The sequence below is a fragment of the Ctenopharyngodon idella genome, chromosome 8 (genome assembly GCF_019924925.1).
Source record: "Ctenopharyngodon idella isolate HZGC_01 chromosome 8, HZGC01, whole genome shotgun sequence".
NCBI classification, from domain to species: domain Eukaryota; kingdom Metazoa; phylum Chordata; class Actinopteri; order Cypriniformes; family Xenocyprididae; genus Ctenopharyngodon; species Ctenopharyngodon idella.
Genome location: NC_067227.1, coordinates 27,561,350 through 27,849,707, shown reverse-complemented (window position 1 = coordinate 27,849,707; position 288,358 = coordinate 27,561,350). Strand labels below are relative to the sequence as shown.

At 36.5% G+C, this 288,358-nt stretch overlaps 5 protein-coding genes across 22 annotated transcripts in view; 1 reads left to right on the top strand and 4 right to left on the bottom strand.

The window, feature by feature from the left end:
* The window catches only part of dab2ipa (DAB2 interacting protein a), a 113,399-nt gene extending 17,949 nt beyond the window's left edge, over positions 1–95,450 (bottom strand). The window contains exons 1-6 of one of the 9 annotated variants that reach the window (XM_051902980.1): positions 95,199–95,450; positions 61,395–61,501; positions 41,269–41,387; positions 13,566–13,722; positions 10,565–10,663; positions 9,777–10,331 (exon numbers count right to left, since the gene is read on the bottom strand). In XM_051902980.1, coding sequence (XP_051758940.1) covers positions 9,777–10,331; positions 10,565–10,663; positions 13,566–13,722; positions 41,269–41,387; positions 61,395–61,501; positions 95,199–95,238 — 1,077 coding nt within the window. In that variant the 5' untranslated portion in view covers positions 95,239–95,450. Of the gene's footprint in view, positions 1–9,776; positions 10,332–10,564; positions 10,664–13,565; positions 13,723–17,883; positions 18,062–22,122; positions 22,477–41,268; positions 41,584–61,394; positions 61,502–72,674; positions 72,817–95,198 lie in introns of those variants that run through there. The other 8 variants (XM_051902978.1, XM_051902977.1, XM_051902979.1 and 5 more) reach the window with 8 other exon arrangements.
* LOC127517426 (antimicrobial peptide NK-lysin) lies at positions 53,883–57,330 on the top strand. Its single transcript, XM_051903018.1, has 4 exons — positions 53,883–54,083; positions 54,808–54,872; positions 56,667–56,765; positions 56,893–57,330. The coding sequence occupies exons 1-4, from the start codon at positions 54,041–54,043 to the stop codon at positions 57,049–57,051; spliced, it is 366 nt and encodes a 121-aa protein (XP_051758978.1). The 5' UTR covers positions 53,883–54,040; the 3' UTR covers positions 57,052–57,330.
* An 8,413-nt stretch (positions 95,451–103,863) lies between the features above and the next one.
* phf19 (PHD finger protein 19) lies at positions 103,864–132,867 on the bottom strand. 4 transcript variants are annotated; one of them, XM_051902996.1, is made up of 15 exons: positions 132,623–132,867; positions 130,092–130,297; positions 128,915–128,996; positions 128,618–128,713; positions 125,970–126,064; positions 125,708–125,856; positions 123,094–123,189; positions 122,311–122,379; positions 121,627–121,747; positions 119,334–119,401; positions 119,087–119,236; positions 118,561–118,630; positions 115,693–115,778; positions 112,861–112,956; positions 103,864–105,743 (listed from the first exon to the last, which is right to left on the bottom strand). In XM_051902996.1, the coding sequence occupies exons 2-15, from the start codon at positions 130,269–130,271 to the stop codon at positions 105,410–105,412; spliced, it is 1,692 nt and encodes a 563-aa protein (XP_051758956.1). In that variant the 5' UTR covers positions 130,272–130,297; positions 132,623–132,867; the 3' UTR covers positions 103,864–105,409. The 4 variants fall into 4 exon arrangements, with proteins under 4 accessions (XP_051758956.1, XP_051758955.1, XP_051758957.1 ...); XM_051902995.1 differs by having other exon boundaries at positions 132,565–132,855; XM_051902997.1 differs by lacking the exon at positions 132,623–132,867 and adding an exon at positions 132,083–132,541.
* Positions 132,868–137,969: 5,102 nt separating this feature from the next.
* traf1 (TNF receptor-associated factor 1) lies at positions 137,970–154,168 on the bottom strand. Its single transcript, XM_051902999.1, has 10 exons — positions 153,061–154,168; positions 152,306–152,390; positions 151,955–152,053; positions 150,184–150,345; positions 147,835–147,894; positions 147,683–147,751; positions 146,570–146,992; positions 143,030–143,207; positions 140,819–140,967; positions 137,970–138,488 (listed from the first exon to the last, which is right to left on the bottom strand). Exons 1-10 carry the CDS (start codon positions 153,273–153,275, stop codon positions 138,270–138,272), a joined length of 1,659 nt encoding a protein of 552 aa, XP_051758959.1. The 5' UTR covers positions 153,276–154,168; the 3' UTR covers positions 137,970–138,269.
* Positions 154,169–159,837: 5,669 nt separating this feature from the next.
* On the bottom strand, positions 159,838–287,269 carry fibcd1a (fibrinogen C domain containing 1a). 7 transcript variants are annotated; one of them, XM_051903006.1, is made up of 8 exons: positions 287,222–287,269; positions 283,837–284,303; positions 250,676–251,155; positions 234,818–234,983; positions 234,397–234,533; positions 199,716–199,812; positions 171,999–172,178; positions 159,838–163,809 (listed from the first exon to the last, which is right to left on the bottom strand). In XM_051903006.1, the coding sequence occupies exons 2-8, from the start codon at positions 283,906–283,908 to the stop codon at positions 163,547–163,549; spliced, it is 1,395 nt and encodes a 464-aa protein (XP_051758966.1). In that variant the 5' UTR covers positions 283,909–284,303; positions 287,222–287,269; the 3' UTR covers positions 159,838–163,546. The 7 variants fall into 7 exon arrangements, with proteins under 7 accessions (XP_051758966.1, XP_051758967.1, XP_051758970.1 ...); XM_051903007.1 differs by lacking the exon at positions 287,222–287,269 and having other exon boundaries at positions 283,837–283,919; positions 284,136–284,482; XM_051903010.1 differs by lacking the exon at positions 283,837–284,303 and having other exon boundaries at positions 287,222–287,260.
* Positions 287,270–288,358: the final 1,089 nt, after the last annotated feature.

Below are 288,358 nucleotides of genomic sequence, written 5' to 3'. Positions count from 1 at the left end.
CCCTGACTGAAACCTTAGGTTTAAGCTGCAAATGAGTTTCCTGGACATTGGTCAGACAACTAGATAGTCCTGCTCATTTTTCGCTGTATCGGGCTGGTCAGGATGCTTTATCAACCTTATTTATAGTTGTCTTTGTATATAAAACTGATAAAAAAAAGACTCAAATCACGCAGGCTTTTTATACACACAATGAAAGAAAAAGTTTGTTTTTGTGTCTGCTGTGCTGCTACTGGTCTGCTACTTGCTTTTCTCCTTTATTTCCCCATCTTTGATCACTCCCACGTTTGATTTTGATGCATCCAGAACCGGTGTCTGACTAGATGACCTGGAAAACAGCAAAAGCATCTGATAGGCCAGACGAAGTGGCTTTTTATTTGGAGTCTAGGAGCATCACTATTGACTGAAGACACACAGTAGCTCCAGTCAGAACGTGTAACAGATTGAGACGGTTATGGATATCCAGCTGGGGAGATGACTCATACTCGGTGATAGTGTATTGATTTTGGGATAATGGACGTTGTATAGTTCAATGAAATTTACCCTGGGTCTCGTTGCAATATTCTTTCCCTAACTTCCTGTTTTTCCTCTCTAATGATGCGTATCCCATGTCTCAGCTCCGCCTTCACTGCCTCTGTAATCAGTTTCAGCTGAGCTCATCCAGCACCTCAGAAGCTTAGAGTAAACATGCTAATGATTTGCCCTCATGTGGCCCCTGTGTGAGAGGTCCTTTATACTCTATAGGCTTTATTTAGAGTATACTTGGAGCTCCAAAAGTTACAAAAAAGCACCATAAAAGCAGTTAAGAAGACTCTTGAATGACACTTCAAGTCTCATAAAGCCATACAGTATTTTGGAATAATTTTAATTAGTTGAAAATTTCCTCTGATGTAGCTGTTAATATCAATGATTTCAAACATGTCAAGTGTTTTGTGCTTGCCCAGTTTAAATAAGATTTCAGAGCTATGCCAGAAGGGAAGATCTTAAGTGAATAACAACGGCATCGATGCATTTTTTCTTTTACACACACACACACACACACACACACACACACACACACACACACACACACACACACACACACACACACACACATTGGGTTTCCATGTTTTATGGGGACATTTCATAGTCATAATGGTTTTTATACTGTGCAAACTGTATATTCTATCCCCCTACACTAACCCTACTTCTAAACCTACCCATCACAGAAAATTTTCTGCTATTTTAGATTTTCAAAAAATATCATTCTGTATAATTTATACGCTTGTTTCCTCATGCGGACTAAAAAAAAAAAAAAAAAAGTCCCTACAAGGTCAAAAATTACTGGTATTGCCATCTTTGTAGGGACATTTAAATTTCCAGGACCACACACACACACACACACACACACACACACACACATACAAACAAACAAAAACCATTTGGAAAGTAATGACAGGAAGTGTAATTTACTGAATTGCAATTCTAAGAAATCATTATGTAATGGCACTGTGGGAATTTCAGTTCTTTCACCATTATCCATAAAGCTGGCTGTCTATAAAAACTATCTTTCAATCAGATTTTTTTTTTTTTTCAAATTCTTGACAAATTTTCCCTTTCTTGTTAAAATTGGTTATTGGGGTTATGAGTTTCTTTGAGTTTAAATTCATTTGAATTCCAATTCCTTTGAATTTCAGTTCTAGTTCATGTTCAAATTCAAAATTCAGCCGCAATTCAAATTCAACTAAAATGTACCAATTTAAAAAGCTTTTGATTAATTTCAGAATGATCATGAAAATAAAATAAAAAAACATGCTAAAATTAAATTTTTTAAAAGCATTCAGCCAGTTATAATATCATTATATATTCATAATGTTTATTAATGGATTTTTTTTTTCACTTTTTTGTCTCCAATGAATGATTATAAAATACGATAAGGTAGTATTAAACTGATGCAATCAGATATTAGTTAAACTTTGTTATTAAACAAGCATCAAGTTGCTTCTGAACTGTATAAGCTCCAGAAGAGCATGTGCTTAGCATGGTTTAAAGGCACAACATGTAAGATTTCTTGATTAAAATATCCAAAAACCACTAGAACAATGTTATATATTTTGTTGACTTGTGTACTTACATTATCCCAAATGTTTCCAAGAATGTTTAAATCCAGAGAAATAAGCAATTTTAACCAGGACACGGACCGTGTCTGTGTGTCGCCTATCGCGTTACCCTCGAAATCTTGTTTTCTTGATTTACAGCGAGTACCATGTTTTACCATGCCTAATATCAATCTAGCTTACTGCAGTGTGCAACAAGTGTCTCATAGTAGCCGCCGAGCGAACTCAGAGTAGCATTATAACAACTTTCAACACACAAATGTATCTGATACGATAAAACAGCGGTTTCCACTGCTCTCGAGAGGTGTCGTGCTCGTCTCTCATTAGCAACTGCTCCAGCGGCCTTGTTTCTGCTCGCACAGCACTCGGCCTTGCTCTGCTTCATACTAACGTTAATAATCTTATTAATGAACATGATTTCTGCCCGAGTCCCATCCATTCGATTTTTTTCCACCAGCTGTAGACGTGAAATCAAAGCATCATCAAGCTACACCTTTGTTTTGAATAAGCAACCTCTGGCGGCGAAAATGTACATATTGTGCCCACCAGTATGAGTTCCCATGCTACTCCACGCTGGTTAGTGCTGGTTTAGGACATGTGGACCAGCATAACCATGATATTTACCAGCAGAACATACGATCCACCAACATCAAAAACACAATCTGGTGACATCCTACAGTATGTCATGCAAGAGAGACGAAGGATCAACGTGGGTGGTGCTGTGCTACTGCTGTCAACAAAATCTCCATAAAGGACATGGGCGTGTGTGTTTACAGCTGGCCGTGATTTCTGCTGATGCTCTGGCATGTGATCAATGATCTGCAGCAGATGCATGTGTGTGTTTTGAGAGATAGTGTCTGAGTCATTACTGCACGTCTCCACAAGCACCCTTCTGAGGATTTAGTCTCCTAAGCAGGTGTCCATAACAATCTAAACAGTTGCTGACACATTACTCCTTATATAAAACAAGAACAAGACAATTTTCTGTACCGCACAAAGCTCTCTAAACCATCCCCGGTGGGATCAGGTGATAAGGGCATATCTGAGCTGTTCTCTTCCCAGTCAGGCAGAGGTACATTGTGGTTATGACACTGAGAGGATCAAATGAGACCCAGTTTCTCGAAAAGCTCTGTGTCTTTGGCAGCAGTCACAGCACTCGGTATTCAATTAGGACACAAGAGCTTAACGCAGTGAACAGCACTCAGCGCCCGCTCACTGATGAGACTTATCCATAGTCTCACCACTAATCAGACGCCATCGAGTGCAGTGCATCTTCCCCGGCTCGCCTGTCACACCCCATCATGCCATGCCTGCACCACGATCAGCACAGATCTGCAAAAAAACTATAGGGTTCTATGGAATATGGAGTACTAGTGCAGGTTTTACTGCATACTAAGCAGAATATACTGTGTAATGCGTATTATTTTTAAGCAAATAATGCATGTGAAACAGTATGCAGCTATAAATGCTCAAGGTAGTATTGTTTTCACATGTCCTGAACAATGCATTTTTCAATGCAAGGTTGCATGAGTGGTGCCCAGTTAAAATGTCAGAAATATGGGAGCCCAATTTTGTTTAAAAATGTTTTTGGCAGTATGATCAGATAATGAGACGAGAGAGAGATTTAAAAATTGTGGTTGATATTACTTCCAGTTCATACTTCACACTGCATTGCGTGTGAAGTATGTACATACATAGTATGTACGTACGTAGTGTGATTCGCTATCTTTGTATTGAATGTTTAGGAAAATATTAAGTCATGCAGTTTTTCTATGTACATTTGCATACTGTGCAAAGTATAAACTACCATTCAAAAGTCTGGTGTTAATAAGATTTTTAAATGTTTTTGAAAGAAGTCTCTTATGTTCACCAAGGCTGCATTTATTTGATAATAAATACAGTAAAAATAGCAATATTGTGAAATATTATTATAATTATTTTTTAGTTTAATATATTTTAAAATGTAATTTATTCCTGTGATGACAAAGCTGAATTTCTTTCTTTTAATCCTTCAGAAATCATTCTAATATGCTAATTTGGTGCTCAAGACACATTTCTTATTATTATCAATATTGAAAACAGTTGTGCTGCTTAATATTTTTGTGGAAACTGCAATTTTTTCAGGATTCTTTGAAAATAAAGTTCAAAAGAACAGCATTTATTTGAAATATAAATTTTTGTAACATTATTAATGTCTTTACTGTCACTTTTGATCAATTTAATGTGCCCTTGATGAATAAAAGTATTGATTTCTTTCTTTCCAAAAACAACAGCACACACACAAAAAAAAAACTTACGTTTTAAACTGTAGTGTAAATACATAAATGCAAGAGAACTGTACATCACTCTTGAATTTAATGTGCAAACATCAGTATTAAATATTGCTCATATTAAAGGCCAAGGATTCGGTCATGTATTAATCTGTCACATAACCCATTGTGCTTTCACTCTTCTAAGTAAACATGCAATTATCGCCTGGTGGAAAAAAAAAAAAAAAATCATTGAAAGGTGCAGTATGTAAGAATGACAGCTAGAAATGGGTACTGCAGTCAAAATTCAAAATATTGTTTGCCCCGCCCCCACCCCCTCCTCCTCAGACTTGACGCTCATACGGGTTGCCAGTTTGAGGACACGCAACAGGAGCGAACTCAATTGACATTTGAAGGCGAGGAGACTTAAAAACTCTAAGTTGATTAGTTGATTTATTGATTTATTGATATCGTGTTTTAATATGCTCCCGTTCATAGAGATGTTTAGATGGATGCTGAGGCTTTTTAGGACGGATAGAATCTGCGATCTCTGACCCAGTTTGTTCGCTGGCTTCCATGGCTGCAATTCGCTGCATGTGTTTTCTGGCAACCCGGGGTGGCGAAATACTATTGGGTAAATTGGCAACATGCGGTCTTGCACAGACCAAAACAAAAACAGACATTCCGACACGGAACGCACATTTCAAAGTAAAATAACTTGCTGTAGCATTGGTTTTCAAAGAAACGAGTATGTGAACTCAGTATGTTTCCTAAATATCTGCAAATATATTAGGGTATTTTATGCTTTAGTACAGTCAAATACTTACATACAGCACCTTTAAGGGATATCACAGAGACTTGTTAAACTCTTGTGTTGGCGCAAAACAATAAACAAATATCGGCTTGGATTGGAAATTATGTAAACCCCAGTTAGTTGTAAAATCTGTCACAACCTATTCATTTTTGTTGCATGTTTATTTTTTTCATCATACACAACCAATAAAAATGTAATCTGTGGCCATCTTAAAATGCTGTGTATTCAAAATGCTTTCATAGGCCATACAGTCATTATAATACTTATCCATGTTTCACACATTTTCTGCTGTCCAATAGCCTGCGGAAGGGTTGTTAATGTTCTGTTTAAGCTTCATGCTTACAGCGGTTTGAGGCAGGCATGAATAAGTAAGCAGTGGCTTGTTAAAATGCCAATGTGTGCTCTTGAGAGTCCGTTCATCCTCGGGGCGATCCACTAATGACCCCTGTCCCACAGGCCCTGCCTCCCCAGTGCACAGCCCTGCTGATAAATAATCTTTCAGACTTGCACATTACAGCTCAATTCTTCACTGTGTGTGATCACATGAACCTGTTTGGCCCTTAAACCAATGGCTGAATTAATAAAAGCTGATTAGCATGAGGCCTGACAGTTGGAATTTCCCTCGGGACAAATCCTGAGCAGACACTTTGGCTCTTTATGTGGGGTTTGAATCGTGAATCTCCCCACTCTGGCTAACAACCTCACACAGTATGATCAATACTTCCTGCACCAATACGCTGGATCTGTAGGCAAAAGTTGTTTTGGAGTATATACATATCCATTTTTTAAATCAATCAATCAATCAATCAATCTATCTATCTATCTATCTATCTAAAATGTAAATAACACCTATTTAGAAGCTTTATCTAGAATTGATAAAAAATATATAAAAACGCAAAATTATATAACTACAAATATATATATAAAAACATTGATTATTTTGTTATTTATTTAATGCCCTTGTTTAATTTTTGATAAAGCTCCTGAATAGGCGTTATGTAAACACATATGGAATTAATATCAGTAATGATTTAAATGTCTATATAAAGTATGTATTCAGTATACTGTATAACACAGACACACTATATTGTGTACATTATATACTGAATACATACTGTATATGGACATTTAAATATTAGCCATTTACAGTTAAGAGCATCAAAAGACATTTGATACATTAACAAAAACTCAAATGCACAGCTTTTCAAAACTATTTTACAAATTTGATGGCTGCTTATTAGATCAATAAAGGTAAATGTCATATTGTGAGACTACACATTATGGCTTATCATTCTAGAATTCAATTTGAAGACAATTTTAAAATGAGATGCCCCATACAGGCAGATATTATTTCAATCATCTGCTATCAGTACATAATCAAGCTAATTAGTTTTCATTATTGAATTCATGCAGACCTGCAGACAAAGACAGGAAGCTGTGGAATGCAGGGAGCAAGTCAATGCGCTTTTATTTACAGTAACCAGGCTTCAGCTAATGAAAGACAATGCACTGGCTGACCAGCTCTGGCCTTGTATAATGAGAGACAATGCAGTCCCTGACCAATTAGCTGCTTCGTAAATGAAAGACTGTGGCCTTATTGACTTACAGTTCTGCTGTAATGACAGACCAGCCACTTCGTTGATTGTCTGAAAAATTACATAATACGTGTTCGACAAAAACTGGGACTAAAGAGCTCAAATTGTACGCTTTGATGACAATATGTTGAAAAAGTAACAGCTGAGGGCTGCTGAAAAGGACAGAATCAATTTTTCATTCAACACAAGCTGGAACATAAACACCAAAAAGCAGAGCACCTCGTTCAAGCATGTCTAAACATAAGACACATTGTGCTTCGGGGTTGTGTAATTGCATTGCACAGACTCAAATCCTACATAAGCCCAGAGTGGCACTCAACAATAATGCGATTGCATATTCTAGAGAAATGGGCGGCACATTGTTGTGCGGGTCCATTATGATGCAACAATGCCTCGGAATGGCGTCAGAGTGCTGCAGCTAAAAAGCAATCACAAAACAACACTTCTCTCACAGCATTTGATCAATAATGACAGATGAGTGACAAAGCGTCAGACGGCGGGCTTTTGTGTGCGATGTCATCTGATTCTGAGCTGATTTATGGTGAGTATCAGAGCTGTTCGTGCTCAAGTTAATGAGGGCAATCATAGCACTCAGCACTCCCGTGATTAAATGAGGGAAAGCAGGCCACGTCTCTATTATTCTTCTCTATCAATGATGTTTTTCGCAGTTGGACATTTGGTGGCGTTTAGAGTAAACCATAGAACATCCTGTGCTGTTTTTTTTTTAGTAACACTCACAGCTGTTCAAATGCTTCAGTTTAGAAAAAAAAACTCTTCTGTCACTGTTAGTCAGCTCTTTTATACTAAGACAACATCCAAAATAACATACAACTATTGAACTCAAAGTAGCATGATGAGTCTTTTATCTCGACGATGTACAATTACGTCATGTCACCCTGTCATTCGCTTGCCAGCAAACAGCATCCCTGAGAGTCTATAATTAAATAATCTCCATAGAATAGAGCCAGGCAACACATTTACTTTTGAAGTCAACATGAAAATGCCTTTGCACCCCATTGTAATTCTGGTATGTGACGCATTTACGAGTGGCGACTTGATTTAAAGGGTCCTATTATGCAAAATTAATTTTTATAAGGTGTTTGAACACAGATGTGTGTCCGCAGTGTGCGAGAACAACCAGCCTATAATTCACTCACTGATTTGTTTTATAATTCCCATAAATCAAAAGCAGTCTCTTCAATCGCTCTGATTCAGATTCCCCCCACGATGACATCATCGTAGGGAGAAGCCCCGCCCATAGCTGGTGACGATCTGCCACAGAGACACAGCCCTGAGTGAGAAGCACGGAGTCCGCCATTTCTGTATCCTCGCTGTAGCAGCTGGAGTTGTACAATGTCTGTGCCAAAAAGGCATTACAAGTGTGTTTTGGGATGTACCCAGGGGCGCAGTTTGTTGGGGGGATGGGGGGAGGTAACCACCCCAATATTCAAATCCATCAGTTACAATCCCCCCAATATTTCAACATGAAAATCACAGTATATCAAATGAAAAATATGTAGAATTAATTTATTTTGTAACAATAATTTTGTTCCTAATCAAATATGAGTTTGTCATATTAAATCAGACAAAAAATACTCCCCCTCCATTGAACCGATTGGTAATGCCCAACCAATGCGTCGCACTTTCACCAACACAACATGAGTGGTGCTTTGCAACTGCTGTTTGAATGGGAAAGCACGGGTAGCAGCAAAAATGAAGAGAACCGCTGCTCAGCAGACTATATTAAACTGCTGGTCAAAGAGGGAAGTTAAAAAGAATAAAACATGTACTGAGAAGGAGGTATGAGAATATTGTGTAATAGCTAAGTACACTCCACATATGTTTTAGCTAGCTAATCCATTGCAATTAAGCCATAACTATCAGTATAACAAGTTACCAAAACAGCCGTCTGTTATGTTAATTCATTTTTCAATAGTGTCTGTAATTATCAATCACAAAATTATTCACATCGGTGTTTTTCTTCCTAAATTAATCTGACTTTTGAACAAATTGGCTGAACGAACGATTTAAGTGGCTCACTCGTTAAATCAGCGAATCGCTGCCACCTACTGCCGGTTTCAATATTTAACATAATTTCTTTCTTTTTAGAATCTCTCAGTTATGTTAGAATTTGATGAATGATTATACATAAATTTCATAAAGTTATGAGATCATAAATGCTTATAGATAGATAGATAGATTATTATATATATTTTTTAATTGTTCAAATCAAATCTAATCAATTCATTGTTCAAATCAAATCTAATCTACACCCTTGGATGTACCAATGCACATAAGAGTCACTGAAGACATTGTGGTTAAATTTCATTTTCAAAGGAAATGTCCCGAAGAAAATTGGGGAAAAAGTCTTATACGTTTGCGCCAATCATTTTGCATCAGACTGCTTCACAAACAAGGGTCTTTTCTATGATGGATTTTCACAAAGGTTGATTTCGAAACATACAAGGCAGAACACCGCTACCGACAGTTTCTGACATTTTCAGTGCGTGAGATTGTCCTGTTTTGTTGTTGCCGGTATGCTGGACCATGAGCTCTTGAAGCTTCGCCCTCTTCTTGAAAGGGGGCAAGCAGCACCAGCTCATTTGCATTTAGAGGGACACACAAAAAATGGCACATTTTTGCACACCCACCCCCAAAAAGTGGCAATTTTAACAAGCTATAAAAATGATCTAAAATAGGTCCCCTTTAAGCCATCTGGAAATGATCTTGGGTTTAGCAAAAACTGGATGCGAGTGTATAGGTGGTTAATGAAAGGATGATAGTACATATAAAATACACACACACACACACACACACACACACACACACACACACACACACTTAACTAGTAACTTGCTCAGTTAAAAAAAAGTTGTCAGAGGCGGATCAAGGTTTTCTTTAAAATAATCTGTACTGATGAATCACAATTAAAGTGGGAATGTGCATTCATAAAGTAAATGGGGGTCAATTTTCATTTCAAGTTGACTTTAAAGAGGCATAAGGGCATACAACGCAATTATCTTACCTTGGCCTTGCCTGTGCTTTGTAAGATATGGACAAGTGCACAAGCCATCTCTTCCTTGTTCTTTACACTTAGAGCTGGCTCCAGCACTGAGCACATTAACATATAATTGTTGGTAATATACTCTGCAAACTCCTTGTACAGCTCCATGGGAAGGATGCTCATGCTCTGATATCGGGATTTCATTCGGACCATGGGTCCCGGAGTCTTTCCCTTGTTGGGATTTGGCGTGCTCACGGAATACCATTTTTCCACCAACTGCCGCCCGGTGACCGCCGCTATGGGGATATTGACCAGGCCCACATAATTATTTTTGTCCTTCTTTTTCTTTTTGTCCGTTTCCTTGTAAAGATGCACGGTGATACTCTTGACCGAGGGCAGGTTGTTGAACTCAAAGTGTTCGCCCCAGAAAACATTGTCCGTTTTGAGTTTGCAGGTAGTCCGTGCATATAATGTGTCATCCAGACAAAGTTCACAGAAGTATTTTTTCTTTGCTGGCAAGTCCTTGGCTTCGATAATCCAACATTTCAGCATGTTCTCCACCCGACGGGTGTTATCCTGTGGAATATAAAAACAGAAAGCACTGCATGTTACAGTGACCTCTGCAAGCTGCGGAAAGGAATTAGATAACCCCCATGGGTACTTTAAAAAGTTAAGCCAGGTTAATGCAGAGAAGTCGATCAGAAACGGTCAATATGTGAGACAGGATATATGAAAAAGTAACATGCTGACTGGCTTAAATCTCATCTCGTCTAGAATTACACAAGATTCAGATGAATCATCCAGTTTACCTTGTTGGGATGCACAGCACGTCTCAAATTCTCCATCCATTTGTCTCTCTCGGCCGCCGACCGACATGAGAAGCATTTGCTTCCTGTTGAAGTAGTTACCTGCAATTACAGATTACAGTTATCAAATCTGCAGATAAGTGCACGAAGGGAGCTAGAAAGGAATGTAATGCAGATCAGGGAGATGGTGGACATGAGCAGAGATCTACAGCACTCAATCAATGAAGCGTTTCCCAAAAGTGGAGAAGAATTACATTTGAAGAAAGAATAAAACTCTCAAATAGCCTAATCAGACAGAATGCACTTAAATCAAATGTATTAGCAGGATCACATGCGATATCAGAGAAAAGAGATACAAGCAGAGGCCTTTTACAAATATTCTTTTCATATCCAAAATTCATCCTGAAAAGACCATCTGTTCACAGTCGCACAATCCAGGTGACAACAAAAGTACTGGTGCACGTTTGAGTGCAGAGGGGTGAATTCACCAAATAGTTGCTATACTTTTGCATGCTGTATTTCAGTACAAAAATGGCTCTAATTTGAAAACCAATCATTTTGTATTTATATATGCATTTAAATTATATTTTAAATAAATATTTAAAATATGTAATTACAAAAATTAAGTAATAAATATGAAATAAAATAATTCAATAATTTAGTAATAGTTAAATTAGTAATATTTAAATAATATGTTAATTTAAATTATACTAGAAATAAAAAAGTAATTATAGAATATAATAATAAAAACATACAAATTAAGTAATTATGAAATTAAGTAACATTTAAATTTGAATTTAAATTATATTTGAAATAAGTAATTGCAAAATGTAATACAATTAAATAAAAATAAAATTAAGTATTTGCAAAATTAAGTAATATCTATTATATTTTTATAGTAGGCTTATTTTATAAAGTCACCTCATTCTTAGTGAATTCCACCCTGGAAATTCATAATAAAAGTATACCGTTTTGAATGTAATCCAATTCAATACATAATTTTGACTGTTATAATTCTAGTTTATATGAAAAATTAAGGAATAAATAGAGCAAACAGAGCATAGTCCATAATGGACCTCTGGCTGACCCCTGCAGAACTCCTACTAACTCATTCTTTCCAGCTGCCGTCTGGTGCAGTGTAACAGTCACCGACTCCATGTGAACTGGCCTCTCGAAACTCACCTCTAGTGAGCAGAGAGAGAATGAGAGGAGATGTTCAAAACACTGCTTCATGAAGCTTCGAAGCTTTACGAATCATTTGTTTCGAATCAGTGGTTCGGAGTGCGTATCAAACTGCCAGAGTCACATGAACTATTAAAGTTTAAAAACACTTATGACGTAATGAAGCCTCGTTTACTGAAATCATGGGATTTTGGCGCTCTGAACCATTGATTCGAAACAAAAAGCTTCATGAAGTAGTGTTTTGAAATCGCCCATCACTAGATATTGTTGAATAAAGTCGCTATTTTGTTATTTTTTGCGCACAAAAAGTGTTCTCGTCACTTTATAATATTAATCTTGAACCACTGTAGTCACATGAACGGTTTTAAATATTTTTTTAGTAGCTTTCTGGGCATTGAAAAAGGGAGTGTTATTGCTGGTGATGCAGGCCTCACTGAGCCATCGGATTTTATCAAAAATATCTTAATTTGTGTTCTGAAGATGAACGAAGGTCTTATGGGTGTGGAACGGCATGAGGGTGAGTAATTAATGACATAATTTTCATTTTTGGGTGAACTAACCCTTTAATACAAAACACACACATAAACCATATATTGTCGCAATCGTATGTCGTTTTCAGGTTTCATCAGTCAAAATTTTTCTGCTTTTTATTCAGCTACAGCAATAGCTGGATGCCTTGTCCATATAAGGAGTTTCCTGGAATGTCATAAGTTACTTCTATGAGTCTGTTTTGGACTTTCTGTGAGAGAGAGCCCTCCGGCTTCCAGTATGAATAAAACATACATTGCATGAGAGTGTTTAGCGCTCCATAATATTTACATCGCCTAATTTTGGATAAGAACACAACGTCAAGTCATGCATAGACAATCTTGTCTCTTTGAATATAAATCTAGATTTATTCACATAAATTATAATAACATTTTTAAAAATAATAAAATTTACATTTTATTAAAAGTAGGGGGAGGGGGCGTCTCCTGCATATTATACGACATGACATCGTAATTGAGATTCGTTCAAAAACCCTAAACCCTAAAAAATAATTGTTTTTGTGCCAGCAAAAATACAGCTTTAAATAAATGATAGTTACATTATTTTTATTCAAAACACTATTTTTAATCTACAGTAGCATGACTGTGGTTTAACTACTTCAAATTATGATTAGCTTGTAGTTTCTAAGTAGCTGTTTCAAAATAGCTTCCCAATACTGCTTTTGATGGTGTTTTTTTGTGCTTTTTGGAGCTTGAAAGCCCATGGAGAAGCAGGAACATCCTTTAAAATCTCTCCTTTTGTGTTCCACAGAAGAAACTACGCAGGTTTGGAAGTGCGTGAGGATGAGTAACTATTCCTAATATAAAAAATATATAAATTATAAAATTAAAAAATATACAAGTATAAATATTATTTTATTTTAAATATTTGCAATATTATATAAAAAAAATAAACATTACAATTTATTTATTTATTTTGAAGTGCGTTACTATTCCTTTAAGGAAACCTGCATGCAGGCGCCCGATCATAGTTTTCTTTGTCTGGACCCTTTGACCTTGTAATTATGTAACCATCTGGTTTAAGTGAGCCTTCCCTGTAGCACACGCGAAAATCATCCAGTAACATGACCCGTGGCCCCTCAATGATTTAACTGCGGAACGGCTAGATAGCACTGCTATTTTCAGCTAACTATTTGATCTTAGCTAATGGCCTTGATGAAGTTTTAATGGGCCTTTGCCGTGTGCTATTTTGAGACTTGTCGGACATTAAAAGTCCTTTTTGCAATTAATACAGAGCTGTGGCTTCAACAGGGCAGTGAGTTCAGCCGACTCACCTCAAAGCAGAAATCCTGTCCCAGGATGCTGCTGTGCACAGGTTTGATGAGTACTTCCTCCTCCATACTAAGATCTAGAGCTTCTACTGCACTGCTGGGGCTGAGCAACGACTCGTGAGACCGCGATTCCTTCAGCCTCGGCATCAGATGGGATCTACTGGAGCGAAACACATGCATCAGGGTTAGGTTTCTTACAAGCATCCAATAGAGTCAAACAGGCATTTGTAGTTTATGCGATGTGAACTGAATCTAGTGAGCACAGCACGAGCTGCTGACTTCTCACTGCTCAGCGGATCTGCTGCACTGCACACAAAAGACAAAGCTTCTAGGCCTCATCATGACATACAGTATCTGACGAAGATCAGAGGGGCCGCAGCCTGGGAAATTATGAGGCCATAAGGCATTTTCAACAAGTTGTATTTAGCCATCAAAAAGCAGAGTTGCTTAATTGGAAGTGAGGTGTCTGTCACATAGGAAGTGGAAAACAAAGTTTGCCCTCCAGGTGGCTGACCTTTACTCAGATGGGACTGTTTGAACGATACCACCGAGGGGATGTTGAGTTGACTAGTACTGTCACAAAAATGAAAAAGGAACTAACACACATACACAACTCAAAAGGTGAAAAGGAAGTGTTTACTAGAAGTGTGACTCCATGTTTCCTTAGGAAAGAAAATGTTGTTCATTTCTTACTTGTTTCTCCTAGACAATAATGAGATTAGGAGAGAGAGAGAGAGAGAGAGAGAGCAAATGGAGCAAATGAAGTCCTGAGAAAAAGACCCAAGAAATCTCAAATATGTCTATATGTCTTTACTTCAACGCTCTGATTTGTGTCAGTGTCTTTTTTTATTTATTTGAAATGAAACATAAATGAGGTATGAAAGAATAAACTGAGCATATATACACTAAAAATTATTTTAAATGCCAAGTTAACTTAGACATCACAACTTTTTAAATGTACAGTATGAAAAATTGATATTTAGAAAAATGGAGATTTGTTAAGATTACATTTAAGGGTGTTATTAAATTATTAGCTTTTTTTTTTCTTCTAAAGATTAAGCTTTAGATGATAGCAAAGATAATACAAATGTAAAATAAATGAGCATGAACAATTAAATATGAATATTAATTGATATGATACAGAGAAAAAAAAGTCCAATACTGGCTTATAACTGACATAGTATATAGTACCAATAGTATTAAATAAACCAGGACTGCTCTTTCCTGCAGGCCTGAAAGGTAGAAGACTTTATCTATTATAGAGACATGTTTGTGCTGTACATCACAAAGTCATAACAACCACAAATCTCATCCTGCCAGTCCTGCCAATTATGGTACAGTACAGTCCAGAAAGGAGGAAAATGTGCAACCGAATAGATTTTTTTTTTTTTTTTCCATATTTGTTCTTAGAAGCAGATGATGGAATTACACAGCCTCAGAGACACTGCTGCTAACAGAAAACAAAGATGGCAGATCAAATTATGAGTCATGAAAATGTGCAACAACTCCCTCGGAAAAATCTCCAAAAAGGCCCATTTAGATATCCTGCTCCATTACAGTTAGCATGGGGTGTAAAATAATAAGAAATACAGCTATTTCTTTCTGAAGAATGGACTATATATAAAAAAAAAAAAAAACTCATCTGAGTCAAATCTCACAGGAAGATGACCAGATTACCTTCTTGTTCATCTGTTCATTTTTCCTGACATGTAATAGATAAGTCAAGCAAGTGCTTCTCTGGTCCAGTGTGTGTTTAAAAGTTTGACGAATGACACACTGCGGACTGTAGGCTGATATTAAAACTCATGTAACGTCCCTCCAGCGACTCTGCCAGTGGTGTCAGCAAATCCACAAATGACCCGAGGCGAACATATGTTTGCTCCAAATATTGACTAAAATGACAAGGAAACTTATTTTATGCATTGACAGAATGACCGATTAGTGAAACAAGGCTGGAAAAAGATGTGTTTCATGATGAGAGAAATTTCTATTTTAAGTGACTATAGCACAGGAAATAATTGAACAAGTAAAAATATGCAACATTTAGCAATCCGTCTCTCCATTTTTTCCTGTGCTATAGTCACTTACACATATGTGTGTGTGTGTGTGTGTGTGTGTATATATATATAAAACGGTTAGTTCCTGTCCTTGATTCTGATTGGTCAATAGCTGTGTTTTATTCATGATAAAACACGGCTATGACCGCTTCACCCAACGGTTCTGTGTATCACCCTTAGCAACCACTCTTAGCAACATAAACTGTATGTTCTCAATTGATATTGTTCATTGAAGCTTACTGTATTATGTAGAAGAGTATTGTGAGAAAGAGATCGAGTGAGCAAGTTTATTACCTGCATTCAGATTTAGCATTTTCCTTCAGGTCAGTCCTATGTTCATAATAAAAAATCTGTTTAAATGTCCGATGTATTATCTTGTCCTTTTAACATTTAAGGGGTTTTCCCGTGACAGTTGCGTCTTGTTCCGTGTTCACAACAATTCAGTCTTTTCAATGTAAAAGTCTTCGCTACTGACTGACACACTCATAAAGACAGTCTTTGCCGCCATCTAATGGTGTAATAATGTAACTTCTGTTGCTGTTCATGGTCAGGGACTATTTTTTTCCGGCAGAAGGAAGGCTGTTAGTGAAAGTTTACTTCATGAAAGTTGCAATGATACATATTTTTGGCTTTAATATTTGTATTGTGTGGTAATCATTTTATAAAAGCAATAAGGTCCTCAAGACTAGTGCTGTATCGTGAATAAGTCACAGCTGAAGGGGTTGCAGGAACTCCCGTCATGCCTAACAATGCCCTTCAGCCGTGACTTATTCATGATGCAGCACAGCCTCAAGTACCTTATTGCTTACATATATGTAAACCCTCTATCCAGGTTCTACTCGCCCCGTAGAATTGTTATCCAAACATTCTTTCTGAAACAATAATCGCTGAAAATCTCCTATTAGTAGGCATTCACACATTAAATAATGCAAAGGTCAAGTAGACATCTGCATGGGCACAAACTTGTTCTATTTGTGCATGCATGAGATCAAAGAAGGCTGGTGATGACTCATGGGAAGTGGCCTGTGTAGCTGTGATTTACACAGGTCGAGTTTGAAAAAGAAATGGTTTCATTATACTAAAAATCTTTGTTTTCTTATCTTTTCATCTTGGGTTGTTTGCACTTAATCAAAAAAAACAAAAGGACGTTTGTATTTGCACAATTAAAATCTGGGATTCAAAAACTAATTTAAACTAGGAAATAACTAAACCTAACCCTACCCCTAAACACAACCTTCACAGAAAACATTCTGCATTTTTATAGATTTCTTGTATTGCCATCCTTGTGGGGATATTTTGCCCTCACAATGTAGGGAATACCTGAACCACACACACACACACACACACACACACACACACACACACACACACACACACACACAGGTTTGTTTTGCTATCAAAGTGAGGACATTCCATAGGTGTAATGGTTTTTATACTGTACAAACTGTACATTCTATCCCCCTACACTACCCCTACCCCTAAACCTACCTATCACAGAAAACATTCTGCATTTTTACATTTTTAATAAAACATTGTTTAGTATGTTTTTAAAGCTATTTTAAATATGAGGACTGTGTTTACGTCGTAATATCAGTGTAATACCCATGTCATTATATAAATTTGTGTCCTCATAAATCACACAAATGCACACACACACACACACACACACGTATATTTGGTTTACGGGGACTCTCCATGGGCATAATGGTTTTATACTGTACAAACTGTATATTCTATCCCCTTACACAAACCCTACCCTTAAACTTACCCTTTACCGAAAACTTTTGGCATTTTTTGAATTTAAAAAAAAAACACAGTTTACTATGTTTTTAAGCCATTTGGTTTACTTTGTAATACCCATGTCATTATGCACATGTGTCCTCATAAACCATATATACAAGAACACAAACACATATATACAGAACCTCAGTTTTGAACTGCACTAAATGTGGAACTGTTTTTGGAACTAATATTGCATTGCTTTTTCATCTTTCCATCTACATCATGATCAAAAACCAAAATAGCCGCTAAGGTATTCATACAAATAAAGCTCCGTTCCGGGTACCCATTACAAAATAAAGAAAACATTTTGGCACCGCATGAAACAGAAACAACAAACTCTGTTGCCAGTTACCGAAAAACAGTCAAACGTTCCAGTTAATCTATTAATCCCAGTAAACCCAGTGTCAGTAACAAGACTTTTCACTAGAACCGCAGCCATCAAGATTAGAAAAACAGGAAGAAGCAACATTTCTCAAACTTACTTTTTACTATTCTGGTTCAGCATGGTCTCAGAGCAAAACAAAACAAGTCCAGAGGCTGCAAGAGAAGTGAGCCAGTGCAGTGATTATCCTTGATTTTTCTTCAAGATATCAGACGCCAGGGCTTGGAAACCGTGTTCACTGTACAGCGCTCTGCTTAAAGCATTTAGAGAGAGGGAGTGCCTTGGTCTCCAAGCACCCTAGGGAACAATCTGTTGCATCTTGAACACACCCAAATCCATTTTCAAGGATTTCTATTTAAAAAAATGCTGCTCTTGCTTTCAGAGCAAGGATTTATGGATCGTTGCTGCAGTTCTTGTTGGGTTTACATGAAATGTTATGCTTTAAAAAGACAAAAAGGATCATAATTATCATATGAATTACATAATTAAAGGATATAAAACCATAAGCAATCAGCAATTGAAAGTCTCCACTGTATCACTGCACTACAAAGCCTTATAAAATGATGACACTAAACAGCCAATTATTAAAAAAAGCACTTCCAAATAGGTTTCTTTTTAAGTACGTCTTCATGAGATAATAATAAGGAGGGAAGGATAGACAGCAGCAGATTGTGGACTCCGCAGACCTCGCATGCTGTAATTAAATTCATGTTGTGGAGTGCAGCCTGCCGTCTGGTCTTAGATTGTGTCCTATATCTGTGGCTGACTGCGTACTGTGTACTCCGCCTCTGATGGTTCCCACACTCCCCGACAGGAAGCAGTCCTCCCTCGAGATCTCTGCTCCAAATAGGAAATGACTGCCAAGGAAACCAGCAATACAAGCAAGATTTTTAGGAGAATGACAATGGCTCAGTGAACCTGGCATTCAGTGCTGTTTAATGGAAATTCAAAGTTGGCCTGTAGTGCAACGGGGAAATACATACAACTACAGTGATGTTTTACAAAGGTGTAAAGTATTTGAGAAACTGTACTGCATTAGTTCTTAAGAATTATTTTGAAGAAGTTGTGCTTAACTAGAGTACTTTTTAAACTGAATACAATTTCATTGTCACACACATAAAATGCACTACTTTTAAAAAAATTGGGGTCAGTAAGGTTTTTTCTTTGAAAAAATTAATACTTTTATTCAGCAAGGATGCATTAAATTTATCAAAAGTGACAGTAAAGACATTTATAATGTTATAATGTTTCAAATAAGTGCTGTTCTTTGAACTTTCTATTCATCAAAGAATTCTGATAAAAATCCTGTATCACGGTTTCCACAAAAATATTAAGCAGCACAACTGTTTTCAACATTAATAATAAGAAATGTTTCTTGAGCAGCAAATCAGCATATTAAAATGATTTCTGAAGAATGATGTGACACTGAAGACTGCAGTAATGATGCTGAAAATTCAGTTGTTTATCACAGGAATATATTACATTTTAAAATATATTAAAATAGAAAACATTTAATTTAAATTATTTCATAATACTGTTTTTACTGTATTTTCAATCAAATAAATCCAGCCATGGTGAGCATAAGAGACTTCTTTCAAAAACATTAAAAAATCTTACTTGTCCCAAACTTTTGAAACTTTTTGTATGTGTGTGTGTATATAATTTGCTGTGTCTAATAGCCCTATTTTTGAGGCTTAAATTATGAATGTTACATTAATGAGAATTTTTTTTACCAACCAAGATTTCAAAAGCTAAAATGCATTTGATTTATTTATTTGTTTTACATACTGAAGCCCAATTAAATGTGGAAACTTTTACTTACACTCAAATAAGTTTTTGGCTACATAATTGGAAAACAAAATGACAAAATATTCATACTATCCATATCCCATTAGGGCAATATAAGTACACAAGCTACACATTAAAACAAAGTAATAAAATAGCCTTAGCATGAACTAGATCAGCCAGCTCATGTAAAAAAAAATCCCACTAAACCTTTCATTTTATAATCAGAATAACATTTGGGAGCTCAATGAACAATGTAATTATTCAGCATCCCATAATACCCTGGTACACAGCTTATAACTGCATTTCAACAGCTGTGTTTTGTGTTCACAGATGAATAGTTACGTAATCTCAGCACTATTGATGGGGTCACTCCTAAAACCCACAAGCCTCTTTTCAAAGAATCTTATTCGGGTGATTCTTGGGGCATGGAAAACAAATTAGTTGTTTTTTTGTTTTTTTGGAGAAAGTTGGGGATAAACAAAGCAAATGTCCTGGACGTTTATTTTAAACCATATAGTCTCTCTATGTCATTATTGTTAGTTGTGGAGTGGACTCCAGATTTCCCGATAATTTACTCACCCCCATGTCATCCAAGATATTTATGTCTTTTTTTCTTCAGTCGAAAAGAAATTAAGGTTTTTGAGGAAAACATTCCAGGATTTTTCTCCATATGGTATACCGCGGTATTTCCGCCTATGTCATGCATGACCTTTCCAACGTGATTACGTTATGCGTGGCGCATCGCAGAGCAGTGCAAGAGCATTTGTGGTTAAAAAGTATATACATTTTAATTTTTCTTTAGAATCGTGTAGGGATCATGTAGAGCCCTTTGAAGCTGCAATTTGGACCTTCAACCTGTTGGTAATTGTTGAAGTCCACTATATGGAGAAAAATCCTGGAATGTTTTTAAAAACCATCATTTCTTTTCGACTGAAGAAAGACATAAACATCTTGGATGACATGGGGGTGAGTAAATTAACAGGAAATTTGAATTCTGAAGCGAACTAATCCTTTAACTTGACCAAATAACATAAGTCAACACCAGGAATTTAGCCCATAAAAATGCATGTATACAAATATAAAATAATTACACTAGTTTTAATTGGATGAGCGATTATAAAATGCAGACAAACCTATGAGCTCACATTCTATATTAATGCGCAAAATCTACATTTATAGTGCCTCTTTTTGGTTTAGAGCAGCAAATGTGGCAGTAAAAGGGCGATTCTGAGTGGATAACATCTATACCAAGTTAAATTATTTGCAACTGTTTATCTGATACTAATAAATTAATAAATACTTTATATCAATTATCATTCTTTTACTAAAAAAGAAAGACTGCGGAGTGATACGAGACACATGGCGCTAGTATCATAGCTATAAAGCAAATTTTGGCTGGAATAACAGTCAGTTATACAGTTTAGTGGTCATTATACAAAATCATTTGACTTCTGAATGCAGTCAAATGCTGCAATTGACCAATCCGAATCAAGTATTCCAGGGTGTGATACACATACTATGCATATACCATAAATACTGTTGCAATGCTTTTTAACTTTTCAAGCATCTTTAAATTAGTTAATTTGTGATCACAAACACATCTAATACAGTTTCATGAAATAAACAAGACAGAATGTTTTATGCCAAATTCCTCTATGTAAATATATACTTACAGTACATACTGTATCACATGAGAAAAAGACTTATATGTTATGATTTGTCCAGCAGCATATGGAATGACAACATGTTTATAGAGTGAATTAATTCATTTTGTTTCCCAGTAAAATGTTTAGATTAATCACTGCAATAACATAAAGCAATACTCTCATTATATATAATAAATACTACACAGATTCATAACATATTCTCACCAAGTCTTCACCAAGAAGTTTCACAATAACACACTCTCGTAAATACACACCGATGCACTAAATCAAATATACAGACTAAAGCATAAACTGCAAATATCTTAGCATCTCTACAAACATACATCATGATATCTGCCCGTCCAACACAGAGAATGTTGGGATGTCAAACAGCACGTGTCGCCGCCACCCAGTAACAGGGTGGAATAATGGATCTCATTATATCAATACCCAACCTGACAATGCCATTAAATGAAGAAACATTACTAAAAGCACCTCTACAGTCCACCTGACCGCAGGGCACGGTGTGTATTCCTCACCCAGCATGTGTTTTTGTACATCTGCTCCCACACAAAGGACAGAACGGGGAAGCTGCGCGGAGTTAAAAGCCCATGATCCGTTCATAGGGACTGAACACCTCAGTTACTGGCCACAATCCCCGCTGACCGCAGCAGTGTGCTGTTTACCATCGATTACTGCCCTGATAATGCCGACAAAAGCTGAGGGAGCGCTGTGACTCGTCCCTCGTCTCTCTCTCGCCCTCTTTCATTCTTTCAGCATGGAAGCTCTGTAATGAGATGCCATTCAAGCACAATGCAGCGCTCCTGTAACACACTCCATCCGCCAAGATCTGGATCTACAGCGTGCCTGTCAGAACCACAGGGATTCTAGTATGGAATACTCACCGGGCATGCCGTCAAGATCCCCGGTCCCCTGGCGATGAAGACGAGGATGAGGAAGGCTGCTCACAGCTCCATTTTGCTACCTCTGCTGCGGCTCGGAGCCACTGGGAACAGCGGACACACGCAGCCGGCTCACACACAATCTCACGGCCCCACCTCTCTCTCTCCTCTCTCTCTGGCCTCCTTGTTTTAACTGTCACACTCTCATAGAGGAGCTGCTGTAAACCCCCCACTCATATTTAAAGTGGGCCACAGATCTTTTGACAGACTGTGGGCTGCGCCGATCCCTCTCTCTCGTTGTGTCGGCTGGACTGCTGCTGTGTGCAACGGAAGCAGGCTGAACAGTGTGAGCTGGCCCTGCCCCCTTCCCTCTGTGAGTGTGTGTGTGTTTGTGTGTGTGTGTGTGTGTGTGTGCGGCCTTTGTCCTGTGGCTTTTTGTGATATACTGGCCTCTTCCTTGAACTGGGAAAATCCACATCCAAAAGGAAAGACAATATCTCCATGCAGAATGCATGCTTGCTGGGTGGGTGGGTGTATGTATGCTCAGTAAACCTTGACCTGAGGAGCGTATGCCTAAAAACAATTACAGCCTTCTATCAGGCAGGCAGTACTATTGCTCATTCTTAGGGTTAGGGCAGGGGTTTTCAAGTTTTTTTTTTTTTTTTTGGTCCACAAGCTATTTTTAAGGTTTCAAAATTGTGGTGACCCCACACCCACATAACAGAACTAAGCTACACACTAAGCTACACTTTTGGATTTTATAGGCAAATTATGCACGTACGAATAACAATATATTTCACTATTCAGTCAGTTTCATTATTTCTTACTCTGTCTTGTTTATGCACCATGATCCCTCTATTTTAAGATGTTGTGCCAAGTTAAAGGCACAATATGTATGATTTTTGGATGAAAATATCAAAAAACCACTAGATTAGAACAATGTTATATATTTTGTTGACTTGTGTACTTACATTATTCCAAATGTTTCCAATAATGTTTAAATCCAGAGAAATAAGCAATTTTAACAAGGACAAGGACCTATCAGTGACATCATACCCGCGTTATAGTCGATTTATCCTTGTTTTATTTTGTAGAAATCATGGAAACACCAAAGACGCTTTAATATATTATGTGTTTTATTAGACAGGTGAGCAACTGTTTGGATACATTCATCGACAGAAAACTAATCATGTTATAGAGCTCAACACAGTAAGTCTTCATGTTTAAATCTTGTTTTCTTGATTTACAGCGAGTACCATGTTTTACCATGCCTAATATTGATCTAGCTTACTGCCGTGTCATAGCAGCCGCCGAGCAAACACAGAGTAGCACTATAACAATTTTTCAACACATAAATGTATCTAATATGATAAAACAGCGTTGCTTTACCCCACATACGCATGACTGGAAGAAGCGGAAGCAGTCGTCTGCGGCATAATAAAAGCTCCACTGCTCTCGAGTCGTGTGTAGCGCTCATCTCTCATTAGCAATCGCGCCAGCAGCCTCATTCCACTCCAACGGCTTTCAGCCACACCCTGCTTCATATTACAGTAATGTTAATAAATCTTTAATACATCAGCTCATCCATGAATATTATTGCCCGAGTCCCGTCGGATTCTTTTCCACCGGCTGTAGACGTGAAGACAACAAAACCCTTCTTATGATTCCACGAAATCAAGGCGTCATCAAGTGGCGAAAATTACATATTGTGCCTTTAAAAATGCATTTTGCGGCAAGACACCCCAAGTCAACAGCAATAAATTTAAGTAATAGATATCATCATACTTCTACAGCTGATTGATTACATTAAGAATAGCAAACATTTTAGTAAACAGTGGATAAAGCCAGGTTCAAAATTCTTGTTTCATTTTGTTGAATTATTTAAAGCCAAAGGTTTTCACAGAGGGGGTTTTGGATATCTCTTTGTATCACTCAAATACTGTCAACAGGAAGAATATAGATAGGAGTAAAACTGTAAAGTTTGGTGTATGTACAGTAAGTGCGACTGAAGTGGAGATTTCTTGCTCTGTGCATGAGAAAAATCTCACAGAATTAAAAAAAACACAATGAAATAAACACATAAAAGTGTATTTTGCCGTTTTCTTTCCACTTGTCTGAAACAACATACATGCAAAGCCAAATAGCCCAAAATCTCAACACTGACCAGTGAATGAAAAAACAATGTTTTTGCCTGTAATATCTTGCATTAATTTTAAAATGTTTTGGTTAAAAAATGCTACAATTTGAAATTAATCTGTGAATCAGTTGTGAATATGCTGTGGTTTTAATTAATTATGAGATAATTTCATCAGGCTCAGTGCTCAACCCACACAAATTTCGTGATTAATACTCTCTATTAAGAAAATGTAGTTTAAGCCATAATTTGATGAACAACAAGAAGAGGAAGAGGGCTGACACGCCACAGCCTACAGCACGTCACTTAAAACTATTAGTGTTATGAGCTTACAACACTAATTGAATTTAGGCATTGCTGATCCAAACAAAAAAAAAAAAAAAAAAAAGAAGGAAAAAGAAGATTAATTAGCAATATACAGTGCAAAGTATGAGACCACATTGAAAATGTGCAATTCAAATCTGTCTTAAACCTGGCAATAAACAAAAGATGTTTAAGGATTTTGAAAAAATTAAAGCCAACCAACATGTAAAACTGAAAAAGAAGAATATAAGGAAATATTTCTGATTCTACACTATTCACTAATCAAATAAATTTAATTAATATACACACAATAATATAAATATATTTAATTACATTATTACTAATAATGTAATAATAAAATTATAAAATGTAGTTTAATTACATTAAATTAGAAAAATGCAAAAAAATATTTTGAATAGTGGTATCACTATATACTTACATACAGTATATGCACAACTTGCATAAAACACAAAGCAAAACAAGCATTTTGCTTTTATAAGTAAAAATTTAACTGTTTACAATATCACATCTTACTCTTTGTGCCTCATATGTGTGCTTTGCATAACACAGCATCTGGCTTTTAACATATTTCCCATGGAATAATGAAAAAAGGCTTTTTTTCATCATCTATTGACTCCAGTGTAGAATAGACTATCATCTGAACATCCATTCAGATGTAAAGGTTTGCATCCATTAAACATGTTAATGAATGCAAGTCAATCAATGCATTGTATTATTGCGACTTCAAGGTCTGCTCTTTAGCTGAACATCTTGAGTTTAAGCAATCCTTTGAGCGGTTCTTCTATGTTCTCACTAAGGCATTTAAAAAGCTTTTCTGGGTGGAGAAACCAAAGTGGATTCCATGTCCTTCAGGCCTGAAACAATGAGGTCATGTCTTTGTTACACACTGGAGACAGAAGTGTGATGTGACAGTATCCGTGCCGAGTGGGCGTAGGTTACTGGCTATAGACACATTCAGGAATACAATTTATCAGGCGACACAATATTCATGCACTACAACAGAGGACCTGCAGCACGGGAGAGAGGAATTTCCTATCCTCCAAACTCAACCTTTAACATAACGTATCGAGTCACTCGGCAGACAAATTAATGACATATGCTCTCGCCATTCTCCACCACGCACAGCTTTCCCCTACAGCATGCCTGTGATTCATTTTCCAGTGTCATTCTCTCCACTTCATGTGTGTGTAGGTGTGTGTGAGCAAGCTAAGAGCAATTACTTGTCATCTTGCAGCCTCACCTAATGGTCCCGCACCTGTCTTATGGAGTTGTGGAAGTCTTTTAATATTAATTCGTATTCCTCAGTAAGGGTTCCTCAAATATAATCTCCCAGGAGCATTTAAGCAGAATGAAGATTGCAATAACAGGGCCTGACTTCCCCACTGGCCTCTTGGATTGTCAACAGACTGAAAATAATCATGAATGCAATGATGCAGATGTGGCTAGCTGCCTCTCATTTCTGTCATGTAGATGCTCTGTTAGCTATCATTATAAAGGGTGAAGGAGATCTGGTGAATGTCTGAATGCATGTTATGTGAATAGAAATGGGTGATGACGGTTAAAAACTCACACAATTTAAAGGAAAAGTTACAATTCTATTACACAGTGACGTCAATTCACCAAAAGCCAAGGTATGGCAGCCAAGGTATTGAAGCCATTTGACAAATTGAAATGCATGAACCTGAAATTCATGACCAAAATGCTGTTGATAACAGCACTAACCTTAAAATATGACAAATGTGAATGTGTGGTCTGTCCAAAGATGAATCACATATAGTTTTGATCATAACCCAGCAAATTAGACAGTTATAGACCACTGTTATAAGAATGAAGGACTTTTCAAGTACTTTTTCCATCACTTCAAAACTCAAAATTCTGAATATTATCCAATTTAAATGTTATTTTTAATGTGATGACCAAAAACATTTTTTGTTCATCCTCCAAAGATTGTCCTCATTTGTAAAACTAAAAGTTTCACGATGTAGAAAAACTAACACTTTGTGAAAAACAAACACTTTTATTTAAAAAAAAAAAAAAAAAAAACATTAAATTACCATTATAACAAGTAGATGGCAGCAGAGGAGCACTTATTGGCTCATTAGCTATTTCTATTATTATTATTCTATTATTATTCCACTCTAATATAGCCTAGTTTCTTTCACACTTTTGGCTTTTGAATTTATTTTTAGACATTATCAAATCACTATTATAATATTTCAAATATATTTCGTCACTTTTTGTACTGAAGTATGTAGGAAAAGTCACAGTCTCATGAAAAACAAAAACTTTTCTTCAAATTGCGAATGAAATTACACAGAAAGCGGGTAAAGAGCACTGTCAGTTTAGCACAAACTCATTGAGTGCCAAAACTCATACTGTTACTTTATTAATCAATAAATCTGACTAAACTGCACAATGATTCTTTTATTTACATCGTGTCTCTGCTTTGTTTGTTACAATGAGAGGATTTGTGCATGTGTTGAATGTAGTAAACTTGAGTTAAACTCATTCAGCGTTTTGAGAGATACTGAGTGGATTCTCACTACCGGTAACTTAAACGCCTCTGATTGGTTTTCAACAGAAATTCCTGTGATTGGATACAATACAAAAAGGCTGCAAAACCACGTTGTAAAAAGACACATTTGCAGCATTGTTGAACTCACATGACACAAATTTAACAACCAGATCGCTTTAATTTACTTGCTTTTCTCTTTTATTAAACAATTACACATTATATGTTACACATAGTAATATAACTCTATAAATCCTGCAATAAAAATATATCACGTTGCATTGACCTGACCAGGAAGCCAAGGTATGCCATACCCTGCCATAATGACGCCCCTGCTATCACATGCTCATTTCATTCCAAACCCATGATTTTCTTTCTTCCATGGAGCACAAATGGAGAAATGTTCTCCAAAAGAGCTCCAACATGACAAAAAACACTCTAAAAGTAGATCATACAAGACATGTGCTCTATTTCAAACCTGATGCGTTACGTCTAAAGGCAACATATTTGAAAGTTTTTAGTGAATAGCGACTTGATAGTGACAAAAATTGGATCTATTTGTCAAAAAAAATAAATAAATAAATAAATAAAAAAGCTAATGAATTGTCTTCAGAAGACTTGGATAACAGCGAAAGAGTACGGACCACTTTTATGTATTGTTATTTTGGAGTCCATTCATTTTCAATAGGACTGCACTATTTGGGGAAAAATGTAATTCTGATTTTTCTGATTGTGATTTATTTATTTATTTCCAAGTTTGCTGTTCTTGTTTTGTAAGGCTGTACAATTATGCCAAAAAATTCCTGATTATAAATAAATATGGCTATAAAATAGTAACATTTCTTATTTTGTTCATTATTTTGATTTCGTAATAATGATAATAATAATAAAACGGTTTATAAGTTTGGGAAGATGGTTGACGCATGTTGTCTTCTCAAATGCAAGCTATACATGACCCAAACTCAGAGCAAACGCAGAGATGGAGCAGATCACCGGATCCTGAGCTGCTTTTGTGTCAAAAAAACAAAACAACAACAACAACAAAAAACAGTGCCAAGCCTCACTATAAAACATGTGGCGCATATATTTATGCAATTAAACTGCAGAATTTGCGGTTTGATAATCTTTCTAAGCCATAACACAATTTATTTATTTTTTTTCATTAATCATGCAGCCCTATTTTAATATACATAAAAGTAGTCAATACTTTACATCAAACAAATTTCTAACAACATGAATTTTCTATTTTTCTAAACTATTCCTCTAACAAACCTCGGACTGTAGCAGAACGCAGGAAGTCCTTTTTCTCTGTTAGCTCAGTCTGCGACCTCTAACATTCCCCTCAGCGCTGTTAACATTCTCCTCCTGTCTCTTCCGGCTCCATTAGCTACAACTACAGACCACTGAACACATGCAGAACCATAAAACCGCCCCCCTATTTCCCTTTTCACAATTTGTTGCCTTACAGGCTGGAATTATGACGCATCATATTGACCTAGTTTTCCAGTAACTATGCTAACATCCCGCTAGGACAACATCACTGCAAAACGTGTTAATTACGGAGGTGCAGGTTGACATTGTTAAGGGTGTAATTCAGTTGCAACAAAGCCTGCTCTCGCAAAAGGGTCATACAGTATCCATCAATTCGAAACGCTGCACTTGTGGTAACCGCCCACAAAAGGTACACACACTCGAAGTTAGTGATGATGTGCATTCATTAATGTGCATGTAAAGCGGAATGGCTTATTGAATTGTACTTAATATTTATCTTTGTTACTATGGCAACTCTAGAGGGTAAGATTAGCTTTTATACCCAGCGACTGACTGCTTTCATAACTGGAGCAATTTCGCCTGCAATTTCCCTCTATAGCAAGTTGTTGACACAAATTACCTTGTCATTAAATGATGATTATTGCTAAGATGTTTTGAGGGACAACAACATAAAATCGAGTATACAGTCTACACCATGGTGCACATCACAATAGGACCGTATAATAACAAAGTGTCACAAATAAAAGCCTAACTCGCAAGGGTATAAGATACTGCTTCAAATTCAAAAGAAGGCTGTGACAAAGGAGACCTGTCTGAGAGTCTCAACAAGAGTGAACCGCACTGAACCCTGTGAAGAAATGGCAATTTTGTGTGTCTCTGTGTGTGTGTGGTCATTAAAAAAAAGTGCAGTGGCGTAGGTAGAACATAAAAACGGCTGCAATGGCCAAGCAGAACCGCTGGTTGAAAGATTACTGCGTATTATAGCAAAGGCTTATCTGATAATTTGATTTGTCATTGATCCCTGAACTCGAGTGAATCTGCCAGACACAGTTACACACTTAGGCCTGTTTCACACAGCTCTAGTAAGCAGCACAACTGCAACTGCAGGTTTGCGTCGTGCTTTGTGCTTACGTTAAAGGGTTAGTTCACCCAAAAATTTAATTTGTCACTAATTACTCACCCTCATGTTGTTCTTTGGAACACAAATGAAGATATTTTTGATGAAATTCGAGAGGATTTTTATCTCCCATAGAAAGCAACGAAATTACCACATTCAAGGTCTGGAGAAGTAGTAAAGACGTCATTAAAATAGTCAACGTGACTACAGTGGTTCAACCTTAATGTTATGAAGCGGCGAGAATACTTTTTGTGCGCAAAAACAAAACAAAAATAACGACTTTATTCAACAATTTTTCCTCTTCCCTGTCAGTCTTGATTGCAGTAGAAAACCTACCAACTTGACAGGCAATTTCTGCCTCACAATTGTTTGTTTTTTATATCTGACATACCTCATGTAAAATATTCTGGGCAATTATGAAGCAAGAGTGATCTGCATGGTACAGGCGGTTGGAAAATTCCAGAAGATGACGGGCTGTCGGGGCGGGATCTGTGAGATGCTGACAGGCCGTGAGTGACGGCGGAGTAATGACTGACGTTCGTGCTGTGTCTGAAGCCTCAACTCAACCACTGTACAATGCACAGAAAGAATCAGGTGACAGAAATGACAGCAGCGTTCAAGCCGTTCCTCTCTCTGCTATCCTCCTGGATTTGAGTGTGAATTAAAAAAAGACATTTCTTCTTAGAGTAAATCAATTTTCTCAGGTCATGGTCATTGCAAAAAGACCCATTGCTAGAGCTAAACAGCATTCTCTGCTGTCAAAATGATAGGGCAAAGTTAAGCCATCTTTTAAGATGTAAATTGCAATCTGTCTATTCAGTTTTATCCTCAATTGCACTTATGCAAACTGTTTTGTATGAATTAGTACAAGAAATAACAAAAAAATCTGAAGGTTATCACATTATACTGCAATTCCTAATTTAATTTACTTTGTTGGCACAAACCAAAAATTTGCGACAGCTGTAGGCATTGCTTATAAGACTCATTGCTTTAGTTTGATGATGTAATGTCTTTACAATAATTAAAAGAACGTTCCAGGCTCAAACTATAAGCTTTATTGAAAGCATTTGCTGTCAGTTACCACTTTACCACAATTACCAAATTATTTTGATCTCCCTCAGCTTGTAAAAATGACAGGTCTATGCTGACAATGAAAGTCTAGGAAGCAAGACGGAGTTTAAAAGCAGAAATATGAAGCTCATATTTTCTTAAAGAACCCCTATTAAATCTTCCGTATAAAACTGTGTGTTATTTGAGTTTCTAAATTATCTTCTGGGTATGTGCTACCAAAAAAGGAACTCAATATTGCATTTAATAGGGGTGTAACGATACCCTCATGTCACGATTCGATACATATCACGATACTGAACTCACGATATGATATAATTGCGATACTCTAAGACATAAGGTAAACGGTTAACAAAAATATATACTTTTGAAACTATATATTTTAATGTTTATCATTCTGCAATACCAGTGATGTGTCAAAATTATTTCCTGAGATAACCACCAGCATGTCACAGATGGCTGTAAATACAGCTTAACTTGTATTGACCCCAGAAAATTCCTTTAACAATACCCGAGTACTTCCTGCTATACTGTGTTGAATTTAAATTCAGTAGTCATTCAGCTGGAAGTTGTTTTATCAAGAAGGTTATTCTGTCCTTTGGCTCAAGCATTACTTCACATCATAACAATGAGATTCAGTGATTCCTCAGAATAAAGATTTGTGGGATAGAGAGGTCACCGTCCTTGTCCGTGAAGATGTCAAACACAGCCCTGCTTACAAGAATTGCATTACTATACATCATCCACAGGCCCGATCTATATAATATACCATGTCAAGCATTCAAAATGAGAGGGAAATGAAGACAAGGTGGGAAATGTTGCCAATAAAGAGTGTCATTGAACTGCTGGATCAAAGAGAAAGCTTTACGTAACACTGAATTGATGGTCATGTCTTGTATTAAGGCCTTTCCTGTCAAAATCAGGCTGATACAAATAAATAGACAATATTTAAATTATATACTATTTTAAATACATTTTTTTATAAAAAACTAAAATCTAATGTACTCTAAATGTACTGTATTTGGAAAAAGGACATTCATTTTGAGATTTGCGAGAGATTACATTTAACAGTGTTATTAAAGCTGCAGTCCGTAAGTTTTACCTCTTTGTCGCCATCTCTGTTTAAAACCTGCAATTGCAGTAATTCGCGGAATTATCATCTTTATGTAGGTTGTGCCTCGGCACGACTGCTCAGCACGGATGAATCTAATGTTTGCTGTCAGTCACCGCATCGGTGGATACCGTACTTCACAATCACAGATTGTAGTGTTGAAGTATGACCGAAGTAAGAATTTTCACCGGAAAATGTCATGTGAACAAGTAAGTAACATGTCTGCTAATTTTGTTCTGACCAACTGAGGATCGCTTAGCTCGGATCACATCAAACCGTGCAAACCGTTATACTTTTTTCTCAAATTGTTAATGTTAACAACATCAGCATTGCGTGACTATGAGTATTTAGTGTGTATTAGCGTTACCTGTAGATTTCAATTTCTGTACAGTTAATTTGTCATACCATACAATCCGCCATCAAAATGATAAGTTTAATTATTGCAGCTGCTGTGAGAAAAGGCAATAAATGATCCGCCTCACATGGGATATAGCTTAGTTAGCTGGGACTCGTTCTATATGTAAACAGACGTGACGTAATGGCGCAAAGACAAATGGTGACATGCTCGAATTTCCCACGAAAACCCACCAGAACCACCCAAATTATAAAACATTATTACAAGCTTACCGTTATGAATCGAGCTAAGGTAAGGAGGTAGTTTTGACACTGGCTGGTTATGTACTTGCTCAAAAATCGATTGTGGATAATTTTTAACAAAAAAAAGTTACGGACAGCAGATTTAAATTATTAGGATTTTTAAATATTAACTTCAAGTTAGTGAAACATAAAGGCAAAGGTGATCTAAATGTAAAAATAGATCACCAATATTGACAAATACAATAAATTTGAAAAAAAAAAAGTACTTTACAATAAGGTCCCATTAGTTAATGTTGGTTAATGCATTAACTAACAATGAGGAAACATCTGTTACAGTATTTATTAGTCTTTGTTAATACACTGGGTTAAATGCTGGGTTAAAAACAACCCAAGTTGAGTTGAAAATGGACAAACACAGTGATTAGGTTGTCTTAACTCAGCGGTTGGGTTAAATGTTTGCACAACCTGCTGGGCAGTTTTATTTTATTCAACTATCATTTAACAATTACTGTATTGCTTGCTTAAAATGAACCCAAAATATGTTGGAAATTAACATTTATGAATATGTTCAATAAATGAACATTTATTAATAAGTTTAATGAACAATAATTAAACAGTAAACATTTATTAAATTGCTTATTAATACATGTTCACCTTTTGATTATTATTGTTGCCTCTAGTAATCATGTGTCTGATTTTTTATTTCCAACCTATTTTGGTTCATTTTAAGCCAGCCATATAGTAATTTTTAAACAATAGTTGGGTTGAATAAAACTGCCCAGCACGTTGGGCAAACATTTAACCCAACTGCTGGGTTTGTCCATTTTCAACCCAACGTGGGTTGTTTTTAACCCAGCAATTTTTAGAGTGTATTATTTAATAAAAATACAACTGTCCTTTGTTAGTTCATCTTAGCTCAGGTCCATTAAATAGTATTAACAGATACAACTTTTGATTTTAATAATGTATAAGTAAATTATGAAATTAACATGAACTAAGATTAATACATGCGTTAGAAGTATTTTTCACTGTTAGTTCATGTAAACTAAAGTAGTTAACTAATGTCAATTGTAAACAAATGAAAAGAAAACAGGTTTGGATTGTCATGAGGGTGATGGAATTTCTGATCTCTTATTAAACATTGCAATATATATATATATATATACATACATACATATGAGAGATTTCAAAGAGTTCAGAGAGAGAAAATGGAAGCTCAATTGTGGAGCTCAGCATAAAAAATCTTGAGAAAGCGATGCGACTGGTAAGATTACCATTAACAAACATGCACAGTCCTTAGAGCCGCAGAATATGTGAAAGGTTTTATGACCACACTAAAGCTAAATGAAGTGCTAAGCATCAGTTTTATATAGGACTACCATGGTAAATAAGCCGCAAAGCTTGCTCAGTTTGCTATAAAATGCAGACCTTGAGAGATAAAACCTCCGTCTCACATGAAAAAAAACATAACAATCAATTCAATAACCAGTGAAAGTCCTTGGCCAATCATAGAAATGCTCTGAATGAGCACGACAGTCATATTCATAGCTGATATCTGAGGTTGTTGGAGGGTCACAAGCAGAAATGTAGTGCAGATTTTAGTGGGGTAGAGACAGCAGAAACCAATAAAAACAGAGGTGGGGGGATAGAAAGACTGTCAGATAGATGGAGTACTGTGGGGGAAGACAGGGTGAGACAGAGACAAAACGAGAGGGATAGACGGACCGAAGGAAGCGAGGATGTACAGCTCTGCCGTGGGTGTTTCTCTGTGTGGAATGCAGGTTTGAATTTAATGAGGCTAATCCATTATGGGCAGACTGCCACAGCCCTCACATCACACATGTCTTCAAACCAAACCCAATCACCATCCTGCACCCGCTTGCTGCACCCTTCCCCCATCTCCTGGGACGCCACATACTGAGGGACAGTGGTTTCCAGTGTGCCTTTAATCAATATGAGTCAATAGTGACGACTTGCGCATGTATTATTGAAGAGGTTGGCTTTTCATAAAGAGGTCCACACATTTCGTTAGAATGAACTAAAATTTTCACATCATTATATTTTCGCAATAGCTGTTGGTCAAGGCTGTTTTTTTAATAAACATTCAGGCAGAGGCAAAGCTGTCAGATAATATGTAATAAATGTTGTAATTTTATACAATTATGAATTCATTAGCTGTAGTGCAATACAATAGTTTAAAATTTTACATTACATTTTACAGTTTTGCAGTTCCACAAAGTGCAGTTCTTTCATAATAGTTTTTCTATAAATTCAGCTGAAAAACTAATAATAGGTTATTTAATGGGAGGTTTCAACCCATATAATATGATAATGTGGCCCTCTATCTACCTTATTTTTCAATGCAGAAGTAAGGTGTTTTCTGTGAACGTGTGAGGGTATAGGGAAATGACGAGAAGAATATCCATGTACAGTAAACTGTAAAACTGTTTGCGCTACAAACTAATGTGTTTACAATTAAGACAATACATTAAAATAATATGGTAAAAAATACCAATTTTGCAATATTAAGCCACATAACAGGCTGTTTTGTACAGCTAAAAATAACTGGAAGCGAATGACACCGGAAGCAAAACACATTAAAATTACAAATGGCCGCGCCCGCTCTTAACTGAAAAATAAGGTGGATTGGGCCAACATGTCTTAAAGGAACAGTATGTTTCTCCTGGTCAACAATGGTAGAAATATTAGACTTTAGGTTTCTACTAGACTATTAGATGGTAAAAGACTTTAGGTTTGTGACTATTGTATGCAGAAACTGACTTTCAAATAAATAATTTCTCAGAAATATTCACTGGAGTGAAAAGTGTGACAACTATCCCAATATCTCCAATATTGAAATACATGACTGCTAGTTTAGTTTTCTGCGGATCCAACAAATACACTGATAGCACACATACATCTATTCCAAGTCTTCAAGTTTTCATCTGAAATGTGCAATTTTTAGAGAGTTTGCATCTTCAGTCTATTGCTAAAATGTTTCCTGACGGATGTCAGAATGGCTTTACAGATGTTTTTGTGACACTTCTGATCTCAAATCCTTTTAAAGGTGTTTATCAAAAGTTTGTACACAAATATGGTGCTTAAAATACAACACAATGCTTTCCAAATGATGCTCTTTCACAGACATCTTGGGGAAGTATGCATGCTTACTGGGGTATGTACATTTCACACATCGATTTGTGACCATGAGACGATCTGCGGTGGAATTCGCAGGTCACTAAGTAAACAAAATAACATAACAGCTTCTGATTACTCCATTCATCTACAGAAGAAAGACAAAGACACCCCCCCACACACACACAAACCCAGAGAGAAATGAAGACAGGTAATCTGTGGAGTAGGGTGCACACTAAAACACTGGCACGCCCTGGGCGAGCATGTCTCTTGGTATTAGTGGAGTGCAGTAAGGCCATGCATTCTCTCTATTACAAGACTCCTAGGCCTGTAATTAAGTGGGACATGGCAAAACAGCCGTCAGCGAGAAGGGAGGCTGACCTGGAAACCACACTCTGTCCAAAAGGATGATGCAAGAGACCCTTAAAAAAACAACAACATGACGCTTCAGTAATTGGTTTCAAGCAGCATGTCTTTAAAAATAAAGCAATTTGCAGCTATAACTCTTAATAAATTTACAGAAGTGCAAGCCAGAGGTGAAGAAGAAGGCCTTTGCCGAATGAAAACATGCTTTGAATAGCGCTATCCATCACGCTGCTGAGACGACACCACCTCCTTTATTTCTCGTTCAATTACATGAGGATGAAGATATCTCACTGCCGTTATTGTTCAGATAATGGTTGTTGGGGAAACAAAAAAAGAGTTCAAATCAATAGGTAAAGCCCAATGTCCTTTTCAAAGGCTGTAATGTAAAGAGATCTCCTAAGGCTGAATGTCATGTGTTTTGTCTTTAGGTGTCAGTTTGATCTCTCCACTTGGACATGTGACAATTCATGACATCTAAATTCATGACAATTTAGAATATTTTTTATATAATATTTTAAAATAAATATATTTTTTTTCCAAATAATATTACAATATATATCATTACATAATGCACTGAAATGTCAAACTATATTTTCATAATTTAATATATAACAAGTACTGCTTTCTTGTACACACTACTGTTCAAAAGTTTGGGGTCAGAAAGATTTGTTTTTTGTTTTTGTTTTTTTTTTTTTAAGGCTCACCAAGGCTGCATTTATTTGATCAACAATACAGTAAAAAAATAATTAAGTGAAATATTATTCTATTCGAATACATTTTAAAATGTCATTTATTCCTATGATGGCAAAGCTGAATTTTCAGCATCATTACTCCAGTCTTCAGTGTCACGTGATCCTTCAGAAATCATTCTAATATGCTGATTTGATGCTCAAGAAACTATTATCGATGTTTAAAACGATTTATTCAGGATTCTTTGGTTAAAAGAAAGTTCAAAAGAACATATATTTGGAATTGAGTTTTTGTAACATTTAATGTATCCTTTGTTAAATAAAAGTATTAAGTTATTTAAAAAAACATACTGACCCCAAAACTTTAAATGGTAGTCTAAGTATGTTATTTTTCCATGTCAACTTCTTTCCGAGCTTAATAAGCACAGACACCTATAAGTCATACATAATGTGACACTACTGACGCATAATTTACAAAATTCACCTTATAGTAGCATTAAATAATGTTGTTTAATAACTTAAATTAATGGAAATTATTATTGCTTCCCAAAATATTTAACTACACAAAATTAGCATTTTCTGCCTTCCACTATAAAGCAAATCAACTTCCCTTTCATGCTATTTCTGCATTTTGTCAAAAAATCTTTTGGAGTGGCCAGTTAAGAGCTTAAAAGCTTATTCTTCACCTAAAAGGACATCAGATATCTAAATGGAAGCTTTTATAGAGTTAAAAGGTAAAAAGGTAAAATATGCACTATAATAGAGTCCATAAAGGATAAAACCGCAGATTCCACATACTGATGCTGGCCATCAGTGCGAAACAGAACAACACTGTTCAAGATAATGTCCTCTACAAGCAGAATGATGCTAAAAATAAAATGCAATAATTCAATCCAATGTCATGCATTTTTAACAACCTAAATTTATGACTGTAAAAGGCTAAATCTGTGAAAATAGATTAAGCAGATCAAGTCGGTAATTTCTGCACCACTCTTAGCTCCAAAAATTGCAAAAATAACATCTATTTTCCAAACTCTAAGAAACCCTTCAGCTCCGCCCCTTCTCTCATTGGCCAGACCAAAAGATTGTTCCGCTCCCAACTCACACCATTGGTTAACATGTTAAATAAAGAGAGTAATGATGGCTTTGATGTTTATAATCAACCTATAGGTGTATTTACAGCACATTAAACGGGAAAAAAGTGTTATATCAAAGAAAAATACAGACTTAATGAGGGGGGAAAAAAACTAAAAATGTGGCAAAAAAAATAAATAAATTAGAGTAAAAAACACAAACCAAAAATCTAAGTCATATATAAGAAAGAAAATAGAGAGACCATCGGGAACTGACTGGGTCTTGAAGAGTAGGGGAGGGATTTAAAAAACATCATTAAATTTTGATTAAAAACTATTAAGACAAAAAAAAATTTCTTTGGAATAACGTGGATGATTTGTACACAAAAAGACCAGGAAAGCAAACTAAACTTGAAAGCAAAGAAAAACAAATAGATCCAATTTCACTAAATATTAGACTGGAAAATACTACGGAGGTGATAGACCCTGAACTACACAACATCGACTCGAGCTTTGCAACCATCAGGTCCAGGCAGGCTGAACAGATACGTCTGTGTGAAATGACCCTTAACTTACTGTGACTGGCAGAACCCAGTCAGGTATGAAGTCTTCCACAGCATCTGAAAAGCAGTATGTGCATGTCATATCCAGCTCACACACCTTGGTGCCATGAAGCTGATGGTCTCCCTCCCAGGATAATATGCTGCTCTAATGAGGCATAAAATCTCTGGACAAGCAAGGCCATTTTTTCCTGCTACCACCACAGCAACACAGAAGCACAAGGTTGACGGTGAGCTGTGGAGAAATCTTTGGCGCGGTTGCTATGATATCCACAGGACTGTAGAGTGACTCAACAAATTCCCATGTAAGAGATTGTGCTCTTGAGATTCTCTTCTGGGTAAATGAAAATACTTTCCCACACAACACACATATAATACGAAGAATAAAGGAAGTCAAGGCACATTTTTGTAGTAAACAGACGAATATCAGACTCAAAACTGAGCATTCATTCAGTCATCATTTATCACTCTCATATCGTTTCAAACCTGCATGAGATTTTTTTCTTTTTTAAAAGTCTAACATTTGCAGAATATTCCACTCTTTTCATTATAACGAAAGTTAATGGAACCATAAAACGCACCATAAAAGTACCACAAAAGTGTCTAATAACTAATGGCACCAGATTTTATTTGAGATAAACAACTGAGTGGAAAATTATCAGGCAATAGTGGCTTAAATTTCACAGAGCTATTGTATGGCTTCAGAAGACTTGGAATATAGCCGTGTGAGTCATATGGACTTTCTAATGACACTTTTATGGTGCTTTTTTGTCACTTTGGAGCTTGACATGCCCATTACTTTTTATTACAAGGAAAAGAATAGCCAGTATATTCACCATAGGGTTTGGAATGAGATGAGGATGAGAAAATAATAAAATAAATTTTCGACACATTTGTTGAAAGGTACAACAGGGTGATGACAGGAAATAATGGGTCAACAAGCAGAAGCCAGATTCAAACTCATATTGCTAACTGCTAACCGGTCATATGAAATTTTTATATCTCAGAGGATCTCTGATATGCTTCATTTGAGTATCAACGTTCTCTACAGTTTCCTATAGGAGGAATAAAAATAGAATGACAATGAGACAAATGATGACATACAATAAAAGCATAGAGCAATAAACGTGGATGTGTAACAGAGGCTAGCTAGTAAGAGCCATGCAGGTAAACCTCACTCCCCTGATTTAGCGTCCTTGTTAGTGTGCCCGCCTCTCGTGCTGGAGAGGCCGGTTCAAGTCCCGCTCGGAGCGGGGCAAGAAAGACTGGAGGGGTTACATTGATGCCGTGACGCGAATGGAAGTGAGGTTTAGGGGGGTGAGTGTAACGGAGGCCAGTTAGTGAGCGCTGTGGAGGTAAACCTCACTCCCCTGATCTAGCGTCCTTGTTAGTGTGCCTGCCTCTCGTGCTGGAGAGGCTGTTTCAAGTCCCGCTTGGAGCAGGGCAAGTAAGACCGGAGGGGTTACATTGGTGCCGTGACGAGAATGGGAGTGAGGTTTAGGGGGGTGAGTATAACGGAGGCCAGCTAGCAAGAGCTGTGCAGGTAAACCTCACTCCCCTGGTCTCAAGAGGCGCACTAGCGACTGATGCTAGAGGCTGTGGTCTTTAGTGTCCTTGCTAGTGTGCCCACCTTTCGTGCTGGAGACGGTGATTCAAGTCCCGCTTGGAGCAGGGCGAGCAGGACCAGAGGGGTTACATTGGTGCCGTGACGTGAACGGGAGTGAGGTTTAGGGGGGTGAGTGTAACGGAGGCCAGATAGTGAGAGCTGTGCAGGTAAACCTCACTCCCCTGCTAGCGACGGATGCTAGAGGCTGGAGTCTTTAACGTCCTTGTTAGTGTGCCCACATCCCATGCCAGAGACACTGGTTGGAGTCCCACTCGGAGCAGGGCAAGTAGGTCCGGAGGGGTTACACTGGTGCCATGACCCGAATGGGAGTGAGGTTTAGAGGGCTGAGTGTAACAGAGGCCAGATAGTGAGAGCTGTGCAGGTAAACTTCACTCCCCTGATCTCAAAAGGCACACTAGCAACTGATGCTAGAGGCTGTGATCTTTAGCGTCCTGGTTAGTGTGCCCGCAACCCATGCCAGAGACACCGGTTCGAGTCCCGCTCGGAGTCGAACTGGAGGGGTTCCAATGGAAAAGTTTGAATAATTTGGTCTTGAAAGAATTTGTGAAATATTTAAGTTTGCAAAAAGATCTCAGACTTTTGATTGTAGATTTTGGTATCTTTGTAAATATGAACAGAATTTTAAATGATATCTCAAACTAAGGGAAACATGCAAGAAAAATCAGGAAAATAATCTGAGAAGCACTGAGATCTCAGCAAGCCTCCATTTGTGGCTCATTTAATTTTACTGCACAAGGAAAAAATGTTTTCGTAAAGAAGTAAAGTTAAGAGATATCATTTTCCACAGTGGTAAAGTTAGTAGCCAGTCCTCCTTCTGAATAACATATAGACTCAAACGCAACTGCAATATCATCTGAACTCTTTGACTTTACCATCCACCATGAACTCTGTTCACTTCTATGCACATTGCTACAAGCAATGCACACTGACCTGAGGCTAGAAAACAAACTGCTGCGCATAGGTCACTGTATTGAAGTCACATCAAAACAACATATGGACCCAGCATCCCGGAGCCTGATATTTCTTCTCTTGACAACCTGCACAACACGCAAGGAGCCGAATATTTCACAAGCATCTCTCGCAAATTAGACTGTGGCCAGACCATTTATCCTGCGAGTAATCCAATTCATTTCTCACTCTGTGATCCCTATTCATGGGGGAGAAAGATGACTCAGACATTTTAGCACTGCAATAAGTGACTCTAAACAATCCTAATAGAGATGAATAGAGAGGCTAAACATTCAGAGAATAACGTGATGAATGTTGTAGGAGATATGGCAAGCTGCAAATAGAGATGTTGCACTTAGACCATACAAGAGGAGATCTGTTCATCAACTTGTTGGCACAAAATCAAAATATTAACGTTAATTAGAAACACAGAGTGATTAAAAACAACATGAATTGTATAGGGCACATCAGAAAGGATGTACTGACAGCTGCCAATGTGATGGTGGATTCATGGTGTTGGATGAATAAAAAATAATAAAGCAACAACAGGAAGGCGTAAAAGATTCTAAACTGCAACGCAAAGCTACAAGCAACAAAATCGACGGTTCCACCTTACCTGTCATTCTCCGCGCTCTTGAAGCCCGGTAAGATGTTCCTGAAGCTGCTGTGGCGGTCGAGCTTTGGTTGGCTTTTGGTGCGTTTAATGGAACCCTTCAGTCTGCGGCTCAGAAAGCCCTGTACAGGAAGTCAGAGGAAAGGACTGTATTACACTCACAGATTCATTAACCACTGGAGCAGCTGCATGTGAAAACTGACGCTCGGCTTTTCCCGTTCTGTTTGTTCTTTCCTCCCTCTCGCTCTCCTCTCATCCGTAGCGTTTGGTTGAGCTGTGCATAGCTGCGCGATTGGTGCGGCACACACATCTGCTCGCAGCGCTGGGCTGAAGGAGCTTCACTGATGTGATACTCCCCTCAAAGCCGCTGTTACCATGGAAACTGTTGGCTGGCATGGAAAGGGGGAAAAAATACTGGTGCACTGCAAGTTCATAGGGGGAGAGCTGAGCTGGTGCTTTTCAGAGGCTGTACAGATTAGAACAAGATTAAAAGGACTTGAGTTATTCTTGAAAGACCAAAGTCTGTCTGAGTGAGGTGCTTGAAACATTGAGAAGGGGAAAAACCGTGCATTTCTCAGGCATGTTGATGCAATTAATGGGTAGGAAATCTGAATCAAGGCCTCATGCATGAAATGAATGAATGGCTGATTGATCTTAATAAACCACTTAGTGCCTGTTGTTGCTCAACAACCGATTAAGGGGCTAACAGGAACAAACAAAGTCAAATTTTTGAATGCAATTTCTGGAATGGATGGATGGATGGATGGATCTATCTATCTATCTATCTATCTATCTATATGACACATAGTTGGTTAAAGTGCTCATCTGAAATGCAGAAATCAGATTATTTGCTTGAAACTAAAAAAATTCTGTAATCATTCTACCTATATGACCCTTTACCATTTCTTTATCACATTTGCTAATAAATATTGCAGTCCTCATCATATTCCTATTGAGTTACAACTAGGCAACAAAATGGATCTGGGGCAAAGGTTAGTCCCATGTGGCTTCTTATACTCAAATGAAACTATCCCAAATGGCATTGTGTTAGGCTACCATTCAACTTGGTGTCTATGTGTACAACCAATTTATTCAATGGACAATGTTGATGCTGAAATCTATAGATCCTATATAATGCCACATTTATAATACATCTTATAAAAATTAACTATAACTTATAATTATGAAATGTAAATGTAAACATGTCCATCCAGTGAGAAGGCTGTCTGTAGATCTTTGAAAAATTACACAAATCTCTAAACTCACTTATTGACCGAAGCTGACAATTTTATAATGGCCAAGTATCAGCAGATATAGACATATGGTAAGTGAAGATTTTTGTTTTTTATGAGATGTCCTGACTTAACTGTTCTCAATAGGTTAGCTTTAAGACATCTTATCAAAACATCTACAAAGAATATTTTCACCCTCAGGTGTAATTTAAATTTTTCAGTTTTTTCGGGGCATTTTTCACAAACTTCCAGATGGAATTATTCATTGAGCCTGTCAGGGAGAAGGAAGAGCTCTGTTTGATGATGCTGTTGTTTGGAGGAGACGTGTAACTGGAGGCTGCAGCCGCAGTCTGGATCAATGACAACGCAGTCTGCAGAGCTCCACTCCTGAAACAAACTCAAGCCGTGTAGTGATTCTGCATCTTTCAATTAAACAATACGCCGAGAAGCATCTACAGCCAATTATATCTTAATCACGTGCATTTCCTTATGTTTTTCACTGAATAATGAATTCTTTACTACAAAACTTGTTTTATGTGTGAAACTCGACATTGTCACAAATATCTAATAAGCCAGATATTAACTGCTCTATATATAATCTGTCAGAAACTGGTTGGATTCACTTCTTACTATTAACTAGTTGCTTATTAGCATGCATATTACTAAGATATTGGCTGTTTATTAGTACTTATAAAGCACATATTAATGCATTATTCTGCATGAACATATTCTACATCCCTTAATCCTACTCAATAACTAAACTTTAAGAACTACCTTACCAACTATTAATAAGCAGTAATTCGGAGTTTATTGAGGCAAACGTCATAGTTAATAGTGAGAATTGGACCCTAATCTAAAGTGTGACCAGAAGTTTGGTTAAAGATCATGAAAATAAACTTTTTTGTGCAAAACATGCATTTGGAAAGTAGTCAATTTTAACTTTTAAACGCAATTTTTTGGCATTCAGGATCACACACTATTCTAGGCCTAACATATGCGGTTATGTTGGCATCATGTCTCAGTAATAAGCTCTGTCAGCTGTCAAAAGGCTGAAGGTCTGCAGATTCCTTTACGTCTATTGTGTGCATGTACTGAATTCCTGTAATGCTTAGCTGCTGAGCCTGCATTCCCAACCTCCTCTCATCTCCCCCACTTCTCCCCCTACTCCTGTAATCTTTTATGCTTGGCCTCTCTCTGCCCTCTTGTGTCCATGCTTGTGAGTTTGTGTCTGACAGCTTTAATTGTGTGGCTGTCTGTTTGCATCTGTATGCATCCCAGACATGGCATGAAACATTTTGAGGCTGATAAACATTGATTTGAAGGCCCTGCTTACATTTGTATAACCTGGTTCTTACTTTGTAAGACTGCAGAAGGCTAAGCTCTGTCCTGACCCCCACATGGCACTGTTAGGCCGTTAGTCACACCAGTGCTAGTGAAGAAAAGATCCAGGGCTCTTTTCCAAAACCTTGTGAGACGTCTACATAGACAGCATTTATTTAGTCAATATGAAGACTGTTCCAAAAGGTAAGCTGCAAAGTCTTTTGAGTCTTCACTTTTGAGGTATTGTTTCATCTGAAGTCAAATTGCAATGTTAGTGAAGGTTTTGTGTACTAGAAATTGTCATAGTATTTGTTTAATTTTCCAGGAAAATATCTAAAGATTCTTGAAATATAAATGTACAAAAGTCAATTAAAATCTAAATTAAAATTAAATATAATTTTATATGTTTTACAGGGAAAAAAGGAAAACTATTTCAGAGTTCTGTTATGATAAAGCTCTTTAATGGGTTAAATCCCTATTCCTAGTCTGAAATTGTGTCTTGACAAGTAATAAGCCAGTCCTGTTATAACCAGTAGAACTGAGATCTTATTGTGCCAATGCACCAAGGTTACAAGATAAACATTCTTGGAAGACATCTAATTTAAGATGAAATATTTTAAGAGGCCTCTTATGCCAGGTCTTTCACATGTCTCCTTATGCCAAGCACACACTACAAGACTGTAGCTTGCAATTAAATTAAAAACTCACAGTTTGGCAAATGGTTTTCCTGTTTTAAGAATAAATCTAACAAAGTGAGGTTTATATTCAAAACAAACATTTTGCCAATGGGTTAAAAAAAAAACAAAAAAAAACTTATACTTATAGATACACTCTGAAAACAAGTCTTAATATCTTATTTATTTTATCTTGTTTCATGGACGTTTAAATATTTTTTACTGGAAAATGAGATAAAAATACTGAACACTGAGCAGAAAATGTATCCCTTCAATGCAAAAAAAAAAAAAAAAAAAAAAAACCTTTTTGAATGGATTTCCAGTTGAAACATCTACAAACCTTTGAAACAGGATAAAATTAAATATAAAAGCAAAATATATTAAGACTTCTTCTCATATTTAAAAAAAAATTGCTGTTTAAGTGTATTTTTAGTGCTGTCAAATCGATTAATTGCGATTAATCACAAACAAAAGTTTGTTTACATAATATATGTGTGTATAAATATTATACAGAGACATATTTATAAATAATAATATATAAATGTAATTATATATACACACACACATTATGTAAACAAACTTTTATGTTAGATGCGATTAATCACGATTAATCGATTTGACAGCACTAATTTTTTTTTATTATTATTGCACTGGCAAATTTTTCACTTGTTTTACACTTGAAACAACATTCTCATGAAACATTCTCAACAAGAAAGCCAAAATACCACAAAACCAGTCATAAGTAGCATGGGTATATTTGTAGCAATAGACAACAATTCATTGTACGGGTCAAAATGATCGATTTTTCTTTTATGCCAAAAATCATTAGGATATTAAGTAAAGATCATGTTCCATAAAGATATTTTGTTCCTACAGTAAATATATCAAAAATGTATTTTTGTGAGTGGATATGCATTGCTAACGACTTCATTTGGACAACTTTAAAGGTGATTTTCTCAGTATTTTGATTTTTTTTTTTTTTGCACCCTCAGATTCCAGATTTTCATAGTTGTATCTCAGCCAAATAGTGTCCTATCCTACCAAACATACATCAATAAAAAGCTTATTTATGCAGCATTCAGGTGATGTATAAATCTCAACATCAAAAAATTGACCCGTATGACTGGTTTTGTGGTCCAGGGTCAAAAGTATGATGTTCTTTATTAAAGTTTTTTTTTATTTTTTTTTTACTGGAAAAAACAACAAAAACTACTCATCAACAATACTTTTTGGAGTGTTCACCCCTTGTGCAGCTCAGAAAAGCCATGTCTTCTATGACAACACTAGTTTGTGATATAATGAGCAAAATCACAATTTCTTTTACAGTGTGAAAACAAGTTCTTTGGGTTCAGTCTACCATGAAGGCACTTAGCATAACAGCCGTTATCGAACATGAGAAACACGCTCTCAGATAACAACTAAACAAGACTCCCAACTGCAGCGAGCCTCTGCTAAGAGCCTGAATGTGTCTGAGCATCTGCTGAAACAATACATCTAATGTCATTATCTGTTGTTCGCAGCCAGACAGTCTAGCCTGAGCCTTAATGCAGAGGAGCCCACAGCCTGAAGCTGCCTGCTCTGCATGAGAACCAGGGCCTGTGGGGAAATCCTTAACCCTGGGTTCCTAACGATCATGTCTGCATATATCACCAGAGCAAGGTATTGGATTTCTCCCAGGGTTCTCAAAGTGGTCCACACAGCATGGGGGCGCACTTTTGCCCTTCCTCCTCCTGTTCCGACAAGCCTGGGATCCTGATCAATTAGCGTGGATCCGGTTCGGCGTACTTGCACGAAAGGCTCTGTATCGCCTGAGACAGCGGGACTCTCTTGTGGCCCCGCAGGAGCCAAATACACAACTCATCGGCATGCACGAGGGGCGTTCACGTTCAAGCATGCTTACAAACACAGTGCTCATTCTGTCTTGCATCAGTTAATAGATCCTGTCATTAGTTTAGCTCTGTAATTAAGCAAAATGGGTGAGCTGAAAGCAGTGGAATAACTGTTTATCTTAGGTTTCTGGTAGGGGGTAAACTGTAGAGGCAGACTGATGCCAATATTTGAATGCAACAAGTACCACTGGAAAATAAATATACAGGCCTTAAAGAGAATTAATGAAGTGCATATACATGAGTGTTTCTTCAACTTTAGGCACAATTATGTCCAATGACTTGATTTTTTATTCAAACTAACAGATTTCTCAATAAATGATCACAATCTATCATGGACTATAGCGGAAACTTTTTGTCATACAGTCTTCAATTAGTTTTGCTGCTTTTCAACAGTCTTTTTTTAATATACACTACCATTTAAAAGTTTGGGGGCAATAAGATTTTTATATATTTTTTAAAACATTGTTATTTTGTGGAAACCACAATATTTTTTTCCCAAGATTTTTTGATAAATAGAAAGTTCAAAAGAACAGCATTTGTTTGAAATGGAAATATTTCACAACAATTTAAAAGTCTTTTAATGCATCCTTGCTGAAAAATAATTAACTTCTAAAAAAAAATATTATTAATCATTATATTTTTATTAGTGCGGCAAATGATTAATCGTCATTAATCGCATCCAAAATAAAAGTTATTTTTTTCATAATATATGTGTGTGTACTGTGCATAATTATTTTGTATATTTGAATACACATACATATATATTTAAGAAATATTTGCATGTATATACTGTATATATATTTATATAATTTATATTATATATAAAAATAAATATTTTATATATAAATATAACGTAAATATAACACATGTATATATTTTTTTCTTAAATATATACATGCATGTGTGCATAATTACATAATTATTACATACATATTATACACAGTACACACATACATTATGTAAAAACAAACTTTTATTTTGGATGCGATTAATCGCAATTAATCGTTTGACAGTATTAATTTGTATATATTAAAAATAAATGTGATTCAATATTTAAAAAATAAAAATTACAGCTTTTCCCAGCGTCATTTCCACCACATCAAAAAATGTTTAAAGTTAATATTGCTTCATTTTTTTATTTTTTATTGTGAGACACAGAATGCTAATTGTAAAAACAAAATAATTTACCATTTTATTTAAAAATAAAAAAAATGGAATGGAAATTACATTGTGGTAAAAAAAATTATTACTTTTATTACAATTATATGCTGTTGGACGTTGTTAATGGACAAAAACAAACAAACAAACAAACAAACAAACAAACAAAAAAAACTAGTGAGAGTGTAAAGAGTGTGTCTTAAGACTGGGCCAAAAGTGGCCATTGTTAAAGAAATTCATTTGCTTAATCAACTTGTAAATTACTATATTGCTATTGCTAAAATTGACTAAATTACGACATAGACTGCAAGTTATACTGAAGCGAAAGTTCGGCCTCCCAAATCTAAACTAGCTGGCTCAATCAAATCATGATTAAACCTGTGATCTATATTGGCATCATGGTAACCTGTCCCAATTGAGTTGTACACTAGCAGTACAGTAGATCGGTAAGGATGTGTTCTTACACAACAGCTCATCAACTCTGCAACCTACTTCACTGTGAAGGACACGAGGGGGAAATATTGCCCTTCTCAAGAGGGTGTGCAACAAGCACAGGAAAGCGTGGGCACTGGTGCTGCTGAGCAGTAGTTCCACATTGCAGCTAAATGCAGCAAGATTCGCTTCCCATCTGTCTCATTTAAAGCATGAATCAACCAGGACTGATTGCATCTCCTCCAAGGACTGTTCCCCATTAGACGCCCATTGAGGTCTATAAACCGATGGCTTAACTCTATCAGTGTGCCTAATCCTTCTCTCCTCTCGGGCTGACCCGAGGATTCAGAGCCAGCTGTGGCCGCGTCGCTCACTTATCTGCGAAGAGAGTCATTAGGACCGGTGCTTCTCGCCCTAGGCAAGAAGAGCACAACGCAGCAGCAAAAACATGCTGTCTCTCCTCAGGGTGCGTGATGACACCTGCTTTATCCGACTAGCAACAACTGCTGGGATTAACCTTGTAACTGAGTTCAATAAACTGCAGTCAGGAGTTAGTCGACAAGTGCAGTCCAGTGCCCTTTGCTCCACTAATCTCGACAAACAGAAAGTCAGAAAAGCTGTGTGTGTCACGCTATGACTGTAATCCACAGTAAACACTTTCTATGCTGTAAAGTGTGGCCTAGTGGCTAATGATGTGAGAGATAATCTATGAAGTGTCACCTTTAGTAAGGCCCTTAATCATAGGTTACTCTGAACGGGTAATGGTGTTTTCACACTTGGCATGTTTGGTTCGATTAAAACGAACCCTGGTGCGATTGCTCTGTTAGTGCGGTAGTTTAAAACAGAATGCAAGCCTTGGAGAAAATGCATAGATTAACGTTGTGTGAAAATGTGGAGAGTGTGAAAACAAAGGTGCCTCTTAAATATAATCTACAGGTATCGATTTTTTACGCGGTGCATCGATACATCATATCGTTAGACATATAATCAATGTATCGTTCTATATCAGCGTATTGTAACACCCCTAAATGTAACTATTTCAATTACTTTCAATTAAAGTAATGTAAATGATTACATTTGGTTACTTTTCTAAATTTCTAATAAATGTTTTCAACTGTTAAACATTTAAACCAGGCAAGGTTAACCTTACAGTACTCAATACTGATTACTGTCAGACTTTAAAAATCCTTCATCACGTGAATTAAGATTATAATAATTTAGTTTGAAAGCATAGCCATCACAAAATCAGACTTTAGCACCTCTTTTTACTTTGAAATCATTCTGAGGTTAAATGCAGATTTAAAATATAGTAAGATATAGTTTAATAGCTATGATATTTTTGAATTCAAATCTTTGCATGGCTATGACAGGAAACACTGGCATCTAACAATGCCTTGAAAAAAACAGTTAATCTTAAATAATAAAGCATAAGGCATTGACATAAACCCAAATAGGAAATAAAACAGTTATTGAATAAGCATGTGTCCTATTCTGTGTCCTAAACTCCTGAAACATTGGAGTCTCATATTTTAGAGCAGTCAATGCAATTTGGGAAAGAAATCAATTAAACAAATTAATATTATTCAACATATCCTAGCTTTTTACAGAAAATATTCAGATGTAATCGTTAACATTTTCATAAGTAACTGTAATTTGATTACACATTTTTTCTTAGTAACTGTAATGGATTACAGTTACATTTATTTTGTAATTAAATTACGTAACTCCGTTACATGTAACTAGTTACTCCCCAACACTACCCGCAGGTTACTAGTGTGTAACATGCCCGCTGCATGCAATGCTAGTATTGTTTATGTTACAATTACAAACATACAATGGGTAAACGTTTGAACACATTTGACTGTAAATACAGTCTAATTGACTAAATGTCTGCAGTTATAGTGGGTACGGAAAGTATTCAGACCCCCTTAAATTTTTCACTCTTTGTTATATTGCAGCCATTTGCTAAAATCATTTAAGTTCATTTCTTTTCCTCATTAATGTACACACAGCACCCCATATTGACAGAAAAACACAGAATTGTTGACATTTTTGCAGATTTATTAAAAAAGAAAAACTGAAATAAGTATTCAGACCCTTTGCTGTGACACTCATATATTTAACTCAGGTGCTGTCCATTTCTTCTGATCATCCTTGAGATGGTTCTACACCTTCATTTGAGTCCAGCTGTGTTTGATTATACTGATTGGACTTGATTAGGAAAGCCACACACCTGTCTATATAAGACCTTACAGCTCACAGTGCATGTCAGAGCAAATGAGAATCATGAGGTCAAAGGAACTGCCTGAAGAGCTCAGAGACAGAATTGTGGCAAGGCACAGATCTGGCCAAGGTTACAAAAAAATTTCTGCTGCACTTAAGGTTCCTAAGAGCACAGTGGCCTCCATAATCCTTAAATGGAAGACGTTTGGGACGACCAGAACCCTTCCTAGAGCTGGCCGTCCGGCCAAACTGAGCTATCGGGGGAGAAGAGCCTTGGTGAGAGAGGTAAAGAAGAACCCAAAGATCACTATGGCTGAGCTCCAGAGATGCAGTCGGGAGATGGGAGAAAGTTGTAGAAAGTCAACCATCACTGCAGCCCTCCACCAGTCGGGGCTTTATGGCAGAGTGGCCGACGGAAGCCTCTCCTCAGTGCAAGACACATGAAAAAACACCTGAAGGACTCCAAGATGGTGAGAAATAAGATTCTCTGGTCTGATGAGACCAAGATAGAACTTTTTGGCCTTAATTCTAAGCGGTATGTGTGGAGAAAACCAGGCACTGCTCATCACCTGTCCAATACAGTCCCAACAGTGAAGCATGGTGGTGGCAGCATCATGCTGTGGGGGTGTTTTTCAGCTGCAGGGACAGGACGACTGGTTGCAGTCGAGGGAAAGATGAATGCGGCCAAGTACAGGGATATCCTGGACGAAAACCTTCTCCAGAGTGCTCAGGACCTCAGACTGGGCCGAAGGTTTACCTTCCAACAAGACAATGACCCTAAGCACACAGCTAAAATAACGAAGGAGTGGCTTCACAACAACTCCGTGACTGTTCTTGAATGGCCCAGCCAGAGCCCTGACTTAAAACCACTTAGGACCATGTGATATTTCAGTTTTTCTTTTTTAATAAATCTGCAAAAATGTCAACAATTCTGTGTTTTTCTGTCAATATGGGGTGCTGTGTGTACATTAATGAGGAAAAAAAATGAACTTAAATGATTTTAGCAAATGGCTGCAATATAACAAAGAGTGAAAAATTTAAGGGGGTCTGAATACTTTCCGTACCTACTGTATTATGCATTTTTTTCACATATGCTTGATCATACTCATATCATTCAAGCCCATTTTATTGTATAATTCGTTCTGCAAATGGTCTTCTTTGCTGAGTAATTAACAAAATTCAAGTCTGAAATGGGCATGAGATAGACCAAGAAACGGACCAATAAAATACTATGATTGATAAGTATCTCCAAAAATCAGAAAAGAGGAGTTTAGCATCATGCCACACAAAACATGCAAGTTTGTTCACACATTTATTTAGCAGTTTATTGCAGAAAGAAAAAAAAACCAATGGTGTAATGCTGAGTGTATGTGATAAATATGAAAAAACTTAATATGCAGTGACAGTGTGATATACAAAACCACAATAATCACACCATCAGCTCTAGTGCAGAAGTTGATGTGATGGGTATATTACGGTGGCCCAGTAGTGCACAACACAACGAAATTAAAAAAGCAAACATAAGTTCACAACACAACGAAATAAAGCCACAACACAATTAAATCAAGCCAAAACACAACGAAAACAAGCCACAACACAACGAAATCGAGCCACAACACATGCTCCCGACCAATAGGGGGCTCTCAGAGCTCTGTAAAGTTAGTTTTCCTTGGCACTGTTCTATAAAGTCGACAGTCTTACAAAGATATCAATACAATGATTAGTTTTAAGTATGTAAACATTGTATATCGACATGAAATATTAATTCAAAACCAACTATGTGCTCAATAGCTTCATATTTATACCTGTGAATGATTTGACGTGCTACCACGGCGCATGATGACGGGAACGTCTGCCAATTCCACCAAGTGGTTAAAACGTATAATTTGATTTTGAATTAATATTTCATGTCGATATACAGTGGTTACATACTGTTAAAGCTAATCATGGTATTGATATCACTGCCGACTCTATAGAACATTAGCAAGGAAAACTAACTTTACTGAGCTCTGAGAGCCCCCTAGTGGTCGGGAGCATTTCCGTTGTGTTGTGGCTCAATTTCGTTGTGCTGTGGCTTTATTTCATTGTGTTGTGGCTTTATTTCATTGTGTTGTGGCTCGATTTCGTTGTGCTGTGGCTTGTTTCCGTTGTGTTGTGGCTTTATTTCGATCCTGAATTGAGATCTCATTCGTGGCTTATTGCGCTTGAACAGTCAAATACACACACTTATGTGTCAAAATGCCCATCTTGGCGAGTAAACACAGTGGGTTATATCTTAAGTGAACATAAACAGCTGGGAAAGAAATCTGATGTGTATCGATATATTGGATTTGTGGATTAGGTCTTAAAGTGACAGCAGCCTAATATAAGCCTGCTGCTGCCTGTGTCATTAATGTTAATCAAACAACAAAAGAAAAAGAGAAAATCTTACTGCTCTTACCTGAATAACTTTTATATTTCATATATTTTTTCATATTTTTTCATACTTCTCATATTTAATTCATACAGTGAATACTATGTAGTTTTACTTACAGTATATTAGGCTAGGTTTCCTGTGGTATGGATGGGGTCATTGTGTACATTGTGTCAGAAGGGTAGCCCACTGTCTTTGACTTTTAAAACCCCTGCTCTACTGAGTCAGATCTTTTTGCTTTTTGCAGTCAGTCAAAAACATCTGCAGCAGTGTAGTGTGATAACAGAATGAATGAATCTCATGAGTCGGTTCTTTTTAATGAGTCAGAAACATACAGCAAGCCAGTGCAGTGCAAATCCCAAATAAATGACTGTAATAAGTGGGTACTTTTAAGTGAATCAAAGACACACAACTAACTAACCAGTTACTGATAGTTCATGTGACAGCGTGTAGTTTAATATACACATTTTGTCAGTAGTATTTTATAAATATTAATCAAATTATTATTTTTTTTTGTATTGTTGTTCAGTATATATAGTTAAGGCCAATTTTTGGATTGCATTAGTATAGTGGTTTGGTTCAGAGAGTTTCACACAGCTTTAGGCATGGGTGCAAACTGACACTGTGTTTTGAGAGATGAGGAAATGCTGTATGTGGTGTAGAAGCTTGCTGTGCACATGGTTTGTTCTTTATTAGTTGCAAGCATCAACCCTGTTTGAAATTGATTCAAAAGGATAATTTCTGAATTCACACTGCACATTGTCATATCTATCAATTTATAAAGGCCTTTTAAAGAAGGGTGCATTAGAACTAACTGATGGTTTGCTCAAGGCTGTTGATCTGCTGAATTTCAAACAAACAGTGCTATAACTTCTTGCTTTCCTGTATTCTGCTTCCGCTGTCTTTCCATTGCTAAACTGTATGCCTATGTGTGTGTATGTTAGATTAGTCTAGTTAATAAACTATGTTCGTGTCACACATAAAGCTAATCATGCAGATTTTGGCTACATGCTCTGAGTAGTACTTTACAGTAAGAAAGTTAGCTAACACTTTATTTTACAGTGTCTTTATTACACGTTACATGTAGTTACTATAGTATTTACTATAAATTGTGCTTAATTACTTCCAATTAACCTAAAGCACACCCTAATACTAACCCTAACCCTATAGTAAGTATACAGTACTTAATTATTATTACTCAGTGCTACACTATAACACAGACACCTTAAAATAAAGTGTAACTGAAAGTTATTTCTCATACCCCAGAAATGACATGCTGGGGGTGTTAATGGTCTTCACACTTCTACCATCTGTGGTTTCTGGTTGAAGACAGATGTGTATTTAACAGAGTGGATCAAAAATATCTGCAGCAAACCAAAAAAAAAAATCAACAAAGAGTTTTCAGTCTTGTTGTGTTCAGACTTTTCAAATAAGATGCTCCGGTGTATTCTTCTGGCCACCCTGCTGATATCCTCAGGTAAAATTAGTACTGGTTAACTGGTAATTATTTTTAGCATTATTTACCTTTTCTATGCGAGTTCAGTTGGAAGAAAGAAAAAGCAGAAAAAATAGACCAGTTTGGACCATTCCAATGCTGTAAAAAAGAATTGTTGGTTTAACCTAAAGCAAGTTACCTGGTTGCCTTAAAATTTTGAGTTAATTGAAATTAAACATTTGATTTAACACAATGAAGGCGATTGGTTTAATCAACAGAAACTCAAAATATTATGTTATCTGAACCACATTAATAATTTAAGTCGATTTGATAAAAAAAAATCTTGTCATAACAAATCATGAAAATAATTTTTTACAGTGAAGATGGTCCTATTTGGATAAAGATGGACAATGCTGGTCATGCAAAAACAGCAGACAGTTTTATCTAGTCATTTAAGAAGCCACCAGGTGAACCAGCTAAAATAGTTTAAGTTGTTTTTATTGTTTAAACCAGGTTACATTTATGTACACTAGTCAACATTTGAAGTGGATCAAAATCTTTCAACAAAGTTGTCCTAAAACCAAAATGCAATACCCATCTTGTCTTAGGACAACTTTGATGAACTATATTTAGCTTTTACTGTTTCGATCTCATTTTCTCATGGTTTAAATGAACTCATTTGTTAAATGTTTATAGCAGGGGAGTTTTCTTTTGTCAACTGGGATTAATGTGTGCTACATTTATGGTGCATTTTTCCCCCTCACAGTTTGTGCTTTTGACATGGAAATGCACAGAGGAAACTTTACTGAAGATGAACTTGAACAAATCTCGGTGAGTTGTCTTCAACATGGTTTTTCATGGACAACTGCATCACACTAAGACCAGGGTGTAATGATTCTCTGTAAAAAATTGAACCGTACCATTCTCCACACACGTTTCGGCATGCACTTCATTTCATATCCGACAACGCATATGCATCTATAATATGGTTTGTTAAAAATAAATAAAACAGACAGAAACTGTTAGGCTCATGTATGTTTCTGACGATGAATACGCATTCTGGCTTCCCCTAAACTTTGTTCAATGCGAGTGCCATATGCTCTATATGACCAGTCATTTATAACCTCATCACCCGGGTGTTGATAGTGCGCGAGCACAAGTGAGACCTGAACAGCACGTTTCTATCTGTGTTTAAGCTAAACTCATTTAAGCCTTGCGAATTTAGACATTCGAGCACAAGACGCGAAAGAGAACTCAATATTTGCGCACTGTACGCACGCTTCCGCATGCGCGCTTCGGATGAGTGCACAAATCTTCTCACACTGTAAAAAAGAATTGCTGGTTTAACTTAAAAAAGTAAGTTACCTGGTTGCCTGAAAATTATGAGTTCATTGAAATTGAAAATTTTGAGTTACTAAAATGAAGGAAATTGGTTTAATCAACTGAAACTCAAAATATTATGTTATCTGAACCACATGAATTATTTAAGTTGATTTGACAAAAGAAAAAAATGTTGTGATAAATCACGAAAATAAGCACGCACACGGAAGCACGTGTACAGCGCGCAAATATTGAGTTCTCTTTCAAGTCTTGCACTTAAACAGAGAAATTCACACAAAAATATGTCAACATTCCCGTCTTAGCGTGTATCCTAGCAAACATAGTAGGTTATGTCTTAAGTGAACTTAAACACTCAAGAAGGAACGCATGTGTTCAGTATCAGTGTACTGGATTCACAGTGACAGCAGCCTAATATTCACTGCTGTCTGTATGTGTTTTTAATGTTAAACAACAAAAGACAAGGAAATCACTCATTGATCTTGACTGAATAGCTTTTGTAACTTAAATAATTATTAATAATGATTAATCTTTATTTAATTTATACAGTGGAGATTATATGCAATGTTTTTTTATATTTGATTAGCTACTTTATTCCATTTTTGTACCTGAAAAGCACTGTTTATTTTTGGTCCCACTTTATATTAAGTGGCCTTAACTACTATGTACTTACATTTAAATTAATCATTTGATACAATGCACTTATTGTGTACATACATGTTTTTACATTGTATTTATATTTTAAAAACACCTGCATGTAATTACATCTGTAATTAATTTCTGTAATTACATTTGTAATTACACTGTTGACCCATCCCTTACACCTTACCCCTACCCTTAAACCTACCCACACCACCAAAGCTTTCCCTAACCTTACCTGTATCCCACCTAAATAGCAGCAAAAGTGTTTTGCAATTCAATATGAACCCAATAAGTACATTGTACTTATTTTTTGATGTAAGTACATAGTAGTAAAGGCCACTTAATATAAAGTGGGACCTATTTTTTTTTGTATCTTTGCTCTGCTGTATTTATTTGTGCTGTTGCTTGTAGTTTGATTATTTGTTCTTATTTTCTTTATTTTATTTGATAGTAGTCCTTTTTTTCCCTGGACACAGTGCATACCAAACCGTACCGAAACCATGACCAGATGCAGAGAAGTTTGACAATGCTTTTCAAACACCTAGTTATTTTCTGTTTGAACTACTCTAACTACTCGTTAGGTTCTAACTGTCATATCTAAACTATTTATTCTAATGCTGTATGTTGTGTCTGTTGTCTTGTAAGGGTGAGATGGCACCAGCCCAACAACTCCCTGGATTGTGCTGGGCTTGCAAGTGGGCCATGGGGAAGGTGAAAGGCCTAATCTCCAGAACAGCAACTCCGGTGTGCTATAGGCTACTCTTTTTTGTGACTTTAAAAAAAAAAAAAAGTTATTTAAATAACAAAAAAAGAACAGAATACATAGAGACTAGTGGAGTAATGTTGATTCTGCTTGTTTCTTTTCCTACAGAGTGACATTAAACGGGCGCTGTCACATGTCTGTGATGAGATTGGATTCCTAAAATTCATGTGTAGGATATTTGTGAATAAGTATCTCGGTGTTCTGATTGAAGAACTTTCAACTACTGATGACGCAAGAACCATCTGTGTTCATGTTGGTGTTTGCTAATAAAGAGCATAGAGTAAATGGCCTTTCTCCTATGTATCGAAGAAATGCAAAATGTCTTTTTTTTCTTTGTTTTTTGAGTGCTATCTTTAGCTGGAAACGTTGCTGAAATTCTTCACTATAGAGCTAATGGTGTGATTATTGTGGTTTTGTATATCACACTGTCTGTTGCTACAAATGAAAGCGGAAATGACATGAAGTTTTTTGCATATTTGTCACATACACTCAGCTTTCACTGTATTTTTTCCTGCAATAAACTGCTAAATAAATGTGTGAACAAACTTTCATGTTTTGTGTGGCATGATGCTAAACTCCTCTTCTCTGATTTTTGGAGATACTTTTACAATCATATTATTTTATTGGTCCGTTTCTTGGTCTATCTCATGCCCATTTCAAACTCATAATTTCTTGAATTTTGCTAATTACTCAGCAAAGAAGACCATCTGCAGAAAGAATTATACAATAAAATGGGCTTGAGTGACAAGTATGAACAAACATATGTGACCATATAAATAATTATCATAAAATACATAATAACTGCACACATTTAGACAATATTTACAAACAAATGTGTTCAAAAATTTGCCCATTATATAACTTTGTAATCATAACATAAACAATACTAGCACTGCATGCAGCGGGCATAAAAACACGCTGGTAACCTGCAGGTTATATTCAGAAAAATGCTACTGCGACTGCGAGGCTGTGGTGACTATATACGGAAGTGAATTATTGACAGTGACGTGTTGCTGTTGTCTATCCCACCACAGGCAGAAATATATTATATGATTAAAATTATTTTTGAAGGCTGAAAAGTGATTTCCTTTGGAAGTCAGTTCACCAGCATCTTTTGTTAACCTGCTTTATCAAACCCTAACTATCATTCACATGGGCCATTTAAGCTTGGACCCCAACGATTGCCACTTACGGCTATATATATATATATATATATATATATATAACACCTAGTTATTTCCTGTTTGAACTACTCGTTAGGTTCTAACTGTCATATCTAAACTATTTATTCTAATATGCTGTATGTTGTGTTTGTTGTCTTGTAAGGGTGAGATGGCACCAGCCCAACAACTCCCTGGATTGTGCTGGGCTTGCAAGTGGGCCATGGGGAAGGTGAAAGGCCTAATTCTCCAGAACAGCAACTCAGGTGTGCTATAGGCTACTCTTTTTTGTGACTTTAAAAAAAAAAAAAAAATTGTTATTTAAATAACAAAAAAAGAACAGAATACATAGAGACTAGTGGAGTAATGTTAGAATAACGATGAGTATAATTAGAATATCATCAAAAAGTTGATTTATTTCACTAATTCCATTCAAATAGTGAAACTTGTATATTATATTCATTCATTACACACAGACTGATATATTTCAAATGTTTATTTCTTTTAATTTTGATGATTATAACTGACAACTAAGGAAAATCCCAAATTCAGTATCTCAGAAAATTAGAATATTGTGAAAAGGTTCAATATTGAAGACACCTGGTGCCACACTCTAATCAGCTAATTAACTTAAAACACCTGCAAAGGCCTTTAAATGGTCTCTCAGTCTAGTTCTGTAGGCTACACAATCATGGGGAAGACTGCTGACTTGACAGTTGTCCAAAAGACGACCATTGACACCTTGCACAAGGAGGGCAAGACACAAAAGGTCATTGCGAAAGAGGCTGGCTGTTCACAGAGCTCTGTGTCCAAGTACATTAATAGAGAGGCGAAGGGAAGGAAAAGATGTGGTAGAAAAAAGTGTACAAGCAATAGGGATAACCGCACCCTGGAGAGGATTGTGAAACAAAACCCAATGTGGGGAGATTCACAAAGAGTGGACTGCAGCTGGAGTCAGTGCTTCAAGAACCACTATGCACAGACATATGCAAGACATGGGTTTCAGCTGTCGCATTCCTTGTGTCAAGCCACTCTTGAACAACAGACAGCGTCAGAAGCGCCTGGGCTAAAGACAAAAAGGACTGGACTACTGCTGAGTGGTCCAAAGTTATGTTCTCTGATGAAAGTAAATTTTGCATTTCCTTTGGAAATCAGGGTCCCAGAGTCTGGAGGAAGAGAGGAGAGGCACACAATCCACGTTGCTTGAGGTCCAGTGTAAAGTTTCCACAGTCAGTGATGGTTTGGGGTGCCATGTCATCTGCTGGTGTTGGTCCACTGTGTTTTCTGAGGTCCAAGGTCAACGCAGCCGTATACCAGGAAGTTTTAGAGCACTTCATGCTTCCTGCTGCTGACCAACTTTATGGAGATGCAGATTTCATTTTCCAACAGGACTTGGCACCTGCACACAGTGTCAAAGCTACCAGTACCTGGTTTAAGGACCATGGTATCCCTGTCCTTAATTGGCCAGCAAACTCGCCTGACCTTAACCCCATAGAAAATCTATGAGGTATTGTGAAGAGGAAGATGCGATATGCCAGACCCAACAATGCAGAAGAGCTGATGGCCACTATCAGAGCAACCTGGGCTCTTATAACTCCTGAGCAGTGCCACAGACTGATCGACTCCATGTCACGCCGCATTGCTGCAGTAATTCAGGCAAAAGGAGCCCCGACTAAGTATTGAGTGCTGTACATGCTCATACTTTTCATGTTCATACTTTTCAGTTGGCCAAGATTTCTAAAAATCCTTTCTTTGTATTGGTCTTAAGTAATATTCTAATTTTCTGAGATAATGAATTTGGGATTTTCCTTAGTTGTCAGTTATAATCATCAAAATTAAAAGAAATAAACATTTGAAATATATCAGTCTGTGTGTAATGAATGAATATAATATACAAGTTTCACTTTTTGAATGGAATTAGTGAAATAAATCAACTTTTTGATGATATTCCAATTATATGACCAGCACCTGTATGTATATATATATATATATATATATATATAGGTGCTGAGCGACATACCGGTTCATATGGTACACCGGTTTCAATTTCGAGACGATATGTATTTTTCAAAAACCGCCAAAACGGTGCGTAGCTGGAACAGCTGCTGTATCTATTCAAGGGCCGTGAAGAGCGCAGTGTAGACTAGAGTGTATAAAGAGCGGACTTCTATTAACTGCATACCCTTCTTACACTAATGGAAACAACTTTATAACACAACAATAAATAACTCACAAAACGATCTCTCTTTAATACTGCAAATAGCATGTAGAGCCATATGATTTCCGTGATGCAGAAATCATGAATGAAATCACAGAATCCAGTCACAAATAGAACTTCCTGTATAAAGTGGAACGGCACAGAATTTGGCAATTTTTGGATGAATAAATCAAAAGTCGGGCTGTACAATGAATCAGATATCGATACGGACTAGTGTCTGTGAATATTAAAGCTAAAAAAGACTGCTATTGAAATTTGAAGTCTGTTTGAATGAGCGCCACATTTTCATCTACTACTACACATACTGAAGCACGCGTGACGCTCGTGATGATTTCAGTGTCTGCTGTCTCACTCACTATACATGAACTTCATCTGCAGAGCTGCTCTTAGGGTCACTTTGTGAACATTTCACCATTTAATTTGAACTATTGACATTTGTCATATCATATACACAGGAAGTCAATGGTCTTCACGACCCTGTCAAAATAAAAGGTATAACTTGAAATAACAGAAATATACTATTGTACAATCAAGTATACTTTAATTAATAGAGATAATACTAGTAATAATAATAATAACCACCATTTATTAAAACACAAACTCAAAGGTCTTCATTGAAATGACAGAAACTGAACAGTAAAAATGTAGCCTACTTATTAATATTATTAATTTAATTAAATAATTAAATTATTTGATTACATTTTAAACTAAATTGTTAGCTTTATGAACTGATTTGATTACAATTCATTTTTAATTGTCCTTACAATGTTTTTATAATATATTCCCTGTACTCCTGACAGTAAAATATGCCAAAATAAAGGTCCAGTGCAAAAAAATGTGACATACCGTGAAACCGCCAGAATCTTAAAAAAAACCGTGATAGAGATTTTTGGTCAAACCGCCCAGCACTAATATATATATATATATACATATATATTTTTTTTTAATAAATTGCCACTTATTCATTGTAGAAATTGTCAAATCTGGTCAAATCAAAGTAGTGAAATGATTTAAAATTCAATTTAATACGATTTACTTTTTTTAAACTTATTTAAAAATATTTTGTGTAATACATTAAGATATTTATGAAGTGTACCACATAGTAGGGATGACCCATCTATTGTCAAACTGAAACACATTTTGAGATACAACACCAAGCTCAGAGAGATGTTATGGTTGTAAATGTACAACTTTTTTTTTTTTTTATTTGTGCTGCTGTCATAAATGCGTACCGTGACTTTAAAAGGTGTTGACGTGTCTGCATCCATAGCGACCACCGTTTTGTCCACCGTACCGCCAGGCATGCTGCGCCGCCGGCCCACCCTGTCAGTGAGTGACTCTGAGAAGAGACAGAGAGAAAGGAATAAGAGAGTGTTGACTGCATTCGTGTGCATTTCAAGGGCTGTTCTAGGATCAGATTTCCCCAGAATAAGCAAACCCACCAAAAGAACACAGCTTTGAAACGATCAAAAATCAGTAACAGTACTAGGAAACTGAAAAGGTGTTCATCATCCGCTCTTCTTCTTGATCTAAAGAGATGAAAATGACAGGGAAGAGAAGATATTGTTGAATAAAGTCATTATTTTTGTCTTGTTTTTGCATTCAAAAAGTATTCTCGTCACTTTATAAAATTAATGTTGAACCACAGTCATGTGGACTATTTTAATGATGTCTTTAGTACATTTCTGGATCTTGAAAGTGTTGATTATATTGCTGTTTATGGATGAGTCAAAAATATCTTAATTTGTGTTCTGAAGATGAACAAAGGTCCTACGGATGTGGAACGACATGAGGGTGAGTAATTAATGACAGATTTTCATTTTTGGGGTGGACTAACCCTTTAATGGGCACAGCAGGAAAGAAAATTGCTTAAGGCTTTCTATCTATCAAAAAAAAAAAAAAAAAGAAATTCTCGGTGGTTGCTAAGGCATTGCTAAGTGGTATTTATGTTGTAAAACTTCTGAGTGGTATTATTGCAATGCGACCTCTATAGCAGGTTGCTTAATGGCTCAAGTCAAAAGTCCCACCCAGTCTCTATGATATGCTGCTTCTGTAGTAGCGTCACTATGTCAGTCACATGTTTCTGTCATGCACGGCCAGATGGCTGAATCTCAGCTTGTCAGACGCTTGGCATTCATCACACGCCTGCATCTCTGTCTGCACAATTGATGGAGGGAAGGAGGGAACAAGTGTTTGTGTGGAAAACAAATGAGAGAGCGAACGCAGCCAACCTGAAAGACAAGATCTATGAAATTCATCCTACTGTCTTCCTTTTTGCACAGTCTGAATCATGTCAAACTCAAAACAAAGTGAAGGAAAGGATTCTTTGCCTCGCTGGTTTTGTACTTGAAAAGATGCGTCACTAACAAGATCTGGAACCCTTTTTTTCTATTTCTGACAGCACTTTTCCTGTGCCTGAATTGGTTATTAGAATAAGAAAGCCTTGTATACTGTATACTTCTATACTGCTGAGGTTTTCTGAAATTCATGGAAAAAAAATACTGACAATGTTTCTGCCAGTATTAAAGGATGCCAGTATATTTTACAACTTCTAACTATATATTTTATCAAGTGATACATTGTTAATGTACCTATCTACTTGAACTGCCATAAAATGTACCGATAACCACCATAATACTACAATAGAAAGCCACACAATTATTTTATTTCCATTTGACATTTTCATAATGCAATAAACATGAACTAAATAACATAAACTGTAACAGAAAACACCCTAATGATAACAAAAATGACAAGAAACAAAATTATTTATATAAAATACAATCATGTGATGTGTTATGCAGAGACTTGAATGGCCTTTTACTGTTTTTCACCATAGTGTAATAGTTTTTACCAAATATGGTAAGCTAACAGTTAATTAATTAACAAATTATTAAAACAATTTTTTTTTTCTGTAAAAATTACGAACATTTTAATGGTGTACAAAGAGTATAAAATTCACTGACTGGGTGTTACACCTGGAAAGTGGAAACAATCCAATGATATAAATTACTAAAGATAAACAATTATGGGCTAGCAAATTTTGCCACAATGTAAAATCTGTATCTGGATCTGTATTGCCACCTCAGTCATCATTTAGTGTTGGCTGAGCAAAACTAGACATGATCTGACAACACGGAGGAAGAATGATTAACAGCCCTGCGTAGGTATCGACATATGAAGATTCCGTCTGTGTGTGTGTGTGTTAGCAATTTCACTGTTTTCTCATTGGAGAGATGAACAGATTGGAATGCATGGGAGAGAAATCTCAACACCGCCTCTTGCTTATGTTGATATCACAACATCCTGATCCATATGTTAAGCATGGAAGCAAGACCATATGATCTTTGACTTAAATGTTTGAAAACATTTATGTTATGTATTTTTGGCTGAACTAATCCTTTAAGCTGTAATATTATTGGTTAATATGATTTTCAACAGTTCATGCAGCATAAAAGTTCCTCAATGGCAATGTTACACCTCTTTGTCGAAAAATTATGAAAACATTTTCTTTTCTTAAAATTCACAGATGAATTGCTCACCATAAGACCAGGAATATTTATTAAGAAAATAAACAAGGTCAATGTGGACTTTATGTTGCCAAGTCAAAGGCATTACAACAAAAAACATTCAGCAGCCCTCCATTAGCTGTGGTGAAAAACTCTGAAAGCACTCTTTGCCCTGAATGATAAATACAATGCCATTACCAACCTGCAAACTGGTAATTGGTTCAGCTATTCTTTCATCATTAAGCTGCTTGATCACTATGGATAAAATGCAGCGCAAATGGAAAAACATTAAACAGCAATTAAGAGACGGCTCTGACATTCCTCCACTCAGAGCCAAGTGTTTATTAAGAGTGGAGACAGTAAAATGCTTTCATATTGAGAGGACAACACAAGGGGCTCAGAGAAAAGCCTCCTCTGGCACGGACCTGCAAGCAGGGGGTCTGAACTCTTGACCGTTCTGCGCATATTTGCCCAAAGCAAGCAAACATGCTGACAAAACCACAGAAGTTGTCTGTATGAGTTGCTGTGGAAATACTTTCCATTTCAGGGTGGACAAAAAGTAATAAGAGTAAACTAGAAAGTAAAGTTTGCTTGGACAATCTTTATGTTGGATTGATAAAGACTTGTCTGAAAATTGTATACGCTTCCCAGCATGTTTTATCATGTTGTTAGCATGTCTTAGCATTGTTTAGCATTATTTTACATTTTTCTAGATTATTAGTAGCAGGTTTTAATACATTGCTAGCATGTTATAACACATTGCTAACATGAATTAACATGTTTAAGCATGTTGTTAATATGAATTAGCATGTTGCTAGCATGAATTATCACGTTGATAACATGTTTTACCATGTTGTTAACGTGTTTTAACCAGTGGCGGCTGGTGCTAAATTTTTAGAAAGAAAAAAGAAAAAAAAGAAAAAAAAAGAATTAGAGATGCAGAATGGGCTAATTGTTAAATAATGTGATGTAATGTATCACTACTGCTTATCTAAAACATGGAAAATTCAGTATTTAAAGCATGCCATAGGGCTGGGCGATATAAAATCTGTATTTAATTACATTTTTTTTAATTAATTTTTTTTTTATTTCATATCTTGCCCAATATTTTCCTACAAACAATGTTCATATTGAAGGCTATGAAAACAAACATGAATGTAACCATGTAGTCTATGTTATATTATGCGCAAAAAAAGGGGTCAAATTACATGAGGCCTACATTCTAACATTGTGACACTACAATCTAAAAACAAAATAATGCTTTTTAAAGCAGAAGTTACATTCACTAAACTAAAACTGAAAATAAAAAAAGCACAGACTAATTTTTAGTCTGTGATTACCCTACAATAATCACTTTACAGTTACTGCTATCATAAAAATACACTTAGGTGTAGATTCGAAATTCTACATATGGCACATTTATGTTCGCAAACAAAAACAAATAATCAACAACAAATATTTTAGCTAAATGTATATTTTAGTCAGAATTATTGTGCTCCGTCTGTTTGGCGTGCATGCGCACGGCGGCGCTCGTTCACGGAAGTTTGTGCTTTCACTCCTGTCTCCTGGACAGCAAAATCGAAATATTTTCTCGACTTTCTAACATTTACAGATGGAGAAAATGTCTGTGAAATGTAAGTTATGCACTGAGGAAATTATTGGATGTCACTTTAGCTTAAAGATTATAAAAAGAGACCTTTCCACCAATCGCTGCACAAGTTAAGGTTACGTATGATGACGAAAGCACGTTAGGGCTAGCCCTCCCGGAACCCATAGAGAATGCATTGCAGTGCCTGCAGTTCGAAAAAAAAGTTTTTTTAATGGAAGTCTATGGGAGCACTCGGGGCAAATCTCAGCCAGAGTGAAATCGGCCAAAAGAGGCAGGTACTCCACAGAACGTGATTGACGCTGATTGGACTATAGCCTATATCCAGATGCAGAACAAAACAGCCTAGCAGTGACAGCTAGCATAACACTGTGGTTGAAAAAAATCCGTCCCTTTCTTACTTTGGTGGTGTGTCGCCCTATTGCCCTAATGAAGAAACCGCCCCTGGTTTTAACACATTGATAACATGTTTTAACGCATTGCTAGCATGTTTTAGCACATTGTTAACATGAATTAACATGTTACTAGCATCTTAGCATGTTTCTAACATGATTTAGCATGTTGTTAGCACTGTTTTAACATGTTGCTAACACGATTTAGCATATTGCTAGCATGTTTTAGCATGTTAGCATTATTGACATGTTGCTACCATTATTTAGCATGTTGTTAGTATGTTTTAACATGTAGCTAGCATGAATTAACACATTGCTAGCATGTTTCTAACATGATTAGCACATTGCTAACATGATTTAGCATGTTGTTAGAATGAATTAACACATTGCTAGCATGTTTCTAGCATGATTAACACATTGCTAGCATGAATTGCTAGTATGTTTTAACAAATTGTCCTAGGATAGTCATTACGCTTTGCTAGTGATAGACAGCTTAAATACTCTATAAATCTTATTGTACAAAAGTCTTGACCCCCTCAATGAAAGTCCATGGAACTTTTTGTGGTTTTGATCGTCTGTTTAATGAAAATCGAGGCCCCTGTAACTTTCTTGATATAATAAATAAATAAATCAACAAATAAATCTCTACTGAAATTAACCAACAAATAATGTTCCATATAAGTTAATCAGTTCAGCCCCAGATGTTGGGCCATTTGCCAGAGAATTACAGCAAAAATGCTTGGTGCTAGCGGCCCTATTAATCTGCGCTGAACAAGATGCATGGCCCACCTGTGTAAGAGACGTCTTCACCGGGGTGCCACCGTCCTCCATCTGATTTCACAGAGGACTTTGTCATTCCAGGAAATTACATAGAAGTGCTACGGTCTCATTTAGCATTCAAGCAAGGCTATAACTCACAGACTTGTCTCATTTGCTCTTAATCTAAATGCACGTTCCTTTCTTCAGGTCTGGCTCGGCTTGTCGCAGCAAGAGATGATGAGTCTTTGCAGGTCCTTCAGTTTGGCAAGATGAAGGCCAGGGACACAATATTTTTTGACTTCTTTGGCAGCGATGCTCTTGTAAGGTTTAAAAGCAAAGACGATAACATAAAAAGCAAAATAACAGTATCTGGTTAAAGTAGGGTGACTTGCAGGTATAGTTATTGCTCGCTGATTATGAAAGACAATGATTAAAATAATCTAAGGATACCCAAGTCTATTTAGCACTGCAGAATGTACAGTAACTGCATTGAAATTATAGCCTACTTAGCAAATTAAAGCTTTTACAAGCAATGTTCCTTCAAATGCACTTAATGCATACAAGAGTTCTTTCAAAAACATGAAAAAAAACTTTTGAAAAGTAGTGTGTAATAGCTGTATAAAATCGTTTTTGAAAGCAAACCAGTACCTGCCCATTCATTAGGATTTTAATACTCATGCTCCTTGGCACTTGAATCTCAGCCTATCAATCTAACAGCTAAAACGCTGTGCAGGTCTTTCACATAGCATCACTTAAATCACGACCACCGCAGTGGAAAAAGAACATGGAAAATAGGCAGAGACTAACAGAACAGAAATACAATGATAACTAAGCATTGTTTCGTGAAAAGTAATTGTTTTTGAACAAAAGCTACTTATAGGTAAACTCTACCTTGAAGAACAAATGTAATCTGTAAAACACAGACACATACTACCATCCAGTAGAGTAGATAACTATAAAAATGGCAGGGACGTTTCAAGCCCAAAGTATACTTCGGCCATCCGTGTTCCGCGGCGGCCTGCGCAATGTCTACGTGATGTAATTTTCATCATCAGGAGGGTCCGCGGACATTCGCACACACCGTCCGCATGCAGCCCAATTTTGTGTCCGCGAGGACGTTACGCATACAGTCCCAGCTATACTTAATTTTTCGACACAAATATTACAAAATGTGCCATTAAAAAGTGTAGAAGTCACTTGTTTTTATAAAGTAACACTGTCCAACAGCGACACCTGCAGGTGAAGTCCCCACTGAGTTAAAACAGACCCCCTAATGTATGCGGTGGGTTTAGTGGGGGGTAATTAAGAATGAATGGCAGAAAGTCACGTGAGAGGAGGCAATGCCTCCATCGCATTTTGGTTCATGCGATAAATCCCGCCTCTTGTTTTCGTGCGCATTCTCATCGGCCTGAGTGAAGACAATGATGGCTTTAATAGGAAGACTAATTAAAAAGTAAACAACTCCGCCATTTCACCGCTTTATGTCATGTCAAAATCAAACTTAAAATGGCCTGAAAACATGATGACTGTGGGTGGGTTTAGTGAGAATTCAGCTTGGGGTACATCTTCTTGTCTGTGAACAGTGTCTACAAGCTTGAACATTTTGTTTTTTATTGAAAATAAATGCCTTTCTGATGTGATATGTGATGGGAAAATAGAGAAGAACCAGCTCGGCAAAAGGCGGATTCGAAACCGCGGCGATCGCAGTAAAAGCTGGGACTGAAGATGTTGAATTGCGCGTCTTCTATTAAACTTGATATACAATAACGAGTTATGTCGAAATAATGACTTAATATCTCGAAATAATGAGGTATGTCGAAATAATGAGTTATTATGTCAAAACAAAGAGATATGTCGAAATAATGACATATTACGTCGAAATAACAACTTAATATCTTGAAATAACGAGATATGTCGTAATAACGACTTATGTCGAAATAACGACTTAATATCTTGAAATAAGACATGTCGAAATAACGACTTATGTCGTAATAACGACTTGTGTCGAAATAATGACTTAATATCTCAACATAACGACTTATGTCGAAATAACAAGATATTATGTTGAAATAATGAGCTATTATGTCAAAATAATGATATTATGTCGAAATAACGACTTATTACGTCGAAATAATGACTTAATATCTCGAAATAACGACTTATGTCAAAATAATGAGTTATGTCAAAATAACGATATTATGTTGAAATAACGACTTATTACGTCAAAATAATGACTAATATCTCGAAATAACAAGATATTATGTCGTAATAATGACTTAATATCTTGAAATAAGACTTACGTCGTAATAACGACTTGTGTCAAAATAATGACTTAATATCTCAAAATAAGGACTTATGTCGTAATAAGGACTTATGTTGAAATAACGACTTATGTCGAAATAACGAGATAAGTTTTCTTTTTTTTCTCCCCACTATAAGTGTTCTTTTTTTTTTCACCATGTGGTTCAGGGCTTCCGTAATTTTTCTTCGGGTTTTTTTTCTAAACTTTGGATGCAATGGCGGATCCACTACTTTTCTTCTTCTGTCTTTCCAAATTAATGTCCTGTAAATGACATGACTCATTGCTGCCCTCTGATATCTTGTAGAGTATAGAAAAGAAATTGTACTGTGCATGTGTTGAACTTGTCCATCCAAGATCATCCACGGTTGAATATACTTTGAAAGCTATGTTGACACGACTGTGTGCAAAATGGAACAGAATGTAGAAAATTAAGTATACCCAGGCCTCGAATGCCTTGACACATACAGTAGCAGAGAATGGATGGTAAATGCTGCTTTGGCGTCTGTGTTGAAGTGTCAATCACTGAGCAGTCTGCTCTCTTTGTTCTATGAAACCGACACAGCCAAACTCTCGCCTACACCTGTCTCTCGAGCCTCTCGATATGTCAAGTCAAACAATTTCTTTTATTTTAAATAGAGAACTGCAGCTAAAAGCCTGACAAGTCAGCAGACTGTTCACATCAGCCATCAGCTCACATTCGCCAACTCCACAAAACCTTTCATCTCAGTGGGCCTTTATCAATCTCACCAACTGTCCGAACTTACACTGCCACCACAAAAGTTTGAGCAAAGTTTGAACAGTGCAATGTTTCTAAGTAAAAGATGTGCCATGACTTTGTGAAACAAGATCTTGAAAAAGAATTTCTACAGAGAAATTAAATGATAGGGTACTCTTTAAAACAAAGGTTGCAAGTGTATGTTGTAGGTGGTTGCCAGGGTTGTGATCAATTCAGAATAGTGATGGGTCGATCACGAACGATTAGTTCATTTTAAATGAATCTTTAATATGACTCTGGAACAACGTGTGATCTCAGAGTGATTCGTTCATTTTCTGTTGACCACGCATACGCAACATCCCATAGGTTCTCTATCCGAAACAGAAATTTTAGTTCACCTCTCGAGTTGTTTGTTCCGTATTGGACACAGAAATTAGATAATTCCCAACCTTCCTTAAAAACAAGCACGTTTCATGCCTACCTTCAAGTCTCTATGTACTACTTGAATGGGTACTTCTTTAGTATGAGTCAATGGGATTAGTTAGAAATATAATATCACACTTTTTCTCAACAAGCTGCATGTTCTACGATATCGCATTTGGGACAAGTTAAGCACCAAATTTTAATACTTAGCAAACACTAAGGAATGGATCGTCCTGGAGAGAGAAACTGAGAATAAAAATCTTTTATGGAAATAGTGTTATGTTTAAGCCTCCAGTGAAAACTGGAGGTGGCAGTTTCCTCAGTATTGTGTGAACTGCGAACCTCTTGAGGTATTCTTCCACACACAAACACACACACACACGCAAGTTTCTCTGTGCTCTAATCAGTGCAGGAAGAAGAAAAGGCCCCTGGAGGCGGTATATTTGGGAAGTTTCAATTCACCATTAGAAAAGAAAAGGAAAAACACTTGTTTATGAACTCAGTCGAAGCAGTGAAATACTGCAGAAGGGTTACAGCAAAATGGATAAATATTCTTTACAGGCTGACAAAAAACATTATTCCTGCTTCAGGCTAACTCATAGTGAAGGTGAAGTGATTTAAACTCAGAATCTAAATTTACAACTTCTCTTTTGAAAAGTAAAAGTAATACTTCTGCCTTTAATTATAAGCATTTTTTTAAAAAACATGGATGTGGAAGGCCACAAGGAAGACCACAAAAGTCAGTGTTGCTAATTTGGGGATTTTGTCACCAAATGTATCTACTTTCTCATTGTTGCTGTGACTTTTATTAAGGTCTTGTGACAAGGAGCTATTTTGGCTATATTTAAAGGGGTGGTTGATTATGATTTAACTTTTTTTAACTTTAGTTAGTGTGTAATGTTGCTGTTAGAGCAAAAACAACATATGCAAAGTTAGGATGCTCAAAGTTAAATGAAAAGGGAGATATTTTCTTTTAAAGAAATTGCTTTTTAAGGACTACAACAAATGGCTGATAAGGACTACAACGAGCTTCTTCCCCGGTTAGTGACATCATAACCCTAAAATGTACATAAACCCTGCCACCGAGAACACACAACAAAGGGGTGAGGCCATGTTATTGCAATACAGTACATAACACAAATGCAATAGCATGTCATAAAGGCAAGATGACAACATAAGTTATAACCGTAATTAAACTAAACTACTGTTCTATCTTCATGCAGCATATATTCTCTGGCTCTGTTACAACAGCTCCCACACGAGCGATTTATAGATTATCATGACAGAATATGCTAATCAATGACTTTAAGATAGTTAACTCCACATCAGCTACATAAATTCATCAACTAACCATTCAGAAACATCCTGTTGCATTCTACATGTTGTCACCTCTTCTTGAGTCTCTCCATCATTATCTGACTCCGGTGTAAACATAAAAGGCTGAAAAGTTTCTGACATTTTCAGTGAGCTGCTAGCACGAGCTCTTCGCCCTCTTCTTGGGAGCAGCAGCTCATTTGCATTTAAAGTGACACAAAAACGGAGCGTGACAAATTTAACATGCTATAAAAAATTATCGGTGGGGTATTCTGAGCTAAAACGTTACATACACACTCTGGGGACATCAGATACTTATTTTACATCTTGTAAAAGTGGCATTATATGACCTCTTTAAATAAAATTAGCAATTTTTTGGAGATTTTTTGTTTGGAGCAATTTGTCCCGTATTTTACATATGACTATAAACACAGTTGAATAAATACATAAGGATGTTGCAGTGTGGAAAATACTAATAGCAAACACAAAGAAATCAATTTCACAAGAAGTAGTAGAGAAGCTCATTTGTGTGTGACTGCATTAACAGAATCTGAGATCATGCGCGCTATAAACTTGTGCATTTTTTTTAAAAACATGTCGAGCTTAAAGGGATAGTTCACCCTAAAATGAAAACGAAGACATCGTTTACTCACCCTGCTGTGGTTCTAACGAGAATTTAAAAAAAAAGAAAAAAGTCCCACTCGCACTCGACAATCCAACAATCACACAATGTCACATAAAGTGGAGCAGAAATTTCCAATCCTTTCTGTTGTTTCTGGAGACCAATTCTTGTAGTCTTATCTATAATCTCTTACTTTCAATAAGACAATATTCCCGCTTAGCCTCAAAGCATAAGGCCAGGACTGGTTTGTACTGGTCAGACCAATATATCAACTGATTAATCAGCCATTATATGGCAATTAAACTACAAAATAATTCTCTTAATAATTCTCAGCATATATATATATTGATATTTTTTGCAGTTCAGTCTTGTCAATTGCATAACTTCCTGTTTAATAAAACATTTGAGCATCATTTGATTAGTGTATGGCTCATTAGCTATCATTAAAGTGTATTAGTGATATTATCAAACAGTTTGTATGACAATTGAGGACCGAATGAAGAGGACATTTTTAGGGAACATCAAAAAAGTCCAGTCCCCTCAAAAGTCGCCTGCATCTTCACTTGATTTAAAAACAAAGAGCATCACGACATGCTCCAAAACTTTAAGCACAGAGCAAAGAGAATAGGAATATCTGAAACCTGGGCACAATTTTACTGAAAACCATAATCAGTCAAACATTCCTGTCAGTTCCTCAGCGCACTTAGATTTCCATCGCTCTTGAGGGCAAATTCTATTATGCGATGGATATTAAGTCAATATGATCAGACAATGAAAAATGTCACAAATACATAAGAGTGCTGTGGCACCCTCTGTAACCCCAGCAAAGTACTGTTTTTATCCAAGAAAGACAGAGAAATATGAAATCACCCTTGATAGCAGTGCGGCAGCGGCTTCGTGACAGAACATGCTGTCTGTGCCTGGACCGGCCCAGAAGTCTGTAGTAGTACCACTTCCTCCCCAGAACTCTCCTCACTGCCCCTGACATGCTCTCTGTGTCTCACGGCCTTCAGAATGATTGACTTCAGAAACTGCTGGAAGTCTTCACTTCAAAAGCTCCTGTTGAACTGAATCACTGCCTGTAGAGATTGCATGTTCTACAGATTGCTGCAACTGATTCTGCAAGTCAGGACTGCTCTTGAAATGACATGGTGGAGAGTTTCGGGAGAAAGGGGGAAAAAAGAAGGGGGGTAGGTAGAGAGCCAACTCCTCCCCACAAATAACCTCTGTGATATAGGAATGAAAACTACAGAGAGGTGTAAATTACAGTGCAAACATGTCTTAAGCTGCTCAGAAAAACTATATCAAATACATATACTAAATTACAGGGATAGTTGACACAAAAGTGAAAATTCTGTGTCTCCTCACCCTCACACTCTTCCAAACCTGTATGTTGTAGTTTTCTGTGAAACTTCAATAGAGAAATTTTAGATTTTAATCTTGGAGTTCTTTCCAACAATAGTGCATATGTTGACACATCTGTCAAGATCCATAAAATAACATAAAACACCTTACAATAAGGTTTCATTTGTTTATATTAGTTAACATGAACTAACAATGAAAAATGTTTCTGTTAATATTATTTAATGGACTTGAGCTAACAACATAAACTGATAATGAATAGTTTTTATTAATTAACCTTAACAAAAATTAATAAATACTAATAGTTAATGCTGGCTAATGCATTAACTAACATTAACTTATGAGATCTTATTGTAAAGTGTTGCTAATAACACTTTAAAATTAGATGATACAAGCTTTTTTCTTACCTTGGACTTGTGCATGCTTTAAAACTACGCATTAAAGTTATCTGTGTATTAAAGAAACTTATATAACTTACATTTTGGTTTTTCTCACACAAAACTATTATATGGCACTTTTATGGTAAATTTATGGTGGTTTTATGTCATTTTTAGAGCTTGACAGATATGCACACTAAGTGGTCCACATTTTTTCCCATTATTGTTGTAAATAAATTCAAAAGAAACTGGTATTCATTACAGCTTTTACTTTGCTACAAGGAATTCTGCATACAGGCTGACACCACTGAAGACCAAACAGGAAGTTTGTCCCTTCACACCCTCAGTTAAAAATCCAATACATTAATACTGTATGTTTGCAGTGCTCTGACAAGGCATTTGACCCCATGACCTCTACGACAACACCAGCCGGTGATATAATAAGATTTACGAGCCTCACAAGAACATCTCACCTTCCTGATGAAATCCTAGATTTTGAGAACCAAATGTCAACAACCTCTTAAATAGACATGGAAACTATTTTTAAAAGTGATATACGTATATATATATATTTATAAAACGGTTAGTTTGTGTCCTTGATTCTGATTGGTCAATAGCTGTGTTTTATTCACAATAAAACACGGCTATGACCACTTCACCCAACGGTTCTGTGTATCACCCTTAGCAACCACTCTTAGCAACTGTTTGTTCTCAATTGATATTGTTCATTGAAGCTTACTGTATTATGTAGAAGAGTATTGTGAGAAAGAGATCGAGTGAGTGAGTTTATTATATTATACATTCAGATTTAGCGTTTTTCTTCAGGTCAGTCCTATGTTCATAATAAAAAATCTGTTTAAATGTCCAATGTATTATCTTGTCCTTTTAACAGTTAAGGGGTTTTCCCGTGACTGACAGTCGCTCAAAGCATTTGTCAGTTGCGTCTTGTTCCGTGTTCACCACAATTCAGTCTTTTCAATGTAAAAGTCTTTGCTACTGACTGACACACTCATAAAGACAGTCTTTGCCGACATCTAATGGCATAATAATGTAACTTCTGTTGCTGTTCACGGTCAGGGACTATTTTTTTTGGCGGAAGGAAGGCTTTTAGAAAGAGTTTACCTCATGAAAGTTACATTGTTATATATTTTTGGCTTTAATATTTGCATTGTGTGGTAACCGTTTTATAAAAGCAATAAGGTACTCGAGTGAAATGTTGTGAAATATTATTACGGTTTCAAATAACCGATTTCTATTTGAATATATTCTAAAATGTAATTTATTCCTATGATGCTGAATTTTCAGCATCATTACTCCAGTCTTCAGTCTCCCATGATCCTTCAGAAATCATTCTAATATGATGATTTGGTGCTCAATAAACTTTTCTTATTATTATCAATGTTGCAAATGTTGTTTTGCTGCTTAATGTTTTTGCGGAAACAGCATTTTTTCAGGATTCTTTGATGAATAGAAAGTAATGTCATTATTTACTCACTTATGTTGTTCTAAACCTGTATGACTTTCTTTAATACAAAAAATGTCACACTGCTTTCTTCTATAAAACAAAAGCATATACAGTAGTGATCATGAGCTGTCAAGCTCTACAAAAGAAACTACAAACGACTCACTCACTATGTTCTAAGTCGTTTGGTAGCTTTGTGTAAGGAAAGACAGAAATTTCAGTCCTTATGCAATAACAATTGCATAATGTACCTCTCAAATTTCACAGAGGCAGAGAGATTGATATCAATGGCATCAACCAGCATTATGGCCAAATATGTGGAGAGCGAATGGGTGCAAAGCTATCATATGGCCTCACAAGAATCATGGACCACATTTATTATAGTTTTACAATGTTTTTTTGTCCTTTCTGACAGCCTAGAAAAAGAGTATTTTGAACACAGTCCAAACATCATACAGGTTTGAAACAACATGAGGGTGAGTAAATAATGACAGAATTTTCATTTTTGGGTGAACTAACCCTTTAAAACTTTACTCAACTTTTCCTTACTCTAACAACAAAATAACAAGCCAAAAAGTTGCAGATCAGCAATACCATCGTCGGTGCTTCTCCAAACTTTAAACATCAAGAGGAGACATACTTAGAACTAAAAAGTTAAAAGATTAGAGGGAATAATTGAATAGCAGAAGTGCTAAAGACAGTAAAAGTCTTGATACGAAGCGTCTCTCGGCGAGTGGGAGCTAATTGATGGGGGGTTGATATGCTGGCAGCTCGGTGACAGAATATTTCTCCAGTGAGGGGGAAGAGAGCAGGTCTGTTGCATGCTGGGTCTTTGTAGGACGGTGAGTGAGTAATGGAAGGAGCCGGGGGAGGCGGCAGGAGCCACTTTCATTCTCTCCTGACGCTCAGACACTCGACCTCGGTGTGAACTTTCTCATCGAGAGAGGACGAGAGGATGAGATGGAGAGGCTGGCGTAAATCTGTCTGCTCGGCTTCTGAGAAGAGCTCTGCGCTACAATAAATGTGGGTAATAAGAGGTTGGATATTATTACCCATAGTGCAGTTGCTACATGCCACCTGAGCCTCGGAGTCAAGCTAAAGGAGAGTATAGAGGAGGGCCATTAAGTTGAGCTGTCTCTGAGTGATGGACGCCTCTGTGTACTGATGCTGCCTGCTTTGCATGAAGACATCAAATGAAACGTTCATCTCTCCAGAGAATCCGTCAAAAACAAACCGTCACAAAGTCTTCAACTACTTATGACATTCATTAGCCAAGCCACTGTCAATATAAAGTCATTATAAAATTGTCTTATGGTTCCAATTTGTCACTTTTAGATTAATAGAGGAATGAGATACAGGACTCAATGTTCCCCCATAAATAACCAGTCCTCTTACAGCATGAGACAATTAAGAGATCTCACACGTAATGACGTAATCCAGCCAAGATTCATTATGAGGAATTAATGTTGGACAGGGTGTGATTTTAACCATTAGCATTGGAGTGGATTGTGAATGTTAGCTATTATATTTTGATTAATAGTTTGCCCTGCTCACACAACCTTGTACTGGAAAACAATTATTTCTTGAGTTTTTAATTAGTCTTTTTTAATTGTTTTTCAGGAAAAAAAAAAAAACAATTAAAATCCTTAAAAAAAATTTACTTGTGAAGCAACACTGCACAAGATAATATTTAATAATAACAATATTTTAAGTATATTTTGTTTTAGTGCACTGGCAGATTTTTTCCACTTGTTTTAACTTGTTTATACACAGAACAAGTAAAAATCTGTCAGTGCATAAGACAAAATAGAAGAGAAAATTAATTCTCTGAAAACAAGTTTTAATATATTGTGTTCATTGTGAAATAGATCTTGTTTTAAAGAGATAGTTCACTCTAAAATGAAAATGAAGTCATTATTTACTCACCCTGGTGTTGATCTAATGCAGTACGCCGTTCTTTCTTTTTTGGACCACAAAAGGAGAATTTTTTAAAAATGTCCCGGTCACACTTATCCATATAATGCCAGTGAATAGTGACCAGCATCAAGCTTTTTAAAAAAAGATGCAAAAGTATACTATATTTTTTGAGTGACCTAATCATTTAAAGGGATGGTTCACACAAAAATTAAAATTCTGTCATCATTTAGTCACCCTCAACTTGTTCCAAACCTGTATGAGTTTCTTTCTTTTGTTGAACACAAAAGAGGACATTTTGAAGAATGTTGGTAACCAGACAGTTGATGGTAGCCATTGACTTCCATAGTATTTTTTTCCTACTACGGAAGTCAATGGCCTGGTTCTTGCTGACTGACATGATGACTGAATTTTCATTTTTGGGTAAAATATCCTTTTTAAGTATTTTTAGGTATTTTAACTGGAAAATTAGACCAAAAAAACATGCTAAAAATGTGATTTTTGGCAGTGTGGTTATGTCAACATGAAGAAGTCAAGAAAGCTATTACAGTCAGGGTTCCCACACCTTTTCATCAAGGAATTTCCATGTCTTTTCCAGTTATTTGTGATTTGTGAAATTGTTTTGAACTGAGCATAACTAAAACCTCATACTGCATGACTCTTAAAATATTTTTTCTTTAGAATAGCATGCTCTGATGAATTATGCACAGTGTCATGAAACATTACTTAAGAAAGCAAACAGAGTACATTTGGATTTCAAGATGGCTTAAAGCAGAAGGAAGTGTGAGTAAAGTGTCCAGTTTTATGTAAATTACCTTGACCAAATTAATCATACAATTAATCAGTTACTTCTTTCCATGTTTCCTGCTTTCACCACACTCTGAAATCTTTACCTCTTCTCTGCTAGCCCTTTAATAGTGCTAACCTCAGGAGGTCTACACATCAGCCCTGCATGCCAAACAGCCTTTTAGCCTCAGAGCGCAGGAAGTACACTGCTGTAAATATCAGACTGACTTCAGGGAGCCGACTGACCAGTGTGCAGCAGGTAAATGCAATCAAGACATGACTTCAGCTCTCTGCCCTCGGGCCTTCTTCATAGATTGCACATTTGAATGGGAAAATGTTTACATGCAGTGCCCCCCTCTGGAACAAAGTGGTAAAAAAAAAAAAAGCTGGATGCAGTACTATTAGATAACTTCCACAGTCATCAATAACAGACAGTAAAAATAATACAGATAGATGGATATTAAACTTGACAGAGAGACAGAACAATAGACAGGCAGACAGACAGAATGAACAAACAAACAAATGACAGACTGACAGACAAATAGACCAAAAACTGATAGACAGAAAAAAGTAACACAGATAGATGGATATTAAACTTTAAGGTAATTGACAGACAGACATAACAATAGACAGACAGACAGACATAACGAAACAGACAGACATAACGATAGACAGACAGACAGAGACAGACATAACGATAGACAGACATAACGATAGACAGACAGACAGACATAACAAGACAGACAGACAGACATAATGACAGACAGACAGACAAACATAACGTTAGACAGACATAACAATAGACAGACAGACATAACGATAGACACAGACAGACAGACAGACAAATAGACAGACAGACATACATAACGATAGACAGACAGACAGACAGACATAACGACAGACGAATAGACAGACAGATAGACAGACAGACAGACAGATAGATAGACATAACGACAGACAGACAGACAGAGATAGAATCCGACAGCAGAAAGCATTAGTATGAATCAATATGTGTGTGATCTGCAAGTGCAAACAGAAAAGTACAAGTGGAAAAATAAAATGTCCAAACAAACATTGTCTGCTGGAGTGATGGAACAAACTGAGATGAACCACAGCTCCCACACTGAGACCACAAAATAAGGACAATCGGAAGGACCTCAAGCTGTGGACAGGAACTCATGACAGCCACAGCTCAACACCAAAAAATGCCTACATCTGAGACAAAACATGTAATGACTTGCTTTTCCTCTAAAAACACTTTTCTTTTCAGATGGTATGTAATAGACACACAATGCTCTTGGACACTTTAGATGTAATATCAGAGCTAGAGTTAAGCCTTTGTGAGTGTACAGAGTTCACTGAATGGCACATTAGATGCTTGGGTAGTAGTACAGAAAGATCCTAGATTTTTGCTGCTGTCTGGAGTTTTGTATTCCAAGTTTTTGCTAGAATGGACTCCAAGAGGCAACTGCCAAAATCATCAACCAATGAACACCCATAATGACATTCTTTCTGTGATGATGTGACAATGTGAATTAATGAAGCAATGAAAACTAGGAAAACAAACACATTAAGCGAGATAAACTCTGCCAAAGAAACAGTGTTCTGGACACACCGGCCTAGACTGTTTATTGCCTTGAATGAGACTTAGAATGAGTCTAAATTATTGTGCAATTATTGCAATAATGCCAAGTTTGGTAAGAAACATTTTCAGTTACATCTAGTTATTTCCACTTGAGAGTCTGAAAATACTCCATTAGTATTGTTGTTTGGCTGTGTGAGAACTATTTATGTTATTTTTTGCAATAATTAAAAAACTCTCACACGAGCTGTACATGTTATTATGTAGCTCTGGAGAAAAGCTAGACTACACCACAGCCTGAGAAACATAAGAAAAATAGAAAAGCAAGGGGCCAATGGAAAAGCAGGCAACATGCAAACAGATTTTGGAACACCACATGAAAACGACTTTTTCTCAACTACAGTGCAGTAAAACGCATATTTAACATTTAATACAGAGGCTTTTTCTGGATGGATGGATAGATGGATGGAAAAATACAGAAACTTGACTTAAATGGTTTCTCACGACCATACAAACTTTTAAGCTATTGATATTAGTTTATATGACAGGAGAAATTGCAGAATAGAGATGAAAAGTCAGAGGCAATGCTTTCAGTCATGCTGTGATTGGTTCATTACGCTGTCAATGCACTATCATGATCAGTCTTCTAATTGGCCTGAATGGGTGAAACTGGTGGAAACAGACTGACTAATTATAGAGTAAACAAATCACCCACTCAAATGGGTGTTCATATGGAACTGGAATGCAAATTTACATTGGACAAAAAACCCAACAGCAGAGAGTAAACTTTGCCTCCTAATTCGAGAAGTCTGTTACACACCACTAATTTTGTACTTTACAACAAAAAATACTGAACAAAACCAAACACTGAAGTACATTACCAGCAAATGGCAAAGCATCCCACATTAGGAGCTTATTAATATAACACTCCAACTTACAAGAAAGTGTTGACAGAGCATCAGATACTGTGCATCCAACTTGCATCGTAATCTCTGAGACAGGACTTCAATCACTGCGTTACATGGGGCCTAGTAGTTTACTGATGCTCTTGGGTATTTGCCACTTGTAAGCTCTCTACCGCTCTTACAACATCTGGCCATCCCCTGGAAAGCAAGAGGCCCTCGGCCACAAGACACCATTAACATCAAGCTCCTTGAATCCCAGGCAGTCACGCGGCATTTCCTGCAGCAACAGTCAACAAGCTCATGAATCTCTTCCCAGACTAAAAACCAGCAGTTTGAATCATCACCAGCACCAGAAGAAAGAGCCTCAGGGATTCAACACGTTCCATCTCTGTTTATATGGACCAGAGTCACATATCTGTTGTTCATTTATCTCTAGGAACTACACAATCCTGGGAACACAATGCGCTTTTAGAAGAAGCCCTTGGGTGAGATTTAAAAATGGATAAACACATTCCATCAGTTGTATCATCAGTTGGCTGTTTATTAGTACTTATAAAACACATATTAATGATTTACTCTGCATGACCATATTCTAAATCCCTTAATCCTAACCAGTACCTATTAGTTCACTTCAGAATTCAAATTTCCTGATAATTTACTCACCCCCATGTCATCCAAGATGTTTGTGTCTTTCTTTCTTAAGTTGAAAAGAAATTAAGGTTTTTGAGGAAAACATTCCAGGAATTTTCTCCATATAGTGGACTTCAATGGGTACCAATGGATTGAAGGTCCAAATTGCGGTTTACATGCAGCTTCAGCGGGCTCTACATGATCCCAGCCGAGGAATAAGGGTCTTATCTAGTGAAACAATCGGTCATTTCTGGAAAAAAAAATAAAAATATACTTTTTAACCACAAATGCTCGTCTTGCACTAGCTCTGCGATGCGCCACGCATTATGTAATCATGTTGGAAAGGTCACACGTGATGTAGGCAGAAGTACCGAGCAAGTGTCTACAAAGTGAACATGCAAAGACCAAGTCAAACGCCCTTTACAAAAAAAGGTAAAACAATGATGTCGGACAATTTTGAAGTTGGAGGAGAAAACTTCCGCCTACGTCACGCATGGCCTTTCCAACGCAACGCGGAGCTAGTGCAAGACGAGCATTTGTGGTTGAAAAGTATATATATATATATTTTTTTTTTTCCAGAAATGACTGATCGTTTCGCTAGATAAGTCCCTTATTCCTCGGCTGGGATCATGTAGAGCCCTTTGAAGCTGCACTGAAACTGCAGTTTGTACCTTCAACCCATCGAAGTCCACTATATGGAGAAAAATCCTAGAATGTTTTCCTCAAAAACCTTAATTTCTTTTTGACTGAAGACAGAAAGACATAAACATCTTGGATGACATGGGGGTGAGTAAATTATCAGGAAATATGAATTCTGAAGTGAACTAATCCTTTAACAACTACCTTACTATTAATAATTAGGAGTTTATTAAGGCAAAAGTCATAGTTAATAGTTAGTTAATAGTGAGAATTAGACCCTAATCTAAAGCGTGACCAATATTTTTTTTGTTGTTGTTTGTTTTGTTTTCCACAGAGGAAAGAACATCACACGGTTTGAGTAAATGATGACAGAATTTTAATTTATGGGTGAAGTAACTCTTTAAGAAACATGGAAACAGCTGGTTAATCTCCACCCCTTCAAGTACATAAAAGCAGATAAAATGAATTTTGGCACTGGATTCAAAAATGCATTAAGACCCAAACTAATCTCATGTTCAATACAATCACAGCCACGATTGTTTTCCCCAAGCTGGAGGAATTGTTTCCTCCATTTTTGCAATTATCTCCATTACAGAGAAGAACAACAGAACTAGACTAATGGCTGCTGAAGAAAAGACCAGCAACATGCTGTTCTGATTTGTTTGCACTTGAAGTAATTTACTTTCGGTTCAGTTCCAGCAACGATCTCTTGAACTTGTGGGATCTCACATGTAGCACATTTCTGGTTTGACCCAATTTCAATCTAGTTTATTCTACATGTTCAGAAGACCTTAATCATACGCAAGACAGATGTTCTCAAAGGGTTTTATCCCCTGTGATAATCAAGATTTCGATGTTGCAACTACGCAATTTTGTGTTGACGGTCTGAAACACTTTTTGCTTCAAATATAAAAAGGTGTAAGAACGTCAACAGACCACCCACTTGTTTTTTGGCATATTACTTTTCTGACCTAGTAGAAAGCTATTAGAAAGATATTAGACCTCACTAAGAACAATTTCAAAAAATGACATTACATCAATTACTGAATGTCAGTTTTCCAGTGAACTAGAGTTGCAATGCAACCAAAACTGCCATTATAATGTTTGTATAGTACTGTAGACTCAAGATTCATTTATAATGTTATATTATAGACTCAAGATCATCCAACAACATTATACTTTAAAAGTGAAGCGTGTAATTTCTGCACTGGCATCACCAAATGAAGGTGTAAAAATAATGTGAGGTTACCCAAAAACTCCCTGAATGCTGCTGATCAACAGGAGTGTACAAAGGCAGTATAAAAAATAGTTTGACTGAAGACTCGTTTCTGCTTACCAAAGCGTAGACACAACTGTTAGTGCCGCACATGGACTCTCATATAACCCTGAGACCTAAATTTAATACTGTCTAGACCAGAGCAGAATAGACTCCTCAAGAATCTCTGCACTTTTTGGCATGCTGTCTACTGTCCTTCAGTCTAATCTAAAACCGGAGGGCCTATCATCATCATCATGCTAGCGGGCAGGCACACAATTTCAAATACATAGAAGCAGTGTTATTACATTAAGATCAGGTGTGATGTTACTTCAAACAGGAAATACATCAAAGAGGTGCATAAGTGGTCCACTTCTGTCTACAGGGGTCTTTTCCCTGGGGCAACCAGGGCAGGTTATGCTGAACATGAGCACTCTACATTATGATCTTTAAAATGGGCCATGAGAGGTATTTATAACCCCTGGAAAGTGGATGCGGCTGCATTTTCAGTTGAGTAAAAGCAATTCCACTGCAGCAGTCACAATAATGTCAAATATCTGTGCTCAGCTGCTGATATGCATCCTGCAGAACATCTCAGCTGCATTGCTCAGTTAATTAATTGGACTTTGGCATTTCTCTTTTGCTTTGGTATGTTAATGAACGTCTAGCACAATGGACTCCATGCCATCAAAGAGCCCTGGATAAAATATGCCAAACACCTGCTTGTTCCAACAACTCCACAGTCTCTGCCAGGGCCTGCATTAAACCCCCGCAATAAACAGAGCCAGTGCTTCTCTGCCATTGGCAGTAAGTCACAATTTAAGAACTGAGATACAAATTGTTAAATATAAATTGCATTCAGATTAATTACAGTAAATCTGTAAACCTTGAGATTAACATGAGAACTGACAAACATGATTTTATATAAAATGTAGGAATAAAATTTATATACAGTCAAACCAAAATGTATTCAGACACCTTGAAAATTTCATTCATTAATACAGTTTATTCACTATAGTTTAAAAAAATGGTAATAAAATATGACAAGATCTCACGAGTTAAACTGTGTCAGAAAAAATAATCTTAATTATGTCAGATAACACTTGGTCAAACATGGTCAGGTCAAAGTGTCTGAATAATTTTTGGTTCCAAATTTTTATTAATTTTACTGGTAGTCCACTGTATGAAGAATTTTTGGGTATAATGTGTCACAGTTTACTTTATTTTGCTATCCTCACTTACAGAAATGAACTATAGTGTCCTGTACCCACTAGTAAAAATATATCAAAAATATAAAAAATGTCTGAATAATTTTCGGTTTGACTGTATATTTGACATAACAGTATACATTATACATTATGAATTTATTCAAAATTCATAATAGATTTTATATAAATTACAAATTATATAATTTACATATAAATACATTTTAATAAATAATAAAATATAAATTAAATAAAAATAAAAATTAATAAATACATTTAATTTATATATTATGTATTTATATAATTTATATAAAGGTTAATTGGTGACTGAGCTAAAATACAATAAATAACATTTCTATTGATATATATATATATTATAATAAATAACCATTTGTTCATCAGCCGATCATAAAAAAGCAATTTATTTATTTATTTGTAAATAGAAGTTGGACTAGCTCCTATTTACTTTTTTAAGAGAAAGACCAACATTTGCTTAACAAGTTACATTTAAATAACATATTTCAACTAATAAAATCTGACCTCAATCTTATCCTAAATTGGGCTTCTTTAGTTCAAATTGGGCAGAAAACTGCATTTTGGTCCAGCTAATGCAAATTCAAGAGTACTGTAAATGCTGGTCATATTGGTCAGATGGTGTCTTGACCAGTCTTGGCTGGATTAAGCTACAATATGGACCAAATTTAACAGGATAGCCAAAACATTGGCTTGCGTGACTAACAGCCTTTGTCTAGTAAGACTGTCATATAAACCAGAGATAGAAGAGATTACAAAAGATGTTATGCAAAAATAATTCCTGTGACTGACACACAATTGATGGTACTCTGTACCAGAAAAAAAAAAAAAAAAAAAAAACTTCAGACAAAATAGCTATGACTGCAATTATTCTATTACACAAAAACAAGTCATCTTTTACCAGCACTTACGTTATAATACCGGTTTCTCTGTACCATCTGCATCTACACAAGTTCTGCAAGGTACAAAGAGCAAATCTCCCAGAATGCTTAGGACCAGGGCAAGCCTATATTTAACTTTGCACAAGAAAAGTCTTGTTTGTGATTTCGGAGCGCTGTCCTTTGCTCAGCTGTTGTCAGAGGTTGCCAGGAGACAGGATCAATAGAGGCACTATATCAGCCATCTCTGAAGCACCACAGCTTTTATAGTTCAAAGCCGGGCTTGGAATACCCTTACTTTAGAGTAAAACAACATCCGGACAAAAAAAGGGGAGGGTAACATGGGAGAGTATGGAGAGAGAGAGAGGGAGGCAAAGGGAATAACAGCAGAAAAATGGAAAACAGAATAGGAACAGGATCCATTTGTTCATCAGCCATCCTAAAACAGCAAGGCCTGCATCATAAAAAGTTAATTGCTGACAGAGCTAATATACACCCTCGGATTCAGAGGTCTGCCAGCCAGAGAATAATTCCCATGTTTCCATGCGAGTTTACAGGCTGTTTAAAGCTTTTTCTGCGGCGCATTTCAGAGATCAGGAATGTGACTCTGTAAGATGGATTAACACTACAGTATGTTACACATTCAAACTGATTGCTGGAAGTCATATTTCACACATCACTTTTATTAAGGTATTAATGTTTTTGTTTTTTTCTTCTGATAGCTATTTTTTCTTTTAGAAGGAAAAAGTAAATAAATGGCACACAAATTACTGCCTATCTTTTCTGAAAATGCAGGACAATGAGTTTGATCTGTCCCAACTAAGTGCACAAGATCATAGCGTGACCCATTTTATGATTCTCACTACTCCCCAACAACCTACGTGAGATTACATAATCATAGTGTGGGCTTAGTGCACCATTTAGAACGGGGCCTCGGATGTCCCACACTTCCTGTTTGAGCCTGAAGCGTACGGCATGCTGTTTAAAAGAAACCGGGCCTTACATCACATCTTTTTGGAGCCCAAAAACAGCTCCTTCTCACCTTGGTTGCCCACAGGGGACATCTTAGAAATAGGCCAGTTTCTGAAGCAGGTCACCCCATCCTGTGAAGAGAATGATCAGAAACAGAAAGCACGACTCAAGCTGAAGGACTCAAGGATGTGTCCGGCACTATCTTAGCTCCTTATTGAGAATTACAAACAAAACCTGCCTGTTACATCCATCTGTGTGCTGTTTCGGCCTCCACACGGTGGTGGAGATTACCACAAGAATTCTAACACGGCGCTCAGGCCTGCCACATTGTGCGGCAATTGTGACCCTCCCACTTTTGGAAAGAAAGGAGAATGAAAGGGGGGGGGGGACAAGAGGGACAGTGGTTACTTTTTTTCCATTTTCATGAGCAGTTAGGGGCCTAGTAACGGCATTCTCTCTCTCTTATTCTGCACCACCATCTTTTGAGGAAACGAGCCCCCTTTGGAAGTCTGAATTCCTCTGGAATGTCAGCCAATCAGAACGCAGGCTCAAGGGAGTGTGTTATTGTAAGGCCTGTCTGGGCTCTGATACTTTAATCTCCCAGTGAAAAACTTCTAATACACGATACACGCTACAGTATATGCAGTGCTTTTTAAATGGCTTTGGATGGCTTTATAATCAAGCAGTCAATAAGGAATACGTTTTTTGGTTTTACTGAATTTGACTGCTTGAAATTGGTTATTTAAAGCTACAGAATTGCAAAAATTATGACTTTTTAACAGGTTTTCTAGACTCTCTCCCCGTCATTGGGCAGCCAAACAGACTTCCCTCCTAACAGCCCAACAGTCCCATCCTAAACTCGCACTGTTGGTGAGCCACTGTTGCTGTGTCGGGATGCTCTAACAAGCAACGCTATGTTGAAAACATCAATAGGTGCGTTTACATGGAGCATTGTAATCGGTTTAAAAATCCAATCCAAATGAAAATGCTCCATATAAACACCTCAATCGGAATAAAAATGCCCAAACCGAATGAAATTGTAATCGGTTTGAGAGGGGTAAGATAAACCGAACAAAATAAAAATTCTGCCATGTAAACGCGTTAAAACGATTACGTAACTGCATCTACGTCATCAAGTCAAGAAGCCAGGGGTCGTCAGAATGCGCAATGGCGGCGGCAAAATCAAACTGGAGTAAAACTGAAACAACACATTAATTAAATACACTGAAGGAACTCAGTGTATCATTACTACGGTCCTTCATCCACACGCTTCTGCTTTTCAGAGGAGGGAGGGGTAGTATTGAGATGTTGCTTGATTAAGAGCATCACTTTACATAAAAATAGCACACATAAGAAATAATGGAACTCCATGTTGACAGGAATAAAATGTGGCAAACAGGACATAAGATAATGTGCACATGTCACAAAGTCATTCCGATTGAAAGCACCGGCACATGTAAACACCATATCAGATTAGATAACGTCTCATGTAAACCAAATCTTTCAATTGGAATGATTTTAATCGGAATGACAAAAAAGTGTACATGTAAATGTGGCTAATGTTGAGTAAGGAAATCAACCTATGAATGGCTTACCTACAGCAAATTAAGCTGGGAAAAAAATGAAAGCATTTTAAAATAATATTAGAAAATAGGGATGAAAAAGCCCACCTAGAGTTTGCCAGGGCCCATGCTGACAAAGATGAAGACTACTGGGACTCTATACTCTGGAGTGATGAGACCAAGATAAATGTTTTTGGAACTGATGGCTTCAAAACTGTATGGCGTCGCAAAGGTGAGGAATACAAAGAAAAATGCATGGTGCCTACAGTGAAACATGGTGGTGGCAGTGACCTGTGGCTGCATGAGTGCTGCTGGTGTCGGGGAGCTGCATTTCATTGATGGCATCATGAATTCACAGATGTACTGCTCTATACTGAAAGAGAAGATGCTGCCATCACTCCGTGCCCTTGGTCGTCGTGCACTTTTCCAACATGACAATGATCCTAAACACACATCTAAGACCACTGTCGGATTTCTGAAGAGGAACGGGGTGAAAGTGATTCAGTGGCTCCTGATCTGAACCCAATCGAACACCTATGGGGAATTCTGAAAGACATTTTTAGTTTGTTAAATTCAAATTCCATACACTGAGGTATATAGCCTAGTACTTCATTTGAATGTCTATTTAAATGTCTGAAACCTCAAATAAACATTATGTGGTTGAAATCACTAAGTAGTTGTGAAATATGAAAAGCACTGAGCACATCCGTCTCTGGCTCAGCGCCAGCCAAAGCGCGAAAGCACATTTGAATTTAGCAGTGACACACTGAACATTCTAATCACACCGGTGTGAACGTACACATCAAATGGTTAAAATCGATCGCATTTCGGGGGTGAAGGAGTGACAAATTGAAACTGAGGGGGCACAAATCAGATCTGAAAAAAATCTAACAGGCTCAAGTAAACATTTTAATTGTTTAAAAATAGGTAGGGCTAGTAAAAATAATATGGTGTCTGATCATTTGGCTATAATTTACTGGCTTAAATATATCGGCCTGTTTTACTTATCAGAATGGTTCCGATAACATTAAAAAGTCACACAACCTATACCAATGTGGTCGCTGATATACTGTATGCATCACTGCTAGACTTCATTATAAGTGTGCTGTAAATCTGTCGGTTTTTACAAACTGAGGGATTAGTAAACATTTACTATAGTAATCTGGATACCAGGCATATTGTCAATACACTCCACACACATTGCAATTTGTAAATAACCTGGAATGTGGAATTAATGTTTGGCATACAGAGCCATGTATCCAAAGAAAAATGTACAACCAGGCAATCAACATAGTGTTTGCTGAAGGCATGAAAAACGCCGGCTCTGGTGACATCTGTTTCAAATGACGAGTTAAAAAGAGAAACAAGCAAAAACACACATCAATCCACAAAGGGGGATGGGTAAAACAATGTTTCCACGGTGATAAAAGCTCTGGCCACCGGACATCCTAGCAACAGTTACAACGCTTCAGCAATCTGTGGTTCAGTGGAGATAAAAAGCTCAGCTCACAATGTGCATTTGCTTTACTTCATGCCACCTAAAACCCACTCTCAAGGGTTCGTATTGCACTACAGCAATAAAGGACATCAAATTAGCAGTGTCTGAAAGCTGTCTGGACGCCCAGACATATAATGTGCATAGGGCAGACTGGATCGGTCATATATACAGCACATTTACTGCACAAAGAATTGACGCTACTAACTTAAAGTCAACAAGAAACAACATCCATTTTGTCGTTGTTGCTAGTAGGGCCAGTTGTATAAACATAGATGTTTTTATAAGTATATATCGTCTGTGGAAGGCGTAAGACCATAAAATGTTCATCCAATCATCATATTCAGTCCGAATGAAATAATAAGACGGCCTACCTGCCTGTCAACGTATGTTTTTACATTCCCTCGCACACCCTGTTCGCGCAGACATCATACGTCATCAGAGCGTTTCATACTATGCAGAGTTTATGTAGACAGACGTCAGTCACAGAGCACCACAAACAAACAGCAGCCATCTTTTAAACTTCCTACCGAATCAAAATGACAACCTTATGCTGCGTTCACGCCATAACTACCGTAATTAAGAGATGGCAACCTGTGACAATCTAACTGGAGCTGTTCACATCCTCAGACTTATCCGTATCCATGTATCAACACTGAAATCTGCAGCATTCAGGTACAAGCTCTCTAAGTTGTTTACGTTCATTATTATTATAATGTTATGTGCTTTGAGACATGAGGTGGTTTAACGCCGTCTCTTGTGACGTTTTGCCGAGAGCAGCTGTGTGTTCCTTCATGTGTTTCAGAGGAGGCATGGCTTTGGACTGCGATTTGCAGGGAGGGTGGAATCGTATGCTTTCAAAGCTAGCAGGCTAACGTTAGCATTTCCCAAATCACTAACTGCACCTGTAAGACTGTGTCTTAAGAACTAGTCTGACCAACAAGCAGTTATTTAGGGCTAATCAGTATTATTTTTCAGATTCAAATTAAACCAGTCTATGTTTATTTTTTGTAACTGACTTAATCTTGAAGAAAAAAAAAATATGATGATTAACCTGTAAGACTAGCCTAAGCGGTTTATGCAAACAGCTACATTGCATTGAAGAAAAAAATTAGATGACTAACTTGTAAGACTAGTTTAAGCGGTTTATGCAAACGGCCACATTGCATGAGGGCTGGTTTCATAAACTGCTAAGACTAGTCTTATAAGTTAGTCATCACATTTTTTTCTTTAAGACTGTTCATAACTGATTGGTCTAATTTGATACTAAAAAGTAAGACTGACTGGCCCTTGACAAACCACTAGCTGGTCATACTAGTACTTAAGACACAGTCTTAACATAATGGCTGTTTATGGGGCTGGTGTTTGCTGTATATCTAGCTAAATTTAGCCACCTAGTTTGAAAATAAGCAATTTGCCTCAACAAATAAAAAGCTAAATAAAAATATACAGTAAAAACCTAACATGCCTAAATAATCAACTATGGAAATAAGGCCCCGCAACTGTACATATTTTTAAACAAATTTGTGAAACCTTGTAGGCGTTACATATCGCTTTGAAACACTGCTGGGAGCAATTAGTTAAAATACTACAACTGTTTTGTCACAATGAAAACAAAAGCTACTTTTTTAAAAGGCTAGCTTGACTGTAGTACAGTTACTTGAACATGATGAGTAGCTTGCAGCTTCACAAGCTACAGTTTCAAAGTAGCTTCCACAACAATGGTTGTGATCATAAAATGAGTTCAACAAAGAGACAAGTGACTTGACGTACAGTTCTAGTCTAAACATCCTACTAACATGATAGAGAGCTGGGATCTGGACAGCTGCTGTTAGCAACACAAAGGCACTTCTGTGAAGCATGTGAGGTCAGAAAATTCGGTCAGATATATGACAACCAGCTGGGCCAAATTCATATTCAAAGGAATTCTGACTTCAAATGCAATATGCCCACATGGATTTATGATATCTCACATGTCAAAGAGCCTTCACATCTATAATAAACAAAGAAAACACTTATCATCGATTATGAAACGGGGCTAAGTATGGATAGTGGAAGAGCTGTATTCAGTACATCTCTGAATCAATTAAAAAATGAAAAGACAAAAAAAAAAAAGTATCTCTGCAAATCTCTTAACAATGACCTTATCATCTAGGTCCAGGATTTGGAGCCTGTTTCGCCCACCTTCTCCTCATTCTGACGCATTTTTACAGCTGCCCTTTTCCAAAATGTCCTTTGCTGTAATGGCAGCCATTCAGGATTTGGTAAAGGTCAACTGTGTGTCACTTAAACTTTCATTGGGACCCAGAAGTAAACCACAGCTGTAACTGCCATAGACATAGAGGGACACATGGCTTAGTATAAAAACACTGAGAAACAATCATTAAAGTAATGAGGGACACTACAGTAAAGGGCATTACATTTTAACAGTTTGTCCTATTGAGTTAAAAACATGAATATGTCATGTAAAATTAGATATAAGTTCAGAAAAACACTTTTTGATGGCATAAGATATTTACAGAACCACATAAGATATTTACAGAACCACAAAACATCTCTGTTAAGTTCATATCTGAATGTCTAATCTCCTTTCAAAAGCAGATATTAAGCAATTACAGTGTATCTTGAAGTGATTTGCCCTACTATAAAACAGGCATCCACTGTACTCCTAAAATATAGCCTCAGTGCTATGAGAGCTTTATTGTTTAATCTCCTCTCCTGATAAATCTCAATAATAATTAATTCTTTTAATACTATGCAATTAGGGGAGTGTCGTTCCCTAGTCTATGGGCTGAATAAAAACTCCGGTTGACTACCCTCAATTACCAATTATGACTAAACTGGGAATTCACACTACTGATAAAAAGCCTGAACATCCAGCTTACCCAAGGCACAACTGTGAAATTTTAGGGATTTTTTTTTTTAAGCTAGCCTGGAGTAATGGTTCCAATTTACATTCATTATTTTTTTATATTATTTTTTTCCTACCATGGAAGTCAATGGGTACCATCAATTTTCTGGTTATCCGTATTCTTTAAAATATCTTCTTTTGTGTTCAACAGAAGAAAGAAACTCATACACATTTGTACGGAGCCCCGCACATGACATGCAAGAAAAAAAATTAAATCGTGCGCACAATTTACTATATCCTGTGCACGATTTACTAATTTGTTCCCTCGATTTACTAAAGCGTGCGCACGATTTACTATTTCGTTCCCTCGATTTACTAAAATGTGCGCACGATTTACTATTTCGTTCCCTCAATTTATAAATCATGCACATGATTTATAAATCGAGGGAACGAAATAGTAAATTGTGCGCATGTTTTAGTAAATCGTGCGCACGCTTTAGTAAATCGAGGGAACAAATTTTCTTGCATGTCATGTTCGGGGCTCCGTAGATTTGGAACCACTTGAGGGTGACAAAATTTTCATTTTTGGATGAACTATTCCCTTTAAGAACAATGTTTTAGTAGTGCCAGAGAGACAGAGTTTACACTTTTTAAGGGAATCATCCTACAAGTTGTTTACTTATAATCCCTGCAAATTAAGCTGAGAAAGGAGGAAAAATGCATGCTTTAGCTTTAACCAAAGGATAACAGGAGGTTACCATAAGATAAGCTGTCAGGCTTATGCCATAAATAATACAGCCTTGTATTGAAAGAGCTTGTTTGTCACAGCAGAAATGTTTGTTACTGAGTACATCACTCACATTGTTTGGAACACAGCCAGTCCTCATGCCAGCAAATTAAATGGATAAAAGTCCAAAACAGAATGTTGCCAAATGTACTTCACGAACAAAAGCAGCAGGACAATACGATGCTTTGCTATAACAATGGCCAGACAGTCATCAGCGGCACCGACCAAAGGAAACAGCAACAGGCCTAAATGCTGCATAAAACACAGGATGGGCCATCAGGAACAAGATGGAGGAAATTATGAATGTTTGTCGTAATATCTGACTAAAGGAGATTATGTCCATCTTGATATATCACAAGGATTATGTTCTTCACAAAGATTGTCACCATTCAGAGCCATGTCTGGGATGTTTAATCCTCGGCAAGAAGTCCAACAGATATTTGAGGGATTTTTTTTTACCAAATATTCCTAACCAAAGTGAAGCAGCACACAAAAACATACATCCCACCAAATGTTTTAGATGTTTCCTTTGCTTTTCATTGTACTGGAGGTTTTTTCGAAACTTTTCTGAAGAGAGCTAAAAGGAAGTCAATCAAAGTTCTGACGCTAGTTCAGAACATCTATTTGTATTATCTATTTGATCTCGGTGCAAAAGAGCTCATTTAATTAATTATTCATTGACTCAAAACATTTTAAACTTGTGCTGAAATGCAACTCACATGGGTTATGCTGATGAATATCTGAACAATTCTGTTTGATTCCAGATTCCTGGTAAAAAATTAAAAAAGCGATGAGCACGGCAGAGCACTTCTATGGAAGCTTGTTTCCACCACTGAATAAAAAATAAAAAAGGTAATTTCGACTTTTTATCTCACAATTCGGACTTTTTTCTCACCACTGCTAGTTTACATCTTGCAGTTCTCACTTTTTTTCTCAGAACTGCGTGCAATTGCGTGTTATAAAGTCAGAATTGCAAGATATAAATTTGCAATGCTGACTTTTTTTCTCAGAATTGCGAGTTTACATCTTGCAAAAAACTTTATAACATGCAATTGTGAGTTATGAATTCAGAATTATGAGATATAAACTCGCAATTCTGAGAAAAAAAAAGTCAGAATTTTGAGATAAAAATTATTATTTTTTTGTTTATCTTTTAAATTGTTTTATTCCGTGGCGGAAACAAGCTTCCATACACGTCCACGTCATTACCTACAAAAATTCCGGGATATAAACTCGCAGTTCAGACTTTTTTTCGCAATCGTGAGTTTACATCTTGCAATTCTGACTTTTTCCTCAGCATTGCGAGATGTAAACTCACAAATGCAAGAAATAAAGAATATAAATTCACACTTGTGAGAAAAGTCTGACTTGTGAGTTTATATCTCAAAATTCTGACTTTCTCACAATCGCAAATTTATATCTTGCAATTCTGCCTTTTTTTCTCGCAGTCGTGAACTTATATCTCACAATTCTGACTTTTTTCTCGCAATTCAGAGTTTATATCTTGTGATTCTGACTTCTTTTCTCAGATGTGTGATATATAAACTCGCAATTGCGTGTTGTAAAGTCCAGTTCTGAGGAAAAAAAAAGTATTTTGACTTTATAACTCACAATTGTGAGAAAAAAAGTCAGAATTTTGAGATAAAAAGCTGCAATTATCTTTTAAATTGTTTTATTCTGTGGTGAAAACAAGCTTCCATACATTTCCATGTCATTCATAACACTACAAAATACTTTTAAAATAGCCTATATGAACCATAAATTAAACTACAAAGATGTTGTACAGTAAGCTCAAAAGTAAAAGTTGATTGTTTTCTTTACCCACGTGGACTTCATGTATTCATCTAGTGGGATAGCTAACTATTTTACTCCCTTACCCCTTTGTATGCCTTTTAAAAGCCCCAAACAATAATAAAAAATTGTGGTGTGACAAGCTCTGAAAGTTTTATGACAGTTTGCTTAAGGGTCCATGAAACAGATCCCTCTAAAGTTCATCTCAGCCCACATGACTGTCACATCAGCATGAACACAAACAGCAATACAGTCCTGAGGGTTTATTCAGCCTCATTAGAAAGACATTAATCAAAGAAACTACAACCAGAACTATGAGTTCATTCCTGAGTACAATGGCGTAAATGTTTTCAAACATTCCAGAGTGGCACAGGTTCCATGGCAACATTTGAACTAATTCAACTCATTTTTATTTCAATTAAATATAAAGTAATGTAAAAAATAATAGTAGTATTCTGGTGCACACAGAGAGTTAATTTACAGTAAATTTATAGGGTGTAAGTGGTTTTCAGTGTTGTCGGACAGAAAAGTGAACCCTTGGCCTATTGTAGATCAAATTTCAGGTAAGGTTTAACGCATGTCAAGGGTTCAGACTACCTTGAGGTAACAGTAGCAACCTGAGCGAACACATCTGTTGATGTTACAGTGTTTTCATCTGTTCAGTCAACGCACACGTTCTAAACCCTTCCCTAACTAAAAAAAGACACATTTTAGGATGTAATTACACACATTATGTATACAGATCACAGTTGTTCTGTCATTACAACAAAATACAAAAACTGCAAAAAGCAGACAAGCCCTGGCAACCTGCTCTAATCCGTTTCACAGCCCCACATACACAAGTTCACATCACTGGCTCTCAACACTTCATGTGCTTTGTTAAAAGTGTATCCAAGTTCTCCTCTTACCATGGTGGCCGTCCAGCTCGAGTTTGTTGTCCAACTCCATAACTTCAAAGACAGGCAAAATCAGACATGCTCTCAGTGCCAGGGGAGGGTAAGACAGCAACGGTTCACGGGGAGGGTGCTCTCTCTGCCTCGTCACCCGTTTGCCAGAAGAGCGCTGCCTCCCGTGCAGCCTGCCTGCGCTCCGTTCTGGCTGGAGCGTTGCATCTGGCAGTCGGAGCAGATCTGAGCTGGGCTGAGCCACTTCTCTGGGCCCCACTCACTCCCACATGAGCGCCACAGCTCTTAAAGACACAGCAGGGATTTTTTTTTTTTTTCTTGATCACTTGCTTTTCCTCTCACTCTTTATGAGAGCATGCCTTTCTACCATCCTCTAGATCTTACAACTCATTCCTGTTATGCAGTACATTGTCATATTATCATTTTTAAAGATGGAAATGGCATTAGTTTCACAATAAAATAATGAAGTGAACATAGGAGAGTTAAAATATTTTCATTACTTTGGTTAGAGCTGATGTTCTCATTTTAATCATGTCTGCAGATGTTATTGGTAACTAAATTAACAAACTAAAACCATAAAAATAATTACTTAAAATAAACATTAATTATAATATTTTATTTCAGCTATTTCTCATTTCCATTTAGTTTAAGTTGAAGAAAAATAAACTAAAACTACAATATAAAACTTAATAAAAGCTATACAGGCACATTATAGACATATTACGACAAAAACAGAACAAAATTACTAAAACTTTCAAATTAAAGTGAAAGCAGAAAATATAAAATCAAAATCTAATTCAAAACGTTATCAAAAACTCTAATAGTATATCAATGATATTTTCATGATACTGCTGTGGATGTTATATGCACTTTCTAAAATGAAAAGCTGGCAATTTATAAAGAAATATTCCAGGTGTTTCTTCATTCTTGCCTTTTTACAATCCAAATATCAAACCAAACATGTTTTCTTAGGAATAATGTTTTAATTGCTAATTAATTTATAGGTTTTTCTTTATTTTTATAGATCCTCAGTTTCACTTTACATCCTATTAGTTTTTTGTAAAATCTCAAAATTCAAGAAGTGACCATTTTTTGACCACAGAGTAAATATTAGCAATGATTTGTATGAATTAGCTGATGTCTTGTTAATTTTCTTGTAATTGTGTAAAATAATCAAGTTATAATTAATAAAAATAATAATAATAATATGAAATAAATAAAGTTTAAGTCCCTGTGCTTGACTGGAGCATTAGATCTGGTAAATCTTTTAATAGAAATAATTCACAAAAACAAATAAATAAATAAATAAAAATTTACAGCGTTTTGCAGAACAGAAATAACTAATAGAGAGAATCCAATTGTCCACATTTTGCAAGTAATGAGACCAATATGGATTTGTATCTGGTTTCTGTATCTATGTCTACTTCATAAGAGCAATTACTGTGTAAAGAGGGGACAGAAAACTGGAAATATTGTTTATGCTCATGTCCATCATATGACGTAATCTCACCCATGTGCTCACAACTCATGAGGTGCATCAGAGGCATTATTACTATATACTATTTACAAATTGATGTATATACGGTATTCAAAACTGCTCACTCGTTCGCTCAATCCTGATTTAAAACAGTTAATGCTACAAACAAGAGCAGACACTACAGCACTTTAAGACTTTACAGACTTCACATCCTGAATGAAGACAGAAGCTGAAACTTAAAATCCGATCAGTCTGCAACACATTTCCAAAAATCCAATTTTAATCGGATTTCAAACCACATATGGATATCAAGTGCCTTTCTCTTAAGAGCTATGACACAGATTAGGATGCTGCTGATGCACAGGAGCGTGTGTGTGGGGTGTTAAACATGTGTGTCTCTGCAGGGGGTGTGCAGAGACATTTGCTGAGTCAGCAACAAGCTGCCAGTGTCTGACACAAGCATTAGCACAGCGCTGAGCTGCGATGACACTATAGCTCACACAAATGAGAAGAATCTCACTGAGATCTGAAGAACAGTCTGGAATGTATGAGATGTTTTGCCAAGTCAGTGGTTTAGGATCTACCCATGATCACATTTTTGAATCACCACTATTCAAAAGTTTGGGGTCAGTAAGATTTTCTTTAAAGAATTTAATACTTTTATTCAGCAAGGATGCATTTAATTGATCAAAAGTGACAGTGAAGATTTTTACATCGTTTGAACTTTAAATTCATCAAAGAATCCTGAAAAAAAAAAAGCACAGTTTCCACAAAATATTAAGCAGCACAACTGTTTTCAAATGTTTTTCGATTATAATTCTTGAGCAGCAAATCGGCATATTAGAATCATTTCTGAAGGATCATGTGACACTGAAGACTGGAAAAACATTTAAAACATTAAAATAGAAAACAGTTTTTAATGTAATAAAATTTCAAAATATTACTGTTATTATACTGTATATTATGCTGTATTTTTGTTCAAATAAATCCAGCCTTGGTGAGCAAAAGAGACTTCTTTCAAAAACAAAAAAAGTCTTACGAACCCCAAATTTTGAACAATAGTGTGCAAAACATTTAAGTTTGACGCTCTTGTCTTTATTAAAAAAAAATTACATTACATTTCAAAATAATTTCATTTAACGTTTTATATTTTCAACATTAAAAACATTTTTATGCATCTGTAACTGCTCTTGACTGATTAACTTTAATAAAGTTTAATCTATTCTATAGTTATATAGTTATACATTAGATTACAATTTCTGTACCTGAAAATCTCCTGTTTAAACCTACATGAAAAACTTGAAAAGCACCATTTATGTCATTTATATGTTTGTTCTGTTGTATTTATTTGTGCTATTACTCATAATTTGATTATTTGTTCCTATTTTATTACTTACTATTTATTTGTCTAACAATATTTAAAATATAAGTGAGTTAATCTAGTAGCTTTTGGTGTCATAACCGTATTTATTAAGGTTAAATGTAACAAAGACAACGAAAACAATAACTATACTTATTTTATAGGCCCATTTTCTTGTCTTTTACTTTTATTAATTTTTTGTTGTGGGGCCAGTGAAAATTTTGGTGGGGCAAGTAAAAATTTGAACCACTGGCCAGACTGGGCCAGTAGAAAAAATCCTTAGCATTGAGCCCTGGATAGATAGATAGATAGATAGATAGATAGATAGATAGATAGATTAAACTTTATCTAGCTATTACAGGTGCTGGTCATATAATTAGAATATCATCAAAAAGTTGATTTATTTCACTAATTCCATTCAAAAAGTGAAACTTGTATATTATATTCATTCATTACACACAGACTGATATATTTCAAATGTTTATTTCTTTTAATTTTGATGATTATAACTGACAACTAAGGAAAATCCCAAATTAAGTATCTCAGAAAATTAGAATATTACTTAAGACCAATACAAAGAAAGGATTTTTAGAAATCTTGGCCAACTGAAAAGTATGAACATGAAAAGTATGAGCATGTACAGCACTCAATACTTAGTTGGGGCTCCTTTTGCCTGAATTACTGCAGCAGTGCGGCGTGGTATGGAATCGATCAGTCTGTGGCACTGCTCAGGTGTTATAAGAGCCCAGGTTGCTCTGATAGTGGCCTTCAGCTCTTCTGCATTGTTGGGGCTGGCATATCGCATCTTCCTCTTCACAATACCCCATAGATTTTCTATGGGGTTAAGGTCAGGCGAGTTTGCTGGCCAATTAAGAACAGGGATACCATGGTCCTTATACCAGGTACTGGTAGCTTTGGCACTGTGTGCAGGTACCAAGTCCTGTTGGAAAATGAAATCTGCATCTCCATAAAGTTGGTCAGCAGCAGAAAGCATGAAGTGCTCTAAAACTTCCTGGTATACGACTGCGTTGACCTTGGACCTCAGAAAACACAGTGGACCAACACCAGCAGATGACATGGCACCCCAAACCATCACTGACTGTGGAAACTTTACACTGGACCTCAAGCAACGTGGATTGTGTGCCTCTCCTCTCTTCCTCCAGACTCTGGGACCCTGATTTCCGAAGGAAATGCAAAATTTACTTTCATCAGAGAACATAACTTTGGACCACTCAGCAGCAGTCCAGTCCTTTTTGTCTTTAGCCCAGGCGAGACGCTTCTGACACTGTCTGTTGTTCAAGAGTGTTGTTCAAGGAATGCGACAGCTGAAACCCATGTCTTGCATATGTCTGTGCGTAGTGGTTCTTGAAGCACTGACTCCAGCTGCAGTCCACTCTTTGTGAATCTCCCCCACATTTTTGAATGGGTTTTGTTTCACAATCCTCTCCAGGGTGCGGTTATCCCTATTGCTTGCACACTTTTTTCTACCACATCTTTTCCTTCCCTTCGCCTCTCTATTAATGTGCTTGGACACAGAGCTCTGTGAACAGCCAGCCTCTTTTGCAATGACCTTTTGTGTCTTGCCCTCCTTGTGCAAGGTGTCAATGGTCGTCTTTTGGACAACTGTCAATTCAGCAGTCTTCCCCATGATTGTGTAGCCTACAGAACTAGACTGAGAGACCATTTAAAGGCCTTTGCAGGTGTTTTAAGTTAATTAGCTGATTAGAGTGTGGCACCAGGTGTCTTCAATATTGAACCTTTTCACAATATTCTAATTTTCTGAGATACTGAATTTGGGATTTTCCTTAGTTGTCAGTTATAATCATCAAAATTAAAAGAAATAAACATTTGAAATATATCAGTCTGTGTGTAATGAATGAATATAATATACAAGTTTCACTTTTTGAATGTAATTAGTGAAATAAATCAACTTTTTGATGATATTCTAATTATATGACCAGCACCTGTATATAAACATGCTGGCCTATTTAATGCAATAGTTCTGTTTAACCTTTTCACAAAGCAAGCATTGGCATAATGTGTCTCGTCCTCAAATTCAATGGCATTGTGAACCAGAGCCCCTATTAGGCAATTCTAAACAATAGCCGTCCTGTAACACCATCATAATTATGCCTCCCACTGCAAATTACTGGTTTGCAGCCTGTCTGAGACAGATCTGGACAAACGGAAAACAGTGGACTCTACAGTACGTTCCATCATGCTCCATTTCACGGGTCTGTCAATTGGCGTCACATCTGAACTTTAACACAATGAAGGCGAGGGTAATTTTGAAGTTCATGTCACTTAATATCTGCTAATATGAGTAAAAGAAACATATTCTGATACATTACATTAAGAGTGGCTAAATCTTATTAACTCGCACAATTAACTGCAACAGGTGCGCAAGCAGATCCTACTCACTGCTGTTTCTGGTTTGGGTGCTCTGGTCCTTACGGAGCTGAACTCCCTCAGGAATGCTGGTGCTACGTCGCAGGAGCCATACAGTGCATGATTCAGCGCGGCGCTCCCGGAACAGCAATGGACTGATCTAAGGACAGGTACAGAAGCCGTTCATAGAGTTATAGTGTTGGTAAGCAAAGGCCTACAATATAGACTCAGTATGCTGAAGAAAGCTCATCCTCTCTGCTCTGACTTGATACTTTGAACCTGTTGACATGTGCTGCCCCCTTGAGTTTAAAGGGTGCCATTAAATGTATGGTCATAATCAAAACGATTCAAAACACATTCATTTAAGTATATATATATATTTAAATATATATTATATAAAAGTATATATATATATAATTTTAGATATAATTGCTGTTATATAATATAAATATATATATAATTATTCATTTAAAATGTATATTTAATTAAATATATAATATATAAAATAAATAAAATTAGCTTTTGATTTTAATATATTATTTAAATATTATGTAAATATAAAAATACACAATAATACACACAAAGTACACAGTGTGTGTGTGTGTGTGTGTGTGTGTGTGTGTGTGTGTGTGTGTACCTCTCTCTTGTCCAGAAGAACTAGTTGACATTCTGCAACCAAGCAAAACTTGACCTGCCATCCGAATGGTTCTGATAGTGGCTGTCCACAAGATATCCAGTGTATTGATGAACCTTTCATGTCTGTAAAACAGAAACAATTTTTGGATCATAAGAATGAGAAATGAGAAAAGAAGATGAGGCCTTCGTGGATCAATTACAATCGCGACAGGACCAAAGAGTGTGAGTCTAAACAGCTAAAACAAGCTGACCTACTGGTCATAATGCCAACTGGCCTACAGCTCTATGAATGGACAATCGTTCCTGCTTGGCCTAGATTCAGTTGCACGAGTATTGTTTTGTTTAAAAGCACAATGCTAGGTTAACCGAATTAGATAACTTTCAATTTCTTTAAGTTAATTTACTGTGTTTAAAAAGAAAATTTAAGAGACTGTAGGCTGTTGTAGTCCACCTCTGGGACTGTGCCATGATCCTGTGACATTCAGAACTGCTTTTATATAATTAGGAAAATTATAAAATTTTGCTTGCTAAAGGGCAAGACACTGAGATATACATATTCTATTGCTGAGACACAGGAAAAATGTGAAATACTCTATAAGATGTTATTTTGCACTGAGACCTGATTTTCTAATGTTGGTTTCTTTTTTATAAATTTTGTCCTCCAAACTAAAATTTGACTATTTTCAGTTTTTCTATACATTTTAGGTAAACAAGTGAATACAAGAAAACATTTACATACATTCAGATAATAGTCAACAATATAATGATGGTAGATTTTAGCCGAAAGGTTAAACTGTGACTATTATCAATTAAGTTATTTATCATAAATGTCAGATTGGGGCAAGTTGTCACATGTGATCAAAAGATGTAATTGAAAATTGCAGAAATTTATAACACTATTTTCTTGGCAAATCAAAGGTTTGATATTTGTCCATTGCATACTACAAACAATTTTTACTGTTTTAATATTTTTTATTTTTTTATCATAAAACTAATTTTGGTAACACTTTATTTTAGGGTATTTTAACTAGTTGCTTATTAGCATGCATATTACTAGAATATTGGCTGATTATTAGTAATTATTAAGCACATATTATTGCCTTATTCTGCATGACCTAATTCTACATTCGTAATCCTACCCAATACCTAAACTTAACAACTAACTTACTAACTAACTATTAATAAGCAGTAAATTAGGAGTTTATTGAGGGAAAAGTCGTAGTTAATAGTGAATACATGTTCCCTATTCTAAAGTGTGTTACCCTAATTTTTTTTGAATGACCATGACCGAGTGTGACAACATGCTTAAACATGATAAAAAGTCTGTTTAACTGTATCTTTAATGTAATAATATTTATTAGCTTTTTTTTTTGTTTTTTGTTTTTTTGTAGAGACTGTAAGATATATGTCCATACAGAAATTGACTTAAAAAAAAAAAAAAAAAAAAATCAATGTACCCTTTAAGACTGGTCTGAGTACAGCCTCAGTGGACCTAATATGTTCACTGTACTCAAACAAAACAACCACAGTAAACATATGGCAGACAAACATCTTCATACAAGCAAACAAATTTATAATATATAAAAGATTACTTGACAAAGCACGTTTCAGCACGAGACAAATGATGTACTCACCGGTGACCCTCATCCAGCCCTGGTGCTGACAGCGGGTGATGTATGGTGACATAGTAATAGGACCACTAAACATGTTGTCAGCACTTTTCAACATGTAACGTTCATTTGCACACCTGAAGGACGCCTCATAATGACAAAATGCGGCGTCAAAATTAACTTTTGGATAATGTAAAACGAATGACGCTGGTTTGCGCGTGCAGATTTTTGACCCGTTTGAGACGCGCGTGAGAGTGAAGGGGACGTGACACGTCATGTAATACCTTAATTAAATTAACGGATTAAACTCTCTGGCGAAGAAAGTAAGTAATCTGTACACAAAAACAAATCTCTCTTTAAAAAAGGAACCTAGCTTTTAAAAAAAAAAAAAAAAGACCGACGCTTTTATTTGGACAGTTGTTTTGTATTTTCAGGTACTGAATTCTGGAGAACAGTTACACGATTATATTAAATCAAATGTCACAGAAATTGGTAATTAAGAAATGTTGCCCTTCTCTTATTCCCTTGTTTCCTCTCAAGTAAACATATCTTCGTGAAGGCCTGGCTCATGAATATTAATTGCGTAATGTTACGTTCGCCCTGTAGGCGTACCCGATTGGGTGGTTGGCAGACGTTCAGTTTGTGCTAATCAGGTGGCTCATGAATATTAATTGAGCTACTTGCCTTCACGTGCTCTCGGAATGATCGTAAATACGAGGTAAAAATTGCACATGAACGCCCTCCCATGTAGAAACTTGAATGTGATAAGCTCGTAATCCCGACTTCAGAAGTGGAAATTATCAAATTTCCTATAGCAAGTGTGTTTATTTATTTATTGTGTGTGTGTGTGTGTAGGCAGCATAAGTTTACCAAGAAACGTCACCATCACGTAATTAATATTCATGAATTAACCTTTTGCCACAGGATGTGTAAATTATAACCCCATGACCTTGTCATTGACATACAGGGGTTTATGTATATATTAAAACATATTTTGTAAGAAATTAAAGTAGATGTTCTTGGCAAGAAAAAAAAAAAAAAAAAAAAACATTTTCCTCAAAAAGTTCTACACTAAGATGAAAAATCTAATCTGTACTTCTGTTTTCATTTACAGTTATATTTGTGTATTAATTATGCAGAATAAAGAATCTCACACCTGTGAAAATGGTACAAATACAGAAGACCACACTTTTAAAATTATTGCTGACAAACTGTTTTAATAGTCTGAAACAGGAATGAATGAATAATGACATGCAAATTCGCACACTGAACATGTTTGAACACTGTTCCAAAAAAAACAAATACATGTTTACCATGTACAGCTTTGAGTTTGATGTATAGAAATTGTCATAAAAGTATTCAAAACTAATTACTTTTAATCTTATACAAATACAACATGTTGTCTCTCTTCTCAACCTTGTTAAACTCGTAACCAAAATATAAAACTCCTCTTTAAATGTGATCAAGTTGGCATACAAAAACTTGTGAACATAATAAAACAAACATTGTTCTGTTGACAAAACTCTTGTAATCTGCATTCAATTTCACAAATGCTTTTCCATTGGGGTAATATCATAAAAGTAAAAAGTAAATACTTGAAATATATTTTTATACATTTTTTTCCTTTAAAATCAATTAGAAAATATAGGTAAATTTATCCAATAATAGCTTGCATAGCTGATAAAAAAATGTTAATAGTGCAATAATAAAATGGGGCTAATCTTATATCCAATTATATACATGTAAATAATAAAGTATTTTATAATGTTGTGTACTATAAAACTAATGAAGTCAAATTATAGAACCTCACATAACTTTCAATTTTCCAGTCAATCCAATCATCTGACAAGTGGACGTATCCCCTTACAGATCCACCTCAAATATAACAACAATCTTTGGAGAGCTTGTAAAAACATTGATTTTACAGTCACCTGTGGGCAAATGTCAAAAAGAGCCTAAATTCTATTGAAATGAAATGCAGATGATCACTTTCCACTTTCAGTTTCCTTCTGCTTTCTCAAAGCAGGTCTTGCATATCCAATCTGACAAACCAGAGCATACAAAAGCATATAAAATAGAAAAATACTTCTCAAAGCAGTATTTGCTTGACTTTGGTTATATAATCGGCAAGAACAAATTCAAATATTATGGTTGAACAGGAAAGAACGAAAGTGCTGACTAATATTTTAACAGCTAAAAAGTACCGCTGTACTGTTAATCTTAGGTGAACAAATGTTTCGCTATATATTCCTTCTGCAGAAATACTGAGATATGAATGAAACAATGAATTACTATTAAGTAAACTATTCTTGGAGATGAGCACTCCATGTTTTATTAAACTCAAAACTTAATTGAAACTCACAGGGCGAATGCTCTTAAACAGTTTGAATCCGAAAACTAAACTGAAATGACTTCATGTTGCATAATACTGTCCTTTATCTGCTACCTAATACCATACTGTGTAAGGTTGCTATGTGTTACTAAAACGAATCGTGTTTGTGATGTTTAAAGTGCCCTAAAAGGACACTGTAAATGACTTTAAAAAAAAAAAAAAAAAAAAAAAAAAAAAAAAAAGACTTGAGACAAGACCAGGATATTAGAAAAAACACTATATGTGATTTGTGGGAAACAACAAAAACAAAACTAGAACTCGGAAACTATGATTTTTTTAAGAAAAGCGACAGGGAATATCTACGGGGAGCCGCAGGCGGCCCATCTGCTCCACACCTCTGTTCTGTGATGTTCAGTAAGGTGTAGTTCCTTCCCACTCCACTAAATACTGCACCTTGCCTTCAGGTGTGATCCTACGAGCCAAAACCTGATACTTCTCACCACAGGTGAGCCTACCGGCCGCCCCGAAATAGCTGGTGATGGAAGACTTGAGGTGAGACAGCGAGGAATCGTCCTCGCTGATGCTCTCAAAGGTGTGGCTGTCGATGCTGTTCTCCATCATGACGTTACTCTCTTCTCCAGGCATGCTGATGGGGCTCAGCTCACGCTCCACCATCTCTCTTTTTGTGGCCAGCACAGTGTAATTAGAGGAGGGCAGCTTCCTCTTCCGACTGCCCACATTTTTCCTGTAAAGAACATAAGAAGCATAAAGGTCCGTTCACATCAAGAATGAGAACTATAAAGATAATAATATAGTTCTATACAACTATACTGATAACGATATAGAGAAATTATATCGTTGGGATCACTTTCAGAAAGTTTTTTTTCCAGCTGTTGAACGATAAAAAATTGACAGCCAATCAGAATCCATTCAAATTTAAGGGCTCATGCATTTTAAAATGGCAGACGACATTGCGGAGAAGTTCATCAAACCACTGTTTGACAAGTCAACCCCCCTTTTCAAGGATACTTTAAAGAAAATTGATATATGGAAAACAATCCGTCATACCCTCAGAATAAATGGAGAGTAGTATTAACGATGAGATCCCAGGCTAGCAAACAGTGTAACATAAAATTACCTCGGGTATCCAGCACTAGTTTCGACAACATTGTCTTGCTTGCTTTGAAGTTGCAGTGAAAAAATCTAGGCGTTGTTTTTATTTCACTATATTGACTTCGTCAGCTAAATTCACTGTTAGATTAGATCGATTACACTAGCTAGATTCACTTGAAACATAGCACGCTGAGGACATCTGCTGGTTAAAGCCATGTAAATGCAACAAGAACAGCAAAAACATGTTGTACACACTTTGAAACCACAGCGTGTGAGCTTTGAATAAACAGACTTATCATTCGTTGATGTGGACGCAAATATAGTTATCATTATAGATGTTCTTGGCAAGAAAAATACATTTTCCTCACATGAGATGAAAAATCTAATTAATCATGGCTACTGTACTTTCCTGTTTTCATTTAGTTATATTTGTGTACATTTATTCAGCAAGGACACATGAAATTGATAACTTTCTATTCATCAAAATATAGTGGAAAAAAATGCATCACTGTCTCCACAAAAATACAGTGAACATTTCATTTATTAATACAGTCTATTCACTATAGTTTAAAAAAATGGTAATAAAATATGACAAGATCTCAGAGTTAAACTGTGTCAGAAAACATTAATCTTAATTATGTCAGATAACACTTAAGCAAAACATGGTCAGGTCAAAATGTATAAAATATATAAAAAAATGTCTGAATAATTTTCGGTTTGACTGCATTCTGTTTTCAACATTGACAATAACAAGAAATGTTTCTTAAAGGATCATGTGACACAGAAGACTGGAGTAATAATGCTGAAAATTCACAGGAATAAATTATATTTTAAAATATATTAAAATAATATTATTTAAACTGTAATAATATTTCACAATATTATTTATTATCAAATAAATGAAAAAAAAAAAAAAAACCCTTTCTAAAACATAAAAAAAAAAAATCTTGCTAACCTCAAACTTTTGAATGGTATTGTAAATAAATAAATAAAACCACAGATATAAATACTTCTGGATAATTTATGACATTAGAAATGGAAGGTAACGATAACAGAGCATTGCATTGTGGGATACAGTATTGCATACATCACATATCGGCAAATGTCCGGATATTATAAGCACACAAACAAATTCAAACTCAAAAGCAAACTCTCTTAGTATACATTTTACAAACAGCAAAAATAAAAATATTTGTATTTTATACTATTTTATTGTTTTTAATTTCAGGCAAAAAAATGCACTATTCCATGTTCTGTTGGAATAAAATATTTTTTAAAAATATATTTTTCTATGTTTTATCCAGCAAATAAATATTAAAGAAACATTATTATATAAAAAGGTGCAGTTGCACAGATGCCCTAAAACTGTCCACCACAAGATGTCCCTGTTTAACACTGAATTTTATTTCCTAGCCGTTCGCCATCCCCATTCACTTGCCTCTGTGGGCGTTATGGCATTTTAAAGGTCATACAGCAGATCTGGACTTTTAGGTATTTTTTTTTTTTCATTCTGCAAATCTTCTGGGGAGTTTCCAATCTGCATAAGCTCCATAATGACCACACATTTCTGCCCAAGGGCATGTGTAACATGGGAAATCACAGCAAGATATCAAAATCCAACGCTGAGAACCTCCATTTCAAAATCATTACAGCTGCTAAACTGGGATGTAGAGCCAAACAGTATTAGTACATGAAAGCCAAGCACGGAAAGCAGATATGTGTTTGTGAAGTGTTTGATCTAGCCCACAACGAGGATGCACAGTAGGGGACAGGGATCTGTCGACCCTCACAACTTTTCCAGTTGAGAAAATCCAAGTCGTGTTTATTTTCCTCCACCCTCTCTCTCCGCCTCTTTCCAAACACCCTAAGGACCACTGCAAGAATACTAATGAGCATTCATATCCTAAAATAAGACAAACTATGGGAAAGATATCAAACAGTGAGTGGGGCCATTTGGCAGTCTCCAAACCATCCATCCATCCATCCATCCAAACTCATGTTCTGCGCACAGGCCTTTGCTTTCTTTGGTTGCGATTTCTCCAGGCCTTGCACAGCTGGTGACAAAACAAAAAAAAAAAATGCAGGACAAGTATAAGGGATTACTAACTGTACAAGTATCTGGCCTGCGGGACATGAGGCATCTCTACCAGGAACTTGAAGAGCTTCAGAAGAAGTGGTGACTCAACGAAGAGATGTGCTGCTCGACGGTGTCAATAACGCTCCACAATGAAAATAAAGCTTTGTGAGCAAGACAAAAGGAAAGGGCAAGTGGAAAAAAAAGACTAGAGGAGGAATCAAAGATTTCATAAGGAATGGTTCATCCATATATAAAAAATTCTGTCATTATTTTTCTAATAATTATTTTGAATCTTAAAGGTGCAATAGGTGATCCTATACAGAACTTTTTTTTTGTTATACTGGTTGAAAGTCTCCTCATATCCTGATAGCAATCACTATGTTAAACTGTCTAAATGTATTTTTATAAATATATATTGTCAATGAAAGGCGTAGGACCATAAAATGTTCATCCAATCATGATATTCGGTCTGAATGAAATAATACAATGTCCTACCTGCCTGTCATGCTTTGAGACACGAGGTAGTTTAACGCCATCTCTTGTGATGCTTTGCTGAGAGCAGGGGTGTGTGTGTGTGTGTATGTGTTCTGGAGGAGGTGTGGCTTTGGAGAGTGCTCTTATGCTGCCTTCACGTTCTATAGGAAATTTGATAATTCCTACTTCTGAAGTTGTGATTACGAGCTTATCGCATTCTAGTTTCAACATGACAGGGCGTTCATGTGCAATTTTTTACACAGGAAACTTATATTTACGATATTTCCGAGAGCATTAAAGGGATAGGTCACCCAAAAATGAAACTTTGATGTTTATGTGCTTACCCCCAGGGCATCCAAGATGTAGGTGACTTTGTTTCTTCAGTAGAACACAAATGATGATCCAACCGTTGTGGTCTGTCAGTCGTATAATGCATGTCAATGGGAACTCCATATATAACAGTCAAAAAAACACGCACAGACAAATCCAAATTAAACCCTACGACACATTGATGTCCTAAGACACGAAACGATCGGTTTGTGCGAGAAACCGAACAGTATTTATAATTTTTCTTTACTTCTAATACACCACTATGTTCAACTGCCTTGAGTATCCGGCTGGTGAGGTCTAAAAACGCGCTCTGATGACGGAAGTGATCTCTCGCGTGTATATGTCAATGAGTGCGAGCGATCACTTCCGGCATCAGAGTGCATTCAGACCTCACACACCGAATGCCATGCGTGCGCTCAAGGCAGTTGGACATAGTGGTGTATTAGAGGTAAAAAATGATATAAATACTGTTCGGTTTCTCGCACAAACCGATCGTTTCGTGTCTTAGGACATCAATGTGTCGTCACAAGCCGCAGGGTTTAATTTGGATTTGTCTGTGCGTGTTTTTTTGACTCTTATAGATGGAGTTCCCATTGACATGCATTATACGACTGACAGACCGCAACGGTTGGAGTTAAAAATCATCATTTGTGTTCTACTGAAGAAACAAAGTCACCTACATCTTGGATGTCCTGGGGGTAAGCACATAAACATCAAATTTTCATTTTTGGGTGAACTATCCCTTTAACAAAGATTAATAAATACTGTAACAAATGTATTGCTCATTGTTAGCTCATGTTAGTTAATACATTAATAACTAATATTAACTAATAACTAATATTAACAAATGAGACCTTGTTGTAAAGTGTTACCGATGTTCATTTTAAGTGCATTAACAGCAGACATATTTTCAATTAATACACACTGAAGCACGTGAAATGAAGAACACAAATTAATCTGTGGTAATCGCTAACATGCTACGGGAGAGGTTAAAAATCCCTGGAAAATATCTATGACCTTCAGCGCTAAAGGAAACCCAGATACGAAAGCACAAAAGCTGAGAGGCCGACATCAAAATTCCTAACTGACTGATGGCATCCTCAGTTCAGACATGGTTTCACACCCACTTTCAGCCTCCACTGACTCCATCTTTAAAATAAACAGGAGCAAACAAGTGGCCATAACCATAAATAATCCATAATCTGACACCATATTTCTCAGCGGGCTGTCAGGGGCCGTTTACACACAACATCAGGTGTTGATGGACGCCTGTTATTCCTCTTTAACTTGTGGGCATCAGAGTGCAACCCCAGCAGGGGAGGTGAGAATCTACAGTGACAGCCGCGCTGCCAAATTGTCCCACTACAGCAATACTGATTACGCTGCAGTGTAGCCGTGAAGAGGACACTTTTGAAAGAGCAAGATGAAAGGCGTAGAGGATACAGGCCTGGCATTCCAGCAAACCCACCACGGTCATTCCAGCGCCAGAGTCAAATTGACAATTGCTCAAGCTCATGTATATTAAAAAGCAAAGCGGTTAGAGGCACCCTGCTGGCCCAGTGGTTTAGCTGCTATCATTGATGTCACCACTTCAAATGTCATGACAAATTAGCTCCCAGAAGCTCGCATCGAATGGAACCGCAATACCACTTAAGTTGTAGTACAGGGTTAGCATCCATGGTTTCCATGGTAACAGGGTAACAGCAGGTTTGGGAAATGGTCCAGGATTGAAAAGATGCATAAGGTTGACCTCATATGTCACATGCATGGCTTTAACTTCACTTATTTGAATCGCGCAGTTGCAAGGATGTACAAGAGTACGGGTGATTCGCAACAGCCTGTGAAGGATTACATCACACCAGCTGATAAATCTACAGCCCCATGGCTAAACAAATTCATATTTTAGCTGCGTTGTGAGCAAGAATTTCAATTATTCTTTTCAATTAGTTTTTTTAGCTAATACGTTAATGCATTCAGTTTCTTTTTGAAGAGGACTTATTATGCTTTTTTAAACTTTCTCTAGTATGTAATGTTGTTGCTTGGGCATGAAAAAGGTCTGCAAAGTTATTCTCTATATCAGTAAGCACCGTTTCTGAACTCCCTGAAATGCCTCCATTGCAGTTTTGAGTTTTCTTTTGGGAACGAACATGTCACTCACAATACTCCTTATTTAAATAATTCCCACCCAAGGCATACGCAAAATTAAAGGGCGTGGCCTGAATAGTAGTGTGTTGAAACTCACAATTAAGGTAAGGGGCATGACATTTCAAAAACACGCTCGAAGCGGTTGACCATTCACAACACACTAGTCCAGCTGACCAATCAGAGCACAATGTGCTTTTCGGAACGAGGGGTTTCATAGAAACAGGGACTAAACAGAGAGTGTTACTGACAGACTGGGAAGAGAGGTGCTGCAACAATGTAAAATATATGAAAAATAATGTTTTTTGAACATTCATTCAAACAAAATAACGACTTTTCAGCAATATCTAGTGATTGCCGATTTCAAAACACTGCTTCATGAAGCTTCGAAACTTTACGAATCTTTTGTTTTGAATCAGTGGTTTGGAGCGTGTATCAAACTGCCAAAGTCACGTGATGGTTTAGATATTGTTGAAAAGACGTTGTGACGAGCAGGGCGGGCGAGAGCCATGAGGGTACGGCACAAGGCCGGTGACGTGAGTGATAATGAGCGTGAGCTGCGCGTTGCACCAGTCTCGAGTCTCTCATGGAGGAGCTCCGGAAGCTCTCCGACAGCATGTCCCTCCTTCCTCCCGGGTTTCGGCACCATTATAACGTTGTTCATAGATACGGGAAGAAGGAGGCGGAAACCAGCGAACGGTAAACACAACTTTAATATATAAAATAAACAAATACAAAACGAAAGTAATGCCGCACAAACATAATAAAACATAAAGTAAAGTCCAGGCCTGGTCCTCTTTCTTCCTTCAACGTCGTCGCTCCCCTTTTATGCTTCCGGAGCTCCTCCGTGAGAGACTCGAGACCGGTGCAACGCGCAGCTGACGCTTATTATCACTCGCGTCACCAGCCTCGCGCCGTTCCCTCACGGTTCTCGCCTGCCCTGCTCGTCACAGACGTTATTTTGTTTTTTTGGCGCACAAAAAGTATTCTCGTCGCTTTATAACATTAAGGTTGAACCACTGTAGTCACATGAACTGTTTTAAATATGTCTTTTGTACCTTTCTGGGCATTGAAAGTGTTAATTATCTTGCTGGCGATGCAGGCCTCACTGAGCCATCGGATTTTATCAAAAATATCTTAATTTGTGTTCTGAAGATGAACGAAGATCTTACGGGTTTGGAACGACATGAGGGTGAGTAATTAATGACAGAATTTTCATTTTTGGGTGAACTAACCCTTTAATTTGTTTGAGAAATGTAACTGGCTGTACATACTGTAAGAATATGTATTTAAATAAACATATTCAGAAGAGTGTTTTGTTGTGTTACATACATTTAAAAAAGCATGCAGGGGTGGGTGTCTTTATGCACCTAGTGATTTGATTCTATTTCAATTCAAAAAGTCACAATCTGATTCCCAAACAATTCGCAATGCATCTTAATTTTTCAGCAACACTGTGAGGGTGCAAATCTTTGGGTAGTTAAGGTGCTTCACTGTAAAATTCAGTGTAAAGTTTCTGCATAAATGATGTACTAAATACTGTATTATGTCTGCTCTGACCCATCAACAGAACATGATTATTATAATCTAGTCAGTGCCACATAGAGTTGGCAAACATAGAAAACAATTCAAATATTATGTTCATTTAGAAAATACATAACATATTGTTATTTCGTGTTTATGGTTTAGTAAGGCAGTCTGCAGATTTGAAGAAACTGAAAAGTACCTGAAATCATAGGAGACGCTGGTGGTGGCAGAACCAGAAGTACTGGCTGCGTCGGTGGAGTCCTGGTCCAAACTGAATGTCTGTCCTGAGCTGGTGCTAAGAATGAAGATGGACGAATCCATAAAGAGAGACAGAGACAGGGAAAGAAGCATAAACAAAAGTGTTTAATGACTCAAAACCATCACATACTTATAGTCAACATGATACACAGTTAACAAACCATTTTACTTCCATAATGTGACATATTTCAGAGAAAAAAACAATACTGAATGAGTGGGGCTTGATTTTACTTATAAGGAAGTGATTGAAACCAGTGTTGTTATTGTTAACTAAAATAAATGTTTTTTAATTGAAAAAAGCTGAAATAAAATAAAATATATAAATATTAGATGAAAAACTTTAAAGAAAATTAGAAATGTTGTCTGGGCAACTAACTAAAATAAATTTTAAAGGGATAGTTCACCCAAAAATGAAAATTATCCCACGATTTATTCACCCTCAAGCCATCTTAGGTGTATATGACTATCTTCTTTCAGACGAACACAGAGTTATATTAAAAAATATCCTGGCTCTTCGAAGCTTTATAATGGTAGTGAATGGGGGGCACGGTTTTGAAGGCCAAAGCTAGTTAACAAAGTTTTAAATATAGATATTTTTCTTACAAAAACCCATCGCTTCGCTTCAGAAGGCCTTTATTAACCCCCTAGAGCTGTATGGATTACTTTTATGGTGGATGGATGAAATCCTGTCCCCTGTTCACTACCATTATTAAAGCTTGGAGGAGCCAGGATATTTTTAAATATGACTGAAAGAAAATAGTCAAAATATACCTAGGATGGCTTGAGGGTGAGTAAATCATGGGATAATTTTCATTTTTGGGTGAACTAACCCTTTAAGTTTAATAAATTAAAGCTAAATAAAAATATTTCGAAAAAAATAATAAAAATGACTAAAGTGTAAACTAAAATCAAAACTGAAGATAATAATAATAATAATAATAATAATAATAAAAAATTCAAGCTAATTCAAAATATTATATTATATTATACCAAAAAAGTTCAAAAACAAATGAATTGCAAATAGTCACATAAAACAATAACTGGAGAAAAAGTTGTTTCAATTCGACTTCATGTTACTAATCTTATCTTTCTCAATAACTTTAATCTCAGTCTTACTCAAGAGGCCAAAGCAGTAGGGCTACTGAAGAATACAAAAGAATACAGTTGATCCGACCTGCTGCTTGCTATTCAACACATTATACAGCGCTGGGATTGTGACTACACCAGAGTTTATCAGGACTACCATTCAAAGGATGGCAGTCATTAACTACAGTTCACGGCTTTGTGATGAAACCCAACGTGCCCTTTTTATTATGGCCGAAACCAACTCCAGATTTCTCTTTTATACTCTTCAACAATCCCTCTCAGACAGCCGCTTTCGCCTCTGAAAGCTTTGTCTGCCCCAATAGTGTTTCCAATTCTCTCATTATTCAGGCCTGTTTGAGAGATGATAACCTTTACAGAAAAGTATAATTAAATCGCTTCACCCACCGTGTTGATAAAAAAAAAAAATATTTTCAGGGGGTGGGGTGGGGTTGTGATTGGGGAAACAGTGAGAGACCTTTCCGATATTTCAAAGGGAAATGGATGCAAATGAGCATGATTGTTCGAAAGCCAATAAATAGATGCTTAAGCATTCAAATCAAAGGTAATGAGAAAAGGTTAAGCGTGCCGTCTGCTGCCGTGAGACTGATGAAGGAAGACTGAATTTGATTGAGACCTCATTATGTACATTGATGGAAAGGTGACAATTAATTTCTGGCAGTTTTAGCACAGGTGAGGCGGCTTTATCAAAAAATGAAAGGGCAGACGTATCAAATGAGATATCTGTATTATGCGCTTAATTGTTACGACATGCCTCAGGGTCTTAACAAATTATTAAGTCACTAAGAGGACAAGGGTGAATAATGAAATAGTACCACAACATAAATTGGTTATGCAATTTTATGGCTTAATTATGGCTTTTCCACTCCGAATTCAAAATGCAAAACACTTGAAAAATATGGATAACAAGATTTTAATGCATTAATAAACTTAATTATCTTACTGTGATTATTTTATTCACATTAGGGATGGGTGGTATGACCAATATTTTATATAGATATTAACATGTAAGGTGTAAACTTTTTTTTTTTTTCATTTTCAGCAAAAATAACTACCGTATATATGATTGTATAATATATATTCATGTGGTAATGCCTATTTGTGGACAATTTAAAAAAAAACGTGAATTAAATACTTCATCTTATTTGATTATATCTTCTCTTTTTATTTTATTTTTTTATCTGAAAAAAAAATAAAAATAAAATAAAATTATTCCTAAAAAAAAAATTCTAAAAAATAAATAAATAAATAAATAAATAAAAAGTCTGGCATCAGTGCAAAACAACTTATGTAACATGACCTCAAAACAAAAAAGCTAAAATATAATTGTATAAAATATTAATAATATATTTTTTAAAGTATTTAATATTATAAAATATTTTATACTTCTTATTGATATATAATAGTTTTGACTATATTCTGATTGGATGATGACTTTAAATGTTTATCATATGTACTCACACCTGTGACCACACATCAGTTCAATTTTATATTAATATTCTATATTATAATATAACATTTAATTCTATATTTATTTCATACCAGTTTTGAGCCCTAATTCATCTTGCTTAAATAAAATAAAATAAAATAAAATAAAATAATTTTTAAATAAGGCTTTGGATGATTCTGGAGCAAAAAAAAACTTGTGTTGAGTCAAAGTTCATCTCACCTCTTTAAACTCTGCAGCTCATCCAGCGTGAAGTCGAAGATGTTGGCCATGTGATGATTGGTGCTCCAGGCAGAGGTGAGGTCATTCTGTTATGATGTCACAAACAAAGTATGAAATACATCGTTAAATTCATTTTAGCACATCGGCTCATTGTCATTTGGATCACAGCTTTGATTATGACGATCAGAGCCGTCATGGTTGTTACAGTCACTCTAATGCCGTCTTTGAAGTTGCTCATGGCATTATTAGCCGTGCTGCCTGGAGTGTCAAGGATGTGTAGTTCAAGTAAAGCATGTCTGGGGACTGGAGACCTCTCAGAAGGATTTGTCAGTTAAATGCTTCACAGGATGAATGTAATCCTTTTTAAAAAATTTAGAAAGACAGAATGAGAGGGTAAGAGAGGGTTGGCGAGTAACAAACTAAAAGTAGAAATGTAACCCAACTAGATTTTGTCAGTAGAGTGACTACTTCTTGTTAGTAGATTGCAGTGCAGCTGAATTCTTGCACGAAAGGCTAGCTTGACTGGAGTTCAGAAACTCGAAATCATGAGTAGCTTGTAGCTTGGCTTTCAAAGTAGCTTCACCAACAGTGAGAGAAAAAAGGTGAGGGAGAGAGAACGAAGGCGAGAAAGAGACAAAACAACACATGAGGAGTGAGGGAGAAATGCAAGGTCTGCATTGTAGCAAGCATCAAGGAATAAAAAGAAGATCACCACGGGGCGCAGAGAGATGCTAGAGAGAGATGAAGAGAGGCAGGAGAAAACAACGAAGAGTAAACTTCACACAGGTCATATTTAAATGTAAAAGTCCGTACATAAGAAACCTTGTAGATAAATGGCTGAAATGAAAAAAGAAAGTAGCAATTCACTTGGCTGCATGAAAGTAAACCATCGAGGAATTCAAGAAACTTTAAGACGTGCTAGAACACAAAATTTCAGTAAGGGAAGCTCGGATTTGGACTGACAGGTCAAACGTAGTCTCAGAAGTCCAACACTTCACCTCTTCATGAATCTAATTTCAAGAGGACTGCACAATCTGAATTATTTAGTATTGTGTGTGTGTGTGTGTGTGGTTTAGTGATAGATCAATATATATCAGATAGGCCAGCGTTGCCCAATCTGAGGTTTGTGAGGAACTGCAGGGGGTTTGTGAGATGATGTAAAGCTAATAATTCAATAATAAAAATGTACAATCACAATAAATAAAACTTGAAAATAAAACACTAAAAAAGATGAAATATTTTGTTTACTTGCATGTCACCATGAACATGCGAATGTATTGTTAAATTATTGAAAAACTAATATTTCTTTGCAAAATTAGGGCTTATTTAATTTCTGAAGTTTTGTGGATGTCTTATTTTATGTCATTAATCTTTAAAACATATATTCACTACCGTTCAAAAGTTTGGGCTCTGTAAGATTTTTAAGTGTCTTATGCTCACGAGGCTGCATTTATTTGATCAAAAACACAGTAAAAACAGTATTGTGAAATATTAGTGCAATTTAAAAGGGGTCATATGATGCAATTTCTTGTTTTCCTTTTTCTTTAGTGTGTTATGTAGCTGTTTGTGCATGTAAAAGATCTGCAGAGTTACAAAGTCTCAAACCCAAAGAGATATTCTTTGTAAAAGTTGAGGCTCAGCCACGCCTTCCTAAAACACTTCATTCAAACACGCCCCCACAAATCTACGTCAGTCTGTGGGGGCAGAGTTTCATAACACCACCCAAATGTATACGCAAAGAAAGAAGGCGTAACTGTTATTCTCGCTGTTGTATTGTTGTCGCCTGTGCCACCATGTCGTGGAGATGCAGTGTTTTTCATTGCGAAAGCCAAACTACTTTGTTTGGCCTTCCAAAAGAGGACACAATTAGAAAACAGTGGTTAAGCTTTATTTACAACACTGTTCCAGTACAACCCAAATATTCGACTGTGTGCTGCACATTTTTCGCAGAACTGTTTCCAGAACCTGGGAGAGTACAAGGCCGGCTGTGCACAAAGGCTGATTCTAAAAAGTGGGGCAATTCCATCTTTGCAAGTACAGTCTGGTGCTTCTGACTCACAGACACAGCCTGTAAGTATATTTTCATATTTTAAGAATTTGCTACTGACTATTTAAACGCGAGTTTTGAGCAGTATAGAGTAGCGCTTGTTTGTCATTTCTACGATCACAAATGCAGACATGGTTTTATGTTTACGCGTATAAAGGCAGTATAAGTCATTATAATCAGTAGGCTAATTATGTCCCCAATGGAATGCAACAAATGCTTAGTTTATAATGGCGCATCAGAGCACACCGCGCTCGTCCAAATGATGAGCTTTGTAAAAAACGATGCATTTCAGAAAGGCGTCAGAAAGGAGCAACAACAATGTACGGTACGTGTAAAACAATGACTTTTTTGAACATAAAACTGTGTAAACACATTGAGTTAAACCAAATACACAAAATAATGTTCTTTTTAGGACCCTCATATGACCCATTTAAAATAACTATTTTCTATTATAACATTTTTCAAAATGTAATTTATTCTGTCTCTAGATATCAATGTTAACCACTGAGCAATTTGTATCAATAGATCACTAATAAATACACTTTAGTGATGGCTAAGTCATCTCATTAGTTTCTTTAAGAATTTTTAATAAAAACATAGACTGGCCTATTCAGAATCGGAAATATAAAACTGATTATTAACCCAACCTGCTAGTTGGTCAGACTAGTTATTAACACAGTGTTTATGCAGCTGGCCCAGAACCCTTTTTAATTAGACAGACTTAGCAACCGTAACAACAGAACACAGATTTCAACCAGACAAGAAAGGTCATGTTATACAGCTTGTGTCTCAGTGAAATGTTACCCGGGTGAAAAGCTTACATTAGGAATTGCATCCTCCAGCAGCCACTTGGACCTCTTCTTTCTCCGCTTCTCTGCAGGAACAGAGTTACTGCAACAGAGGAAGTCGAGAAACATTCAGTCGACATAATTGAGCATAATAACAACTGAACTATCTAAATCAACTGTCAATCAATGCATCATCTCCACCCACTAAACATGTCATTACAGATTTGAGAGCCAAAACTATTGAATCCTAAAAAGGAGATGTGGCTGTCAAATGTAAAATTATAGGGGAGAAGCCACGTGTCTTTCAGTGCATTCATTGCACTGTGAAAATTTAAATTCCCTTTGAAACGTTAAAAGAAATAAAGACCTCAGTTATGATCAGCCAACTGGATAAAAAACAAACAAATAGCACAGTGAACCAATTAAAATATTTAATTGGGATCAGTCTCATGATAATCCATTTTAATGTTTCCATGTGACATCAACAAGCGGTATCGTTCATAAAAATGGGAGGCACTAATAAGGAAAATAAAAGATGCTTAGAAATGGTGTAACTAACCTGCTTCTGCTGGCCCCCTTTTTGTGGCCCCTGTGGCCCTCACTATTCTGGGCCTTCTCTGGGAACAACTTAGATGGGGGGTTAGGAGGGACCCTTGTCCTTAGTCGGAAAATGCATTTCCTCTTCTTGATCTCCTTCCCACAGAGAAACCTAAAACAAGGGGTCAGAATAAATATACATTAATACATTATATATACACATTAAATATACATATATATAAAAACAAAAAGGAAAACGTTTTTCTTACTTGCTTTTATAGTTGTTGAGGGCGTCAAGAATAACATGGTGTCGTTCAGACACAGGGGTATTGCAGAGCTGAAGGGGTAGAAATAGGTAAGGAAGTCTTTGAAAGAAACTGATGGTGTGATATGGTGTTTTATTATGAGACATTTCCTTTGCTGTTGCCTTGAGCTGTCATGTTTCAATGAAGACAAATGAAGCCCATAGGCTTCGCTATAGTTGTTAAGCGTTCCATACACAGAACCGAAGTGTGAGCAATTTAGCAATGCTGTTTTCTCAGATTACACATGACAAGCGGTTAGAACAGGGGTCTCCAACACACCGCTCGAGAGCTACCAGTAGCTCATGGCCAGATTGAAGGTAGCTTGTCAAAATGTACTTTTCAACCAATCAGAGTGAGCTAATATAGACAGGTGTCCCATCCCCTCCAATGCAAATTAAGTATTTGACATATTGGCAGTGAATAACAACTAATAATAGAAAAAAACCCTATTGGGACATCCAAGTTTCAATCAGTATTAGCTAGAAAAGTTTGCATCAGAATGAGTAAAGGCAGCGTTCAAGCAAAGAAAAGGGGAAAAAAAATACTATTTTCATAAGGAATGGGAGAGGGGGTTCTTCTTTACAAATATAGGCGAGAGATGTGTGTGCCTAATTTGGCGTGCTAGCAACAGTAAAGGCATTACTTAATTCAGCGTTAAGTTAGCAACAGCAGGCGCAGCATGCAGTGTAGGTTTCACTTTTTTCTGTGAAAACATGACGGAAGGCAGAGTGCTGAGAGAAATTATATGAAACAATTTAGGAATGAATGAATTCTATGAATGTATAAGGGGGTACCGACTGTCTTCAGAAAAAGTTTCAATGTCATTTGTTTTTCATCTTCCCTCTGTGTGAAGCCAAATAAATTAATGTTTACAAGTACAGCGCTGCTTAGTTTACAGAGGTTACTGTGCAAACAGCTCTATTTCTAATGTTCCATAAGCGCCACCTACTGCCAGGAAATGGATTTACATTTTCATTCAGCCTGTCTGCTGTTTTTTGTTCAGACCAATGCGAAACAAATATTTGATGTAAATTTTAACAGGTAGATGGAAAATAAGTGAATGTGCATTCTTTTCTCTGACATTAGGGTTGGAACGACGCGATTACGTAAATTAGTCGATTTGCATGGAATGCGTCAATTCGTCTCGATGTTTATGTTTCCCAATGATGGCGGCTCCTGGGCATGCTGAAAATCAGTCGTTATTACAAAGTGTAGAAATTTTTTTAAACAGAGGCCAAATAATCGAATCATTACATTATTCCATTAATCGAGAAAAATAAAAAAACTAAATAATCGATAGGAAAAAAAGGTACTTCCAGCACGTGTATACATAAAACCCTTTCAGGTGTATAACAGTTTGGATTGTTGTTAATTTAAGAGTTATGATACATTAAACACACGACTGCCTTATTCTGTCTAAGGAGCCACATCATCTCACAGAAGGACGCTCAACCCTCGTTATGAAGTGAGTTTGGAATAAAAACATTTTATTAAATGTTGTCTTTTGTTTGACAAGATGTTAATAAATGCTTCTCATGTCTGGAAAGATGTTTGACGTGTGTTGCTTTTTCAAATGCACATTATAAGCGATACAAACTCGCAGTGCTTTCAGATGGATTAGCATTTGGAGCCATAGTTCATTGACAAGCCGCGCATAAAAAATAAATAAATAAATAAATAAATAAATAATCGCAGCTTTGCGATTTCATAATCGCACTAAGCCAAACCGTTTAAGCGCGATTTCAATGTTTTTTTTCGAATCATCTGATTAATCGTTCAGCCCTAATTACAGCAATCATCTACCAGACAAATCTAGCACTGTTTTTATTTGTTTTTTTAAACGTCTTTAAAGTCAGCGTTGATCCGGAAGTTGCAAGTCTGTTCTTCCCTATTGTGATGTATATTCAAATGAAATGACTTCTGGAATAAGAGCAGGACTGGATTTCGTCCTCGGGAATTGATTAGATGGTAGGAAGTTGTTGCTAACTAAATGGAGGCACATCTGAATGCCAGTTTGCAGTCGATTGTGGAGGATATTTAGTCCCAGCCTCCGCCAAAACATATGTCATAAAGAGAAGTTATATTTCGAGGGGGAGGGGAGGTATTTGATTTAAGATTAGGAGGGCACATGAATTAAAAAAAAAAAAATCAAGTGGGTAGTTGGTTACTGACTAAAAGCCCACCCCGAAAATTACACTCTTTACCTTTAAAACAATTCCTAAAATGATCTTGGATAGAAAAAGGTTGAATATATAACCTTGCCCATCTGGAAATTATCCCAGTTGCTGCCGATGAAGGTAAGGATCTCTTCCAGTTCAAAGTATTTTTTCTTACTTTGGACTCCCAGGTTGTACAGGGCAAGATGGACCACATCAACCCTGCAAATGAAAAATAAGTTGACTCATGCAAAATGCCACATAGAGCTTTAAAGTGTAGAGCCAAAGCTAAAGATGTTTTAGACCTAAAGCAGAAATGCTCTTAGATCAAATGACACTGCTAATATCTGCATGAAATGTTAAATAGAGTGCCGTTCTGTTCACAAGGCAAGGTCCATTTTAACACACCAGACTTTTTAAGAAGGATAAAGCTTACATCCAAACCGAGACTGACTTCATACCTAAATATCCAGCACATCCAGCTCACTGTATTTCAAGAGTAATCCCCTGCTATCATAAGAAATCCTCTCAGCACCAAATCTTTGGTTCAAATGGCTATTTCTCATTTGGGACAAAAAGCTAGAATCAATGTCCAGACAAACTCTACTCTGAAAAAACCCCAATGAACCCTCTTTACTTTCTGAAATAGCTGGGAGCACCAGAGAAAAAGCTCCAGATCGAGAAATCAGGCCTGTATCAATCAAATCCGACACTTTGACTATATAATTCTGACACGGATCTGGGCGCAATCACTCGTGAGGGGGGAAAGAAGAGCCTCCATTTACCATCTGAGAGCCAGACGCTTGATGTATTCCACTCCTTTATTGCACACCGCACAAATGAACAAGTAAAACCTGGGAGAGAAAAGACAGAAAATGGAGTCATTTAAATTACACACCTTGGAGAGGTACAAATGGTACTGCGGCCACAGAAAAATTGTGCTTGACAGTGTCATTATGATCTTTTAAAAATCCCCTAACGCATGTAATTTCGCCTGTGTGCGACGCCGCATTAAGTTTGTCGCAATATTCACTAATCATCACCGTTGAGATGTTGCAAATAGAATTTCACTTTGGTTATTGCATTCATTGATCTTTCTGAAAAGCAATAGCTGATATTTCATTATAAAACGGAAAACGCCGGCCCTAAAATCTGATTGGACCGATTCGCCGTTCGAAGCCACCAAAGAGCAATTTCCAGCAACAAGCAATTTGTCTGTATGCACTGAACGTGAAACAGCTGCACGACACAATCGCAGCCAATCAGAGGCTATTTGATGTTTACAGCTATGTGGAGCTGGATTTTCGACCAATGAGATTTAATTATTTAATTATTATTTAATTATTTAGGCACTCCACTTTCAAGTTCTGCCTAAAAATACCCTTCAGCCATGATAAAATCACTGAAAGCAGTGCTTTAATGATATAAAGCCAATTGCTTTTCAGGAAAATTCATTGATTTGAAGAGAAAGATGAGAAATCCATACTGAAAGACGGCAGAGTATTGATGCAAAGATGAAAGTTCTTTTGCTGTGGTAAAGTTTGTGATAAATGTAGCTCTGTACATACCTATCTCCAAACATCATGGACTCCTGTAGGCATTGCGTACACGCCTCATGAAACCACTGCTCGCAGCGAAAACATTGCAGCATTTTCAGATACCACCTGATGGGAAAATACGAGAATAAGAAATGAACTGTCGAATGTTTCTTATCAGACACAAAACACAAAGACCTAAACAGACCAATTACATTTCAAGATAAACAAAAATAAGAACAAGCAAAACTATAGGAAAGTGGTGTGATGGAGTGATGCTCAGATTTCTTTCTTTCCATTCAGATGGTGTGTGTATAAAACAGCAGCACTAGATTAACTAGATGTTTCTTGAAGCCGGAGTGTGAACTACTATACATGTCTATGCACCAATACCACTTATATAGACCAAGCATGAGTAACCATACTTTGTTTTTAGTACTCACAGATTCGACGCTTTAACACAGTTTTGTTGGATGGATAGCATCTTTAATATTTTCATGAAATAAATGATAACATCAAATACAGTTCAATATGGCTGATCACCAAGGCATCATAAAATCTAAATATATTATTTCCTCTCTTTTTAAGTAAAATAATATGTTGGGTAAGAGGCTTCAAATAGAGGAATCATATCAGTTAGCATAATTAGGTTAGTAAACACTCATATGGCAAATAACTCTTGTTCAGTGTTATTTTAGTTTTGTTTTATACTATTATAATATTTATTAATATTTTGAATGAGTTTTGCTTAAAGGATTAGTTCACTTTCAAATGAAAATTACCCCAAGCTTTACTCACCCTCAAGCCATCCTAGGTGTATATGACTTTCTTCTTTCTGATGAACACAGATTTAGGAGTTATATTAATAAATATTAATATATAAATGAATATCCTGATGCATCCGAGCTTTGTAATGGCAGTGAGCGAGGATCAACGAGTATGAGCTGAATAAAGTGTCTACATCCACATCCATCCATCATAAACATATTCCACATGGCTCCGGTGGGTTAATAAAGGCCTTCTGATGCGAAGCAAATAAATATCCATATTTAACAAGTTATGAAGCAAAATATCTAGCGTTCGCCAGACCGCCTTCCGTATTAAACTTATGACGAAAGTGTAAAACTCTCGCAGTTGAAAAAAGCTTACGCTACGTCCTACGCCTTCCCTATTCAACTTACGGAAAAAGCGTAACTGACGCGACGCCAGTTCCATTTTTTTTTGTAATTTGAATATGGAAGGCCGTCTGTCGGATGCTGCATATTTTACTTCATAACTTGTTAAATATGGATTTTTTTTTTTTTTTACACAAATGCTTCGCTTCAGAAGACCTTTATTAACCCCCCGGAGCTATGTGGAATATGTTTATGATGGATGGATGTATAACTTATGTTGAACTTCTATTCAGTGTCACAGCAAGCGCACATATAGAGCTGATCCTGAACAGTGTTGCAGACTGTGATATAATAATCAGATGACCACTGCTACAAAGCAAGTACGGACTTTATTTTTCAGCAAACCCGTGACAGTCCCTGTTCTGCTGTTTGTTGCATAACACATGTAATTTTGTTTTGATCAAAATGATTGCGCTGAGTGAGCAGACGGCAACCAAGCACATGAGGCAGAGGCGTGAGTGCATTTGTCACGCTTTCCTCAATGCTTTTTCTTGTATTTCACTGAAATGTGCAAACAAACCAGTTCAGTATAATTAAGGAAACATCCCAATGCTATCAAATTATGTCACAGACATTATGTCCAATACTTTGAAATTTTGATTTGCTGCATTGAATCAGTTTTTGGTATAAAAGCATTTAATTTTTAGTCATTTTAGCACTTCAACTTATTTTAATTCAGTTAGCAGCCAAGGCAAGATGGGCTTTCAATAAAACTTGGCTGCCTATGCAGTATAGAAAGGCAATTTTTTTTTTTTTTTTTTTTTTTTGAAATCACTGCTACCTGACTCGAGAAAACAGAAAAAATGCTGTTGTCTTCCCTTTTACCAAACAGGTAGGAAAACTTGCCCATAACGCGCTGGGCATGTTGACGTCCAAGACCACTCCCACCAGTATGCTATGGATATGCTTGACCTGGGCTTTCAAATACCAGATTGCTTTAGTAGGAAATACTTCTTAGCAAACTTTTGGTCATAATGGTGTCGATTGTTTTGTTCCCTGGTGCAAGAATTCAAACAGTAAACGTTTAGCTGGAGTGAGTTACTTTCGGTTTTCAGTGAAGAATCTAGCACGTTGCAGTGCTGCAAAGCCACTGCCTACAACAAAGGGTAAAAAACTGAAACTGCCATCCTGTCAGTTTCACCCAACCGCCAATGCAAAACCCTTAATAAAAAAAATTAAAAAAATCAAGCTCGAAAGAGCCATGATATTTTTAAATATATCTCTGATTGTGTTCGTCTGAAAGAAAATAGTCATATACACCTAGGATGGCTTGAGGGTGAGTAAATCATGGGGTAATTTTCATTTTTGGGTGAACTATCCCTTTAAGCCTTGTCTGTGAAATCTGGCAAAAATGAATAACTTATGTTTAACTATCTGACATCCATTCAGGTTTTCCTAATGCCTAGACCTCTAGCAGGGAAAGAAGGAATATCACAAAATGAAAGGAACAAGAAGAGACGAGGCAGACTCACTCTCCGGGTCCTCCGCAGTAGCAGTAGCACTGCTGATGGTTCGTACGGTGCAAAGAGTCCCACTCCAGCTCTTCTGGATTATAGGTCAGCACCTGCTTCATGGCCTGCAGCGCTTTGGCGATTGGCCCTTTTTTCAGAGCTCCCCCTTTCTGCAACACACATGAAACACACATGTCAGCAACATACTTTCTCTGATCCCCATTCATTTATATGCAAACGGAAAGAGAATATAGTGTATACGCATTGGATATGAAGTACTTACTCTCACAGCTAAGGCAAAAATGCACTTCCTGCAGAACCATGGGGGCAGGTCAGCTGAGCTCTCCACTGGGGGTAAGTGGCAGAGCTGGTGATAGCCTGAAGATGCAAGGCAAGCATGTGGAAGGATGGAGGACAAATATTAGCGCAAAAAAAAAAAATCGACTCATACTCAATCAGATGTGTAAATATGAACAGCAGAGCTGAAGTCGACACTAATCCTTGAGACTTCAGAGAGCCACTTCTGCGTCCCCAGCGAGTCATTACTGTAGTGCAGTCTTAACAAACCCCTTTAAAGTCATCAAAGACACCCAGAATAGTTCTCTATTTGCTTTGTAGATGCTATGGCATTTATAATGCAAATTGTACCACATTTTCAACTCCATTCTTTTAAAATACATTATCACAAGTACATGCTAATTAGTTTTATCCACATGCAGAAGAGTTCCCTGGCCATTACATCATGCGAGGAGTCATAGAAACACTTATATAACTACATTTCTACATTTACTGAAGACAATGTGAGTGCTGCATGATCATGCAGAAGTAACTAGAGCCGTAACTACCATAGACATTGAATATTAAAAGGTTAGTTCACCCAAAAATTCTGTCATTATTTACTCACTCTCATGTCGTTCCACATCCATAAGACCTCTGTTCATCTTCGGAACACAAATTAAGATATTTTTGATAAAATCCGATGGCTCAGTGAGGCCTGCATTGACAAGTTAATTTACACTTTCAAATGCCCAAAAATGTACTTAAGACATATTTAAAACAGTTCATGTGACTGCAGTGGTTCAACCTTAACGTTATGAAGCGACGAGAATACTTTTTGTGCACCAAAAAAAAAAAAAAAAATAACATGTTTATTCAACAATATCTAGCGATCGGCGATTTCAAAACACTGCTTCATGAAGTTTCAAAGCTTTACGAATCTTTTGTTTTGAATCAGTGGTTCGGAGCTTGAAAGTCACGTGATTTCAGTAAACGAGGCTTGATTATGTCATAAGTGTTTCAAAATTTCAATGGTTCATGTGACTTTGGCAGTTTGACTCACGCTCCGAACCACTGATTCGAAACAAAAGATTCGTAAAGCTTCGAAACTTCATGAAGCAGTGGTTTGAAAACGCCCATCACTAGGTATTGTTAAATAAAGTTGTTATTTTGTTTTTTTTTTGGCGCACAAAAAGTATTCTCGCTGCTTCATAACAATAAGGTTGAACCACTGTAGTCACATGAACCATTTTAAAAATGTCTTTAGTACCTTTCTGGGCATCTGAAAGCGTAAATTAACTAGTGTAAATTAATATTTTATCAAAAATATCTTAATTTGTGTTCCGAAGATGAACCAAGGTCTTGCGGGTGTGGAACGACATGAGGGTGAGTAATAAATGACAGAATTTTCATTTTTGGGTGAACTAACCCTTTAAGGTTACAATCTGTCACCACTACAATTTAGGTTGTTGTGGGTGGTTACCAGGATGTGGCTGTGTAGTTGGTAAGATGTTTTGGGTGTATGCTAGGTAGTTGACACCAACAGAATAACCTAACCCAGCCATCCCACCCAAACCTACATAAAATAATAAATTATTATTATTATTCTAGATGTACTTTAATATATTAATTTACCATAATAAATTATCTTTTAGTAGTATTAATGATAATAATAATAATAATAATAATAATAATAACAGAATATTGTAAAATAAAATGCTAAGTGGCTGACACAAACAGAATCCATCAGCCACCCAGCAATCGAACCAAACCCACATAAAATAATAATAATAATAATAATAATAATAATAATAATAACTATTATTATTATTTTTAGATGTACTGTAATATAATCATCTACCATATTAATAATAATAATAATATTAACAGAAAATTGTCAAATAAAGTGCTAGGTAGCTGACACAAACGGAATCCATCAGCCACCCAGCAATCCCACCAAACTCACATAAAATTATAAATATTATTATTATTATAGATGCACTGTAATATATTAATTTACCATAATAGAAAATTGTCAAATAATATGCTAGGTGGTTGACACCAACAGAATAGCCATCAGCCAACCAGCCATCCCACCCAAACCCACATAAAATAATAAAAAATATGTTTTTGTCATTATTATTTACTGTAATATATTGATTTGTCATAATAAATTATTAGTAAAATTACTATTAATTATAATAACAACAACAACAACAACACAAAATCGTCAAATAAAAGGCTTTCTACAATGAGAACGTCTCTGCCCCGAAAATATTAATAATAATAATAATAATAATAATAATACTAATAATAGTTTGGGGGGGGGGGTGCTCACTATAGAAAGTCGTGATGTTTTCCAGGAAGTGAAGGAATTTAAATTTGTATATCTATAAATTTGTAAGGTCAACTTTTAGGTGTACATTATCAAACGAATGACCTCAAAATTCAAATCCCAAACCTTAAGTATGATGAGTAATAATAATACTTTTCTTTCTCTTTGCAAATGTCACTTATAACTGTGAGTTTTTGAGTCAACAGTTCTTCAAAATGAATCATTACTTTTCAAAGCAAAAACAAGCTGTTTTACTGTGATAGATCCAGGTTTTGTGTGCTACGTGAAGAGCTAGGTGCCCATGTCTGCCTCAGACTCACCTATTCCACACTTCCCGCAGATAAGAATTTCATTACCGGGAACTAGAGACATGTCAGAACACACTGAGCATTTTGGTTCTTCCCCAGGGACACCAGCTGTGCGAGAGAGCAAGAGAATAAAGCTTCAGTTACTTTGTCACAAAGCACTAATACCATACTGTCACACAGACATCTCACAGGACACAATGACATATCAAACAACATTTCTGCTTTCTAGCTTGCTGATTAATTATTACTGCTTCTTTATGATTTAAAAATCCCAGGTTTGTACAGTGCATTTCCACCCTGACTTCTTACCATGCTGTATATCTTTCCAAAGCACCCAGAACTTGGAGTTGTCTTCAAACGTCACAAAGCAACTCTGTTTTGAGGTGCTCACCTATAGGGAAATGGAATGAGCAACGTTCGTGTTGTGAAATGCGAACATCAGACTGTAAAAAAAACATAAATACGTCTTCGCCAAATGAATTATTCATGATTAAGAGCGCATGCTATCAGGTCATGAACATCTCTTGTATGTTTCCTCCAGGGAACCAGCCATTCATTTTGTCCTCTGTAGGGGACATTGATTTTTGGGAATTTCACATAGCACAGTTTTATATATCTGGTGTATCTTAAAGTGGACATCCTGGGCTTTCAAAGCACAGTATGATTTTCTTTTTCAAGAAAGACATCTCTTTTTTTTTTTTTTAATACATGTCCTCTGTAAGGTACATCACTTTCACCTTGAACAGGGTTAAAGAAAATGAACAATATTCCAATTAAATATGACACTTTTGGCAATTTGACACAAATAAATGCTCTTGTTAAAGACCCGTTCACACCAAGGATAATAACTATAACGATAACAATAAAGATATAGCACTAAAAATCAATCTAAATATAAAAGAATAGCAGAGTCCACACCACAACTATAATGATAACGGTACAGAGAAACAATATCATTGGAATCACTTTTAAAATGATTTTTTCCAGCTGATGAACGATAAAAAACACTGACAGCCAATCAGAATCCATCCTGCTTTAAAGAGCTCGAACATTTAGATATGCAGACAACAAAACTGCAGCGCGCTTTTAGTAAACAGAACAATATCATCCGCTGGTGTGGATGCTAATATAGTTATCATTCTTGGAGTGAACAGACCTTTATTATACTATTTTTTTTCCATTGGAAGTTGCACCCATATAATAAGTTAAATTATCAGAAAGCAAATATTACATACACAAATGTTGTTAATACCATTTTATAGACTATGTGCAAAGTCTGATTCATATATGTTTAAACTGAGATTTAGAAAAAAAAAAAAAAAAAAAAAAATCATATGTTTTTAATACTCCAAGCACCATAACAACTCCATTCCAAGTTCCAATGCTTTTTTGTTGCTGTGTCCCAGTAGGATATATGGTGTGTGCAATAAAACCGAGATGTTCTGTGCATTCAGTTCAGGTTTTTATAAGAATATCAGTGACTCACCCTCTGGATTTTGCCCAGGTAGTAAAGGCCGTCAGACCAGCGGCACAGAACGTACTGGCCCACGGTCAAGTTGGTCTCCTGGTCACTACAGGTTTTCTCTCTCTTGGGAAGCAGGTGCTTGGGTTCTAGAGGGTCCGACCCGACTGTCAGATATCCGTCCCGACAGGCCGATTCCAACATGCTGACTGTAGACACACCTACACTTCCTATGGGTCAGTGGTAAAATGCAAAGAAAGAACACACAAAGATTACAACAGGTTTATCACATGTGATGTTTCCCAGAGATGCCAAAAGTGGAATTACTTGCATCATAAACATAATCTTTAACTGTATTTTTCTATGTGAAAATGATTTAAATATGGAAACCTTAGTGACCAGTGACCACTTATATCTGTAAAAACTCCCACAGAAACCAAGATAAACACTGACATAATAAGGGTTTTTACCGACTTCAGTTTAGTTGCATTTACAAAAAAACACCCAGAAAATGGCAGCGGAAAAGCTCTTGTCAAAGAAGTGTATTTCTGTGCCAGTTGTTTTATGATCCATATTCACCCAAAAAGTATTTACAGATGGAAAAAAGGGGGTTTAATAAACTCGCAATTCTGACTTAATTCAGAATTCAGAATTGCGAGAAAAAGTCAGAATTGTGAGATACAAACTTGCAATTGAGAGAAAAAAAAAAAATCAGAATTGCCAGAAAGTCAGAATTGCGAGATATAAACTCGCAATTGTGAGAAGTTAGAATTGCGGGAAAAAAAAGTCAGAATTCCGAGATAAACTCGCAATTGTGCGAAAAGTCAGAATTGCGCGATATACTTGCAATTGCGAGAAAAAGTCAAAATTGTGAGATATAAACTCGCAATTGCAAGAAAAAAGTCAGAATTAGGAGAAAAAAGTCAGAATTGCGTGACAGAAAAGTCAAAAAGTTGAACTCGCAACTGCGAGTTTAAATTTTATAAGTTCAAGGGCACACTTTAATATTTTATAAATTTATATTTTATATATATATATATATATATATATATATATATATTATTTATATTATGAGTTTTATAATCATTATTTATTTTTTCATTTACTACAATCTTGTGACGACCGTCCTGAATCCACAAAACATCTCTAAACATCTCCAAATTAGAAGCCGCTTTTTAAAAACATCATTTGCCCACAATTTACAGACTAAAACAACCACAAGTATGAGTTTACATGCTTCTGCAGTCCTTAAATAGTAACTTATATACAAAATAAGAGTCTTACAAAATTAAAAAAAAAAATAATAATTTACACGAAATGCTCATGATGCTTAAACACTCTTTCTGGAGCCTCATAGTAGATTTTCCAAATAGTGACGTAAACGATTCAGTGTCGGTTGATTTGAATGATTCAAAGACTCGTTTATAATGCTAAAACCACTGATCGACAAAAATGTCATTTATATAGATCAGTGGTCGCCACCTACTGGCGTAACGATGTAATCTGCAGAAAAAGTCAGTGAACAAATCTTTTAGGTGAACCGATTTAAATCACTGAGTTGAATCAATACACAAACAACCAATACTGTGGGTGAAAAACATACTTATTAGTAGCAAATTTATTTTATATTTGAGCGTCATCCAAACACATTTATAAAAGCCGAACACATTTTTGTTATTTAAAATGATTTATATTAAATAAATTATATAATTACTTAAATAAAATAACGAACAATAATTTTGTTATATATCTATTAATGTGAAGACGTGTATAGGTTCAACAAAGAAAGCATTTTCACAACCCCCTGGCTAGGAATCACTCAATGTTCAAGTATGTAGCCTACACCAGGTAAGTATGTACTGCATGTGCGATGGTTTTGACAACCCTGCAGGAATTCAACGGAACTGCAAAGAGATTCATCCAACCACAACTGTGCACATGGGGAATATTCCCTGACTCAATCGCAACCCTGATGAGTTAAAAAGGGAGCAGAGAAACAGAGCTGGTTGACTCACCGTCAGGATGTGAACTTCAGACTTACTGAACTCGGCCAGTTTTCTTCTACTGCCATGCACCAGACCCCTTTACAAATATTCAAATCAATCGAAACCAGCCGGCCAAGAATCACACAATCTGCAACCGTGCTATAACTAAAAGAATAAAACATGCGAGCTTGTCTCTGCGTGACAGAAAACTATTGCATCATCTTAAAAAGTCGCTTTACAGCAATGTCCACTTCTCAAAAGTCTATTAATTCAGTTGCATATATAAATCATAGCAAACTATGAATCTTTGCACGGACTCCCTCCCCATTTGAAGACATGCAACATCATCAGTGCATGCGGGAAAACTTGCGCACTACTAAAACTTCTCTCAGGGACTCGGACAAGTTGTCATGCTGGCTGGAATCAAACACAACATGCACAAAAACACAGTATTACTGTTTCATTTGCATGAATAAGTTAGTCAGATCAGTACAGCTGTAACTGTTACGCACTACAATGCTGCAGGTTTCGAATCGGGTCACATTCAAACACATCTCGCGCTGAGATTACCGCTTTGATTTCTCTCCAATCCCGCGGGTAAAACGCGCCAAAAAGTGTAGATATTCCTCCTCTGGCAGCCCGATATCCCATTCGCGATGTGTGAGGGAGTTTCTGGTGTTTTTACAGCACAAGAAGACAAGAAATGCAGTCAGTGCACGCCGCCATTTTTTCACCTTTTCCCGCGAATCATTTACGTTTTGCTTATGTAATTAACATAACCCGATCATCATCATCATCCGCGTACAGGAAGTACAGCAGCAGCGGTCTCGAGGAGGGGCTACAGAAGCTCTGGTCCAATGACAAAATAAAGACATTAAATGCTCAAATACTACTACATGACAGTGGAAAAGACTGTACTGCAAGTCAGACATGAAACTCGTGTCGAGTATGAAAGAGGACAAGTTGACAACTGACAATATACAGTGGATTTATGCACAGAAAAGACAGATATTAAACATTCATATAGCTATTAGATGTATACTGTAGATCTATGTACAGAAAGGTAGGATATGAAAATTATAAGTAGATTTCATTTTTTCCCCCCTATTTTTATTAGATTTTACATATAAAAAGTAAGTTATGTGTTCAAATAAAGTAATTAGATAGATAGATAGATAGATAGATAGATAGATAGATAGATAGATAGATAGATGGATGGATATTAAAATTAAAGTTATATAAATATATATGTAGATTTCATTTATTTTTTTCTATTTTTATTTTATATTAGATTTTAAATATAAAATGTATAGTTATATAAAGTTATATGTTTAAATAAAGTTATATAAACAGATGGATGATAGATAGATAGATAGATATTAATATTATAGTTATATAACGATATATGTAAATTTCAATGTTTTTTTCCTATTTTTATTTTTATATTAGATTTTAAATATAAAATGTAGTTATATAAAGATATATAAACAGACAGACAGATGTCAGATAGATAGATATTAAAATTATAGATTTCATTTTTTCTATTTTTATTAGATTTTAAATATAAAATGTGTAGTTATATAAAGTTATATGATTAAGTAAAGGAAGATAGACAGACGATAGATAGATAGATAGATAGATAGATAGATAGATAGATAGATAGATAGATAGATAATTATAGTTATGGACAGTGATGGACAGACAGAATATTTGAATATTAATAACATTTAATGACATTTTTATTTTTATCTGACATTTGAATCTACGTAATTGATATTTTGAGCATGATATGTTTGTTAATGTTATTTATGAAAGTTATTATAAAGTGTTAAGGTTTTATTTTTGATGAGTGGATGTGAGAGATGTGTCAGAGAGAGTGAGCTGTCAGCATATGCTCTTGGTATCAAAGGTTTGCTGGCAGTGCAACTGTCACAATGCAGTTACATTTTTAACACATAATGGCTCGTTCTTGCTGGCATAACAGTAATATTCTTAGATTTCTGCGAAATTCGGACATTGTGATTCAGACAGACATCACAGGGTCTGACGAGCTGACTAAATGAAAATTTTTCTGTCGCAAAACAAAACTAACCATAGACTGGATGCTGCCGAATACCAAGAGAATGTAGTTTTTGATGCAGAGTGTTGATTTGTACATATGGTACAAAGTGTGAACCCTTCTGAAGTGCAGTAATCACTCTAAGAAACCACCTGTTCTGTTCTCTCATTCCACTTTGGAGTTTAAACTAAGAATCTTGTGAACAATTGAATATGTTTAAGGAAGGGGAAAAGTAGCTGGAGTTACTCTCCGAAGTTGGGTTCTAATAGTTACTTTCAGGACTTTTAAAAAGTGCTTACCAGCTGAACTAGGTTGATTTTTTGCACACATTCCTGTAAGTGTTAACATGAAGGTAAAGTGTTGCAAAATGAAAAACAAAATGCTGCAGCGACAAATATTACACTTTTACAGAAACATTTCAAGTAAAAATTAGGTGATTTTGCACAGTTGCCAAAGCATGCTTATGTTTGGTGAAAAAATATGGATCTTCATAGTGAAAATATATATTAGAAAACGCTATAAATGTAAACTTCATGAGCCCATTTGATCTTTTCATGTGCTAATTTGATAGTATATTTGATAAGGATGTATGCTACTCTCCTACTTCTAAGAGATATCAAAGTTTTGAAGCTAATCAATGTACAAAAAAACTAAAACCATAAAAAAAAAAACTGTTGCTTTAAAATAAATGTTAAATAATAATAAACTTATAAATAAAAAATAACGTTATATAAAAAAAATTAAACTTACTTTATTTCAGCTAGTTGCCAAAACACCATTTCTCATTTTCATTTAGTTTAATTTGATGTACTAAAATAACTAAAACTGGAATAAAAACTATGTAGACATATATGACGTCATAATTTCTTTTTCACAAATTCGCATTATAGTTTGCACAGAGAAGATAGAGGCCCGTGCACACCAAGGACAACTAGATAAGTAAAGTTTGTAGACAAACTTTAAGTTGGCTTGAAAAAGCCTAGCCAGAAAGTCTGAAGTAGTTTTAAAAGCTTGAAGTTGTAATGTTTTCAGTTTGAAAGTTTAAGTTTTAGTTAGGCTAAGTAGTTTAGATAGATATATAGATAGATAGATGAGTTTATGAGTTTGAATGAGTTTAGATAATAGATAGATAGATAGATAGATAGATAGATAGATATAGATGAGTTTATGAGTTTGAATGAGTTTAGATAATAGATAGCCTAGATAGATAGATAGATCGACAGATGAGTTCATGAGTTTGAATGAGTTTCAATGGATTAGAAATAGTACATAGAATGGCAGCTTCATTGAATCTAATGGGCTTCCGTAGTTTAAATTTGAATTTTGACAGTTGGAGTTTGAACAGTCTTGGCTCATCTGAACATTCAGTCAATGAAAGTCAATGGGATTTTTCCGAGGTTTAATAGTCACTTTTAAGAAAACAGTAAGTCAGATCAGTTAGAAAAGATATAGCACACTAAGTCAGAACAGTCTGAAGGTCTGACCCGAGTTTGGAGTTTGTAGAGTTAAAGCTCTAGGAGGAGTTAGAGTCAGAAATTTTAGTCTCAGAAGAAAATAGTATAACAGTAAGTTGGCTTTTTCAAGCCAACTTAATAACTATAACGATAAAGACAGTTCTAAAAATCGTTCTAAAAATAAAATAATAGCAGAGTCCAGACCACAACAGTGTAGCAATAATGAAAGGATATCGTTGTAGTCACTTTTTCAGAACATTTTTCAGATCACTGACAGCCAATCAGAATCCATCCTGCTTTAAGAGCGCGTGCTTACCTGTTGTTTACACTAATCCGGCGTTTTCAACCCTGGAAAACGCTGCAGAGCCCGTTTTAGTTTGAAAACGCCGGGGTTGCATTAAACGGACCAAAATTGAGACTTTTGAAAAGGATGGCGAGGCTGCCCACGGTCGCTCTGCGTATCCTTGATGACCGTGTAAACAACAACATGGAGACTGAACTGCAATCTTTGTTGTCATTTTTAGCATCCATTGAGCAGTTAAACGCTGCATTTTTTAATACTGCAGCTGCCTACATGCGCAAGAGGCAACTGTTTACACTTGTACGCGCATGAACGGTCATGTGACATGCGTTAAGACCTTACGCGCCAGAGAAACAAGCGCGCCGCCATCTTTATAATATTGTCTTTGAACTTCCATTTTTGCGGTAGCACTGTACATTTCTATGGCATTGCTGTTGAAGAATAATTAGCTAGTTAAGTGGATTTACTTGTAGAGTTAATGAAAGTTATCACGAGCATTGTAATGTTTAAAGCAGATGTCTTAACAAATGTCAGTAGACTTAGAACATTTTAAAACGAGCAGTGAAAAGGGGCGGGGCTTATGTAGACGGAGATCGTTTCTGAAACGCTGTAGAAGAGGATCGTTTTCATTTTAAAACGAAAACGGACTAGTGATAAACAGAAGGATATCATGCGTTGGTGTGGACACTAGTGATGGCGAAATGAAGCTTTGTGAAGCACCGAGGCTTTCCCCTCAAATGTATCGTAAAAAGGTTCATTACTCGAAGCTTTTCAACACGGTGCACACTAACGACATCTTGTCATAAGCAAGCTTGGGCATATATTATCAAAATAAATTAAGATTGTCATAGAATGAAGTATGAACTGGGAATAAATACAAACTGAACATGCACAAAACTGCACATGTAAATATTTATTCGTATTATGACAGATTCTTTTGCTAAAAAGCAAGTGACACTTCACATCTGCGCAAGGGTTCACGTTATGTGAATCAGAATACGAAGCAGTCACGTGGTTGCGTGCGAAAACGAAGCTTCGGACGTCACCGATCACGTGGTTATGGCAAAACGAATCAAGCTCCGATACAGTGCTTCACTGTGAGATGTTTCGTTTTTTTGATACAAGCTTCGAAGCCTCGGTGCCAGACATCACATAACTAGTGGACACTATCCATCCATCTATAATGGTATCGTTTTCAAAAACTTGCACTTTAACCGTTTTCAAAAGTTTGCATTTTCAGGCCCCCAAAACTGTTATGTAAATCAATGGCCAAAACTCATAAAAAGTTTTCCGTTTTTAGTTGAAAACGATGTTGTCAGCATCCCCTAAAATTAAAATGAAAACAGAAAAAATAAAAATGAAAACTAATTTAAAATAATAAAAACTAAAATAGTATCTTTTTATTTTATTGTTCTAATGTTCAAACAAATGCCAATAAATATATTTTGGGAAAAAAAATACTGTATCTGAATGATACTAAAATAACACTGCTTTTATTATAGCAAGAAAATAATTGTTAAATGCCAATAATATTGAATTCGGCTTGTGTGAAGATAAAGCACCACAAGTAATTTAAATCATAAGGGCCGTTTATTTGTTATTCAAAATCGCAAATTTGTGAAAACGGGATCACGCGGATGCGTATTACGTGTATAGTCTATATGCGCGTAGTGTTTCATTACAAAGTGACATCGCCAACTACTGGCCTGTCAGGAGTATAAGACTTTCACATATCTGTGTGAACAGTGATCGTTTCAGTAGCCCCTCACTGCAGAACACTCGAGATCCAGGGGGCGGAGTCGGGTAGGTTAAGGGATATGCAAAGTGGGAGGAGTTGAATCCAGATCCAGGGGGCGGAGATGGGTAGGTTTAGTGATATGTAAAGTGGATCCAGATCTAGATCCAACCCCGCCCCCTAGATCTTGTGTTCTGCAGTGAGGACCATCTCGATCATTTTGACAACGTTGTCTTCTGCATGTGAAAAACGCGAAGGAAAAACTTTTCTGTTTTTAGTACATTGTTGTCATGTAAACGTACCCAAAATTGATTTGCAATGTTGAAAAATGCCATGCAGATAAACTATGCAATGAGGAAACACAAAAACAAGGTAGCAAACGCATTTTATTTATTATTACATATGCAATATGAAAACTGTCAGGATGATATTCAAAATCTAGTTCATTCCATAATAAATAAAAAAGAAATATATCCAAAATAACTCAAAAAACAATTATTGTTTAAAACATAAAGAGCTTTTATCCATGTACCAAAAGAAGCAAAATGCAACGAGTTCATGAATATTTCTGGGTTTGTTATTCTGCACTCCATATTCATGTTATCCAAATCCACTGTCTTATACTCCCTTATGTATCCAGTCCTCCTTAACAACCAGGCCTTTACGGTTCAAGAGGAGATGTCCACCACGCACTTGATATAGATCGTGTCATCCTTGCAGTAGGCGTGCTTAGGCGACCTCAATTTCCCCAGAGGGAAGAACAGTGGGCACCCGCTGGCAACATTCATCTCTGAGACGGGCCGGTGGAAAGATGCAGAGGAGAGGTCGGGACGGAAAGCGTCGATGACATGCTCCCTCTGGTTCTGATCTATGAGAAAGAACGTTACCTGCCAAGTACATGCAGGAGACGTTAGTGGAAGGTCATGGAAAATGCTGATGGCACATGATTGAGGAACCAAAGCAGAAGCCACTATTAAAGGGGTCATATCACACATTTATTATTTCATTCTTTGTCCTGAAGTGCACTTAGTGAAGGTTTTGCACCATCAACAGTTTAATTTAGTTTTTCATGACCATTTTCACTCTCTTACCCTTTAAGAATTTTCAGGCCATTATCTGAATCTCGCCTTCAATGTGAAATTTTGAGTTTTTCATGTTTTGAACTGCCCCATCATTCAATAGTAGAATAATAAAGCAATCTACTCTATAATGTGCTGTCAAACTGACAAAAATCAGACTAAAATTAATCAAATAAAAATAATAATTTGGCCCAAAAAGTATTATCTATAAAGGGGAAATCAGAGTATAAATAAAGTGGCAGTGATGTATGTCTTCACATTAGGTGTACTAAACACGCACACATGAGACGGTAATGCCCTTCAGTGCTCCCTTCAGAGTGCTCACTTCAAGTGTTCTGTCCTCTTGAGTAGAACATAATAAAACTCATTTTACAATGACAATCAAGATAGAAGCAGCACAGTTCAATATGTGAACAGCATTTTAATCAATTTGTTTGGCCTGGGACTTATGGACAGTTATTTTAGTATTAATTATATTATAGTATTTATTATTATTTTGAATTAACTTTTATTTTTATATTTTCAGTTTTCATTTTCATTTTTTTTTTTTTTTTGTAATTTTGTTATGTGATTTTGACATTTTTATTACGTTCTTTTTATATATCTGTATAGTTTTAATTTATTTTTATTTCAGTTTAAGTTATAGTCATTTTAGCATCTCAACTTTTATATTTTTATATTTATTTCAGCTTTATTTCAATTAACAAAAACAACTTTTAATAGTTTAGTTTTAGTTAAGATGCAGGGACTGGTTCATTTGGGATTCATTCTTGTGAACTCTAAGTGACAGAATTTAAAAAGAAAAATTGAACAGACTCTGGTAACTTGTTATAATAAGGTCATTTGTTAACAGCAATGTGCATTTGTTATAATAAGGTCATTTGTAAACCAGCAATGAGCAAAATATTTATTTATAAATACGGCATTTATTAACATTTGTTAATGATAGTTAACAAAAATGTTCATGTTAGTTCACAGTGCATTAACTAATGTTAACAGATATAACTTTTAATCTTAAAAATGTTATTAGTAAATGTGTAAATTAACATCAACTAAGATTAATGAATGCTGTAGAAACATTGTTCATTCTTAGTTCATGTTAAAGGGATAGATCACCCCAAAATGAAAACTCTGTCTTTATTTGCACACCCTCATGTCGTTCCATACCTGCAAGACTTTAGTTCATCTTCGGACACAAATGAAGAAATTTTTGATGAAATCTGAGAGATTTCTGTCCCTCCACTGACAGCTATGTGACTACCACTTTGAATCTTCAAAAAGTTCATAAAGAAATCATAAAAGTAATCCATATAAATTGAGTGGTTTAGTCCGAATTTTCTGAAGAGACTCAATCACTTTATATGATGAACCTATTTAATTTAGGCTTTTATTCACATATAAATTATTCATAAACTCACATATCAGTTGTAGTAAACGGAAGCTCAAGCATGTTTGCCTGACGTTCGCGAACCAGTGAGGTTCATGCTCGTGTGTTACGCAGTACATTTGAGCCTCCGCAAGAGATTTGTTCACGTGCGTCAAGCAGGTTCGGTTGAGCTTCGGTTTATGTTCACTGATCAATGTTTATATATGAATAAAAGCCTAAATTAAATCTGTTCATCATATAAAGCGATCGAGTCTCTTCAGAAAATTTGGACTAAACCGCTTAATTCATATGGATTAGTTTTACAATCTCTTTATGAACTTTTTGAAGCGTCAAAGGGGGAACAGAAATCTCTCGGATTTCATCAAAAACATCTTTATTTGTGTTCCGAAGATGAACAAAGGTCTTACAGGTTTGGAACGACATGACGGTGAGTAATTAATGACAGAATTTTCATTTTTGGGTGAACTAACCCTTTAACCAATGTAGTTAACTGATGTTAACAAATGAAACCTTATTGTAAAGTGTGTCTTGTACGACTGGTCAGGACATTTTAAGTTCTTAAATTTGCAGTATAATTTCATAATACAATCAATGCTTTTTTATTATGAAAGATAATTTGAGGGATAATTTGATTCCTCGTGATATGACTCCTTTAATGTATGAATTCAGCAAGTAAGTGTCATTAACTTTACAGATGTGCATAAAATGAATGATTGATTCATTGATTGACAGTTTGATTATAGCGTTTTACCTTGTGTCTGAATGGCCATGAAAGAATGGGGTCATATTCTCCTTTCATTATAACAAAGAAAAGAGAGATGTGCGTTCCCTTTCCAACCCCATCTCCGTTCAAATAGAGCCGCATGCAGACTTTAAATCCATACCTGGCAGTGTAGAAAGCTGAAAAACAATGCATTGTCATTTTTATGTGAAGCGTGATGGGCTTTAGTTAAAACTCTTAAAAATAGCAGCAGATAACCAGAGAGCTTCTTTCATCTTAAAAATCAAACGTGTGGCTTCCTTTTGCTGACTGTTGTATTGGCGGAACAGTTATTCTGATATCCTATTCTGTAATGATGGGAAAGAAAACAAGTCAATGAAATTACCTTCAGTTGTTCGCTTTCAGTCTTTCTGTCTATTACAGTTGTGTTCACACACAGACACATGCCCACTGGGCAAACAACCCCATTTCAGTCTTTATAACTGCTCCACATTTGCTTTTTTTTTTTTTGCTTTCCCTTTCTCTGGTACCAACTCAATTTTTAGCAGTGGTCTTAAGAATGAGCATCGATTCTGCCTCAATGTACAATAACAACTAACATTCATTCAACACAGCTCTCCTGATGAGTCCAGCCTGATGCATTAAAGTATTCAGTGCTGGCAAAACTGTTTTGCTTCGGCACAGAAGTGAGGGAGCCTGTGATTGTCAATAATATATTGATTATGTCAACTGAAACTGCAAATGGAACATGCTTAGAAAAATAAGGCCCAGGGAAAGATTTTGCTGTATTACAACGTAGATGTAGGCCTGTTCCTTACACAATTTATCATATGATTTGGAATATGATGCACAGCTCATATAGACAACACATAGTCACCATCTACCTTTGATATGTATAAAAGAGCAGCCTGACATGATGCAGCGCAACTAGTGTCGCCCTAATCCCTGAACAAATGACCAAAAACATACAGCGCTACCAGTGTAATCTGATTCACAAACAAATGACTCTTGTGAGCCAGTTCTTTTAATGAATCACTTAAAAAGACTCACTAACTAAGGAATTACCATTTAAATCAGGCTTATGTATCTATTGCATTAATGAACTCACTGAATCTATCAGATTGGTTACTGAATCAACATCAAGTTATCATTATCTTTTAGTGCTGGGAAAGAATGGATGGATGGATGGATGAAAAACAGATAGATAGATAGACAGAGAGACTGACAGACAGAGACAGACAGACAGATAGACAGTCAGACAGATAGATGGACAGACAGACTGGTAGACAGACGGATCGATGACAGATGGACGGATAAACAGTCAGACGGACAGATAGACAGTCAGACGGACAGATAGACAGTCAGACGGATAGATGGACAGACAGGTAGATGGACAGATGGTCAGTCAGACAGACAGACAGACATATAGACAGACAGGTAGATAGACAGATAGATAGACAGATGGACAGAGAGACAGACGGACAGATAGATGGACAGATAGATAGATAGACAGACGGACAGATAGACAGACAGAAGGACAGGTAGACAGACAGACGGACAGGTACATAAACAGACGGAGAGATAGACAGACTGACAGATAGACAGACAGGTAGATAGACAGATGGACAGAGACAGACAGACAGATAGATAGACAGACGGACAGATGGACAGAGAGACAGACGGACAGATAGATAGACAGACGGACAGATGGACAGAGAGACAGACGGACAGATAGATAGACAGACGGACAGAGAGACAGATAGATGGACAGATAGATAGACAGACTGACAGATAGACAGACAGGTAGATAGACAGATGGACAGAGAGACAGACGGACAGGTAGATAGACAGACGGAGAGATAGACAGATGGACAGATAGACAGACGGACAGGTAGATAGACAGATGGACAGAGAGACAGACGGACAGATAGACAGACAGACAGATAGATAATATAGATAGATAGATAGATAATATAAACATTTATTTATTAAAAAACATTATCTATCTTTTTGTATATAACTTTTTTTGTATATATTTGTATACATACATTACAAAAATGATGGATGGATAGAGCTTTGAATCAAAAATCAATTTGAATTGGGAAATCTGTATTCATTTCTTGTTTTTTGTGTGTTCCACAGTAGAAAGTAAGTTATACAGATCAGGCAATAATGGTATAATGTTTATTTTTGGAAGAACTCTTCTTTTTAGAGCAGTGCAGGAGATATGTGCTTTGGTACCTGGCGAGTACTGACTGATCTTGTGGCCGCTGGCAGCCTCTCTCAGTTTCTGGCTGACATCACACAACCGCCAGAGAAAGGTGCCATCATATGAGACGTCCTGCTGGGCACTGATACACTGCTGCAATGAAGTGATGTGAATGTCTTTCCTGGCCAGCCTCTGCTGCTGCTCGGCTATCTAAAATGTGATGGAAAACCATTATCACAGATGAATCACACAAAGGTACAGATTGGCTCACTTCAAGAACATAAAATTAATGTATCATAATGGACCTTCAGAGCTGGTTAAGGTCGGGAGCCTTGTGCGAGACACTTCGAAATATAGAAACAGAACGAGATAGCTACATCCTATTAGACACATCCTTTTTTTTTCTAACAGCACTTAACAGGAGAATTGTCACACAAATCTATTTTCTACCACTCATTCCCCTCTCATCCTTACTTCAACTTATCTCTTCATTTTCAGCACTTCAGGAGTGTCATCTCGTCTCCCGTGTGTTAAATAACCCCTCCAGGTCGAACGTCAGAACACAACCATAATCATTTGTTATCACCTCCCGGTGTTAAGATGAGCACAGGGACAAATAAATTATCATTCAGACCCAAAAAAACGAATACCTTTGTTAGTTTTATGTGAGTTCTTATTTAAAACATGAATTATGCGACCCAGCGGCTACAAATAAAAAACACATCACAGAAAACAAATGTTTTCCAGAGATTCCTATATAGCATTTCAGCTCAACATTCATTAGCTCCAACCATATTGCAGATTCACAGCATGAGATCAATGCCTAGTTAACTGCAGGACACATCAAAGTAATGAAATCTGTTGTTGCTATTTACACACAGTGGAAAGCAAGTGCTTTGATTTTGATAATCCTGGATGGAAATAATGTGATATCAGGGTTGTGCACTGTTCAGAACTGAATTGAATTCGTGACTTTTGAAATGAGGTAGCAGGGTGCAGAATTGTAATTTGATGTTTAATTTAGATTTAGAATTAAAATAAGTGTAGTTTTTAATGACACAGGTCATTTTCAGTATAAATTACCCATAAACATGTTATCATACACACAACATATGAGGTATTTCAAGAAACATTAGATGACATTAATGATGTTAAATTAACGTTTAAAGCAATTTGATTAATATTCATATTTAATAAATTAACTTTATAGCATACAGGGTAAACGTTTATTATCAGCATACTTGTGTTGTTTGATATTTTTTTTTATCTGAAAACAATGTGATGTACATTTTGTCATGCTGTATGAATTATTTTGATAATGCTTAACTTAGTTTTGTGAGATACAGTACAGATTAATAGAAGAAATTAATATTTTTAATCAGCAAGGATGCATTAAATTGATCAAAAGCGACAGTAAAGACATTTATATTGTAACAAAAGATTTAGATTTCAAATAAATGCTGTTCTTTTTAACTTTCTATTCATCAAAGAATCCTGAAAAAAAAAGATCATGGTTTCCACAAAAATATTAAGCAGCACAGCGGTTTTCAACTGTGAAAATAATGAGGGTAAATGTTACTTTATAAAACGGATAGTTCCGGCCCTTGATTCTGATTGGTTGAGCCGCGTTCGACTTCAAAACCGTTGTAAAATTCCCAAAAACATACAGCTGACAGCATTATATAAGAATCGCTGCGCCACTGAGTAGGTGTGTTGCTGCGTCTGTCTTGGCAACGTAAACATATGTTTGTTCTCAATTGATTTTGTTCATTGAAGCTTACTGCATTATGTAGAAGAGTATTGTGAGAGAGATATCGAGTGACCGAGTGTATTACCTGCATTCAGATTTAGCATTTACCATCAGGTCAGTCCTAAATTCATAATAAAAAATCTGTTTGAATGTCCGCTGCAATCTTGTCCATTTAATTTAATGGGTTTTCTTGTGCCATGCTGACACTGTGCGACTGAGGGTACGTTTACACGACAACGATATGCTTAAAACAGACAAGTTTTTCCTTTGAGCTCAGACGACACTGTTGTCAAAACAATCCTAATTCACACGAATCCGTGAAAACGACTAAAAACGCTGTATTCTGCTGGCAGGCCATTAGATGGCGATGAAACACTATAGACTGAACAGGTAACACGCATGTGCGTGACATCATCATTTTCACAAATTCGCGTTTTTTTGTTTACACGGAGACCGTTTTCAAAAGTTTGCATTTTCAGGCACCCAAAACGCCGTTGTCATGTAAATGAATGGCCAAAATGTATAAAAATGTTTACGTTTTTAGTTGAAAATGGTGTCATGTAAACCCCCTAAATAACACACTCATAAAGACAGTCTTTGCCTCCATCTAATGGAGTAATAAATGTAACTTCTGTTGCTGTTCACAGTCAGGGACTATTTTTTCCAGCGGAAGGAAGGCTTTTAATGATTTTACTTCATGAAAGTTGCATTAATACATATTTTTTGGCTTTAATATTTGTATTGTGTGGTAACCGTTTTATAAAAGCACTAAGCCCCGTGAAGCCGTGGTTTACAGTAAATTTATAACAGCTAAGGGGCGTTGTTGGGCAAAACGCAGAGCCGAGTGCCTAAAACCCCCTTAAAATCATGGCTTCTTGGGGCTTATTGCTTTATTAGAATCAAATCAGTATATTACAATGATTTCTGAAGGATCATGTGACACTGAAGACTAGAAAATACTTTTTAGAAAACAGTTATTTTAAATTGTAATAATAATTCACAATATTACTGTTTTTTAACTGTATTTTTGATCAAATAAATGTAGCCTTGGTTAAAGATTTAAAAAGTTTTACCAACTTTTGAACGGTAGTGTATGCCTAATAAGTTAAAAAAAAATATTCTACATAATACGGAATAAACAAACAGACATACTTATATAAAATTAACCATGTAATTAGCTGTCAAACTTGTGTTAGATTAATAAACTTCCTGTGAAATTCAGTAAATATCTCTTCCTGTCATTCCAATTCTATATCCTGTGGGGTGTGACCAAATCAATGAATTATGAATTAAAAAACCATGAACTAAAAGTAATTTCTTACATTTTTTTTTCTAACACTGATGATTTCCATAGTACATTTGTATGCATGGAAAGAACATCTGCTGCACAAATCTGTTTTTTGAGACTATCACTAAAATATTTAAAAACAAATAATGTGGAATGGCATTTCAAGAAGAGATCTGGAAATGTCCAATTATTTTTTTCTGACCCTTCCTGACAAGGCGTGCTGCTGCACTGAAATTCCAATATTCAAAGTGGTGGACATGACTGTGAGAATCTTAGCAGATAATTTGCATGTGAACGAGTGTGGCAGCACTACAGATATGTTATCTCATCGTCAGTATTAGTCATCACATTGTACAATCTCTAAAAGTCCCCAGAAGTTGGGGAAAAAACAAAACTCATGATACAAACCTCATAATATTGGCATTTTAAAACTGACCAGTGTTTACAAAACCATTTAGAACCATTATTTCCATTTAAAGGTAAAAATTCCATACTATTACTGTTATGAAAAAGAACTTTTTTTTTCCAACTTACCTTGGTTTCTAAGTGCTGAATGATCTGCTGACTGTTGTAATTGTCCCTCTCCAGTGCAACAACACTGAGCTGCGTCTTCTCCACCTCTCGGTTCAAAGCTGAGATGATGTTCTCCATAACCTGCACTCTCTGCTGTAGGGCGTCCAGTTGCTGGCCTACGGCAAGTTCAACCTGATCATCGTGGAGGCTGAAGGCCTTATCACTCACTCCTGGATCTCCTCCGTCGGTCTCAATCTCACCCTCAATCGGAGAAGAGAGGGACGCGCCACACAGTCCAGGCTGAAGAAAATCAGGGCTTTCGTGGTGGCCTCGTTCAGCTGGGGAACTCAAGGTACGCTGAAGAGCCCTGGTCACATCCAAGAGAAGCTGTAGATGGCCCACATGGCTGCAGGACTCATGTTCTTTTACTTTGTCTGCATTACCCTGCAATAAAACGGTGCAGCAAAATATTGTAAAATTCCCATTATATACTACTTCCACCACTATATATACACTTCCTCCACACACACAGAGACATATTCCCATGAAATAAAACATTGCAGCAACACATTGTATCATTTCCATAATATACTACTTCCACTACTATATATACTTCCTCAAATACTTCTTCAAATAACTTCCTCAAATATATATATATATATATATATATATATATATGTGTGTGTGTGTGTGTATACTGTATATATATATATATATATATATATATATATATATTTGAGGAAGTTATTTGAAGATGTATTTGAGGAAGTATATTTAGTAGTGGAAGTAGTATATTATGGAAATGATACAATAGTTATAAAAATATAAAAATCTAATCATAAAAACAAGATATTCACTGAGAAGTCAAACTGTAATGGTACTTCTTTTTAGAGAATAGAAGAAGAAGAAGAAGATTCACTCAAATTCTTTGTGGACATCATAGAAGCCCCTTGGCCCCTGGGGGTCCCCAAAGCACATTTTGAAAAACCCTGATCTAATGTAATGACATTCATATATTTTATAAATGTGGCTTAGATGTCCAGAAGTTTCTGCTCAATATAAAACTCTGTTCCACAAAACTATATAGAGCATCTTGATTAACATGTAAACAGGTACCGTTATTAAAAGACCAACCTTAAATGGACAACCAACTTCTGAGAAAACGCATGGCTCTTTCTTTTTTGAGCTGCCCGAGTGATTATTCTACAAAGGAAACAAAAATATTTTAGAATTGTACATGCAATATCACAACGATCAGTGGTCCACCAAAACCAGTTGTTCTATACCTTTTGCCGTTTATCTGCCTTTGCCGTCTTCTTGTCGCTTGAACTGGAACATACATGTTTCTGTGAAGAAATTAGGAAAGTCACTTACACTAACTACAGTGATGAAAGTTTTGCACAAATAATTTTTTGTGCCACAAACTTTCCAAACATCTTATTCAGACTTTTTATCTTAATTTGCGGCGAGAAACACATTGCATTTGAAGATATCTTGACTAATGTGTTGCGTTTGAAGCTTGATGTCTAAATTCACTGGATTTCTGCTTTTTTCCCCTCCTTTTTATTCCTCTAATCCATGTCCCGGAGTGCAGGTCCCAATGGGTGAAACAGGGAAAAAAAGTAATATGGGACAGCAGTAAACACTGGAGACTTCGTCTGTGGCTTAAAACCGAGCCATGGGGCTTCAAGCAAGGGCACGCTGACCCAAAACCACTCTAGCAACAACGAAAGAGGCAGAAAATCCTGCACTACAGGCCTATTCCTACAATATCACCCATGTATCATACATGCATTATGAACATATTATTTGCACAAATATATACAGCATATGTCTGTATGTTTAAGCAAAGCCAAACAGTTTTTGCAACAGATTCTATATCAAATATATGACTGAATAAAGCATTTTCTTGGTCTATATTTTTTTCTCGTTTTGCAGTAAAATATCCAATCATTGTTAAAACAAGATTATATGAAGCCCCTAAATGATGGAAATGATGATGAGATGGTATGCTTAGTATTGATTAGATGTCAATGCTTTTGCAAAACATTGTGTTTGCTTGCAAAATGTTTGCGTTCCCCCAAGAAACTTTGCGTTCGCTCGCAAAACTTTTGTACGGAGGCCCTAAAGGAATATGGTGGAGGAAAAAAATATGAGATGGGAAGAAAACTTTGCTTTGCGTGCAAAACATTTGCGTTCCCCTGAGAAACAAATTTTCTTGGGGGGATGCAAAACATTTGCGAAAGAACGCAAAAGCATTGAAACATAATTGTTCCTCAGACCTCATAATTTTTTCCATCATCATGTCCCTTTAGGGGCTCTGTACTTTTGAGTTCTTTGCGAGTGAACACAAAGTTTCTCGGGGGAACGGAAACATTTTGAAAGCGAACACAAAGTTTTTTGATAGCATTGAAATATATCTTTAGTTCTCTTTTTTTATATAGCTCATATTTTTCCAACACCATATCTCTTTAGGAACTCCGTAAGATTAATTCACCTGTGAAGCAAAATACGTGTATGATAGTCTTGTTTTCAGGAAATATATCTTAATTTAAGGGGTTTTTTTTTTTCTAGTTTTAGGCATAAATCTAACCAAATGTTGTGAAGTTTATGTTTTAAAACAGTAAAGAGTGAAAGAAAAATTAACTATTGTCTTAATTCTTAATATATCACAATTATCTTAAAGGGTTAGTTCACCCAAAAATGAAAATTATGTCATTAATTACTCACCCTCATGTCGTTCCACACCTGTAAAACCTTTATTCATCTTCAGAACACAAATTAAGATATTTTTTGATAAAATCCGATGGCTCAGTGAGGCCTGCATCGCCAGCAATAACACTCCCTTTTTCAATGCCCAGAAAGCTACTAAAAACATATTTAAAACAGTTCATGTGACTACAGTGGTTCAACCTTAATATTATAAAGCGATGAGAATACTTTTTGTGCACCAAAAATAACAAAATAGCGACTTTATTCAACAATATCTAGTGATAGGTGATTTCAAAACACTGCTTAATGAAGCTTCGAAGCTTTACAAATCTTTTGTTTCGAATCTGTGGTTCGGATCGCGTATCAAACTGCCAGAGTCACATGAACTATTGAAGTTTCAAAACACTAATGACGTAATGAAGCCTCGTTTACTGAAATCATGTGATTTTAGCGCTCTGAACCACTGATTCGAAACAAAAGATTCGTAAAGCTTCGAAGCGTCATGAAGCAGTTTTTTGAAATTGCCCATCATTAGATATTGTGGAATAAAGTCACTATTTTGTTATTTTTGGCGCACAAGAAGTATTCTTGATGCTTTATAATATTACGGTTGAACAACTGTAGTCACATGAACTGTTTTAAATATGTTTTAGTAGCTTTCTGGGGAGTGTTCTTGCTGCGATGCAGGCCTCACTGAGCCATCGGATTTTATGAAAAATATCTTAATTTGTGTTCTGAAGATGAACAAAGGTCTTACGGGTGTGGAACGACATGATGGTGAGTAATAAATGACATAATTTTTATTTTTGGGTGAACTAACCCTTTGAGAATATAAATACATTTATAATGAATTTTCACTGTAGATAAACTAGATAGATTTTTTGGAGTGTATACAGTCCCCAAGGGTCATTTTCTAAGCTTACCTGGAGTTCTCTCGGTGTCAGGACACCGGCACAAGAGGGACATGTGGTCTTGTTGTTGGGACAGCCCCTCTCCAGATGCGTGGCCAGCGTCTTCCTCTGGACCATTATGCCACAGCCAATATTGCAAGGGATCAGGGCATACTCACACTGACTCTGATGGTCCTGTTGAATGAGTAATTGAACATATTAAAGGGATAATTCAACTAAAGCGTGAAAATGTATTTACTCTCATGTCAAATCTAAACCTGTATGCTTTTTTCTGTGGAAAATTTTCACCCAAAAATCTTCATGCTGCTCTCTTGTATACAAGGACAGTTCATAATGAATATTTCTTAAAAAAAAAAAAAAACGCACACAAAAAGCACCATTCCAAAGAACATGCCAGTTCAATTTTAGTGAATACTTTTTGGTCTGTTCCTCACACAGAGTTATTGTTTGCCTTTAAAAACTTAGAATATTGAGCACACGTTATTTTTAGTTTCAGTAATGGTGTTTTGCCAGTTTTACAGCTTGGTGGTTACAATGACCTGTCGCTATATGAAAAAAGCTTGAAGATTCTTCAAAACATCTATTTTCTACTGCAAAAAACACTAACAGCGTACAGGTTTGAACAACATGAGGGTTATATATTTTGGTGTGCGTGTATGTGTGTATATATATATATATATACACATATATATATATTCATATTTTGATTCATAACTATGATTACTACAAATTAGTAATGCTACTTTATTTCCATACACTTAATGACCCTCTACAACTTTGCAAAAGTACTGTACATTTTGATCATATGGTTTTGAGTGAAAAACAAACTCTAAAGCACAACCTACATGTTTCTATTCTAATAGGGAGCTTGTGAACAATGATATTCTCAAAAGGCTTTCAGACTCTCTTGAGTACAGAAAGAAGGTAAAAACACAAAAGGCTTCCATTAGGCAGCCATGAGGGTCAAAGTCATCGAAAATTCTACAGACTCTACTCGACAAAACACTGACCTCTAAAAAGGCTTTTCAAAACCTAAAGTATGTGCTTGTTATTGCTCTATCAGCTGAGGATTGATTCACTATGCTGGACAACATCTGCACAACAGCTATATGATTAATGTCTTAATGGCTGGTTCATGTTATGAAATGACCACAAAGGGACCATGTTAGGATTTCCGTAAAATAGCATCTTGTGGTTGTAACCGAGTATGTCTGTCTGCCATGAAATGCAGCTATTTTTTTAATGAGTTCCTCTGATTTAACAACGTGATAACTGAAGTTACAAATGTGATCAAAAAAAGTCCCATAATCCACATTGATTTTGAGTCAGTCAAGTGTAAAAGACATTTGAGAGCATTACAGTGATTCCCGATAGCTTTGTAGGTATCACATGAATGTGTACCAGCCCGTGAACAGCCCTGATCTTTGGTCTTGCATATATTAGCTTGATGTTCTAATCTAATGTACAGTGGAAAGCGCTAGACTTTATCTGACGGCTCGGGAAGCAGCTCAAAAGCATGATCTTCAAATCAGGACCTGAGAAGCTCAAAAAAGCATTTCGTTTGCTATTAATAAATACATAATTTAGAAGAAAATCTCATAAATTGAGTAAGGCCTTGATCGTTCACCTGATTACACATTGTAAAGAGCATTACAGATTCATTATATACGACTAACTTACTGCGTCGTCGATATACAATAAGAGTATCTATAATCTTATTATGAATCAGTATATCATAGCAAGCTAAATGAATGGAATTTCTATGACAAAAACAGAAAAGTACCTCAAAGTTCTTCAGGGTGCTTCTCCAGGGGCAGCCTTGGTTAGCACAGTGAACTTTCAGATCCAAAATTTCTTTATTGATAGCCGCATCATTGAAGAACTGCAGTTGAAACAAGAGGGGAAATTATGATATCTTTCCAAACATGAGTCACGATTTTTCCACTGTCTAACACCATACAGTATAGCCTTCATAAGAAACGTGATTGTAAACACATTCGCTATTACGTTTGTGTAAAGACATAAATCACCTACGATGACAGACAGACAGATAGATAGATAGATAGATAGATAGATAGATAGATAGATAGAAAAGTAGAATAAAATCAAAACTAAAAAAAAGAGTTTTGATTACTTGGTCAAGAGTCAGTACACTAGTGTCGCTCTCAACACTGGGATCCTCTTCTTTACATTTTGTGCACACAAGGTCCTTGTTGTTTCTGTATGAAATTGAAGCATTTATTAATAACGTTTACATTTAAGACATTTAGCACATACACTCACCCACAGCATTTTACAGCTGCTTTTCTCACTAATAAACTACCAAATAAACTACAAAATAATAATAAAATATAAAATACTAAGTTCTTTATATTATACACACACACACACACACATTTGTTTTTGTGAATTGTGGGGACATTCCATAGGCGTAATGTTTTTTTATACTGTACAAACCATATTTTCTATCCCCCTACACTACCCCTACCCCTAAACCTACCCATCACAGAAAACTGTGCACATTTTTACTTTCTCAAAAATCTCATTCTGTATGACTTATAAGCCTTTTGAAAAATGGGGACATGGGATAATGTCCTCATAAGTCACCCTCTTCTTGTAATACCTATGTCATACCAATGTCATTACACAAATTTATGTCCTGATATGTCACAAACACACACACACATATATATATATACATATATATATATATATATAAACTTTCCATACCCTTTGATTAGTTTCTTCACTGCACAGTGATTATAACCCATAATTTTTACCATAACATACATAATTATTACCAAAACCGAGAATAAAATCAGTGGCCATGCAAGCCATGTGTTGTGGGTTATCATGAAACTGTAGCTGTTCTGCTTGAATGGTTCTTACCTTACCAGCCAGTTGACGCACGCGAGGCAGTAGCGGTGACCGCACACCGTTTGACGCGCTTTATTCAACACATTGTTACAGTTGCTGCACAAGTACTTCTCTTTGGGGACCTCATCGCAGATGCTCTGAGGGAAACCCGACGGGTACTCGTTCTCACCCGGTGTGGACGAAACCCCGTTTAACGACGGGTCTGAAGCAGCTGATCCTGAAGCCATTGAAGTTTTAAATGAACCGTCTGTACCAACAGCACGTTATGATGACATATTGATAGCTTTTGACTTTTTCGTGGTATACCCACGGTAGAAAAACACCACGGGGTTCCCCCTATTCAAACACCCGGAAATATTATTGCTCTGTTTTTCCGCCCATCTATCAGACACGTTGTTATGGATCTTGCTGATAATAATTTGAAAAGGCTACAAGAAAATAAGAAGAGAAAGAACAAGTGTGTGGATTTATTGTTAAATGACAAGTGAAAGTGATACAAACGCGTTTAAACACTGGCTGTGTCTTGAAACCTAGTGAGTGAGCACACTAAAACAAAAGGCAGAAGTGCTTTCTAGGTAGGCAGCTCACTTGCTCGACCCCGCCTACAGAGCGTTCATGAACGCGCGTTCTGTTCAAAAACAGAAACGGTGATCTCCATGGTTTTTCAGTTTAAGTATTATTTTTTTTTTTATTATTATTTTTTTTTTATTTTATTGCCTAAAACCTGTCATGGCAACGAAAACAGTCTGACACGAGCCTACAGCCTACATTAAAAAATTAAAACTACCACAAAAACACTTAATATACGAAAAAAAAGTAGTAACAAATACGTAGGCCCTACATGAATTGAAATGAATCAGTTGAGCCGATTCACAAAACCAGAGCTATGCGTTCACAAATCGGGCTGAATCTAAAACCTTATAGTGAACTCGAACTGTGAACCGAGATTTGTCCGGTTAGTGATGAGTCGAAAACGGATTCGCGAAAATTAATCAGACTTCCCATCACAGTAGGCTACCACTGAATAACGCGCCAACGATAACCAAAAGTGCTGGCCAGTGGCCAGGTAGGCAGGCAGGCAGCTCACTAGGTGTTGAGACACAGCCTCTCTCTTTCTCAGAACTTGGCCTCAGTTAGCTCACCGTCATATCCGTCAACGGAAAGTCCCCATTTGAAAAACTACCTGCGGTTCCTATGTGGTGGACACGTTTCATGGCTGTTTTTATTTTTCATTTTCACCCGTGTCTGTCAATCATACAACTCGCGTGTCGGACGTATAGGCTACTGTATTCAGGTCATAAATTGTTGATCCACAGAGAGAGAGAGAGAGAGAGAGAGAAAATATTGTTCTGTTTTGTTTATTATGCTTTGCAAAGCGTCCTTGGCCTCATTTAATATATATATAAATAATTATAATATTAAATTATTCAATAATGATAGTAATTATGTAATAATCATTATTATTATTACATAACAACAACAATAATATATATTAAGTGTGGTGTAGCCTATTTTCAGAATTTCTATAGGTTATGTTCCATTAAATAAAGTCTTTGTGCACACCAGTGATCTTTTTATCATCTGCTGTTCATTTCAGTCTGTGAAATGAAGATGAAGTAATCCTTAATGAGATTTTGACCAAAAAGTGAAGCTGCTGGAGATGAATAACACAGAAATCATGCAGTGAGATAATTTGTTGTGTCATTTATGTTCTGTAATACTTGTCATGTTTGAATCTCTGACCTTCAGACTTGGAATATTTGACTATACAAATGACCTAAAGATCATTCATCATATGTTAATCATATGAACAGCATTTCATTTTAAGAGAAAGTGGAAAACCCCTCAGAAGACCCTCTTATTTGCACTCTAGAAGGAATCTCCCACTTTAATAGCAAGCTGTTACAGTATATGATAGTCAAAACTGCATAGTCAGGTTGACTGACACTAGTCATAGAGCTTACAGTTACATTACATATAGTCTTAACTGACAGCAGATTAGACGATAAGAGAGCGAGGGAAAGGGAGCAAGAGAGATAATTTCTGCTAAAGAGGCCGGTCGGGGGGTTTCAATATCTGGTTGAGGGGATTAATGACTTGGGTAAAACTATTCACCTCTACAAGGGACATTCTTCACCTCAAATCAATTATTCTGTAATAGGAGAGCAGGGCTATGCTGGCCTGTTTTTCATTAAACAGCAATCACATGAGGGACCAGTGCATCAAAATGACTGCAGCAGGTGGCTGGTGAGAGGCCTGAGAGGTTTCTTTGAAAAAGAAGATGTTTGTACCCTCATGAATCACTGTGAGAAGATGCAATTCAATAATACAGAAACCTCATGATGCAAAAGCTTAAAATGCGATGGGCCTTATCGATCTGCCTGGTCGGGAGGCCCCAAAACGACGACGTCTAGTGTGCTGGAAACAGAGAGGTGAAGTATAGGGCAGCATCTTCTGTAAATCTGTCTGGGTAAAAGACAAGTATGCGTTAAGGATACTGGAGGAAGGAGATAAGGAGCCAGATGTGTTTATGACTTGCTGAGTGTTGAATATCTGAAGCGTTCCATCAGCACGCCTCTCGCTTCTGATGCATCCCTCACTTGGTTTTGATCCTGAGTTCTGCTGAGTAGATGCACATCATTCTAACACTTTCTGCAACATAGATGCTGCAACTGTTCTTGGAATCCAGACCTGCAGAGTCATCCTCTCACAAACGTTCACCACAAATATAACAGATAATCTCATAAAACAGACAAGAATATGTCTAGCTCATCTATATATTACATATTCTTGTTTCTGTTTTGTGAGATTCTCTCATGCATTATCTCTTATATTTGTAAGAGATGATTTGTAAGAGAGAGTGTATATATATTAGAGATGCACCGATACTAAATTTCTCTGCCGATACAGATAGCGATTATTCAGAATGATATCGGCCGATACCGATACCGATAGTTTGGTTTTTCTTAAGGAAATAAAATCTCTCCCAAATAATGTTGCAAACTATACAGGGAACCCTCTTATTTGGTACACTACAATATTAGAGGTTACAATTAACAACAGAGGTATTATATTCAGCTGCTGTTTATTTTCAGATATAATAATTACACTCAAATAAAAACTGAAATGTTTGTATAAAACTTAGTTTCACATATGATAGTTTTCATAAGCACTTGTTGTCTTCATGGCAAATTTACACAAACATATAATTAACAGTAAATAAGCTCCACTCTAGTGTTTTTATATATATATATAGCTAAGGAACTGTGAACATTGGAAAACATTCCTGAGGTGAATGTGACATATTGTTCACAAGCTGTTTTATTGACGTCTTTCCACGGTTGAAACACAAATAAAGTGATTACAAGAGACATGATACATTCCGGTAAGTTGTACTATATCTTTCAACATACCTTTGATGTTCATGCATGTTTTTCGAGATATAACTTGTATTGAAGAGGAAGAAAAGACTCTGCTGCCGCCTGAACTGAGGCATTACAGCAATCTGACACTTCACATTTAAGAGCGTCAAAACGCCATTTATTGTTTGAATTTCATGATAAAATGGACAGAATTTGAAAACTGAAACTTTTATTCATATCAGAAGTAATAAAGCACAAAGCTTTTTGCGATTATTGGATAGAAGGCACTACAAATAATATTTGATGTAGGAAAAAAAACCGCAGACCTGGCAACCCTGGCTTGGACTACAGGTGATTCACAGGGTCAAAAAGAGCCTGCTTTAACGTCACTATTTTTAAACTGTTAATGCATTAAAATTCAACAGGTGTGATTTTCTTCACACACAGTATGTATGAGTTGCAGTCTGAACACTTCTTTCCGCATCCTTTTGATTGACAGGATATAATCGTCCCTGATCATCGGCAGTTTTTAAACAATCGGCCGATGGCCGATAGTGATAATAATAGCTTTTATCGGCCGATACCGATTGTTGGTTTTGCAGGTCGGTTTCTTCAAGCGTCTTAGAGACACGACCACAGTTCTTCTGGATTTAGTCTGTCTCAGTTTCATCTGTTTCTTTATGTAATCACAGACGGACTCGATGATGGTGAGATCAGATCTCAGACTGCTGTCAGACTCCTTGTGTATTCAAAAATCTCACTGGATTATTACAACTAACCCTGTCACACATAAATTTAAAATATTCTGGCTGAGCCCCCAGTGTGAGTTTTTCAAGGTGACCATTATTTAGAGTGTATCACTTTATTGTTTCCAAGGTGACGTGTCACATGACACATCGCAGCCACAATAGCACTGTATGACTGATGATCTGCTTTAATTAAATTTTTCCTTTTATTTAAAATATTCACAAACTTGTTAACTATAACATGAACTGATATTCCGATTGTCAAATATGTGCAAGTGGATGTGTTTTGCTGTTTAAACACCTTTATGACAACTCCGTTAGTTGAGCTATATGTGCGATGTTAGTTTGCACCGCAGTACAGAGAATCGGATCTGTTGGATTTACAACACGTAAATTCATCCACTTCTCTCAAAATACATGAAAATAATTGAGCCGGTGAACAGGGAGAAGAATAGAGTAAACTTTAAAGTTACTTACACAATGCATCTGATATGAAAAAAAAACATGTCATCTAATTATTACGTAAATGATTATTATTGCCGCTTCTATAGACGTCAGTGTGTATTTTACAAACTCTAAATGTATTGTTTTGTTAGTACTTTGTGTATTTAAATGTCTGAAACCTAAAATAAACATTATGTGGTTGAAAACACTGCATATTTGTGATATATGAAAAGCGCTGAGCATGTACGTCTCTGGTTTAGCGCCAGCCAAAGCACACAAGCACATTTTAATTTGTCAGTTGATCACGTGATGCACTGAACGTTTTAATCACACCGGTGTGATCGTACGCTCCAGGGACCAACCAAGACTGATCACATCAGTGTGATCGTACACGTCAAAGGGTTAATGGCAAAATGAATGTTTAGAAATGTGAACTGATAATTCCTACTGACACACAACAGCAAAAGATATAAATAACTGGCTTAAAACCACTTTAGGGGGGTGAAAATACTGACGTGCCTAAGTACTGTATATATATACATATATCAGTACAAACAGAAAACACAGGAAATATGTACACAAAATGTAAAAAAAAATCTTCTTTAAGCAAAAATCAGTATTTACTGTGACCTCTTGGACTTCTTCCATTTTCTCAAAGAAGAAACTCTGAGAAACTTCTCATCATATTTTGAAAGTTTTCTTGGTCTTCCAGTCATTTTCCATTTATGTTTAAGAGAGCCGGTTCCTGCTATTGCTCAAGTGTAAAGGGACGTCACTAAATACTTGCCACTTTAGCCTATAGAAGTCTTTTTTTTTTTTAATCAAAAGTGACAGTAAAGAAATGTTTCAAAAGATTTCAAATAAATGCTGTTTTTTTAACTTTCAGTTCATCAGAGACAAATAAAATGTATCATTCTTTTCACAAAAATATTAAGCAGTATCACTATTTTCAACATTAATAATAAGAAATGTTTCTTGAGCACCAAATCAGCATTTTAGATTGATTTCATGAAGGATCATGCGACACTGACGACTTACAAATCTATCTTAAAATATAATTAGTAATAATATTTCACAATATTGCTGTTTTACTGTATTTTTGATCAAATACGTGCAGCCTTGGTGAGCATAAGAGCATAAGAGAATTTTTAAAAACAATAAAAAATCTTACCAACCTCAAACTTTTGAACAGTAGTAGATATATATATATATAGCTTAAAGAAAATGAACATTTTTGAACCATTAAAAGCATAAACAGAGATGGGGAAAATGATCTGAAAGAGTAAAACCTTTGCATATTGGATTTGTTTCAGTGCTGTATTGGCAGACTCTCTACCATTTAAATAGAAACTGGTGTAAAATGTCCCCCTAGTAACCTTTTCAGAAATTATTGTTATTTAACTTGGGTACTTTCCATGAACTGGGTTATAAGGAAAATAACTAAAAATAAATATAATAGGGTCCTAGTGATGTCACTACCTAGGTGTCAATTTTAAGGAATATAATTTTTTAAATAATTTAGTAATTAACATACCACAATGACTTAAATATAAATTCAACAAATGACAAAATGTTGTATATTTTAATTTGAATACAGTCAATATCTCTGAGGTTGAAATCCAAAACGGAATGTCACCATCCCTGGTGAATAGAAACATTCTAGAACAAGTTACTTTTCATGCAAGGTTTATTTTGTGTTAGACATATACAAGCATGGGACCATTTGTGCCGCTAATGCTTTAAAAAAGTCATGGGAAAGTGTCTTAAACTGCAAACTTCAGATTTATATCCAGTCGTATACGTCAGGCAACACATAGTTATATTACGAAATAAAATAAAATGTTTAAAAAGTAGGTTGCTGTCACCTTATGAAAATGAATGTTGCATGATTGCTGGATATTAACCATTTTTCTTACCATACTCTAGGAGAGTCAGTTTTTCCTTTCCTCCATTTAATGTCATACATTTTCACAACATTCCTGAAACATTCATCAGCTGAGAGCCTCATTATTCTATCTGGGCCTGAGATTGGCACACTTGCAAATATTTAAAAGAAAGGCAAATGTGATAGTCACAATATTCACATTAAAAAAAGCTTTACCTAAGGATTTTTTTATTGGCCTACCTAGTCAATTACCAGCTAATGAGCTGACCTCAGCTGACATTCACTCCCAAACTGCTAAGGAGGAATTTACTTTTTCTGTCACAGGAAATGGTTCAGTCACAACGAAAGCGCGTATGTTAGAAACTGTGGATGTTTATTAAATGTCACTCAGAACATGAAACACATTTTAATGATCAACAAAAAAATACCTCTAATACAAGACCTAAAAAAAAAAAGTCCATCGTAATTCGTAGCAGAGCGTACCAAGTGTTAATAGTGTACAGTAGATCTGCCTTCGCTTTGATAGCTGGTCACAAATGATGGGTTTGAAGGTTTGGGGGATGTTAGGAAGGGCAAGATGTGTAAAGAAAGGAAAACGTCCTCTTGTCATCCTGGGGTGTTGTTATACTGCAAGACATGCTCAATTTCACGGTTAAATTATTTACATGGATGACTGGCAAGCGCAGTCAGCAGACAGGTGTAGTTTGAGAGGCCATCAGCAGGGGTTCCTGAGTTCCAAGAAGTTCACAGAGAGCAACTATAGGGCCACAAACTGAGTATCTGTCTTTACCCAAAAGCTGTAGCTGTTACACATTCTGTCCTTTAGCGCAACAAAACCAATCTCTCTCATTCCAGTCCACATCTCACATTTATCAGTTCCACACCCAAGAGGAACAGCAAATTTCTTTTAATATACCTGTGGAGAGCAAGAAAAACATGGCATGATGAGGTGCGGGGATGTATTTTATTGGCATTTTCTCTTCGTTTTGAATGTGCATGCTAGGACAGCTGGAGCATTGAAATCCCTCCTACAGTTTCCAGAGGGAATTGACCATGAAACTCAATCTGCATAGCGGCGTTCATCTTAAACAATTTCATCTCACAGAAATGCCTGCAGTTCTCTTTATTGAGCGAGAATGTGTCACAAACTTGATCAAAACGCATCAGTTTGGTTGGGCTGTGACAGCTGTTGTAGTTTCTTTGACATTGTTGAATTGGTTTTTCAGTAGGGATTGGCATTGGAGTATATATGATAAAAGTTAGCCATTTGAACATAGATAAACATTTGAACAATAAAGCAGGTTGATATTGAAATGCTTTGCATTTTTAAAATACTCTGAGGGATTAGTTATCCTTTGATTCATAAAACTATTTCTTTGAATTCCATCCAATATAGATATAAAAGTGATTGTATAACATTTCGAAACAGAAATGACTAGTTTGATGTTGTTGTTTAAAGTGCAGACAATGTTCATCTTTGACAGGATAATCAATGTACAATCACAACAAATATGAAGATACAAATAAAGTTATGAAACCGATTTTCACATTCTAAACACTGGGTCATCTTAGTTAAAAACATGGACATCGCAGGATATTAGTATACAAATAAAACAGCAGTTGAAACATGTTATCAAAACTAATACAAACACACATAAAAACACAAGTAAATGAGTAAAAGGACATTGTAAGTTGATTGTTTGGAAAGGAAACATATTTTCATTGTCAGTGCCATATATTAAATAGAAAAGTGAAAGTTTTGATCAGATCAGCCGAGTTAATGATTCAGTGGTTCAGTCATAAAGAGTGACTTGTTCCTGGATGAATCAGCATTTATGAACAAATCGGTTGAGTAAATGCTTCAACGATTTACTCATAAAAACAGCCATTTCTTTCATTCCTGAATGAATCAGTGTATTTGAACATTCTATGATTCATTACTCAGGCGAGTAAATGAGTCAATAATTCACCTGTAAAGACCCATAAAGTAATGTCCCCACCTACTGGCATAAAAATATGACGTGCAGAAAGAGTCACTGAAAATGTATTGAACTGTTGTATTGTTTATATTAAAGGATTAGTTCACTTCAGAATTAAAATTACCTGATAATTTACTCACCCCCATGTCATCCAAGATGTTTTTGTCTTTCATTCTTCAGTCAAAAAAAAATTAAGGTTTTTGAGGAAAACATTCCAGGATTTTTCTCCATATAGTGGACTTCAACAGTTACCAACGGGTTGAAGGTCCAAATCGCAGTTTTAATGCAGCTTCAAAGGGCTCTACACGATCCCAGCCGAGGAAAAAGGGCCTTATCTAGTGAAACGATCTGTCATTTTCTAAAAAATTATATACTTTTTATATAAATGCTCTGCGATGCAGCACGCATTACGTAATCACGTTGGAAAGGTCATGCGTGACGTAGGCGGAAGTACCGCAATAGGACGAAAAGCTCCATCTCATTTCAAAATCATCCAAAATCGATGTTTTACCTTTTTTTGTAAAGGCCGTTTGACTTAGTCTTTGCATATTCGCTTTGTAAACACGCGTGACCTTTCCAACATGATTACGTAATGCGTAGCTTGTACAAGACGAGCATTTGTGGTTAAAAAGTATATACATTTTTATTTTTTTAGTAAATATCTGATTGTTTAGCTAGATAAGACACTTATTCCTCGGCTGGGATCGTGTAAAGCCCTTTGAAGCTGCACTGAAACTGCAATTTGGATCTTCAACCCGTTCACTAAATGGAGAAAAATCCTGGAATGTTTTCCTCGAAAACCATAATTTCTTTTCAATTGAAGAAAGAAAGATGTAAACATCTTGGATGGCATGGGGGAGAGTAAATTATCAGGAATTTTTAATTCTGAAGTGAACTAATCCCTTAAGTCTTTGCTAATTCCATTTCACACTTTTAAGAGCCTCCAAAACAAAAAAAAGCAAAGTTAAAACATTTGCTATTTGCTACAATATAATAAAATATTTGTGCTTTAAAATGCCTAAATGTAATTTAGATCTTGACCCATTTTAGGGTAAACTATTCCTTTTTAGCAAAAGAATTTCACAATTGATCTAAAACCAATGACATTAAATGAATGCATGTTCATATATTAGTGGCAAACCGATGAGCTACTGAATAAGCTACTGAAATGATCTCCAGGGTGATCTGACTATAAAAACAGAAGAGTCAGTCTGTTCACAAAAATAAAAGCAGTTCAACCCGAGTTCACTTCTCAGATCTCCTCCAAGATTAAGCCTTAAGCTCTGTCAATCCATCTCATTGGGATTTCAGGTGAATCTGACCTACTGTGCATGAGATAAAATCCAACATTCTGCTAACCGGCAGTAACACAAAAGGGTTACTGTGATTTCTGAGAGACGTTCAGCTTCTCCATTGATAAACCTTCCACCGACTGACCTGTCAGAGTGAAAAATGTGCCTGTATTGGCCCATCACTCTCAAAGCCACCTCTGTGACACATATTCTCTTTGAGCATCCCTGGTGGTCAATAACGTATTTACTCGACATGTGGGAAAGCCTAGTTACCTCCCAGATATTACAGCAGTGGCTGGACACACCAATAGCAACCTTGTCATGTTTAACTACGAGTTATTGATTAAGCACTGAACGAAAATAACATAGGACAAGCTGCCTCTCCGTCGGATGTTTGAGAAGAGTTAAAAGTCTTTATTTTTTATGAAAAGCTACACATTCTTGCTAAATTTCACAGCTACAGAAGTTTTTTTTTTTTTTTTTTTTTTTTTTTTTTTTTTTTTAGACAACAACTACTGATTTTTTTCATTAGTACATTTTTGACAATACCTGCAATGATTCATCATAATAATATTCAGAGATGTGAACAGTAGATCAAGAGAAAAACAGCAGCCCACTGGGCATTAGCACGAACACTACAAGATGGTGGGAAAACGGGGATTGAAAGACGGATAGAAACAGAAACATGAGAAAGAAGTCGTATTCGGAAAGTTCTTGCATTTCTGCACCGAGTGTCTCTAACACCTACAGCCATCTTTGAGTTCTTCTAATCAAGTTTTCTAGTTCTCGCTCATTTATTCTCCTCCTTGGTCGGCCTGATCTTCATCTCTGTGAATTTCAGCGAGTACTGCCAACCCGTCCAGGACGACCACTCGATGCCGTCGGCGTACGAGGTGTGCTGGCCGCGCAGGTACTGTCCGTTGAGGTTGGAGGTGTGGCAGTTGCGGTACCACCAGGCGCCGTGGTAGAAGGACGCGCAGTTATTCTCAGAGTGGTCGTTGTCCTTGTCCTTAGTGGTGAATTTCATCCCGTTGTGTTTGAGTAGCGAGTCGCCTGCAGCGTCAGATCAATGCATGATGGAAAGAAAGATTGAGAAAGACAGAGGAAGGGTGGAAGAGTGAGCATGTGATAGACAGGGACGGTGAGGAAAAAAAGACAGAAACAAAAGAGCAAGTGAGTCACTCAACCGCAATGTCTTTGTTTATCCGTATCATGGAAAGTTTAGAAACTGCAGTACACAGGGTTTCAACAAAGAAGCTTTTTCCAAAACCTATAGTGAGCTACCTTGTTGTCTACAGTCTACATAGGCAGCTGCCTTCTAAGGCATCAATGAAACCTCAAAACAAGCATAATAGATAAGAAGTAAATACAAATATTAGGTAAAATGTCCATTAAAAAAAATATTTTTCCACAGGCTCGCGCAACAGCGCTTCAGACTGTTTCAAAATGATTCCCAATCAATGAATAGCGTACATTTATGCCAATCGATTGCTAATGAACTCGAGTTGATGAATTAAGACAACGTCTACTTTATGGCCGTTATATAATATGTTTAGAGACGGTTGCAAGAATGCATATTTTATCTCTCTCATCTGAAGAATCAGCCCACAACAATATAGACATTTCAAAATAAGAGTCCCTGGGTATTTCTGGCTTGTTTATAATTAAAAGTCACACTCTTTTTTTTTTCTTCTCCTTGGCATAATTGGTATTTTGGTTACACAATAAATTGTATTTAATTTGATTTCAATTTAATTCATAGTAAACTATTGTACTCTTTCTGGCTGGGATTCTCCCCCACAGGAAGAAAAGACTAAGAACATTTGACACAGATCATTCAATACAGTGGCAAGAAAAAGTATGTGAACCACTTGCAGAATCTGTGAAAATGTGCAAAATTTTAACAAAATAAGAGAGATCATACAAAATGCATGTTATTTTTTATTTAGTATTGTCCTGAGTAAGATATTTTACATAAAAGATGTTTACAAATAATCCACAAGACAAAAAAATAGCTGAATTTATTAAAATAACCCCATTCATAAGTATGTGAACCACTGATTCTTAATACTGTGTGTGGTTACCTGGATGATCTACGACTGTTTTTTTGTTGTGTGATGGTTGTTCATGAGTCCCTTGTTTATTCTGAGCAGTTAAACTGAGCTCTGTTCTTCAGAAAAAATCTCCATGTCCTGCAGATTCTTCAGTTTTCCACCATCTTTTGCATATTTGAACCCTTTACAACAGTGACTGAATGATTTTGAGATCCATCTTTCCACATGGAGGACAACTGAGGGACTCAAACACAACTATTAAAAAAGGTTCAAACATTCACTGATGCTTCAGAAGGAAACATGGTGCATTAAGAGTCGGGGGTGAAAACTTTTGAACAGGATGAAGAGGTCCAAATTTTTCTTATTTCGCTTGAATATCATTTTTTTTCATTTAGTACTGCCCTTCAGGAGCAACAGAAGATACTTTCATGTTTCCCGGAAGACAAATTAAATACAATTTACCTTGATCTTCAAATTCCAAATGTTTTCACCCCCCATCTATTAATGTACCGTGTTTCCTTCTGGAGCATCAGTGAATGTTTGAACCTTTTTTATTAGTTGTTTTTGAGTCCCTCAGTTGTCCTCAGTGTGAAAAGACGTGATCTCAAAATCATTTAGTCACTGCTGTAAAGGGTTCAAATATGCAAAAAATGCTGGAAAACTGAAGAATCTGCAGGACCTGGAGATTTTTTCTGAAGAACAGAGCTCAGTTTAACTGCTCAGAATAAACAAGGGACTCATGAACAACCATCACAAAACAAAAAAACAGTTGTAGATCATTCAGGTAACCACACACAGTATTAAGAATCAATGGTACACATACTTATGAATGGGGTTATTTTAATAAATTCAGCTATTTTTTTTGTCTTGTGGATTATATGTAAACATCTTTTATGTAAAATATCTTACTCAGGACAGTATTAAATAAAAAATAACATGCATTTTGTATTATCTCCCTTATTTTGTTAAAATTATTAACATTTTCACAGATTCTGCAAGTGGTTCACATACTTTTTCTTGCCACTGTATATAGATTTTACTGTATCAATAAAATCTGTGTCCCATTCACTGAGAGAGACACTATATGAAGCAAGGAGAATTTTGCATAATTTACAGTGCATAATAATGCATAATATTAGTATGTAATTAGCCTATGTAATTAAAATGAATTTCAATAAATAAAAATATTGTTAAAAATCACACATTATTTGTTGTTTGTCACATGTAGTAGACCATTTTTGTGCCGTGGTTAATAGGAGGATTTTTCACCTGGCTACCACTGCAAGTATATTTCAAACCTGTGGGAAGCGCTGTCATGTGACACTGAAGATTGGAGTAATGATGCTGAAAATTCAGCGTTGCATCACAGGAATAAATTACATTTTAAAATATATTAAACTAAAAAACAGTTATTTTAAATTGTAATAATATTTCACAATATTACTGTTTTACTGTATTTTTGAACAAATAAATGCAGTAAGCACTTTCAAAACTTTTGAATAGCAGTGTATTTTAAAACTTTTATACACATAATGTATAGCATAGCCTACATTCATGCATTTATACTTGCTTTTTACAGCCTTCAATTCATAAAAAAAAGATTGCTTAGAATAGTGATGCTAAACACTGCTTATAGACTCATTTATCGAGCAGTTAGATCAATTGGACACAGATTTCACAATAAGCTTAGCATGTTTAGATCTGCATAGTGAGATTGCTAGCTCTGCTAGTGATGTGGAGAGAGAGACAGAAACCAAAGAGAGGAGCGTTTTAACGCATTGCCGCTAATGTGCCCTTATTAAGCTCTGTGATGTATGTCTCAGGGACGTAATGTTGCAGTGTGCAGCTAGGTTAATCTAATCCCAGTTTCCTACCGCCATACTGCCCGGCTCCACTGGGCCCGGGCAGCTGACACGATCAGCTTTTTATTGCCGGCCTTGCAGTAAAACCCTTCTCCTGTCCTCTTCCTCTGACTCTAATTCTACTCTGCTGCAACATGTATCGTGATAGCCGTTTTATTGGGACAAAGGAGATCCAATTGATGCCGTTATGTCATATTGTAAAGTGTGTTACACATCATAAACTTGTTTCTGGTGCCTCATAGATTCATCATTGTGGTCTAGCAGATAATGAATCAGCAGAATGATGGTGGTATAAAATGACAGCATCTGGACTGTGAAAGGAGACACAGTGAACAGCTGTGGAGATTGCCAGCAGAAAAATGATACAGAGGATTGATTTACCTGTTTTAGCAAGTTTAAGATGGTCAGTTATGGTTTTTGGCTGTCTTGAGCTGGTCTAAGATGAGAATCCAGCTAGCTTAAAACAGCTAAGGCTTTACCATCTTAGACTGGTTTAAAGGGATATTCCACCCAAAAATGAAAATAATATCATCATATCCTCACCATCATGTCATTTCAAACCAGTGATTTTCTTTTTTTTTTCTTCTGTGTAACACAAAAGAAGATATTTTAAAAGAATGTTAGTAGCTAAATAGTTTTGGTTTCCATTGACTTCCATTGTATTTTTTGTCCTTTTGATCAGAAACTGTTTGGTTACCAACATTCTTCAAAATATCTTCTTTCGAAACCTGTATGACTTTCCTTCTTCTGTGGAACATAAAAGAAGATATTTTGGAGAACATTGACAACCAAAAGGTTTCAGTTCCCATTGACTTTCATTATATTTTTTGACCATATAATGGAAGGGAATGGGAACTGAAACTGTTTGGTTACCAACACTTTCTTTTACAGAAACAAAAATCATACAGGTTTGAAATGACATGAGGGTGAGTAAATGATGGCATAATTTTCATGTTTGGGTGAACTATCCCTTTAAGATGGTCAGTTCAAACCAGTTTAAGCTGGTGTACCTGGTCTAATCAGCTGAAAAATTACCAAAACCACTTGAAAACCATCAAAACAGACCAGCCTAACTAGCTTTGGAGACTAGCTAACCACCTTAGACTCATCGGGGAAAGCTGCTGGTGGGAAATCCTTAGCTCTTTATATGAACAAATCTTAACCAACTGCCTCTGTAATACTAGTATGTTGCAATATTCATAAAGTGTTCCATTTCAAAGAATTCCCAATCATACAAACAATGCTGGAAAAAATACTCATTTGCTAGAACGAGATGATTAATCATTGTAGTAAATTGCAGATTCTGTGCAAAACAGACCTCACAATTTGTGCACCTGAGGGGGTGTGTAGCTTGTGTCAGCATGAAGGTGCATCTCAGACTTTTATGAAATGTCTTGAGACAGACCCACTCAGGAGGGCGATACAAGTCATTAGGTATGCGCATGAATGCATAATCGCATAAATGCCGAAAAGCACTGCAACATCAGAGAGAAATTATACACTCCTCTACTTGGACAAGCATTGTTACAAAATAATCAAACGCTCACATGCAATTTCGCTTCTTACTCTGGCCTCCCTAATGGTAGTGAAAACATTTCTGTGCACTTGCAAAACTGTCATTAGCACACTTTGAAGTTGGCACTGTATTAGTACTCAAAGTGTTTACAGAGATCAGGGCATCATGGGTGTAAAAACTCATCTCAGGTAATTATTTCTTCCCAGAGATCCCTGCTGTGGCTGAGCGCTCTTCCTCTACGCTATTGTAAAGGCCTTTCATTAAACAGAGTAGCATTAAAGACACCATGCTTGTGTTATGATATGCAAGCAGTTATGATTTGAAAATTCTCGCATGCAAGGACAGGGTGTGTGAGGAACACTTTTACACCAAAAGATTTTTTTTTTTTTCATCTCAGTTGCAAAAAACATCACAGTAATATATGAAAAACAGAGGATTCTGGGGTATGGCTCATCAAAATCTCCACAGGGATGCACTGTCATATTGAAATAATGTCATATCAAATCGGTACATCAGCATCAGCGCACAATCGCTAAAACACTTTCAGACAGCTGCTTTGCACAGTTTTAGATGTCTGCTAAAGAAGTAACTTCGATGGTTTACTCTAGTACTAACGGCCCGGATGAATGAGATTCTCTGTGGTTTTGGACGCCACATATTTTGGCACATTTTAAAGTGTCACAAGAGACACTATATTGCCAAAAGTATTGGGACACCCCTCCAAATCACTGAATTCAGGTGTTCCAATCACTTCCATGGCCACAGGTGTATAAAATCAAGCACCTAGGCATGCAGACTGCTTCTACAAACATTTGTGAAAGAATGGGCTCTCAGGAGCTCAGTGAATTCAAGCGTTGTGCCGTGATAGGTTGCCACTTGTGCAATAAGTCCATTCGTGAAATTTCCTCACTACTAAATATTCCACAGTCAACTGTTAGTGGTATCATAACAAAGTGGAAGCAATTGGAAACAACAGCAACTCAGCCACGAAGTGGTAGGCAGCAGGGTCAGTGCATGCTGAGGTGCACAGTGCGCAGAAATCGCCAACTTTCTGCAGAGTGTGTGGCCTTCAGATTAGCTCAAGAACAGTGCGTAGAGAGCTTCATGGAATGGGTTTCCATGGCCGAGCAGCTGCATCCAAGCCTTACATCATTAAGTGCAATGCAAAGCGTCGGATGCAGTGGTGTAAAGCACGCCGCCACTGGACTCTAGAGCAATGGAGACGTGTTCTCTGGAGTGAAAAATCACGCTTCGCTGTCTGGCAATTCGATGGACGAGTCTAGGTTTGGCAGTTGCCAGGAGAACGGTACTTGCCTGACTGCATTGTGCCAAGTTTGGTGGAGGGGGGATTATGGTGTGGGGTTGTTTTTCAGGGATTGGGCTTGGCCCCTTAGTTCCAGTGAAAGGAACTCTTAATGCTTCAGCATACCAAGACATTTTGGGCAATTTTATGCTCCCAACTTTGTGGGAACAGTTTGGGGATCGCCCTTTCCTGTTCCAACATGACTGCGCACCAGTGCGCAAAGCAAGGTCCATAAAGACATGGATGAGTGAGTTTCCTGAAAATCCTGACCTCAACCTGATAGAACACCTTTGGGATGAATTAGAGCGGAGACTGCGAGCCAGGCCTTCTTGCCTGCATCACTGCCTGACCTCACAAATGCGCTTCTAGAAGAATGGTCAAAAATTCCCATAAATACACTCCTAAACCTTGTGGAAAGCCTTCCCAGAAGAGTTGAAGCTGTTATAGCTGCAAAAGGTGGGCCAACTAAATATTAAACCCTACGGATTAAGAATGGGTGTCATTTAAGTTCATGTGCATGTAAAGGCAGACGTCCCAAAACTTTTGGCAATATGGTGTATCCATGCATCCATCCATTCATCCATCCATCCATCTATCCATCCATCCTGGTCCAAATTGCGTGTAGCACTTCATTCACGATTGATGCGGGGTGGAATTATTAGGATTTATGAAGTTATGAGGTTTAGTCACAAGCTCTTTTTAAAACTTTTCATTGGCTAAATTTTTGTAAAACCCACAGACAGACATAAAGGGTGACCAATAGTAATGATTTATGAAAAAAACTGACAAAATATGGAGATACAAGGTTCCCGAGACGATCGGCAAATGAATAATAGCAGAGAAAAGGATACTTTGTGGTAAAGGGAGAATAAATAAAGATCCTGCTTTTGAATTTCTTTTGATTTTATGGCCACAATGTGCCTTTTATCACTGGCCTTGTGTCAGAATTTTCCCTTTCTAATTTCTGTGAAGGCTGGACTCTGAGGAGGTACTTGCTATATGTCTGACAAACCATTATTAAAGATGTCAATGACATCTCACAATGTTGCCCTCTAGAAACCTCAGTTTGGGTCTTCGAAATTGTGTGTTTTGGTTGTTTTTTAGCTATTGTTTTGTTCCACACTGCTGCTTACTCTTAAAAAAATGGCTATTTGATTTCATCTGTGTTGATCTCTCTCAGCATTTTATTCAAAACTAAAATTCACACTTGAGCAAGCACAGTTCAGACGAAAAATCTAAATGTGATTTAATGCTTATGGTCAGTCCAACCTACCATTCATGTATACATTAATACTTTAAAAGACCATGCGTGCATTTTAATCGAGACAGCTGCGTAAGAGTCCAAACAAGACGTAATTGATAAGATTGGGAATCAATGTGGCATGATTTCTCCAGCGGGGGATGTTTAAGACAGCCTTGCTAATTAGACGCGTGGATGCAGTATTCTCCTCTTGATTTATGTTAATAGGAGTGTTTGTTTACCTCTCCTATAATAAGCCGAGTGGCTGCTTTATTGGAATGCCATAGATGTATTCTACGGCTTCATTATCCCTGCCCTTTCCGGCACACGGCGAAGGTCACGCCTGCGTCCGGCCCCAGCGAGGAGGGCAGTGCTCGGGGAAAAACACCTGAGAATAATAGAGTACGGGACCCAATTAATGTTAAAAAGAGGCCCTGGCGACAGCGCAGGTGAAGCATTGAGAATTGCTCATCACTTTGCTTCGGCACAGACGATAACCCGTGGCCCCAGTTGCTTTGCTTGCCACAGGAATATATCTGAACGCCACTGACAACAGGGCAGGAAACTTTAAATTAGTCTTGTGATTCTCATGATAGTTTCTATTCTAGGCTGAGCTTTTTTGTTTTGCTGGGTGCAATTCAGGCCACTAAGTTTGGATTTTCTGTCTGTGCTTAACGTGGGTTTGTTTTGAACACAAAAACGTTGAGGATATATATATATATATATATATATATATATATATATACACACACACACACACACACACACACAAAAGCTCTCTCTCTCTAAGTGTATGTGTATATATATATATATATATATATATAATAGAGGATTAATAATATAAAAAATATATATATATATAAAAAATAAGATTTAAATTACACTGTAATGTTGAATGGTTATAACTACACAATACATGTCAGTTAAATTGTCTGTCATGGTCTAAAGTGAATGTTCTTGGCCAGAATAATCTGTCAAAAATCTGTCTAGGCAAGACTCCATATCAGCCGAAGAGCTTTTACCAGCATTTACCTGAGGCTCCCCATTAAACCTGACATGAACTTTGGCTCCAGGCGTCAATGCAGGTCCACGATTGAACTGCTGTTATGCCGGATGTCTTAAGAATACAGAGCTTTAAAAGCAGGACACTATGACCTATGGCTTTTTGCGAGACCTCTGGCTTTGCAATAAATGTAATGGTTTTTGGCTCCACACTGCAGGTAAGCACAGGAACTCTCAGTCAAAGGCAGAATAGTGTGAATCATACCTGCAGTGCCGGAGTAGTCAGCGATGCTCAGTGGGTAGCCATCCTCGTCTGGGTCAACAGAGAACAAACCCACTCCAAAAGAGCCGTACTGCGCAAAGGAGGTACTGTTCTCGAAGTCCTCCAGGTCAATCCTCAGCTCGTAGTTGGCTTGAATGGTAAGTGCATGGATTCGTTTCATGCCTGAAAAAGAGATTGAGATTAAGTTATTGAAAAAATGCACATATGAGATTTATTTGAATATAAAGAAGGCGGAAAGAGTGTTTGGGTGACCAGCTTGTGCTTGAATGATACCTCAAATAATAGCAGCAATACATTTGTTACAGTATTTATTATCTTAAGTCCATTAAATAATATTTAAAAACACAACTTTTGATTTTAATAATGTATTAGTAAATGTTGAAATTAACATTAACTGACATTAATAAATGATTTATTCATGAAGTATTTTTCATTGGTGATGTTAACTAATGTAGTTAACTAATAACAAATAGACCATTATTGTAAATTGTAACAATTTCAGTGTTATAGCAGATGTTTTACCAGTGACCAATTTGATTTTCACTGTAAAAAAAAAAAAAAAAAAAGTAGAAAAACAGAAAAGGTAATTTTCACTTATAGGCCTGTATTTCCCTTGTTAAGATAGTCTTGATACTAGTTAAACCATTAGCCATTTAACATTGACATTGTCATTTTTTCCCCCAAAATTGTACTTTAATTCTACTGGCTAAGGGGTCATTCACACAGAACGTGTTTTTCTATTCCAATGCGCTACTTTTCCATTGTTTATCTATGTAAATGTGCGCTAGATGGACGTGTATGACCATTTCGCTTGCGTCTTTTGCAGCGCCTCGCACATGAGTGCCACATTTTTAAGACGCGTGTCAAGTTAAAATAATTTCAACTTTTACACAAAGCGTCATCAATGTCAGTTCCAAAACAGCGGACCAATCAGAAGAACTCGGAGGCGGGGCAAGCGTTGTTTACAGTAGCAAGTAGATTACAGTAGATTACTTTCTTTTTTTTCGATGTCAAAAATAGTATCTATCTATTCTGCTGTTTGCCTATTTCTATTATTTTCGTAATTGGCCTTATTGCATCACGTCTCAAAAGTGCATCTCGAGAACCTTGCGTCTGCGCTTTTTTTAAAACCATTCCTGAGTGCTGCGTCTCACATTTTTACATGCAAAGACGCATTCTTTGTGAACGAGCCCTAACGCCTGATGTGACTGGGTTATTTGTTTTCAAACTTCTTACTCTAACTTGAAAAGAACTAGCAGTGAACTTTAATATTCCACTGCAACATTCATAGCAAAGTTCTATGGGAAGCGACGCAACATTGTGATTCTGAAAGCACAAGGTGCACGTCTTCTTCCAGAGAAGGGCGGCTCTGCTAGAGACATAACATCTCATTCTTAGCTAAGACCGGCTTGAAGGACTCTGGTCTACTTCCTGGGATCAATATCTCAACAGGAGACCCAGATTCTAGTAAGTTCTACTCTTAATATTCCACCCAGTTTTCACAGAGAGGAGGAGAGGTGCTTGACAGGAAACTAATGTGCTTGCCTACAAATGAATTCCCTTTGTAGCCCGTTCACTGGCATGTGCGTTGCACCCCCAGGACATAAAATCAATACAGCAGAGTTTTGCTAGGTCTAATCGTAGCTTGCTGCTGGTCTTCAGCTGTTGTGGACCGCAGAGCATTTTTGGGTAGCGTGTTAGGCGAATAAACTTTAGCTGCATGCGGCCATATTTGCAAAACAGAACGTGTTGCTTAAAAAGCATCATACTGTGCCTAACAGATGTTCAACAGCCATTAGATATGTACCAAAAAAAAAAAAGAGCTACGGGTTATAACAATTATTAACATTAACACTGACAATGAGATATTGTTTTTGAGGCAACGTGAAGCCATACACAACTCATTTAATTTGCATAAACTGGCAAATTTTAGAGTGAAACAAGATATTCAGTGAGAAAAAATAGGGTGGGACTTGATTTTATTAATCAGGAATTGATTGGATAACGAAAAGTGTCCGTTATGTATCAAAACAGAGTCCAGTGGTTTGATGGGAGGCGTTCATGGTGTCATCCAAAAAGAAAAGTCGTCAAAATACTATTATATATATATATATATATATATATGTAAGTAAATATTACTTACTAATGCTATTTTAGTATTATTTATATACCATTACAGTATTTATTTATATTTGAATTAGTCTTATTTTTATAGTTTTCAGTTTTCATTTTAATTTTAATTTAAGTTTTTGAGTATGATTATCTTCACCTGGTCGGGGCTTCAAACTGCTCCATATAACCTGATACGAGACCCATCTTCCTATTGTTTTACACTTGCTGTACCACGAATTGTAGTTTAAAAATTTTTTTTAGGCGAGAATGTAGTTGTTTAGACCTGAAATAATAGCACCTCTTTTACAATTTGTTTATACGTTTTCAGAGATGTGAACTCCAGGCCGTCAGCGGCTGTTCAATGCTCGTGTACCCGCTGAGAACAGCTTCATCTCGGCGAGTGCTATATATATATTATTAAGTAAATATTGCTTACTAATGCTATTTTAGTATTATTTATATACCATTACAGTATTTATTTATGTTGAATTAGTCTTATTCAGTTTTCATTTTAATTTTCGTTAAAGCTTTAGTCATTTTAGTATTTCAACTTATTTTCAGTTATTTGCCAAGGCAACATTTCTAATTTTCGTTTAAGTTTTTAAAGTTTAAGTTTTTCATCCATAACCCTCTCTCTCTCTCTGGATTAAAAGGTCTATTTTTGGCTGCCACGTCTTTTAAGAATCATCCCTTTGCATATGAAATGCACCCCACATTTTGAACCTAAAGTTACATGATAGTCTGGGTGAGAAGCAGCAGTCTATCTGCCTCCCTCCAGTGCTGCAGAATAGACTAACATTTGTTCAAATGATATTGGCATAATAACAGAGATGGTTATGATGGCTTTGAATGGAGGGGGACTGGTGTGGTGCCGTTCCAGCAGCAGCCGAGCGCAACATCAGGCTCTATTAAGCACCAACACCCTTCTAATGGTCTCTGCGCTGACTAAATGGATAGGCCATTTGCACTCGAAGGTCATTTCCGTTTCAACCCAGGGACCCAGAAATGTTACACAGAGGTGTGATATATCAGAACAGGCGTGCTAAAGACAGAGGGCTGGCTGTGATATTCTTCATGTAAAAACTAATGTGGGTATGATTATCTTCACCTGGTCGGGGCTTCAAACGGCTCCATATAACCTGATACGAGACCCATCTTCCTGTTGTTTTGCACGATATGATCTGAAGCTGACTATACTTTAATAAGCCCACTGATTTTTCACGACAAGCTTGCAATGTGCCCTGTTTTAGTCTTTTTTATGGCAGTGAAACTATATTATATATATATATATATATATATACACACAACAGTTCTTTCTGGTTCTCGAATCTGATTGACTGAGAGCCGTGCGATATTCTAGTGATAGCAGCACTCCTACCTTTTCATCATTTGTATCACTACGCTGGAAGCGACTGTCATGGCGGCCAAGCAAATCCACCGTATTTTTTACAAATACTACAAATACTACGGTGGTGTGAGCTCCAGGTCGTCAGCGGGTGTTCAGTGCTCGTGTACCTGCTGAGAACAGCTTCATCTCGGCCAGTGCTTCGTGGATTTGCCGCTGTCTCTTACAGAGGTTAAACATGAGATATAATTAATTTTGGGTACATAAAACGGGCAATCTTTGGTCTTAATAATCTATTACTTGTTCCTGAGCAAATCAAATTGGGCTATTTAAAATGTAATAATTTAATATTAAGGCTATATTTAACTTACATCCTGTAGAGCAGGGCTATTCAACTGGCGGCCCACGGGCCAAATCTGGCCCGCCAATCATCTTCATCCGGCCCGTGGGCACCCACACCACTAATCCTACCCAAGACTACCAGCACTACAAGCGTTTTTTATGCACGCCATAAAGTGAGTATCATATGCATGCCAAAACTCATTTTGGCATATATTTTCTACGAGATTACACGCACGTACTATTGATACGCATTCTCATGTGATCGGGTGGGTGGCCGAAGTGGCGCCTGCAGCTGCACTGTTCGTACCATGCATGCTTCTCCGACTGACCTGAGAAACGTTTTCCTTGCGAATATTTCAGCAGTTATTATGTGTGTCCCATATTACTGTCGACTGAACCAGCGATACCAATCATTGTCACTGAATCATCTGAAGTTGTTTCTTGGTCAGTAACAACAAATACAGAACAAAAAGAGCTGTTTTCATGTGTTTCAATAGTTTACTTTGAACTACGCAGCATGGCCCAGTGGATAACGGAACCAAAGCTTAAAGGAGTTGCGTTTATTCCCGGTCACCATTATTAAACAGCATTGCAACATCCAGTAAGAAATGTTTCAATTCGACACACGCCTCTCGGTTACAAACCACAAAACACTTGATGATTAAATTAGTTTTAAATCAGATGAAACAGCCTCAACATTCCCAACAATGAGGAAAACAGGAGAAACATGGCATGAATGAAGATAGAAGACTTTTAAATCCCAAAATCACCACCTTACAAACATTTACCATGAATGAACTGTACTAATTTACCATGGATTGTGGAAATGTGGAATATTTATATTGAATACTATGTTGTAGCCATTTATATTGCAATATATTTATTAGGGGGGGTAGAAGAATATATAATTCATATCTTTGTGAAGGTGTGTGTAGTTTTTACCTGCATTTAGGTGTTTTTTTATAGGCCTATATGACATATCATAATATAATATAATTTGACAGTGGCAGTAGTGAGTAGCCATGTATGGTTTTACCTTTGGTTACCAAGTCGCACTGTCAGAATATTTTCATTTAAGCCTATATTAATTATAGATAAAATAATTCTTACCAATACCCCCTCCCCATCCCCCTCAACTTTTTGATTTGATAATCCGGCCCTCAAATGAAACTGGACTGAATTGTACAACTGTGTTTATTTCCTATTGTCATTTATAATGGCTATTGTTGTTTATTTAAATATTGTTGTTCAATAAATATTATTTTATATGAATAATGTATTGTATTTGGTATTGAGAAAGGGTCCATTAGTGTGTAATATGGTTTGAGTGAAAGTTACATTAATACGCCATTAGATGGCGGCAAACTTTACAAGTGAATGAGTCAGTTGCAAGAGACTTTTAATTTGAAAGGGAGTTTTGTAAACAAAGGACGTTGTTTTAGCGCTGTTATGGAAAATTCCCTTAACTTTAAAAAGGACAAATACAAAGATCACTTTCCTCAGGAGACATTCAAACGGATTTTTATAACGGATATAATATATTTCACAAGCCGATTTGCTTCTGCTGATCCAGCAGCCAATGAGATTGCTGTTCAACATTTAAATATTCTGATTCAGTGTTTTCTTTAGGCTAGTCATGCAGCACTTTATAAGAGTTCCTCTGAATACCTCCACCTCCCCCAGCTCCACCTGCATAGATCTGCTAAGGGATTTATGTATTTCTATTTATGCAGCAGCATGTCTTACTTGCTCACAGCAGTGTGTCTGTGTATCTATTAGCAGTAGCAAGTCCATACTTGCTCTGCAGCAGCAGGAATAATCAACAGCAGCAGTGTGTGTTTTGGCACTGTGTTGAGTTGCCACTAGATATAAAATCTAGTCCCTGAAGCAAAACCTATTGAGAATGACTGCTGTAAATCACATGTATGAGTTAGATATGGAGGCAATAACATCTCAGGGTGACTTCATATAGCTGCCAGTGTTGTTGACACAAAGCCAGTTTGATCTGTTTTTGGGAAGCATTGATCACCCCCGAAACTGCCGCCTGAAAGCCCTGCAGGGAGGTGCTTGCTAGGCCACACAACAAAATCAAACACAAACCCCTCAACCTTTCATCATATCATTTCCACAGCCTTGATGAGTCAGAAATGTTGTCTAAGCAGCAGAAATCTACTATCTTGTGATGAAATAGCTTTTTTTAATTGCCGAAATGTGTTAGACATTAGATGTTTTTATTGCGTTTACAAAAGATCCCTGGGGAGAATATGTTTATTATTATTTAAAAAAAAAGCAACCCTAGCAGATTTATTATTTTTATAGCATCCTAGCAGATATAGTGTACCCACAAAAACAACATAAGGACTTTACTCACACGAAGAGAAAAAACTAAATGATGGTCCTTTTTCCTCACAAACCCCCATAAAAGAGGTTAGAAAGATTACAAAATGAGAAACATTTAAATAATAAAGCATCATCTGAAAAGATCCACTTGTCAAGTGTTTATCAGTTTAATATCATTCTGTTCTTTCTGTATATTGTCTATAAAACACAGCTTAATATTTTTCACTCTAAGGAGTAAAATTTGGGATGTCTTTTGGCTATTGGAATGAACATTTACATATCTCCAGGCATAAAATTTAACATGCTCTGACATCAAACAGAAATCTTTGAAATGTAAGTACGGTAGTTATGTTTAAACTGTGGATTTCCTCTGAATTTACATAATTACATTCAGGGCTTTAATTAAATCTCAAGAGACTCACTCAACCCAAGTAACAATAATTTCTTAGAGATATATCAAACAGTGAACATGTTGCCCTGAATTAGTACGAAGTGCTTAGGTGTAGAAGGTAGTAATTAATCAATTGTTCTGTGAAAGCTACTTTGAAGTGCCGTTTAACTTTGAAAGGCTTCATGTCGGGCCTGAATGACTAAATTAAATATTTGTTATTAAAGGGTTAGTTCACCCAAAAATGAAAATTCTGTCATTCATTCAACATCATGTTGTTTTAAACTTGTATGACTTTTGTTTTTCCATAAAACACAAAAGATGTTAGACAGAATGAGAATCAATCAATCAATCAATCTATCAATCTATCTATCAATCTATCAGGCCTATAAATCTTCAAATAAAAGGCTTTTTAGACTTTTGTCAAAGCTTCAAAACTAACATTCCAAGTGTATCTTGACAAATTTTGCTTTTCTAGTTAAAAAATTACATTTACATGAATTTTTGTCATTTTAGTTCTACTTATAAGCTGCGTTTCCACCGCAGGAACTTTCCCCTGAAACTAGGGACTTTGGGGTGGTACTCGGTGTGTTTCCACCACAGGGATCAGGGTCTAAATGAAGTTCCGGGTAAAAATTTCCCCCTCAGAAAGTCCCTGCTCACGCGGTAGTACTTTTCAAAGTTCAGGAACTTTCAGGGGTGGGACTTGGGCGCTGAACATGCTGATTGGTTGAGTTCACACAGCATTTTTATTGGTTGACTCCACAAAGCATTTTATTTCAACCAAATCTGAATCAACAGAAAATACAACCAATGGACCGATGATGAGGTTCAGGCTCTATTAAGCTTATATGCGGAGGATGAAATGGAAACTGGAAAGTTGCGCGCAGTCCTACATCACTGGACTAATTTGCCTAATCTTCACGGTACTTTAGACTGCGATGGAAACGCAGACAGCAACAGGTCTAGGTGAAAAAAAGTTCTTGGGACAAATTGTTTGGTGGAAACATGACTTTACATTCAAATTTAAATTCCGCATCCTGTTTGAACTGAATTAGAATTTAAAATTAATTCTCAATTCAATTCTGTATGGTGTATGACCCTGGTATTTAGAAAGACACATTGCATCTAAACAGTAAAATGACTTGTTGCTTCACCACTGGACTCTGAGATTCTTCATTTCACGTTTCAATTCGTCTGGTGGCTCTTTGAAAGAGGCGCAATTCGTGTTTCAATTAGAACTAAACTGAGGCACTTGAGGACGTGAGGCAGTGAAAACTGAGGCCCTCGTGCTGAGCCGTGCCAGCGGAGGACAGATTTCTTTCTGACAGGCCAAGAGCTGCGCTCATTTTCTCCCCATGCAACCGTCCTCTGCTATTAATTTTTAATCAAGCTTCTCCATCTGCGTTTCAGCGAGGGCTCTGCTGCTCCCGCAACCGTTCTATGAGATGCGTCTCGCATGGCTGTTCCCCGCGCCCTGTCAGACAAAAGCGAGACATTCGAGAAATGAAGGAGAGAGATTTGAGTTCAGTGCAAAGGTTTCCACTCTCACGATTGCACACATAAACACACAAATTCGCACATGCGATTGTGCCCTAAGGTCATGATGTACAGAGCTTTGAACACCTGCCAGCGCAGTGACACAGCATCCAGTGCATCTTCAGTTCTCCGCAGGATGAATCATCGCACCTAACGTGCCTGTCCTTTCCCAGCGCGCCGCATCAAAGCTGCTGTTTACAGGTGGGCGCTGTCGACCGCACCAATATCGATTTTGCTAATTTTCTAAAGCCCGTCTGCACAAGAAACACTTGCTGCAAGCTGTCTCTGTGAAATCCATTTTTGGGCCTTGAGCTCAATTATATGCAAATCAAGAAAAGGAGATTTAATTACACCTGATGCAGCTCTTGTTTACATATTCAGAAAGAAAAACGTGTCTCTTGTCGTCTGCAGGAACCTCCAGAGGGATTCTGCCGGAATATGCAACGACCCTTCCGCTGTCAGACGCCAGATCGGGGCATTAAATACGAGACTCAATAAGGTACCGGAGCGCAGTGCTTTGGAGACAGCTGAGGTAAAATGGACAAGGTGTAAAACCTAAGGCAGAACAGCTGTTTGTATGCTATTGAAAACACATCTGTAAGTACACCTCACATCAATGCAGTTGTTACAGCGCAATTAAAAAGAGCATATGGAGACCTCCCTCCAGAGAGTGGAACAAACACAGTATTTCTGGCAACTTGCTCAACACATAGGAGCTGCAAAACAGGAAGACCTGCCTTTATATCATTGGCCATTCACACATTCCTGACCAATCCAATTCCTGAATGAATCAATGAGTCAATGATTCACTCATAAACAAAGGCAATTGTTTTATTCCTAAATTAATCAGTTTTTTAACAAATCAGCTGTGTGAATGATTCACTGACTCACTTATAAAGGCATTAGGTGTGTTCAACTTGAAGCGGCGCGGCGAAGACCGATCGGTGTTTGATATCAAAGTACCGCAAGAGTGATTCGAGAGCAGAAGGTTCTGTATTCTTTCGAATTGCTCTCACGGTCCTTTGATGTCAAACACCAATCGGTCTGTGCAGCGCCGCATCAAGTCGAACACACCTAATCACTTCTTTTGTTCCAGAATCAGTGTTTTGAATGAATCGTTTGAGTGAATGATTCAATGACTCACTCATAAGCAAAGTCACTTAGCCTTTCTTGAATGAATCAATTTTTTGGAATTAATCTTTTGAGTAAATGATTCTACTGGCTTAACTATGTAACATGCAAAAAAGATTGTGAATCCATGTTAATATGTTCACACCACCTCTGAATCTGTGTAAACAGCACATTTTTAGTTTAAGATATGCAACTTCTATACAGTGTAAAAACAGCTCTAGAAAGGCATATTTAACAATAGTATAACTGGTTTACAAGGATGTAAATAATACCAAAAACATCAATTCATATGCATATACACATACAACAACTTGCTCAACGTCAGGAGCAAATCTACTAGCTGCAGCATCATGATTCTGAAATTAATTCATTCTAATTTAATTAAGAACATGTTTAAACTGGCACTGACAAAAATGAGGTCGAACATGACTGTCGTCGGATCCAGCACGATTCACATCCTTTATTCATGTGGGGACTGTCACAACAAATAACCTTTCATCTGTGGCTAAGGTAAAAACTTAATTACCGTGTTGGGAGACTGTGGCACACACAAGCAGCCATCTCACTCATCTATACATAGGGAAAATTAAATAAAACAGAACTTTTTAAATAATGCATTTCCAAGTGTCATCATAATGGAGATCAGAACAGCAGTGGGCTTTTCTCTTGCATTTTACTGCAGCTCATCCAAAGCCACACTTTTAAAGGGATTGTTCACAAAAAATAAAAATAAGGTCGTTTACTGACACTCATGTCATCCAAACCTGTATTGCAATTCTTCTGTGGAACACAAAAAGGAGAAATTTTGAATAATGGGCCTGGAAACCTTGAAAAATTTAAGTTTAAATTTGAGTCACTGATTTGAACAATCTGATTCATGAACAAATCTTTCAGACAAGTTTTATGATCGGGATCAACTGATAAATTAATTGCTTAAACTCAAATAACTTGTTTACAAATCAAAGTATGTCAGTATTTTCTGTGGAAAATTACTTTTTTGGTCTGTTCACCATGCAAAAATAGTGTTCAGACTTCTTGGAATAGTGTACTAGTCATATGGACTATTTTTAATGATATATTTCATTTATAATGCTTTTGCTTCCTTTATGAAGTTCCAAAGCTTCATTATCCATTTATTAACTGCATGGAAATGAGTAACTAGCATGATATTCAAAATGTCCTCTTTAATGTTCTACAGAAGAAAGAAAGTCATATATGTTTACAATGACATGAGGGTGAGTAAATGATGACAGAATATTAATTTTTGGCTGAACTATCTTTTAGTTCCCCATTGTGGCATATGATGTATCAGTATTAATAAGATAAGAAGTCCAGGTCTGTTCCCCCTCATTTATCTATAAAGTTATGGGGTTTTAATGGTCGTTCAGTTAGCACTGTGAAATTATCTGGAGTGCTTTCACTGATAGCATCGTAGCAGTTTTGCGATGCCATCAGCTGAAATCTTATCAGGGACATCAGCATCCTATCTGTGTACTGACCCGGTTTCATGTCTACAGCTCGCCGCCTGTCTATCCCTCTGCAACGCTTCACAAAACACCTATTACAGTTCATTACTGCGTCAGGTTTGGCTAAATGAATGGATGCCGTGAGACAGAAAAATATGCAGAGCATCCCGAAGGTTACAGAGACTAGAAAAATAATGCTCTTTGAAAAATAGCTCCCATTAGGAATCTGAAGCTTTCAATGGAGCATTGCATTTTAACATTTTTTAAAAATGCACCATCTCTGAGATTGGTAAAGCTCTGCATCTGTCTTAATAAACACAAGAGTCCTTGGCCAGACGCAACCTTTACACAATCATGAATATAATTTTGGGGCCACATCGAAAGATTTTTGTTCAGTAATTTTTGTTAAGATGCATTTTGTTCAGTAGGTTGTACAAGTTAGATTGACAGTTTTCTCCAGAGCTGCTGTATAGATAAATTAATAACTAATGATTTTTACAATGGAAATGAATCAACACTAAACTTACTTAAAGGGATAGTTCACCCAAAAATGAAAATTATCCCATGATTTACTCACCCTCAGGCCATCCTAGGTGTATATGAATATCATCTTCTTACAGACGAACACAATCAGAGTTATATTAAAAAATATCCTGGCTCTTCCAAGCTTTATAATGGTAGTGAAGGGCGCTCACAATTTTGAAGCCCAAAAAAGTGCATCCATCCATCATAAAAGTAATCCATACAGCCTTCTAAAAGGCCTTCTGAAGTGAAACGATGGGGTTTTTGTAAGAAAAATACCCATATTTAAAACTTCATAAAATATAATAACTAGCTTCTGACAAACGGCCGTATGCATCACTTTACAGAGAAAGAGTGACCTGTGACGCAACGAATGACATTGACGAACGCGGAAGCGCAGAGCATTGAACAAAACAAAACAATGGTCACAAATTAGAAGTCTAAAATGAGAATTTTTAAAGAGAAATGTTGTAAGATTGTGATATAAGAGAAAATGAGCTTGAGTTTGTTGCCCAGCCCTATTTGTTTGAACCACGAGAGGCGTCTAAGCTTACGCTACCCCTACAACCTACATCATTCGTCGGCAGAAGTCACTCGTTCGTCATATCTCTATGTGTACGGCTGTTTGCCGGAAGCTAGTTATTATAGTTTATAAAGTTTTAAATATGGATATTTTTCTTACAAAAACCCATCGCTTCACTTCAGAAGGCCTTTATTACCCACCCTGAAACCGTGTGGATTACTTTTATGATGGATGGATGTGCTTTTTTGGGCTTCAAAATCCCAAGTCCCATTCACTGCCATTATAAAGCTTGGAAGAGCCAGGATATTTTTTAATATTACTCTGATTGTGTTCATCTGAAAGAAGATATACATATACACCTAGGATGGTTTGAGGGTGGGTAAATCATGGGATAATTTTCATTTTTGGGTGAAACTACTTCAGTGCTACTTGATTTTAAATTTTGTTATATAATGCAAAGACATTTATAAGTGTGAATGTCAAACATTTATAAGCATGTCTAAAATCTCTAAATACATGTTCATGTTAGGGCCACTGTAAGTAACAAAACCTGTCGCAAAAATTCTCTGATAGTCTTTTCATTAACATAAATGCATCATGCCAGGTGCATGAGTTAAAAAAGAAACACTTTTCTGGTCTGGTGTCGATTAAGATAAACAAGGTTGGGAAGCGCTGTGAAAATATGCAATGATAACACGTGTGTACGCTTAGAGAAGCATTACCAGTGTCTGTCATAATCGTGTTGGTGCTGATCCTTTTCCTTTCCAGGAGGAAAACACTTGGATTGATAACATTTATAATGGATTACGGTGTTTAAAAGCAAAGCCGAAAGCTGTGATAGCATCTCATTTCCACACAAGGAAGAAGAAAGATAGAGAGAGAAATAGAAAATAATGCAGAAGGCCAAGGACGGGGAGAAGAAGATCAGAGGAATTTTCAATTTTAGCTCACATCTCGCCCATAAAATTCAAGGCCATCCATGCATGGCCAGCGAGCACCACGTGGTTCATCCACGGCGCAAGATAAGTAGTCAGTCTAAAACAATCCGAATGGCGATTAATGGAACGCTTTGTGGATGCTGAGCAAGGCCATGTTTTATTCAGAGCCTCTGGAGGGCTATACTCACAGATAAATCACAGATAAAGACCCTGTGAAAATTGCCAATATTTTCATAGTGCCAAACAAGTCAGTGGGGACCACGTTGGTTTGATATCCATCTCTTTCCCTGCTTAGATTCATTCCACCAGCCCGTAGACACATTGCATCACTTCATCGAAGCAGCGATGGCTGTCTCGTGAAAGATCTACCCTATTTATTTTGTCCATCCTTTTATTTTCAGCTCTCTGAATCATCAGTGAAATCACCTACAGACCAAGACAACTATTACCGGATGTGGACGCAAGGCTGTTCTCTATTACCTTACGTGAGATGTATGAAACTGCACAGAGATCTCACATAATCCTGGAAAAAACCATGATGACCTGTGAAGAAGACTAAATTGTAGGGAAAGTAAGGACCAGATATATTGTGAGAGAATGCATTGTTAAAACAGGTATCACAGCAGTGGTGCCGGCCAGTAACGAACTAAAACTAGCAGCACTACATTTTTCAGTAGTGTGACAGTTGCCCACACTTCAAAAAACATTGTCTTACTTAGTATTTTTGTCTTGTTTTCCAGTAAAAAAATACACATCCTTAAAACAAAATCAATCATCTTGAAATGCAAAACTGTTCATCAACACTTGGTTTCAGAGAACATTCATCCAATTAAGTTTATTTTTTGCAAATTATTCATGTTTTAAGCATAAATCTCACTAATTTGTTAGATTTATGCTTAAAACAAGAGTAAAACAATGGCATAATACAAATTTAAGAAATTTAAATGGTTGGTTGATTATGATTTTACTTTTTTAACTTTAGTTAGTGTGTAATGTTGCTGTTTGAGCATAAACAACATCTGCAAACTTACAACGCTGAAAGTTCAAAGCAAAGGAAGATATTTTCTTTTAAAGAATTCGCTGTTTAAGGACTACAACAAACGGCTGGTAGGGACTACAACGAGCTTCTTCCTGGGTTAGTGACATCACTAACCCTAAAATTTACGTAAACTCTGCCACCGAGAACACACAACAAAGAAGGTGAGGCCATGTTATGGCAATACAGTACATAACACAAATGCAATAGCATTTCATAAAAGCAAGATGCCAACATAAGTTATAACCGTAATTAAACTAAACTATACCTGTTCTATCTTCATGCAGCATATATTCTCTGGCTCTGTAGGCATCTTACAACAGTTCCCACTCGAGCGATTTATAGATTATCATGACAGAACATGCTAATCAATGACTTTAAGATAGTTAACTCCTCATCAGCTACATAAATTTATCAATTAACCATTCAGAAACATCCTGTTGCATTCTACATGTTGTCACCTCTTCTTGAGTCTCTCCATCATTATCTGACTCCGGTTTGAACATAAAAGGCTGAACAGTTTCTGACATTTTCAGTGAGTCTGCATGAGGTAATCATCGCTGCTAACACTATGTGCTAACACGAGCTCTTGAAACCCCACCCTCTGCTTAGGAGCAGCAGCTCATTTGCATTTAAAGGGACACACACAAATGGAGCGTTTTTGCTCACCCTCAAAAAGTGACAAATTTAACATGATATAAAAAATTATCTGTGGGGCATTTTGAGCTAAAACTTCACATACACACTCTGGGGACATCAAAGACTTATTTTACATCTTGTAAAAGTGGCATTATATGACCCCTTTAAGAATTTAATCTCTTACACAAACACTGCTGTTCAAATAGATTTTTTAGTGATTCAGATCGTTTTATGGTTCATTTCAGTGAATCGTTTCAAAATATGACTCACGAGTTCATATGAGTCATCCTTCTGGAACTCAATTTTTTATCATCTTTGTTGTGGCAAAATCAATATTTAGCATATATAAATATATTTATAAATATTTATATATTTTACTTTATTTTATAAATATTTATACTCTTAATATTGTTTACACTGTATTTATACATTAGATTTTTTTTTCACTTTTCAAGCTATACATTCATGTTATCCACTAATTTGTATAAAATAGTGTTTCTATTTATAATTTTACATATTATTTTAATTATGATATATGGTAATATATATATATATATATATATATATTTTTTTTTTTTTTTTTTACATTGGACAGGGTGCCAGTACACAGTATTTGAAATACCAACTTTGCCATTCAACTTTAACTAAGAAAATTGTCAAAAAGGTCTAAGTACATAATAAAAGTGCACATATGGTCAAATTTACATCTTTAATGACTGATAATTTTCAAGTCCACCCGTGTTACAGGCTGTATTGACTAGTTACCCAAAAATGAACTTTGCTGTTAATTTACTCACCCTCAGGCCATCCAAGATGTAGTTGTCTTTTTTTTTCAGTAGAAATGTAAAGAAGATTCTCAGCTGAAACCGTGGTCCTTGATGATTCATATAATGCAAGTCAAAGGCTACCATCACTTTGAGAGTCTGTGGCCGAGGCTGTGGATTACAGGTAATAATGTTGTAAATAATGTTCAGTTTCTTGCAGAGACCGATCATTTTGCTTCATAAGACATCAATGAATCATCAGGAGCCACGGGTATTAATTTTGTTTTGCCTGTATTTTTGATTCTCAAAGTGACGCCACCCACTGACTTGCATTATACGAATCACCAAGGACCACCGTTTCAGCTAAAAATCTTCTTTACTGTTCAACTGAAGAAAAAAAGACACCTACATCTTGGATGGCCTGAGGGTGAGTAGATTAACAGCAAATTTCCATTTCGGGGTGAACTATCCCTTTAAAAAGCCTCAGTGTAGCTACATTTGTTAATTACTTATAGTCTAGCTAACTACTTTTCAAAAGGGTAGCTTGACTATAGGCTGTTATTGCTCTCATCAATACGCCGCTTGCACAGTTAAACACAAACACTGTTTATTCAACCACTAACTGCACCTTGCTGAGTCTTGTGTTCATTAGAAGATCAACAAAAATGTCACCCTTCCCTTGGCTTGTGAGATGGAAAGGTTTATTTCCCCCAGCTGTGATCGAACACACTACAGCATCAGCTGCACTTTAGACTGTTTAAAAATTTATTCTGAATTAACACTTTCTGACAGAAACATCTCGCTTGAGCATCTGTACAATGGAGAGTCACATATCGACTCGTGTGCTTTGAAATCCTCTGGTTTTTAAAAATTGAGGAGGTCACTGTAGTGGATTCTTCCATCTTGTGGAAGTAAACAATAATAGTGTGATTCAGAAGGGAGAGCTTACACAAGCACACACACACACACACACACACACACACACACAAGAAAAGAAAAAAAAAACAGGATCCAGTGGAGACAAGCAGCGTAAGGAAAATATGTTTGTCAGCAGTATCTCGGCCATACATCTCTGCGAAACATCCAGGGGGTTTTGGGAGTGTAATAGAAGGATACGGATTGGAAATGAGCAAGTGAGAGAACAAACCATGAATTTCAAAAAGACACGGGGAGGTGAGGATGTGAAGAAAGAGAGAGAAAACCAGAAAAGCCTTGATGTAGCTTGTATAGAGTTGGAAATAAAGCAAATTAGCAAGGCTATTTTGTTGTTGTTTTGTTTTGGGAGGTTCTTAAAGGGGTGGTTCAATGCAATTTCACTTTTTGAACTTTAGTTAGTGTGTAATGTTGCTGCTTGAGCATAAACAGTATCTGCAAAGTTACAGCACTGAAAGTTCAATGCAAACGGAGATATTGTCTTTTAAAGTTATGGCAGTTTAATGCCTACAAAAACGACCGGTTTGGACTACAACAAGCTTCTTCCCGGGTTGGTGACATCATAAACCCTGCAAAACACTGCCCCCGGGAACACGCAACAAAGTGGGCGAGGCCATGTCGCACAGCATAATGGAAGCGGAAGAGTTGTGTACACCGGACGTGAGCGACGCGTCAAAAGATAATAGAACCCATTATAATCTGTGATATTTTCTACACTGGATGCGCCGCTGAAGACAGCTTCCAGAATCTACACGAGTTCAATGCTGGATTTGCACAAAGGCTTTTACTGAAAGAAGCTGTTCCTACTTTAAAAGCAGAAGCTACTGTAAGTACGTTTTATTGTTTGTACATGTCTTTTAAATGTATAGTTCTGTTGCTATTTTTGGTTGCATCAAGGACGTAAACAAAGACCAATGCGTTTTTGCTTCGCTAGCCAGTTAGCTAAATTCTATTGCATACTTCTCCAACAAACGCCAACAAACACCAACAAACTTCTGTTCATAGACAAACAGTTGTTCATACTATGAATTAAACGATACCTTTACAAAAATGCTACTACTCAGTCATATATTCGGCTACAGTAAAGCTTTAATCAGGATAAAACCGTATATTGAAAGCTAACAAACAGCATATCTAAACATTTTGACACAAATACTAAATGAAATACCATAAATAAACGTCCTTTAAAAGCCGCGATTGCAGAGGTTCTGCTTGACCCTCTTCATCTGGGTCTGATTCGGGCTCAATTTGATACAGCAATATAGACGCCATTATTTACATTTCCACCAAAGCCTACGTAACCGGTAACCACTAATGGTTAGGGGCGTGGCGTTTCCGGACGCTTCAGCGAATCACGATTGCTCTGGATACACTGGGCCAGCTAACCAATCTGAGCACATTGCGTATTTCGGAGGGAGTGGCTTCATAGAAGCAGGAAGTCAAACGAGCCATTCATATGACAGTGGAAACAGAGGTGTAGAATAAAGGTAAAATATATGAAAAAAACAGCGTTTTTTTCAAAAACGAAACATTAAGACATGTTAAACTGTGCCCCAAAAACACAATCAAGCCTAGAAAAAAAACCACTGAACCACCCTTTTAAAGTCCCCGTGAACCGGAAGTTGCAAACGACTTTTCTCCAGTGTTATGACGTATTTCCAAGTGAAACAGAATATTGAATAGAGGGCAGGGTTTTACTTTAGCGCTCCTCCTACTCCATCTCTCGCTCATAGCAGGCTAACGGTTAGAGGGGAGTGATTTAAGCATTTTCAACCCTAGCCGTCAAACTGACGTCATCAGAGAAGGAACACCATTCCAGACCGGAAGTAACTTTTCAGATTTTGATTAAAGATTACCATGACTAACAATTTTTTTCGGTGTATTAACTTGCACGGATTAATTGTTCACCACAAGACTAGTAATATGTGCTAATAAATTAAAGAGGGTCAATTTTGATTTCATGATGACTTTAAAAGTAAAATTCTGTCATTATTTCATCTGTTATTATATTAAAAACTGCTCAGGATCAGCATTAATCTTGTCAATGAAAATGTTTGTTAGCAATTTTTTAAACAATAACAAAGACTGAGCACCTTATTATGACTTATATTTACGTTTTAAAGTCATGCGCCCTCTAGCTGGTGTAAAAACAATGAGTGTCGTGTTACATCTGTCCTCATGAAGTGACATATGACCGTCGTTACCAATCAAAATGCGTGTTCATTTAAATGCAATGTGTGGACTTTTTACATGGCCCCTTACCTGCCATTTGTCCTATTTCCATTTAGCAAAGCTCTTTTTTTTTTTATTAACAACTACACCTACCCCAACCCTAAACCTACCCTTAGTGATTTATAGTGCATATACACTTTATGAGCACATGCGTTCCCTGGGATCGAACACTCAGGTATGCTAATTCACATATGCTCATTCTCTCTCTCTCTCTCTGTCTCTCTCTCTCAGCTGCGTTAATAACTGTATCAACCGTATTAGTCTGTTACTAGTTCTGAAATGACATTTTGGAATCAGCAACGGAGGCTTGGGATGAGATGCGTAAGAAATTAGTCCCACACACAAGTGTTTTAAGGACAAAAACCTGACAAATGTCTTGAAATACACCATCGAAACAGTGTCTTGAGGTGTGGTAACCATAGTATAAGTTGAATAATTGACTCTGGGCCATTGAATTCTTAGAAAATAATGCACACCCGAGGTAGTAATGCGGCCACAATGCGAAGTGGAGTTACACCTCGGAATTCAATGGCCCAGAGTCAATTATTCCTTACATATATATATATTTATTTATTTATTTTTTGGACACTACACTACATTTCAAAAGTTTGGGGTTAGTACAATTTTTTTGTTTTTGTTTTTGAAAGAAGTCTCCTATGCTCACCAAGCCTGCATTTATTCAGAATATCAAAAATACAGTAAAAATTGTGTTATTGTGAAATATTATTACAATATAAAACAATTGCTTTATATTTTAATGTATTTTAAAATATAATTAATTCCTGTGATGACAAAGCTGAATTTTTTTTACTGTCCTCAAACTTTTAAATGGTAGTGTAAATATAGTTTAATGTAAAATGTTTCATTTTCATTCAAATGACTAATGAATGAATACGACATGATGAAATATTTACTAAATTTAATAGATATTTTCATAAAAACTGTGTAAAAAATGAACACCGGCCTGAATATTCAACGAAAAATTCATGTTTTGTGTTCTACATAATAAATTAAGTCACTCAAGCTTTAAGTAAATAATGACAGAATTTTCTTTTTAACTATATTGGATGAACTGTCCCTTTAAGAGAATGCCAATGATGGAATGACAATAAAGCAGACCAGGTAGCCAAAAGCAGTCTTCACAGTCTCCTATCACAGCGTGGCTCATTTTTGAAACCACTTGGGCTGTTAGAATGCATAGCAGTCTATTAATGGAGGCTCTGTGTTGAGTAATGAGTGCAAAGACAGGGGAGAAACACCCAGGAGAGGCGGCCATCTTTTTAACCCACTTTTTAAAATTCACTCGGCCAGACGTGGGGAGCCTGCATAGAGCCAACATCAGTGGTGAGAAAATGCCTGTCTAAGCTTAATGAAATCAGTAGGACTTCAACATCAGAATAAGAAAACAAAGCAGAACAGCAGAAAGTGAGAAAGCTGAGATTTGAAGGGGATTACGGTATTCTGACAGTCAGCAATACGCTGAGAGAGATGAGGAAAACCTGGTAGAAGCAGTTAATGACTTCTTTTTCTCATGACCAGCACGAGCGCCTGAGGCACAGCCAGTTTATGCATGTGTGGAAAATGGAAGTTACACTCGTATGTCAAGCTGTAAGACCTAAAAGCCACCGGCACGCTTTTCTGAAACGTTCTGCTGGTAACTAAGTCACTTCACATCAACAGCATCCATCCACCCTCGCTTTCTTCACTTATACGAGACGCGTTCATGCTGTTTACACGCTCTGCCAGGAAAAAAGGGTATGTAATGGGTCAAAAAGCCCTTGAGATAACATCTTCATTTATCGCTAGCTGAAGCAAGAGCACATATCTGTGAATAAATTGCAGAAGCACAAGACAGTGAAGTTGACTTAGGAATGTTTTCTTTACCAACACAGATAGTTATTCAACAAGTACAAAGTCTTTTCCACTGACTGTGTGTTAAAGAAGCAGGTAAGAGCGAAGTACAGCTATAAATTTTTCAAAAGATTTTTTTCTTGACCATGACCAGGCAAGCCTATATTGTGGTTTAAAAATTCAGCTATCACAGGAATAAATTACATTTTAAAATATATTAAAACTGAAAACAGTTCTTTTAAATTGTAATAATATTTCACAGTATTACTGTTTTTACTGCATTTTTTATCAAATAAATTCAGCCTTGGTGAGCAAAAGAGACTTCTTTCAAAAACAAAAAATCCAAATGATTCTACATTTTTGACTGGAACTGTATTAAAGGATTAGTTCACTTCAGAATGAAAATTCCTGATAATTTATTCACCCCCATGTCATCCAAGATGTTTATGTCTTTCTTTCTTCAGTCGAAAAGAAATGAAGGTTTTTGAGGAACTTCAACAGTTACCAACGGGTTGAAGGTCCAAATTGCAGTTTTATTGCAGCTTCAGAGGGCCCTACACAATCCCTGCCGAGGAATAAGGGTCCTGTCTAATGAAATGATCGGTCATTTAAAAAAAATTTTTTTTAAATTGTATACTTCTTAACCACAAATGCTCGTCTCGCACTGCTCTGCGATGCGCCACACATCACATAATCACATTGGAAAGGTCATGCGTGATGTAGGCGGAAGTACCGCGGTAGGGCGAAAAACTCTCATTTTCTCCTCCAACTTCAAAATCATCCGACATTGTTGTTTTCTGCCTACGTCACACGTGACCTTTACAACGTGATTACGTAACGTGTGGCGCATTGCAGAGCAGTGCAAGATGTGCATTTGTGGTTAAAAAGAATATACATTTTCAGAAAATAACCAACCGTTTCGCAAGACCCTTATTCCTTGGTTGGGATCGTGTAGAGCCCTTTGAAGCAGCACTGAAACTGAAATTTGGATCTTCAAACCGTTGTACCCTGGTGAAGTCCACTAAATGGAAAAAAATCCTGGAATGTTGTCCTCAAAAAACCTTAATTTCTTTTTGACTGAACATCTTGGATGACATAATTATCAGGAAATTTGAATTCTGAAGTGAACTAATCCTTTAAAGGATGGATGGATGGATGGATGGATAACTGAAAATGATGCAGTGATAATGTAACTCCATGACAACTATACTCATAAACACTTTAGCTGGAAAATGGCATATGATCCAGAAAATTCCTCACTGATTTGTAATTTTCCATCCTTTCTAACTGATGCTTCCAAGACTATCACAAGTCACTGTATCGGTCTACACAAAAAACATATCTATGCTAGCCAGCCAGATAACTTTAACATGGTGGAAAAAGTCAGCTAAAAATCAGTTAAAATCACAATAAAGTTCAGCAAATCGAATGATTAAGTTTGCAAGACATAAAAACATGTAGATGTTCAACAAATACAAATTTCAAAATGCACTGGCACTAACAGCACATATGCATCACCTAGTAATCTATTTGACGTGTTTTTAATCTAAAAAATGGACGTCTTATGATTCATTCATGTATTTATGATGCGTCTTATGAATGAATTTATGATTCAGAATGCATGCATGTAGAAGTTTGTGCACACATGCTTTCCAGATGAAGCACATTTTAACAGACGTCTCAAAGATGTACGTGCTAGAGATTTAGTGAGTGACAGAAACGCTCTCACAGTAACCCTCAGGCAATCCATCCTTATTGTTAAACCCTGAAATATGATATCTTGAGAAAAAAAAAATCAATGAATGAAATAATGGTTCTTGTTTTTTACCTCTGCATAGACCTTTAAATATCGACCACAGCATTTGGCCTGACCAACTTCTGCAAAGTTTGCTTGCCAGAAGGAAGTTCACAGGGTCAGTCTGAACTATCTGTCATTGTGTACTTTGCAAAGCACATTCACGGTCTGACTCTATCTCTGCCAAGATATTGTGACAGCATCTGTGCTACAGATAAGGACTGAAGGGCACGCGATTACAAAATTCAGAGCATTTGATAAGAGAGAAATTTTTCATTGTCAAAATACTTCCTTAATATAAAGACACAAATGTAAGTGAGAGATTTAGAGTATGTTATTTTTCAAACTGTGCATAAATTACACACTTCAGCTTCAGCAAGTGAAATCTGACATCGTTAACACTACATGCGCTGTGCAGCAATGGGAAATCAGACACACTTCATATAAATTTCACTGAAAAAGTCTCACAAGGTCTCTCAGGGTCTCTCCAGTGACATTATGTCACCAAACAACTCGTCAGAAACAAATATCCATCCAAATTACTCAAAAAACACGACAAAGGGCAAACGAAAGGCTAAATCTTGTGCCAATTTCTGACTTCTGTCAGGGAACATTTGTGATAAGACGAGATTTGTGAGGGTCGATGAGATTATAGGCTATGATCTTTATTTTTGCTGACGTGGAGCTGGACAGACTTTCGGGAACACTTTGTGATGACTGCGTGGATATGGCAGGGATAAAGTAAACATGATTAAATAACCCTTTTCTTCCTTAAGAGGATGTAGGAAAAGGGTTAAGTTCATTATTTTGGGCAGGTCATCAAAAGAAGAAAGTTCTCTTGACAAAAGAACTGACCATTAGGATTCTGACAAAAAGCTCACCACACAATTTCATAGCAGGAACATGATAAAAAGCTTGTATGGATGTTATATATCAAATTAAACCTGCTACTATCACCTCAGATGGGTGGTGTTGAAGTAAGATAGTGATTTTTACCCCTCTAATTCATTTCATTAGTTAAATAAATGGCACATCCCGGGTTCTAACACCCCTCGCTCTCAAGAATGTAGTCATTATAATTACCTTAATTTAAGAACAATAGCAGTTCATTTGAGCTCCTCACAAGTGTAAGCACACAAGTTTGTGTGTACGCGTGAGCTTGTGACGAGGGAGTCGGAATGATTTATTATAAGCAATTCAACAGAATTATGTGAAAATGACTGATAAAAGACTTATTTATAGTGCTCTGGGAGGCTGATCGTGAATGGATATGCTAATACACTACAAAAGGAAATTACGGAATGATAATTCAAACCTCTCCTTTGATGACACAAAAATACACTCTTGTGCATTAATATTCATATTGCTCCCTTAATATTCGACTTACATTTATGCACAAGCATTTCATGCTAATTGGTAATGTGGCACTAAAACGATCTCTGCTTGCATGAACGCCAAAAGTAGCTCATAAGTTTTGTGAGCTCTGAGAAACTTTGTCTGTCATTTGCTTTGTTCAGAAACCAAATATATTGGTTTAGGCTATACTTTTAATTCATTCAATATTGAAAAGAATTAGTAAAAAAGTCCAAAACACAGTTTTTGTAATCAAACTGTTCACTTTTAGCAACATGCTAACGTCAATCTCTATTGAAATGAATTGCAATTTATGAGTATGAATTTGAATTGGCCACATCCCACAGAAAGTTGAGTTGGAATTTGAATTGGAATGACAGGAAAAGGACTTTTTAATAGAAAATTTTAATAGAATACAGCAGGGATTACGTATTTTTGTAGGCCAAAATCTGTAAATGAGTTAGCATTTTAGCATTTCCAGTTCCTTCATCCCGAAGTCAATGAATTTTTTGAATGGGTTTTTGGTTAAATGCCTAAAATAAGATCTGTGGTGGCATAAAAGTTATGTTCATTTGTGAAGATCATCATGATGAACAAAATGTGTAAAGGCTTATTCACACCAAGAACAATAACTGGAACTACATTAGCATCCACTCTAACGAATGATATTGTTCTGTTTATTATGAGCAGTTCTGTTGCTTGCCGCTTTAAATGCTAAAGCTCTTTAAAATCAGATGGAATCTGATTGGTTGTCAAACTTTTATTGTTCATCAGCTGGAAAAAAAAATCGTTCTGAATGATTCCAATGAGATTGTCTCTTTGTGTTGTTGGTTATATTTGTGGTCTGGACTCTGCTATTTTTTTACATTTAGAGCGATTTCTTTTAAACTATATCTTTACCATTATAGTTATAGTCCTTGGTGTGAATGGGCAAAGCCACTTGAAGGCAAGCCTGCAAGGTTAGCAGAAAAAAATGTAATGCCTGCTAACTCTGTGGTACACATGGAAGGAGACCAGAGGGTGTTTTTTTTTAATGGATGTCAATGGAGGAGAGGCATCACTACACTGAATAAACTGCTTTTGTGGGAAAACGGCTTATTTAATGGATCGACAGCCCATTGGCTAATCTTCAACATGTTTGCTCTTAAACAGTGGCTGTGTCCGAAATCACCCCCTATACCCTTAAATAGGGCACTATTTGAGGGGACAGCCATTTGTAGTGGTGTCCGAAACCATAGTGGACGATGTTGAGTGCACTCATTCAATCCCACAATGCACCGCAATAACGAGTGTACAACCGATGCACGCTCAACGGCTAGAGAATACCCATAATGCACTGTGAGAGTCGCGCGCTGAATGAATTCCCGCGTCTCGCCAGGAGATGGCGCCTGCAGCTGAATTAATCATCCATTCATTTTCCAAACCGCGCTGGTCCAGCATTATAATACAGGTATAAATTCCTTTTTAATTGATCATTAAATCGTTTAAAAGGTTTGAACATGCTAGTACAACATAAATATTCATTACTACTAGCTGCCAGTTTGCTACATTTCAAAAGATTTTTAAACAACAGCACAAAGTATGCGAAATCGGCAGCCCTTCCGGTCCACTCAGTGTCCAAATTCACTTACTTGTTTCATTCACTCCTTCAAGTGGACTATATTAGTGGAGTAATGTAGGGAATAGTGAATGAGGGTATAGGGGGCGATTTTGAACACAGCAATTGATTTTGGATTTATCTATTTTTTAGAGTTTACACTGAAAAAAATGCTATTTTATAAGAGAAGTCACTGACAATTGCACGAAAGGTATGATTCAGTTTTACGGCACTTCTCATTCATTTTATGGTATCCGCCGTTGCACAACTCTGAACAAATTTCAATGATGTCACGGCTGTAATGTGATTGGTTATCAAGGCACACATGATCCAAGTTAGCTATTACGCTTTCTCCAATGGTAGAGCCACGGACCCTCTTATCTCCCAATAATAAGACCATCTCTGGAACAGGCCTTAAGAATCATAAACTTTTGCTGGATAGTTATTTTCTTCAATAATCCAAAAGCCAATGGAAAAATCCTACTGGGATTTGTCAAGGGAACCAGGGTGATGTGAACTTCCAGGTTGGCCTACAAAAATGTCATCGCTGTTAACGCATTCTGGGAAATGTGTTCTTATACCCTAGTCCACCCTACAAAGGCTAATTAATTAAGTATACTTAAAAAACTATTTATTTATTTTTTCAATCTTATTCAATTGAAAATCAGCAACTGAACTGGAATTTACACAACATTCCCAATTCAATTCAGAACGGCGCACAAGTACGGATTCAAACAGAGCTATTGTGAACTATGCTTCGTATCTTATTTGTTGGAGGTGAGAGGCTAGATTTTCTCTCACTATGGGTCCTATGCCCTCCCCTGTTTCCCTGTCACCTCATTCCTGATGAGTCTGTGTTGTTGATGTTTTCTGGAACTCATTTCACCAGCCCTGGAGGTTAATTGTCTCTAGCTCCCTCATGTCTCTTATTGATTAAGAGCGTGGGCTGGAGCAGCTCGACTCATTGGCACAGATGCACATCTTCACCATGAGCCAGGGCCTTGAACCTCGTCACTCCAGGGAGTATGGATCCATCCTGGGCTTGCCCACAGGGACCCGAACCCCTGACCACCACCGGCACAAGCAATATCCTGTGTTGAACAGCCTGTGGAATTGCTTTAGGCTGGTCTTACTCACTGTGAAGAAAAAGGAGCAGGCCATGGGAAAAGTCATTCTCAGCCACAGCGGGCGTGAGAGACGCTGCTAGCCAGTGCTGTCCTACTCTCGCTGTGAAGCTGTCAATCTCTCCAAGATGACACTCCGTGACGGGCCTGTCATAGTTCATCATCGCCTATTGAGACACAGGACCCTGAGCGCACGTTACAGACAACAAGCCCGAGAACAAGTCTAGACCTAAAATGTTTGTCAGGCAAAGGCGGAAAAAAAAACAAGACGCAGCCCATAAGCACTGTCATCACAAAGAATATTTCCACTTTTTTTCCTCGAAAGAGGAGCGACCTTGCAGTAAATAAAGGAATATGCAATTTATCTTCTTCATGTTAAACATATTGGAGAGCAACCAACTGTCACAAAAAATAAACAAACCACAATGTTTTCCTTATTCCATCTCTCAGGTTTAAAAGAATTGATCATCCAAAAAATGAAAATTCGGTCATTATTCACTCAGCTTCATGTCGTTTCAAAACTGTATGCTGCTCATACAACAATGGAATTTTATTCCAAAGTAGTCCATATGACTATTTTCCAAGCTCAAAGCCATACAATAGCTTTGTGTAAGGTATAGACATAAAAATAATCAGAAGACATGGACTTCTATTATGTTTTGTTTTATCTTATTTTATTTTTTATTTACTTTTTAAATTTATTTTATTTTATTATTATTATTTATTATTATTATATTTTATTTTATTTTATTTGTCCATGGAAAAAATAACAAAATACAGGTTTGGAACAACATTGAGTAAAAGTTGAGTAAATAATTAGTAAATAATACATTTTGGGTGAACCATCCCTTTAAAAACCAGTGAGCTGAACCACTAATCTATAGCACTAATCTATAATTCCAGTATGGGATGGAATCAACATTACCATTGCTTTATCAGTAGATGCTATGAGGAGTTTCCTCACTACATTCAGTCTCTTTATAAAGCCTTACTCCCTGTCCACCCACTGCCATCTGCTATGCTCAGCTTTGGACACACAGCTTGGCATTTTGTCCAGGCTGGCAGCTCACCGTGGCAATAACCAAATGTGCCCCTGTTCCTTACAGTTGTCAGAAAAACAGTCATATATAAAAGAGTGACAATCATGACAAGCGTGTTTGTGTGTCATGACAGAATTAGAATAACTCCTCAGCTTGCTTTTAAAGACATTACTGCCATTCAAAACCAAAAACTGTGAAACTGTGATTCACAGTTGCTGGTGCACTTTTACACAGCAGAACTATAAACAAAAAGTTATATAGAGTAATTTACATTTAGACACAACATGGCCAGCTCTTCTGGTTAGTTTGCTCATCAAAACAAAATAATTTGATATTTACAATCCATTTTACAGGAATGTTTATGTAGTGAGTACAGGCAAGATGAAATATCATCACTTTTGGAAAGTCGTTTGTCCAATCAAAATTAGTGGAGCGAAACAAACTATTTGTATAATGAATATTATATAGTATATAGTACTAATTATAGACTATATATTATAGAAAAATGCATTTTAATATGCAGTAATGGACATTGCATACAGCTAAACATTGTTTTGAAAGTCTGTAACGACTCAGGAATGAGGAGAAAAACTGTTTGGAAACATTCTATAAATCTTTTTGTGACACTGATATTACTAAAGCTTTTTTCCAGACAGATTGTATTACAGATAGCGACATGGATGGCTTACCAAGCCAATGCTCTCCTGTTATCTTGCCAAATCCTTCACGATAGGCTTCCCAGTCACGGAAAAAGTTAACAGAGCCATCTTCTCTGCGTTGAATCACCTATAAAAGACAAGTTAAAATGTCATTGTTGCACAGTTAAACTCTTTTTTTATCAATAGTAAATCCATGCCGAGGTGATACGTGCATTAGCCCCCTACAGCAGGAAAATGAATAATTATTATTTTCCACAGCGTTAATGCAAACAGGAACCTCACCTGATTACTTTTGCCTTCATAATAGTGTAGTTACAATTTCAACCAACAGTGATAACCAGGTCAACCCTGACCCATTGGACTAAAAAGAAGGATGCATCTGACAGAGAGAGAGTGTATTTTGTCAGAATACACTCTGGGATTGCCTTCCTCACAAAGGATGTATGTGATGCTGTCTTAGAATTTGGCCAATCTACTTTTGGAACAGTCTTTTTTGACAAAAACGCACCTACAGTATGATGCCTTAAAGGGGACCTATAATACTCCTTTTACAAGATGTAATATAAGTCTCTGGCGTCCCCAGAATGTGTCTGTGAAGTTTCAGCTCAAAATACCCCACAGATCATTTTTTATAGCTTGTCAAATTTGTCAAAAACACGCCATTTTTGTGTGTGTCCCTTTAAATGCAAATGAGCTGGTGCTCCCGGCCCCCTTTCCAGAAGAGGGCGGAGCTTTAACAGCTCACGCTTCTGTTGCTCAACAACAACAAAGCTGGAGAATCTCACGCAGCCAAAATGATGATTGTCAGTAACGGTGTTCAGCCTTACTTTGTTCAAACCGGAGTCGGACACTGATGGAGAGTCTCAGGAAGAACTTTTAGAATGAAACTGGACATTTCTGAATGGTTAGTGAATAAATTTATGTAGTTGCTGTGGAGTTGATTCAACTCATCGACTAGCATGTGCCGTCATGTTAATCTTTTGTGCAAATCCAGCGTTGAATTGACCCTCGTTTGTGGAGCAGTCTGGCGTAAAATGTCGGCATGGTAACAATGCTCTTCTACAACAAATCTTCCTCTTCTCTAAAGCAGCCCAACATGGCCTCACCCCTTTTGTTGTGTGTTCTCCAAGGCAGGGTTTATGTAAATTTTAGGGTTAGTGATGTCACTAACCCGGGAAGAAGCTCGTTGTAGTCCCTATTAGCCGTTTGTTGTAGTCCTTAAACAGAGAATTCTTTAAAAGAAAATATCTCCCTTTGCATTGAACTTTGAGCGTCCTAACTTTGCAGATGTTGTTTATGCTCTAACAGCAACATTACACACTAAGTAAAGTTAAAAAAGTGAAATCATAATCAACCACCCCTTTAGAATGCTGTCTAGGTAGGCAGCTCACAAGTTTTTGGAACATAAAAGTTTTGTGACCATTACCAGACAGGCCAGTACAGCATCTTGTCGCTATCTTATGTCAACTCTCTGTTCACTTCTACTTAAAAACAGAAAGATAATGAATCCTAGTGTTTCAGTCTCTAGGTAGCTAACACACTGTCTCTTTCCTGCTGGTAGTTCTTTTGTCTTTGGTATGCAGATGTATTCTTTACTCTGAGAGGAATGAAAGGGAAACATGTAAATTGACTGGAGATGGATATTTCAGGAGTGCGGTACAGAGGACGTGTGTAGAGGGGTCGGGGTCCTCAAGGGAAAGGTGACGCACACGTGGAATTCAAAGTGAAATTCAGACACTAATTGACTCCTGATCCCTTTATAGAAGATTAATCAGGCAGGCAGTGGATCAATGGCTGTTGAAAATGCCAGCAAAGGAGAAGTCTTGCCATCAATGTAAATGAGCCAAGCACAGCGCCCTCCTCACATGCTCACCAGTGCTTGCCAAGACGAAAACACACATGCCTCCAGGGACCGTTCCCAGAGGAACATCCTCACCTAAACAAGACAGGAACGATTCCACACTCGAGGAAATCCACCTACCAAACTCAATTAGAAATATTACAATCATCTACCTGTTTATGAGACGACAGAGATGTTAATGCGCTCGTTTCAAATAAGGACAGAAGCATATTTTAGGCAGGTATGTAAACACATCTGCTCTTATGTTACTTGCCAGGAATAGTTCACTCAAAAATTAAGTCGCAATTTACTCACCCTCATGTCGTTCCAAACTTGTAAGAAATTCTTTTCTATGCAGAATACAAAAGGTGATTTTTTTTTCCACCCCATTCAATCACTTTGTGTCAACAAATTAGTTTTTTTTTTTTGCTCAATCTTATATATCTATAGATTTTTAAAAAATAATTTTAAGTATTATATATATATTTTTAAATGTAATAATTATAATCATTAACTATGTTACAATTATTTTAAAATAAATATACATTTCATAAATGTATCATCTTATCTCATCTTTAGATGTAAACGATTCCACACTCACCTTCCAACCTCAATTAGAAATATTACAGACTTCATTCGTTAACAATTTTTTTGGCTCAATCTGATATATTTTATGATTTTTAAATATGAAATATTTTAATATTATTAAATATATATATGTGTGTGTGTATGTGTGTGTGAGTGTATGTGTCATCTATATATATATATATATATATATATATAACATTAATATATATATATATATATATATATATATTTTCTGTGGAAAAAAAAGGGTGACTTTTTACCAAGCATTTATATTTTGTGAAAAAATACATCAACGATTTTATTAATATATAATTATTAACTGTGTTACAATTATTGTTAAATAAAAAATATTTCATAAATGTGTCAAATTTTTTGTATTTTGAAATATTATAATTTTTATTAATTATTGCAAAATAGCAATAAATAAACACAGAATTAACGATTCCCGCTGACCTTTGAACAGCCCCTATGAAATGCAACATGTGCAGTGCGCTATGAATTGCTATGACGCGTGAAAATCAAGTTTGTGCCGCTAGAAGCGCATGCACTGACGTACTAGCGTAGGAGTATGTTTCAGGTCCGAATGTACTGAAGGTGTTTTTTCCTCGTTAGAGGAGTTTATGTTTAGCTAAGGGGTTTTATGTGTGATGACACACAACATATAGATTCTGAAGAAAAGACCTTTGAGTTGGACCTCCTGGGCATGTGATCTTGGAAAACACAGGCGATCTCTCAATAAAACATGCCAACACTCTGTGCAGGTGCTTTGGGCTGCATTCAAAATTAATGGATGTGGCTTGACTCTGAATAAATCCTTTCATTGGTTCTTCTTCCAACCCACAGAGCAACCAAAAAGATTTTAATTATTCACCATAATCTCTGTAAATGAACACTGAGTCACCTTTCAGCAGTGGGCTCACTTAATCTTTATTGTACCTTGAGTATAAAACAGGTAATTAAAATACAGGGAAATTTTCATGTTCCGATAAATATTTCATAAGACCCTGCTTTGAATATTCCCACCGGCGCAGCATGAGCAGACTTCAAGCAAGGCAGCGTTTAGGTGTTGGAAAATCAGTTGCATATTTCAGGTGGGCACATCCCGGGCCATTCCCAGGGTTCAGACAAGGGATACAGAGGGGGAGATTGATGGCTTTAGGGCCATTGTGTCACGGCACAGTGTAACAGCTGACTAAATACTTTCTATACATTTAAATATATACAAAAAAAGATCAGGGCTGTCAATTTTACACATTCATTTTTGTGTAAGGCATATCAGGGCAGGCTGTCACACTATATGGGGTAAGTTGTCACAATCAAATCATGCACTAGCTCTGCGATGCGCCACGCATTACGTAATCACGTTGGAAAGGTCACACATGATGTAGGCGGAAGTACTGCAGTAGGGCGAAAAAACTCTATCTCATTTTCTCCTTCAACTTCAAAATCGTCCAACATCTTTGTTTTACCTTTTTTTATAAAGGCCGTTTGACTTAGTCTTTGCACGTTCTCTTCGTAGGCACTGGATCGGTACTTCCAACGTGATTACGTAATGCGTGGCACATCGCAGAGCAGTACAAGATGAGCGTTTGTGGTTAAAAAGAATATAAATTTTTATTTTTTGTTAAGAAAATGACCGATTGTTTCGCTAGACAAGACCCTTATTCCTCGTCTGGGATCGAGTAGAGCCCTTTGAAGCTGCACTGAAACTCCAATTTGGACCTTCAACCCATTGAACCCTGTTGAAGTCCACTATATGGAGAAAAATCCTGGAATGTTTTCCTTAAAAACCTTAATTTCTTTTTGACTGAAGAAAGAAAGACATAAACATCTTGGATGACACGGGGGTGAGTAAATTTATGGATGATGTCAGTCACGGGAAAACCCCTTAACTGTTAAAAGGACAAGATATCGCAGTGGACGTTTAAACTGATTTTTTATTATGAACATAGGACTGATCTGAAGGAAAATGCTAAATCTGAATGCAGGTAATAAACTCGCTCACTCGATCTCTTTCTCACAATACTCTTCTACATAATACAGTAAGCTTCAATGAGCAATATCAATTGAGAACAAACAGTTTACGTTGCTAAGAGTGGTTGCTATGGGTGTTGTGTAGTGATACACAGAACCGTTGGGTGAAGCGGTCATAGCTGTGTTTTATCATGAATAAAACACAGCTATTGACCAATCAGAATCAAGGACAGGAACTAACCATTTTATATATATATATATATATATATATATATATATATTATTCACCCTAATAGTCGACTAACCGTTAGTTGACGAGAAGAGGCTTAGTTGACCAAAATTTTATTAGTCGCATAGCCGCAGGAAGAAAAAAAATTCACAGGAAGTGGCGAAATCACGCAGTCTGTGACGGACAGATCGTTACAGTGCATCGGGCAGAACATCCAAACGCTCAAGCATTCAGCAACCTCAAATATGGCTTATCATCAGAAACATGTAAGTAGTTAAAACTTTAAATGGCCTTGCACTTAAAATACTTAAGTATTATAATTTTTGGTCATACAGATAAGAGTAATACATCTTTTAAATCTGTGAAGAGTCTACTTTTATTTGTGTGCACTCACAAAAACAATAAAACGTTGTGCTTTTGTAAAAAAAAAAAAAAAAAAAAGAAAGCAAATTTCTGCCGTCTCTCTATATGAACTTGAGTGTGCCAAAAAAAGAGAACCGAAACTCCATGTAAACTTGCCTCATAGACATGAAAAATATATGTATAGAAAGCGAAATGTCTACTTTTAAATTAATCAATTCAAATGGAAAACAAATATTTTATGTAATCCATATGAAACGTTCATATAGGTGCGTCCACTACTGCGGAGATGACAAGTCAGCATCATCAACTTCATCACTGCAGCCGAAAATACAGAAAACACTAGTTTATCAATTAATTATTCAAATGTTAAAGCAGTTTCCTTGCTGTTTTCCCCTGACACATTCATAATTATTAGTTCTATCTGTGCGCTGTGACATGCTTTATGTGTGTGCTTGAGCAGCCATTAAAGACTCATTATTATGATTTATATGGTTTATTAATAAACATGCGATTAGTCGACTAATCGCTTAAAATGAACGACTACTAGTCGACCAGAAAAATCTTTAGTCGAGGGCAGTAATAATAATATATTATTTTCATCATGAGAACTATGTTCTATTCTTGCTGTTGTGTTCCTCTTTGCATCTATTTCCTAATTCTGGAGCCATACTCCAGCTGATGTGTCCCAAAAGCAATTTCTCCTGTTACAATGAATCTCCAATGCCAGCAGAGCACACAACAGCAGACGTGAGTCCTTCGACGCAGATGAGGCTCAGCTCCAGGTCGCTGCATCGGGCCATGAGCAGTCGCGCACTTTGTCTGACGGACTAACACAGACGAATGACCTTGTTCCACAAGAGGCGAGAAGTTCTTCTGTTTCACAATTGCCAAAGAAGTCTCCATATGTGCAATTCAGCGAGAAAATGAGCCAGACAATCTTACCTCCTTAAGACAGTTTACTTGAGTCATGTGCTCAGAAGGAAAAGCAGCCTTAAGAACCGTCTTGTTATCTCTTAATTATCTACGCTTTGATTTGCGGCACTACGGCAGACGGCACACAGCGAGGCCCGGGGGAGTTCTGAAACACCTCTAGTGAGCTGGTAAAAATTAATAATTGTTCTCAAAGGCTGAACCTCCCTCATATTAACTGAAGTATTTCATTTTCAGTCCATGTAAAAGAAGGAGTGTGTGAAAGATTAAAAGGAAAATGAAAATTGTGTTGAATATTCAGAAATGATGGAGTGTTTTGGCTCCCTTGAGCGAATTAGATAACGAATTTATTTCACCGTTATGAAGCCGGTGGCTAGGTTTAATTCTAAAGAAGTGAGAAGGAAAAGAAGTGATAGTTTATTGGTCTAACAACCGTTCTGTAATAACTGATTTATCTTTTGGAGTGCAGGTAATGACCTCTGTAATTTCTCAGGAGATATCCTTTGTAATCTTCCTCATTTTTCATTGTTTTGCTACGTTGGTTCGAGGTGAGAACTAATTCAATTGTTCTCAGGATAACCACAGGCCAGATAAGACATTGGGGAGACCAGAGCTTGCTGTCACAATTTTCTTGCCGATGAATATTTTTCATTGGTTCGTTTTTGAAAAAAGCCAGTTTCTGTTTAGGCACATTAAAGTCTTGGCTACAAAAAAAAGAAAGGAAAAAAAATGGGAACATTTTTGCTGTTATTAATGCCAATGGGGGAAAAAAAAGATACAGCGGGAATGCTGTCACGGTATATGGGATAAGTTGCCACAATAGAATCTGCCATTAAATAGACTGTTATATACGGTGGCCCAGTAGTGCACAACACAATGAAATTAAAAAAGCAAACATAAGTTCACAACACAACGAAATAAAGCCACAACACAACGGAAATGCTCCCGACCAATAGGGGGCTCTCAGAGCTCGGTAAAGTTAGATTTCCTTGCCACTGTTCTATAGAGTCGACAGTCTTACAAATATATCAATACCATGATTAGTTTTAAGTATGTAAACATTGTATATCGACATTAAATATTAATTCAAAATCACCTAATGCACAATAGCTTCATATTTATACATGTGAATGATTTGACGCGCTACCACGGCGCATGATGAAGGGAACGTCTGCCAATTCCACCAAGTGGTTAAAATTACTAATTTGTATTCATTACAATGACTTTGTTTTAACATTTAAAAACAGACATGTTCAAATTCCAAAGCTTGTTAGTTCCTGTTGGTAAGACTGACTTACTACAGGTGACATTTTGTCAATACCTCCCTTCATGTACTTACAATAAACAATTATTTGCAGGAAAAAATCACTGTAATTCACAAAAAGTCCCCCCCCAAAAAATTGTGCTAATACCTCCTTTTATGTACACTACACAATTTTTTTTTACAATTTTTTTTACTGTAATTCAGGGTTTTTTTCATGTTCCAAAGCTTGTAGTAGTTTCCTATTGGTAAGACTGACTTACTACAGGTGAAATTATACCTCTCTGTATGTATTGTCAAAATGTCACCTGTAGTAAGTCAGTCTTACCAATAGAAACCTACTACAAGCTTTGGAATATGAACATGTCTGTTTTTAAATGTTAAAAGTAATTTTAATGAATACAAATTAGATGTTTTAACCACTTGGTGGAATTGGCAGACGTTCCCTTCATCATGCGCCGTGGTAGCGCGTCAAATCATTCACAGGTATAAATGTATAAATTAATATTTCATGTCGATATACAGTGGTTACATACTGTTAAAGCTAATCGTGGTATTGATATCACTGCTGACTCTATAGAACATTAGCAAGGAAAACTAACTTTACCGAGCTCTGAGAGCCCCCTAGTGGTCGGGAGCATTTCCGTTGTGTTGTGGCTCGATTTCGTTGTGTTGTGACTTGTTTCCATTGTGTTGTAGCTTGATTACGTTGTGTTGTGAACTTATGTTTGCTTTTTAAATTTTGTTGTGTTGTGCACTACTGGGCCACCGTAATTATAGGCTTTCAGGCTAAATTAAAACAGCAAAATAACCATGATACATGTCTGATATTTGAAATTACAAAATATGAAAATGATTGAATTTACAACACATAAAACACATGTGAAAACTTGCCCCAATAAACATCTGACATGAAATAATTGACTCTCATCAGTTGTGGTTGATAATAAAAGTATTAAAATTATATAAAACTATTGCAAAACAAAAATAATAAATATAAATTAAAAATATAAAAATAATAATTTAAAATAATAATACTAATAATAATTGATTTTTAATTATAAATCATTAAAAAATAAAATATAAAATAATTTATAAAAAATTAATAACAATAATAATAATTTATTTTAAAATTATAAATCACTACAAAACATAACTTTAGTTTTTTTTATTATGAGACAACTTCCATTTGTGACAACTAAATGTTAAAAAAATATAGAATTCTGAATGCAATTATTTCCCCTGTAAAACGTGTAGCGGTTTCATCAGCATCTTCAGAAAGCAGACATCAATGCAATCAGAAAACCTTTTGACCAAATGCCTTGGCACCATATTTGATCAAGATCACAGCCAATGGCAAGCAGCATTTAAAATAAAACACAGCTACAGCATGGTCCATGTATAATTTAGCTGCTTAAATGAAATGCATAAAAATATGCCAAATTGGTTCTTTAATATCCACCGAGTGACAGCAAAAACAGAAAGAAATCGATAACCTTTTATTTGAAGAGCAGATAACACCTGCAGTTAAAAATATCCAAAACTTCAATGACACGCTTTGCTCCCATCTATTTACCGCACATGCTGCAAAATATAAGAATAATATCACTCCTTTAGGTAAACAGCCTCTCCGAGCTTATAGTGGAGCATTTGTGGGCTATAAATGCTGCAGCAGTGTGGGCTGTTTTTCACTGGAGAGTCGCTAGGTACTGGCAGGTTTGGTTTCATATTGCTGAGAGCAGAGAAAACAACCCTGCTGCAAAAATAACTGAAATCAAATCATGTTGTTCGCTCATATTCCCCATTGAGACCCCTCCCGCAGCCAGCAGTTGCACAACAGACCGTTGGTAACAATCTGCTGGGCTGGAACAAGAGAAGACATTCAATGCCAAAAAACACGACCTCCTCCTGTCACTCTGACAGAAAACAGAGTCTGACCACACACAGGGCAAAGGGGTGGAGGATCTGACAATGGTCTCCCCGAGGGCTGTCAATCAACCGAGCTATAAACTTGTGGCGTCTACACCTCTGGTTGTACTGGAGGAGGGACAGAGATGGTGATTGAGCTCGCTTGGAGCTCCACAGATGTGTCCTCTTTTTAGAACAGCAATATTGTCTCCTATATTGATCCAAAACTTTTTAAAAAATGGTTGCGGTACATTTGATGACAGAATTGATCAGAGCAGCTGAATAGTTAGTGTAGGGCTGCAACAACTAATCGATAAAATCGATGGTAACACTTTACAATACGGTTCATTAGTTAAACATTAGTTAATGTATTAACTAACATGAACTAACCATGAGCAATACATTTGTTACTGTATTTACTAATCTTCGTTAACGTTAGTTAATGAAAATGCAGTTGTTCATTGTTTGTTCATGTTAGTTCACAGTGCATTAACTAATGTTAACAACATTTAATAATGTATTAGGGAATGTTGAAATTAACATTAACAAATGCTGTATAAGTGCAGTTCATTATTATTTCATGTTAACTAATGTAGTTAACTAATGTTAACTAATGAACCTTATTGTAAAGTGTTACCAAATCGATTATTATCAATAATGAAAATAATCGTCAACAAATTTGATTATCAGTTAGTCACGTCTGCGCGCTGTGCTCGGTAGCCATCAGCCAGTCACGTTGCTTTAAAGTAGTGAATAACCCATTTTTATGGTCACGCATATGGAAAATAGCAGAGGACACAGAGTGAGAACATGATCCAAGTTATCCGAAACATGAGAATGTTTTATATTTATAAGCACTACAAAAAAAAACATTAATGTTTACCGCATCTTGCCCTGTCGTGCTTTGACAGATGCGTGTGCTGTATAATGCCTCTGACACGGGTTTTCCTCAGTGCATGACTTCCATTTTATTGTTATATCCTGATCTGTAAATTTTAGAAAGTCCCGCAAGTATTTCCGTTTTGTGTATTCTGACAACAAGCGAGTATTGTTAAACTTCACTGACTTCAATGAACGAGCGCAGGTGGGCGCATGCGCGTCAAACAGACGGAGCACAGTAGAATAAGAGAGCAACAACTCTGACTAAAATACACATTTTGCTAAAATATTTTAAAATTCTACATGTAAACAAAGTAATCATATTAATGAGAGCAGTAACAGTTAAGGCACTATTGTTGGAATAGCCCATTAATCTAATATAACACTAATCAGACGTGTGAATGTGTGTGTACTTCATACCTTGTACAAGTTAACATTTTGTGCTTTTGTTTTTATTTATTATCATTTTTAATTTACTCATTTTAATTTCTGCTTTAAAATAGTAGGCAATCAGTTGTTTTTAGGTTTAGAATGTAATGTTTGTATTTTAACCCTTTTTGGGCCTACATAGCCTACATAGAAACATTCACTATATTTGTTTTCATAGGCTTTATATTAAACACTGTTTGGAGGACAACATTGGGCAAGATGTGGGATAACAGTATTTAAAAGAATAGTTTAAAATACATTTTTAATTTAAAAAAAAAAAAACTTTTTGTATAATAGTTTTTTCACCCGAACAAATCGAACAAAAATATTCGACAGATTAATCGATTATCAAAATAATCGTTACACCATGTCCTAACCACACGTGGTGCGATAAGATTCCAGCGGCGAGCAATTTGACTGTCCACACTAGACGCGACACGACAATGAGAAGCGATAAAATCAATCAAAAACCACAGCCAATCAGAAGAGAGTGTGGGCGGGCTCTCTCGGCAAGAGCACAGCAGACACAATGAAATGGGCAAGTACATAGTAAAATTCATAAATATTACACCATTTAAACATTATTCAAAGTACATATGGAGTTTGTTCACATTGAGTTGACAGTTTGAACGTTCTTGTGCCCATTTATTTATTTTCAAGATCTGAGGTGAATTAGCCAGTGTTGTTTTCATTACAGCTAAAAAGCAGGGAACACAGAATGATATTCAAACTCACATTAGACACTTTTAACATTACATAAAGCACACAAACAGTACCTGATATTATCATTGCCATACTCTGTGTTGCTGTTCCAGCTGCGACGTCACAGAGAAATACAAATCGTTTCTGGGGACACACTTAATGACTAGCTGAAACATTCTAAGACTGAGCTCAACACACAAAGACTGTTTCCTTCGATTTACATACTTACGCGAGGAATTTAAACACCGACTGTAATCGCCGACTGAACGCAACTGGCTCTGACTGGACGCGTTTGACCACGATCAGTCATAAGTGTCAATTTACATTCATAATCGGCCTTACAATCGTTAAGTGTGTCCTCGGCTTTAAAATAGAATCGTCGTGTGTCGCTGTCGCGGCTGGACAGGACAAAAACTCAGATTAACATGGAAAAGATACCTTTTATTGCGTGTTGCGGTGTCACGTCTGGTTAGGACACGGTGTTAGTTGCAGCCTTAAATTAGTGATTAGTCATGTCACCGCCTAAATTTTGATACACAATTTATTGCTTTTCTTTACAATTATTAAATTCTTAGACCCTGGGTCAACGTCCTTAGTTGCATGTTTGCGGTATCAGTGTCATTCATTGGACGAACACAGCACATGACCTGCAAGAGCATAGGCTTACTAGCATTAATATTAGGCAAATGTAGCAACATTTTAGTTAAGGACAGTCTGTTTCACAGTCACGTTTTGATTGGCACATTTGACACATTAACCTACAAACTTCCCGCACAATGAAGAATGCAGCTCTACCGATGCTGCTTTAATATGGTGTAAATATAGTGCAGTTTAAGGATATATATTTTTAAAATTGAAAATATATTCAGTTTAAACCTTCAAATGCAAAATAATGTTACAAGAAGCAAGAAAATACAGTTACTAATATTAAAATACATTTTGGGTAAAAACAAAATGTTTTTTGTTTAAAATATATTTTGGATATTTTTAGAAAAATATTATTTTAAAATGGCCAAAAATATATGAGGAAATATAACTAAACTAAAACGCAATGAAAAATATTTCATATAGGATCAGATGGTTTAAAGTGATTACAAAAATGGCTCAGAAAATAAATCTAGTTCTAAGAAAAATCTAGAATAATTTGTTTGCATATGCCAGTGTGACTTTAGTGTCCAAATGCTTTTTGGAGCCACCATATGCTTATTTCAACAGTCACTGCACTATTTAAAAGTGCAAAATATGATCTAGTTTCACATGTGCAACTAAAATAAAGAGACTGAATTCATACAAGAGGCATAACAGGATGAATGCTAAAAATCCCTGTTTTCTCTTCGGTTTATGGAGCAGATTCCGCCTTTTTCTGGACTCATGCAGAGTTCAAATGGCGCATAACGTCTGCTGCGTAACTAGAATTTACCATGAATAAAAAACTTTTCACTAACCGAAAGCCAATTGAACGTACAGCATCGTTGAGACACTTCTCTATAAAAGGCTTGCAACAGTCTGACACCAAGTCATTTGAGATGACGTCAAGAGTGAGTGCAGGTCACACTCTGAGTGCTGACCCTTTCCTTCTCTGCTTCTCACTAACACCAGCTCTCCAAATTACAGAGAAAACACCACGAATGAAAACCAGCCGCACTGTCATTTTCAGATAGATCACATACTGAACAACTGTTTTATCAAGGCTGATATACAGCCTGGCTGTCATAGTCCTAAAAAAAAAAATGAATAAAAGACAAACAAAATGTAGCATTTCTTCATGCATCACAAAAGACATGATTAAACAAATTGAAGGGGTGAATTTCAGATCACTAAATGTTCTTACTGATGAATAAATACCTAGTATTTATTCAAGACTGTTAATCTTGTAATCTTCTTGTGTATTCTGGCATTTTTTATTGTAGACTTAGACTGATCCTTTTTTGTAATTTTGTTATTCACTTTGGTTTGTGAAGTTGCTGTGAAATGGTTTGTAAAAACAAAAATTGTCATTATTTGCTCACTCCTAAAGTATGTCATTCCAAGTGCTGCATATTATTATATAAAAGCCAAGCAAACAAAACAAAACAAACAAAAACATCAATATACCATATGAATAGTTCATATGACTAGAGCGTGATATTTCAAGTCTTGATGATACTATACAGCAAAAAATATATACTTTTTTTCTAGCCAAAACATAACTAAAATATATGCTGAATATACAGTCAAACCAAAATGTATTCAGACACCTTGAACATTTCATTCATTAATTCAGTTTATTCACTATAGTTTAAAAAAATGGTAATAAAATATGACAAGATCTCAGAGTTAAACTGTCAGAAAAAATTAATCTTAATTATGTCAGATAACACTTAAGCAAAACATGGTCAGGTCAAAGTGTCCCAATTTTTGGTCCCAAATTTTTATCAATTTTACTGGTAGTCCACTGTATGAAGAATTTTTGGGTATAATATGTCACAGTTTACTTTATTTTGCTATCCTCGCTAACAGAAATGAACTACAGTGTCCTGCACCCACTAGTAAAAATATATAATTTTTTATAATTTTTGTTTTGACTGTATGTTGTAAATATTGCAGTTTAAGGAACTTATTTATCAAATGGAAAATATATTGCGTTAAAACATTCAAATGCGAATTAATATTCCAAAATGTACTTTTGGATATTATTTTGGATAATATAAATACAATAATATTATATAAATTTCCAATAAAATATAAAATGTCCAAAAACTATACAAGGAAATATAGCTAACTAAAATGGAATTGAAAATATGTATTTATTATATGTATTTTAAAATGTTACCAATATATTTTTTACCATTTTTGTTTATACTGAAATAATAGTTTTTTGTTTGTTTGTTTGTGGGGTTTTTTTTTTGCAGTGTGGAATAACCATGTAAAGTACAGACTGAAATTTATTTGCTGCATAAATATTTTTTTCGGATTTTTTCCTTTTTTATCACACACTAAATAAAATAAAATAAAACAAAATAAAACAAAAAAAAACAAACCAAACTAAAACAAACAAAACAAAACAGCACATGGGTTTGAAACAACATGAAGGTGAGAAAATAATGACTTTTGAATTATGATTACTGGGGCCGGTTGCATAAACTGCTAAGGGCATAAACTGTTAGGGTACGTTTACACGACAACGATATGCTTAAAACGGATACGTTTTTCCTTCGAGTTTTCCACGTACAGACGACACCGTTGTCAAAACGATCCCCATTCATACGAATCCGTGAAAATGACTAAAAACGTATTCTGTATTCTGCTGGCAGGCCATTAGATGGCAATGAAGCACTATAGACTGAACACGTAATGCACATGCATGACGTCATCGTTTTCACAGATACGCGTTTTGTTGTTTACACAGACATCGTTTTCAAAAACTTGCACTTTGAAACCCGTTTTCAAAAGTTTGTGTTTTCAGGCCTCCAAAATGCCGTTGTCGTGTAAATGAACGGCCAAAACGCATAAAAAGTTTTCCATTTTTAGTTGAAAATGGTGTTGTGTAAACGGCCCCTTAGTCATCAAATATTTTTCTGTAAGGCTGTTCATTACTTTTTTTAAATCAGTTACATAAAAATGTAGATTTGGCCTAATTTGATACCGAAAAGTAAGACTGATTACCCCTAACTAACTGTTAGTTGGTCATACTAGTTAATAAGACAAAGTCTTAACATAATGGCTATGTTTAAGCAACTGGCCCCTGATAGTGAATCAAGACAAAACAAGCTCAAGAAGTAGCCTAGTGTTTGAGAACACACATAACCATAAAAATATATGGGTATTATCAGTATTGTTTCAGTGACATACAACATAGACTTACTTATATGTGTCTAATCTGTGCCACAGGTTGCTTGTGACCCTGATCCTCTCTCAGCGGCTTAAGGTCAAGCAGTTAAGCTGTTTGGATTACCCTTCATGTCATGAAGTTTAAGCACATGGAATGAGCAGGCTCTTAAACGTTCTACGCCACCTGTGAAGGACCATGCTTCTTACCTCCACAATTTACAGCCATGTAATCCTGTCAATGCCGATAAACTCACTAACAAACACCTCTAACCCGATCAGAGCCAAGCTGTACTTAAAGACCCAACGCTCACTTCTGATTGGCTGCTAAGTTTATTATCAATCTGCTAGCTCACACCGTGTGCCAACTATGTCACTGTTGCTCATGAGATCAGGGTTGTTGCCACATGACTGAGAATGTTCACTTTGAGGCTTCGTGTTCTGGAAAAGAACCTGCAGTACATAATGAAGAATAGACTCAGGAAAAGCTTTCAGCTACCTTTTGCTAGAAGTCAGGTTTTGACCCATGCTGCAGTCTCTTTTAGACATAAATGATCAAACTGAAACACAGTGAAAAAATGTACTCTACTGCAATGCAAGACACGGTTGTTTGAGTCAGATTTCTGAATTCTCTTCTGAGATACGCAATGGAAAATAACCTTCATGTGAAAAAGGAGAAAAGGAGAGAGAGAACATTCATTTTTTTGGTTTTGATTTAATGTCAACCCATATTAGGGTCACTTCAATTATACAGTATATTTTCATGTACCCATCATATAAAGTTAATATACCGGATGAAATATTGAATTCACATTTTTAAAAGATGGAAGTCATACTACTTAGTTTTCTTTTATCACAATTTTACCATTAAATGAACATACAGGGTGAATTTTAAAACATTTCACTACTTTGGTTTGAGCAGATGTTGGAAATGACATGGTTTTGGTGGGAAAACAACAGCATTAACAACAATTCTAAAATATATGCTGAATATATGTTGTAAATATTGCAGTTTAAGGAAATATATAATTCAATTATATATTCAAATTGAATTTGAATTATATTATATATTCAAATTGAATATATTCTGTTTAAAACTTCATATGCAAAATAATATTACAAAATGTACTTCAAGGAAAATACAATTTCCAATCTTAAAATACGTTTTGGGTAAAAGCAAAATGTATTTTTTTTTTAAATATATTTTTGGATAATATAAATATATCTAGAAAAATATTTTTAAAATGTCCAAAAATATGTAAGAAAATATAACTAACTAAAAAGGAATTGAAAATATTCCTTATATTTATGTATTTTAAAATCTATATTAGCAATATATTTTTGGCTGTTTTTGTCTATTTGCTGTTTATTTGGCTGTTTTTGTTTATATGCCAAAAATATGAAACACAACTTTAACAAATTGTATAGCAGAAATATTGATGAGGTGATAATGAGGTTTAGAAAATTTTCCAAGCCAAACTATACACTTTGACATAGAGTCAAATCCATAACCTCAGTGTTCCAAGTGGTGTGATTTACTGGTTGAGCTGACAAAATCTGTTCAAACCAAAATTTGAAAATGTAAAATTCACTTAAATATCAATCAATCAATCAATCCCACGACCTCAGAGTTTCAGTGTCCCGTCTGACACCAATTAAAATGTCCTGAAAATGCCACAGAGGCACAAAATTAGGATGGCTACAAACAACTTTTAAACCACTAGAATGGTATTCAAATGGTGGACATAATTTCTACAGTTTAAAGTGAGCAGCGGGTCAAAACAATGGGTCAAAACACCATAAGCGCTCAGGGTAGTTAATGATAATGATCTTTCAGCACTACATCCGCTAATATTTTTATCTAGAGCCAAACGCGTTTCAAGCCCTTTCCGTTCTGTGCACATTTCTTCTCTCTCCCACGAAAGAAGTAAAGTTCCACATTAAGAGCTGTAGATGGCAAGGTAATTTTAATAACAGCATCAAAAACACGGTAAACAGCAAAATAGATACTTTTACTAAAACGCTGCAAAAAAAAAAAAACGAGAATGCAGCAAATATAATTATTTTTATCTGTCTTATATGACTCAGACTCTAAACCAGGTTAAAGGGTTAGTTCACCCAAAAATGAAAATAAATGTCATTAATTACTCACCCTCATGCCGTTCCATACCCGTCAGACCTTCGTTAATGTTCAGAACGCAAATTGAGATATTTTTGTTGAAATCCGATGGCTCAGTGAGGCCTGCATTAATGTACTAAAAACATATTTAAATCAGTTCATGTGAGTACAGTGGTTCAATATTAATATTAAAAAGCGACGAGAATATTTTGGTGTGCCAAAAAAACAAAATAACGACTTATATAGTGATGGCCGATTTCAAAACACTGTTTCATGAAGCTTCGGAGCGTTATGAATCTTTTGCGTCGAATCAGCGGTTCGGAGCACTAAAGTCACATGATTTCAGCAGTTTGGCGGTTTGACACGCGATCCGAATCATGATCCGACACAAAAGATTCATAACGCTCCGAAGCTTAATGAAGCAGTGTTTTGAAATCGGCCATCACTATATAAGTCATTATTTTGTTTTTTTGGTGCACCAAAAATATTCTTGTCGCTTTATAATATTAATATTGAACCACTGTACTCACATGAACTTATTTAAATATGTTTTTAGTACATTAATGGATCTTGAGAGAGGAAACGTCATTGCTGGCTATGTAGGCCTCACTGAGCCATCGGATTTAAACAAAAATATCTTAATTTGCGTTCCGAAGATCAACGAAGGTCTTACGGGTGTGGAACGGCATGAGGGTGAGTAATAAATTACATTATTTTTGGGTGAACTAACCCTTTAACACACGGCGCCTTTAGACATTTTGCTTTTTTCTCCATACATTTAGCATTATTAATCAGCATATTAAAAGCATTTCATAAAAAACAATGTTATCATTTGGAAAAAACTGAAATTACTAGTCAACTTTTTTCTTTTATTGTGCTCATGATGACAAGTTTTTATTATTAGATAATGTACGTTGTTTGATTTTAGTAGTTTATTACTTTGAGCAAAATATAAAAATGGTCCATACTTTTATTGTGCCATACACATAGGTGTCTAAATGTAAAATATTAATAATAATAATAATAATAATAATAATAACAACCTGATAAAACATCTGAACCAACTTTCTATCTAGTTGGGAGAGATATTTAATTTTTTTTTTTTTGGTAAAATTGGTAAAAATTCTTAGACATCACTGCTTTGGCTCTCCGGGCCGCAGATTCTCATCGTTGATGACTATTTTGAGTGTTTAGGATTATTTCTTTTACAAAGTACTACGGCTGCCCCGATGGAAATGTAGAACTGTTCCAAAAAAGTGTTGTCCGGACCTCTGTTGGTAAGGAAATATAGAGACCAGACCTCTTTAATTGAATATCCCTGCTCTAGAGGGTCATGACACTCCATCTAGTGTAAACCACAGAATGAAAAAAAGTTCCTGGCATCTAAGATGTAATACCAGACAGAGTAAAGTCAGCCATTCTTGTCCCATTGTCTTTCACTGTGAGAGTGTAAATTGATCCAAACACACAATACTGTCCAGAAAATCCACTGACACTTCAAAGGGCCGGGCTCTCAGAGGCCAAAGAGCCATTTCACACCTAATCAAGTCAGCCCTTAATCCGGGCTGGGCCTGTGCAGATAACACACTTTGAAGTAAGGAGGTCCACTGACGGGAAAACTCACAAGTCTGAAAAAAGGATTCCTTCATTCAGGCTCATATGTGCTTATTCCGCTTTGCTTCATGGTTCAAGTTTGTCAGGCTCTGCAGTGTCATCATTGAAATGTCCCTTTTTCTTCAAATTCAAACTGTTCTAAACAAAACTGCAGTTTAATTTCGGCCCTGTTTACACCATGTATTAACATCAGTCACGGGTGATATAATTACACTGGTCAGCCAATCAGGCATGCTTCTCAAACGTGTCTCCTGTGACTACTTATGAAACCAGAGACCTTCCCCTTGACGTATAGTATATTAAACAGATCTTTAGGATGTTAGAGCAGACCACCTCTGAAAAAGTTTTTAATTTGGATCAAATTGTGACACATTATAGCCGTTCAACCCTGTATTTTGTGATCATCGAAGCTGGAATATTAATACAAGATAAATGAGTGCTAATAAATGGTTCAATCTTTAAGAGCCAGACGTGACATCATTTCAAGCTAATTTTCAGTTTAAAACTTTGGCAGTAAACATCTAGTAAATTGCTAAAAAGGTTGATAAACTCCAGGCATCATTTTGCAAATACACATTAATGACGTTTAATATGCAGATTGTGTGGTTAAATCAGAAGAGAGTTGAGTCTCCATTAAAATCAATGGGACCATCTGCAACCCATCAGCGATTTTACACCCTCTAATGTGCTTCAAATTGAACTGTGGCACTGGACATTCAGACTTCCAACACCAGAGAATCAATAAACGGCAGTCATGCCATGAAGAATTGCACAGATAGCATCTGTGACGAACTCTTGTTCGGATTCCAGCTGTGCCATGCACCGCTTTCCAGCCCTTACTTAATAAAGTACCACAACTATCGCAATATATGTGCACTATATACAGAAGTCCGTATATGGCATGTAAATAGTGTGAGCAGTGCAGCCGAGGAGTTTGATAAGCCTAAAATGTCTTCTAAGACTAAATATCTCAGGTGAAGGTTGTGTAGCCAAACAGGGTATCTGTAAAGCGCAGCGAATGGGGCCAGATTTCAAGGGCTTACCCTCTAATTCTCAAGGTTAACATAGGCGTTCTCCTGTTATCTGGACCACATTAATCATTATATGATATGTGAGCTATATTAGGAGAATCATTGTGTGCTTGAGCATTATCACAGAAGTTTAAAAGAGGATTTTTTTTACATTCTTTTTATGAATAAGAGAGGCAAATACAACTGGGATTAACATTGGATTAAGTTTTGTTAGAATCACATGAAAAGGCCATGAATGTTTGAAATACATATTTTGAAGTTATTTATATAATTTATCACTGATTAAGAATAAATGTCTGTTTACACATACTTCACTTAAATGTATTTGGACAACAAGCACATACTGCATGGTGTTTGGGTGTACATTTGGCCATATTAAAACCACAGAAGGTGTAAAACTGCTGGTGGATTGCAGATGGTACCATTAATTTTAATGAACACTCACTTTCTTCTTATTTAGCATCCCAATCTCCATATTATCATTTATATATAGTGTTACATACAGACAGATAGATGACTGTATGACTGAATGTTTCAATAGCTCTTCATAAATAAAGCCAACCTTTTTGTTCCTAAATTAATCTGTGTTGTTGAACGAATTGGTTTAATGATTGATTCAAATCACTTACTCATAAACATTTTGTTACCACCTACTGGCATATCATTTTTACCATAACTGCTTGTGGGAACGTGATATGTCATGATATACATATATGATTAGGCTATGTATAATATATGTAAGCAATAAGGTACAAGAGGCTGTGCTGTATCGTGAATAAGTCACAGCTGAAGGGCATTGTTAGGCACAACACGAAGCAACCCCTTCAGCCGTGACTTTTTCACAATACAGCACTAGCCTCGAGTACCTTATTGCTTTTATAAAACAGTTCCCACACAATACAAATATTAACGCCAAAAATATGTATCAATGCAACTTTCATGAAGTAAACTTTCAATAAAAGCCTTCCTTCCGCCGGAAAAATAGTCCCTGACCGTGAACAGCAACAAAAGTTACATTATTACACCATTAGATGGCGGCAAAGACTGTCTTTATGAGTGTGTCAGTCGGTAGCGAAGACTTTTACATTGAAAAGATTTAATTGATGTGAACACGGAACAAGACGCAACTGACAAATGCTTTGACTAGCGCTGTCAGTCACGGGAAAACCCCTTAACTGTTAAAAGGACAAGATAATACATCGGACATTTAAACAGACTTTTTATTAACATAGGACTGACCTGAAGGAAAATGCTAAATCTGAATGCAGATAATAAACTCGCTCACTCGATCTCTTTCTCACGATACTCTTCTACATAATACAATAAGCTTCAATGAACAATACCAATTGAGAACATACAGTTTACGTTGCCAAGAGTGGTTGCTAAAGGTGTTGTGTAGTAGTGATACACAGAACCGTTGGGTGAAGCGGTCATAGCCGTGTTTTATTGTGAATAAAACACAGCTATTGACCAATCAGAATCAAGGACAGGAACTAACCGTTTTATAAAGGCAAATAAAGGCTCATTATTGTGATTTATTTGGTTTATTAATATAAACGTGCAATTTGTCGACTTATCGCTTAAATGAATGACTACTAGTAGACTAGAATATATATATATATGTGTGTGTGTGTGAGACGCTGAACCACAAAATCAGTCATAAGTCACACGGGTATATTTGTAAATTGTAATAATTATAGAAATTGTAGCAAATTATCGATTTTCCTTTTATGCCAAAAATCATTAGGATATTAAGTAAAGATCATGTTCCATAAAGATATTTTGTAAATTTCCTACCATAAATATATCAAAAATTTATTTTTGTAAGTAATATGCATTGCTAAGGACTTCATTTGGACAGCTTTAAAGGCGATTTTCTCAATATTTAGATTTTTTTGCACCCTCAGATTCCAGATTTTCAAATAGTTGTATCTCGGCGAAATATGGACATCAATGGAAAGCTTATTTATTCAGCTTTCAGATGATGTATAAATCTCAATTTCAAAAAATTGACCCTTATGACTGGTTTTGTGGTCCAGGGTCACACATTGAGTAGTTTGAGCTCTATTCATATGTTTGTAGGTGTATCAGAGTCAAACACATTAACCACAGAGAAAACTGTGAGATAACAGAAACGTCCTGAAGGGCCAAAGTGTTAAGAGAACATGTTAATAAACAAAGGTTTTTAGGCAAATAAAAACACGCCATAGCTTATTCACATATTTGATAAAACATCAGTCCCACTGGGAATGCATTCAGAGCTTGAAGAAAGCCAATTAATTGCATGGAAATTAACGTTCTCTTTGAGAGTGGCCCATGTAATAACCTTAACCCAGAAAAAAAACACACAAACAGCATGCCGTCTGAGAGGTAAATATTTCAACGGAACCACTTCATGTGCCATCCTCTGGCCATGTATAATAGATAAAGCATTTCATTTCACCTGGCCACTTTTAAAAAATAGGAAATTATACAGCAAATAATGCGTTTTCAAGAGTGTTGTGATTACACTTGAAATTTTCAGAAAAGGCCAGCGCAATCTGCACGAGGAATAATGCATTTTTCTTTCTCCGTTGAGACCACCCTTACAATTCCAGCCTGTCTGTAATCATGAGAAATCATTACTCTCTGCTAAGATCAATGCCAGCGAGAAACCGTCAGCCGCTGTGGTGTGCGGCACCCGGCCATTTTGAAAAAACCTAGGGGTAGCGCTAGCTGGCGGAATATAAATAGAGCAACCTCAAGAATCGTTAGACCTCCAGACCTTTAGTGGTCATGCAAAATTCAAACCGTCAAAAATGGAAAAAGAAAAAGAAAGATATGCTGAGACTTTTCCCCCTCTGGCAATAATGTTACTTTCAACTTTCATCACCTTTTAAGATCTGCCATCAAAAACCAACCCCTTTTTTCCCCCCTCCAGAGTTGCTTCTCAAGAGTTACAAGAGGAGAAAAATACAGCAATTAGTGGCGGACCAAAAACGGCAGAGAAGGAACGATTAAGCTGCGGGAGTTTGGGAGTGGGCGTCGGTGCTCTGGCTGAAACTTTTCTGGGATTAAATTGAAATTAGATTGATATATTTCATTCCCCTGCCATGCCAACAAAGTAAGATGCCATCGCTGGTGCAATTTCCTCTCAGATGCTTTGATTGCTGCCTGTGTCAGGCCATCTTTCAAAAAACTTTCTCTTGATGGACTTCCTCGACTGAAGTCTGTCTTTAGAAAAGGAAAAAAAAAAAAAAACGATTCATGAACCGTGCCGAGACTGCTTCTAGGTCTGCTCTAGTTTCTTCAATCGCTCTGGTGGTGCGTTCTAACTCTTACATGGTTAAATAAAAAACAACTAATGTCCAATATGCTGCCTCGGGTTCAAACAAACGCAAAATTCAATCTAGCAACAGAAAATATCATAGTGTACACAGCCTCAAGTCATAACCCATGTGAGAGTTCATGAGAGAGGTAGCAATGCTGAATTGGTGAATGAATCATTCTTTTGACTTTTGACATTCCTTTAGATCTGTACAAACAATTCATTGACCTAGAACAAAAAATACAAATCTGACAAATCTGACTCACTGATATAGTTAACAGCTCACTGGAGAAGACTATCAGTAACTAATGATTCAATGTTTATGTCTTCTGAATCATATAGCTTTAGGAGTTTATGGTACTTTTGCACGTTTGAAAGCTCCAGACCCCATTCATTGCAACTGCATGGACCACATAATATTATATACATTGGTCAAAATATGAAATTTCTATGTTTGTGTTCCATACAACAAAAACATTTGGAAGAACAGGGTGAGCAAATGATGACATATCCCCTTAAAAGCAGCTTAAAGGTCTTGATTAAAAAGGCACATAAAATAATAATCGAAAACAACAGAAATGCATCCGGAGCATTTTTATGGGTCTCCTAAAAATAAAAGCAATTCATTATGTGTCCCAAAAAGCAAAAAGCAAAACACAGAGGAGGACAGCACTACTTATTAAAACGCCTCAGGGGACTCTGGTTTCACAATATTTGAGTTTTGTTTTTGTTTTTTATCTGGAAGTGCATTGTTATTTTTGATGAATAGTACTACAAAAAAGCTTTTGACAGAGGAAAAAAATATTACCTAAAGAAACAAATCAATGCATTCAAGCGCAAAATAATCAGAATTTCTTGAAAAAGTGCTGGGGGGTAATTGTGGAGGAAACAGTATGCAACCTTCGGTGTTAAATGAGCTTTGAAGATCCAAATGTCAGCTGCGCCATATGACAGTGCGAATGAGATCACTAGCTATTAGGAAACCAGAGGTGAGGTGCTGATCGTTGGGAATCAAAAATCGGGTCCATTTTTTTAAAAATGATACTGGAACTGAATGATTTTTTTGACTTTTAGTTCTTTTAATGGGACTTGCTTATCTGTAAGTGGACAAACACTGTACTACACAACTCTTGACATAGCATTTGCTGCACTGTATATATAGTGCCGTGGCAAAAGAAACAAAGATTCTTATGAGCTGTTTTGCCTAAAGGGTTAGTTCACCCAAAAAATGAAATTTCTGTCATTAATTACTCACCCTCATGTCATTCCAAACTCGTAAGACCTTCATTCATCTTCAGAACACAAATTAAAATATTTTTGATGAAATCCGAGGGTTTCTGAAGCACACATAGACAGCAACATCCAGGCACGTGACCAGCTACAGAAAAAAAAAACAGGAAAATCTGGCCACGCCCCTAAGCCACGCCCCCGGCACTTCTTATTTAAAAAAAATATGTAAATATTATCACATTAAAATATATATCTTATATTGTAATAATACTTACTATTGTCCTGTAAACATAAAAAGCAGCATTTAATAATCATGATAATTAATATATTATATCATATAATAAAAGTATTCATATAATTGTTATTATTAAAGTACCTGCCAAAAGTTTGGAAACAATTATTAATAATTTTGAAATAAATCTCTTCTGCTCACCAAGGCTGCATTTATTTAATCAAAAATACAGTAAAAACAGCAATATTCTGAAATATTGTTACAAATAAAAAAATGCTTTCTATTTTAATATATTATAAAATGTAATTTATTCCTGCGATGGCAAAGCAAAGCATTTTTTTTTGCATCATTACACCAGTTTTCAGTGTCACATGATCTTTCAGAAATCATTACAATTTGATTTGATCCTCAAGAAACATTTCTGATTATTATCAATGTTGTGCTGCTTCATATTTTTGTGGAAATCGTGATACATTTTATTTTTCAGGATTCTTTGAAAAATAGAAAGTTCAATGAACAGCATTTATCAAATATATTACATTTATTAAAGCATTTATTAAATAGAAATATTTTGTAACATTTTAAATGTCTTCATTCTTCACACACTTTTCATCACTTTAATGTATGATGAATTAAAGTATTAATTTTGCTCTTTTTTAAATCATACCACAAATACTTGAATGGTATCATTGTTTCCACAAAAATGTTAAGCAGCAAAAACTGCTTTTTAACATTGATAATAATAAATTGTGAATGTTTCTTGAACAGCAAATCAGCATTTCTGAAGGATCACGTGACACAAACTTCTCTTGTAAACAACAACAGAATTATAAACGATTCTAATGATGAATGTTGCGTTCCCAAATGCAAATTAAAGTGTCACAAACACAGTATCATTTACAGTGAATTGAAACTGAAAACACAGTACTGTTATAGCAAACATGCAGCGCGTCAGACTAGCCTATATTTATATAATTACATCATAGCTGTTGCGAATTTTATGATATTAAATTCTCACCACCATTCATAAAAAAGTTACCCCGCGAGTAACACGTTTCAGCGCTGATTCTACTCGCATCTGGCGCTTTGAACCATTTGAACCCTTTTAAGGGACCGTTCATATGTCACGTCTAAAAACTTATGGAAAACGCTGTAGTTTCAGAAAAGGATATATGGATTTCCAGCACCGAAAATCACTTGCAGTAGCTCTGCTTTTAGATTTATTTAAAAATGGGTATCCGTGTACAGCTCTAGGGTGCGTTTCCTGAAAGCGTCGATAGCCAACTATGGTTGTAAGTCCAATTGAACTCTATTGGTAATGATGGAACTTGCAACCATAGTTCACTTCAGGAAAAGCACCCCTGATCAGATATTCCTCCATCTTAGCTGAGCTTTGTCCTGTAGATGGCGCTGTGCAGCGCACGCTCGTGCAGCGCACGCTCGTGCAGCGCTCTCTGGACCATTTTAAACCAGTTCTTTTATATTAATCAGTTAAAATCTATGGAGCCCCGGACATGACATGCAAGAAAAAAAATAGTACGAAATAGTAAATTGTGCGCACGTTTTAGTAAATCGAGGGAACGAAATAGTAAATCGTGCGCACGTTTTGGTAAATCGAGGGAATGAATAAGTAAATCGTGTGCACGTTTTAGTAAATCGAGGGAACGCAATAGTAAATCGTGCGCACGTTTCAGTAAATCGAGGGAACGAATAAGTAAATCATGCGCACGATTTAGCCTACTATTTTTTTTCTACTATTTTATGTCCAGGGCTCCGTAAAAATCAGACTTGACTGGTTTGAATCAGTCTAACACTATGGCTGCGTTCCACTCCACTTTTAGACACGCATTCACGAACTTCCCAAAGCACTTCCCCTTGGGGGAATCCTTGCCGCCATTTTGACGTGTGCTCCACTTCATGAAGTGGACAAGGGAAGCTTATATGGACAGACCCTCGCTCCCTCGATTTTGACCGAGGGATATCGCGTTTAATTTACCCCACCACAAACAACTCTATGATATATATATATATTTTTTTTTTTAAAATATCTAAAACAACCCAAACACACCTATATACATATAGAATGCTGCATTAAACAGTTTCGTAAGGGAAAAAAACGAAAATAATAAATCAACTCCATAGCAGATTCCAAGTGATCAAGGGCTTAGGACATTTCTAATACAGCCCATTGCACGAGTTCGGCCAGTAGTGGGCACTTGTGCAACGTAAGCAGTGACGTACATCCGAGTCAACGAGATTGAGGGAACGCAGCCCATGTCTACACCAGACATGACCGTTGTCGCATGCGTCGCAACAGCTAAAGACTGTCTACACTTGACGCAGCAAAGCGCCCGTTGCAAAGCATTTTGTTCTTCCTGTCAGTACGTCATCAATGGAATGAGGCATCAGTTTACTGTTGGAGATGTTGATGTAGACAACATCACTGATTATAACTGGTTCTATTGTCTTTTGTCGTGTCGCATCACGCCGCTCGCTTCCGGTGTAGACACGGTGTGACTGACTGAATGAATCAATAAAATGAATCATTTTAAAGACAAGTCAAGTTATGTGAGGTAAATCTGAACAGACTGTGCCTGAAAATTATCTATAGAAATTCCTTTAAACACAGTCATTGTATAATTCACAAACTCGGCATGGATGTTTTCAAGTGTCAAAACAGTTAATCACAGTTCATTCAAATAAAAACAACAGGGCGTATGACAGGTGTTAGTTTTTCAAGTTGATGGAATGTGTGAGGACGTGAAGTTCATGTCACTTCACTTTTCTGTTTCCTCACTTCTGAGTAGACATTGACATTCTGTTCACAAGCTTCCAACAGTGGTTCACATCACCCTGCCTCATGTCACACTTTTTTTTTTGTGTGTGCAACCAGTACACTGAGAGAAAGACTTTTTGGGGTGAAGATTATGTAGTAGATCGTGTTAAGCTGATGAAAACATACAAACCGAAACAAGCGCCCAGGACTGTAATTCTCTGCCTCTTTGCTGTTGGTCAATTTAACAGAGTATTTAGGAAAGTGGTGTTCAGGAACACGTTTTGGGGGGCGGAATGCATCTGTGTGCTGACGGAGGTAGAACAGGGACATTATTCCAGACATGGCTGACAGCCACAGCTGCCTTCCAGATGTTTATACATCTGATTACTGCATAAATGAAGTATCTGCTCCAATTAACCACAGTTTGCCATCGTTATTTGTAGTTTCAGAAGATTCTAGCTTTTTTCATTACCCCCATTTGCCCTTTCTCCCCCTGATCCTCTCTGCCTGTCTTTCTTTCGATTTCTATATGTATATGAGAGCAGAAATTGAACTGATCTCATTTAAAAAGATAGTTCCGAATTTAAAAATGTAAAACGGTGTGGTTATTTTCAGCTTTTAAGCTTAGAAAGCAACACAAAAGCACCATAAAACTGGTTTATATGACTAGCAAGGAATGATTCTAATGAGCCGGTTCTTGTAAATCAGTCTTAAACAAATGGATTTGAATCAATGTAAAGACTCAATATAAACGTATGCTTCTTAAAAGAGTCAGTCTTTAACATGCAATTACTGAATTCAATCAGTGTGAACAGATGATGAGCAGTTCTTTTAACTGAACCATTTAAAAAAAAACTCAAAAATCAGATCAAATATGAATCCATGTAAAGACTCAACACATCATATGATTCTTATGAATGAATCGGGCCAAAAAACAGTCATAAACAAATGAGTTATTGTTCGGAATCAGTGTAAATACTAATTGCAAATGAATGATGCTTCTGGGCCAGGCCTTTTACACTGAATTGGATAAAAAGATTCAAAATGAGTATTGAACAGTTAAATTATTGATCTGAATCCGCAAACATATGATTTTTATGAGAAAAATCTATTAAATTAATTTTTAAAAAGACTCAAAATTTGAACAGTCTTGTGTTATCTGTCTTAATCAGTGTAATTATCATACTGTGAATGAATGATTCTTTAGAGCCAGGTCTTTTATATAAATTGGTTAGAAAGACAAAAAAAAAAAAAAAAAAAAAAAAAAAAAATCAGTCTTGAACATGCACTATATTGGTTTGAATTAGATCAAAGGACTAAGAAAAGGACTAAACAACACAATTTTCTGGTGCTTTTAATTTTTTTTTTATGTTCATTTCAGAGCTTGACACACTATGAACTGTTGTTGTATAAAAAGAGCTACATAAAAATCCTTCAAAATGTTCTTCTTTTTTCTTTAACGGAAAAAAAATAACACCATGTGGGTTTGGAACGACATGAGGTTGAGTAAATACTGACAGAATTTCATTTCTGGCTGAACTATTCCTTTAATAAAACACCAGAGACTAAGCGTTTGGGGAGGCGGAGAGAGGACAGCTCATTCCACCGCTAACTGGGAATGTCCATGGCAGGGATTGTGTGCATGTCCGAGCATGTGAAATTACAACCCCCTCCCCCAGCACCCCTCTCCGTGACCCGCCTGAACTCAGCCTGATCTACTCCGGTACCAGCAGAAAAGCCCCACATCCTCATCAAAAACCGCTGGAGGCTGCAGATGATGAATAGGGGCGCTGGATCTATTAATTCAGTGTAACAGTTCCTTTCTGCCTCTTCAGATTCCCAGCACTCCCGGCACGCTTAGCAGTGCTAAGCTAATGCTCTCGCAGCCACAAAGCAGCTTTGACTGTAATCAGGGAATACAATATGTCACCCTTTTCAACACCATGTATGTTATCCAGTGAGAGCAAATTTGAAAATACATGTCCTGGAACGAAGGCAACTGTGTGTCTGTGTTCATAACACAAGGACAACTCTGTGGCGTCCTGTCCTCTCCACCTCTATCACTGACCTTAACGAAACACATTCAGCGACTGATGACCATAAAGACGATGTGTCATCAAATATCTTCTTTCCTTTTACTGCAGATGTCAGCCTGGCCCCCACTGTGTCTTTATCAGGATGCTCAAAATCTTAGTAACACCATCTGTTATTTGAAATATCTTCTTTCATTGCAATAGCCTTGCATAGACAAAGCTGGACTTACATAAAGCTTGTGATGTTCCCCAAGTATTGTTCAAAGAATCTTCTCGGAGGACACAGAACAAATGAGGATACGGTGGTAACAGCGTTCTTTCAATTATTCATTATCAGATACGTTTCACATAGTCCAATCAGTTAGTCTTACAAATAATGGCAGTAAATTAAATTAAATTAAAACAAAGTGTTGTTTTCTGTTTCATACGCCTAAAGGATTGAACGTGTTGAATAGATCTGAAGCCACTTGTTTAGAAGAAGGATGTTATCCAACAACAACCATACAAAGTCATCCCTGTGAACTGATTAGACTATTCTTACTTTGAAGCAATCGCAGTGTTCCATTATAATTGCAATTTCACAAAGTGGGCTGTCTTTAATAATGGTGATGGAAAAACACTGTTCAAGTTATTAAATACCTGTCATATTTGCAGTGTGCGGCATTATCAGAACCTCATATCACTGTTGTGAGTAATATTGCACAGGCAAAAATTAATGTTCACATCCCGAAAGTGTTGATATTGTAAACTAAAATGAAAACTATTAAAAACATTTTTAACTAATTGAAATAGAGCTGAAATAAAATAAAAAAATATATATATAAATATTAGATGAAAAACTTTAAAACTGAATGGCCAAGCGCCAAATGTGAGTTGAAATTGGCATTGGCGAGTATATGAAACGGTGTCACGTAACATTTTTATGAATTCTAACAATGCATGAACGTGAACGACGCTCAGGACAGTTGACGGGCCAGCACTGTATCGTCACGAAAGTTTAAGCCTTGACAATTTAAATATTCAAGTGCAAGAAGATATTCGTTATTCGTGTGTGGAAACTTTTGTGTGCACAAAGAACCGAAGCGCACACCCAGAAAGCCGCGAATCAGCCTTCAGACGGCGTGCGTGTTCACTCTTAAAGTGACAGCAGCCTATTATGCCTGCTGCTGTCTGTTTTTAATGTTAATCAAACAACAAAGGACAAAGAAAAAATTACCCACTGCTCTTGACTGAATAACTTTCGTAACTTCAATAAGGATTAATTAATAAGGATGTTTATTTTATACAGTGAGGACTATGCAGTGCTATTTTACATTTACTTTATTATTTATATTAGATAGGCTAGTAGTTTTAGCTGTGGTATCGAAATTGGAATAGAGAATTGTGAATTCTGGTCTAAAATTATGGTGTCCAAAAAACTACCTTGTTTCATGGCCGGTAAAAATAATTTGGCCTGTACATTTTCAAGTTACTGGCCATTGGCAGGTGTGGCAAAAAATTTGTTTTAAAGGTGCAGTGTAGGGGTGTCACCGAATACGGATTTACATAGTCGAATCAGATTTGAATCAGATTGCCTCAGATTGGGGGGGCGGGGACTGTAAGCACAAACTCTAAAGGGCCAAAGGAGTATAGGCTACTTTCAAAGGCTCGCGCGCTCAACTGTGCACGAGATGAAGTGGGACATGGAAAATGAAGTAAGGCCTATACCCGGGTATAAGACAACTTAAGACAACTTTTATTTTATTTTCAGAGTGATCAATAAATAAATTAAAATTAAAGAAATTATTAAAATAACGAAAGTATAGCCAGAATTGTCAACTTTGTCTTTTTAACTGCAGAGACAATAAATGCTAAACTGGAGTGGCAGTCTTTTAAGCTAAACATTCACAGCATCCAAAAATCAAATTCGAACCGGCTGAAATGTTTTGAAATCACTTGTAGGCCTACCTGTTCGGAAAAAAATCCAGTCTTTCAGACGATCTGCCTGTGTCTGTTTGAGTCTTTTCAAATAGCGTGCTAGTTAACTCGTTAACACTGGCCGGCAGAAGTGCGCTGCAATGTTTGTCATTGTTGAGTGGACATGAGCTGTTGACACAACTTGCATCTTACTTTTATTTGGATCTTTTACCATTTCAAAGTGCATCCAATTCTACTTTTTAGATTTTCTTATCCCAGACATTGTTAAAGATTTAATCCCTGCCGCCAAGATGCTCCTCTGTCGGTCACGGATCATGGAAAGTGAAACTTAAATCTGTCACAGGGGTGGTTGGATTTATTCACGCAAATTAAAAATATTTATTAAAAGATTCTTTCTTTTCACATTTTTATTTAGGCCTATTGCATTATCATAATAGGCTGTATATTAACTTACTGGGAGAAAATCGGTAGGTCTATGTAAAATCAGATATTGAACACCCCCATATCTCTTTTCATAACACCTCTGCGAAGATTCGACTGTGAGATTGGTAGTCGAATCAGGCTCCTCCTATCGAAGCATCGAATCGTCGACTATTCAGGGTCACCCCTAGTGCAGTGTGTAAATTTTAGCCGCATCTAGTTGTGAGGTTGCGAACTGCAACCAACAGCAGCTCACCCCTCCCTTTCGAAGCAAAATAGAGAAGCTACGGTGGCCGTCTGGCTGACACAAGTCAAAGATGTTGTCGTCTGAGACAGCAGAGAGTACGTTAGCCAGTCAAGCAATGGGGTTTCTTCTTAATTCTAACAAAGAACGGCCTCTGCTTCTAATAAACCAGACGACTACTACTACTACTACGACTACTACTTCTTCTTCGTGACGATGCAAGCTGCCTCTAAAAACACAAACAATTTAGAAGAAGAACAACATAGCGATGAAACACGCTCTGTAGAGTGTTTGTCCGTTTAGGGCTGCTGTAGAAACGTGCCGGCGCATAATGGCGACTTGACATGGAGGGGGATCCGCAGTGTATGTAGATATAAAAGGCTCTAAGGTAAGTAAAAATATAAATAAATATAACGGTTCATTATGTATGGTCTTTATACACCGCTGAAAACATAGTTATGTATATTATATTGCATTTCTGTCAATAGATACTCCTAAATTTTACATATTGCTCCTTTAAAAAAGACAAAAGCATATAACCAAATTACAAGTAAAATTCAGTGTTATTTACTGAAAGTAAACATATCATTTAAAACTACCACAAAAGGATTATGAGTAGGGCTGTGACGGTAGGCATGACAACCGCGCCACCGCGGTGGTGAAGTTGCCACCGCAGTCGTGGAGTGTCACCGGCGGTAGTGTGACGTAAATATATATATATAATCTCAAAGGTCGCGTTAACCAAAAATTTTCCGTTATTTACAGAATTGTTTTTAGCAGTGACGGAAAAAATTTGCAGCCCGTCCGTCATTTTGACAGATTACTGAGGCTGAAGTTGCTTGTAACTGTAATTCCCACCCCTGTCCATTTGGTGGTGAGTGTGCTCCAGTGTGTCAGTAGAGCGCGAGTTCAGTCTCCAGAATAAAATGAAAACGATGCGTTTGATTACACGCACCCAGTTTAAGTCCATTTTATAATAATAAAGTTATAATACTTATACTTACATAATTAAGTTTCTAATCCAGTTCATTTTGTTTTAAATGGTTCCTTTTGTTATTTTTCTTGCTGACTATAAGTTTATGGTCAATGGCTGGCTTTTCTGAGGTATAATGTTACGTGACATTGTTTGCAACACTGATTGAAGTAACGTGATACAGATTTCGGTAAGCTACTGTATCTTTCAACATATTTTTTGATTTTCATTCATGTTTATTTCGTTCTGTACTGTAGTAAAGAGGAAAGGATGATCGCATTCACTCACGATCCTCAACAAGTGTTCAAGATGAAAAGTGACGCAGTCTTTGATCAACTTTCTTTTCGTAATATAAATAAATGCATAGCCAATGCCTATTCGCTTATCCTGTAAGTTCGTGAATAAAAATGAAAATGTGGACGAAATCAGAAGCTATTAAATGTCTTATCATTAAAATATAAAAATTAAAATGACGGGTAATGATTGATTATGATGGATTTTTTTACGGTCCTGTCCATCAAAATGACGGCGAAACGCAAGTCTAACGCAACCTCTGATACATATATATATATATATATATATATATATATATATAAAACCAACCCGGACCCCACCACTGCAACACCGGCAGTTGTTGGTGATTTCCCACTGCGGTAGTAAAAAATTGCCACCGTCACAGCCCTAATTATAAGAGCAAAGAAAGTCTGTCAAAAGGGACAAAACAAGAAGAAAGCACATGCTAAAAGTTATTTTTCCATGATATCTCAACATCAGCACTGTTAATGAACTCCAATTGTAATGCAATCACATGGCATAAAAGCCACAATGAAAGTCACAATAAACTTAGTAAAAGTTCTATATCTGCATCTCTTTAGAACACAGAGGACAATTTCTTCTTAATAAATAAAACGTCATGATAAATGATCCCGTCGACTTTGCAGTCAATACAAGATTCTGATATATCATACTGCTATAATTTAAAATATCATTTATATATTTTAAATATATATATATATATATATATATATAATTATTCAAAATTATTATTATAGTCCACAATTAAACAGGCTTCTCTGTTAAGAACAGAGCAGCAGCTTGGACAGACTTCCAGTATCAGACTTCTGCTTATAAGCCACAATCTAATCCTGTTTACTTTCAATAAACCTTGCTGACCTGTTGCTGAACTATGACATCAACTCCGAGATGAGCTTCAAAGAACGGAACAATCCAAGACCACATCACATCGTCAACAATTACATCGAGATAGCTCAAATAATAAAATTATTCATAACAACTGAAGAAGTCACTCACATTAAAATAAAAAAAAAACTGTCTACAGCAGAAGCGCCCTTCTGTGACACATTTTGCAGAGTACTCTACACTTTTCTGCTTGTCAGATTCTTTTAAACGCATATAGTGTTGCATAAACTGGAATCTTTACCGGTTGACACATTTATATCGTTGCATGATATATATACTGCCAGTTCTATGTCTTATCTTTATTTTTATTCAAAAGACCATGAAATTAAAACTCTTCTGCATGCGTCGAATGAGGAGGTAACGCTCTCGGAAAAGATAGTTTGCTCTGTCTATTTTGTATGCAGCTGCTGTAATGAACTGTACACTTGTGAAACATCGGTTTGAAGCGTGTTTGTGCATGCGAATGCGTTCATGCACATATCTGTGACCTGCTTACTAATGCGTGGGAGCGTACGCTTAACAAGTCAATGCCTAATGGAGTGACTCATTACTAGTGATTTTCATTCCAACGGCTGTTCAGTTAATTCAGATATATTTAGCAAAAAAAAAAAAAAAACAGCTCAGAGGTGACCGGAAACAACCTCCGAATATCGCACCGCCATACTGTATGATGCTGACTTGTGAACTGACACTTGAGCGACTCACCGTCCATCCGCCTCCATCAGTAGTCATGTCACAGAAGACCTGGAAGCCTGCTGGGTAATGTGTGGGGAACACGGAGTAGATACCATCCTCTCTTTGCCCGCTGGCATAGATGTCACTGCAGTCCCTGGGTCTGGAACCTGGAAGAAGATAGGACATGCTAGCATTATCAATCCACATTACGTGGAAAGCCATAACTGCATCCGTTTTTTCATTTTTTTGAGAAGCCTGTTCAAGGTACCGTATGAAAAAAAGACAGCTTTCAGACTTCAAATCTGTCATCTTGCACATGCTGTCTAAGCAGTGGCATGTCTCTTTCACACTGCTAGAAAGCTTATGAGGGAATAGGTGTGAAACCATTCTAGGGCTCATTAGGGCTGGCTGGAGAGTTGAGAATGTGTTACTAATGAGGAGTTTTTTTTACCCTCTCCAGCGGCGCAGCCCTTGGGCCGGACGCTGCGCACCGGAGCCCTCTGCAGATCTGCCTTGAGACGGCTCTTGATGTTTCCGGTTTCCTTCTGCATGGAGCTGAGCGCGTCGCTCACAGAGTTCACCACTTTCACCATGTTGATCTGACTCTCTGACAGCAGCTGGAGAGAGAAAGCAAGGGGAAGTTTGAGGGACAGAGGATAACACAAATGATCCGTTTCTTTTACTGAATCTCACAGAGATCTTTAAGACTCACATACTTATGTTTGAATCAGCCTGACGAATACTTTAGAGCACTAAAATGTTTGAGGCACAGTTGCCACATTTGATTTGATTGATTTGCAAAAAGAGCTTTGTGAAACTTTTCATATGGCAAATAAGATATAAACATTTAAATGGTTTTTTAATTATTTTTAATTATTTTATTATTAAAATGAAAATGACCAATTTTTATTACAATATTTACTGTTTATATATATTGTTTTATATAAAATATATATTTTTAATGTTTAAAAAATTCTAAAATATAAAGTTTGGTGGAGGGGGGATTATGGTGTGGGGTTGTTTTTCAAGGGTTGGGCTTGGCCCCTTAGTTCCAGTGAAAGGAACTCTTAATGCTTCAGCATACCAAGACATTCTGGACAATTTCATGCTCCCAACTTTATGGAAACAATTTGGGGATGGCCCCTTCCTGTTCCAACATGACTGCGCACCAGTGCACAAAGCAAGGTCCATAAAGACGTGGATGAGTGAGTTTGGTGTGGAGGAACTTGACTGGCCTGCACAGAGTCCTGACCTCAACCCGACAGAACACTTTTGGGATGAATTAAAGCAGAGACTGTGAGCCAGACCTTCTCGCCAACATCAGTGCCTGACCTCACAAATGCGCTTCCAGAAGAATGGTTAAAAATTCCCATAAACACACTCCTAAACCTTGTGGAAAGCCTTCTTAGAAGAGTTGAAGCTGTTATAGCTGCAAAGGGTGGGCCAACTCCATATTAAACCCTACGGATTAAGAATGGGATGTGATTAAAGTTCATGTGCACGTAAAGGCAGGCGTCCCAAAACTTCTGGCAATATAGTGTGTGTATATATATATATATATATATATATATATATATATATATATAATTTATATATAATTCCTTACATTTATATAGCGCTTTTCTGGGTACTCAAAGCGCTTTTACATACGGAAGGAGGAATCTCCTCAACCACCACCAATGTGCAGCATCCACCCGGATGATGCCACGGCAGCCATACTGCGCCAGAACACCCACCACACACCAGCTTATTGGTGGAGAGGAGACAGAGTGATGAAGCCAATCAGTATATGGGGATGATTAGGAGGCCATAATGGACAGAGGCCAATGGGCAAATTTGGCCAGGATGTCAGGGTAACACCCCTACTCTTTTCAAAGGACATCCTGGGATTTTTAACGACCACAGAAAGACGGTGCTTTTTGACAGTATAGTGTCCCCATCACTATACTGGGGTGTTAGGACCCACACAGGCCACAGGGTGAGCACCCCCTGCTGGCCTCACTAACACCATATGCCCCCGGGAACACGGGTGAGGCCATGTTGGGCTGCTTTAGAGAAGAGGAAGAGTTGTTGTAGAGTGTTGTTACCATACGAGGGGCAATTCAATGATGGATTTGCACAAAAGATCAACATGACGGCACATGCTAGTCGATGAGTTGAATCAACTCCACAGCAACTACATAAATTTATCCACTAACCATTCAGAAATGTCCAGTTGCATTCTAAAAGTTGTAACTTCTTCCTGAGTCTCTCCATCAGTGTCCAAATCCGGTTTGAACAAAGTAAGGCTGAACAACGTTACTGACATTCATCATTTTGGCTGTGTGAGATTCTCCAGCTTTGTTGTCGTTGAGCAACTGAATTACGAGCTGTTAAAGCTCCGCCCTCTTTTGGAAAGTGGGCCGGGAGCAGCAGCTCATTTGCTTTTAAAGGGACACATACAAAAATGGCGTGTTTTTGCTCATACCCAAATAGGGGCAAATTTGACAAGCTATAATAAATGATCTGTGGGGTATTTTGAGCTGAAATGTCACAGACACATTCTGGGGACACCAGAGACTTATATTACATCTTGTGAAAAGGGGCATAACAGGTCCTCTTTTAGATTTTTAAATGTTTTTGAAAGAAGTCTCTTATGCTCACCAAGGTTGCATTTATTTATATAAAAAATACAGTAATATTGTGAAATATTACAATTTAAAAAAAAAAACTGTTTTCTATTTTAATATATTTTAAAATGTAATTAATTTTTGTGTAACAAAACCAAATTATCAGCATCATTACTAAAGTCTTCAGTGTCACATGATCCTTCAGAAATCATTGCTGATTTGCTGCTCAAGAAACATTTCTTATTATTATCAATGTTGAAAAACATTTTTGCTGCTTAATATTTTTGTATAAAAATTTCTTGCCGCTGAAATCATTTTATTTCATGATTTCTTGGCATTGCCATGCAATGCTTTAGCCTTTCCTAAAAGCCTGGCTTAAACAATAATAACAATGAAGTCTCTGTATCAGCATGAGGTCCTCGGCACTGCATTAAAGTAACAGGTGCACTATGCTGCACAACACTGATAGTGCTTCAGTTTAGCGGGCTCACGGCCAGTGGGTCTGGAAGCCGCTCAGTTTGAGTTTCCCAGACAGCTCTCTTTATTGCCTGCATCAGCAAAGCCGCTCAGGTCACCTCGATGGAGGAAAAAAAAACTTGATTCTGAGTGAGGCAAACTGCGCCTTTCTCCAAGGACAGGTCTTCGTGTTGCAGACATCAAATATCACGAATCAACGTGGCACTTGGGCATGTAGGCGATTAGCAAAAATTATCCCAAAAGTGAAGCCCTTTTCCTATGACACATGAAAGCGTAAAGCTCTCCTTTGGGGTGTGAACAAGCATCAAGTTCTTTGAGAGTGTGTCGCTAACAAGTCTGCATGTGCACATATGTCGCTGTGACAACACTGCAAGCTAAGTGTGTTGGTGTGTGCGTGCACTCGCTTGAAGTTGATGATGGCTGACGCACTGTGTACTTTCTGTGTGGATGGTTGGGGCATTATCACTCTCAGCTCTCGACACACTGGTTCGCTCCGGCACGCTGCCATAGCAACAACACTTAAACGTCTATCATTACGAGGCCTGTCCAGCATCAAAAGAAAAACGTCACACGTGTGAAAAAAAAACATAATGTCCCCAAAAGTACAATGCACGCCATGCTCTAGCCTTTAACTAACCCGTTTGTTCAGTGGCTCGAACCTCTTGGCATACACTCAACAGGATTCAAGACCTTAGTCACCACATCTCCGCTGAACATTGCCTCCCTTTCATTAAAGAACACAGCAGGAAACTACCAATTAAAAGATCCAGCCCTTCAAAACTCACCTTGAACTATCAATTTCAGTGGCTTACAACTTACTGAATACTGTACAGTATACATTGTATACAGCTTTCTATTTTTTTTTTTTTTTTAAAGTATGTGAAACAGTAGGCATTATTCCATGATGAATGTTTCAAAGTCTGTTTATATGCATAAAAAAATTATCAGAATTTGCTCCGATTTGTATTGTAAACACATCAATATTCCAGTTTCTCAAAAATTGAAGACATCTGGCATTAACCTGTATTTATCAGAATTTCATGTGAACACCTTATTTTGAATAATACTTATTTTTATTATTTACCTATTTTATGAATTATTATTATAATTATTAGTTTAATAATAAGTATTAGTTTAATAAGTATCATTAAAAATAAGTATTATTATTAATGATATGAATGTTTATCCAAAACAACAACAATATTATTATACATTTTAAAAACATTAGAAAAGAAAAATAATAACATTAATTAATTAATGTGTTTATTATTATATTATTTATGATTATTATTATTATTATTATTATTATTATTATTAATACTATTAATAATAATAATAATATGGTTATTAAATACAATATTATTATTATTATTATCATCATTATTGTATTGAATAACCACATTATAATTAATAATAATAATAATGTGCATAATAATAATACAAATAATAAAGAAACAAATAACAATAATAAAATTATTATTATTATCATTATTATTATTATTAATAAATCATATAATAATAAACATTAATTAATTAATGTTATTATTTTTATTTTCTTCTTATAAAATGTATGATAATAATATTGTTGTTGTTGTTTTGGATAAACATTCATATCATTAATAATAATACTTAATTTTAATGATACTTATTATTAAACTAATAATTATAACTATTATTATTATTGTTGTTGTAAATTAAATAATAATTAGTTTATTTATCATCATCATTATTATTATAAAGATAATATTAAAATAATATTTTAAAATAATAAAATAATTAATAATTTTAACATATACTTATTATTAATAATAATAATAATAATTATTATTATTATAAATGTAAAATTATTATTTTTTATTTGTATTATTATTATTATTGTAAATGTAATTTTTATTATTATTATTATTATTATTTTGAATATCCACAGTAACAGAACATTCATTTTTTTTCTGTGCATGTCAAAACAAAGATAATTGTAGGTGATATAAGATACAGTTGAAAAGTCAAGCTATTGAAGAAAGGCATTTTTTTGAGCAAGGACACTCAAATATTTTTTAAATATTAAAAGAAAAGTCATGGCCATCCTGCTCTTAAAGACATGAATGAGAATTAATGAGTTAGCTAACATATTATTCAATATTACAGCAAAAATATATTTCAAAACTGCACAAGTGTTCCCAGAAGAAACATGCAAGGACAAGAACAGAAGGAAAAGAGCAAGCATGTCTTTAATATATTTAGATTATGCTAGAAGATTCTTATACTGGAAGATTCAATTTAATTCAATCAGAAAATTATATACATGTACATAAGGTCAAACTGTAGTATGCTACATTTTCTCTACATTGTATCTGTTATCATCTTGGAAATAAATTTTTTGTAAAAATAACATTTGGCCATTCATTCAAATAATGAGTCAAGAAATAGATTATTTTACTACTGGATCGTGCATCACACTGTAAATGGAAGGTCAAGTCAAGTGCACTGCATTGAGGGATATCATATTCCACACAGTAAATTCCTGCATGAATGAAGCAGGTCATGCAGGTATTCAAGATGCGCACAGAAAAATACTGTGCACATAATACATACCTGTACTAAATACTGCAGAAATAGCAAGAGTAGTATATTAGTAAGCTATTATGAACACAGCCAATGTCACGGCATGGTACCGGGCATATTAGCGCCCACTGACTGCACATCTACCCGATGTCTGTCTACTTTCATCGCTTTAAAAATGTGTTAAGAGATGATAGAGGGAAATGAACTGAGGTTAAGAGTCTCATGCCAAAACATTTTAGCAGATAAAGAGACACAGATAGCCCCTCTTTTAAATAAGTGCTGCCTGGCCCATTTGTCATTTCCAGGCCAGACCTGGACATCGATGGCATAAACATTTTTTAAAAGAAATTTGCTTCCTGTTTGAGGGGCTTTCATTAATCATAGACATATTCGAACACGCTTCCTCCGCAAGACTCTGTATCATCAATAATCTCGCCAACAGAGTATGCGTCCAAGTTTGGAACACAGCTCTCAGTTTTGGAAATGACTGATGATAGATCAAAGACGAAAGATTAATAAGCACAATCGAACAGGAGGAGACCAAAGGGAAAAATTGCTCTGCTTGCTGACACATCAAAACTTTCTTAGTATGCAAATGACAGAAAACACAATATTCTGCAATCTGAACTTTTCCCATAGATTGTGCATTCATTTCCAAATCTTTGGTTCTGCAACAACAGCATTCAGATAATGCTGAAGATATTTTAGACTTAATTTAAAAGCAACGTCAACATTTACATAAGTTATAATATAAAATGGCCTTAAAGGTATTTATGTTTATATATTTAAACACACAAAAAGTTATAAAAAAAAAAATAAAAAAAAACATTTTCGGTAATGACTAATGTTTTGGTAGTGACCACAAAACATTACAGAATTTCAACTCACATACTAAAACACTACATAAAACATTGCATAACTGTACTAAAATGGTTTATGGTTTATTTGCCCCAAATAAAAGATTGTGTGTTCCCTATGGTCACTCCCAAAACGATGTCACAACCGAAACTTCACGTTTCGGTCATGACTGTTTTGGTAGTGACCATTTTAGATATTTTTGAGCCTAGCTCAAAGATGCTAATCAGCACATGGTTAGCTAGCACAGTTCTGAACAGTTGTACACACACAAAAACTAAATTTTATCGAATAACACCCAAAATAACAATGATGTCACAACCGAAACAACACCATGTTTCGGTCGTGACTGTTTCGGTAGTGACAATTTTAGATACTTTTGAGCCTAGCTCAATAAAGCTAATCAGCACATGGTTACCTAGCACAGTTCTGAACAGCTGTACACACATAAAAAAAATTATTTTATGGAATAACACCCAAAAAAAGTTTGCTTAATTGCAGAAAAAAGGTGTTTGGTAGTGACGTTCCTTAAAGTTGCACACAGATTTTCAGACTTTTGAACACATTTACCTCAAAATGATAGGACCTATCTACTCACCATGTCGCTATGAGAGAGAGGGACATATTTGTCTACATTTTTGATCAGGGAATATTTCCTGATCAAAAATGTAGAAGTGTGGTTAAAATCAGTCTCAGCCAATAGACTAAAACATACACTGTTTCGGTAGTGACACAAAAATGCGGAGCACATTTTTTTTTTTTACATAAAATTTGATGACTTACAAAGAAAATACAAAATAAATATTTTTTTGAACTTCACTTTTTACAAAAATCAAAAAGATATTTTTTAAAAACAACAATGGAAAAAATTGCAAAAATTATTTCAATATCATTTTCATAAGTTGAAATAGGGGTTAGGATTCGGGACAGCCACCTCCCAATAGAAAGTACAAAATAAATTATGATTTTATATATATTAAGCTTTCTGATATTTTAAATGTTATTGTGGGATTCAACAGAAGTAATAGAAGGATAAAAGAAGTATCTTACTAAACATCTAAGATTTGAATACTTGATTGCTTTTTAAATGTGTTTTATGGTTTTGGGACAGCAGTTTGTACCAATTTTGTAGAATGGCCCATATATATATATATATATATATATACAGAGTAAATTATGACAAAATTTACATTTCTTGTCAGAGAGTTCAAGCATAATTAAACAATCAAATGACAACAATGTCATTGTCCAGGCATAACTACAATCACAAAAAAGTGATCTTTCCATCCTAGCATTTTGCAGCAGACGACAGATGCAATTTTGCCAGGAGAAAAGGGGAAATGTCAGCATGTATTAATTTCAAAGTCTGGCTGACAGATGAGTCAACATTTTCTTCCTCCTCCCACCTTCCAAAGGAAAAGGACAAAAGAAAGTGGTCTCTTTGCCAAAAGTTTATCGTAAAGGAAGAAAGGCCGCGAGCTCCTCTCTTCACAGAGCAATCTTCCCGGTAACCGCTCTGATAAGTCTCTGCTCATAATTAACAAGAGAGTTCTAATAAGGTCCTGTAGCAGGTCTAATAAGTTCTCCTGAAGGACCAAATGGGTTTTAAAAAAGATGTCAGACGGTACCTGCCCTTTACCAAACCCAGGTTTCATGACAAACTGAACATGGGTGTTAAGATGCTGTTAAAGTGGAATAGTGCGGCGCAAACTACTTCCCCAAATGCATGGCACTGATCTCCTGCCACCTCAGATGTGCTGCCAACTCTGCAGCCGTGGCAGTGACCTAGTTGTGAGTGCTCCAGTCTAAACGAGGAGAAGGAGATAGAAGGTACTATGCCGGAGACAAATTATATATCCTGAAAGTAAATGTGCAACTGTTTAAAAAACGGCTATTTTTATTTAGTTTGAGCTGACTTTGCAATAGAAATATAGAGAATAAAGTATGATTAACCATTGAATTTGATACGTCATATGCAATGGTGCTCAACAGTAAAAAAAAGCAAATGCTTTTAGACCTCATTGTATATAACATTCAGATCAAAAGCATGAAAACTCATGCAATGTTACACAGTGGTAACATTCTGTGGAAGTTATGCTATAAAAGTGGCATATTCCCTCTAATTCATCACTATGTTCCCCGTGTTCTAGTTTCTCGGGAGCACTGAGGTGGGATAATGACTAAGGAGGCCTGGATTCAGCCAACCTCATTAATGATCCAGGGCTTTTGCCGAGTCAGATCGCTAGCACCTTGGGATCCACAAAAGAAACCTTTATCCATCCTTCAAAGAGACCCTGAGGACAGATTTACTTAGCATCTCAACAATTCCATTGTCACTCAAAGAAATAAACCTTCTATTGATCAAAGATAAAGAGTCTGCACAACTAGTGGCAATAATCGGAACTGCAAAAATAACAAGATTCCCTATGGCTATGTACAGACTGCAGGTAAATGTGTCCCAAATCCGATTTTTTTGCTCATATGTGACTCAGATCTGTTTTTGTCATGACAGTGTGAACAGCGCAAACCACATGGAATCTGATCTTTTCGATTCTGATTTAGGCCCACTTTCATATGTGGTCCTAAATCTGATATAGGTCTGATGTTTTGCAATGTGACCTCAGACTGAACGGCGAATTTTACATCACTCTAGATTGTCATTCATAACAATTCTGTGCTCATGGGAGTCATACCCGAAGTTATCAAAACAGTTGCCAAAGGTAGTCAGTGAAGGACAGTGATGTGTCAGAGCTCATAAGTATTATAGTGACAGCTCTATATACAAGCAAATCATCATTGTTTTTAATATTGCCTGCCCATAAATTCGCTGGGTTCCGTGGCACAATAAATAAACACGTAATCGCTTACTTTAATATCCTCTGTGTTTACTTCCATATGACAGTGTGCTGCGTGACATCTTTTTATTGTTCCTTTGCGTAAGCGGTTCAGTTCAGTACCGTGATCTGTTCACATTGGAATCTGATTTTGGCTACATTTTAAACAACAATAGCTATGTTTCCTCCCACCTATTTTTATGCGCATTTTGGGAAATCACATAAAAAAAACACTGGATGGAAACGCCAAGATGCACATAAATTCTAAAAATATGCATATAAAAAAGTCTGATACATTTTTTATGCGATACGAAAACATGTGCATAAACTGCGATGGAAACACTTTTACAGAGTAAATTTTTTGATGCGCATCAAAAAAGACACTTGACTTTGCGATGGGATGGCATAACTGGACCAACCAGCGGACCGATCTCGTCGCATTTGCATTCTGTAATGCCTGAGCAAAAGTCTGTCATTAAAGTGGTTCGGTTTAATTCCCTCCCAGAAGCACCTCACACAATTGCGTTCACAAACACCAGGCATCTGAATGCAAGATAACATGGCGCAAGTTATTTATTATATATGAAAATGATTACATACAGTGGCTTCTACTGCAGCAACTTCCATTTTTCTTAGTGATATTTAGCACCAGTTTATCAGGAAGTGACGAATTTCTTCTCTTCGCCTCACTGGAAGGAAACAGTGCTTTATTCGCAAATGTTTTATGTGATATTCCAAATTTGCGCACAAGTTAAATTCACAGCTTCGGATGGAAACAGCTCGTGTGAACAACAACTGTATACAAAAAAATCCGATCTGTGCAATAAATCAGAAATGAGCATTAAAGCTTACAGTGTGAGCATAACCTAACACTCCTACTACGGACTTTTTCAGCAGCCTTCGATCCAGAAATATTTTCCCTTTTTTTTTTTTCCATATACGCCACGGACCTAACCAACAAGCTCTAATTTGAAGCAAAAAGTATATGAAAAGTCATAAAAAAAACATATTTTTTAATTATATGATTGGATAAATTACTAATCCAATGAAGATCTGTGAATGAAGTAAGAACATTATAATTTAGATTTATTGCAAAATATTCAGATTAGTAGTATGAAAGCATAATGAGAACCATTTATGTTATCCGCTATTCTTCATGGATGCAGGTGATTATGGGTAGGATAGCTGTTCACTGGGAATTCAGCTATTAAACACAATTTTTTAAAAAATGAATGAGATGTTTACTTCCAAAACCCTGTTTGCTCTGTATTGTTCAGACAAACAGGTAATGTCACCACCAATTAATCGAGCCTGAATATGAGGCCACTCAAACAAAAGGAACAATTTTCACTATAATGTTTGACTAATAGCTTACATAGTGCTGTCTCTGCACATGAAAAAATTACCTTTGAAAAAGATAAATTTAATGATGTCTATTATGATTTAATAGAGCTTACTTTATATAACGTGATCGAATCCACTATTTTCTAGTAAGCACTGGGCAGATATTGCATTTCATTTCATCTGTAAAGAGTAAGTAAATACAGGTTATAGACAGATCTAATCATATGAGCTCAGGATATCACGGTATACCTGTAATTAAGTTTTGAAATTACCCTTCAGAACTCTCGTTCGGTATTCTTGTAATTCCGCTCAATGGCCTCATATTTGCTTTCAGATTTATTCTGCGGTTTTCAAGGAGAGTGTGTGCAAACTAGTTTATAGCTCCCATCAACCTAACCACGACAAGCGTGTGCATCCCTTGGGCTGAGAAATCCATCCATATCATGAAGTTATCTCTGACTCTGTGATAAATAATAAAAAGTTCCCATGATATTACCAGGCTGTATAGTCTAAACTCCACAAGGCTGTGGAATACAACCCCCTTTTCTCAACCCAATCATCCCTATTGATGGGGCAGTGTTTTTATTGTCTGGCCGAGGGAATGTAATGAAAGCATGGCCCTGGTTTACTGGCTGAATTCATAAAACGCTGATCTAAATGTAGAGGCCGCAGATCCCATCTGTCTCTCATTCTGTCTCCTGCTCTCCAGAGCCAGGTCTGAAATGATGCTATCACATATCAGACACACAGGACACCTACGGCACTTTGATAAAATATTTAAAAAATGACAATTACGCCATAATTTATACAATTTAACAAGGGATTTGGCTGTTTAGACGTTTAGTAGATTATCAAGATATTCCTTTTACAAAAAGGTTTTACAATGTGATACTAGGAAAATTGTAATAGCTGTTTTGATTTTATAAAAAAAATATATATTATACATACACACACTGTTATGGGTAATCTGGGTTTGTTTTCACGTATTTATTTTTCTTGCTTTCAGTTTGTTTCCGTGGTTTTTATAGAGTTGATTATCATTTGCAACTGATTTTAATTTTGTTAATTTGTAGGCTATATGTATATAAATATATTAGTGCTGTCAATCGGTTTAAAAATTAACTAATTAATCACACATTTTTTGCTGTAATTAATCGTGATTAAAAACATTGGGGTTTTTAATATGTTTATATTGTAATAATTTCACAGTTACTCTCCAAATTAATGTAGAAACAACTTAAAGACAGTATATTTTAAATATTTGTTCAATTTCATCTTTTTTTGAATGAAGGCCAGTATCACTGATCAGGGGCGTCGTAAGTGGGGGGAAAAGGGTGACAGAGTGCGTAGGGCCCTGGCGTGTGAGGGGCCCTCAACAATCCTGAAATTATTATAATTATTATTATACAATTGTGCGCATATACACTGTGTCTGCACTATTTCTCTGTTCGCAAGCTTTGGGACACGTCTGTGTAGGTGCCTCCTACAAGCATAAGATGCACGCAATTCGCATGATTTGATTGGTTGTCTAGGAATGTTGCAAAGCGCTAAATGGCTGTGAGGGAGAGCGGACGCGCCGGACTCCGGAGTGTGGTGATCTTCGAATCGCGCCGCCGCCGCCGTTCAAGCTAAGATCAGGCAAAAAGTAAACAGTAAGGGAAAACAATTCCTCATAAATTTCTTTCCAAAGAGACCAAGTAAGAACCTTGTTTCTAAGCCGGTAATAAACGCTCTTATCGTACTCTAAACACCGAAGTAATACGAAAAGTCTGTGACAAATCTGTGTGGATCTTGCATTAAAATATTAATATGAGCAAACTTGGTCATATAATTTTAATATAATGTGATGATAATAAACTAAAAAAAATGTATATCAAAAACAATTAAAAACATTAAACATTCACAAAATTCATCACAAGATCCAGGCAGCCATAGTTTACAAATCCAACACACTTTTAACATTTTACAGACATGACAAAAACTGTTTAAAATATATATAAAATTGGCCATCTCAGTAACAGTCATGAAAGATTAAACTATTCAGCAGCTATTCTTAAACTATATACATATTATGATAGCATAAATATCAGACATGTAGCTTAATATATGGCTCAGGCTAATATCAATCCTGTGTTCATCATGCTTGTAGAGGTACCTACAATGTTAAGTAGTTTAGAAAGATTGTAATGTTTTGGAATACAAGGCACAATGTCTGTTAATAAAACACAAAACTCATTTTTATGTCTAATATTACTGGGGTGCTCTTCAAGCACAATTCAAACACAAGAGTGTTACATGATATATAGTACAACTGTTTTTCTATCAGTGAGTGCTCTGTGTATAATTGTACACTATTATTTAAAAAAGTGTGACATAAAATAAAAAAATAATACTATATATATTGTGCCCCCACACACTGTCTTTGCGTAGGGCCCAGAAATCAGTGCTACACCCCTGTCACTGATACTAATACTGGTACTGATGTCTCTATAAAATTGATTAAAAAAATGTTATAGACATTCAAATTTACAGTATAACTGAAAGCTATCAATTTCAAACTTCTTTAGGTTAAGTTATCAAACACTTTACAGTCTTCTTCACTGCATAAATTACAAACAAAATATAGATTAATCCTTATTAAAGCTACAATTCTCTCTGTTTCCTTTGTTCTTTGATTAACATTAACGATCACAGCAACTGGTTTATTAGGCTGTTGTCACTTTAAGACCTGTCGTTGCCGAATATGACGCAGATCTGATACACATTTTCTCACAACTCTTTAAGCTCATTTAAGATGTTTTTAACTCATTTAAGACTGCTCTTATGAGGATTCTCGAAAAAACTGCCATTTTGGCATAATTCTGTGTTATTGTTTGTTCAAGTGCGAAAGAGGACATGATACCGGTGCGAGGCTTTCTGTGTCACACAGACACAACATTCACAGACAGCGCGTTCTCGTTTGTCTTGTGACGCTTGAATGGTTTAAAAGCACTTGCGTAAATAAGAGCGTGATCATATAATGTAACGCTAGCCAAATTATGACGGAAAAACGGATGCTGCGTTAATTGCGTTAAATATTTTTTAACGCGTTAAACTGAAAAACATGACAGCGTTAATATATATATATATATATATATATATATATATATATATATATATACTGTATATACACATACTCACACAGTGATAACTATGTAATATATATTTTATAATATTTTGGATATAAAACGGCCACATTTTAATAAAGGACATTTAAATGGGTCTATATCTCTTATAAAGATATCATGTGGTTGAATGAATTCTTTGCTATAATGTCCTTGCGGTGTGCCACATCAAATAAAGTCCTCCGCTGTTTGACCATTGAGCTCCAGTGCGTTTTGTCATCTCATCTTCAAATGCACAGTGAAAATGAGGTGTGTGCCTGGTGGGGATGTTGGCATACGGCTGCGTAGTGTGAGCTTCATCCCCCGCTAGTTCACGGGCGAGTCATTTCCCTCATGTTTCAATTAAAAAAAGAAAAGAGAACGAAATAAAGATGGAGCTGTTTATCACACGGGAAAAGCTCATAAAGAGCTTTAGTGTGCCGACAACATATTGGCAGTAGAGAGAAATGGTATCTTGTAAACACTGGAAGATTTGTTGAATGTTTGAGAAACCTTAGTATTTCAGCCTCAAATTACTGTCAAGGATAAATAATCTCTCGTCTGCTGTAATCATCGAGTGTTACACTCATAAAAGGTCATAAAGTGGGAACTTGTGGGACATTGTGAGTAATGGTGCTTGTGATTTTCCTACACTCTTGAATCTTGACAATCCAGGTGGTGCTGATGAAGCTTTTTACAATAATGACACAGGTGAAGAAGAGGCAAGCAGTGTGGTACTTTTAAAAATGCTATCGGTAAAAAGTTCAGCAAAAGGCAAAATCTAGTTTTCAAGTGGAAGGTGTCAAGGTATGTTCACATGAAATCAGATACCATTAAACGACACAGAAGCACAATATATATCAAAGTTGGGAAATAGTGAGAATTTGAGGAATTTGAATGGCGCACAACCCTGCTGTATATATAAACTATGCTGTATAAAATGTATCACGGTTTCCAAAAAAAATTATTAAGCAGCAAAAACGGTTTGATCATACTAAGAACCATTATTAATACTGAACACTTATTAATAATTGAGCACCAAAACAGAATATTACAATGATTTCTGAAATATCCTGGATACTAAAGACTAGAGAAACAGCTGGTGAAAAATCAGTTTTGCCATCACATATATTAATATAGAAAAAAAGTTCATTTAAATTGTAAAATATTTCACAATATTACTATTTTTACACTGTATTTTTGATTAAATGCAGCCTTAGTGTGCAAAAGAGACTTCTTTTACATACATTAAAAAATCTTAATTTTATATATATATATAAAAAAAAAAAAAAAAAAAATATATATATATATATATATATATATATATATATATGTATATATATTATAATAAACAATATTATTAATGTGTATAAAATAATATATAAAATTATATGGCAAAATTCAATTTTATTTTGTAAATGGTTAGTGATTTTCTTCAGCATTTAAACAGTTAAAAAATTCACAAGCTTCTGAATAAACCTAGTTTTCGCTGGATCACCATAAAACATTATTTCAAAAATAAATGCACTATAATAGCAATGCTCCACGAGTATTTAAAATAAGCCACGGTCACTCTTTTCACCACAAAACTCTTTCTATCTAGGCTTGTAATAGATTATGCTGCATTTACAAAACTCTTGCGCCTGGTGCTATTAATAGTACGGTGTTAAATGGATAGTTCACCCAAAAAATGAAAATTCTGTCATCATTTACTCACCCTCAAGTTGTTCCAAACCTGTTTGAATTTCTTTACTCTGCTGAACACAAAAGAAGGTATTTTGAAGAACATCGGTAACCAAACACTTGCTGGGCCCCACTGACTTCCACAGTATGGAGAAGAAAAAAAATACTATGGAAGTCAATGGGGCCCATCAACTGTTTAGTTACATACATCTATATATCTTCTTTTGTGTTCAGCAGAAAAAAAAAATTCATACAGGTTTGGAACAACTTGAGGGTGAGTAAATGATGACAGAATTTTCATTTTTGGGTGAACTATCGCTTTAACACCGTGATATTACTGCCTATGGAAAGCAGATGATAAACATAAATTAAAGACTTGTTCAGTTATAACCAGGCATATATCCAGATGAGTGATGTAAAGTTTCGAATCAGGTACCTCAGTAGTTAGGCAATGCCATAAAGTCCTAGCAAAGTATGCCAGATCACACATTGTGCAGCATTCCCAACAACCTCATACTCAGAACCAGCCTGAAAGATAGGGAATGTGGTCACATTTGCACATTTAACTAATTTGCATAATTCCTTTAGTGAATCAGGCACTAAAACAATGCAAAAAGCACTATCAACGCTGCCATTCATTCTTTGTGAATCTTGTTCTGCAAGTCCTTCATGCCAGAACTTCAGACTTGGTATGCACGGGAATTTGGCTTTGTGGATAATGCTACGACTACAGGGACAAATTCATTTCAGGCTGATTCTTCAGGCCTGCTCTTGGAGCACAAGTGACTTTTCTCAAACTAACCTGGATAAGCCTGCCCTGTTCGGTCTGCAGAGTGCTGAGTTCCTGTCCAATGTTGCCCTGGCCTTGTCTCAGAGCGTTGTACTCCATCTTCAGCTGACTGGCATGGGCGGACAGTTTGGCCACTTCCTCAGCCAGTTTAACGAGCAGAGCCCGGTCCTGCCCTTTCACTGACTTCAGATCAGTGTCATGGTCGGTGAGAGAGTGCAGCAGTGAGGTTTGCACGCCCTCCAGACGCAGGAAGTTATTGTTGTAGTCGGGGCAGTTGGGGTCAATGAAGATGTTGATGCGGGAGCCGTCGCCTCTCTCGATGGTTACCAGGGCATTAGCCTCATCCTGGTTAGTGCTGATGAGAGGGGGGCCGTCGGGGCCGCTGGGCGCTTGGTAATGGTTCATCAGAAGGATGATCCCGGTTACCGTGACAGCCAGTAACACAGCAACAAAGAGCAGGATGGTGCATAGGAGATAGCTACAGCTCATCCTCTGTAGAGAGTGTGAAAAACAGACACAGAATGAGACGCATTAGTATACAAAAATAAAAGACATGTCTCAAAAGAAGCATTAAAATGACCAGCACGTCATAGACAGACGGAAATGTGCTTTTTTCCATCCCCAATACATTTTAATCTTAAATACAACTCCGTAAAGCTGATACATAAGTAATATGCGCTGATTAAACTTGCAGGAGGGCATATCAAATCTGACATATACCGATAACACAGATTCAAAAGTAGGTTTCCCACAACTGCAGCTTACAAATTTCTAAAAATCCCTGTTGAGCATTAAACATGCATCGAGATGCCTCTTGAAAGTTTAATCTGCTATTATGTAACACCTGAAGACTCCTGAATGCATAAATTCAGGCTTTTCACAAAGGTGTTTATAAAAGAAGGAAAAAGAAAATGTATTTTGGGGTGCCTAAGACCTAATCACCATCCCTTGCTCCAGATAATTTAAGTCAGGATGATAACATTCACAGCACATAAATGCAACCTCAACCAGTAGGAAACTCTGGATTTTCTCTAAACCCAGACTTTCAGAATCAGGGATGTTCTGATAAAAGAATCATGGCGAAAGCAAACTGATATTGATTGTAATTACATTTTCATTTTGGGTGCACCATTTTCCTTATGAATCACTATAAAGCTAAAATGCAACTCATTTAGCTGGTTTAAGAAGCAAATAAACTATATTCACTGTGGGAGGATGAGAACGATAAAACAGATGAAACATCAATTACACATAATGTGTATCTTCATTATATTGTACTAGGACTGATATATGTTGTAAATATATGAAATTGCTCACATAATCGTTATGACTTCTGGGACTTTAAATCAGTATAATTTCTATGCTTAAGTTTACATAGCCTTTGCAGAAAATGCAAGATGAAACAGATCATCAAAGTTGCATGTTATTTTTAAATGATTACTGTTATTGTTAACCAGTATGTAAAAGTTTACATACCCTTGAGTCTTAATAATGTGTGTTGTTAACTGTTTTATAGCTGTGTTTCCACTGAAATTACACAGGACAATTAGTCTCAGTAACGTTTTTCCTCCAGACCTGTTGCTGTCTGCGTTTCCATTGCAGCTTAAAGTACTGTGAAATTAGTCTGGTGACGTAGGCCTGAGCGCGACTTTCCAGTTTTAGTTGAATTTCATCCTCCGCATATAAGCTTAATAAAGCCTGAACCTCGTCATCGGTCCATCCGTCATATTTTTTGTTGATTCGCATTGCACACACCGCAACAGACTTTTAAAAATGGTGGTCAAAATAAAATGTTGCGTGGAATCAGCCTGTTCAGTGCCCAAGTCCCACCCCCGAAAATTCAAAACTTTGAAAAAGTACTACCTCGTGAGCAGGGACTTTCTGAGGGGGAAATTTTTACCCTGAACTTTATTTAGACCCTGATCCCTGCGGTCAAAACACACCATGTACCACCCCAAAGTCCTGGGGAAAGTTCTTGCGGTGGAAACGCGGCTTATGTTTTGTGATAGTTGCTCATGAGACTCTTGTTTGTCCTGAGCGGTTAAACTGTCTACTGTTCTACTGAAAAGTCATCCAGGTTCTACACATTCTTCGGTTTTCTAGCATCTTCTGTGTATTTGAACCCTTTTCGGGGGAGATTTTGAGATTCATCTTTTCACAAAGAGGACAACCGAGGGACTCATACACAACTATTACAAAAGGTGAAAAATTTCACCTATTCTAAAGAAGGCAACACGATTAAGAGCTGGGGGGTGTAAACTTTTGAACAGGTTGGTGATGTGTAATTTTTTCTTATTCTGATAAAAGATCACATTTTTTCATTTAGTACTGCACTTCAGAAGAACATAAGATATGTTTCCCAGAAAACAAAATAAGTACAATTTACCCCGATCATCCAATTAAAAATATTTCCTGTCTATAGCCTACATATTTTCAGAACACTGAAAACACTTTATATTAGGGCTATCATTTGAGAAATAAATTAATTAATTACATGATATGATATGCTGATTAATATATCAATACATTATTAATCACACACACAAAAAAAATCAATAGTTGTATTGTAACAATATTGTGGCAGACAAGTACATAGCAGAATGGGCATTATAAAATAAGTAATTTAACATAACTGACCTACAGTCCACAGCAATCAATTTTGCAGTAGAGTTGGGGACACAAACTGCGTTCATTTCTGCATCACACAAAGCCTTACTTTAAATACAGTCTTCAGAATATCAAAAACATGTCTTGCTTTGTTGCACTTACGCATGCAAGCATGTGTTCCTCTTATTGTGCACTAAAAATGTAGCATAAAGCCAAAGCTGGTGTACATTATGAGGAGGGGTGGCAGCAGCTAATTCGTGAACACTTTACACTGATTTCTGTGATTGCCCAGGGCCCGAGTGGTGGGCTGGAATATAAACGACAAGATGAGCAGTGTATCCTTTGAGGCTCTAGGAAGGCAAATCCCCACAGGGCAAAAGACTAGAAACCACAGACATAAGCCTTACAGCTCAATATTACGGTTTGGTTAAGTGCCCAGAGTTGACAACTCTCTCATCTATGCGAGTATGTGCCAGCGTGCGGACGTGTGTGTGTGTGTGCATACAGCAACAAACGCAGATATAACAACAAATGAAGTGAAGAACATTTGATGGGAAACTAGGGAATGCCACGTAGGCACTGGAGAGGGCTTGCTTATCATTTTGCCATGTCTTTTTTATTCAGGGGGAGCCTGCATCGTTCGCCCCGCTGTTATACAAGTGGCACTTCAATATTCCACTTGACAGCGGGTGCCGCTCCCTCGCGTGAGCTTCGAGTACATTTTCTACATTTATTTGTCGTACTTTTACATATATGCCAGAGTGACTTAATGCTTATGTGCTGTAGTGCCATATGCCATATATGATTGAAATTAAATCACTGACACTCAGGCTGAAGCAGAGCACAGCTACAATAGACTTTTACTGGATCAACAGTGAAGACTGTTTCTGCTTTCCTGGTCGGGCCAATTGTTCAGATTTCTGTGAACATATTCACTGGCCCAGCACAAAAAAAAAGATTATAAATGTAAACATTTTATGCATATTCATAATTTAACATTTAAATGTTACAGTCATTATTATTTAAAGGATTATTTCACTTTCAAATGAAAATTACCCCAAGCTTTACTCGCCCTCAAGCCATCCTAGGTGTATATGACTTTCTTCTTTCTGATGAACACAATCAGAGATATATTAATAAATATCCTGACGCATCCGAGCTTTATAATGACAGTGAGTGGGATCAATGAGTATGAGCTGAAGAAAGTGCTTCCAAAGGCCTTTTGAAGCAAAAGGATGCATTTGTGTAAATAGAAAAAACATTTTTAACAAGTTATGAAGTAAAATATCTAGCTTCCGCCAGACCGCCTTCCATATTGAAACTGAATGAAAACTAAACAGTTTTTTTTTTTATTGTAAAGTTATTAGAATTATTCAGAAAACCAAGAGAGCAAAATAAATAAATAAATAAATAAATAAACAAACAAATAAATAAACTTTTTTTTGCTGGAAAAATGCATGTACATTAAAAGGGTTAGTTCACCCAAAAATGAAATTTCTGTCATTAATTACTCACCCTCATGTCGTTCCACACCCGTAAGACCTTCGTTCATCTTCGGAACACAAATTAAGATATTTTTTAATGAAATCCGAGAGTTTTTTTATCCCCTATAGAAAGCAACGTAATAGTCTATACAAGGTAAACATCGTAGGAGACTGACAGAAATTGTTGAATAAAGTCGTTATTTTTGTTTTGTTTTTGCCCACAAAAAGTATTCTCTTCCCTTCATGACATTAAGGTTGAACCACTGTAGTCACGTTGACTATTTTAAATGTCTTTACTACATTTATGGAGCTTGAATATGGTAATTATGTTGCTTTCTATGGGGGATAAAAAAAAAACTATCATAATTTGTGTTCTGAAAATGAACAACAAAGGTCTTACAAGTTTGGAACGACATGAGGGTGAGCAATTTATGACAGAAATTTCATTTTTGGGTGAACTAACCCTTTAAGACAAATTCAAATAATTAAGATATAGTGATGGAACAATTGACCCTTCGCCAGGAGTTTGATTGACAGGCGATCTAACCAATCATAACGCTGAATCCGCCATTTTCACGAACAAAGCAGTCAGGGGAGTTAGTAGATTAACGTTGGTGGACTTGAATTTGAAAAATCATGTGTACTGACGTCTTTCAGTGGTTGAAATGTGGTTCGTTCATGTTTATTTGATGATATAAATTAACTAGTAAGAAGAGATGATCGGTTCATGAGCCGCTTGATCTTAGGCGCTACAGCGATGTCACGACACATTAAAGATTTACAAAATGTTTATTAAATTTCTTTAAAAATGACAAAATGTGAAACTTGAGACTTTGTTTCACATCAAAAGTAACCTGCTCTGTCTTGTCTGTCGATACGTTGTCAGTGTCCTCTTTGCTCCATGATGTATTTTTCACTGTGTGAGAACATGATGTGTGGCGTGAGAGCGGCATGGCTTGTCGGACATAGCAACAGTAACTAAAGGAGGTGGGTCTTTACAAACAGGCAATTGGCCAAGTCACAGTTCCATCAACTAGCCCCAAACTTTCTCACATTGGCCAACTATACCAATTGAGAGATATAAACATGGCGCTAGCAACACCAAGGTCATTGGTTTGATTCACAGGAAATGCCTGCACTGGTAAAACAGTGCTAGAATACACTTTAAACTACCTTGGATAAAAGCATCTGCCAAGTAAGTCTGACATTTCCATGTGAAGTTAAATCACCAAGTGTTGTACAGCTGCATATATGCAAACACACTCACGGATGCAATAAAAAGACATATACCCTCTGAGATGTTGATTTAACAGTCACTACTGTGAATAATGGCCCCTGCTCTCATGCAAAACTTCTAGTAAAACACATCTAAATTTACAATAGCTGTGTTTTGTCCCTGAGTCATGGATATATTATTCCCAGAGGTTTTATATTGTATTTCCACACTTGTGTGATAAAGAATCTCTTTACAAGACACCTATGAACAAAAGCAAAAGTGGAGCCCGGTGAAGAGGGCCCTATTCCCGCAGTCCCACCGCATCGAGCGCAGGCATTGTCATATTTATTTTAAAGATAATTAATGTGCACAAAAGACTCCAGCCTACTTCATCATGCAGCACCAGACGAGAGCGGCCTCAGATCAATTTGTTACAATAAAGCAACAATACCTGCTGTCTGCAGGAATTAGCCGGGCTTATATCTGACCCCTCCGCTGCGAGCATATCGCATACAGCCGCATGACAACAAAGACGCGGACGAGACCCGGCTTCTCCCTCCAGAGCAGCCCTGCGAGAAATCCTCGCCGATACAATGAGGCAGCAAGCTCGTCTATTCTGTGTCCGAGTGCCCCATCAATCTTGCTCTTCTTCATTGTGATAGAGGCTCTCTATGGGTGTTAAGGAGAAAAACCAGGGACTCATAAGCATTCGGTCGTCGTTCCACGACCTGCATCTTAACTAGGCGACGGGCCCTGACTGTGGCCGCCTTTGGAGGCGTCTACACACCTTTTCTTCCCTCTCACAGTCTAGTGGGCAACAGGTATTCAGATGCCCCCTGAACAGACACAGGTTGAGATTAGAGGGCCACGCTCAGCTGAGCGCAGACAATATTTGATAAGGGCTTTTATCTGTCGTGGTGAGACAAGGCTCTTGAATGAGGAGAGGTGAAACAGAGGAGCTGAGGAACAAAAACACCACCGCATTCTTTCCACCGCCCACCTTAGACCTCTAAGACCCACAGCGAATCGACACTGATACCAGCCACAAGAACTGAGAGTGAGGTCAAACGCGTTGACATGAAGGGAACGTCACATGACAGAGCCGGTGATTGCTTATTCGGGGAGATGTAGGGTGAGGTGTCAGGTTTTCCTCTTGACATTGGCCTCCAACAAAAAAAAGATGCAAGTAACCATCGCCTTGCTATAAGAAATCACAGTAAGATCTGTATCAGGGCTCTTCAAGTAGTTTCATTCGAGGGCAAATCAAAAAGTTGAGGTGGGCCGGGGGGGTGAAAATTAAATGAAAATATTCTAACTATGATATGTTATATAGGCCTATAAAAAACGCCTAAACACAGGTACAAACTACACCTTAACAAAGACATGAATTACATATTCCCCTATCCACCTAATAAATATATTGCAATATAAATGTTTTCAATTAAAATATTCCACATATCCACAAACCATGGTAATTTACTACAGTTCATTCATGTTAAATGTTTGTAAGGGTGGTGATTTTGGGATTTAAAAGTCTTCCATCTTCATTCATGGCACGTTTCTCCTGTTTTCCTAAAAACCTGAAAACAGCGCTATTTGTTCTGTATTTGTTGTTATTGACCAAGAAACAACTTCAGATGATCCAGTGACAGAGCGGTCCGTGCAAATCCAAATCGTTTCAGATCGTGATTAATTCACGAATGATAGATATCGCTGGTTCAGTCGACAGAAATATGGAACACACATAATAACTGCTGAAATATTCGCACGGAAAACGTTTCTCAGGTCAGTCGGAGTAGCATGCATGGTACAGCTGCAGGCACCACCGCGGCCACGTATCTAACCAAATTTAGCCGCACCGCCAGGAAAAGAGGAGGAGGGGTATTGGGGTGGGCCGTGGGCCGGATGAAGATCATTGGCGGGCCGGATCTGGCCCGCAGGCCGCCAGTTGACGAGCCCTGATCTATATAATAGCTCAATAGTTTCTCCCTGACAACAAATGGAGAGCAAATCGAGACCAGTGATTCAAAGTTTAAAATACACCCCAATAACCTCTTCCAGGGTTGTGGAAAATTAAGAATTGGCTCCTTTTAAATTCATGAGTGTGAATTTGAATTGAACTGGCCACACACCACTGGAAGTGGTTCAAAATTAAATTAATTCAAATTCAGGAATTTTCAATTTGATTCTGAATGGTACACAACCTTGGTCTCCTCTAAACTTTCAGGACATATTGAGGAAGACCCTTCAAGGATCCATACTGGAGGACAAGAGTATTTATTGGAAGTCATATCAGCTAACTACTTGGGCGCCGCAGGGTTCTTCTGTTTATTTCATCAAGAAATTTAAGAGAAACATCTGAGAAAAAGTCAAGAACTCCATTAAGTCGCCAGAGCTATGAAAAAGTAACCTCCAAACAATAAAAATTTCCTCAGGGTGGTTTCGCTCACCATTAGTTTAATTGTAGGTTATAGAAGTTGAGAAACCAAGGAAAATTGTCTTTTGAATGGTCTTCTCTCTGTTCTTGAACAACTCATTTTTAGAAGGGTCAGCATCTACCCTTGAGACACACATGGTTTAATCATAACTTAATTTAATCAATACTTTAAAAAAAACCTGAACCGCATTTAGTGCGTTTGTGTGTCCTTGTAATCTTATGAATGCAGCTTTGCTGAATATAAATCATGAGACTGTGAACTGCCTCAGGTTCATATTGGTTTTTCAATGAATGCATGTGCTCTGAAGGGTTTTCAGTACAATGAACAGCCAGTGAGGTTGCAGGCAGTTTCAACAGTGATTCACAGGCTGTTAGGACATAGCTTCATTCTAAGGCCAAAGCTTTTAAAGTCTTTTTTTTTCAGTTGTCACATGTTCTAATATGCACAATAATGTTATTACAAATATGACCTTGACACAAGCAAGGTATAAGTGAAAATTAAACAACACTAAGCTTTTGAAAGTAAATGTTCAAAGAAATACAAATCTAGGATATGTATGTAGCATGTGAGAAGAATACCATATGAATAGCAGAGATATTTCAAAGGCTTAGCAATCATTGTTAAATCTTTAGGCCTTTGAAAAGATGTAATTTCTGAACTCAACTTGGTAACCAATATATAATTTACTTCTACATTTATTTATTGAACGGGTTATTTTATCTATAGTGACAAACGGAACACAAATCAAAAGTAAATGCAATTGCATTGTGCTTCTGAGCATACAAAATTTGGCAAAATTGATTCGGAACTGTATTTTACCTCAGTATTTGTACCAGTGTTCAGTTTGCCTTCTACTTGGCAGAACTACAAGTAACACAAGTATGTCAACATTTACACAGTTTGTTAACACATGTTATGGAGCTCCATCTTTGCTAGACAGACTGTAAGTTGCTGTTAATATCCACACTTAATGGATAAACAGACGGAAAATGGTTTAAAAATAAAGACATAATAATGTCTTCGTACATGCAAGGATAACAGTCAGATGGACAGCACTCCCAATCAGCACCCGATAAAAGACTTGATGATGTGTACCTCAGCATTTGCTTTACCTCAGGGGTCCCTTTATCTTGCAATATAAATCTACAGCTCCTGCTGAAATATTGGGGTGCCTCAAGGCTCTAATCTAGGCCCGACCTAATCTTCTTATAAGAGCTTAAGTTAGAAGGATGCTCTCCCAGCTGTGCACATACATTCAGAGGGTGAAATAAACAGGCTGACAGTCAGACATATGTAGTTGTTTACTTTTTCCCCTAAGGTACAGATCTCCCGGATTTAAGAGTGCTGGGTATTCATTTACTACTGTACGGGTCTTGATGAGTGACCTTTTAATGTTCTCAATGCTTCAGCAGAAAACTAATCCCAGACAGACGAAAACGCATCTGCTAATGTGTATGTAACTTGACCTACTAACAGCAGTATATGCAGAATATAGGTTATTTATATTCATTATGGTTGAGAACTGAGAATGGTGTCTTATTCAAAACTGGTTATATTCTTTCTTTCTTTCTTTTTTTTAAGAAAAGGAAAAAAGCTGAATGATTTCTATGAATTTTGGTTCTGCTAATGGGTTTTAGGCATGCGTTCTTCTACCGATGCAGATAGTCATGTACCAAAATACTCATGCAACAATGTCACAACACTGCTACTGTTTTTTTTTTTTATATATAAAGCTAAACATACAGCACAACTAGTATAGATTTTCAAACAAAAACAAAAAGACTCTTATTAACCAGGTCTTTTTAGTGAAACCATTCAGAATCAGTCCAGTTCTCAGACTCACTCACTGAGCTGCAATTTTTTGGGCTACTTTCATCATATATGACTCAAAATGAAGAAATAATTGCTTTTTGACTTATGTTTACTTAAGGCTTGTGACATAAATCACTGGTTACTGACCGATTGTTCATGTAGTTAAAGATAAACATTGATAGTTTGTAATTATTAATAGTATTTTATAAAAAAAAATAGCATAATAATGATGTTACCAAATGTGACCCTACACCACAAAACCAGTCATAAGGGTCAATTTTTTGAAATTGAGATTTTTCTGAATAAATAAGCTTTCCATTAATGTACGGTTTGTTAGGATAGGACGATATTTGGCCAAGATACAACTATCTGAGGGTGCAAAAAAAAAAAAAGAGAGAGAAAATCGCCTTTAAAGTTGTCCAAATGAAGTCCTTAGCAATGCATATCCACTCACAATTTTATATATTTACAGTAGGAAATTTACAAAATATCTTCATGGAACATGATCTTTACTTAATATCGTAATCATTTTTGGCATAAAAAAAAAAAATCGATAATTTTGACCCATACAATGTATTGTTGGCTATTGCTACAAATATACCTGTGCGACTTATAACTGGTTTTGTGGTCAGGGGTCACAGATGTATCTGGTTAAACAAAAAGCAATGCAGTAATTTTTTAATAACGATTAAATTTTTGTTTGTCACTTTAGACAAAAGAATTTAAGTGGATGAATGTAATGCATCATTTACTCTACATTTCAGATGGCGATAATTTCTTACGTCCTAAAAGCTTTCACACATTACATTTTTAACACAGTCAACAGAGTTCTTTTATACTACACTCAGGTTAATGTTGCTGCCACGGCTTAGATCAAGGCTTCATCTGAAGACCCCTAGAGCACTTTCAGACCCCTTCAAAAACACGAGTCTTAAATGTGGTCAAGCTCCAGTTGTTTTACAAATTAGACACTTGTAAGGCCAAACGCCTGAAAGCATCGCCCGTCAACCCGAATTAAGGGATCACTACGCCGTTCACTCTGAATTACACAGCAACCCGAGGCCTAAAAAATATCTTGTGATACAACTTGAAAGCAGAAATCCCAACGAGTAAGTCTTAGTGCTCTGGGCAGACCAGATGTAGGGGATTATTCTTAATCTGCAAAATGGCCACACAACTCTAGCGCTTCTTCTCCAGTTCATTTATCACTAACGTCGCATGGCAGTAAGACTCGGGAACCCAAGCACTGACTCACTACGAGATCCGCACTGCCGCATCCACACAAATCAAAACACACACACATGCGTTCACACAAACCAGCACAATCTGCTGGCTCAGAATATGTGGCTTCATTAGCCGGTTTGAAATGATAAATAGTTTATTGTGCGTGGGGAGGGGCTGTGCCCGAGGCTGTCAAAAGCAGACTGTTCTACCAGCTCCACTGAGGCTATTAAAACGGCATCGCACTAAAGTGTGAACTGCGTTTCTGAGCCAATAGGTGAAGACATCCTGAGAAGGGGCCCTCTGTGTATCTTTGAAACATCTCACGAGCATCTCCAAAGCAGATAACAGCACCTCGCCTACAATCTGAGGAGTTACTGGTGGGTCAAAGCACTGCGACATGCTCATTATAGCCTGAGGTGAACGATAAAAATAATTCTACTTCCTGCATAGGGTGAGAGAGGTAAACAAGGCTTGGGAAATGAATTAGCATTTGTAGTTCTCGTAGTGCGCATACAGTTAATTAAAACAAAAAAGAATCCGTGGTTTTTCAAGCAGAGAAGCTTCAAACTGAGATCTACACAAGCGCAGGTCAAGAACCAGCGCCCTTTGTATAAATATTGCAGGGGGTTTTTGTGTGTTACAGCACAGTGTGATGTTTACCGAAGACATTTGCAGAGAAGCAGCCATACTCTGAGCTCTGCGGCTTCTTCAAGGAAATAAGCGGGTGCCACTCAGAACAGAGGAAATCAACACTTGTGGTACATATTTCTTCATGAAATTGCTGCCATGTGCTGCTAAAGTGGGTCTGAAAACTTGGCCTTCAATTTTTAATCATAGTCCTCCTCCACTGACCCTAAACCTCCTTTCTTCAAACCTTAGATAACCTTGACTTGTGTGATTGACTGTGTGGAAATATATGTCTACTCTCTCTGTTGAATGTCTTGACTTTTAAGATATAGAAAAGAAAGCTCATAGTTGAGCTCTCTTTAATGTTGTAATCTCAAATGTTATACTATGAATAGTTCATTAAAGACGCTTATTCAAAAACAATATTTCATTCAAGAATGAAACAAGGGGTTTTCTTTATGAGAGAGTCAATGAATCATTCACAGAACCAATTTGTTCAAAACAGTTAAATTCTGCCTTGGATTGTTTGGAAATATGTTGACGTAGCAATATTGTGTCTACAACATAAGTTACTTAATACCAACTTTTATTTTAATGAACCATTGTATAAAAGCAATGTCATACTCGCAATTGTGTGGCAAAATATTAAAGGGTTAGTTCACCCAAAAATTAAATTTCTGTCATTAATTGCTCACTCTCATGTTGTTCCACATTCATAGGACCTTCGTTCATATTCGGAACACAAATTAAGATATTTTTTTTGATAGAATCAGATGGCTTAGTGAGGCCTCCATTGCCAGCAAAATAATTAACACTTTCAGATGCCCAGAAAGCTACTAAAAACATATTTAAAACAGTTCATGTGACTACAGTGGTTCAACCTTAATGTTATGAAGTGACGAGAATACTTTTTATGCGCCAATAAAACAAAATAACGACTTTATTCAACAATATCTAGTGATGGGCGATTTCAAAACACCGCTTCATGAAGCTTCAAAGCTTTACAAATCTTTTGTTTCGAATCAGTGGTTCGGAGCGCGTATCAAACTGCCAAAGTCCCCCCCCCCCGTCGTGCTGCTCACGTGAATAGTGTCGACCAATACTGAGCCGGCGTTCTGACATAGAACCTGGAAGCGCTGCAACAAAAATAATGCAGGAGAATAACGGGAAAGATGAATTTTTGAGTGAACTAACCCTTTAACTGAGCTTAAAATATTATAGAAGAAACATCTGCATTAACTACGTTAGAGTGACCTCTACAAAATAAACTTTGGGAGTGTGCACAATCTCTCCAAGTCAAAGTATATATTTACTGCTATATACAACAGAAAGTGTTTACAACGATAGTGTGTGTCCACTCAACTGACTGTTGACATGATTTAGCCTCAGCGCGTGGCTTGTGTGTGTGTGTGCGGCTTGTGTATGCGTAACTCGGCAGAGTGGCAAGCAGCAGTGACAGTGTCTTCTCTCTGCAGGCTTGCCTGTCAGTGCACTCCAAGGACAGGCAGCGATGTGTGCAGGCAGCGATTTGTCTTTCAGGCCTCTTCTGGGCTCCAGAGAGCTGCTTCTGCAGGGATGCCATAAGTCACCATTCACACTCCTCCTCTCCGCTCCCTAATGGCTGACACACAGAAGTCAGCTCGGGCTTTGCTCTGACACGCTGGATCAAAACTGCAGGGGACAAAAGATCAGCCTGTACACACATACACACACATGGACCAACGGATGCCATGTGAGTGAAAGCAAATGCATAAGATGTAAAAGCGCCTCTCATTTGTATGATGCCTTGACAGTGAGCAAACAGATCTCAAAATGTTATTTCGCCATGCTTGAGAAGCAAGTGAAATGTTGTTTCGGATGTTTTGTGCACAAGGAGAATATGAGTTCTACATTCTTCAAGCAAAAGTTCAAAGGAATGAGAAATTTTCAGGAGAAATGCATTTGTGACATTTAGTTTAGGTGTCTGAAATAGGTGCTTTATATAATTTTACTGGAACATCACAATGTGTCTCAAGTGCTTGGTTTAGTGGAAACTAGAGAAAAATAAAATCTTTTTTCATAAAAATTCAGTTTTCATAAAATCTTTGTAATTTTTTGGACCAAGATAAACTGGTAACACTTTACAATATGGTCTCATTTGTTAACATTAGGTAATGTATTAACTAACATGAACTAACAATGAGCAATACATTTATTGTATTTGTTCATTATTCTTTATTAGGGATAGGGGTGGGCGATATGGCAAAAATATCATATCACGATATTTTTCAGGAAAATCACGATTCACGATTTTTATCACGATTCTTCATGTTGTTTTTACTATTTTACTATTTTTACAAGTGACTGAGCATTACAGTCAAACTAATTTCCCTATTTTAAAAACAAAGCCTTACAAAATAACAAAATATAAAATAAAATTAAAAATGGCAGACATTTAGGCCAACGTGGTGAAGATAAAAATCTTTGTCATTATTTTTTATCTGTTATTTGTTATTATTTGTTATTAATTTTATCTTTGTTATTAAAAAAGAGGAAAAACATAGGCTACACATTATACAAATGAAATTAATAAAATGATTTATTTTTTCAGCTACAGTAGATGTATTTAACAGTAGCATTCAAGTAAAAAATTAAATGAACAAATATAAAAATATAACACTAGACTTCACTGTATAAATTATACATTGATTCTTAATAAAGCTAATGTATTAAATTTCTTAGTCAAGAGCAAAAAGTTATTTTGAAGAATGTGACCAGACAGTTGCTGGTCCATAGTGACTATGTTTTTCCTACCATGGAAGTCAATAGAGACCAGCAACTGTCCACCTAACCCACATTCTCCAAAATATTTTATTTTGTGTTCTACACAAGAAAGAAATTAATATAGTTTTGAAACAACATTACAGTGAACTATCCCTTTAAGGACAAGCGACCGCATGGTTAATATTAGGCTGCTCTGTCACTTTAAAGACCTGCACGTATATCTAATATACAGCCACGCATCCAATTTTCTCTCAAATGTTTACTTTCACTTTAGACATAACCAACTGTGTTTATGTAAACGTGCGTATTTGACAGTATTAGAGCAATCGGACTCTAAAGATAACTTAGTAATCAGGCGCTGTTTGACAGGCTTTTAGTGCCTGTGCGCTTCGCGTGAACGCGCTCTGAAAAACGCATGTCAGAACAGCGCATCAGAACGCGAAAGAAAAGTTTAACCGACAAGGCACATGAAATAATGAACTTTTGTGGGTTGAAGTGTCCCGTGAATATTACTCTACTGCTGCGTTAAAATGTGATGTGAATGTACGTCACATTGAACAGTATGCTGAGACGGAGGCACTGGAACTGCAACTGATAGAAAGCACTGTAGCACGATACTACGATATTTCTTCATAAGCAGATTGTGGAGACATTTTAATCGTCCACGATCAAAAATTGTTATATCGCACACCCCTAGTTAGGGATGTAACGATACTGAACTCATGATACTATATTATTGTGATACTTCAAGACATATGGTAAAAGGTTAACAAAAAATTAACTGTTGATTAAAATCCTAAATTTGGTATTACATTGGGGGTGGAAATGAATAGGCTTTGACTTGGTGCTGGTAACCCAATGCAAAGGACAATGTTGATACTAGAATAAAAATATTCATGATTCTGAAGCTGAAAATACAGAAAAACAACTTTTGATTTAATAATATATTTGTAAATGTTGAAATTAACATTAAAGCTGCAGTCCGTAATTTTGCCACTTTGTTGCCATCTTTGTTTGAAACCTGCAATTGCAGTTGTTTGGGGAAATATTATCTTTACGCGGGTTGTGCCTCAGCACAGCTCCTCAGCACGGATGAATCTAATGTTTGCTGTCAATCACCACACCGGTGTGGATACTGTACTTTGGAATCACAGATTGTAGTCTTGGAAGTATGACCAAAATGAGAATTTTCACCAGAGAATATCATCTGAACAAGTAAGTAACATGTCTGCCACTTTTGTTCTGACTAACTGAGGGGAAAAAAGCATTACAGTAAATCGCGCTGCCTGTGGTGATTAAATCTAACGATCACTTAGCTCATATCACGTCAAACCGTGCAAATTATTATTATTGTTATACTTTGTTCTCAAATTGTTAATGTTAACAACATCAGCACTGCGTGACTATGAGTATTTAGTGTGTATTAGTGTTACCTGCAGATTTAAATTTCTGTACAGTTAATTTGTCATACCATACAATCCGCCATCAAATGATAAGTTTAATTATTGCAGCTGCTGTGAGAAAAGGCTAGTAATGATCCGTCTCACAGGCGATATAGCCTACTAGCTGGGACTCCTTCTTTATTTAAACAGACGTGAAACAATGACGCAAAGACAAATGGCGACATGCTCGAATTTCCCGCGAAAACCCACCAGAACCACCCGAATTATAAAACATTATTACAAGTTTACTGTTGTAAATCGGGCTAAGGTAAGGAGTTGTGCTGAACACTGGCTGGTTATGTACATGCTCAAAAATTGATTTTGGATCATTTTTAACCAAAAAAAGTTACAGACAGCAGCTTTAACTAAGATTAATAAATCCTGCAAAAGTATTGTTCATTCTTAGGTCATGTTAACTACTGAAACCTTATTGTAAATTTTTACCAATAGAGTTGTCTAGTTGTTATTGTTAACTAAAACTAAAATTATTAGAAAAGCGTTTTTGTTAAAAATGAAAAATATAAACACTGGATGAAAAATTTAAACTTAAAAAAATTTAGAATTTAGAAATGTTGCCTTGGCAACTAAAATAAAATAAGTTTAAAGTTGAATTAATAAAATTACTAAAATTAAGTAAAAAATAAAGCTAAATATGAAAAAAACTAAAATGAATAAAAATGACAAAAGCACACAACAAAATTACTATTAAAATTAAAACTGAAATTAAAAAATAAAAGTTAATTTGAAAATACTTTAATAAATTCCATAATAGTATATAAACAATACTAAAATAACACTGGTCATCTGAGGAAAACATAGCTGAATGGTTCTGATACCGATTCTACTTCCTTTACGCTTCAACGCCTGAGTAAATGTGCAAAAATTCCCCTTTAACTGGGCCAGTACCATCAAAGGTACATTTATGTGCCTTACCTACTATTAACAGTGCATATTAGTACCTCAGTGACATGAGGGTGAGTAAATAATGCTGAATTTTTATTCTGAGGTAAGCTGTCCCTTTAAAATAACCGTGTTGTCTGTTTATTGTCTTTCTCTATCATCACATTCAATTCAGACTGCTGCTTAAAACAGTGGCTCTGTTGAATAGGAAACATTATCATGGTATTTACAGGTACTAATATGTAACTACCTTTTTGGAGTAAAAAAGGTACAAAAAGTCCTTTTAAGGGTACTGCCCCAGCAACAAGCTGTTGTACCCCTAAAGGTACAATTTTAAACCTTTTTTTCTGTGTGTATATGCTATAATATAATCCAAGAGGCCACACAATTTCAAAAAACTACAGGTGAGGCAAGATTTTAAAGTGTTAAAACTCAGCAATCGAGAAAGCAAAAGCAAATGGAAGAATTGTAGCACTCATGGTAAGTCGCAGCTTGTGGAAGTTAATAATGGTCATTTATTTCTGTTACAGAGAGACATTTTTCCCCAGAAAGCCATAGTTAGAGACTGCCAGGAAAAACTACTGGGAGGAAATGTCTCGGTGAAAGAATTTGTGATACATTTCCATAAAATGTTATGTATCGTAAGGGTCAGACAAAATGTTTTCAAGTCACATTTTTAAAAACACAAAACAGAAGGAACAGAAGGATACTGCCAATCAAAATCTTTTTAAAATTCAGCGTATTATGCGCAGACATTCAATATCGGAGCTTTCACACACTTATGAACACCATCACGAAATGCACTTCGCTTCAAAATGGGGACCTTCAAGAATTAGCCGGTAATTTGAGCACAAAACCCTCTGAATGGCGTGCATTTTGAACCCTGGCATGTGCTGAGCATTTAAAATGACACAGCCGGTTAGGGCTTCACAGTGCAGAAACTAATTAGATTGTCCATAATGGATTCCATCTCACTTTATATGATGTGACTTGACAGCTGCCAAAGCTGTTGTGAAGTATGAAACTGTTTTTTTGTGTGTGTGTCTGAGTGTAATAATTCGGCCCATCATCTCTGGCTTTCCACGTATGATGTGTATATGCTTCTAAAATCCCTGTTAGTCGATGACCAGCTCTCCGCAGAGGTCAAATCCATTTGCGCCTCCTGCAGGTGGCATCACACCAGGATGACCCCGGGACAGAGCGGCACCGAAAACAGCCCTTTAAAAGCCATCAGAAATCCCAAGCCACATGCACAAACTCAAGATGTTATGTCAACACAAATACAGAGTAAAAGTGCAGTAAAAGGTGGGCTGGGTTGAAATAATGCCACTTGTTCACCTAGTGACTGAAGCACACAGTCCAGATTTTGGGCCAGATTGAACAGATTGTAGTGACCTGAAGATCCTATTTCTATTCAATTGCTTATATTTGGTGATCTTTTGTCAGTCATCTTTTGAAGTTAATCATTTAGAGCATCAAACAGCATCTCCACTTGTGATATTTTCAACTGTTGGCAATCTGACACTCTTACTGTTTGCATTCTGCTATGCCTCATATACACAACGGACCAATCAGAGATTGAGTCAACTAGATCATCCACTGTGAGGGCCTCATCGACACGACAGCCACGACACAGTTCCTCACAGGCCGTGATGAATACAATCCTCAATTGGATGGAACTGGAATAAATACTTTGAATGTTGCGATCCTGTCGGACTTACGATAGCTACCTGAATCGTAACAAAGCACTGTTGGCCAGAGGAGAACTGGCCCCCCGACTAAGCCTGGTTTCTCCCAAGGTTTTTTTCTCCATTTAAACACCTATTTGCCACTTGTCTGCCACCTGATGTCACCTGATGGAGTTTGGGTTCCTTGCCGCTGTCGCCTTTGGCTTGCTTAGTTGGGGACACTTGACATTTGATATTCAACAGTGCTTTGATCTGCCTGCATTGACACTATTCTTTTAAGAGCTGCTGTGCAGCCAAATAATGTACCAGTTATCAATGTAAAGCTGCTTTGACACAATCTACATTGTGAAAAGTGCTATATAAATAAAGGTGACTTGACTTGACTTGATCAATCACTTCACAAGTGGGCCATTTAACAGGTCTGTTTTGTTGGATGGTAAAAATCCTATTAATGGTCACAAAACAGTTTACTGAAAAGGCTTTATGGTTGCTAGGAAAGAAAAACAGAATGTTTCCACAACAATTTTTCAATGACGACAAGAGAAAACAAGAGTTCAGAGAAAAAGCAATGCAGTACTAAGCAGGCACAAGTACTTCTTCTATCAACTTGAATGAAGAACTGCAATCTCTCTCAAACTGTGTGCCAAGATTAGGTTTCATATAATATCACTAATGGATTAAAAAAAAACAGTTTTCAGACTGTTCCCATTATTTTGTATGCAGACAATAGACCTGACGATATGTTTTCAATCAAAGCAATTATTTTCCTATTCTAAAGCCACCATACTGAGTGTTGCAAATCAGGACTCAACATTAAAGGGTTAGTTCACCCAAAAATGAAAATTCTATCATCATTTACTCACCCTCATATCCTTACAAACCCATAAAACTTTCGTTGATTTTCAGAACACAAATTAAGATATTTTTGATTACATCTGAGAGCTTTCTGTCCCTCCATAAACAGCTACATAACTGACACTTTGACGCTTCAAATAAATTTATTAAGAGAACTAATCCATATGAATTGAGGTTTAGTCTAAATTCTCACTTTATATGATAAACAGATTAAATTTAGTTTTTTTTTTTTACATATAAACATTCATCAACTCGCACATCAGTTGTGGTAAATGGAAGTGCAAGCGTGTGTGAAGGCCCCGATATACTTCAAACGAAATCGAAGAACGAAATGATGTGACGTAATTTCGAACAAAATCAAGCCAAAACGAAGTTCATTTTGTGAGTCTGAAACAGCTTACCAAAGCGAACTCTCAGAAAAAGTTCGCTCCAGCTGCGAAACACCTTCGTACTACCACTGGTCCATGACAAAAACGTAATAGGAGGTGTGCGCTGAGGCTCCGCCTTCTTTCACGCGGAACTCTTCTCTGACTCATTTCATCTTTTGAGTTCATCGAGGTAAGATCTCCACGGGTGAAAACATGAACACACTGGATAGCCGCTTTGTAGCAGAAAATGAAGTTGTGTTTCTGATGAAATGAGCCACTGACACTGTTTTTCATTGTTTGATACTGTAAAGCTGCTTGATTTTAAGCAATCTATTAAATAAAGTGCCATATAAATAAACGTGACGTGACTTTACTGGAGTGCTAATTTGCAGAGCTAAAGTTAATATAGCCATGTTGTTATGATCAGATGCTTTTCTTATGCTTTCTATAAAAAAAATGCTTGCCGTTTTCTCATGTTGTGTTTAATTTGTTACTGAGAGGAAAGCGTGTGGCATATATTTACATCTAAACGCCGCTCTCAGCAGTGTGGGTGGCATCAGATGCTCAATAACAGTATATCAGTGCTCACATATTTCAAACTTCATTTTACCCCTAAACGAAGAACAAAAAAGAACTTTGCTGTGAGTATATCGGGGCCTTTACGTTGGTAAGACTACTATCTTAGGCAAAAAACAGTGAAAGAAATGTAAAAATTGCACTTTTTATTCATCACCAAAATCATCTGAATGCAAACCATGATAAAACTACAATTTCTGGATTTGTAAGCAGTAATTTCCCAAAAGGAGACTGATAATTGGCACAATCCAATGGTTGATTTGGCTATAGGAGTCTCTAATAAGAAGAAAAAGGTAATGATTTAGGAATGACTGAATAGTAAAACTGCCCTTCATTACTTTCAATAGCTCTTGATAACTCTCAAGCAGGGTTTTTCAATGTTTAAAGAGCTAGGGGCCTCCCACACAGACTCTCAGCCAACCTAGGGACCTTCAAAATGTAATACTTCAATTGATAACATTACAACTATTATTACCTTCTATAATGTTCAAAAATAGGAGGATCTTTACAAACCTACATCAACACTCCCCCCACCTCATTCAGACTCACAGCCAAACAATAATAATAAAGCTAGATTTTCTCTGTAATACTTCTATTATTAATATGTTCACACAATGTATAAAAAAAAAACATGATAGAAAATTATAAAAATTAAAAAATAAATGTAAAAAAGGTTACAAGTAACATATTTACAAATAGATGTTAAAATATAGATACACTGCCGTTTAAAAGTTTCAGAGTCAATACATTTATATTTTTACTTTTATAAACACAATAAATTGACCAAAAGTGACAGTAAAGACTTTTACATTGTTACAAATAAATTCAAATAAAAATGTTTTTTTTTAAAAATCTGTTGTTTTGAACTTTCTATTCATCAAAGAATTGATAAAAAAATGCGGCCTTGGTGAGCATAAGAGACTTTCAAAAACAATCTTACCAAAAAAAAAATCTTTATATGTCTGCCCACAGAGCCCCTGTAGGACCTTCTACAGCAATGTCTGCTTGCAGAAATAATTATTTCAAACAATTAGGCTAGAGTCATGTTTTGGTGAGATGTGATATGGGGGTTACATTAGTCTGATTATTTTCTTTCAGTGCAGTGAATTGAAGAAGGTTGCGGTTATGTTACTAGGTGTCACATTCCAATAAGTCACTTGATATATCCGTGGTCACTGTAAAGTTGGTCTGCACTGGATTTTGGCCAGGTTTTAGTGTCAAGTTTACAAGAAGCTAAAATAGAAGAAGTGGATCTGAAAATGCCTTGTTTCCTTGCCACTACTGACAGCACAAGTTAGGGGAAGTTATGGAAAAACATGAATGCAACACTACACGGAATCTATAATGGCAGTCAGTGGGTGGTTGACAGAAAGCATGCAGCAGAGCAGGACTGTTGTAATGAGCAATGCATTAGATATAAAGGTCTGTGAGACATTATATAGGACAGAATGGTCATTAACATCCTTTCTATGTGGCTTTAAGCAAGAAAAAAAAAAAGAGCTGTCAGCAAAGCCCCAGATTTCCAAACATATACCCCATCATTACTGTTGAATCTGCAGAAAACCATCTCCCCTTCAGTTCATTTTGAGAAAGAATGATTATATGATTGTTCTGCTGGTGAGTTTTGTTTGATGTTGAAAAACCACTAGATCACTGATGTGAAACTACTAACTGCAGTGCAGTCAAAACACATATGTTGGCCCTATTGCACACAATACATCAAATACTGTATCAATTGTTTTTGTTCACACAATAAAATCACATCATATGCAAGTCAACAACCAGAGAAACAGAATGAAAGATCACATTCTGCACAACACTTTAAATGGAAAACCAAAAAGAGATCAAACATAGGACTGGGTGATTAAGCTAAAACAATTATATTTCAATATTTTTCTACCTATACTTGGTGGTATTTTATATATCGCCACTGTCGTGCGGAAACCTCATATCTTCAAAAACGCTACTTTTCAGGAAATGGAAAAAACACTAAATTTTTTAAATAGTTAAAGACCGTGTTGTCAAAGTTGATATTATGACTTTAAATATTATATTAATACTTTTGGTTAAAATTGATTAAATATTTGCAAAACCCACAGACAGACATAAAGGGTAATGATTCATGAAAAAAATAGTAAGGATTTATGAAAAAATGATGAAAAATGTGTGCCCTACACAACATATATCTAAATATTTATGTATTTTCTATGAATCTTCTAAAAGGATATTTTCTATTTATATAATTACCAATAATATAATATAATATAATATAATATAATATAATAATATTTATACTAAATTACTCCTAAAATTAATTTAACACTAAAAGTAATATTTACCTACATATGTTTTTTACATTTTAATTTATGAAAAATGTCACACAGGAACTTTTGTCCATATGTTTTGAGTGATGATGCATCTCAAATTTAAAGGGTTAGTTCATCCAAAAATGAAAATTCTGTCATTAATTACTCACCCTCATGTCGTTCCAAACCCGTAAGATCTTTGTTCATCTTCGAAACACAAATTAAGATATTTCTGATTAAATCCAATGGCTCAGTGAGGCCTGCATTGACAGCAAGTTAATTTACACTTTCAATGCCCAGAAAGGTACTAAAAACATATTTAAAACAGTTCATGTGACTACAGTGGTTCAACCTAAATGTTGTGAAGCGACGAGAATACTTTTTGTGCACCAAAATAACAAAATAACGACTTTATTCAACAATATCTAGTGATGGGCGATTTCAAAACTCTGCTTCATGAAGCTTCAAAGCTTTACAAATCTTTTGTTTTCGAATCAGTGGTTCGAAAATATATATACTGATTCGAAACAAAAGATTTGTAAAGCTTCGAAGCTTCATGACATGAGGGTAAGCAATTAATGACAGAATTTTTGGATGAACTAACCCTTTAAAAGTCATAACGCAAGGAGAAATGACACAATCTTTAGGAAACATAATGGCTGAAAATGCACTTTAACAACATTGCAATACTCACAATCTTCCTTAATTTATTTTTTTTTACTTATTGATATTTTTTAATATGTAGCCCTGCCCTGCCCTTTTATAAGATAAAAATCTATGCAAGTGCCTGGATGTGGAATTTTATCTCTTCTATGCAATATGATCCACCTACAATTGTTTCTTTAATTGTATGTTGTGAATATACAAAATATATTTCATCCAGACCTAGGACATATGTTTTTGCCATGTGCCCTAGGTCTAGTAATGAGATCAGCCAATCTGGTGAGAGGAAAATATGGGCACCAGGGGTTAAAAATGTACAAGGCTTCCGGGATTCACGGAGCTCAGAACAGCTGAGTCCTGTTTAATCTCCATCTTTCCTTTTTAAAACCACTCAGCTTCAAAATGGCCACCACAGCAATGGAGATCAGAAAAGCCGAGGTATCCTGTCTTAAATCATTACTGCTCAGTGGCACTTAGTCTTAAAAGACTGGTGATCTCTCACATTAACTGCACTTCCCCCCAAGTGACTAAAACACCATCCAGTTTGTAAATCACACCAATTGACTGGCAGAAAACAAAATATTCCTGTCCCACACACTGCTGAATCCTTATAAGTGACAATTATATTAGCGTTTATACAGAAATCAACTGAAAAGCCAAATGCACACTGATTTCCTCACAGAATATAGAAGACCACCAGTCAAGATAATGGCCAATATAACTTCATTAGCACACACATCTATACATCAAACACAAGATTCTCAACATTTCACTTACGACCGCAAGCCATAATGTCATGATCATTTCATTTGCTGATAATAGCAAGAAAACTAGTTTAACCACTGCCTGAATACATCAACAGAACTGTCAGGGACAACTTTGCCCCGAGTGTCACTGGGACTAAAGACATTCTGAAAGGCATGAACACAAATCTAAACAGCAAAAGTAGGATTTGCACTGATGGTCTGATATATATACATAAACACACATATAGTAAATGTATATAGTCACTTGACCCACAACAGTCTTTTATCAGTGTTAGTGACATTAACACATCAGCCTTCCTGGAAAATTCCCTCACGGAAACTGGTGAATGTTTCAGAAAGCTCAACACTATACAGGTCTCAGATGAATTTACCTGAAACATTCTGATAAAGACGACAGATGCACATCCGCTCTGTGAATTCCTTGCAGACCGTGTGCAGTATGAGCAAATGGACGTGCAGTTTTATCGCTGTACCAGAGAAACTATCTTTATCTGTGTTATCACTCTCTTATTGCTGCACAAAAGTGCAAGAGTGGAAGGCCACTCAAGGGTCAAATTGAACAACAGCAAAAATTGCATGCTCTGACCTTCCCATACATTGAACAAATCTCTGCCAGCCACTGTCACATCCAAATCCCTCATACTGCCAGATTCAATCCACCTAGATCATAATCTGTCCACCCCAATTGGCTCCAACAGGAGATTCTGTCTCCTAATAACATAGTCCACCACATTCAAAATCAGCTTTTATTCCCCCGGCAACAAACAAAGAACTGACCGCCTTAAGCACTTATACTTTATATGATTATCTTTTCTCTAATACATTAGACTAATAGGCTTTGTGGCTATAATTTTCACACTCCCCTGCTCATAATAATACAGAAAATGCCACTCGGTTTGTATTTATTCTACCATATGCGGCCGTTTATTGGATTGGTTAATGCGTAAAGTTATCCCATTTAGTGTTCTATTTAGTATTGTTTTTATAATGTGAAATATTAACCTATTTAACATTGCTGTTTTATGGCTTTTGACTCCACAACAGCCACACAAAAATTTGAACAGCTAAGCAACACATGTATGCATTGAATTATATTATTATTATTGCAAAATATTAAATCAAGTGGCATTCATTATAAACAAATCTCACAAAAATAAGCTTGTTAGCTTTAAAACGCTAAAATAACTATTAATATATTAAAAAATGAAATAAAAATTAATTAAAAATATATTTGGTCCCATAGTAATGGCATGGCACTTTGGCTATACTATAGTACTGAATAATTACTATACTCATTTACTATAGTATTCCATGGTACCTTTTTATCATGGTATTTTCTTGTTAGTTACACACACACACACACCACAATATATATATATATATATATATATATATATATATATATATATATATATATATATTTATAAAACGGTTAGTTCCTGTCCTTGAATCATTCTGATTGGTCAATAGCTGTTTTATTCACGATAAAACACGGCTATGACCGCTTCACCCAACGGTTCTGTGTATCACCCTTAGCAACCACTCTTAGCAACGCAAACTGTTTGTTCTCAATTGATATTGTTCATTGAAGCTTACTGTATTATGTAGAAGAGTATTGTGAGAAAAAGATCGAGTGAGCGAGTTTATTACCTGCATTCAGATTTAGCATTTTCCTTCAGGTCAGTCCTATGTTCATAATAAAAAATCTGTTTAAATGTCCGATGTATTATCTTGTCCTTTTAGCAGTTAAAGGGTTTTCCCATGACTGACAGTCGCTCAAAGCATTTGTCAGTTGTGTCTTGTTCCGTGTTCACAACAATTCAGTCTTTTCAATGTAAAAGTCTTCGCTACTGACTGACACACTCATAAAGACAGTCTTTGCCTTAACTTCTGTTGCTGTTCACGGTCAGGGACTATTTTTTCCAGCAGAAGGAAGGCTTTTAGTAAGAGTTTACTTCATGAAAGTTGCAATGATACATATTTTTGGCTTTAATATTTGTATTGCGTTGTAACCTTGGCTTTAATATTTGTATTGCGTTGTAACCGTTTTATAAAGCCTCTTATACCTTATTGCTTACATATATATATATATACACATATATACATATATATATATATGTATATATATATATATATATATATATATATACAGTCAAAACAAAATTTATTAAGACACCTTGAACATTTCATTTATTAATACAGTTTATTCTCTATAGTTTAAAAAAAATGGTAATAAAATATGACAAGATCTCAAAGTTAAAGCTGCTGTCCGTAAGATTTTTAACCAAAAAACATGCAGCTTTAAACTGTGTCAGAAAAAAATTAATTTTAATTATGTCAGATAACACTTAAGCAAAACATGGTCAGGTCAAAGTGTCTGAATAATTTTTGGTTCCAAATTTTTATCAATTTTACTGGTAGTCCACTGTATGAAGAATGTAACTAACAAGAAAATACCATGATAAAAAGGTATATATTTAACACCATGTATATATATTATATATATACACCATGGCACACATGCGGCAGACAAGTTGAGCTGTGGTCCTCGTGGGAGATCCAGGTCTGCCTCCTGTTCCTGTTCCTCTTTTCTTCCCACTAATTCCCTGTCACCTCTCTACCGCCGCTGTCAATAAAAATAGCACAAACTCCCAAAAATAAAAGCTGTAAAAACTGCTGACTCTTAGAAACAACTGGTCAAGCAACATGAGTGGTCTGGTGAGAGTTATATTGTGCTGCAAAATAATAGTGCCACTTTGAAACTGTAATAAAATCTGGTCTTGCTCTCCCTTGCACATACCTGCTTGCACTGATCCATCCTAAAGATTCTCACAAAAAGTCACTAAGAACAAATTACGCCCCCAAAATTTGTGCCGAACACAATTTGCATGGCTGCAGTTTCCCATTGGGAAAGTGAAAAGATGCTTGTTTTTGCACTGAAATACACAGTGTGAAAAGTGGTGCAACTTTTTAATAAATTCAAATTAGTCAACTGTGTCTAAATATGTTCTGGAGCTGTTTTTGTACAGCGAATTTTGTGTTATTCAGGTTGACTAAAGATGGATGTAACTCTCTTTTTTTAGGCAATCGCAAAAGCAGAGAAGAAATGTCAAACACAAGATAAATACCAAAAGGTGTATCTATAGTCCTGAATTAAATAAAGATGGCTTTTGCTAAATGTCAACAGATCTGACCCGAAGTAAATGAGATTGTTTACTTTTATACCTCGTCTTAAAAATCATTCCTTGTTGTTGAAGGTGAGAGGGAAGCTTTGGGGATCATCCGAATTATGTCAGAGGTTAAACCAAATAACATTCGCTCCATCACACTGAAAAAACGATCCATGACAGTTTGATATACAGACGCCATCTAGGAGAGCCATTGATGGCCTATAATTATACAACTACTCTTAGAGCGAGCCTCTCGCCTGTGGGACTCCATATATCAGAATTCATACACCCCCAAATAGCCCCACGATCCTGTGATGGATATCCAGCACAGATAACATCAGAGAAGGGAAAGCCATATATCTGTAGGGACTTTATAGCTTTCACATCCATCCACTCTCAATGTGCTACAACCAAGGCCAGAAGACTTTATTATGCATACAGGAGGGCTTGACGAGGAATGAGGTACGGTTGAAAGGATAGGGTTGAAATTCTGATAGCATTTCTGGCCACAATAAACACTGAAACACCAGGGCTTTTAGGGCTTTTAGTCCAAAAGAGCGCATACTTGGAGAAATATTGATATATTTACACCAGCTAGTTTAATATTTATTAGACAGAATCAAAATTTCTCTTCATTATCCACTGATATATGTGATCTGTTTGTGTTTTCACTCCCCAGAAAAATGTTTCTACGCATGAAACATTACGATTACAATAGTATAAGATTTGTATGTGATTTTCATGAAGTTTGGAGTATTTTCATATGAATAAAGTATGTTTACATTACAGTACGTCATAGTTTGTTGGAAAATCATATCAGACATTTCAAGACCCAACAAATGAACATGAACATGTTCAATCGGGTGAAAACAAACCCCGACCAATGCCAACAAATGCTGACAGGGGTAACACACTGATCCGACAAATCCCGATGAACGTGTCCGTCGGTGTTTGTTGGCATCTGTCTGTGCGGTGTGAACTGGCCTTAAGACTGCGTTTTTGTACTGCGAAAACTGAGCTATTTAAAGACGCTATACAAAGTGGATCATTTGAAAACATTGTTTTAGCGTTGTAGTGTAATCTGTGAAAATGATGACGAATATTGTACTTATATAGATATCTATGATTATACAGGCATTTGCCAGCTACTGTATGTACTATTCACTTGCACAGTCTTGCTAAAGATGTTGTTATTAAATGTTACTTTGTACAATCTATACATTACATTCCTACAAATATGACAGAAAATTTACTTGCAATTGCTGTCCTTGCAAACTCTAGCAGCTGGAGTTGTACAATGTCTGCACCAAAGAGGCATTACAAGTGTTGTGTTCTGGAATGTACCAATGAGCATGTCTCCATAGACTCCCGCCATCTGAGTCACTGAGGACATTGTGGTTAAATTTCATTTTTGAAGGAAATGTCCCGAAGACAATCGGTAAAGTCTCATATGTGCCAATCAGCATTCTACTGTACATGTTGTTACTTCTTCTTGAGTCTCTCCATCATTGTCTGACTCGGGTTCAAACATATAAGGCTGAACACCGCTTTCTGACATGTTCAGTGCGTGAGATTGTCCTGTTTTGTTGTTGCCGGTATGCTGGAGCATAAGCTCTTAAAGCTCATTTGCATTTAAAGGGATACACACAAAAACAGTGTGTTTTTGCTCACTCCAAAAAGTGTCAATTTTAACATGCGATAAAATATGATCTGTGGGGTATTTTGAGCTAAAACTTCACATACACACTCTAGGGACATCAGAGACTTATTTTACATCTTTTAAAGGGGGCATAATAAAGAACTTGAGCATTTAAATCGGCAGATGACATATCAGCAGCGCATGCTAATAAACAGAATGTTGCACGTGTTGTGTAGACACTAATATAGTTATGATTATATTTATCCTTCTTAGTGTGAACAGCCCTTTAGAGTCATCACAGCTGTACTGGGGCAACTTATTAAGCTAGGGGACACACTAGGTATCCAGTGTTTTATCCCCGTACACACATAATGGCTATGTTCAGTCATGCAGTTACAGCTTTCATTACAGAACAGCAGGCTTCCAGGTTTTTGGAGGAGTGTTTAATTGGCAGCGCTGTGTTTGACAAGCATCCCGAAGAAATGAATTTCAGCCCACATGTTTGGACTTCCTATCCCCATTGTGTCCAGCACACAATTGGTAAACATCTCTCACATTGTCTTTGTTTGGCCGTGTTGAATTGCCGTGTGCGCCGATGGGAGATTGCTGGACAGAAAGCAGACAACGGCTGGGCACGACTTCCCAGATTCTCTAAAGATTAACTCTAGAGATAAAGTATCTGGGTTTCCTCCACATCTACACTTTATCCTGATGAAAAGCTACCCAGGCTGTCAGCAAGTCTGTTCAATTTGCAAATCCTAATAGCTACTACAACTTAAGCAGCTTGACACATTTGAGAGGAAAATGAATTGATAAAACTCTATTTAACTTTAGGAGGCTGCTATCATCCTGTGCTGAGATGAAGCCTGCAAGTTATAATGGCCACTGCTCATTTTTCCGGCTCTACAGGATGGCAAATGTTTCTTACAGCCTTCAAAATTGTCAATCCCTCCAGCCCTTTATAGCTAAATGCCTTTAAGTCAAAAAGCCGACAAGCAAATCAATTACCTGGTCTGAAGAACAATTCACAGATGTTTTAGCCTGCAGTTTCATGGTTAAAAATACAGTAGCAGCTTAAAGGAACAGACAGTTCACTCAAGAACGGAAATTCTGTCATTCTTTACTCACCTTCATGACGTTCCAAACCCGAACGAGAAGGAAAGGACATGTTTGGCAGGATGTTCACGCTATTCTTTCCCACTCAATGACAGTGAATGGTGACCAGGGGCTGTCAAGCTCCAAAAATGACAAGATGGAAACATAAAAATTCATATAAGCTTTATAAACAGTAGCCCATACAAACTGTGCACTATATTCCAAGTCATCTGAAGACATAAGATAAATTCTCTCTAATCCATCTCAAACCTCATTTGTGTAATGTGAATGTGTATATATCAAATTTGGCATATTGCAATCAGGCAAAAGATACGTAAAAATCTAAATATTTGACAGCAAACCTTTGAATATATGTGAACAAGAATGAGATTTGAGCTTCAGAAGACCTAAGGCTTCACACTTTCTTCTTTCAGATGAACACAATCGGAGTTATATTAATAAATATCCTGACAAGCTTTATAATGGCAGTGAATGGGACCAACAACTGTGAAGCTCAAGAAAGTGCATCCATCCATCATAAACGTATTCCACACAGCTCCGGAGGGTTAATGAAGGCCTTCTGAAACGAAGCATTTGTGTAAGAAAAACATTCATATTTAACATGCTATAAGGTAAAATAACTAATTTCCATTACACTGCCTTCCGTATTCGGTTCAATTTCAAGTTACGCTTTTTTGTGAGTTGAATACGGAAGGCGTAGGGCGTAGCGTAAGCGTTTTGAACTGCAAGAGGCATTACACTTTCTTCATAAGCTGAATACGGAAGGCGGTCTGGCGGAAGCTAGATATTTTACTTTATAACTTGTTAAATATGGAGATTTTTCTTACACAAACGCACTTCAGAACGCCTTTATTAACCCTCCGGAGCTGTGTGGAGTACGTTTATGATGGATGGATGCACTTTCCTGAGCTTCATACTCGTTGGACCCGTTCACTGCCATTATAAAGCTTAGATGCATCAGGATATTTATTAATATAACTCCGATTGTGTTCATCAGAAAGAAGAAAGTCATATACACCTAGGATGGCTTGAGGGTGAGTAAAGCTTGGGGTAATTTTCATTTTAAAGTGAACTACTCCTTTAAAGGTTCTTCACAGAACCACAGATGACAATAAAGAACCTTTACTTTTAAGAGTGCATCTTCTAATTAAAATTATAATTATCGGCCTTAGTGTGAATGGCCCTTTTGATTACAGTGCACAATTTGTGTGGGCTATTTTTATGACCCTTTTGCTGACCATTCACTTTCATTGCATGCAAAATAGCAATTTCAACTTCTAAATATCTCTTTTCCTGTTCCACAGAAGAAAGAAAATCACTCTGGTTTGGAAACACATGAAGGTCAGTAAATAATGACAAGAAGAGTTTTAAAAATCACTGCAGCTGTTTTTTTTTCCAGAGTGTGTGATCGTGTGTATCTGCAGGGGTGGACCTTGAAGTACAGCGCGGGTGGGTCGACAATAAAAAAATCCCCAGCATTTGAGGAACAAGGAGCTAATGAGTCCATCTGACCATACAATAATGTCACAGTGACTTGTGTGGCCTTTATATAACACACACACAGCATACATCACATTGCTGAAGGGAAGCTAAAACATGCAAATCCTTCTTTTACCTGTACGCCTGTCTCACAGGACCCTTAAGCCTATTTTTAACTCGTTTTTACAGCTGCACAACGGACCTCAGGCTTCACCTCTTATACTCAACTGGAAAAATCAAGGCACAAAGAGCAGCATGAGGAATTACAAATCGTGTCCATCAAAGTCTGAACGCTCCAGCACAGCAGGTGAACGGTTTTATTCGTCCCATGAGATCCCACCCCTCCTCTCTCACTCCCTGCTCCCAAACGAATATTTTATTAATAAACATCAGTCAGAAATGGATGGCAGATGAATTCACATTGATTAATTAACAACCCCTAAAATAACTTACACAGCACAAAGCAAACAAGCCCAGGCAGTTTGATAAACTGGCACGCCACTTTGGTTGTGCTGCGTGTTAAAATGACTCAGTTCCATGAGACAGGCAATGAAGAATTGCCATTAAAACAAGCAGCTCATGTTGATGTTGATGCTTCAAAAGCAGGGCTTGACATATTCCTGAAAGGGCATTGTATTATGCACACTTCACACTCCCGCTGAGAGAAGGTTAGAGGATGCCACGTGAGGATGATAGCAGTAATAAACAGCTGTTACGACCGTGATCCCATCCTTAAACCTCTATAATCAGGATTGCCATAAACAGCGTGTTATGCACATTTCCCCCTAAATGCTCACAGCAGATTACAGTTGCTGTGAAATGCAGGCAACGGCGAGATATAGATTTTTTCAAATGAGCTTTGAAAGAGACAGAGAGAGATAAAGAAATCAAAGATGCAACACCCTTCAGCATGCCGATCTGTGATGTGCTCTCTCTGCAGTGAATGCATGAACTTCCACCAGTCATGAGTGAAATTTTCTGCCAGACATGCAGTCGCTCATACATGGAGGGGCTGAGCTTAATCCATGAGTTCTGTGTGAGCTGCATAATAGAAACAAATGTATTCCCTCGTGTGCAGAGGGCATGGAGAGAGGTATCATCTGACACTCGTACAATATCACTCTGGATGCTTGAGAACTAAAGGGGCTTATTCTGGCAATAAACTTATATTAAGCCGATTAATCTGTCAATATTTGGGTATTGTCAGCATCAACCGGTGATTAACAGAAGTGGTCGAGTGTTGGTTCCAAAATTAACAGCCTTGTGAATGGATTTTCTGCTTTCAAATAATTTTTTTGTGATTTTTAGCAAATATTGTGTGAAGCAAGTGCTCCTTTGAATTCATATACTTTTGTACATTTTATTTGTCACTAAATTGTACTGAATACTGTTTGTCAGCACCAGTACTGACCACACTGTTCCCTAGATATCAATATCTTAAAGATTATAGATAGATAGATAGATAGATAGATAAATAGATAAATAGATAGATGCACATTTTTGTTTCTTCCCCACACACAAAATTTTGACCACATTTATATATATATATATATGGTCAAAATTTTGTATGTATATATATATATATATATATTTGTATATATATATAGCCATCATGTCATGAAAAAAGACAATACTAAATGAGATACAAAAAAAGTCTATTAATAATATCTATTCATATATTCTTTAAAGTCATACTCTTTAAATCTCTTTCAAGGCAACACTTTCTGATCCAAAGCAATTAGTTGGAAGGCAAAGAATAGCCAATATGACAAATAGCCTACTGAAATTTCTCAAATGATATTTGTTTAAACAAATATTCTACAATGTTCATGTATTTGGGATTTGTTAATGGTGGCAGGTGTTTCAAAATATTCCAGCTCCGAGTAATACCCCACTGATTTGTTTGATTGTTTGCTATATAAAACGAAATCTGACGTGCATTTGATCATATTCATAGTTTTTGACCTGCCTGAGCATCACGAATGCATCGACACAGGTCTAATAGCTCCCTACATGATGCGCGTGCAACATACCTGCGATTTATGCTGCTGACCATCCTCGAGTTCTGAAACACTGTTCATGATTTTCCATCGATCATTTACCATTCTCTGGAATCCTTACCATCCGAGAGTTGTTTTCATGGGCATGAGGAGAGAACGGGACTGTCAGTCTTAAATTCCAGCATCCAAGAAAGAGGAAAAATGAAACAACACAACAGTCTAGGGGAACTAAAACTACTTCACAAAATCATCCGCACAAACCTACTGAAAACCGGGGCACAGAACTAACGTTAGAGATCCACACTCATTTTGTAAATGAAAAATATACGTACTTCAAGGGACTTGTCCCTCACCCCAAAAAGAAACAAAACAAGAAAATGCAGTCCGAAAGCAGGTCCGATCTCCTCAACGCACTCAAATACTGAGGCGAAGGTGTGACGGTTTGCGGATGATGCGTTCCGTCAGTTGGCAGGTATTCCTCCTCAGATATGAAACTTTCCCTATCCAGTCAGTGAGAAACAAAAAAACGCGGGTTTAGATAATAAGACACAAAGTTATGCAAAATAACTGTATGTTAAGCATCCGTTTGATTTGCTTCATTCCTGTGGTGTGATAACGCTCCTGAAATCCACCCCCCTATCTTGTGCTTACACCGTGTCTGCTAGCGATGTCCGATCCGTGAACGAATCGCTCTTCTGAGTCGGATCTTTTAAATGAATCATTTGAACCGGTTCGCTAAACAGGTCTCACGCAATGGACTGAACGATTCGATCACGAATCGGTCCGAGCGGATCTCGAGTGAACAACTCTGGAGTGTATCGAGGATTTGACTGATAGGGCGAATAGCAGAAAAGTTAAAAATAAAACGTACTTAATACGCCTTTGAAATGGGCTTAATGTTAACGAATATGTCCGTTTGAAATGAATGAATGAATGAATTTTTATTAAAACATGCAAGACAAGTCAAATAAAAAATCCAGTCAAGAGCTGTAGCCTACTGTAAATAAATTTAGTATTGTTTATTGTTGGTATGTTTTACGAACTTATAATCGGAGATACTACAAACTTAATTTAGATAGGCTATTAAATTACAATAAACACAATTATCATACATATATTATAATTTCACAATTATTAATATTTAAAAATAATAATAATAATAATTGAAATAAAACTAGGAAAAAACGCGCGCTGTTGGGTACCATGTGATGATCAAGCGTAAACCAACAAGTCCAATCAGTTTATTAATCGGTTCGGGAAACGAACTGTTCGAACGAAACGATTCACGTAAGACGCCACTTTAACAGAACTGAAACGTTATTAGATATTGGCATAACATTAACTTGACATGGAGAAAAGCAGAGTGCACCTGAAATTATACAGGTTTGATCATATTTAAACCGTGGATGGTCATAGCGTGACTGAAATGATATCTACCCCACGACTGGAAATCATATTGTGCATATTGCATAACTTAATATTGCGCATTTATTTTACTTAATCAATTGTGTAGGCTACGCACAATTCAGCTGCTTTAAAATATAACAGCATATTATTTGCGCTTGCATTTTTCTTATAAAACCTCTAGGATACAGTCTGATTAATAAAGTGTTAACTGTTCTGGAACTGACTGCTCACATGCACTTGTCTGACCCATGTATTTTACAGCTACACACCATTTCATGTCATTGAGATTTACAGATGTAGAGTACAGATGTGCTTGTATCATCAAAAAAAAAAAAAAGAAAAACATTTTGAGAGTTATTTTGAGGTCATTGTGTTCTGCTGTTGTGTTCATCAAAAAAGCAGCATCTCTGTTTGAAAAGGATTTTGTTTAAAGTCAGTGTTGCAACTGCACATGCACACTGTTTTTATAGTAATATAATATTTTGTCACCATGAAACCAAATTTGACAATTCTTGCTTTTATGGAATATTGCAGTATTTATTATAAAAGATTTAACCGTGCACATTTTGTTTTTATTCATGTGCCGTGTTTACTGGCATGAGGGCGGGACAACCTGTCGCTCACAGCAATGGGATGCTGCAGGGATGACGCATTTTTTTAGGCCAAAACCCGAAAGCAAATTAGCATTTAGCACTTCTGGTTCCATCGTCCCAAAGTCAATGGGTTTTTGAATGGGTTTTTGGTTAAATAGCCAAAATAATGTCTGTGGTGAACACAAGCTCAAGATACTTTCACGTTATATTCTACGACATAAAATACATCATCACCCTACTTGTGATTTTTTTAAGCTGTTACATGTCTTCAAAAAGGCAGTTACTAACAAGTGGCTAAATGGGTCTACAAAGGCTGTCGGGGACAGTAAACGTCATCAGCCAAACAGGTCAGCTCAATCCACTTTTACAGCCTCATTGTGCTTATAATCAGGGCTCGATGAAAGGGCCCTCGCACCCGGGCTCACCGCCACCCGGTGGCCTTAGGAAAACAGTGAAAAGTGGGCGATATTCATTAAAGAGGATAAACAGAGGACAAATATGGCAAAGTCATTTTGATGCACCACACTTCCTGCTGCCAGCAGATGGCGCTTTGACTATAACTGAATTTTGCCATTTTGATGTCTTCAGGTCAGGATTATGTGAAGTTTGGGGCAGATCGGACATTGTATGCCTGAGTTACAACAACTTAATGTTTTGTGCCGTTAATCGCATACATTAGCACTCAGCCAAGTGTTGCAAGTGTTGATTTAACATGTTTCTAACATTTTTGGTACTTCGTGGCATTTTTCTGGGAGTGAATTACAGTGTAAAGCATGCTGTTTCCTGTTGCCAGCAGGTGGCGCTATGACTAACTGAATATTGGCATGTAGATGTCTTCAGGCCAGGACTCTTATCACACATGTGAAGTTTGGGGCAGGTCGGACATTGTATGCCAGAGTTACAACAACTTCCTGTTTCGTGGCGAAACATCAAACTTTGTCAGGCCGCCATGGACACGCCCTTCAGCGAAAACTCAAGATCTTCGCAATTTAATGTCACAAAGGCCTTTAAATTAGACTGACCAAATATGATGTTGATCTGAATAAAGCTCTAGGAGGAGTTCGTTAAAATACAACGTCTAGAAAAGGCAAAAACTGCAAAAATTTTGCAGAGAAAATTCAAAATATCTCACTCCCTGTTGGGTTTTCAGATTTTGCCCCCAGGGACTTTTTTGTAGGTATTGGGCTGTCACATGGGTCTACCGAATTTCATACCTGCACGTAAGACAGCACAAAGGGCACTTAATCGAAATGTTGTAGGTGGTGCTATTGAGCCATTTTGTCACACCAAATTCAAAAACCCACTTCTGACACATGGGCAAAGTTTCATGAGTTTTCAAGACTGTTTAATTCCTCAAAAATGCAATTCACTTCAGAGAAAAAGAAAAATTGACCAAACAATTATAATAGGATACTCACACCATCAGTGCTTAGGCCCTTAAAAACAACAACCCACGGCCTTCTAGGACTTCTGTAACAAATTGCAATGCCAAACACAGATATGAGCAATCAGTGTATGAATCTCAACAATGGTGACAACAAAATATGCAGACAATCAGATCAACTCTGGACATCACAAAAAGCTACTAAAAGACAGAACAAAAACCACAGCAAAAAAATAAAAGCAAATAGTTAGAATTAAAGAAAATAATAGGACAATTCAGCTGCATAATTTATTCATGCTGTGATGCATGCTGGGAGTTTTGTACTATTGTTCCCAGCATGCATTGCGGCATGCCACTTTTGATTGTCACCATTGTTGAGATTCATGTGCTGATTCTTGATGTCTATGTGTGTCATCTTGGGATAATTTTTGAGCGCCGGCTAAAGCATGGGCTCTGATTCTCTGGGGTGGGTGGGGTATTAAAATAAAATTGATAAATTAAGTAAATAAATAAATAAATAAATAAATATGATACAGATATATCTATCACCCATGTAAGTTAATAAGATATACAGTAGGTGGTGGTAATACTCCAAAGGGATGAATGACCATTTAACAAGAAGAAGAAGAAGAATTTTTGTGTTTTTCTTTTAATCTTCTGATCAGTTTTGTTCTATTACATCATTTCAGTGATGGTCGGTTTTGTTCGGTTGTGAGATCTCAGTCTGTTTCATTTACGAGATTTCAATGACAGTCACTTTGTTCCTTTACGAGATCTCAATAGCAGACAGTATCGTTCCTTTAGGAGATCTCAATGACTGTCAGTTTTGTTTCATTGATGGTTGGATTTCAATGACGGTCGGTTTACTTCTGTTACGAGATCTCAATGACAGTCAGTTTTGTTCCTTTACAAGATTTCATTGATGGTCTGTTTTGTTTCATTACAAGATTTTAATGATGGTTAGTTTTCAGTGTTGGTTTTATTTAGTTACAAGATTTTAATGACTTTTCAATGATTTTTTTTTTTCTCATTATGAGATTTCAGTGATGATCAGCTTTGATTATGAGATTTCAACGACGGTTGGATTTGTTTTTTTGTGCTTTTACAAGATTTCAAAGACATTTGGTTTTGTTTCATTACGAGATATCAATGATGGTCGGTTTTGTTCCTT

Bases quoted from the DNA above. Each gene is read 5' to 3' on its own strand.
- LOC127517426 (XM_051903018.1), top strand. From the start codon at position 54,041: ATGCTCCGGTGTATTCTTCTGGCCACCCTGCTGATATCCTCAG. The intron at 54,084-54,807 runs GTAAAATTAGTA...TCCCCCTCACAG, and splicing joins CACCCTGCTGATATCCTCAG to TTTGTGCTTTTGACATGGAA. The intron at 54,873-56,666 runs GTGAGTTGTCTT...TTGTCTTGTAAG, and splicing joins ATGAACTTGAACAAATCTCG to GGTGAGATGGCACCAGCCCA.
- traf1 (XM_051902999.1), bottom strand. From the start codon at position 153,275: ATGGCTTCAGGATCAGCTGCTTCAGACCCGTCGTTAAACGGGGTTTCG. The intron at 147,895-150,183 runs GTAAGCTTAGAA...ATTTCTTCACAG, and splicing joins TGACACCGAGAGAACTCCAG to AAACATGTATGTTCCAGTTC. The intron at 146,993-147,682 runs GTTGGTCTTTTA...GTTTTATTGCAG, and splicing joins AAGTTGGTTGTCCATTTAAG to GGTAATGCAGACAAAGTAAA.
- fibcd1a (XM_051903006.1), bottom strand. From the start codon at position 283,908: ATGGTAAATGATCGATGGAAAATCATGAACAGTGTTTCAGAACTCGAG. The intron at 234,534-234,817 runs GTAAAAAAAACT...ATCTTCTTCCAG, and splicing joins GGGCTGCGCCGCTGGAGAGG to GTTCCAGACCCAGGGACTGC. The intron at 199,813-234,396 runs GTGAGTCGCTCA...TGTCTTTTATAG, and splicing joins CTGATGGAGGCGGATGGACG to GTGATTCAACGCAGAGAAGA.
- phf19 (XM_051902995.1), bottom strand. From the start codon at position 132,703: ATGGGATATCGGGCTGCCAGAGGAGGAATATCTACACTTTTTGGCGCG. The intron at 122,380-123,093 runs GTATGTACAGAG...TTTCTCTCCCAG, and splicing joins TCCATGATGTTTGGAGATAG to GTTTTACTTGTTCATTTGTG. The intron at 119,237-119,333 runs GTAAGAAAAACG...CCCTTGTTTTAG, and splicing joins CTCAACAACTATAAAAGCAA to GTTTCTCTGTGGGAAGGAGA.